Raw genomic sequence first — 275,657 nt, 5'->3', positions numbered from 1 at the left:
GGGCGGATTTTTTGAGCGGAGCCTCCGCGATCAGAGCAGCGGCGGCGGCGGGCGCCGGAGCGGTCGGGCGGCTGCTTCTGCCTCGCCGCCCGCAGGAGGAAGAAGAGGAGGAGGAGGAGGAAGAGGCGCCGCCACCGCCTCCCTTTTCCCCGGCCGCCCCGCAGCTTTATGGACGAGCGCCTGAGCTTGCTGCGCTCGCCGGCCGCCTCCGCCGCCGGCCGCCACCCGCGGGGCAGCGGCGGCAGCAGCCACCACAACCTGGGCTACAGCGAGCAGCCGCCGCCGGCCGCCCCGCAGCCCGGCGCCCGCGGGGAGGAAGACGAGGGCGAGGAGGCGGAGGAAGGCGGCATGACGGTGGCGGCGGCGGGGGGCGGCGGCGACCCCTCGCCGGAGGAGCCGCAGCATCCGCACCCGCTGCTCGGCGGCGAGCGTTACGACCGGGCGCCGGCGCCGGGCGCTGGCCCCACCGAGGAGGGTGGCGAGCACGAGTGCTGCGAGCGGGTGGTGATCAACATCTCGGGCTTGCGCTTCGAGACGCAGCTCAAGACGCTGGCGCAGTTCCCCGAGACGCTGCTGGGCGACCCGCGCAAGCGCATGCGCTACTTCGACCCGCTCCGCAACGAGTACTTCTTCGACCGCAACCGGCCCAGCTTCGACGCCATCCTCTACTACTACCAGTCGGGCGGGCGCATCCGGCGGCCCGTCAATGTGCCCATCGACATCTTCTCCGAGGAGATCCGCTTCTACCAGCTGGGGGAGGAGGCCATGGAGAAGTTTCGGGAGGACGAGGGCTTCATTCGGGAGGAGCAGAGGCCGCTCCCCGACAAGGAGTTTCAGCGCCAAGTGTGGCTCCTCTTCGAGTACCCGGAGAGCTCTGGGCCGGCCCGAGGCATCGCCATAGTCTCCGTCCTGGTCATCCTCATCTCTATCGTCATCTTCTGTCTGGAGACCCTGCCTGAATTTCGGGATGACCACGACTATGAGGGAACCGGAGGGACCTTTGGGACGGGCGGTGGCCCTTTCCCACCTGATGTCTTCACCAATTCCTCGTCCTCGAATGCTTCCATGGTGTCGTCCTTCACCGACCCTTTCTTTGTGGTGGAGACTTTGTGCATCATCTGGTTCTCTTTCGAGCTGCTCGTCCGCTTCTTTGCCTGCCCCAGCAAGGCCACCTTCTCCAAGAACATCATGAACATCATTGACATTGTGGCCATCATTCCCTACTTCATCACACTGGGCACCGAGCTGGCCGAGAGGCAAGGGAATGGCCAGCAAGCCATGTCCTTAGCCATCCTTAGAGTCATCCGCCTGGTCAGGGTCTTCCGCATCTTCAAGCTCTCGCGGCACTCCAAGGGGCTGCAGATCCTGGGGCAGACCCTCAAGGCCAGCATGCGGGAGCTGGGTTTACTCATCTTCTTCCTCTTCATCGGCGTCATCCTCTTCTCCAGTGCTGTCTACTTCGCAGAAGCTGATGACCCCAGTTCGGGTTTCAGTAGCATCCCAGACGCCTTCTGGTGGGCAGTGGTGACCATGACCACGGTGGGCTATGGGGACATGCACCCCATCACTATCGGGGGCAAGATTGTGGGCTCTCTCTGTGCCATCGCGGGGGTGCTAACCATCGCTCTCCCCGTGCCCGTCATCGTCTCCAATTTCAACTATTTCTACCATCGGGAGACCGAAGGTGAGGAGCAAGCCCAGTACATGCATGTCGGCAGCTGCCAGCACCTCTCGTCCACCGAGGAAATGAGGAAGGCTCGCAGCAACTCCACCCTCAGCAAGTCGGAGTACATGGTGATAGAAGAAGGGGGGATCAACCACAGTGCGTTCAAACAGGCTGCCTTTAAGACAGGCAACTGCACAGCCACAAACAATCCCAACTGTGTGAACATCAAAAAGATCTTTACGGACGTTTGAGAGCAGAGCAAACAAACAACCAAACAGAGAACCCGAGGCGGCGTTGCAAACCAATACTACCAATAATGCAAAGTGACTGTGTACTCGGTGTTGTGTGGAACATGCACCATCGTCGGTCTGTGTGTGCCCTCGGTTTTATACGTTTATTTTTTATTTTTTAGATGGTTCCTTTCTAACGGTCATAAAAAGGAGGATTTAAAATGCTCGGAGGAAAAGAGGACGGATAAAGGGTAAAGGCGAGGAAGATGAAGGCAAAACACACTCACCGTGGAAACAGGTGTTTGTTCTGCAACGTGTTGCAGGGCTGCTTTTGTTTTCTCGGTTTTGGGGACATCTTGCTTTGCTTCTGTTTTTCTCCCCCCCCCCACTTCCCTAAAGGCAGCGTGTAGCAGTTTTCCCTCCCATCCCATAAGCTCACTTGTTGGATTAGCAACCGCGAATTGGGTGGGGAGACGAGAAAAACATGCTGCGGAGCTCGCTGGAAGGGGGTTGGGAGGAAACGACCATTTAATTTTGCAAAGAGTCTCTGTTACCACGTTGTTAAATGATGCTTAATATTGAAACATGTGGTGTGCCATTACGGGCGCATCCCAGATTCCCTTGTCTCCCCGGCTAGATCATTTATGAAATTCCAATCTGGCCAGAGACCGAGTGTAATCAGTTCCGATTTAAACAGCAAAAAAAAAAAAAAAAGCAAAAAAAAAAAAAAGCAGCCCTCATTTTCTATTCTTAATTCCCGTCCCCCTGCAACCCTACGGAATTGTTGCATCCAACGGGGAATTGCCGGCCGCCCGGCGAGCGTGTGCATGGGCTGGGGGGAGGCGAAAGCACAGGATCGTGTGGATGCGGCGAGAGGCCGGTGCGCGGGGAGCGGTGCCGGCGCCGACCCGGGGCTGCCGGCGGCGGCGGCGGCGGCATTCGGCACCCGAACCGCCGGGAGGTTCCCGCCCGGCCGCGGCGCAGCGACGGGAGCGACGGCCGCTCCTCGCCGGGAGATTCGGGAGATTCGAGTGGCCGTCGGCGCCTTGCAGCGGAAGTGGCTAATTTGGACCGGAGTGATGCAGTTGCCATGGCGACCCCGGTTTCCTGGGAAACCCCCCAAGGTTGTCATGGCATCCCGTCTCCCATCCCCCTCGGCGGGTGCCCGGCCCGCAGCCGCCCTTCCAGACGCTTCCCGCTCCCGCGGGACGGCCGGTGCCCCCGCTTAGTGCGACGAGCACCAAAAAGCCCCCCGCGCCCCGGGAAGCGGCTCCCTTCCGAGCCGTGCCGAGGGCGGCCGCCGTGCCGTCGGCACCCGGCCGGGCCCGCGGCGCCCCAGCTCCCTCTCGCCCAAATCCGCCCGCTGCCGCCGAGCAATGCCGGCATCTCGAGCCGAGGCGGAAAGCCACCGGGCCGTAAAGAGCGGGATTGCAAAGTGCCCCCAAATCCTGCCGGGAAGGGGGGGGGAACGGTGCCCGCTTCGTCCTTCCCTACACGCCGGGGGCGGCGGGACATGTGCCGGGAGCAGGTGAGCTTTGCACGGGGCGCCGAGCGCCTCGTAAGGGCCCACTGCTTTTGGGGAGAAACCTCGTGTTTCGCGCAGTTGAGCACCCGGACCGCGCTGCCGGTGCGGGTTGGGTAAGGCGGAACGGGAGCCCCGGGGCTCCTGCGATCCGCTTGCTTTTCCCGTCGCGAAGCGGCTCGCTCTGGGCGGGCGCAAGGGGCAGCGAAGCCACGCGGCTCGTTGCAGCCCCGTTTCTCCGCTGAAAAGGTTTATTTGTCCTTCGCTAAGTGAAAACAGATTCCTTCGACGTAGCGAGCCGCCCGGGAATGCCGTTAAATGCCTCTTTCAGCAAAGAGCGGCCGGACTCTAACCTAGGTGAGTGATACAATTCCCGAGCGTGCAGAAAGGCAGGATTTGTCCCGGGGAGATCGTGGCCCTGCGGAAATCAGAGCGGAGCCGGGATTTTACCCAGACTTAAAAGCATCAGAACAATTTGCAACATGCAACGCTCTCGCTTAGCCTCGTCTTAGCCCCGGGATCTCGCTCAGTTAATAAAAAAAACCCGTATAATGAAGCAAAACGCTGGAGCAGCTCCTCAGCTAACGGGATCTGACAACTTTATTGGAGCTGCAGTAGTTTACACCGGCTGCAGATCCAACCAAATAATCTTTATTAGTTAGACGCTCTGGCGCTTTGCCATCGCGGGAGCTCGCAGGGAGCTCGCGTCTCCTGGGCAGCCTTTTCCAAGGTGGGAAAGGTGGGACCCGGATCCAGGAGGCCCTTTCCTAATAACCTTCCGGCAGCTCTCCATCAGCGCTGCTGGAGGCCGTGGCGTCTTTTCCCGCTGCAAGCTCTGGCTCTGTATCGTGACTAAAGGTTTTACGCGCGCGTCTTCCTCCGAGGACAATTTGGGTTTAGAAGCGGTGGAAACACTCTTCCCACTCAGGAGGATTCGCAGACGAGTTTTGCGTCGGATTTTTCCCGGCGGCAGCTGTGCGTGCAGCAACCTGGGATGGAAACCACATGTTAGCGTGTAGGTGGCATAGTAGGATTTTCAGCTCGCTGCGCCATCGGAAACGTGCCTGGGCGCTCCTCGGCTTTCCCGACTCCTCCCTGCCTCATTCGGAGCGCCGGCAGGGCCGGAATGACTTAAAACCGATTTTATTGACAACAAAAGGCAACACACGGGCGGGATGGCCAGGAAAAGCAGCGCAGTGAAGGCGGCGTCTCAAGCCCGCAAAACGCAAAGCGTTGCTGCTCCGGCTTTGGGACCCGCGCGCAGGTGGGAAAGCTGGCAGGGAAAGGGGGATGTCCTTCCTACGGACCCCCCCATGGCTGCCTGCCTCTTTTCCCTGCCCTGTCGGTGAGTCTAACGCAACATAAACGTTTCACGCTGTTGCGGACCGACAGCTTCCCTCCGACCTGCTGCTGAGCGCGTTTTGCCGGGCGCGATTGCTAAAAAATCGGTCTCTTTGCAGCCGGCTGCCTGTTCCCCGTCCGTGGCGAGGACGCAAAGCGCCTCCTGTTCCCTCTTAGGACCGTTCTAGCGGTTAAAGACGAGCCGCAGCCCTTGCAGCGCGTTCGGCTCGAATGCTCCTAACGTGCTTAGAGGGGGCAGCGGGAGAAGAGCGGGGTTATCCGTCGTGTCGTCCGGCCGGGCTGCCGGGAAGCCCGCGCCGGCCTCATCCCGTTAGAGGGAGGAAACTGCGTTACCGAAAGCTCCTGGCCGACCTTTCCGAACGGCGCGGGAACGGAGCGCCGGCGAGGCCGGGAGCCGGCAGCGCCCGCCGTCGCTTTCCCTGGCTGGAGTCTGCGCGTGCCACGCGGCGGCTCCCGCGGCGGCTGCCGTGCCCTCCGAAACCTCCCCTTCCTCCTCCTCCTCCTCCTCCTCCTCCTCCTCCTCCTCCTCCTCCTTGCGGCGCCTCTGCCCTTCGTCCCGTCCTCTGCGAGACCAAGCGACGCCGGCTGCCGGCACCGCTGCAACGCCGAGCCTGGCCCCTCGGCTTGCTGCCTTGCTGCCATCACCTTTCCGGCCCTTTTTTTGGGCTTTCAGACCTAAAATCTTCGGGAGACGCTTGGATTTGCCAGCGCAACACGTGCCGCTCGGGCAGCGGCAGCCAGGACGGCGTCTGGCCGCCACGGCGAGGGCTGGGGACCCCCGCTGCCTCCGGGAGCGTGGAATTCCCTCCCGGGCAGCCCTTGCTGCTCCATCGACGAAGGAAATCTTTCCCTTTTCCGCAGTTTTTTCCCCGAATCTGGCCCCGAGCCGGTGCTGCCGTCCGGCTTGGGCTAGCGCTCCTCGTGAGATCGGTTTAACTGTGTAGTCTGGAGCCCTCTTCCTGCCAAGCTTTTAAAATATGCCTGTCTCCGGGAGAGCACCGGGAGGCTCCGAGCCCAGCCCGCTCCAAGACGAGGCTGTTTTCCATTTTTCCCTTTTTTTTTTTTAACGGAGCATCTCCGGTGCGGAAAACCAGGCAAATAGGGTTTCACCGTGATGACGATACCTGGTGGTGGCATGCGGCAGCACGGAGACGGGAGCCGAGCTCGGCACAGGGATTTGGCCGGCCGATCCCGTGGGGCAGGGTTGTGCGGCCGGGAGCCGGGCTGCTGCTGCATTTCCCGGTTTTCCTTAGTTTTCTTTACTTCCATGTATACGGTGGAGGCTGCACTAACGCAGGGGACCCCGAAGTGCTGCGAAGCACCCAGGACCCCGGGGGTGCGTCGCCGGGTTGGGCGTCTTTTTTAACGCGGGAATCGGGGATTTGGTGACGAGGTCTGGATGCGTTTTTTCCAAGAGGGTAGTTACTTGGGAAGGGCCGCGGGGTGGGATCGTGGCCATCCCAGCTCCCGCGGGAAGACGCTTCAGCACCTGTGGTTGGGGCAGCTTGTCCCGGCCTGGGAATTGCTGCCCTGCCGGGACGGGGGGACGTTTCTTAGCTTTGTTTTGGGTTTTTTTCTGGGATACCCAGCTGGAAATGGGGGAGCTGAGGTAAAACGAGTTGTCCAGTTCTCAGGCCATCGTCCGGAGTCTCCCTTGACAGGGAAGCAACCCTGAAGCAAGGCGCCCGGGGCTGCCCGGGGCTCTCGTGCAGGCTGGAGGAGCCGGCGCGGTTCGCTGCGGCCGTCTGTCCCCCAGGGCCGTCCGTCTGTCCGCCACTCCGGGTCTGGAGCAACCACCCGCCGGCCCCGACCCGCGTGCGGGGCCATGGGAAACCTGTGCCAGCTGGAGGGAGGCTCCTTCTGCATTGCAGCTCGGAGCGCTCCTGGCTTTGCTGCGGTCAAGCCTGAGACATGATCGAGACCTTTGGCTTCCCGAGCAGGAAAATGAGGAACGAAAGGGATATTCATCCCACCGAGCGGCGACGCGCGGTCGCTGCCTCGTGCTCTGGAAGACGTCGGCACCGGAGCGCCTGTTACTCGTCAGCGGGCTAAAGCAACTCGCATTTTTTGCTCGTGACGACTTCCCTCCTGGCGGAAGCGGGATGCGCCCGGTGCCGGCTCATCACAGCTGCTGGGATCCTGAGGCAAAACTTGGAGCAAAAACGCCCTGAGAAAACCCTCTGGGAATTGCACCGTGCTGCGCTTGCTCCGTCCGGCTGCGCGCGGCTTCGCGACGCCCGCGGGAACCCCTCTGCATCCCGCTGCCGTGGAGGCCTCGCGGGGGACGGCGAAACTCTCCCGCCTGCCTGTCCCTTCCCGTTTGCTCCGTCTTATAAATCGGGATGTGCTCGAGCAAATTAAAACCTGGCTCGCGTCGCTCCGAGCTGAAGCTTCGCTGTCTCTCCGGTTCGAAGCAGCTAAAATCCTGCCGATTGCTGCTTTTCCCCTGTTCGTAACTGGAATAATCTTTTCCCGACCGCGTTGCGCACCAATGTTAAGACCTCTGGATTAGCAATGGAGACAGCGTGCGCAGCCGGGTTTTTGGGAGCGATTCATTTCCTCCGGACTCATAATTCAGGTGTTTTTCCGTGCAGCGTTAAGCTCTGGCACGTCTCTTGCTTTTCCACACTGCTCGCACTTAATTTTTAGCATCTTTGCACACGCGGGAAGCCCCGGGTTGGACGTGCGGCTCTGACGGCTTCTCCCTCGCTGTCCGGCAGCGTTAGTCCATTCCCTTTTCCTTTGACGCTGTCCAGCCCCAGCTGCTTCGCTCGCGTCCTCCGAAGCACCGTGGCGGACAGATACGGAAAATCCTTTCGGGTTGTGTCACGGTTCGCTCGGCGGCGGAAGCGGGGGAGGCTCCTCGCGCGAGGGCCCGGCCACAGGGAGCCCGAAGATCACCGCGGAGCGCAGAAAGGACAAGGATGGAGCTGGAGGATGAGGCGGGCAGTGATCCAGGAAAACTGGGCTGGGGATTTGCGGTTGGGCATCCGCAGAGCTTTGGGCAGGTTACGTCCCCCAGGCCTCAGTTTGCCCATCTGTAAAATGGCACCGACCGCACAAAATATCCGGCTGCGAACCAGGCAGCCCCCTGCGCTGGCCTCAGTTATACCTCCGTGCTTAATTCTGCGCTGGCCGTCTCGGCCGTCCCGGCGTATTTGGGATCGGGGACGGGCGGACAGACCCATCGTTTTGCAGGTTGCCTTGTTTCTCTCTTAAAAACCTGGCGTGGCGGGAGCTGTTTTCCAGGCCCCTGGAATTGCAGCTGCTCCGGGACTCCAGGGACGGTCAACGTGAACAGCCGGGCGCGCGGCTCCGCCAGCTCCGAGCTCACGCGCGCGACCTTTTGGGCCGCTTTCAAGACATCTCGCGGCAGCGGTGGCTGCTGGTTAATGTCCTATGCTGCTGTTGGAACAGCGGGAATTTCCTCCGGGAATACAGCTGGAGCCTTTCAGGAGCCGGAGCAGCAACATCTATCCAACGCTTCCGACTTTTTTTGCCCCAATACTTGGTGAATTTAGGGAGCTAACAGGTTTGAGGATTTGAGGTTTCTTCCCCTTTCCCAGGGCAGCTTCCAGAGCCTGGAACAGCCTCAGTGTCCCCGGAAGTGCTGGAGGGAGCTGGCTGGTTTGAACCGGTGTTTTTTTACCACTGGTTTGCAGAAAAGTGGGAGTGTGTTCCCGGCCGGGCAGGCGCGCAGGGATAGGGGACGTCATCCCGCCGCGGCTCGGCACCAGCCGCCAGCGAAGCCTCGGACCGACGTAAGCCAATTTGGCGGCAGCGCTCCGCTCGTTAGCCTGCGCTGTTAGCGTTTCCCGCTTCCCTCCGGCAAAGCCCGGCCGCGGGGATCGGGCAGCTGGACCGGCTGCGTCGAAACCGGCTGCTCTCAGCCCGCGTTAATTCTCTGCTGAATTTCTAGGATCAGCCCGTTGCTTAATACCGGGCAAATCGTAGCAGGTCTTAATGAAACCGGCTTGATTAAGAGAAAAACGTGATGAGGGGAAAAAACCCCTTCGGGCTAATTATTCGGAATTGGCTTTGGAACTCGCCATTAATGGCAGATAATAGTTAACGATCTGAGTGTCTTTAATGGGCCTTTTTCTATCTTTAGCTCTAAATAGAGCCGGAGACTGTGTTGCGCTTAGCCTGTTAAACGGTTTTAATTAGCGGATTTTCCCTTCCCGTTTGTGGGGTGCAGAGATTTGAGAGCCGAGGGGGCTCAGCCCGCGGGATATGCTCCGCTCGGCCCGGAAAAATAAGGAATGCGCTGCTCGCATCCCAAGCCGGGCTGCGCTCCAGCTGTCGTCTGCTCTGCCCAACAGGTGCCGGAAGAGGCCGCGAAACTCGGAGCCTCGGCGCTGCGTCGGCGAACGGGATCCCGCCGAGGATGCCGCGGGCGCCGGGGACCAAAGTGGCGGCGCGTTGCGGCCATTCCGCGGGCGATCCGCGTTTTCCGACGAGTGCGGTGCGCAGACGGGAACGTCCTCGGGGCCAGAGGAGGATCCACGAGTCGCGCACGGCATGGCAAGACCGAGCGAAGCCGGGAGAGCAGGAGGAAGGGGAGGTGGAAATCGTTGGGACGTTATTTCAGGCTTTTCCAGGGGCGGGAGGGGAGAAAAAAACTTAAAAAATTTCTTGGAAGGTGAAGCCAGCGGAAAGGAAACGTTGTGCAGAGCTGCTCATAAGCAGCCCAGATGTTTTGCTCTGGGTGGGAGGGAAGCGGGGGAAATTCGGCTGCTCGTGCTGGTCCCTTTCCAGTGACACAGGCTGCTTTTGGCCGGGGAAACGCATGCGTTTGTCCCGTTTTCCCGACTTCTCCGTGCGCGTCCTTCGTCAGTAGGTTCTGTACCAAAGGCTGGGATTGATTTTCGGTCCACGCGACACCCCGAGGGAAGCCGCGGCTCCGCCGGCGCCGAAGGAAGCAGTGTCGGGCAGCCAACGAGCCGTGCCTTGCTTTCCGAACCGCTCCGCGAAAAACCCCGGAAAACCGCGCTTCCCGGCGTGGAACGGCTATAAAACCCAACGCCGGCCCATCTCGCGTCCCTGCTCCGTTTCATGGGAGCCCCGGCTCCCGCCCCCCCCGTTACGCGGTGCTTCGTCGCCAGGGACTATTATAGGATTTTCTCCCTAATACTGCAATAAAAGGGAAACGCTTCACCCCTTGGCCGCTGCCCGCTTTATTTTGCATGCTGCCACGATCGCTCCGTGGGCTTTTCCCGCCGCGGATCTGGGAGCCACTTGCTGGGGAACGAGCTCTTCCACGCTGGCTCGTCCCTCGGTGCCACCACCACGTCCGGCCTCGGCTCCGGGAAGCTGGAACGGCTGCGGGAGGATGCAAAACGAAGGGGTTTTGCATTTCCCAGAGCGCGACGGATGTATCCATTAGCCGGGTGTCTTTGCTCCGTCGCTGTCCCGGCTTGGAGCACTGACCTGCGCCAGCGGCGGAGCAAGGCTGCGCTCGCCAAGGTTTCGGGATCCTCCGCGGGAACGACGCAGGCGGGACTCGCCGGGGGCTCGGCGTCTGCGCCCCAAAAACCAGTCCCCCCCCCACCGCTGCAGAAGCGAGTTGTTCATCCGGGGGCAACGTCCGAGAGCGGCCGCGACGTCCCGTCCCGAGCGCGCGGCCGGGAAGCTGAGCGAGGCCGCGCCGTATTCGCTTTGCAGCGGAGCTTCGCGGCGCGAAACCGAGGTTTTCCCGACCCTAATTTTGGGGTTAGGTTCACTCCGGACCTGTTTGTAGCCCGGCAGAAGAAGCTGTCAGCGTTTTGGGGCAGGCGAAGCCCCCGTGCGCACGCTTCTGCCCGAATTAGGGTCTATAAATCCCCTTTAGTGCTTTTCCGAAGGAACCGAACTCAAAGGTGCCGTTTCGAGCGCGAGGCTGGATTCGGCGAGGGAAGGCGAATTAAAAATGCATCCAGTCGATTTAATAAAAAAAAAAAAAGAGTGCGAGAGGGATTTAATTATGGGCGACGTCAAGGGAAGAGCAGGAAAACCGCCTGCGTTTATTCCCTTAATCATCCGAACGCCGGCTGCTGGTCGAGAGCCCGGGCGCTATAGGTGCCCTTTAGGGACCGAGCGCCTATAGGTTCCCCGGCAGCCGACGGCGCCCGCCACCCCGTGGAGCCCCCGATTTTAGGGCGCTGCCGAATCGGGCCCCTTCCGGCAGGCTCCAGCTGCGGAGACGTCCCCAGGGCTCGGAAGACGAGAGCGGAGGGGCGGCTCCCGGCGAGCCGGATCACGCAGCTCCGAGTCCGGTGTTTCCCTCTGCTGGCCTTCCTTCTCCGCGATTTTTTCCGCCCTCTCCAAGCCGACGTTGTCCGTGCACCTTTAAAGCGGTCTGAGAATCCGCCGTTGCTGGCTGGTGTCTTGGATAATACTTAATTTCTCCGAGCATTGCAAGGCAAGGCCGTGCTGGCTCTGTTTTAAGTGGATTCCTCCACTTTTTGAGGATGCTTTTGGAGCAGGGCGACCTAGCCGGCAATTAAAAAAATGTCGATATACCTGGACTCTTAAGCCGAGTGGTATTACCAAGCTCTCCGGGGGAGGGGAGAGGTAGCAATGCCGGGAAGGGGCAGGTTTGCTGGCTCGTCCCTTTTTTCCTGCCGTTACGGCGCTGGGAACGGGACTCGGCCGCTCGGCGTGCTCAGGTCTCGCAATGCCGGGTAAAGCAACACGTAAAAACCGCGTCTGCGTGGACCTAAGCTGGCATTTAGGGAGGAAAATCGCCTTCAGTGCCGAAGGTGAGATATTCCCACGGCTGAATTGAGCACCTGAGCTTTCAATAAGCTCTTCGTTTGTGGCCTGGGGTCCCAAAACGTTGCATGGGCAGGGGGGGACGTTGCTACCTGACCACCTTCGACGGCCGGTGCAGAAATAATTCATCTTTTTTTTGTTTCCCATCGGCCCCTTTGGAAATTCAGTGTTTCATACCGCGAAACTCAACAGTCCTCTCCGGGAGGAGGCTAAATCTTGTCTACCTGGGTGCCGCAGAAGCAGCTGAATGGTGAATTTATTTTTTTAACGGTTTTCCTTAGACCTTACAGACGGTATTTCATATGCCACGTGCAATAAAACAGCTAAAACAAGCCCGTGTCCTGTGTGTTGTAATGAGACGGGTTTAAAACGAAAGGCGGGCGGGGGGAAGATGCTGGCGTTGCAAAGCGTGCTGCGAGGAGGAGGTTTAAGACGCTACATCCCCCGGACAACCTCACTTCTCGTTTTTCCAAAGGAAATAACTTATTCCTTTAGAGGGGGCAAACTCATCCCCATTTCCAGCGTCCTGACGGACGTTTCGGAAACCTCGTCCTCTGCCGCCTGAGCCGCCTGCCGCGTCTTTGAGCTTCGCCCCGAAGCAAACGCGGCCAGACGGTGTCAGAGCTTCTGTGCTACCGGTTGCCTTAAAAACATGGAATAGGGAGAGAAGGGCAGGAAAACAAGCTCAGCTATTGCAAGCCGCATTTAATCTGCGGCAGCTGTAGCCAGTGTCGCTTCTGCAGTCGGGCGAGCTGCAAGCAATTAGAGACCGGCTGGGCGAGGGCCTCCAGGACCGGCTGGAAGTGATTTCCCAATTCTTTCTGCTTTTGCATCACCTGTCACTGAGATTCACCGATTTCATTTAAAAAGCAAGAGGGGCACATTCCTGTTTTAGGGAAGCCAGTGGGATGCTGTGAAGTGGGTTGACCCAAGGTGCAGCAAAAAAAGCAAAACAAAATCACAACACCCCATCCTGACCTGAGGTTTGAGGTGAGTGTGGGGAAGGGGAGGGCTGGTTTGGGATCTGGATTGCTTGAGAGAGACCCAGCCTGCAGGATAAATGATTAGAGATGGTGCCAGGGTGGTTTCAACTGCAAATGCAAGCACTGTTGATAGTGAAATTGGAGATGGGGGAAAGCAAGTTCCATCTGCCTGGTTTGGGTCTGGTTTTATTTCCAAGCCTGGCCTTGCTGGTGGGTTTTGGTGCTTGTGTGACCAGGCTGGGAGGGTTCCTCAAGCTGAGACTGGGCTTGTGCAAGGGGGTTTCCATGCTGCTGGCTGAGCCAGGAGCACAAATGCAGCTGCGGAGGCTCCTCTCTGCAGTGACTTGGTGTCCTGAAAGTCCCTTCTGGAGGGCTGAAACCCAGGGGGACCCAGTGGGAGGCTCAAGGTGCTGAGCTGGGGGCTTGGTAACCGGTGGGATGGGGAGCGGTGAGGCAGCCCTGCACCTGCCCGGGCTGCTGAAAGCAGGTCTTAAATGGGGGAATTTGGCAGTGATGGGGATGCTTGGCTTCTCGTGTTTTACAAATCCTCTTGCTTGACCTGTCGGCCTCTTGGACGGTGCGGGGACTCCCCGCATGTCTTCACTCTGCCCCTGTCTCTCTTGACTTGTGATTATTTTGACTTCTGCCTCTTCAGCGCTCTCGGGTTCCTCGAAGCGGCGTCTGACAGGCCTGGTTTGTGCGGTTTTGGCTTTCCTAGAACACGAGGTCCGCTGGGGAGCTGGCTCCTTGCAGGAGGGAGGCTTGCAAGTCTGCTGTCCCCAAGATGCAGGTGGCTCTGAGGGTTGGGGCAGCCCAGCGTGTGGGTTTTGGTTGACGTGGAGCTTGTGGTTAAATGGGGAGATGCTTCAGCAGCTGTGAAAAACAGGATGTCTAAAAGCTCGAGACGCAGCCTGGCTTTCCAGGCAATGTGAGTCCCTGTGGTCCGAACCAGCCGGGAGCAGGGACTGGGTCTGGCACTAGCCAAGCTGCTGGAGTTGGCAAAGGAGGGGGGGAAAAAAAGGATGAGATGCCTTGCACTGCACTTGCAACATGCCCATGCCTAGTCCCAGTATCACCCCTGGGTCCCCATGAAGGATTTGAGATGCCCATGGCAGGGTTTCCAGTGGAGAAGCTCGTACCACTACCCGGGGCAATAAAATGCATGGAGAGGATGGATGTGGTCAGTGCTGGCAGCCGACCCCCCTGAGTTTGATTTTTATTGACTCCTTTCCTTCTGGAAGGAGGAACAGTGCAAAGATCAGGGGATGTAGGTCAACCCGGGGGTGGTGGATGTCTCAGGCTGGATCTCCGCAGGTTATAAAAGGTGACAGGTAAAGGCTGCTGTAGCAGTAACACAGCAGAGAGTGTGCGGAGCTGCCTACAGAGCCAGCGCAGCGCTGCGCTGCCGGGGCTTGCAGCATTTAAATGCAGCAGAGCCCAGGCAAAACAGGTTTGGGATGACCGTGCGGCTACCAGCAGCCTCCGGCAAGGAGTCTCCATGTGACATGTGGAATAAGCCCTTCGCTCTCTGGCTTTAAGTCTGCTGCTTGGAAACTTCCCTGGGTGCCACTTACTACTTGTGCTAGGAGGAAATTGTGACTAATCGCTCCCTATTCACCATCTCGCCACCATTCAGGATTTTATCCTGCTCCTATTCTCTCTTTTTTCCATCTCTCCCACCTCTCTGGGTGCGGGAGCTGGGAGCCCCGCTTGCCCTCGGCACCCGCCTCCGCGCTTGGTCTTGTCGGCTGGGTCTTTTTCCAGGGCTCTCCCAGCTCCGTGGGTTGGTCTTGTACATGGTATTTTCCTCTCTCAGCAAACCATGCTAATGAGGCCTAAATTAGCAGCATGTTTTTCCAGATGCTGCTGGCTTCCCCCCTCTCAGCAGTGGGAGCCGACTGCTTTTTTCCCCCACACCTCGCTTCCTAGCTTTTAAACAGATGTTAAACTCCTTCTGGGTGCTCCTTTCTATCCCAATCTGCCTGGGGATACGGGTAATCTGCTTGCAGAGCAAACCTGGATTTTCAAGGCATCCATCTAGATCTCTTCTTTGGGGAATTTTTCTTTTGGGGAATCATCTGCAACTGGTGGCATCTCATTGAAGTAGGTTACCCTTCCCCAGAGCTCCTCAAAAGAGCTCCTGCAGAGCAGGGAGGTGTGGTTGCCTTCCAAAAGTCTTGTTGACTGCTCTTCCTTCTATCACATCTATCCCTGGGACTACTAAGGTTACTTTTTTTAATAGTCTCTATGAGTTTGCCCTTGTGGACAATCTTGATACCAAGAGTTTACCCAGGGTTTCTGCTGTCTTTGCTTTTCTGTGATCAAAGCATGAAAGGAGTCTTCATCTACTTGTCTTCCAGGCAGATGTTCACATGTGAGTCCCCTCTTGATTTATACATCTGCATAGATGAGATGTGACCCATCTATTGCAGGCGGGACGAAGATGCCAACAAACTAGCTTGGTTTGGGGGGAAAGAGCTTGCTGAGATCTTGATGAATGCTGCAGCAGCCCCTTGCAGTCGAGTCCTTCTCCCGAAGGAGAGCTGAGCAGGAGCTCCCGAGCTCTGTTTTGGAACTGGCTGGGACTGTGGCCCCTCTTTGAGGTCTTTCCCAAGGATCCTGACCAGAGATGCTGAGAGCTGTGGCAATTTCAGATGCTCCCAGGACCTTTCTGTGGAAAAGAAGCAGTTTTTTATCTCTGCAGAGAAATTCAGCAGCTCTGTGGCAGGATTTTGGGGGGGGAACTGCTGAGATGGGGGCCTGAAGCGCTGCCTGGAGGAGGATGGGTCGCCTCTCTGCTGGCCCCATGGGAAGCCCCGCACTGGCTGCAGGAGAAACCGTGGCTTTTGGAGGCCAGTCACGCAGGAAACCGTGAGCGGAGGGTGGGGAGGGGGAGAAGGGGAAGCCGGGGCTAAAAATAGCCATTTTTATCAAGCGGCAGATGAAAACCTTCTTTGAAGAAGCGAGGGGAGAGGGGGAGGGCTTCCATGGCAACGGGGAAGTCTGGCTCTTCCCAAAAGAGGGGGTGGGAGACAAAGAAATAGTAAATAAGACAGAGGAATGACAGGGAAGAGGATGCTGCGGGGGTATGGAGTAATGAGCGGCGCTGTGCGTGGGGCAGCGCAGCCCTGGGAGAAACCAGGGCTCCGACACTGCCCGCCTGCGTAGCCTTGGGCACGTCACCTTGCTGCCGCTGCAGCCTTCCTTGTGGCCACTGGAGCCTGCTGAAGGCCAGCTTGGGTACCGCAGGCTGCGTTCACTGTCCTCCAGCCCTGGTTTTCAGCTTTCATCCAGGCTAGGCCGGCTTTTGATGCTTACGGTCAATGTGGTGGCTGAAGCGGGCTGGTGTGGCCAGCAGCTTGGCACGGCTCGCTGCCTGGCACGGCCCGTGCTTTGGCATGGCCCGCAGTGTGGCGTGCCCGTGATCTGGCATGGTGTGGGGTTTGGCATGGCTTGCGACCCAGTGGGGCCCTGCAGTTTGGGTTGGCCACCTGGTGTGGTGGCACCCTTGGGTGGGCTCCGCTGGTGTCCCCAGTGCCTGTGACAGAGCTGCTGCAGCCAGGGCTGCTGCCTGCACCTGTCCTAGCACCTGGTTATGGGGGTTTCCCACCTCTGGAGCTGGGGGAAAGCACATTTAAGAGATATTCATAGATGTGTGGATTTTCTGTGCCACTGGGCATGAGCTTGCAGACCTCACTGCTCCAGCAGCCCTAGATGGGGCAGAAATGGGAGGAATTGGGATAAGAGTTAAATATGAAGCCCTTAAACAAAATGAAACAAAACAAAAAAAAAGGGGATATTACAGGGACACAGAGCCCCTTCTGCTCTGGGATGAGGGTTCCAAACTGAAGCATGCAGGATGCAGAGGATGGGGGGGCTATTTTGGTGCAGCACCCAAACGAAGGCTTTCCCCAGCCTCCCCGGGGGCCCCTGCAGATGGGCTTGAGCCTCATGGCCTGATGCAGCCAGGCACTTGGACCAGGACCAGCAGCCCCGGGGTGGGGGGGATTAAAAAGAGAGAGGAGATGGGAGGGGGGAGCAAAAGGTCCCTCTGGGTGCAGGGACGGGCTGGGATGCTCCAGCAGAGGGCAGTGGAAACTGCGCTGTCCGATGGGCGCGCACACACGTGGCGCCGCTCCGAGCGCAGGACCCGGAGCTCCGGCTCGGGCGACACGGGGATCGCGGCGCCCCTTGACCACCTGCCCCAAACGAGAGCCGCGATCAGCTCACGCCGTGGGAGCTACAGCGGCGTGTTCAAGATGGCCAGATTTCCAAAACGTGCCCTGCAAAGCTGGCTGCCTTCGGTGTCCCCACTGTGGCCAGCCGGACCCGTGCGCCCTGGAGAAACCTTGTTTATTTGCTGGGTTTGGAGCTCTGCAATGAGCCCTCGAAGGAGGGAGGGATGCAGCTGGGTCCCCTCTGCGGGGAGGCAATTGCCTGCAGCCGGCCAGAGGACGTGGGAGCTCAGCTGAGGCTGTAAATAAAGTCCCAGCCCTGGGGAGGGTTGGGGAGATCTCATATGGCAATGATATGCGGCAGCACGAGGCAGGTTTGCTTGCAGGAAGGATTTTCTTCCTGCAGCTGAGAGCACTCCAGCCTGGCTGGGAGGAGGCTATTGATTTCTCAGCTGTTTAATAATTTGGCCTGTTCCTTTCTTTTTGTGCATGTCGAAGTGTCTTTGAGAGCCTTTTAACCGGCGAGGCCGGAGCGGGCGCTCACCCATCCTGCAGGTACCCGCTGGCAGCCAGCGCTTGCCCCGTGCCAGCTGTGCCCCCGCAGAGCAGCGCTAAAAGGCACCATGTCCATTAGCTCTCCTGGAGCCAGCGGGCACGTGGCATGAAATATTCATGGTCTCGGCGAGTTCCCAAGCCCCCAAGACCTGATGTTCCTTATTGTGTTTTGGCTGGGCAAAATGACCTTTATTTTCGATGAACGATGCCTGGGCAATGTAAATGAAACTGCCTCCTCTCCAGGCAAGAAGTACAGCCTACTGGAGCATCTTTGGAGGCAAAGATGTCGTAACTCAACAGTCTTGACCAAAGAAAAATCCAGAGTTGAATCTGGATTCTAAATCTACAGTGATCACCCATTTAATTATGAAGGGCAACTTGGAGAAATACAGGGAGAACATGTTTAATGTTAACTTTGCAGATGGGCGATATTTGCTGTTTCCCTGTTGGCTGTGATGTGCCCTGGTGGAGGCTCCCTTGGCTCTGATGTGCTCTGGCTCAGAGAAGACCCCCCAAAATGATGAAGTTGGTGACTCAGGTCTATCTTATTGCTAGGATTCGGAAGAGGAGCAATATGGACTGCTCATGGCATTTTAGGGCAATTCCTGTGACTGGGGACCATGAGGTCCTCCCATGGACTGGGAGGTTCTCCCAGGTCCTGGAGAGCTTGGCCACCACTGTTTGCTCTGCTACTCCTTCCCCATATGACCTTGGGCCTGGATCTCCCTTCATCTCCGTGTCTCCCCATGGAGATGCTCTGACCTCCCTCACAGCAATATCTTGAGATTCTCTGGCAGCATCTGCTATGGAAGAGCAAAGTCTGGTCCTCGTGCCTGTGTCAGGTTGTTCCCGGGCTGCCTGCGTTTTTAGCTGCCGGGCTGTAACATTGGGGTTACCAACATCTCTGCGTGTCTCCTCATCCTGCACTTGCACACCAAGGCATGAGCACTCGTGGCGAAGGGATTTGGGGGAAATGCGGGCATGTGCATGCCTTTCTCTGATGTCTGCAGCTGCCCCAGTGTGGTGGGGACAAGGCAGATGCTTCCTTCCCGAGGCTGACTCACAGCCTGGGGAACTTGCTTATGGTTTTCACGGCTCCTAAAATTACCCGGGGCCCAGTCATGTCAACCCTGGGCGCTGCAAAGCTCCAGCGGAGATGAGAACCCAGCAGTCTGTCCTGCCTTGAGCCTCATCCACTAGGGACCATGTGAGCACAGCAGTGCTTATTCATGTGTCCAAACCCACCTCAGTGTAGCTTTTCCTGCTCCCTCCAAGCCCATCCATCCTTGCAGGAGGTGGCATGGGGTCCCCAGCAAGGATGCTGTAGGCATGTGCCATCATTGCAAGGGTGCATGGGACCCATGGCAGGGTAGGGTGGAGCATGTCCATCCTATCCAGAGATGTTCCTGCACCTCCCCACGAGAGGATAAGGGAGCAGCTTGGCTTATCGCTGCATCAGGAAACCTGGTGGCCAGTCCCAGGCGTCCTGTGCCCTGTGAGGGGGCTGTGGTTGGGCCAGGCTTGACCTTGGGGCTTGTGTTTGGCTGCCCTGAGTAAGGGGGTGAGGATGGACCTGAGGGGTTTGCTGATTTTTCTTTCTTACTATCAAGGGGCTTTGGGGGGAAATTTTGGCTTTTTGGTTGAACGGCATGGCCTGGCTGCGCCTCTGCCCAGCCTAGCAACACGCACTGCGGAAAAACGTGTGGCTTAAATCTTTATTTTAAAAAAAGAAGAGATGGTGTAAGTTTTCCTGGCGACTCTAAAGTCCATGGGAATAGTGGGAACAGCCTGGAAGAGATTTGACGCCACTCCATGGTTTTTTAGCTATACTATTGTAGCAAAGACCTCAGCCATTTAAATGCATGTAAAATAGACAAGTGGGTGCTGTGTATCGGCTCACTTAATTTTCTGAAACGCTGGGTTGAATCCTGAATTGTCAGTGCGGCGGAGGGAGGCGTGTGCAGACGCACCGACTACGATAATAGCTCCACAATTAGGATAGTAAATCAGGAGAGCATCACTCAATTCAGAAAAACTCTGCTGACTTGCTATAGATGGTGTTTTGGCCCTTTAAAAGGAGACGGTTTCCCTGTGCATATGGAAAAAAGCACTTTTTTTGCAAAAACTGTCGCGATGGAGCAGCAGGATTAACAAGTTATAAATTCAGCTTTGCTTGAGCTGTTCTCCGCCCGGCCTCAGTTCCTGCGTATTGCGTGAGTATTAGCCTTGGACAAATAATTTTCTGGTTTCAGCCTACCCTTCTCTGCTGCGGCCGATCTGCCTTCGGAAAAGGCTAAAAAGGCCCCCTGCAAATTCAACCGCTGAGCGCGGGAATGAAAATCTCCCCGGCGCTCGGCTGCGCCGGATCCCAGGCGCTTTGTGGCCCTGGCCAGCGCTCTCCTCGGGGCAGCGGGATGAAGGCAGGGTGATCCACGTGGATCATTTTCCCCTGGTGCTTTAGCGTGGGAGCTGACCCGTAGGTTGCCCAAGGGTTTTAGGAGGCTGCAAGGCCGTGGAGAGAAGCAAGGCTGCGTGTGCACAGTGGTCGCCCCTTTTTGGGGAAGGTGGGCAATGAGCAAACTGCTGATTTAAGGGGCTCTTCGGTCGTGTGTGTCCTTGCCTTGGCCATGCCGGTGCACGGTTTGCACGTGGCCTGGGAGCCCTGTGGCTGCACGCTGGCCTCCGCGCTTGCTCTGGGTTCCCAGCCCTCCCACCCCCCCCCCCTTTCCATCCCCCAAACTGCCATCCTCCCCCCTGCAAACCTCCCTGGGGCAGATCCAGGCTATTGCCAAGGCTGGTGTGGATGGGAGCCGCGCGCTAGAGCAGCATCACATCCCCGGGGATGTGATTACTTCCCAGTGGTTGAAATCTAGGTCTCTTGCTCGTGGTGGGGGGGAAGACTCGTATTAATCTTCCGAATATTCACGGAGAAGCCGGGCTGCGCTCGGCGGTTCACCCAGGGGAGCGGCTGTCGCCCCCTCGCCGGGGGCTGCCGTTGGGGGTTCGGGAGCGGGGCGCTGCTTGTGCATTCGCTGCATGTCCCACTGCAGAGCCCTGGGCAACTCGGTGCCTTTTTCTCCCCCCCCCCGCCCCTTCCTGCCTCGAACGGTGTTTTGCTTTGCTGTTTTGGCTGCAAAGGGGGAAAACGAGCGCGACCTTGCACCCGACACGGGCAGCCCCAAATCCTGCCCGGCCCCCGGGAATGTCTCACGCCTGCAGTGAGCTCGGGCCAAGCCGGGTCTGCGCATGCAAGGAAAAGCCGAGGGGGGGCTCCCGGCAAACGGTCCTCTCCGCATTCCTCCCCCCCCCGCTCCTGCCAAAACCCAAATTTGCATGAACTAGACCAAAAAAATACCTGGGGGGTGGGAGGGAGGCTGTTTGCCCCTAAGGAAAGGGAGTCGAGGAAGCATGCAAAGGGGGGGAGAGCAGCAGGGACGGGGCACCGGGAGGGGCGATGTCAACCCCACTGGTACCAAAACCGTCGCTGATGAGCGCTAGCTGCTTTGATTCGGATGGGGGGGAAAATCAAGCCCAGATCTCCAGCCAAATAAAAATCAACATGTTTTTTTTTAAAAAAAAAAAAAGTAAATCATTGTGGTGTTAAACAAACCTTGTTCCTTCAGGAAGGGAGAAAGGGGAGGAGAGAGTCTAGGGGCAGAAGAAAAACTGTATTTAAAAAATAAAAATCAAGGTTGGGTTTTTTTTTCAAGGGGGGGATGAGATGGGGGCTAGCAAATACCCGACACTTTTGCAGCAGAAAATACATGATATTTGTGGCTTTTTTAGCCTGCTACTTCTACGGGCCCAGGAAGGTTGCATCCACCAGAACTTCTGAGCGAGCCGCTGCAGGAGGGAAAATGCAGGAAAAGGAGAAAAACTGGGACAAGCGCTAACCTGCTCCGCTGTGGGCCTGGCAGAAAAGGGTTAAGCGAAGTGGTTGAATGCTGCAAGCCTTGTCAGGGTTGTACTATTTTTTCCTAGTGCATAAGGAGAAGGGAGAGGAGGGTTGAGCAGAAAGGGGAAATTGCTGGGAAAAGGAGGGTCGGGAGCAATATGTGCCTGGCTGCAGCTGAGGGGGAAAACCAACAGGCGTAAATGGCCTGGCGACGGCCGAGATCTTTGCCGAGAAGACGCGGACCGGGAGGTTATTTTCCACCTGCCTCCCCTCCCTGGTTCTGCAATCCTGGCGCAAAGTAGGCAAGTGGAGTTGGAGCCGAAGAAGGCAGGTTAGAGGATTTTTTTTTTTTCCTTTGGAAGGGGGGAGAAAATTAGGAAAAAAGCCAAAAAGGTCGGTTGGATGTCTCGGTGTCGAGCATCCCCGTGCTGCAAGCGGGCGGCCGGGCTGGTCTCCCCGGGTGCACGGTCGGAGCAACAAGGCCGATGCCCCGGCGCTGCCGGTGACCTGAGCATCGCTGTCCCCTGCCGCGCTCGAATGCCCCCGGGGGTGGGTTATTTGGGGGGGGGGGGGGGAGAGGGTGGCTTTTGGGGAGGTCGCGTAGGTATCGTGGCTGCGATGCTCCCGAGCCTCTCGGGGACCAGCCGGCCTCGGTCTCGCGGCGTCGGCCGGAGCATCCTTCCTCCGGGTACCCGGCTGCTGGCGGCTTTGCCGAGCATCCTCCGCCGGCGGGGGCTGCGGCGCTTCCCCCTGCGCTGCCTCCCTCCTCCCTGGCACCGGCTCCCCCCGGGCAGCCGCCGCGGCGAGACGGGGCTCAGCCGGGGGGGGGGATTTTTTTTCCTGCCTTTTTTTATTTATTTATTTTTTCCGCCGCTAGCACGCTCTCCCCCTCTTCCCGTGTTGCAGTGCAGGCTTAGCCGGGCATCAGGAAAACAGCTTGCGGGAGGAGGCGGGGAGGGGGGAAAGGGGGCTGCCCGGAGGACCTGGGGGCTTTGCGGATGCTGCCGGCAGCTTCCTACCTTCTCGCTGTTTTTTCCAGGCGATGCCACACCTCCCGAGGACACTGGGGACATCGGGTTTTGCTGAGCTTAGCACCTTCCCGCCGCCGCCGTACCGGAGGCAGCAGACAGACGGTCGTCTGCCCTGAAGTGCAGATCTGCAACAGCTCCCGGGAAGACTCGCTCGCTCCGTCCGTCCTTCTCCCTTCCCCTCTCTCTCTCGCTTTCTCCGGTCCAAACCACTACGAGACCCGACTTGCACCATCCGGGAAGCTGCCCCCTTTTTTTCCTGTCCTTTCTCCTTTTCTGCGATGACTCACCATTATTTTTAACTTTGAAGAGAGAGAGGAAATTAGGGGCATCTTGGAAGCCTGTGTTTCTCCCTAGGATTTTCCCCAGGGTCAGATACCTGGTGTCACTAAGCGCCACTAAGATTTGCCTGCTCCAGGTAATGTGATTTGTTTTCTGTGTGCCATGGTGGTTTGCCGAGAATGACAGGAGCCGGGACGTCGGCGGCCGAGCCGGGCGACGGCAGCGCTCCGCGGGGAGCCTAGGAGCCGGCGGCCCCCGATCCGGGCGGTTGCGGCCCCCCCCGGGTTGGCTCCGCGTAGGGAGGGCGGCATGTTGCCTTGCGGCTTGCTGGCCGGGGCAGGAGGAGCGGGAACGTGCCGGAGCCGTTAGCGCTTTCCGGGAGGCTAGCGCCGGATTGCCTGATATTGCACGGTTCGGTGTTAACCCTTAACTGCATGCCCGGCATCGAGCCGAGACGGTAGCTGCCTCTCCTGGGCACCCGCGTGGTCCCCGCACCCGTTTGGGGCTGGATGGTTTTTTTTTCTTTCCTTCCTTTCGCTTCCCTTCCCCCTTCTATATATTTTTTTTTTTCTTAATTTTTTTTTTTAGCCACAAAAGTTCTGTTTTGCCAATGCCCGTTTTTCGGCCTTGGTTTTGAACGGATGAAGGCTTCCTCAGGTGTCTTCTCTTCCACCCAGGGGTTTTAGATGGGAGTTTTTGACCTCTGTCCCAAGGAAGGCAGATTAAAATCCCCCGAGGAGGGTGATAGACATGCTAGCGAAGGGAGCTGCTCTCCTCCCCCCCGACTTTATTTCATCTCTCTCTTTCTCAGCAGGGGCAATTTTCTTTCCTTTTTTATTTTCTCTGTTTTATCATCCCTTCGCCTTTTCATGAGACACTTCCACACCTACGTACCTGTCCTTCTGCAGGATAGTAGCCTTGTCCTGAGTCCGATCCCACCGCCGGGCACTCGGAAGAGTTTAGCCTAAGGATTTCTTTTAAACCTAAATATGACAGTTGCTACCGGAGATCCTGCAGACGAAGCTGCAGCTCTTCCCGGTCACCCGCAGGACACGTATAACCCCGAGACCGACCATGAGTGCTGCGAGAGGGTGGTCATCAACATCTCGGGTCTGCGCTTTGAGACGCAGCTCAAGACGCTAGCCCAGTTTCCAGAGACCTTGCTAGGGGATCCTAAAAAGAGAATGAGATATTTTGACCCGCTCCGGAACGAATATTTCTTTGACCGGAACAGACCCAGCTTCGATGCTATTTTGTACTACTACCAGTCTGGTGGGAGGTTGAGGAGGCCTGTTAACGTGCCCTTAGACATCTTCTCGGAAGAGATTCGGTTTTACGAACTGGGGGAAGAAGCGATGGAGATGTTCCGGGAGGATGAAGGCTACATCAAAGAAGAGGAAAGACCGTTGCCTGAGAACGAGTTTCAGAGACAAGTGTGGTTGCTCTTCGAGTATCCCGAAAGCTCAGGCCCTGCCAGGATTATAGCTATTGTCTCCGTCATGGTGATTTTAATCTCCATCGTGAGCTTCTGCCTGGAAACGTTGCCCATTTTTCGGGATGAGAATGAAGACATGCACGGCGGCGGGCTGAGCCATCCGCCCTACTCCAACAGCAGCATGGGGTACCAGCAGTCCACCTCTTTCACAGACCCCTTCTTCATCGTAGAGACACTTTGCATCATTTGGTTCTCCTTCGAGTTCTTGGTGAGGTTCTTTGCCTGCCCCAGCAAGGCGGGTTTTTTTACCAACATCATGAACATTATCGACATTGTAGCCATCATTCCCTATTTCATCACCTTAGGGACGGAGTTGGCTGAGAAGCCGGAGGATGGCCAGCAAGGCCAGCAAGCCATGTCCCTGGCCATCCTCCGAGTCATCCGCCTGGTGCGGGTCTTCAGGATCTTCAAGCTCTCGCGGCACTCCAAGGGGCTGCAGATCCTGGGGCAGACTCTCAAGGCCAGCATGCGGGAGCTGGGCCTCTTGATATTTTTCCTCTTCATCGGCGTCATCCTCTTCTCCAGCGCCGTCTACTTTGCAGAGGCAGACGAGAGCGAGTCCCAGTTCCCCAGCATCCCCGACGCCTTCTGGTGGGCCGTGGTTTCCATGACGACCGTTGGCTACGGAGACATGGTCCCCACCACCATCGGTGGGAAAATAGTGGGATCCTTGTGTGCCATCGCTGGCGTATTAACGATTGCCTTACCGGTGCCCGTCATAGTGTCCAACTTCAACTACTTCTACCACCGGGAGACGGAGGGAGAGGAGCAGGCTCAATACTTGCAGGTGACCAGCTGCCCAAAGATCCCTTCTTCCCCTGACCTAAAGAAAAGCAGAAGTGCCTCTACCATTAGTAAGTCCGATTACATGGAGATTCAGGAAGGTGTGAACAACAGCAATGAGGATTTTAGGGAGGAGAACCTGAAGACAGCCAATTGCACCCTAGCTAACACAAACTATGTTAATATCACCAAAATGCTCACCGATGTCTAGCCGCTAAAACCTAGTCCCCTATTTAAAGCTGAAGTGGAACAACTGCAGATATCGAGTGCCGCTCTGCATTGTAGTCAACACAGTATTTTCTACGGTGTATATTTGGTTCTGCATGGGAAGCAATAGCCGTGTAAGTGACTTTTAACCTTTGATTTCCACGCTGAATAAGCTGTCATGCACCAACTGTTTTGTTTCCCTGCTCCCATCCCAGACCCGTGGGTTTCCAAAGGGACGGGGCGTTGAAGGCACTTCGGGGGTCCCGGTCGCGTCATCGCGCTCGCGGGGGAGCCGCCGGGGGGGGGGGGGGAAGCTCCGAGCAGCCCCCCGACGTCTCCCCGCGCCGCCCACCCGCCGAAGCGCCTCCCGAGGGGGCGGCGGGCAGCTTCCGAGCTTCGGGAGCGCTTGGGGAAAGGGCCGGCAGGGCTTAGCCGAGGGAAGGTGGCTCCGCGCGGCCGGCTGGCTTGCAGGCTTAGGTGGGACCCCGTCTCCCGGGCTCGTGTTTCGTAACGGAGAATGCTGCATGCTGCAATAGTTCCCTCCACTGCAGTGTGCCGGCGTGAGGCCCCGGGAGGGATAATTAGTATGGCAGAACGTTATTTATTAAGTCTTAAATTTTCGATGCTAGCCGTTGGGAGGGCCGAGTAAACAACTCAAGCGCTTGGATTTTCTTTCTTTATTTAGATGACACTTCCATCACCACTGTTTCCAGGATCACCAAAGACACCTCCACTGACACATTGAAAATGAGTTGGGAAAAAAAAAAAAAAAGCATCTTTTTTTATATCTCTATATAAAACTGGAGCAACTACGCTGTGGCCTATAATATATTTATACTGCAGTGAAATTTAACCAGTAATACAGTACAGCTGCATGGGTATTTGTTGCATGAATCTGAATATTTAATACACACACAAATATATATTTTCTTAGTAGACTATACAGTATTCATGTTTATAGTGTTTATAGATTCTCCAGCGGCTTGACGGAGATTCACGGGAGTCAAAAAAAAATCTCTGTTTAAAAAACCGGCTCGGGGAAGGCACGGGCCGACTGCGGTCGGCTAGGTAGCAAGGCAAAGCCTGCGCGTCCGAGCGTTCGGACCCGAGCGCCGCGAGTCGAAGGAAGGTGAGCTGAAAGTGAAACACCTGCGCTCATCACGGGGCGAGCAATTAGCCGTTAATCCGGGCGTCAGGAGCAGGAATTGCCGCTGCGCAATGCCGGGAGGCTGCGGAGGCCGGGTGGGACGGCGGGGAGAGGCGCCCCCGGCTTGTTTGTTCAGCAGCCTCCAGCCGTTTTCCCCTCCGATTCCTGCGCGTGTGTGTATGTAGATATTTAGAGAGCGACTATAGGCCGAATCCTCAGCAAACGCTGGCGCTTCGGGGGCGTCCCCCGTTCGGGGCCGCGGGATAGCCGGGCATGGAGCGTTTTGGGCTGGAAAACTCCAAGCGAGCCCGACCGGCGCCACGGGAGAGGGTCCGCATAGTCGTGGGGTCATCCCCCGCCGTTAACTTGCTCTGCCGCAGACCCTGTCCCGCGGCGCGGGAAAGCGGCTCCGGACCAGCGAGCGAGGTCCGGGGTTGTTCCCGCGCGCCGGAGCAAGGGCACGGCCGAGGCTGGGCTCCGTCTCGGCTTCAGCCCGCCCAGCTGTCAGGGTAGCCCTGGCTGTACTTTCCGGTGAATCCCATTTGCTTTCCCTATGCTGCTCTGGGTTTCCTTGTGTTTTCCCACGTTGGGGGACTATCCCTGGAAGAGGCTCCCCATCCTCTGCCCAGGCCAGAGGAGAGGGATGCAAACCTCCTCGGAGGCCCCCGGCCAGTAAAGCATCTCCGGTGAAGGATGCGGTTTAGCGACCTGTTGAAACCATCTGCTTTGGCTGAATTCGGGGCTGGCGAGCCCCGCGCCACGGCTGCGGAGCGAGGGTACGAGGAGGGCATCCCATCGCAGAGCAGGCGAGCGAGGTCGATCTTACCTTCCTGGCTCTTCAAGGGAAAAATAATAATAACAATAAAACAACGGTGCTAGCGTATTCTACAGCAATGGTTCAAAATGCTGCTTTGGGCCTGATTCATCTCTCGTGCTGACGTGGCTCCGCTCATCCGAGCGGAATCGCTCCCGATTCTTAGCGATTGATTGATTCAGGCCTGGCTATAATTATTACCGAGTGTCCGTGGTTAGTGCACGAGAGTCCTGGCTTCTGCAGGGTGCAGAGCACCATCGGCACCAACGCAGCCCACTGGGCCTGAAAGGTGCTCGGCACCGCGCAGCATGGGGCCTCCAAGGCGTCTCGAGTTACGTTTCGTTGTATTAGGAATCCTTCGCTCCCTCTCCGCTGATGCAGCTCTGAAACGGGTGTCCCCGAAGCCCAAATCACTTTTGACACCTTAAAAAAGTACTATAGGAAGGAGGAAAAAAAAAAAAGAAAAAAAAAAGCAATGCAATCGCAAGCAATAAATCTCTATTTTAAAGCTCATCCTGGAGAACGGAACAGGGCTGGCGCAAAGTGGCCGCTCAGGCACGGTTCCCGGGGAGGTCGGCCAGCCTCCATCGATCCATCCCGGAGCCGGGCCGCGCGGCGAGGTGAGCTCGCGAGGGGTCGCGGCCCGTGTTTCGGGGCTGCTTGCTGCCGGGGATTTCCCAGCCCGGCATTTCTGACGGCACGCTGCCAGCCCCTTTGTGCCGAAGGCCAAGGCCAGGCTGCAATGGGCTTTTCCGGGGGATGCTGGCACTTAGCGCGACTTTGCAAAGCGCCTCACTGGTTAACTCCCAGGGCTTTGGAAAATTCACCTCTCGGCATCTCCAGCCCTGGAGCATCTGGCCCCGGCTGTGCTGTACCCGGAGCCTGCGGCGAGGCGGTGGGGAGCATTTCCCAAAATGCCGAGAACGTCCTGGGAAGGGGAGGGCGGCTGTTTTTCGGGAAGGTGGAAGATTTCGTGTTGCATGGTTTTCCAGTAGGATAGAGGTTCCCATGGCCCCATTGGCGCATGGTGGCCCCAAGGACTTCCCAAGGTTGGGCAGGAGGCGAGCGCGGTTGCATGAATTGGCTTGGATGGACCCAAGCCCACGTGCTGAGCAGGCAGGCGCCAGCCGGGACCGGTGTTCCCTGCCAAAGAGTCAGGCCTGACGTGAGGGTCACGGGAGGCCACGGTCAGAAACGAGCTGTCGAGCTGCAAAAAGCAGGAGGGTCCAGATCTCTCCCTCGCGTGGAGAAATGATTCCCCTATAGCTTTTAATGGGATTTGTGCCTGCAGGTCGGAGCTCGAGTGCTATTTCTAGCTTTGCTTCTGACTCACTGATGTGATCTTGAACCAGTTTTCAGGAGGAGACTGTGATTTTTTTTTTTCCTTTTTTTTTTTTTTTCTTGAGGAATTTGGTTTGAGAGGCTTTGGGCCTGCTTCTGCAGCGATACTGAGCGTCCAAAACTCCCCTTGACTCCGCAAGGATGTGAAAACGAGATGCAAAGTGGCTCAGATTGAACGTAGTGGCTCAGACTGGCCAAAATAAGGGACAGATGGCAGGGGAGCGAGACACCATCTACGTTAGGCTCATAAGGCATAAGGCCACCTAACCTAGGTGTTGGGCTCCTCTTTCCTCCTCCCTTGGAGATACTCGCCTCTCTCCATGGATGGTATGGAAAAATAAAACTTTCTGGCCCTCCTAGATGCCATGGTTAGGTATGCAGAGGAGACAGTACCCATATTTTAAGAGCTTTATCCTTTGTGCCATGGCCATGGTTTTGGAGAGCCGCGATTACGGCATGGGTCCCTTTCTAACATGCAACCACATGGTCAAGCCTGCAGGCAACCCATCAGCCCGTTAATAGATTCCAAAATAGCTGCTAAGGGCACTCAGGTGAGGTTCGTATACTGACTGGACACCATCAGGGAATTAGGAAAAAAATTATCAGTACGTGGAGATGTGCTTTAGTGGGAAAGCTGATCTCTGCAGCGACGTTTTGTGTCGAAGTCCATCAAATTTGAACGCTGTGCTCTCCCAAGAAAAGGATCCCAAGATTGGTGTTATGAGCGTGTAGCATGTGGGTGTATAAATATGGGCATATTTGTGCATAAATACACAGAAGGAGAGAAAAAGACAGAGGAGGAGGAGGTATTTCGGGAAGGGCCTTGCTTTGTTATCAGATGATTCCTGGGTCAGCTGTTGAAATTGCTGCCAAAGGCTCCTCGCCTCTCCGGAGTTTGCAATATGTCTCGAGATGGGCCCAAGCACAGAGACAGATCCAGATTTTGCCGTGGAGGTGGGGGCCGAAACACGGTGCCCCAAGTTGGCGCGCGGCTCATGTCTGTCCCCAAACCAGCAGCTTTGCAACACCTGGATCTGGATCCCAATTCCCAGCTTGGGCCCGTTGCTCATGTTTCTGTGACTATGCAAGCAAAGCCAAAATGAAATCTAAGGGATTTGTTTGCGGTGCAACCGCTGTAGCACACAGGGTGGGGTGTTATTTATTTATATATTTATTTATTTTTTTGGTAATGGCAGAATTTCAATTCCCTCCAACCATCCTGGTTTGATGGTCCTGGCGAGGGGCAGGATGGCTGAAGGGACGGTGTCAGCGTTTGGAGCCAGCACAGCCACCTCGGGGTCTATGTTCCTGGGGGTCCCGGCAGTAAGTCTTTGGTTCCCAACCCGGAGCCGTTTGGTTTTGCACCCACAAAAGGTGGTGGGTCCTTCCTCCAGCGTTCAACCTCCTCCAGGTCCAGTGCACCCCTTGGTCCCCCCATCGGGGCCAGCTGCTGCTCACCTCCCCGCGGGGGGACGAGGGCTGTGCACAAGCTGACGCGATCCCCCAGCCCGACTGTCTGCAGAGACAGATAAATTCCTTAGCTGCGTTTCTCTTCCGGGCAACGGTTTGGCTTCGAGGAGCTGTAGAGCGTCGCGTGCCAACGGCCTTGTGCCAAGGTCTGCGCGTGCATACGCGGCCACGCAGGAGCCGCGTACTCTTTCCAGACTTGTATGGCTGGTTTGGGGTTGGGTTTTGGTGGGTTTTTTCTTTGGTTCGGTGGTGTTTTTAAATTTTTCCGTCGCGTACGAGACTGTAGTTATTCATTTGCACTTGCTCCCTCGTTGCTTGAGCCTGCGCTACTGTCCTCCAATGTCATGCACTAACCATCGCCGGGAGCGCAAGGGAAAACGGGGGCCTTGGCTCCAATCCGTCCGTGTTGCCTAATCTGAGCGCATCAATAGGAAGAGGAAATCCAAGAAGGACTCGTAATAACGATGCTGGAACTGAACCTTTTGTTTCCATGGTTACGGGAGAAATGGGACCAGTAACGGAGAGAGGCCTATACACTGTTAAAGGAGGACTCGTGGGAATTTCAAGTCATTTAACCATGCGTTTGCTAGGCACAAATTTAGACACCAGCTGTATCCGAATTGCACAGTGTGTATAGACATTACCGCTCTTATTGGCGACTCGTGGGTGTCCCCAGGGTCGTGGGGCTCGTGCGGGCTGGGGGACACCCAGGTCAATAAGGCTGAACGTTGTATATAGGTATACAGATCTGTGTACATACATATTCCAAATGAGCATTTGCTGTCTGGTTTATCATGAGTGTATATAATTTATTCTTCATAGAGTATCACAATTTTTGTAAATATCAGCACTAAATAAGAGAAAATAAATATGTATATTATTGAGGAGTTATTCTGCTATCAGTTCTGTGGCGGGTGGGGAAGAGAAAGACGAGCGGACGCGTTTGTGGCAGGCGGGTTGTTTTTTTCCTCTACATCTAAACTTTCTGCGAGAAAAGAACGGAAGAGCCTGAACGGTGGAAAAATTCGCGCGTGCTCCCATCCTCGGCTGCCCTGCGGAGGCTGCTGGAGGGGAAAACCTCCCCGGCTTGGATATCGGCCGCATCCGCTCGGCTCGGCAGGTAACACCATGCAGCTCCGCGGATAACCGGGAACCGGCGATGCCGGGCGGGTGAACCAGCCCCCGGAGCTTTGCAGGTCCCTGGCACCGAGGTGGTGTTTTTCAGAAGCTGGCGATCGCTCTCGAAAGACAGAAAACCAAACAGGCGGGGACGATGGCAGTAACAAGTCCTCCGGGGGGTGCAAACCGTGCTCGCGCGTCTCCGGGGACGTCTCCTAATAGGATATCGAGGCTGAGACCGGTTTTTCTCGTGGGCTGCGGGAAGCCCGGATGGATTACCCCGGGGAAGGCTTTGGCTCCCTTGCAAGGAGACGGTTTCCTTGCTCCGTCCGCAGAGAGCCAACGGGGCAGTGTTTTCTCCTGCTGCGTTGCCTTCTCCTCGCCCTACGAGCGTCTTGGGGGAGCGGAGGGGAGGGAAGGAAGCGGGGGCGGTCGGCGCTTGTGTTTCGGGGTTTTAGCCGATCTCCGGCAAAGGGAGACCAAGATGAGAGCTGAAGTGCAAATGCTTTATCTTAAATACGCCGGTGACAGGCTCTCCTGTGCCCCGAAGGGTTTGAGACTGGCTTGCGGAGCTTGTCGCTGGCTTAGCTGAGTCCTCAGGCTGGGTTCAAGCAGGCAATTAATCCCCAGGTTGCCATGGTGCCGCCTGACATCACACCACGAGTTTTCTGGTGCCAGTCCGTTGCCGATTGCCAAAAATTTGCTTTCCAACAATTTTACCTAATGCACGCAGATGAATAGCGCCGAGCTGAACTTCAGCCTGTTCGTTCTCTTCCTCGCGGACCCGTGACTCACCGAGATTTCCCAGCCGGAGCCGCCTTGGAGCCATCTGATGTTGGGGAGCTGCTGGAGGTGAGATGTCTACTGAGCGGTGGGCAGCAAACGTGGATCCCGCTGTGGTCACGGGGTGCGGAGCAAAACGTAAGGCTACGGTGCCAGTTTAATTGCACATCTGTACTGCATGCCTCGGCTCATCAGCTGGGTCTGAGGTTAGCTTTCTTCCTCCTATCTTGTCCCTCTGGGTTAGTCCCAGTCAAGCTGGAGAGGGCTTGCAGTGAGCTGGGAGTGAGAAGACTGGACCTGAGCATTAGGAAAACAGATTTGCTATTTTGCCCTTCCACACATTGAGAAAAATAAATCTTTTCTTGCAATGGCAACAACTCTGTCTCCCTTGAAAATGTCCTACCCTTGGCACAGCCTGTTTTGAAATAAAAAAAAAAACAACCCAACTCTGCTCCACTGAGATGCGACTTGTGTCACTGCAATAAGTGAATCGCATCTCACAGAGAGGCCCTGCTTGGCTCAGGGGCCGTCGCCAGCTCTAGACCCACAGAGGCTTCGGCAGCAAGGGAACGAACCCAGGATGACTCAGCCCCATGCTGTAGCTGTTCTGCAACGCTACCGCTTTGCAACAAGTCATAGCATGCAAAAAGCGAGCCGACGTCTTAACATCAGCGCCTGATGTGGGAGTTGGAGGCTGCCAAAATAGCCCCTGAGTGCTGGAAAGCCTCTTTCTGGGCAGAGTGGGTGAAGGCTCTCTGGAGATGATGCATCACGTTGGAGGAAGCTGTGACCCTGGCCAGGACTTCTGCTTTCAGCCCTACATCGATTCTGTCGGAAGATGCCTGGCAAAGGAGGAATAGCTTGGGGCTGTGCCATAGCAGAACAGCTCCGGGGCCTCTGGGGTGCTCAGCCCTCTAACGCTTGTCAGAAACACTTAACTGCCTGTGATCCAGCCTGTTCCTCCTACAATCCGTGCCACCAGGTTGGTTTTGAATGGAGGGGCACAGTGATGCCAAGCCTCAACCACGGCAAGCCAATGTCCGTCCCTATCACATCACTGCTTTAGCAGGCTGCTTTCCCAGCTCCGAAGAGTTTCAGCAGCGCTGTGCTTCCCCTCTGGCCAACAGCCCTGCAGAAGAGCAAGAATCCAAGAGTACAACTCAAAGGGCAACGTTGAGCATTTGTGTGAGTGGACTGGCACGTGTGCACCAGCAGCATCAGAGTGATGTGAAAGCCTTATCAGATGCCTCCAGAGCATGATTCATCTGACCTGTCTTACGTCATGTGCCAGAACAGCCCAGTTTCTCCGCTGACTAGAGGGGGAGTCAAGAGGGATGAGTTCAGGCTTTGGGTTCCAACTTGGAGATGTCTCAGGTTGGCAGGAATCTCAGTCCTGCAGGTTGAGACCCCCAGGAGGAGGAGGATCTTCACCCAGCCTGGAGCTGAGCAGTCGACCTCCATGTCATGGGACGTCATGAGTGCCAATATTGCCATGGCTTTCAAGAGAGAGTGGATAAATTCAGAGGAGGGAAATCCTTGGAGGATTCCTCTACAGTGCATAGAAACCACCCAGTTTGGGGTGCAGAGCATGCTCAGCTATTTCACATGAGCCATGAGTCCTGGCTGGCTTCACTCCTAAGTGCTCACCACCTCAGTGGCCCCCAAATCCCCTCATATCAGTAGCGGAGGATGCATTAGCTAGGGCTCAAAGTCAAGGTCCTTGGGCTCAGGTTGGACTTCTGCTAGCAGCCTGCTGAGCCAGTGGAAGTCATGTCCTGCTCTGTGCCTCAGTTTCCCCATCTGTAACACAGCTCGGTAAGCTGTGTCCAACGAAGCAGCAAATTGCAAAGCTTAGATCAATACTGGGACAGAGAAAATGCGTGAGTGGGCAGATGAACCCATGGATAGATGTTTTTAGCAAGAAGGAGGGAAGTATTTAAGAGCAGTCAATGCTAAATGTTTAAGCAAAGAAAAACAGTAGGATGCACAAAGGTGACAGAACTATTGCTAAGCACCGTACCTTGGGCTAAATCAGCAATAACCTTGCCATGGGCTTTGCTATAACACTGAACAGAAATGATGTCCAAACAGGGCCAGTTGGTTTTCCTCAGTCACGTTTCCAAGCCCAGGAGAGAGCCCAGCAGGCTCACACCAAACCCTTTTTCTTGTCTCTGTCCAGTTGGGCTCATAAATATCTAAATACAAAATGGTGCAAGGAGTCCTCTGCACAGGCTCTCGAAAGGAACATCAGAAGGAGGCCATGAGATGGATCCAGTAGTGCTTTCAAATTGCTGAACTGTTTGCACGCCGCACCGTCCAGGGCATGCTTGGGTGCTGCAGCCTCCTGCCACCGCCGCTGGTTGCGCGTTTCCAAGAGACAAAGCTATGGGTGGGATAAGGACGCCGGCAAAGGCAGCTCGGCAGAGCAAGCCACCGGCCTCCCTGCGGTCCGGCAGCCCTTTCGGCTCCGCGACCCGCGGTGGCTGCTCCAAGCCTATGATCTTGATTGCAGAGAACAGCTGATCCCCGCTGAGCGCAGGCTGGCTGGTTGCGCGTGTGGGAAATGACCTACTTTCCTGCACTTTCTTCGCTGAGTGTTGCCTCGCTGCCAGGCTGAAACCCCATGAAACCCTCCCGGATCCGCTCAGGCTCATAAATTACGGCATCCTCTAAGGCAACCTCGTCTGGGGGAGGCACGCCGAAGCTGGCTTTGCAAAAGCTCCTGTCCCCGCTGGGGTCCGAGCGGGGCTCAAACCCTTGAAATCCTGCCTGCTTATGTCAAGGAAGGAAACGAGCTGGGTGCCAAGAAAGCACTACCTCTGCTGCTGGTCCTGGAAAGCTCAGGATGCTAAAACCCCATTACAGCCCATTGCGTGGACCCCAGGGACCGGTGGGAATTTTTAGCTGCCCTGGCTGCCTATTAGCAAGCCGGCTTCCATTTGGCAAAGCGGGCAGCCGGATGCTGAGAGCACCTCCCAGATCCAGGCTGCGGAAGGGCCATTAAGTAAAACGCGGATAGCGCGAAGGCCGGTTGGCAAAGGATGCAAAGAGGAGAAGGGCAAACGAGCCCGCGCTTGGTGCTCTGCCCTGCTGCCGGCGATGCCCATCAGCAAGTGCTCCGCGACCCCCCGACGCGGCGAGGATCCAGCAGGAGCTGCCGCGCGGAAACAATCCGTTGCTGCCGTGCTGCCTTTAATTTGGAGTGGCCTGAACCCAGAGGCTCAGCACAAAATTTGCAAGTGTGGGAGTTTGAAGCGAGGCCCCCGCAGCCTATCTTTAGGTAACCTCTAGGCAAAGGTTCTGCACACGCACAGCTCTTGCCAAGATGCATATTCATCCTGCGGCTGGGAAAATCAGGACAGGTCCCTCTTTCTCCTTCCCACTTTCTCTTACTCCTTCTTCTCCCTCCTTTGCATTTCTGCTGCGTGTCAAAAAACCCTATCCCTACGAGCAGAGCTCTGGTCTGCACCCCGGTGGGATGGGCAGGGCAGGAGAAGGGGAGCTTCGGGGGAAGGCTGCAGCGTGGGGGCTGCTCTAGACATCAGGGCGATATCGGGGCACGTTAAAGAAACTCTAGCCCCCCATTTTACAGACGCAGGATTGCAACTGCTGAGGCCCTGAGTCCGCAAAGCATTTATGTGTGCTAGCGTCTGCCACCTCTCAGACATGAGAAGACGAAATCCAGGGGCCAACAGGATGCAAGCCGTATTTACCCACATTTTTAGAGTTGCACAAAAATTTAGAGCTACTCAAATATTTAGGCCCCTTGCTCCAAGGTTGCACCGATTTTGACACTTCAGATGCCTTTCTCAGCCTGGCTTGCTGAGGTCCTGCCATTGCCCAGCGCCGCTGGTGTTGGGATGTGACACTGCCCTGTGCTGGGAGAGATGCAGAAAGAGCCCTAGTGAAACGCTGGAGCAATTTATCCTTAAACGCAGGCGTGGGAGAAACTGGGTCCGGGGTGCGTGGGAGATTTACCCAAGGCTCGGCAGCAGGTTTGTCCCCATCCTGCTCTCTGCGTTTCACCATCGCTGGGGCGAGGCAGAGCGTGAGCTTGCTCACCGCCCCAGCCGGGAACAGAAGCCGGGGGCAGAGAGCCAAGCGTGACCTGTGCAATGCTTCACTGGGTCCAGATGAGCTTTTTGGAGACTATTGCTTTGCAGGATGATTTACTGAACGCACCGGGACCCGACGCGGTCGGGCATCACGGAGTCAGGGTTATCAGAGCAGCTCCAGGGCTGGCAACTCAGGGAGTTTGTTTCGCTGCCGCTTTTAGGCAGCCAAAATCGGTTCCCCAAAAGAGCAGCTCCGGGGCTGGGAAAACGGGAGGCTCCAAGGTCATTCTGCTCCCTATATCTGCACGGAGATCAGCCAAGCACGGTTAACTGATGGCTTTTCGCCAGCTGCTGCTGGAGTCAGCAGCATCCTCCCTGCCCGACCCGGCCCCGGCATCGCCTCCCCGCACTCTGCGCACTTGTGCCCACCGAGCAGGACACGTTTTACCCAGCACGAGGGGAAGGTCGGGGGTGGGCAAGGGAAGCAGAACAAATATATTGTGCCAGACACCTGCTCCCTTCCTTGCAAAAAAATGCCAACGGCGCACTGTGTGAAAGTGGAGCCTTTTCCGATTCGGCTCGGGGTTGTCTTCCCCTGTCCTTTCATCCTTGGCTAATTAAAGGCAAATCTCTGCAGAAAAAGCACAGTTCTTCAGATTTGAGCGTTAATAACTCGAAAGCGGCTGCGAGTGCTCAGAGGCAGCTGCAGAAATCCCGGGCAGAAAGAGCACTTTCATCTTGCGGCTCACCAGCTTTGGCTCCAGGGATAATAAACTCGGGAGTTTTAGAAGGAGGCGACAGCAGGTACAGCCCCATCCTCCGAGTTTACGAAGGGATCAGCTGAACGGACCGACTAAATTCCCAAGTCATCCCTGGGGACAACCTAGGAGATGGACCCGCAGGGAGGTCCCATGGACTGTCTGGCTCTCCAAGGACGCTGTGGGAAATGTCTTGGGCAAATGAAGGTGTTTGCAGATCCCTGGGCAGGTGTTTCTAGGTGCAATGGCTCTCACCCCCAAGTCGGTGTCCGCGTGCAGATGAATCGTGTCTGGAAAGTGCATCACCCTCTCCTGCGGCACAATCTTGCTGCCGGAATTAGGTGAGACCTCGGAGGTAGCTCTGTCTGCGTTCCTTCTCGCCGTTGGTCTCCCTCCAACAACTGCAGAGGGGGTCCAGATGGCTGCAACTTCTTCCGCTCGCAGCCTCGTCCGATGCATGCTCTTAAACATTCACATGGTGATAACTTCAGCTCTTTAAAAGGCAGAAAGAGAATTTAACCCCAAAGCATCTCAGTAAAATAAGAGGAACGCTTTGCACTTATATAATATCTCCTATCCCAGCAGCCCAAAGTGCTTCACTCACAAGCACTGTTAAATGCTTTGTGTTACTATAATGGCCTGAAAAACTTACAGAAGATAAACACCTGGGATAGCAGAGCATAGTTTCATGAAGACAGAGTAAAAAAACCGGTTGTGGCATCAAGGAAGGTTGGCAGGAGGTAGACATTGATAGTAACTATTATTATTCTGATGATGATGACATTACGTAGCTCTTACCCAGTGCTTTTCATTAGCAGCTCTAAAGTGCTTTGCAAAAGAAGAGCTTCAGATGCCCCGAACGTCTGCAGTGATTTCAGCAGAGAAGCGCAGGTGATGATCTTATGCAGAAGCTCTTACTGCAGTTTTATGGGTTTAAATGCAAGGGCCTCCTCTGCCCACTCCCGGCCACTGTAATGGTATTTTATTTATTATTCAGCTTCTGGAAGTCTCCCTGCACAGCACATCCCTGGCAGGACGCAGTCCCCGACAAACAGGCATGGGGATGGAGGTGGGGGACAGCCTTTCCGTGAATTAAACCTCTCTAACCCCTCTCATCCCGCCTGGGACAAATGCTGCGGAAAAGCCAACTGACGGAAAGAGCCCGGCCTTTTTTCCCGTTCACACATTTATGTGAGCGACAACCCACCCTCGGCAGCAGTCCTGGCCAGTGCCAGGTCCCTCGAGACGTGGCCGGGAGGGGACACCGCCGAGCCGGCGGTCCGGCCTGCCGGAGGGGTCTGGTCCAGGTGCTCCGGCCGCAGACACGGAGCAAGGTCATTGCAAAGAGCTCTGCAGCACAGTTCAACCTTCAAGCTTCCTCCCCGCTCTGGATGGAGGCCAGGCGGGTAATATTAGCCGCCCTCCGCCGTAACCCTGCGGATGTGCCTGGGACGGTCCCCGATGCTGCTCCGTCCTCTGAGCATCGGCAAAGCAGCCCGCGCGGGGAAGTAAAGCAGCATATTCGGGCACCAGCGAAAGCCCAGGCAAAAGGCAGCTGGTGCCTGTGCCCGATTTTCGGGGCCTCCCAGGCGCACTCTGAACCCCCGTGAATGCTCCTGGGTGCCGCTGACGTTCAGCCAGGATTGGCACAGGTGCTGCTTTGATGTCAGGCAGCGCACGGGCTCTGCCGCCTGCCTGCACGGGGCTTGCAGAGAGCGTGGCCCCGGCCCCGGCCCCGGCCCCGGCCCCGGCCTCGGCCTGGCAGGTTCCTGCTGCACGCAGTCGGCCGGGACTTCGGATGTTGGTGGCCACTGGGCTGCCCTTGCTTCCCGGCTCCTTTAGCACTGGAAAATCTCCCTGGCTTTAGTAGACCAGCAGGTACCTCTCCAGCATGCGCATGGCCCGGCTAGTCCACATTCACGGGACACGCGCATGGACACGCTCCTTGACGTATGGACGTGCAAACACACATATTAAATCCCGACGAGCACTGATTGCAGGTCCCTTCCCCTCCAGGCCCTGCAGACAAGACCCGTTCAGCTTTACTGATGACGCCGTAGTGAAAAACAGCCCGTGGGTTTAGGTCAAGAGCTTCCCAGGTAGGATCTCAGCCTGTTGACCATGGTGGCACTTGCCCCTGGAAGAAAGCAGCCCCTAACAGCTCCAGGAAGAGAAACAAAATCGTCTTTAAAAACAGAGCATCGATTGCTTTGCTGCTGCACAGGGCAGGCGGGGGGATGCTCTGCCGGAGGGTGAGGGCTTTGCTCAGCCGGCTTCTCCCTGGCTTTCCACGGGGGCTCAGTGGGCGGCTTGGCTCCGCCGCTTGCTCTGCAGTTTGTGGCTCCTGCGAGTTCGTTCTCTCCCTCCCCGCCGGCATCGGCAGAACAGCCGGCTCAGCACAACGCGCACCGCCGCAGCTCAAGGATTAGACACTCATTCGCCATAAATAGAAAATTGGGGGAATGTGTTTTAGCGTATTAAATATATTCCAAGAGGCTGCTGATGGCGCAGGAACACAACCGTCCTATTGATCAGCGTCCTCATCCCGCTGCTCACATCCACCCAGGCAGACATGACCCTCGCTGCTTCTTCTGCATGGACCAGAGGCCCTGACCCTGCAGCCACACTGGTCTCATCCGTGCAAGGAGGAACAGCGGATTTGTCACTGTGTCGGTGTTCAGGAGCAAACAGCACAGGAAAACCACTGCATTTGCCCGGGTAGCAGCTGGGTCTCCTGGCAGGGGTTGTCTCACGCACATGGAAGCATCTCCAGCGAGACTTCTCCCTTTGGTCTCAACCTCAGGAGCCCCGTCATGGCCAGCAGCGAGAAAGAGGAACTCCCCCACATGATTCATCAGGCTTAATTTAGACATTTGCCTCCAGGCCAGAAGAGGCATGCCTTAAAAGAACCCATTTCTCCGCATCCGTGGTGAAAGGAGGAAGGGAAACAAGCTCAGGCAGAGCGGAGATGCCTCCTGTTGGCGCAAGGTCTGCCACTCATCACGCCACCGATGCCTGCAAGGTCCTTAGTAAAACCTAGCTGCTGGGAGCTGCGTGTGACGTGGTGTCTCTGATCTGCGCACAGGCAGAGCAGGCACTGTGCGAGAATATGCGAGAATAGCATCTCCCGTGACCAGCTCCAGGTCTGGATCCATATTTCTGCAATGAAACCACAAGAGCATGGCCCCTTGCTCCAGCAGCTGGTGCCTTGCATGCCTATGGAGAAGAGAAAAGACCCCTTTGGATGCTCTCTTCTGGGACGCCTGCCTTTAGCTCACTCGGTGCTTGTGAAGCGCTTTCCTGGCTGCCCGCGCTGCCACCGGCTGTTGCGATGGCTCGGTGCCTGATCACGCGCTGTCGGATGGTTTCCCTCAGCAAGCTCTTGGTTCACACGGTCAGCCAGCGCAGTGCCACAGGTGCCGTCGTCTGCTGCAGGCCTGGGCTCTCAGCATGGGACAACCACGGTTTGGGGGGTGATCGAGGACTGCAGGCTCCTCACACGTATCTTCAGGTGATATCTCTTGCGCCAACAGTAGGCATCGCCGATCCATCTGAGCTTGTTTCCCTGGCCCCTTCCAGCAGGGAAATGGGGTCTTTTAAGGCCTTGGCTCTCCTGGCCTTGAGGCACATGTCTAAATTAAGCCCGATGAATCATGCATAGGAGTTCCTCTGTCGCGCTGCTGACTACAACAGGGCTCTTGAAAACAACGTGTCCTCCTGGAGATGCCTCCATACGTGAGACAAATCCCACCCCCAGGTGACCAGCCCGATGGGGATCCAGGTTCCCGTATGTGCCTTCTCTCCCCGTATTAGCCATAACCCTGCAGATATCTCTGTAATTAATCCAGTCTTCTGCCTGATGAGGCTCAGGCCTTTAAGTTGCCAGCTAATGGACCTTAAAATGCCTAAAGATCATGGACCCCATCCTGGTACTGCTTCTCTGGCTTCATTGAGGGTGAAATTTTGGCTGCAAGTGGGGTGATGGTGAAGAGTGCGGGTTCCCAAGCCCTGTAGGAGCAAGGGAGGCTGATCTGGGAGAGCCCAGGCTGTTTTGGGCAGTGAATATTTAGCATTTGGTCCACGCAGACTCCTAAATAGGAGGCACAAGATGTTATTTCTAGGGGTATCCTCTATTTCCTTGCTCTCTTAATAGTGGGCAAAGGTTCTTCCCATCGGCACAGCCTCACGGCTTTGCAATCCCGAGCAAAGCAGATGTGTCCTCTCCACCGGTTCTGTCCCCAAGAGGATTTCTCTGCTCAGCAGAGGAGTGACAGAGACTGCAAGGGGGCTGACAAGCCATCTGCAGGGAGATGGAACTGAACCGGGTGTCTCGGCAGTGACAAACGTCCTTCTCAGCATGACCTGGTGATGTTTCCACCTCAAAGCAAAGCCACTCATTTTCAGTGACTTCCTTCATAAAAGCATTGGGAGGGATGGAGAGATTTTTGGTGACCTGGGGAGAGACAAGAAGTCTCATTTGGTCCTTGTCCCTATCGATTGGGCCCTCCAGCTAAGACCTTCCTCTGAAAGCTATTGTCTTTGTTGTCCATTTTCCTCCCAAATCTTCCTGCAATGATTGTGGCCGGCTGCTGTCTTCAGCGGTTCAGATCATGCTCCCAACTGCTGTATTTATAAATAAATGATGACTGGATTGATTAGTCACTTCCCTCCGACTCCAGACCGCTCACCCCCAACCGTTTGTTGGCTTAAATGGAAACTTCTCCAAACTCCAGATGGTGCTAGAGTGAAATTCCCCTCGGGATGAGCCAGTAGCGTTTAAGCATCGGAAAAAAAAAAATCTCTCCTTCACCTTTTCTCCACCTCGTTTAGATGCAGGGTCTTCTTCTTCCTCATTCCCCTGCTCACACATGGGTTCACCCCTGAGCTGCAAACCCCGAGTGGCGCAGGGCTGTGATGAAGAGGAGGCATAGCTGAGGCTGATGCACACCCGCCGGGGTCCTCGCGGCTGGGACCCTACCTCTGTTCTGGTACCGAGGAGGGGAAATTAAGGCAGGATCATGCTCACAAGCCAGCGTGGCCACGTGCTACGCAGCGAGGTGGGTGCTCTGCCTCTCTTGGTGTCCTGGTGAAGCCCTTCAGACACTTTGGATGGGGGCACACAGGTATCTACCTATCAGACCAGGGTGTCCGTCTTTCTACCTGCTAATGCACATGTCCTGGTGTATCCGTTCACCCGTTAGCACATTGCTCTGATGGGCATCTGCCCACCAACGTGCTCCCTCACGAGCATCTTTCTGCTGTTCGGATGCCCCGGTGATGGGCTTTTTCACCTGATTTTGCCTCGACGCGCCACGCGAGCGGGCAAAATGGCCCTGCTCCGACGCAGCCTCCCCGTACGGCCTCGGGCAGGTCACTCTGGCACAGTCCCGTAGGCGCTGTAAAAACCCGGTTCCCCCCCGCCCCGCAACGGTTCGTCGTGCTGCCTTTATGCGCAAGCTGATTGCGTTATTGGTGGGAGGCAGCATTTTTCAGGGTCTCTCCCCCCGTTAACCCCTCGTTGGCTGCGGAGCTGCTGGATGCGCTTGCTGCGGGACGAAGGGAGGAAGGGGTGAAGCCAGCAGCCGCCACCTCTGTCCTCTGTGCCCCCCCCACCACCAGATCTGTACCCTCCTCAATGTACCCATAGCTGCAGCCTCCTATTAGAGGTAATCTATAAACCACTTAGCGCAGAGCGAACGGGCCAGCCTTCAAGAGGCCTTCTGCGGAAAATTGACCTGACAGGGGTTTTAATCTCGACGTTTTCTTCTCCCCCCCCCCCCCCCAATTCTTTCGCTCTTCTTTCTGAGCCGGGCCGCCCTCAGCAGCCTGCGTCTGGCAGCGCCGCTGGGGGACGGGACCCTGCACCCCGCGGGCTCCAGCCTCCTCTCGCCTCTACTGCAGCGGGTGTAAATCTCGGGGGGGTCCAAGTCCCCCTGCGCGGTGGGCTTTCCCCATCAGCCCTGGATTTTGGTGCTGGATAACCAGCCCAACAAGCGGCCACGGTCTGTAGGAAGCCTGGTGAGATCCACGTGCAGCAGAAGGCATCTGAGCTAACTTGTGGCCTGTGTGGCCATGCGAGCTCCTGGCTGGAAGGGGTTGAAGACCCCCCCCCCCCGTCAGGTCCTTCAAGCCTTACCAACAGATGAAATCTCCTTGGTGCATGCACAGTTCCCTTCACCTTCATTTCCAGAGCTGGGGAGAGCCATCAGGGAGCTGGGAAGCCACCCGCGGCTCACCCGCAAGCGGGTGCTGCTTTCGGCTGGCTGCTGCACGTTCCCCTGCAGCTTTGCGGGCTCAGAAATCTCCGGGAATGGGTGGAATTGGGCAACCTGGCAAAGCCTGGGATACTGAAAAGGTTACAGATCTTGCTGTGCAACCACAAAGGAGTGAGAGCCCCTCACCCTGGCGCTGCACCGGGGGCTGAACCCTTACGAGACAGCAGAGAATCCACCCACCAGTGCCCCGGCTGTAGAAAATCAGGCTTCTTCGCGAAGGACACGCCACCTCCCGTGGGAAATCAGGTGGCCTGCTGGGGTCAGTGCTGCGAGGAAGCAGGACGTATCCTTATCCCGGCTTATTCCCTTTTCCAGGAGCAGCAGATTTCGGTCTACAGCACTGTCAGACCAGCCAGGAGGCGTCTAGTGGCTCTGTACCACGAATCACCAATTCCTGAGCGTACAGGGACCGTTTTCCTCCCAGCCATATGTTCAGGAGCCAGCACGAAGCCTCTTTGCGCAGCAAATAACCGAGCAACCTCTGCCCAGCCAACCTGCACCTGCACCTACACCCCGAAACACCCCAAATCGGGCCGGGAGTCCTGCAGGATCCCCTGCGACGGCTTTGCTCTGGCGCAGAGCATTGGAGCCGTTCCTGATCGAGGAGTCGGGGAGCAGCCTGGGGAAATGTTCTTTTTCACTGAAAAATGATGACTCATGGACGGATTTCTTTCTTTTTTTGGTGAGAAATGCATTGTTTTGATTAATTTCTTGGCTTGGAAATGCATGTGGGAAAAGGGGTTGAAGTTTTTGAAAACATCCTATTGGGAATTTTCAAAATGAAACACCATTTCTTCTGTTAAAAAAAAACCCCAACCCTCTTTTGTTTCAAATGCTGAATTAGTTTGAAAGAGCTTTTTAAAAGGTTAAGACTGAGGGCAGTGCTCGGATTCACAGGAACACCCTTCTTCGGATTTTTGAGCTGCAGAATTCGTTGGCCTCCCAATCTCTTCATTTACGCTGATGGAGGGAGGAAAAACGACGGATTCCTTGAAAGCTTCTAGAAGACGGAAAAGCTGTTTGCATCCCCGCTCCGTTGAGCAGGTCTCCGGTGCAAACCAGGAACACGACGACGTATCCCACCGTGGCAGCCGTCTGCAATCGCATCCCGTGGCATCAAGCCGTGTCCGGCCATTTCATTCCCACCGGCATCCCTAGGGCCAATATACACAGATCCCCCAAAACGCGACGACGTCCCATTGCTCCGTTTGCATTGGGCAAAGCACCGGGAGTTGTTTCAGCAGAAGGATCACAGGGTCGCGCTCCGCACCCACGGGCAGAGGGAGCTTTGGGCCGTTTTTGCCCCGTTTGGATCGCCCCAAAGCCGCTGGGTCTCCTGCAGGGATTGAATTGCCGACCCAAGCGCCGGCACGAGCGGGAAGGTCTCTCTCTTTTTTGCCTCCTCGCTGGAGGATGCCGAAGGGATTTGTTGCCAGACCGGAGTCTCCCTGGGAGAAGGCACTGGCACACATATTCCATGTCTCCATCCCTTCTTGCACCCATCGGCTGGCGCAGAGGGAAGCGCAAGAGGGAAGGGCGCTCGGCACGTTTAAAAGCCCTCTTGCAAAGCTGCAATATCCCCAATCCTGGTGAAAACCACCTAAATCTCCAGGCGGAAAACACCCAGCGTTTCTCTTTTAGCACAAACAGCTGGGCGCGTTCCCAAAGGCCACTCCAGGCACAGCCTTTGGGGGGGACGCAGGCTCCTGCCTCCTCTCCTGCTTCCCCGGCTGCTATTCTGCCGCATCCGGATGGGGTTTATCCCCGGCCACCAGGATGCTCCCGAGCCCAGAGACAGGTCCTTGCCCAAAATAGCCCCATTGGCTTTGTGTTTTCCAGGTGGGAGCGGACCCCGGGGAGCTGCCGACTGGCGCAGAGGGAATTTGTGCAGGTGGCTGATCGATTTTGCAGCAATCGTAAATTCGGGTCAAATTCTGCAAAAATTGAGGGCAGAGGCCACAATGAGGGACTCCCCGGCCCAGGGCATGTGCGGTGATGTCCGTCCGTCCCGTCCCCGCAGCCTCCGCCATCCCAGCTATCCCATGGGAAGTGGCTCCCGAGTGTCGGAGCCACAGGAAAGGCAAAGCCGCTCGGAATAACGCTCCGGCCCCGCAGCAGTGCCCCGGTGCACCCAAAGGTCTCCCCGGCGCCTTCCCGCCGGCAGCAGGTCACCCCCCCGTTTGCACCCCCAAAACAGAGGTGCAGAAGGGGCTCGTCGATGCTGACGCCAGCAATCGAGATACGGATAAACCCTGCCGGCCTCCTGCCTCCTCCTCGGAGGCGTCGGACCGCGCTGCTGCCCCCAGCCCACCGCTTCGGTTCTCCCTCCACGTCCCCGCCGAGGTCCGGCCCTAGACATCTCGGTGCTATTTAAATATTTACAGCAGATGGTGGGGGGGAAAAAAAGATTGAGCCATGAATTATTCACCGCTTCGCTTTTATCTTGGCAGCGGCGGTTGTATTCAGCGTGGAGGAGTCCTCCCGCGGCCCTCGGCGGGGCCATGCGCCTTTTTCGGCGTTAGTGATGGGGATGGGGGGGATGCCGGAGCATCGCGGGAAAACAGGGACCAAGCGGCTGGAAATGGGAACGGAGGGACCGACCTGGCAGCCTTTGCACCGAGTGCAAGGTATAGATATAGGTGCACGGACCTAGTGGTCCCTGGCAGTGTCTCCCGAAAATCCCCCTTACCTGGGGGGCAATTTTGGTGCCAGATCCAAAGGGGAGCAGGTAAAGGAGAGCTGGAGCAGGATTTGGAGGGGACGAGTGGGAGAGAAGTGGGCGGCAAAAACCCCACCCGACGCTATGCCTCCTCTCCCCGGGACCGGGGATCATCTGCAAGCCTGGGGCAACCTGTTTGCACCCCAAAATCGGCACGTGTCTGCTAGGCAGAGGCGGGGGGCGGACGCCACGAGAGGAGGCTTCATTTGGGGGGGGGGATTTTTTTAAAGAGCTTCCTTGCAAACGCAGGGGGCTGCCTCCCTTTTCCAGCCGCCGAGGCCTCGGAAAGGGAAGGCTGCAAATCCTCCGCGGAGCAGCAAGAGGGGAGCAAGCTGCCGAAACGAGTCGGGGTTGCAGGAGCATACGCAGCGCGGCACCCTGCTCCCAAACGGCCTGGGGACGTCGTTTTGCAAGGAGCAGACGAGTTTTTGCACTATTTTCCCACCGCTCGAAGCGCGCCTGCTCTTCCGGAGCTGTGGTGCACCCTCCGGGTGGGATTTGCCGGCGGGGAGAGTTTTAATCTTCTTGCTTCAAGGCTTTTGCAATAAGCCGGGCGGGAGCTGGAGGCAGCCAGCCACGGAGCTGCATCCGAGCCACAGAGCTGCCGACTCCGGGCACGCTGGAGCGCACCTTCCTCCACAGCGACAATTACTATCAGGAGGAAAATAATAATTTCTCCTTAATCGCAGCTAAGAAAAGCAGCTCTGTCCTGCATGGAAGAAGCAGCACATCCGCGGAGCTGTTTCCAGCTCGGGAATTGCTGCTGGCTCTCAGTCTCCAAAAGCAATCTGGGAAAGCACAAGGACGAGGATGGGGTTTCCTCATCTGTCCCAGGTCTAGCTGTTTTTCCATGAGTTTATCCCTGCAAAAACACCTGCAGTTTGCAGGGTTGGGGGCTGCAGCCTTTTTCCTCCAGCCTGATCGGACCCGCAGGTTTGCAGCCAGCCCAGGGCAGCTGCTCAGACCTGCCAGCCGCAGCCTGCAAAAGCCATTCCCAATCCAGGCACCTGGGAATCAGGGCAATATCAGGGTGAGCAGCTCCACCTGCCTGAGGCTAGAAAAGGCCCTTGGCCGCTGCCAGCTCCTTTGTGCATCAGCCTTCCTGATGGATCTGGTGGGCGCCTGGGAGCTAGGAAGGGAGCTGGAGTCATTGCTCAGGGAAAGGATGAGGAAGGGTGGGCAGGGGTTGTTTTGCAAACCGGTATTTTGGGACAGCAAATAGGGGGATCTGCTCCCTCTCCCTGTACTTTGAGAATTGGTGCAATTTTTCTCTTTTCCCCACCTATGCAAGCTGGCAGGGCTGCACCCCTGCGTTCCCACCACCTCGCTGAACTCCTGTGCGTAGAAATGCTTTTAGTTTGGGAAACGAGAGGATGGCATGGAGTGAGTGCCCTTTGCTGGGATTGAAAGGGAGCTTACAAATAGCCCGGGGTGCAGAGCATCGGTGGGAGCCCTGTACATGAACGGGGCCCAGCAGGTTTTTGGCCCTGCTGAAGTCCTCAGTGCTTTTATCCACAAACAGGAAACTATGCCGGGAGGAGGGATAGACCGGACCGTCTTCTGCAGGCAGGTCTCACCTTTGGGGTCAGTTGACCTTGGCTTGGGAAATTTTTCGGATTGCATGTTGAGATGGAGACAGCGGCTTGCAAAGCTGCTCCTGTGCAGTTATACCTATACTGCTGCCTGGGGTAGCCCCGACCCCCGTTGGGTGCAGGCGAGAGCCCTTAAAATCCCCGTTAATATACTTGTGCCTGCAGGCAGTCTGTAGCTAAAAAACACGTGCAGCACTGTCCTCTCCTGGCTGGAGCCGATACACCGCTGATATACTGCTGCTGCCCAGGCGTCCTGGCTGCAACCGCGTGCAAAGCCATGAGTGTCCCCTTGGCCATGCTGGACCCCTTTCCCATGTAAAACTGCTGTGTGCACCCCTTCCCGCTGCAGAGTAAGGCCAGGAGCTCTCAGGGCAGAGGAAGGGACTTGGAGGCTTGATTTTATTTATTTTATTTATTTATTTGTTTTAACCCCCCTGGATTTGGGCTGTCTGGGCAGAGGGCCCTGGGGAGGTCAGGCGGTAGCTGCCAGGGACCTCAGGGTGCTACAGTGGGTTGCGCCCCATCCTGGATAGATGTATGTGAATGCTGTGGGCTGCTATAAAAACAAAATGTCCCAGCCTCGGCTGCTATATTTCCATTCCCCAGACAGGGGCACTGTTGGATTTAATTCTCGGAATTTGGGATTTTGAGCTTTTTAGGGTTACAGTCCCCTAAATGTTTCCCGAGAGGGGCACAAATTCCCCTGCAAGGCAAATTTAAGAAAACTCGTCAATACATTTAATTTTCTTGGTCGTTTTTCAGAGCCGCCCTTGGCCAGCAAGACCCCGGTAACCGCAGAGTGGATGGAGGCTGCTGTTCTGGAGACCCCAGCAAGCACTTGCCGAGGTTACGGGCTTTAGATGCTGCAGGGACTTGATGTGGGGAAATAAATAAGGCCTAAAGCAGGGGAAGATGAGCGAGGATCAGGACATAAAGACACGCTGCTTGTTTTCCCTGCTGGGAACTGGCAGGGACATGGGGCTTTTGGGGAAGCAGTTATCTTTGGAAAGTCAACGAAGGAGGGACGAAAAGGTGATGCAGAGAGAGCCAAGGGCCTTCCGATCCTGTATGAATCCTTCCCATAAAAATAAAAAATTTTGAAAATTCAAACTTTAATTAAAGAAGGCAAGATGGTGAGAGCAGTCCCCCAGTGGGGAGGGCGCGTACTTTTTTGGGGTATGTGACACCTCGCCTTGGTGCAGCAGATGGGCCCCTCTGTCACTCAGTGGAGGGGCATGGAGGGTGCCCTGGAGTTTTTTTGCAGGTTGACCCTCTTGGATGCCCCATGCCTCAGTTTCCCCGTCTATAACCCCTCCTTCAGTGCTGTTTTGAGGTCTGGTGATGACATAAAGCCATGCTTGGCCTTATGGCTAGCTGGAAAGCGGGAACGTGCTCTTGGGAGGCACGCTGTCTCCATCATGAGCAGGAAGAAGCAAGTATCTAGCAGGTTCCTGCCTTGCTGGGCTTTTCCTCATGCTCCTCCACCTCTGCTTCCCCAGGAGCTGCTGAGGCTGCAGGAATGATATTGGCCGGACCCGAGGCTCTGGACACCAGTGGGGAGTTCAGCTTTTGCTGCCGGGAGAGGAGCTGGACCACTTCTTGGGATGGCCGCATCCTGCACCAATGCCGTCTCCACCTGCTCCATCCGGCTGCTCTCTGCAGAGCATCGCTCTTGGCTGCTCTTTGTTAAGAGGCAGGTTACAGCCCTCCTCGGGCCGACAGTCCCGTGGCCGGCGGAGATGGGGCAGGAGGGCGATTTGGTCTGACTGGATTTGAGGAGGGAGGAATTGCTGGAGGACTAAACTCAGTCTTAGCACCTGTCCCCCAAGGGATTTGGTTGCCTTCCCACGCATCCCGGTTTGGGCACCGGGACGTTTAGTTGCCAAAACACCCTAGTTCTCAAGAGCACCAACGGAAGAGCATTGCTCCCGACACCACGCTCTCTCCTTTTCCATCTGTGTCTCCTTTCTCCCCGCTCATCTGAAAAGAAACCATCTCCCTTTCCTTTGCCTGCCAGAGGACCATCACCCCAGGACAAGGCATGGACTGGTCCAGCGACAGGCACGAGGTGAGTGCTTCTCATCCTCTTTGCTGGTTTTTGGGGGGTTTTCAGCTGTCCCTAATACAGAATAGACAAGCAACGGTCGTTGCGTGGGTTAAATATTGGCTGGAGGTGGATGCTTCTGCGTCCCCTTCACGGGCGTTAGGGCGAGACGCTGGAGAAGAAGCCGCAGCAGAGGTCTGCTCGGGTCAGAGGTGGTGGTTAAAGTTTCTTGTTACCGATACAGAACAGCTTGATTTCGGTGCCCAGGATCTGCTGTGACGTGGGTTGGGGTTATGCAAACCCAAAGCAAAGGTAATATCCCTGGAACAGGAGCCGCGCAATTAGCGGCGCAGTGTCAGCTTGGGCGCGGGAGGATCGGGGAGCGGAGCTTCACCGGGGTCAGCGCGGGGGCCGGGGCTGGCGGCGGCGGCTCTATCCGTAGGCGCCCCGGAGGACGGGGCGGAGGGGACGGGGCTCGGGTTGCCACGCAGGGCCCCGGCGGAGGGATAGCGTAGCGCGGCCCCGTGAAATCAGAGCGGGGAGGGAAAGCGATCGTGAAAGATTAGAGACGGGCGAGCGCGCGGGACGCGAGGCCTTGGGGGACGGGCGGGATGGAGGGGCCGTCGCCCTGCGGTTAAGAGCTGCCACCGGGATACGGCTCCTGACTCTGCCCGAAACTCCTTACCCCCTCTGGGTGAATCGGGGATGGTGATTTAATGCGGAGGACGAGCAGGAAACCCCGCGGAAGGGAGATGTGCCCAGCAAACCTGGCTCCCGAGCTCCCCCCGAAATACTGCGACCCACCATCCCGGCTCCGCTCGGGAGCGAACCGGCTCCTCCGCTTCCAAGCGGCAGCGAGGGGTTAATCTGTACAAGCATCTCCAAGCCCAGACTATTATTTCCTGCATTCCTGCTGCGCTGCGGGCGCCGAGCCCTGCGGCACCATCCGCATCCGACCAACGGGGAGGGGAATCGAGGCCGGCAAGCGAAGCGGTTGCCAAAACGCGATGCCACACTGACGACACGGATCTGCCTCCGTCCCCGGCTTTGCAGGGCTCGGGCTCCCGGTGCCGGCTGGGTCGTGCAGGGGATGTGGGGATCCAGAGAGCCACTTCTGCTCAGCCTCGGCTTCCCGCGCTCCTGGTCCGGGGTTTCGGGATGCCAGGGATGGTAACTCCTGGGTGCACGTGTTTGAAGATGCCCGGCTGTGCCGGGTGGTGTGTTGCTGGGGTGGGGATGGTCCCTTGGAGCGGTAAGGACTCGGCCCAGGAGCAGAGCTGGAAGTGAATGGGAGCTGCTCCTTTCACTCAGGATGATGCTAGGGCTCAACCGTGTGATGAAGTTATCAGGCCTCAGCAGAGGATGTGCTCGGATAGGATCCGAGAGGATCACACCTTCTCCCCCACCTCTCTGCGCAGGCTCGGATGCAAAATCCCCCCTCGGGCAGGCAAAGCAGGGGCCCTTTTTCTCCCTCCACAACCCCCCCAAGCCAGCCCCTCCTCTCCCTCCCTGCCAGGCACCCGCTGAAGCATGGACCAGCTGCCGGGGAGCTGCTGGCACGTGTCCGGCAGCGCTCGAGCGGTTCCAGCCCGGTGCCGGGCAGGTGGCAGGCGGGCCGGGCGCGGAGCACGAGCCGCCTCGGGAAGCTTTGGTTTCGCTGCCTGGCGCTCCGCTTTCGGCTTTTCCTGCTGGAGGAGACTGGCACGGGCTGTTGATGGCACCTCGGAGCGGGAGCAGCCCTGGCACCATGGGGGATGCAAGAGCACAGCCCGGGGAAGCCTCATGCGTTGGAGCAATGTCAACCCTCCTTGGAAAGGGCTTGGGGTGGCCAAGCTTAGCATTGCCTGGTGGTGCCCCGTCCTCCTGGTCTGGATGGATGTTGGCCACCAAGACCCTGGGGAGAAGCCAAATTCGGCTTTGACCCAAACCGAGAGGGTAGCGGTGAAGCTGGTGCTGGGCTCAGCAAGGCATGCAGCAGGGATTCACTAGGGAATAATCTCATTTATGTTTGTCCTGCTCTTGCCCCCTTGTTTGGGTCAGAGAGCAGCTCCAGGGCCGGATGAGCCCATCCTGCTCCCATCAGCATCCGACCCCATGGTTGGGACGGTGGCTCTCCCAGGCAGGAGCTGGAGCCGTATATCTGGAGTCATGTATCTGCAGCTGTGCTTTCCTGCCTTAGCCACGGTGTCATCCTTCCACAGCAGCTACAGCTTTAAAAGTTCCCAAATCTTGAAAAGCTGGAAGACAGAGGAGCAGAAAGACCAGAGCGGGACAGAAAGTGAGGAGAAAGGAGAGGGCGCAGCAAGGAGGGAGAAACACGATTCACCGGAGCGGGTGCATCATTTATTTATTTACCCATTAGCTATTGATGAGCCGGCCTTTTGTATCGAGCCTGCCGACGGCGTTGTGACAACTTCAGCCCTTTCTGCGGCGCGGCACCCTTGCCGCTTGTCCCTGTTCCAGTTGCCGTGCTAACACGGTTCTTGATATGTCCCTCGCGCCGGCGCCTTCGCGTCGCCACCATTGAGCTGCGCGGGTAATTAATGAAATTCCCCCGTTACTGCAGTGTAACCAAAACCTTTGGGAAATGCCCACGAGGCGGTGACTTTTCTTAGGGACGCTGGGCATGCGGGTGCTGCTGTGGATGGTGCTTGAAGGAGCTGGGAGCTGTTTGGGGCTTGCTTGTGTATTGGGTTAAAGCAAAATGGCCAAGCTGATGACTAGGGTAAGCCATGGACCGCTCCTTCCAGCTCTTGCTGTTGATGATTACAGAGGGACTGTGGGACTGAGCGTGACAACCCATGTTGGTCATCTGAACGTAACAAGGCGAGGGGGAGAAGACCTGTTTGTCCTGGTCATCACGCTTGGGGCTGTGTCTTCCTCCCACCTCCTCATCTGGATGAAGGGAGATGGGTTTACCCCATCCCACGCCTTCCCGGGGGAAGGAAGCGCTCGGAGCCAGATTCAGAAGGTAGAGACCTGGTCTCCATATCTTGGACTGGAAAGGATCCATCAAAGACCCTTCTGCGACTGCAGGCTGCGTCGGCTCTTCCCTTCTGTTGTCTGATGCCACCACCTGGCTCATGGTGAGGAGGCAGCGAGCGGGGCGAGCTGCAGCCCGTACCCAGGCAGGTAAGAGCTGCTTGACTCTTTGGTGCCTTTTTAGTCTTAAAATACCTGCCTACTTCTGGATGTTGCTGCTAGTTGCCCAGGTGGGACGCTCTTAACCACGTTAAGAGGTGAGGGCTTCTCCCTCACCTTCTGTGAAGCTCATGGAGCACCAATGGAGCCAGATCTGCTCCCAAGTGAAGAAATTACCATTTCAGCGGTTCAGCTCAGGAGCCAAGCTCTTGGGGGTAGACTTCTCCCGGGACTGGTTTTCAAGGAGTTTTGGGTTGTTTGCCACTGTTGTTGTCTACGTGCGTGACCACCGGTTTTGTTAAAGCAGCCCCGCTCACAGCGTTTCTTCCTCGTGTTGCCTTTAAAGCCAAGGACAGTGAGATAAGATAGGGTTTCATGGGGGTGTAGGATTTCCGAATCTGAGTCTTATCTGAGACAAACTCTTTCTTAATCCTTACCCATGTGTCAGAGACGAACGGACGCCGGCCACGTCCGTATCCATCCAAGACGGGATCTTCCATTGCTTGAGGAGGAGCTGTAATTTAGGCTGGCTGCACCACACTGCAGGTGAGTGGCTGCCTTTAGTCTCGTTTACTGTGCTTATAAAAGTCTGAATGGCCTTAATGATATAACAGAGATGTAGCTGAGCCTAACAAACATGGAAAGATCCTTCATTAAGCCGGTCCTTTTATCTTATTATCTGTGGGATGTGGAAGAATCAACTAGTTGAAAAGGTTCCCATTTATGTCCAGATGAAATAATACTTGGCTTGTGTTTTTATACTAAGCTGTGCTTAATATGATTTAAAAATAAAAAAAGATTTTTGGATGCTCCTGGGTTTGTTCCTGAACCCTAGCAGATATGTTCTGTTTTGAATGTTTACAGCCTGCCTTCCTTTCCCAAGACTTAAAACAGTTGTTCTGTGCATTGCAAGTTTTCCATTAGAAAAGCATCGGCCTCTGCAGTCTACTTTTTTTGAAGCACAAGACAGAAACAGCAAAGACGTTGCAACACATACAGGTAAATATTAGCCGCGTTTAGCCTGCTCAAGTTCAGCCTTAAGGAGCTGGGGTGAAATAATTCGTCAGTATTTCTGCCAGGCTGCAATCCATTGCTGCAAAGTGATCGCTTAAAACTCGAATCAGCAGCGGCAGCCTTTATTCCGTCGGTGTGAATTAAATGCAGAGGCGATGAGAGGTGGAAATAGATGACGCTGGATTCGGGTTGTAATAATTATGATAGTTAATGGGCCGTTGTCTTAGGTCTGCTTGATCTTGCTGGGAAATAAAGGGATGTTTTGGGTGATCCCGGGGGATCTGGGATGCCTGCCTGGGAAGCCCTGCTGAGCTTGGCACTTTTCAGCCTTTACACCAGCGATGCAGCAGGATTTGGGAAGGGTTAATGGCAATCCTGGGCCAAACCCATCCTGCTCCTAATTCCTGTGGACTTGGTACAATTTGCATGTAGCCGGTGGTTAAGAATAACGTGCAAAACTCCAAGTCCAGTTTTGGTTGTCTTTCCTGGATGTGCTCGTGGGGCAGCACAGGAGCACGGCCGGAGCTTTTCCCGCTCGCTGCGGCGCTGGCGCTAACGAACGTTCCTGGCATCGGAGCACGACCGAAAAAGCTCATTGAAGAGAGGTCGCGGCGGGTAAAGGCAGGGTGGAAGCAATCAGACGGCACTAAGGAGCCTTTCCTTGGCTAGCACCAGGGTCAGAGTCAAGCCGGTATCGGCGCAAAGTTACCCCATAAGCCCCTCTTGGCTCGTTCCGTGCGTGGCGTGTGATGAGTTGCACGGTCTCGGGGGGAAGGCGCGCGTGCCGAGCGCCAGGGCAGCTTCTGGCAGGCGCAAACCACCTGGCAGACGCTGAACTCGCCTTTCCTTTCCCGCTTAGCCCAGCCCGTTATGGTTATCATCATATTTCAGCCGAAAAAGCCCTGTGTCAGATAACCGCTCGCAGAGTCGCAGGGTGCCTCGGCATGCCAGCTGTCCGGGAAGTATTTCTTTTTGGCCCTCTCTGACAAACGGCAAGCGGATACGGATGGGTTTCCCTATCAGCCTTTTGTTTGCCTTGTTCTTGACACGCTCGACAAAAAGCAGAGCTTTTCCCCCCATTGCAGAGCATCCAAAAAATGCAGCGCTCGCTTGAAACACTGGACGGTTTTTAGCGGCTTGATTTGCAAAAAAGGCTGAGGTTTTTTTTTTAACGCAGATTTCTGTACAGGCAAAACCTCAAGTGAATAAAACCTATTTTCTATGGGGGGAATAAATAAAAAATAAATAAAAATAAAAATTGTAGTGATGATTCACAGACCCACTGATCCTGCAGGGCAGGGGAGCTCGCGTGCCTCCTCCGAGCTGTTCCCGCAGCCCAAAAGTGGCTGAGAACCGCAGCTTTTGTAACCGATCTCTGCTGCGAGCAGAGTTTTTCCAAGGCTGCACAGCGTGCAAACCTGCCCCCATTGCATGTGCTGGAATGAGGCTCGGGACAGGGGGAAAGTCCAGCCTGGAGCATCCCTAGGAGGTGGTGGGAGGATTTGTCATGCAGGCAAGGGCTGGGCAAGGCATTTGGAAATCAGCTGTGAAATGCCCCAGCTGGGCTTTACCCCCGGTCCTGCAGGGTGATGCCCTCGCTGGGTCTTTCCGTGTGCATTTTTGTGGCTGGGGAAGGGAGGGGATGATTTGTGCAGGCGCTGGAGAAATAAAAGAAAAGGGGAAATCTCTGCCGTTCATTACAATGAAGCAGGCAGGGGGCGGAAAAAGGCAGCTCCCGAGTCTCCGCTGAAGCCGCTCGAGGATGCTCGACAAGCCAAGGGCCCGCAGGGAGCCGAGGGGCTGCGGCCACATCCAGCCCCTGCTCTGCCCCTGCCCGGGATGGCTCTTGGCTCACCGAGGTTCAAGGAGGAACGGGCACCCCTATCCAGGCAGCGTGCAAATCGGACCGAAAGAACGCCCAGGGGTGCAGTTCCCGTTCCCGAAGCTCCAGCAGTTTGGAAACTGCCCCTCTGCGGGTAACGGGAACCGCAGGTGCCCGGGAAAGGTGGATTTTCCCATGCCCAGAAGCAAACTGGGGAGGGGGCTCCCACTTTTCCATCTTCCTCCTCCTTCTGAGCAGGTGCAAATTAGCAGGATGCATTTAATTTGCTGACACTGTTTGAGTTGGGTAGCAGCCTGGCTGAATTTGGAAGACCCCCCTCCATCATCTTCGGCCTCGGGGCACTCCTCCGTCGCCCTCGCTCGGGAAGCGGAGGCCGGGCAGGCAACCCGGATCGTCGGAGCCGAAGCCCGTTCCCGGGCGCGAGGAGGAGAATGAGGGCAAGGAGTCCCACTGGGCTCACGTGGGTACCGGCATCACCTTTCCGCCGAGCGGAGGAGAACCGCCGTCCTTCCCGCGCTGCCTCCGGCACGGCCATGCGCTGGGGCGAGCCGAGGGGGCCGGAGCGGCAGGAGGCCGGCGGCGAGCGGAGCTGACGGGCGGCCGGGTACCGCTCCATCGCCCTCCGCGCCGGGAGGATGGCGGCAGGGGGACCGGGCGCCCCGCGCGCCGGAGGGGGATGAGGACCACGCGCGAGCCGGGTTTGTTGCTCCCTCCTTCCTTGCGGCATCCTCAGCAGCGGGGCCAAGTCGGGTGCGGAGCGGAGGGGGGCTGTGGGGTCCCAGTTCTCCCTCTGCGTCATTTTTTTGGGGGGGGGGGTGATGATGATGCAGGGGATAAATTCAGTTTGTCCTTGGGAAAAGAGGGGGATGCGGAGCGGGCCGGCTCGTGCACCGGCTGTGCCGCAAGTAACACTGGTGGCAGAGGGTCCTGGCAGCATCGTGTCCCGGCTATAATTCACGGGTTCAGGCAGGACCGCAGGGTCGAGGGTTGGACGGGCGACCGTTAAAACCCGCTAAAGAGCCGTGCCGCTATATTTACGGCACATGGTGGCTCAGCACTCGATCGGGGGCACAGCGCCCCAGCCCCAAACTTCATCTCTTCGTGCTGCTGCTGTTGCAAAAATCGGGGTCGATGCAAATATCAGCGTGGCCTAATTACTGGCTTTTGCTTTCCGCAAATCGGTGACCTATCGCTTGCCGCGTGTGCCGGTTTTGGCTCCGGCCGCAATCTCCGGGGAGGTTTTTGCTGTTGAATAGGTGCCAGGGCAGAAGCAGCCGGTTTTGGGGGCAGACAAGGTCGTTTGTTGGCATTAGGAGCAGGCTGAGGACGCGGACCTAGCTCTAAGCGGGGGGGGGGACCCTGCCTGTTCGTGCCTGGTATCAAAGTGCTTTTGAAAAGATCAGGAAAGTTTCCCATTGATCCAGGCTCAAATTGCACCTTCATCGCCTTGCATCTGCTGCAAGCAGGCAGGGTGCAAAGGATCGCGGCGGCACAGCCGATCCCGCCGCTTTTCCCGGGATGCCCGGCGAGGGCGTTCGCCCCGGCTCGGCGCAGCTGCCCGTGCGCAATCTCAGGCTTCAGCTACAGCTTTTCTCCGGCTAATCGCCGCGCTCGCAAAGCGGCAGCGCCGTCCGCCCGCCAGCCACTCGCTAAAGCGCGTCGAGCCCTTTGCAACGCCGCTCGGGCTCGCGCTTTCCCCTTCCTTAATCCCGGAGGAGAGCAAACGAACCGCGGCGGCTTTACAAGTCCCGTCCAGAAAAGCACGCCTGCAGCAGGAGCGGCTGAGCACGCTTCAAGCTTAAATATGCGCTTAAATCTTCTCCCCGAGCAGCCCCAGCTCCAAGCGCAGGGAAGGTGATGGGGGTCTCGCTTCGGGGGCTGCGTTTGCTTCTCCGCAGAGCTCGTTTCGCACCATCCCAGCTGCTCCCCACGCTGCCTCGCGCCCTCCTTGAGCAGCCGCTCGCGCCCGGGCGCCCGGCAGCTCCCTTGCGTCGGCGGCCGCCGAGCGCTTTCCTCTTTATTAAATTACAGCCTGACCCGGTTAATCCGCAGCTGATTAATTTGGGCCCTGTGTCTGGGTCTCAGGCAGGTTTTCATCCCTCTCGCAGTATGTACCAGGCTTGCTGTTAATCTGATTTTTATGTATATACATATATATAAAAAAATATAAATATGGGGGGAAAAAATCGGAATAAAGGATGCAAACTGAGCAGGATTAAAGGGGCCTGGCCACTGGCACATGCCCGACTGGACACACTTCTCCTGCCGCTGCCCCGAGCCTCCCCGGGGAGCCGGAGGGTCTCTTTGCCCCTTGCCCTCGCCGCGTCCGGGCTGGATGCGCCATTGAGTGAGTTTGCGCCTGCAAACCTTGGCCTTAAAGCTTTAATTCGCCCAAGTCTTGAGCTTAGGAGCGGCGTTTGCTGGGTCTTTCCTCGGAGCAACCCCAAGGGCTTCGGCGCCGCTCCTCATTTCCCCCGTTGCATGAAACCGCAGGCTCGGTGCTCCTTGAATTCCTGCCCATCCGTGGCTCCGTCGGCCTCGGAGCGGCCAGCACGGGTCGGGGAGCCCCCGCCATCAACCCAGGCGGGTTGAAAGCTTCGGGCTGCGCCGGCCGCCGCAAACCGCTGCCGAGGTTTAAAAGCCGCTGGAGCAAAACCCAGCCCTGCCGCCCGCTGGGCACGGCGCTGAGCCGGGGCGGCTTCTCGCGGAGCTGGGAAATAAGGCAAATCCGCCCCAATATCTTAAGCAGCCCGAGAGGCGCCGTGAGCGCCGCTGCCGCCCGCAGGCGGGAGCCCGGGGCCTGCCCGGACCCGAGCTGGCCGCGATCCGGGAGCCGGGTGGCTGCAGCATCGCTGAGCTAATTAGTTTTGCTAAGAACGAGGGGAATTAGCAGGGGTTCGTCGCGGCGGTAAATTGGCCTGCGGGCTGAAGCTCGCGCCGGGCTGCCTCGGAGGAGAGCCCAGCCGGCGCGCGCTCGTCTGCTGAGGTCTACGGGGGCTTCGTTTTGTCTAGGAATCGGGGGGAAGAAGTCGCCTTATGCACCCTCGCTTGGAGAAGGAGGTAGGCGAGAGGCCTCCCCGGCTCTCCCCCCCTCGCTCCCGTGCTCAGCGTGCAGGGGCGATCGGTGTGACGAGCTGGTCAGTGCTCTGCGCTGTCTGCGCGCGTGCGAGAACAAGCTCGGTGGAGACACGGTGACACGGGACCTCGGGGACGGGGTGGCTTAATGCTCTCATTAGCGACGCGGAGGGGGCGAAAGAGCTCAGAGGACAGAAAAGGAAGCTGGAGCAGGAGGGGGAATTTAGGTGATGGATCCCTCAGGAGCAAAGGAGCGTCAGCGCGGAGCAATTCAGGCTGCGGCGTCCGGGCAGAAATGTGCCAGCGCCGCCTCCGCTTTCCCAAAGCGCGGAGGAGGAGGAGGATGGGGGGGTGCTCGGATGAAGGCCGGTGCTGCAGGACCCCCCCCTGCTTCCCACCCTGGGCACGTGCCCAGTTCCGAAAAGCAAAGAAAGCAAAAACAGGGGGAAAAAGTACCCAAAAAAAAGCAAGTAAGCAGAAGCCCAGCTATTTCAGCGACTAACGCGAAGCCGCCCGGTCCCGTTCGGCGGGGCAGCTCGGGCTTTATTTTTTTATTAATGGCAGATATAAGCCTCGCGGCGCCGGGGCACGAGCCAAAGGCTGGTGGGTGGCCGGGTCCCGGGCGTCATCCCCGCCGCACCGGCAGCCTTGGCCTCCGGCAGCCTGGCGAGGGGGCTAAGATGTCCCGCGTGGCAGAGCCACTGTGGTCCCCTCACCACCGGCATGGACGGGCTGCCCGGGAAGGAGCCTGGTGTTCCCGCAGCTGCAGGATTAATTAATTAAAAAAAAAATCCATAAAAAAAGCCTTATGATGCGCCGCAAATCTTTTAGGGCCGCCCGGGTGCTTTCCCCTGCTCAGGGCGACGCTGGGGTCGAGGTGCTGCCAAAAAGCCCCGCTCACCGGGCTGCCAATGATACGGTGAACCAAATAGCGGTGAGGCTTTTAAATGACATTGGCTGCTTGATCCCAAGGGAACCTTCCAAGGGCATGGCTGCATTTTTCCCTCCCGTCCTGCTCCCAGGCATCCCTATGGGGATTTAATAATTCTCTTCCCAGATGCCAAGTGCGCTGGCACCTCCTCGCCCTGTGCGGGTAAGTCCCCGTAGGTGACCCTATGGATGCGGGGCGGGAGGGGAGGATGCTACGGGAGACGTCACCCAAGGTCTCGCCCAAGCGGAGACGCGATGGGGAGGGAAAGCAACTCGGCACCTCCGGTTTTCCGGGGAGACCTGGGTGAGAGCTATCGTGCCCCCATCTCTGTCCCCGGCACCGCGAGGGATCGCTGACGTTCGCACCGGCGGGATGCAGGAGCAACTGGGCTGCAAGTGTTTCTGCCACCGTGCTGGGAACAGGGCAAAGGTGGCACCGATTTACTAATCTGCCAATGCAACGCGCTAGGAAAAACACGAGCGCTCGCTCGAAATGACCTTTCGCTCTTTCGCCTTCCCTCTCCCTCGCTTTTTTCCCCCCCCCCCCCCTCCCTGGCCAGGGATTTCAGATAAAGGGTATTAGTTAATCAGATTCTGCAAAGCAGATGTTTGGTGATTTAGGAGGAAAAAAAAAAACGAGCCGACTTTCTAGTTCAAACCCCCAAGCCCGGAGCAGGCGGTGCAGCAGCTCGGTTCGGCTTCGGGAGATCGCTCTGCGGCTTTGCGAAGCTCCCTTCGTTTTAGTCTACCCTTAAAGCGAGGCAGAAGGGCTAATCTGCAAGATTTTGGATACCTATCCGAAAAGGAAGACCTGGCCCCACGTGGTGAAGGGTGCAGAAAAATATTTTCAGGGAAACGTGGTCATTCCTGCGCACCCGGTGGCTCCAGAGCAAAGCCGAGCGCTTGCGTTTTCCCGCGCTGCCGCAAGCCTCTTGCAAGGAGCAAGCTGGAGCAAGCGCTGGTGAATCTTCTCGCACGCGGTGTCAGCGTGCGGCATTAAGAGCAAAGCACTCTTAATGCTTAAAATACCAAGATCATCTCACGGTGCTGACCGAGGAGGCGATTTCGCGGGCTGCTTAAGCCAGGCTCAGGCCGCGGCGGTGCCGAGAGGGGTCCTGGGCGCGCGCTGGCACCGGGTCTCTCCGCCAGGACCGAGGGAGTTGGACCTGCCCGGTGGTCCAGCTGAAAACGAGACGGTCCTTCCCATTCAAACTGATTTTTCATTTTTTTCTTTCCTGGTTTAAAAAAAAAATCAGCTTTGGGAGTCTGGATTAGGAAAAGAAAAGGAACACAAGAGAGGAAAGGTCAAGCCATCCGGGCCCTAATGACGGATGTCGGCCGGCCGAAGCGGGAGCCCGCAGCCGGGCGCTGAGTGCAGGCTGCCCAGGGAAGACAGCGGTCGCCAATAGCGTTTCGTCTCTCCGAGGGACACGGCACTTGCCGGGGAGATGAATCACCCCCTAAAATGCTCTGGTTCGGTTTTGACTGTTTGTTCGACATGAAAGGAATATGTGTTTTTTCTCTTTTTCTTTCTTCTTTAATGCTTGTTTTTCCCTAGAGAGATCAGAAGAGCTTTGTTGGGACCTGGCTGATAGCAGCACCCCTTCTCCCTCCACCCGGTTTCTGATACTACAAGGGGACAAAAATGTGTGTTTTCCACAGCTCTGGCTTGCTGTCACCGATTCATGGTTTTCCAACCCCAGCTTGCAAAGACCACGGAGCGCCGGGGTCGGAGCAAGCTGCCCCGGCAAGCTCTCACCTCTGGTACCAGCACCACTTGCTGCTTTCCCGCCACTGAAGTTAGAAGCTCCCTCTGTGTCGCCGGAGGGACAAACATCTCACCGTGCCCACAGCAGCTCTGGTTGGGCAGTCGGAACATCAAGCGCGAATTGAATACAGCCCCATGGAGCCCTGCAGCTCCTTGGGCACGTTTTTCACCCCAGGTCTTCTGGCCTCGCCTTGCCGAGCAGGGCGCTGGGGATGGAGAAGGTTGGCTCAGGGGACACGGGGCTCCTCATCATCGCAGCAGGCTCCTTGCAGAGCAAAACCCCGCTGTTGCTTTCTCCAGGCGTGATTTCCACCTGTTGCCCCAAACCTTCCTCCCAGCTCACTTCTCTTCTTCCGAAACAGTCACCTCCGTGGGAAAATTGGCACAAAAACAGAGCCAGAAGCAACTGCAGGGAGATGGAGTCTTAAGGATACCAAAGCAAAGGAAACATGAGCTTTAAGGGGGGGGGGGGTGCCTTGGTTCATGTCCCCAAATCCAGCATCTCATGATTTTGCTGTCTAAAGGGAAAGGTTGAGCACTCATCTGGGTACCAGCACCCCATGAAGATTTGCTTTCTTAGGCTGTAATGATATGAGAAGAAGAAGGATTCGTAGCAAGCCAGGATGTTAACATCTACTTCTGCAGCAGATTTGGGCAAAGTGCTGTTTCTAGCTTGTCCCTCCCCAACTTTGACAGCAGTATGTTGGCGTGGGCGAGTGAATGTGCTTCTGGCATGGCTGGGGAAATGGGGAAGAAAAATTTCAGAGCTCCAACTTTGGGAAAATAAGGAGGTTTAGGGCCTTGGGAGAGATTTCAAGAGCCTCTGGAAGTGGGCATGGCTTCCCTGGTGTCTCGCTGGGTCTCATCCAGTGCCGTGTGCTCCCCGAATTGGGAAAGGGGCAGATGGTGAACTGATGTCTCTTTGGCCCGAGCTGCGTCCCCGCAGCGGGGCCAACCCCATCCCATGAGTGGTCCAGCGGTGCTGCAAAGTGGTTAAGGCTGCCGCGGAGAGCAGCCCCTGCTTTTCCGCACAGACGTGGCCTAAATTGCATTGCTATTCTCGGCAATTCAGGGCATTTGTGTTTTTCAGTCCCTCTCTCTGAACTTTGCCGGCTAAGAAAGCCAACTTGCCCTTGGTGATTAGCGTTCACGTGCAGGAACGAGCACTTCTGTGTGTCCTTCTGTGTTTTTTCACGCCCAGAAAATATATTTGCAGGGAAAAGTGTGGGAGGGCAGAGGGGTTGGAGACCTCCCAATAAATCGGAGATCCGAGTTTGCCGGAAAGGTGCATTTTGCTGGGCAAATCGCCCCAGAACCGTTCCCCGTTAACCTCTAATTTCTCTTCGCACTTCTCCCAAAGCAGGACAGGTAATTTCCCAGCTCTGTAACTTGGCCTGGTCCCTGGGCTCTGCTCTGACTTTGCTGTCAGGTTGAGCAGCAGCATGTCGGGGCAATGGCCGCCCAGGGGTATTTTGGGTGCATGGTGCCTTTTACAGCGGTGATGACACCGGAGGGATTCACATTACCATCCATGAAATTCTCTCCAGGCTCTTGGAGTGACCTGAGAACATCAGATCTGCTATGAAGGAGAACTAGGAGAGCTCTGGAGGATGTTTAATAACTCTGAATCCCATTCCAAATGCTGGACCCCGCAGCCTGTGATTCAGTGTATGATCCTGGGAATCTCTGAAAATGGCCCCTTGTACTGGGGGAAGGGGCTGGGGAAAGGCCGGGTGGGACATCTGTGTTCATCCCCACCTTCTGCTACCACCTACCCTTTCATCCTGGGGTGCTGTACACAGTATTGGGAAGTTTACTGATAATAATGACGCCATATAAAGGGCCTGCAGGATCCTGAGTTGAAAGACAGGCTGGAAGTCTACTGCTTTTGCCAGGCAATGGAATTAGCTTTTTTGTTAAAAGTACTTTTTTTTCTGACCTCAGATCTATTTTGTTCTTTTCAGTTGAGAAAAGCGATCCGCATGCACAATTCATCTCTGTCTCCTTGTCTGTTCGCTTGCAGATCCTCATAGCGTGGGAAAGACTCGAGCCACTGGTATCTGATCCAGGGATTTATGCTGCTAATCTGATTAGTATATGATGGACGTGTCCAGTTGGAAGGAGATGGAGGTGGCACTAGTCAGTTTTGACAACGCTGATCAGATCGTGGAGGATCCCTGCTATTCAAATGACCTCAGCCCCGCCGGCCAGTCGCGGAAAGGCCATTCCAGCTGCGCCAACCTCCTCTCCAACTGGAGAATCCTCATCAACAGCGAGAACGCCAACAATGAGACCATTTTGTCCAGGTTCTCCTCCGAGTTCAGCGAGCACCTGGTGGGGGAGCGGGGGGGCATGGATGAGGGGGATCAGCGCGTCATCATCAACATCGCTGGGCTGAGGTTCGAGACGCGGCTCAAGACCCTCAACCAGTTCCCTGAGACCTTGCTTGGGGACCCAGAAAAGAGGATGCGTTACTTCGACTCCATGAGGAATGAATATTTCTTCGATAGGAACAGGCCTAGTTTTGATGGGATCCTGTACTATTACCAGTCCGGTGGGAAAATCCGGCGCCCAGCCAATGTCCCCATCGATGTCTTTGCTGATGAAATCACCTTCTATGAGCTGGGTGATGAAGCCATGGACCAGTTCAGGGAGGACGAAGGGTTCATCAAGGACCCTGAGACTCTCCTACCAACCAATGACTTTCATAGGCAATTCTGGCTGCTCTTTGAGTACCCTGAAAGCTCCAGTGCGGCCAGGGGTGTAGCTTTGGTCTCCGTCCTCGTCATTGTCATCTCCATCATCATCTTCTGCATGGAGACCTTGCCGGAGTTCAGGGAAGAAAGGGAGTTTAAGTCCCCCGAGGAGATTGCTAGGAATGTGACGGACACCTTGCTAGCCCACAGCACCTTCACAGACCCTTTCTTCGTCATAGAGACTGCCTGCATTATCTGGTTTTCCTTCGAGCTCTTCGTCCGGTTCATTGTGTGCCCCAGCAAGACTGAGTTCTTCAGGAACATCATGAACATCATCGACATTGTGTCCATCATCCCCTACTTCGTGACACTCACCACCGAGCTGATCCAGCAGAGTGAACTCAACGGGCAGCAGAATATGTCCTTAGCCATCCTGCGGATCATCCGGCTGGTCAGGGTCTTCCGCATTTTCAAGCTATCCCGGCACTCCAAGGGGCTGCAGATCCTGGGGCAGACTCTCAAGGCCAGCATGCGGGAGCTGGGCTTGCTCATCTTCTTCCTCTTCATCGGCGTCATCCTCTTCTCCAGCGCCATCTACTTTGCAGAAGTGGACGAGCCGCAGTCCCATTTCTCCAGCATCCCCGATGGGTTCTGGTGGGCTGTGGTCACGATGACGACCGTTGGCTACGGAGACATGTGCCCGACTACCTTGGGTGGGAAGATCGTGGGGACTCTGTGCGCTATTGCAGGGGTATTGACCATTGCGCTTCCCGTCCCCGTCATCGTCTCGAACTTCAACTATTTCTACCACAGGGAGACAGAGAACGAAGAGAAACAAATTCTGCCCGGCGAGGTGGAGCGAATACTCACGAGTGTGGTGACGGGAGCCGGCAGCATGGAGTCGCTGAATAAAACCAATGGGGCTTACCCTCGAGACAAGGCCAAAAAGTGATGGTCGTGGCCGTGACGGGACTGGGCGCTATCGGATGGGATTTGCCACCTGAGGTATAAAACATCTGCACGCTGTAATTTTTTTTAACCAAATGTGCTGCTTTTTTTTTTTTTGTAGACATTTTTCAATCTCTGATTTCCTGTGGCTGTTCAAATAAATACCATCTTTCTTATCTCTCTTCCCTGCCCATCAGTCTGTTTTTTATTATTTGATGCTCATCTGCTTGACATTTAGCTTCTCTGGTCATGACATCAGAGCGGAATTCCCCGTTGGAGCTTATATAGAGATTTCTCCCAGTTACAGCTGGGGAAACAAGGTCAAAAAGAAGTGAAATGATTTGCCCAGGGCCACTCACCTGCCTAGAGGTGAAGATGGGCCCAGCTCCCTGCTTTTTGAAAGCCATCAGTTATGATTTTCCTGGCAGATCTGCTCAATCCATCTTAAACATTTCCTCCCCACCTGCCACTCCAGATCCAGAGATCTGAGCAGTTCCCAGATCTGGGACTGATCTGGCTGAAAAATAAGCCGTCAAAAAAATATTCAGAAGTTATTTTTGCAGCTGGATGAGTTCCCAGTTGGCACAGCAGGGCGAGCAGTGCCGGATGAGGCTGAGCCGCTGGTTGGGGGGATTAGGAAGAGAGGGATGGAGACCTGCCAGGATGGCGCGGCCACCGAGACAGGTCCGGGGCACCGTGACCCAGTGCCCACTGGGGTTTCTGATGGAAGAGCTGGGCTCTGAGTGAGGGATGGTGATTTTTTTCCCCTAAAACAATGGATGTTTGACTCAGGGGTACAAATGCCCTTGGAGATGAGTCTCTGTGACCTTGCGCCTTTTATTGCCACTTCTGTTCCTGCAAATGGGGCGCAGAGTAATGTGCACCGACGTTTTGCAGCAGCTCAGCTCTCCCTTGCAAAAGGCGCTTCTGTTTTCTCCGAAACATGCAAATTTCCATGGACGTTTTTGATGGGAGAAAACAGAAACAGATCATCTTGCCGTTCTCTTTCTGTTCCTCTATTGCCAGCAGGTTTTCCTCCGACAAAAACATTTTGTTCCAGCTTCACTGTTTCAGTTGGCTTTTTTGATGTTTCTGCTTACATTAAAATCACAGTTTCTCATGCAGTGTCTACACATCCGCTTTTATATCCCACATCTGCTACATTTGATGTCTCATCTCCTAAAAGTTTGACATTTTCATTACGCAATGTGCCAGCATGTCTTATTCACAATGGTTTGCAATTTCATTCAGAAAGGAGCTGTGAAAGATGGCTTTTTTTTCTTTTTTTTTTTAATTCCTGGTCTGATGGAAAGTGTGAGTTCGAGCATGCTGGGATTTTCCCTGTGGCAGAAATCCTGTGTTCTTGCCAGCTCTGCTGCAAAGCTCCTGCCGGCTCTGCTCTGGGATTTTTGGTTTGGGTTTTTCTTTTTGTGGACAGTCTCCCTGCAACGAGGCCTTTTGCACCCCAGGCAGACGGATGGGGGACATCAGCGCAGCTCCCGCCGGAGAGCTTTGGACTCTGGGATGATCCTGCCTTTCATCTGCTCCCCTCCGGGTTCCCCCAGTCCCTACCACCGTCCTCTTTCTCACCCCGTCCCCAGCAACCCGCAGACCGTCATCCTGGACAGGAGGAGCAGCAGGAGCTATTTAACCTCCTTCCCACCTTGTTCCGGCGTGGGAGAGGCCTCAGCATCCCCGTCCCTCTGCGAGGACGGCTGCAGGAGGCAGGAGGCACAGCTGGGCACAGCTGGAGAGCGGCCGGGCTGAGACACCCCCAGCTCTGTGCCACTCACTCCTCATTACGTTCCTGCACGCCTACACGCTGCTATTTTTTTTCCTAGCAGATTCTTTATCCTTTTCTCCCTCTCCCTCTGGAAACTATTGAACTTTTTACGTTCTTTTATTTTTTTTAGAACTCCCCTCCCCAAGCTTCACTCCCCGTCTATCAAAGCTGAAGCACTTTTGGTGTTTATCCCTTGGGAACTGATCATGAGAAACCCTGGTGAATAGGTTTGGAAAATATTCAGCCTGCTTGGTATGGAAATTCTCTGAAATTTTTACTGCTCCTGCTCCCTTAGCAAAGCAGGGCCTGAAATAGGGGGTATCCGGAGGGATGGATGGATGGATGGATGAACAACCTGAATCTTATTAACTTGTAAACTTTATTCTCAAATAAAAGAATAGACGCTTCAAAGTGTGGCATGCAGAAAATCCTGTTTATTGGGGCCCAACTTTTCGTTCTCGGTGCTGTGCAGCTCCACGCACAGCAGGACCCAGTCCATGAGCGGGAATCGTGCGTGTGGGTTGTGATGTGAGAAACCACAAAGCTTCATGCTCCACATCCGCCTGCCGAGGGCTCTCGCTGGCCACGGCCCTGCTGCCACCCAGGTCTGTTGGCATCACCTCTGCAAGGTCTGGGACTTTTGGGGCCTGGGTCTGGCCTCAGAGCGTGGCCATCGCAGAGTATCGTGCTGGCCTCGGCATGTAACCCTGCTGAGAACGGGGTTGTGCCATGTAATAGGACCCGGCATATTTGCAGCACAGCTGGGGCGTGGGCTGCACATCTGGAGCGGGTTCGCTGGCGGCCGGCACTGGTTTCCACCTGCAAACCCATGTGGTGGTTGCTCCAATTTCAGCCATAAACGGGACCCGCTGCTGCCTGTAGCAGGAGATAAGCGTCTAAAGCCCATCCCCAGGGCAGCAGCCCCATATCCCTGATTTTTGCTATGGGGGATGAGACCAGAGGCATTAATCCTCTTCAAACACAATAGTGAACTTCTGATTCACCTTAAAGTGAACGCGAGGAAACCTGAAGGAATATCAGTGTCAACTCTCAACTAGTGCTTGATAAAAACCTACCAGAAACCACATTTCCAGCACAACCTGCAGCTTAATATCTATCTCCCCCAAAATAGACTCAAAGCTCAATGAAATCGATAAAAGGCTCTTATTAACTGCATGGTTCTTGAGTCAAGCCCTAAAGAGGAAAACACTCACGGCCTCTGGCAAGCAGGCATGCGGCTGAACTCCCCCTGGAAATTTTATATTGCCATGGAGAAGGTAAAGAAACCTCTCGGCTTTGTCTGAAAGGTGTCCTGGCTTTTTTTTTTTAAAAATCCACGGAGCAAGTTTAAACCCATGGCCAAGTGTGAAGTGCTTGTCTCCCTTGTCTTTCCAATTGGAATAGCCAAGAAAGCCCCTGAGCACCCGCTCACTGTTGCCTTGCGTGGCTCTAAGCCGGACACCGAGAGGGATGCTCTGATTTTAGGTGCTGCCCTTGCCTCTTGCCCACTTTTGGGTGCAGCTTTCTGCCTCAGCCAGCCTGAATCCCGCATCCCCCACGAGACAGGGCATGAGCTGCTCAGACTTTAACTAAGCACATTTAATGTTGAGAAATTGAACTTATTAACATTGCAATTTCTTGGAGAAATTAAGACATCTCAGTTGATTAAATTCTTGAATTGGTGAAGTGATTGGGGAGAAAAACAAGCAAGCTGCTCGGGAGGAGGTTGCAGCTGGACCAGGTACCTTCTCATGCTGCGCGTTGTAACAACTTGCCGCCTCTCCAGGCGACCTGGTGTCGCGTGTGACCATCTCTGGGGCTATTTCTGAGGCGCCTGCGCCTGTTCGTGTGCACGGCGCTGTACGTTACTGTGCACCCAGGCAGCAGTGCACTGGAGATGTCCTTTGAAGCCACATATTGTGCAATCTGGCTGCTGGATACATCCGCAGGGACAAACGAGCTCTGGGCATGCCGCATGCCTCAATTTCCCACCTGAGAAATGGAGAGGATGGTGCTGAGCCTGCCTGGATGAGACGGGCGGCTGCGGGGAGCCCACCCTGCCGGGGGCAGTGGATGTGTCGGACAATCTGGGAAAATCCGGCTGATCTTTGTGGGATCCCGCCGTGGGCAGCAGTACAGGCTCGTCACAGCAGCCACGAGATGGCACTCCAGGACAGACATATCCCTGGCCATAAACCATACCATGACATGCGTGTCCCCCCATATCCAATTAATGTTTCAAAGCTTTTAGCTGATTTATTTCTTTATTGCATGCCCGGGCTGTCTGAGCTCAGGGAGTCAGCGAGGATAAATCACAGCATTTCCCACATCCCACCTCCCGCACTTGCATCTCATCGGCTGCAAGAGGGAGCAGCTTTTGCAGAGAGAGAGAGATTCACTTCTGACCCCGAGCACCTGGACCTCCCCTGCTGCTCCCAAGAGCAAGACCTGGGATTTGATGGGCTAAGCTCAGCCTTGGCTAAATTTTCTCTCCAAGTCAGGGCTTGTCTAAGGCAGATCTACTGCGGCATTTAACACCCCAGTTCTCTGCTGGAAATCATCTCCCTGGTGCCTGGCTGGTGCCTGGTGCTCTGCATCCTCCTGAGCTGTTACCACCAGTGTAAGCAAGCGATCTGCAGGTCCCATAGGCAACATATAGCCTCATTTATCGACAAATAATGCAAATATCCCCGAGCACAGCAGAAATTAAGCAGCTGCAGGGAGCTCCAGCCTCCTGGAGAGCGCGAGCTGCTCTGGAGGAAAGAGGCATCCTTCATTTTTAATGTCATTTTATAGGGATGGAGGTAATTTCCATTAAAAAGTGGGAGCTGCTGCTTTAACGAAATGAAGCAAAACCAGAGAAGGAACCGTCCTGATCATTGCAAGGGAAAATTGTCATAAAATAAATATTTTTAGGATTTTTTTTTTCCCCAGTAGTAAAGACTGTAACTGAGGAAGCAAACTGACAGAGTTGGTGTTTCCAGGCTCTTACTGGCTGTCTCTGAGCACAGGCTAGTTTGGTGTTGGAAAAGGGACCCTGGCTCTTTTCCCTGTAAAGGATCACAGTTTAAGTATAAACAACCTGCTTTGAACTATAGAAATTGAAACAAGACAGGGATCAGCTGGGGATCTGCTTCTGCAGATGCCTTGCGATGGGACGGCAGGCGTTGGGTGAGCCCGCGGGAAATCTCCAACTTGCTGCCCTGAGTGAGGTCTAACAGAGCCCATGTGGGGGACAGTGGGGGCTCGATCCCACGGGGAGGACGCTGGGCAGGTTTTGGCATGCACAGAGCTGAAATGGGATTCTGGGGTGGGAGGTGTCTTGGCTAACCTAGCCCTGAGGTGACGGATGGGGAGCCGCTGGATGACCCACTGGTGGGACATTACCATGGGTCTACAGGGACCTCACTGGGTAGGTGAATTCATCCTCCTTCCCTCTTCCCCCCCAGGTGGAGATCTGGTTTTCTCCACACTTTTGGCCGGTTGACATAGCCCCAATATAAGACCCAACCTTGACTTTCTAGAGACACCTCCGTTTAACCACCGCTAGACAAGATTTCAACTCCCAAAGACCAAGGTCTCACTGTGTTGGCCAAAGGGAAATGAAGCAGCAAGTCTGTAACTCCTCCTTTCTAATTCTTGCCATTTTATCACAAATAAAGGTGCAGGCACCAACTCTGAATCATCAATGATCAATTTATTTATGTGCCAGTGAGGGTATCATCACCAGCAATGGGGTTGTGTACAGGAGAGAATCACTTGTTACTAAGGCCCTGCTACTCGATAAACACGGTCGTGATCTGGTTGAGCAATGAAGCCATGGCACCGCTGGCATCATGGTGGGGCTAAATAGCCTTGGCCAGTCCAACCTGGTTGTTGGCCCGGTCGAAGATGCTGTAGTACACCCTGATGAAGACGTCTCCCAAGATCCAGAGGTCTCCAGAGGTTTCCTGGAAGCCAGTGGTGCAGCTTCCATCGCCAGACTGCAATCGGGCAAGAAAAGGCAAATGTGGAAATTGTGGCGTAGCATCTTTCATCTTTCTCTTTCCCCCACAGCCACCAGAAGATGAGTGGAGCTGAGACAAACGCCGTGAGCTTAGCCCAGCCAGGAAATACCTTTGCGCCCCAGCACCGCCTGATCCCCCCCTTACCGTCTCCGTGTAAGCCGAGGCGGACACGGGGTACTGAACCCCGTTGATGACAAAGACGACATCGGGCATGAAACCAACGTCGTTGCAGTTCACGTTGTACTGCGGAGGGAAGAGGCTCTTAGGTACGAAACAACTGGTAAGAAGCAACCGGCTCCCTGGGAGTGCCGGGCGCTCTTACCTGCCCGTACGTGCCCTGGCTGGCCCCGATCGCACTCTGGATGTTACCAATGTCTGAGGATGGCACAGCTATGAGGGACGTGCCGGTGTCAACGATGGCTTGGCAGCCACCACTGCATGCAACCTCCTGGCCATTCACGATGACACTGGCAGCAGGGATAGAGGGAACAGACAAAACAGGAGGCCGTTAAATAACCGGTCGGATGCTAATGGTGCTTTCGCACTAGGCTGAGTCCCAAGGCATTCCGTTTCTGGCGGAAATTGCAGAAGTATGTAGGAGTTTCCTCCCTTCGGCCTTCTGCATCCCTCAGCCGCGGGGCATTAGACACCAGCAGAAAGCCCCTGATGTTGGTGGTCTTGGGTCAGGCTCATGGGGGGGGGGGGGTTAGAAATGAGCATAAATGGGCAGAGCTGTTGCGTTACCTGTCCATGGAGATCTGCCAGTAACCTTGGTAAGAGACGGGGATCCAGTTGATGGGGCCAGTGAAGTAGGATTCATCGACTCCACCGAAGATGACCACGCTCCCCGTTGTCTTGCTGGATGATGCACAAAAGACAAAACAGCCCCGGGTTTGTCATGCAGCCTCGGGGCGGTTAGCTCAAAACGGCGAGGCCTGCAGTCCCGGGGGGCAAAACGCTGCCTGTAACGGCACAGCCACATCTGCTCCCTTCCTCGTTACCGAGCATCGGTGAGTCATTTGTGTGACGGTACAAATGCCAGGTCCTTTGGGCCCGGGAAAAGGGCATCGTGGCGGAGGCACGCGGCTGGCTGAAAACCAGAGACGTTCCCCCAACAAGCCAAAAAGAGGGCAAAATTCCCCAATGATTCTGGTGGCCGGGGAATGACACACTGGCCAAGAGCATCCCTGCCCTTGCATATCGGGGTATTTTGGAGAAAGCAGCCAGAAGGCAGCGGTGACAGGGTAGAGGAGCCAGCAGCAGACATAATGATGCTAACGAAACCATCCCAACCTCGTGGGAATGGGTGCTGCCTACCTGGACAGATAGACGGAAAAGAGGTTCTGGTCCACCACGCCCTCCTTCACCATGTTATCGAAGACTGGCGTGATCCCGCTGGCAGCCAGACTCGGGTAGCCCAAGCCCAGGATCCCATCGAAGTTGACGTAGGTGAAAAAGTCGCCTGGCTCACTGGTGCTCAAGCCAAAGAGCTGGTTGGTGTCCACCAGGGAGGCCACCTGGGGAAAAGTCGAGGCTGCCATGAGCTGGTTACCAAGCCGGGAAGACCGTTGCGATACGGCAGTGGGAATCAGCGTGCTCCCGGGACAGGGGGGGAGCAGAGACGGCAGGTCCCACCCAGGGGTGCCACCATGAGAGTCCAGCCCCTGCGAGGTGCGAGGGCCGTGGGGGACTTACGGTGACGGTGTCGGAGCCCACGATGCCCTCCATGCTGCCGGTGCCGTACTGGATGGACAGGGTCTGGCTTGTGCTCTGGTAGGTGGACGACTGCGAGGGGTTAAACGTCTGGTGGTTCTCTGCAAGGCAAGTGGGGAAAGCCAGGAGTCAGGAGCGTTGAAGCATGGCTGAAATGCGCAGAAAGCGTGGGAGTAAGCAGGCGCCCTGCTGAATTGCTGTTTAGACCTGCCATTTATTAGCCTGCTTTCAGCAACGATTTAGCTGTGAGCGTTCGCAATATGTTTCCGCTCCTACTCCAGCATCTTAATACCAGGGATCCTCAGGAAATGCCATCACCCCCTTGGGTGCACAGGGAAACTGAGGCACTGAACACATTGCACGGGCTGCGGGATCTGGCTATTACACCGGCTGTGGGCCTCCCTTCCCCTGGTGGCATCACCGTGAGCTTCGGGCTTGATCGTGCCAGGCCTTTACATGCAATTTTAAGGGTGGTGGTGCCGGACCACCAGCATGGACGGTGCCGGGATCCCTGCCCGTGGCTACTTACTGCAAGCGGGGCTGCTGCAGTAGATCGAAGGGACCCAGAGGTTGGAGGAGCCGGTGTCGAACACCACGGTGAACTCCTGCGGCGGGGTGCCGATGGAGATGGTCCCATAATACTCCATCTGTGGGGCAGCAGGACCAATGTTTGCTTTTAAAGCATGAAACAGAAGCCCGGAGCTGCCCGACGGCCTTGCGGGGCAGGATCCCCCCCCCCATCCATCCTTCACAAAATCCAGCCACCAAGCTCAGCCCCGTGCCAGCTCCGCTACGGAGCAGCCTAATGGTTCATGCACTCGCTGAGGACACGGGGACTCGAGTCCTTCTTCTGCTCCCGTCAAGCTGAGCGACCCAACCCCCCAGGATCTGCGCCCCGACACGGGGACGGGGATCCCGCAAAGTGCCCTGGGGCGAAGCCGGCACTCACGTCCAAGGTGTTCAGCAGGGGCTCGGTGGCCACGTCGAGCACATCGGGAAAAGCGTGGGGGAATTTGGCGCCGATGTCATATCGGTGGTGCTGCAAGAAGCGCGCCAGCAGCCCTTTCTCCCTGAGGATGTCTCGCAGCTTCTTCCCTCTTTGCAAGGGAACCCTGGGATGCGCCAAGAAGAGGGGCGAAAAAAAGAGCGTTATCCAGGATTTCGCTGCCTCCAGCTCCTGCAAGCAGCATTCGACAGCTGCAGCTTTAGTGCAAAACCAGCCAATAACGGCTCCCCGAAACACCGACTCACGGGGATTTCTGCAAATCCCCAGAGCATCTCTGGAAATCGGAGCCGCAGGCACAGCCTCGGGGATGGCGGGATGCTGCTGGCGGGATGCGACGCGCAGCGGAGCCGCCGTCCCGTGGCTCTGCCTGCAAGAGCCGCCGCCTCCGGAGCGGCTTTCCCAGGCTTTGCTGCGCCCCGAAACCTTACCTCTGCCTCTCAAAGCTTTTAAAAGACTCCGGCTTCTAATTTTCCCCCTTCACATCGACACCGGCGGCACGGCAAGAGCGTCAGGGACTCACCTGGACCTGCACTCGGCGAGGACGAAGGCGGCGCAGAGCAGCACGAGGAGGCGCATCCTGACGGCCGGTGCTGGGACAGTCGACGTCCCGCAGCTTATATAGCCCATGCGCCGCCCGCTTTTCACGGCAAGGGCATCAGGACAGATACCCCCGGGGACACCCCCGGACCGAGGCACACGGCAAACAACCTCCAATGTCAATACGGTGCCCGGTGACGGGGGGGGATGTTACACGTGCGGCTGGGCCACCTGGGACCATGCATTTCCGTGCAGACCGGGCTTTTCCTTTCCAGAGCCGAGGAGATGAGGAGGGGACCTGAGAACATCGCTCCTTGTGTCCCCCCATCACCCAACACCCCCCCCCCAACCTTTTTCACAAACCCGGAGGGGTCTGGAGCTGCCCGTTTCTGCATTTCGGAATTGGCCATCGCTTTGCATCTCGGCAGCCGGGACCTGTTGCAAACTCCAGCGCGATCCCCAGCTTTGCGGGTCCCCGGAGTAAATTGGGGAGGGGGGGGGGTCTGTCCTGCCTGGCTGGGAGGGGGGGGAGATTACCAAGGGCCGGCCCCGTCCGGTGCCCAGGCGCCTGCGCAAGGCGGGGAGCAGGCAACGCGGGTGCCCACGTGAGGCCACGGGGAAACATTCCGGCTTTCCGCCGTTATCGCTGCAAAACCACCCGGTCAAGCCAGCTGCAAACAGCCCGCGGGAAAGGTGACCCCCACAGCATGCCGACCCCCCCCCCCCCCAAAAAAAAAACCCACCCAGCGCGCTGTTTGCCCAGCGATACGGGGAGCGTGAAAAGCGGGATGAAAGCCCTCCCGAGCGCTTCGGCGTTGGCGGCGCTGATAACCGCCGAGGGCATCGGCTCGGCGCGCGCTGGCTGCAACGGGGCGGCACCGGCGCCGCGGGGCGAAGTCGCGCGGCGGCTGCAGGTTGGAGCCCGGCAGCGGCCACCTGCCCCCCCGGTTTTTAAGGCAACGCAATGCGCATCCCTCGTGTCACCTCCCAGGTGACGTGGTTGCGCAGCCGAAAAGGAGCCCCAGGAGATGCCCGGGGGGCGTCCATGGGGGAAGCTCTGCCCTGCTACGAGCCCTTTCCGGCCCCAAAAAGCCCTTGCACGACCGCCCTGCTCTTTATTACGGCCCCTCTGCAAATATCCTCGCCGGGGACTTTGCATCTGCTTCCCAACCAGGTGCCACCGCGCGGGATGGGACGGGATGGGGACAACGCGGGGCACGGGGACCTCGCGCCGGCCCCGCAACTCCGGCATGTGTCACCCGCTATCGCGCTGGTGCCAGCCGCTGCCCGGCCCGAATCGATCCCGGCGCCCCGGTCGGTATCGCAGTGGGAGATTGGGCTGCTCTGATAACGCTTGTTTTTCCGAAGCGTGGAAAAGCTGACCGGCTCCCGTTCAGGCTTTATTGTTTGACTCCCCTATCGGATTTTCCAGTGTTTGGCCCGGAAAATGATGCCAGGCAAATCAGGGCGGACTGCCCGGAGCTCCCCTCCCCTGGGGAAGGACTTTTCCCACGCCGGGAACGCCGTCGGGACGAACTTTGGAAAAAACAACCCCCGTTTCGAGCCAGAAAATAATGCAAACTAAAGCTCGCAAAGCCCAGCCTTAACTCGGCCTCTAGCTAATCTGCTTTTAAAAAGCTGCAGTCCCTCTGCGAGATTAGCCTGATATAGCTTTCGACGGGAAAACCGGGCCGGCTCGGGCCTCCGGGAAGGAGGAAAAGGGGAGCGAAAGCAGAGCAGCCGATGCCGAACTCCCCCAAAAGGGGAATGGAGAAAAGGAGGATGCTGCTTGGTTGGTTTCTTTTGGTTTAGAGATTTTTTTTTTTGGAATCTTTTTCTGCTGGAAAACATCTGCGGGACGTGAACTAAATGAAAAACCCACCCCCTGCCCCTTCTCCGTTTTTCCAAGCCTGGAGGAAAGCCAGAAATAGTCCATAAAGCCAAGCGAGCCCTGCTTTAATCTTCCTTAAAGGAGGAAGGTGACTTTTAAAAACAAACCAAAAAACCCCCCATAAAGCTGTATTTTTTCCACTCTGCTATGAAAAAGCAGGGTTTTTTCCCTAATTATTTTTCCCTCTGCTTTGGTGTGGGGACTCCTTTCCGTTCAGCAGGGACTAACCGGCAGGTCGCTCCCGGCGGATCCCACCAAAGTGCTCATCCAGGCGCTCCATCCTATTTTGACCAGAAATCAGGTCGGGGTGGACCCTAATGCTGCTTCCTTGAATTTTTGAGGGGGAATCGTTTTAATTTTGAACCTCGGCTAGCAAGAAACGAGGCCTCGCAGCCTACAGACGAGTGCAAAAAGCTACCGGGAAACACGTGCAATTTTTGAAGTTTTTTTTTAAAGAAAAAACAAAAAAAAAGCCTTTCAAAGCAAAGAAATCAAACCACTTCGTTTCCGCCAATAAAAAAGCACCGCTTCTGCCGTGTGAAAAATGAATGAATAAATAAATGAGATCCGCCCGTGCGTGCAATGGTTTATTGTTTTCCACCCAATTTGCAATGTTTGGTTGGGGCTGGGGGGGGGGGGGGAGGAAGGAGCGTGGGGAAACTTCATTTATCTCCGTGCAGCCTCGGTGGAGGCCGTTTGAGGAGGCAGAGGTGAAGCGCGAATGCTACGGGGTGATTTTTTTCCCGCGACGCGTTTTTGGACGGGGGGGGGGGATCAAGCCGAGCTAAGGGACTCCCCATCGGTACTTTTCTCGCCTCGGCTAACGAAGAGCATTTAATTAAATTGCATATCCTCTTTTCCTCTTGAAGGCGACCGTAAATAGAGGCTGGCGGGGTCGGCCGGTGCCTGGAGCTCAGGCCGACGCTGCCACTGCAAAAAATGCTCCCTGGAGCCTCGAAGCCCCAATGCAACGTTAAGCGGCTCCGGGCGGCTCCATCTGCTAAATGCACCGTGCCGTGTTAGGGCCTGAACACAGCGGAGCCCCGATCATTAATCGCCTGCAGATAACTGCTGCATTTTTATTTTATTTTATTTTTTAAGTGCAGAACGGGCTTTGTGCATTCACCCCCAGGTTCGTGAGCTGCTTCCACGCGGGAATGTCCTGCCCAGGCAAGACCAGGCAGCAGGAGGACGGGACTTGTAACTCTATCGGCAGCAGCAGCCGCAACCCCGGGTTCTCCAGTAGGAATTGGACAGTAAGTCGAGGAGCTTGGAGGCTGGAGGGTGCATTTTTACAAAGGTTTGGGGGGCATTTTGCAAAGGTTTGCGTTACGTTGCGCAGAAGTTTGGCTGTCGATCGACCCCCCCCTCAAATGCTGAACTTTCCCACAAAGCAAAAATTTCTGCCCCGCTGACATTGCCCTGAGCCAATTACTGGCTGGTCGCAGGCGTTTTGTCCCGATTAACCTCCGCGTTTCCTATTGCAAAAGCGTAGAAATAATGCAAGCGGGAGCCCTCCGCTCCGAAACGACCTCCTAGCAAAACCGGCCAAGCGTCACCCCGTATTTTGCATGCTGCGGCAAGGCGCTCGGCGCGGGAACGGGCCTCCGTCCGCCCAAAAACGGGCTCAGGTTCCCGCCGCCGCCTCCGCCGGCCGGGTCGGGTCACGCGCGGACTTTCCGGAGCGAGGCGGCGCGGATCAGCCGGGCGCGGAGGTGGCCGCCCCGTGCGCCTAGACGTCGATGCTCTTGAAGTCGAGCGAGCAGCGGTAGCGGCCGTCGCCGAACCTCGAGCACGACAAGTTGGGCAAACAGGGGCAGGCGTGGTGCTGGCGCTTCCCGAAAAAGGGGACCTGCAGGAGGCAAACGGGAGAGGCGGCGGCGTCAGGGCTGCGGGACTGTCCGCCCGGCTGCAACGCCAGCAGCACTTGGAGCATTTTGCAAAGGCTGAAAATGAGGATTTTTTCGGCTCAGTGCCTGCTGCTGGAGCCCTAGGGGAGATGCGGAGACAGGAAAGGATCCAGCAGCGATATTTTTTTCCCCTGCGCTTGGACCGGGTTGAGATGCAACCCTGGGAAACACCCTCACCGCAGCACCATGAAACCTTCCCAGGAAAACATGGCGAAATGGTTTTTCTCCGCTTGGGAAGAAATTCCCGCCAGGAAATGTGGCGGCGGGTGTCTCACAGGCTGGAGCTGAGCTTAAATCAGGATTTGCTCCAGAGAGGTGGCAAAGGCTTTGCTGCTTGTCGCTCACCCCACCCATCCCTCTGCCCGGCTCTTTTCCCATCCTCTCCGGCCGCGGATAAATGCTGCCGGTTCGTGCTGCCGGGGCTCTTCTCCCTTTGGGCCCGAAAACTATCGAACGCGACTTAAGCCCAGAGAATTTATCTCTGGTTCGGTGCGGGGAGGGTTTAACAGCGACGGGTCTGAAATGATCCGCTGATCCCTACGGCTCCCTCGGCGCCGGAGCCCTGCTGCCGGCACGCGAGAGCGATGGCAGCACCGGCGGGAACGCGAGCGGTCGATTGGGAGCGACGAGGAGCGCTCTCTCCCGGAAAATAAATAGCCGGCGCAGCTCAGCGCCCAGGGTGCCGCGCTGCCTGCTGATGGATGGGTGCAGCACCCACGGCACCCACAGCACCCGCGGCACCTGGGGGGCGGACAGTGGCTTCGTGGAGCCAATTGCACCGCGCCAACAGCCGGCGGCTTCATCCGTCCCATCGCAGCCACCCGCCCGGGAGCATCCCGGCGGTTTTCCCACGCTCTTCTTGCACGCCGCCGTGCCCCACCGAGGGCGAAGCGGCACCCACTGGGTGCCCCCCCCGCCCCCCCCCCCCCCGGGCGGCGGTACCTTGTGGCTGAAGGGGTGGCACTGGTCGCCCGGCCGGCCCAGCGGCACGCACATCCGCAGGCCCCGGAGCCAGAGGCTGACGGCGCAGCAGGTCCCGGCGCCGCACTGCAGGTCCCGCTCGCAGGCCTGCGGAGAGGCGCAACAGCCGTCGCCCGCCAGCCCCCCCCCACTCCCACCCCCCGGAAAACGGGTGCCGCGCAGCAGCGGGGTGCACCCGAATCGGGAAGCGAGGGTTGCTTGCAGCCCCCCCTCCCCCGGCTGTGTTTTTCGGGGTGCGTTTGGGGCGCTGGGTTTGCAGCCCTCCCCTTCCCGGGGAAACTGAGGCACGGAAGGGCGATGCGGGGGGGGGGCTGGAAATGCTGCCGGATTGATTTCGCTGCTGCACCCAACTGGGGCTCGTCTCGCTCCCGACCCCTTTCCCCCCCCATTTCCCTGACCCCCGCTGCGGGGGGGGGGGTCCTCAGCCCCCGAGCCGGGGCGGCACCCTGCGGCTCCCCCCAACATTTCCCTCCCCTTGCACAAAGTGCGGTTCCCATCGAAGGGTCTCTGCCGGAGGGGAAAAGTCCTTTATTTTCCCTGCGTTTGCTCCGAGGAAAACGCCGAGCCCCAAAGGCACATTTAACCCTCTAGGATAAGCTTTTAACCTGCTTTTTTGCCTCCTGGTATTTCTCTCCTCACTAAGGATTTATCTTAACTGGGGAGGGACAAGGACAAAGTGGGGGCTCAGGCTCCTGCCCCCCCCCCGGCTCTCGGCCCCGCGAGGGGTTTTCCCTGCTGGGAAACATCCTGAATTGTCCCGTTTCCCTGAAAGCCAGGTTGGACATTGCACCGAGAAGAGAAACCCAGAGGAAAAAGCAGACTCCGGCGTGATATTCGGGAGCGATACGGACTTGCTGAAGGAAGAAAAGCAAAAGAGCAAGTAATAAACTCCTGCAAAAAAACAACCCAAAGCGACCAGCGAAAAGCTTAGCTAACTTTTCCGTCTCTTTTTCTTGGGAGCTGGCTGCAAATAAGAGGGATAAAAGAGGCCGGGAGTTAATTTTCCGTCTCTTTACGGACAAGTTTGACTTTCGGCAGCGCCGTGGCGGGGGGGGAGAATCACGGAGTGAGCTGAGAGCAGCGGCTTGCGCCCGAAGCAGGGAGCGCAGCTCGCTCGCGGCAAACGCCAGCTTTTCCAGGTGTCGCCCCCGGAATCTGGGAGCCAAACGGGAATCGCTAAGTCGGGGGCTGGCAAAATCCCCACATTCACTGCTAGAAATAAAAAATAAAAAGCAGCTTTAAGGTAAAACAGCAGGAAAGGGAAGCGTTTTGGGGGGAGAAAGAGAGGGCGGCACAAATCACTGCGCGGCACTGGGGCGCGCCGGGGCCGGTTCCCGCGGGCCGGCTGCCAGCGCTGCCCGGATTTTTGGGGGGGGGGGGTGACTTACCCCCGTGATGACGGCACCCCGCTGCAGGGGCAGCAGCAGCAGCAGGCAGAGGCCCTGCAGGACCCTCGTCATGGTGCCGGGGGGGGGCCGAGCCACTTCCCCGCGAGCCTGGGTCTGCGCCCTATATAACCCCCCTCCGAGTCCGCGGACGCGGTTTTTTTCCTCTTTTTTTTTTTTTTTTTTTTTTTCCTTTTTCTGATGAGCTCAGAAGAAGCAGATGAGACCCAAATCTCTAATGGCAGGAAAGAAATATTAATAAACTGCCAAAGTGTGGGGAAAAAAAAATAAATAAAGAGAAAGCAGTCATCCCACCCTCACCAATCACTCGGGTTTATTTTCCAGTTAAGCCAACACAGCTGGATTCTGCAAGCGTACCTATAGAGACATATATTTCTCCTTGACTGATGCACATAAGAATTAAGCTCCGGATTTTTGATTATTCAGCCAAAGCAAACTACATGAAAAAAAATTAGCCTGGTACTTGCCGGCTCACGCACGCACAGCATGGATGAAAGTGGGGTCGGTGATAAATGTCCTGCAGAAATAGAGGCTCGGCTGTATTTATTTGCGAGAACAGGAGAGCAGAGAGGGAATAAGATGTTTTTCAGTTGTGAGAATAGGTTTATATCTGAATACAATGTGTAGATAGGTCGATTTATGGTATGAAATCTATCCCCCGTACCTCTGATTGCATCTGAGTATCTCCGGGACACTTTACTGAGTGAAACAAGAGCAGGGATTGCTGGAGTTATTAGAAAGGCAGAATTATCAGCTTTTTTGGGGCCTGAAAAAAGGGGGTTTTGGTTCAAAATAACATTGAAATTTCCCCGGAGTTTGTGTAAATGCTTTAAAAGAAAAACCATCCCTCCGTCCGGACACTGTGTCGTTGCAGCCACAGTGATTTTTTGCGCTGAGTTTTGCTCCTCGCTCGCCCTCCTTCGGCAATATCGCGTCGAACCAAGCTGAATCCAACCCGGGGCCGGATTTTTGGTGGGAAATTTTTTTATCCCCATGCGGCAGGAAAACCTTGCACCGGCAGAGGCTCAGCCTGGGCCGAGGGTCCACGAAACCCGCAGCGCTGAACAACAGGGGTTGCAGTTGCAAACGGGGGCGGGCGAGCGAAACGGCGCGTTTTTTTGGCATGTTCTCCTGGAGAGCCTCTCCGCGAGAAGCTAAATTGCCTATATATTTAATTAGCTGGCACGCTAAAAATAGCCCGGCAATTTTCTCCGCTGGCAAAGAGCAATTTTTTGGAAGCGGCAGCTGTTCTTGCTGGTCCTACTGCTTCAGAAAGGTCTCATCCACCTGGGCTTGGGTTAATTACTGCCAACTCTCCCCAAATCCCCCCTTCTTCACCCAGAAACACTGAAGCCTCAGCGCAGGGAACGGCCTGAAACCAGCCGGTTTGGGGATGTTTCCTTCCAAAGGTTCCCAGGGAGCAGAGAAGACACAGACCCCAGGGGCTGCCGGGGACAGGCTACGTGTGTTTTGGCTTGGCATCGTTTCCCAAGGTGGAAGAAAATCCCCGGGAAAGGCTATCGGTGAGCCGGGGCTGCCTTGGGGGCTGAGCCCGGCTGCACGGCCGGATCCGTTTGCATGCAGAGCCCGGCAGCTCCCGCCGCGCGAGCCCGGGATAAAAACGGATATCGCTGCGCTTCACCTCCCCTATCAATAACATTTTAATTTTCCGAGCTGACAAGCCGAGATGCGTCGAGGGACGACGGCCAAAGCAGCTCCTGCTGCTGCTTTATTAGCATCGAGGAGCTTCGTGGGCTGTAAATCACCCTCCTCCTCCTCTCCGCCAGCAGCGGCTGGTTTTCAGGAGGGCTCATTTGCAAAAGTCGCGTCAGCCCCTCCGTCGTGCTGGCAGCACCAGTGCTCCCAGTTACCCCAGCGCTGCCCAGACGGGAGACACGGGGCGCTGGGTGCTTCGCTGGAGCTGGGGCGCCGCAGGATGCGCTGCGGCGAGATTTCTCCTGCTGCCTATGATTCGTGCCCCAAACCCCTCATTATTTGTGGGGGGGAAAAGGCCGTTCCGCTCCAATTCTCCCAGGCGTTTGTGGTGGTTCCCAGCCTGATCCGAGCAGCCGGTGCCTCCCCTCTGGGGCCTGCCCTGTCCCGAGCCCCTCTTTAAAGGGGGCTCCCAGGGGGTCCCCGAGCAGCGCAGATGCACAATGGGGCATCGCCAGCCTTTGCATGCCACAGCCCATCTCTCGCTATTTTATATATATATATACATATATATATAAAAATATATTTTATATATATATATATATTTTTTTTTTTTGCAAGGCATTAGGTTTTTTTATGCAAGGGCACCCGCGGCCCCATTTCGCAGGGCTCCCGCGCTGCAAACCGACCCCCCAAAATCCTGCGCTCGGTGCCTGGCCACCTGCGTGACGCCAGAGCCGCCAGCGCAGTGCACGGAGCCCTCGTTCGCGCAGCGAGGCCTTTCGGCCCCGCGGAGCCGCCGTCGGCGCCCGCGTGTCACGTGAGCGACGCCGCCGCCAGGAGCGGCGGGGCAGGGCGGAAGTGGCGGGGCGCGGGCCCGGCGCCATGGAGGGGAGCCTGGAGCAGCACCTGGAGGACACGTGCGCGGGGGGGGGACCGGGAAGGGGGCGGGGGCAGGGCCCGGGGAGGGGGCGGGGGGGGGACACCGGGGCTCCGCGGCCGCTCACCCACCGCCGTCTCCCCCCGCAGCATGAAGAGCCCGGCCGTCGTGGGGGTCCTGTGCACCGACTCGCAGGGCCTGAACCTGGGGTGTAAGTAGCGGAGCCGGAGCCCCGAGATGGGGGTGGGGGGGCGCCGGGCCCTGCTCCCCCCTAGAGCCACCCCCCCCCCGGTTTGGGGGCACCGGGCCCTGCTGGAGCCCCTCCGGTTTGGGGGCACCGGACCCTGCCCCCCCTAGAGCCCCCCGCCCCGATTTGGGGGCACCGGGCCCTGCTCCCCTGGAGCCCCCCTGGTTTGGCAGCATGAGTCCCCCCTATCAGAGTCCCCCTGGTTTGGGGGCACCAGGCCCTGCCCAGTCCTGCCCCCCCCCCCCCAGTTTGGGGGGCACCAGGTCCTGCCCCACTGGAGCCCCCAGGGGTTGGGGGCCCTGCCCCACTGGAGCCCTCCCCCTGCAGTTTGGGGGGGCCCCGGGCCTATCCAGCACCTACCTGCCCTGGGGTGCTCAGTGTCCCCCACGCTCAAAGAAGCCGGAGCTGCGGTTTGAGGAAGGCCCCGACGGGCCACGGTTTTGGGGGGGGGGGACGTGCAAGGCCGAGGGGAAGGGCAGAAGCAGCATCACGGGAAGCGTGGCTTTATCCGGAGTCTCCCCCGTCTCGTAGGCCGAGGAACGCTCTCCGACGAGCACGCCGGCGTCATCTCCGTCCTCGCCCAGCAGGCAGCCAAGCTCACCTCCGACCCCACCGATACGCCCGTCGTGTGCCTGGAGTCAGACAGCGGGTGAGCGGCCGGGCCCGGCGCGTCTGCCCCGCTGCTTTCCCCTCTGTTTGCCTTTCACCTCAGCCCTGGAGACGCTCCTCATCCCAAGCGGAGCTGGCAGCCTTGGAGGAAGCCCCATCTCAGGCTAGTTGCTGATGTAGGCATGTGAAAGCAGGAGATTAATGGGATCTCCAGCAGCAGGAGCTGGAGAAGCAGCCGGAAGCCTCTCAGGGGCTGGTGGCTACTCCAGCTCTATGCTCCTTCCACACTTGGGATCTACATGGATAACTAAGCCCATCCTGTAGCCTCAGCAGGTATTTTTGCCAGGGTGGTAGGCAAAGATTTCTTCCTTGGGGCGCGTGTGGGCAGATTAAGCAGTTGACATATTTAGCACAGAGCCGGGGGTTGTTGCAGCCACAAAATGATACCCCTGTCTGGTTTCCCACCCAAGGCAGAGCTTCATCAGCACTGCAGCTGGCTTAACTGCCTCAAGCAGTACTTTTTTTTCTTTGTCCTAGGAATATCATGATCCAGAAGCACGACAGCATCACTGTAGCAGTACACAAGCTGGCATCCTGACCTCTCGGGAACCGGTGCAGCACTCCCACCTCCAAACCAGCTCTTCCTCACTGGACAACCACTCTCCTCTGCTGCTCCAATGCAGAACGTGCTTGTAGTAACCAAATCTGGGCTGAAGGCTCTCCCTCTTTACTTAACGGCTCCTGTGCAGCTATCGGGTTCTTCAACTCGTATTCTAGCACTCGTGCTGCCGAGGATGAAATGTGGGTCACTCGCCAAGCTTGTGTAATGATCAGACAATACGAGGTGTGTGTGCGCGTGTGTGTGGCCTTATTTGGTGGAGAAACCAATAAATGACCTGCAAAAACATGCATTTGCTTCTCTTTGCTTCCGCTGCAAAAACTGTTGCCTGTTGCTCTGTCCGAGCAAAGGGGGCTATTTCCAGAGCCAGGTGAGGTAGCTCCTCCAACCCCTTCTTTCTCAGCATTTCTCTAGACAAATGAACCAGTGCATAAAGAGTTGAATTAAGGGAGGCTCCTCCAGTGCGAAAAGGCACAAAAACTTTCCTAGGAATTTTTCCTAGGAAATGTTTAGCCTCCTCTGGTTAAACTTCCTGCGTGAGAGTTACTCGCTTACTATGCCTCAGACTGAAGTTCAAACTTAAACTTGTTTGCCCTGGCTGCCCCTGCTCTGCGTGAACTGGATGTTGATTACACCTTCACAAATCCAGGCCTGTTTTCATCTTACAGATGCAAGCGTTTCAAATGCTGCCAGGAACCAATCCTGCGGAAAACCTTTGCCCCTTGCAGTCTTGGTTAACTCAAATTCTGCCTGTGTATTTAAGAGTGTGAAATGGAGGTGGCCCACAGCTGTCCTTAGGCTTAAAGCGGTAGGAGGGAAGCTTCAGGGTTGAGCACGAGCATGAACTCTGATGAATGGGGCTGGATCAGGGTAGAACTATATTTACACTGGGGTAAATAAACAGACACTTTGGTCCGTAACCAAAATAACCTGCATACCTCGCTCAGGGAGATATTATGGGATAAACAGCCCTACCTTAGCCCCCCAGCTTGCAGCCCGGTGTGAAGGGACATCCTTTACTCACACACTCAAGAATCCCCCTGAGAATTAGCTTGTCTGAATGTCATCCTCCAGCCGGACCCTGTCCGCACCCAGGAGCACGCAGGTGCTTACCCCGACGATGCAAAGCCCAAACCCCTGCAGGGAGCCTGCCCAAAGTATTAAGCAAAGAATATGCTGACTTCTGTTACCCAGCCTGCACTCAGGTCTTCTGCCCTCTCCCTGTACTCACGCAGCTGCTAAAAGATGAATATAAAACTCAGCCTTTCTATTTATTTCCCCCTGTAGCCCCACGCTTCTAGCACCACCTCAAGGCACAGGGCACAAAGCAATGAACTATTAAATCATTTTGCTTTTCTTCATATTCAAGTTGCAAGCCCTTCTGTTCAGCAGAGAGTGCAGGTGCATGTTTTAAAATACCAAAAGCCAGCAAAAGCTGCTGCCGCAGCTCTTTGAAGGGGAGAAGACCAGGGGCGCATGGTCGTTTTTCAGCACTCCAATTAACAGAGAAGGGCACATACGCAGTTCGGTGTCGCAGGGAACGAGCCCCGCGAACACGAAACGCTGCACACGACGTTCATTAGCAGGGGCCCCCGCATCCGCTCGCTGCCAGCACGCGGGGAAGGGGAGCGGCTCGAGCCAGGGCGCCGGAGCATTTCCTTGCCCGTGTCTGGCGTCTTGGCACGCAGATGAGACGCCAGATGCTGCCGCTGACTTCTCACCAACACCCCGGCCCCCTGCCTGCCTCTAACCTGCTCTCCAAGTTGAAAGACGAACGCATATATTACAAACCCTACTATAGGAAAATCCTGCATTCTGCGAGATGCCTCAGTATGTCTAATCCCATATTTCTGGCCTAGGCAGCTACATCCTATTGGGATCTTATAGCAAGACGGAGTATTGCCTTCTCTGCCCAGGGAGGGGAGGAGAGAGAGATCGGCATCGCGGCCCGACGGTTTTATCTGATTTCAGGCACGCCGATTTGGTTGACAGGTCAATCAAGAAATGGGGGAGGAAGCGTACGGCTGTGTTTGCAGCGGCGTTTGTGCATATTTACAATAGAGGCGCTGAGCCAGCCCAAGCCCTGCACAACTATCAGCCCTGCCAAAGCGCTGCGGAAGCGTGGCCGTCCCAGTCCGGTCTAGCTGAGCAGCTAGCTGGAAAATAAACCCTTTCTAAACTATCTCCTCTTAAGCAAGGGAAGGCCAGAGGCTTGGGCGGCGTGGGAAAGCCGGCGGGAAAGCTCCGCTCTCCTACAGAGCCAGCCGCAATCGGAGCTTGGCTTCGGTCCACCATTGCCACCTACTGCTCTGCTCAACGTGTAGCAGGCCGCCGAGCCCGATGCCGTGTCCTTGCGGACTTTCCCTCTGGAGCTTCCCATTTTGTCCGGGCAGGATGCAGGCTCAGCTAAAGCCTTGCTTTCCTGCCTCCCGGCCTGGGGAAGGGGAGGGACTCCCTCACCTCTGGGCACGCAAGCCAGAGCACTGCCTCCAAGGAGGAGGAAGAGCTTGTCCACAAAGTCCCGGCATTTCACAGGCTCGAGTTTTTGCTCCGGGATAGCTCTGCTTCGCGGCTCGCCGGGAAGAACGAGCCCTCTGTTCCTTCCCCACCGCAGCCGGACACAAATGCAGGAACGGACTTAGGGTTGCCAAGACAGAAATCTGATTTCTGGAGCAAATGAAGAGAGACTACTCCTCTTTCCAGTCTACTGGGTTTTGGACGATTTCACACCATGCATCAGCAAGCTGGTAAGGAAAAGTTTCAGGTTCACCAACCCGGCTGCTCTCGGGTTCAGCCGCTCGGGAAGGAGGATTCCTGTCACCGATAGACGTCCAGGACAGGAGAGAGGACAGAAAGGAGATAAGGAGATAAAGATGGGAAACAAGTCTAAGAGTTCAGAGATAGACACAGACAGACGGTGAAACAACCTCCCTCCATGTACAAACCAGCCTAACTATATGCTCTAGAGACGCAGCAAGACGCCTGTCCCCTATGAGCACTTAAGGCTTCTTAAGCAGCCAGAATAACTTGGAGGGAAACACAAAGGAAATGAAACTATTGCAGCCAATGATAACATGCTACTTAGCATCCATTTGGGAAAAGCTTGGTAGAAGCCTCACCCGTCCTCAAAAAATTTCTCAAGATTTGATGACCGAGTGCAGAATACTGTTTCTTGCCTCATTAACAGAAAAAGCCGAGGACCAGAAGGATACATGAAAGCATCGGCTTGCTTTGAGAGCAGTTCTGCAGGTTAATTGAAACAACCCGATCAATGAGGCAAGGTGCTAATGCGTCCCGAAATTCTCATTTACAGGGGAAAGGAAAGAGGCAGAGACAGCGAACCAGCCAAGAGCAATGGAGGAGAAAGAAAAAAACCAAGCGGAGGCAGCTCCCGACGAAGGGTGGGCATGGGGAGTGGTGTTTCACTTCTTTCTGGTAAGCAGAGAGCAAATTCATCCATGAAGCTTCTGAAGTTGGGGGCCTACAGAAAGCCCCGAGGACCTTCTCGCCCAGCAAAGTCCTCCCGCACATGCAGAGCGGATGATGGGACCTTGCTGATCCCATTCTGCTGAGGGCAAAATTAGGCTATTGCTAAGAGGAGGCGAGAGCTTTGCTATACCGAGTCTGGGCAGTGAAACGTTACAGGTAGACGTTGTCCCTGTTTCACTGTAGGCCGTGTAGACCGATTGCCGCCTTCGGTGAACACGCAGGGGTGTTTCCCCTTGCGACGCCGTTTGAAAACGCCTTGTCTCAGATGCTGTAAGTGAGGGCACAGAACCTGCAGTCCTGGGACAAAAGACAGCTTGCAACTATATGACTTTTTTTCCCCTTCCTAATATTTAACAACACCGAGGTTTCCAACTCAACAGGGGCCTATTTCACCTTTGGTGAGGGCGAGATTCCCTTCTCGAGCAGCTGAGCATCTGATCACCTTCTCCTTAGGGTGCTAATGTGCAAGAAGCGTTATGCTCAACTACGCTACTCCAGTAGGACCAGGGGTCTCAAAACCCTTTAAAGGCAGTAATTCTCCAACGCCTCCACACTTTGTGGTTTAATACCACATGCAATATGGAGCGTGGGTGATCTTTCCATCAATTATACAGATACAATGTCACGACCCGACAAAAAAAGCTGAGAACTGCGGTCAAGCAGTCTCAGCTTTCCATCCATACAAAGTAACTTGCTGCCAATTATTAACCAGCTAGCTACAGGGGAGGAGGGAGGCAGTTAAAAATAAATTTGAGGACACGAACTGTCCTTTGCCCTTGTGGCAGGGCTAGCCTGGGAAACCTGGCTTTGTAATATCCATACGTGCTCCGCTCTACACCTCATCCATCAGCTACTGGCAGCATTGCAAAGTACAGAGACCAGTTGAGATTTGCTTTTTACTATTAAAAAAAACATACAGAGCTAATGTTATCCAGTTCTTTTTCATTGCAAGAGCAGGCCTAGCTTGCGTCAGGACTGTACAGATGGATTTTGGAGGCTCTGTTAAGATTAAACTCCAAGCTTAGAGAGCAACTGGGCCATCACAAGCCTGCTCTACTGACTTTCTCCCAACACACGCTACATGAGTTCACTTGTCCCAGTTTGTTTGTTCCCTAGCACAAAGCATTGCACACATCTAAGGAACACATGAGAGACAAGCAAAAGCAGACTCCCGAGCGCTGTGACCTCTTACCTCACTCCGGTTTGAATTTAGGTGAACGTGCTCCTGATGGGAATGCTCAAAACCTTTGGAATTTTCTTTGTGGTCTTCCAAGAGAAGGTGGGAGGCTCCTCCGAGCAGATCAGCTGGATCGGCTCCATCATGTCCTCTCTGCGCTTCCTGGGAGGTGAGCAGGAATTCAGGATGCAGCACGTTGTTTCCATCCGAAGCCCGTTTGGCTCAGTCAGATGTCGATATAACAGGCGCTGAGGATGCGTCGTAGATCCGTTTACCGCCACAGCTGCTGCAACCAGAAGACACGCTGACACTGAAGCGTGTCTGTAGCTGTAGCGCGTTAGGAGAACGGAGATGCATAGGTCTCGGCATCTCTCCGTAGAGGATCTACTGCACAAGACCAGATCCGTTCAGAGCACCACCTTTCCTCTAGCACCACTATTAACGCGGCGGAGCAAACCAGCTGCTGAATAATTCAGCATGGCTGAATGATGTTGTGCATTAGGAAGTGGGCTATGAAAATCAAAGTCTGGGCTTCAATTCCTTCCCCTGCCCTATTGCCCTAATTTGCCGGTTATCGGGCAAGGTCTCTTTGCAGCTCTCATGTAAAAGAGCAGCATAGACCCGTTCCAGCAAAACATTCACAGCCTGGCAAATTGACTTCCTCCAGGGCAATAAACCTGGTAACTGCCAGTCCCAAGCTAGCAAAGCATCGTTTACCTTAAACGGTACTGAAGCAAGTCTACTTTTGTCACAAGAGCTCTCTCTCCTTTCTCCTCCAGCCCCCGTGGTTGCCATCGTCTGCGGGAAGCTGGGCGAACGGCTGACGTCCATCGTGGGGGCCAGCCTGGTCGCTGGCGGCTGTCTGATCAGCACGCAGGCCACCAGCGTCCCCTTCCTCTGCATCTCCATGGGACTCCTCTCGGGTGAGTTGGCTGCTGCTCGCAATACGGCAAATTTTCCTGAGCACCACGAGCGGAGGCAGCTCGTTCAACGGGAATCCATGCGGGTCCCGTACTGTTAGAGTATCCCAAGCCCGTTCTGCTAGATGTTGCATGAAACCCCCAATTCCTCCCCCAGGGATTTACACTCAGGATCACAAAATGCCTGTTTCAACATGCCAGAGTAAACTAACATTGCTTTTTTTTTCGGACCCAACATATGCAGTGAATCCTGGCCTTTCAACCCCCTTACTGAAGGTACAGGGCACAGAGAAGCCAGATCCTAAAAATCACATATGAAATCCCCACTGGTAGCAACTGCAGGAGTCCCCCTGCTTTCAGCCCATGTCCGAGTAGCTCCGATAGAAGGGGAACACGTTCTGCACGGCACGCTTTCGAAACCATAAACCTCACTATAGGAGAGGTAAAAAAAAAGGACAGGCACAGGTATTTCCTTGGGCAAATCCCCCACATCTGCCAAAATAAGACTGAGGTCATGAACTAGAGACCATCAACTGCTCCACAGCGGTCCCTTCCCGGGCATTGACGTTTTCTTTCCACCCTCGTCGCAGGCATGGGCTTCGCCTGCCTTTACCAGGCGGCTGCCGTGATGATGGCCAAACGCTGCAGGAAGCGACTGGCTTTCTCCAGCGCGATCGCCCGCTCGGGAATGGGGCTGACGTTTCTCATAGCGCCCTTCACTCAGCTGCTCATCGATTTTTACGGGTGGCAAGGTGAGCCGATCTCCTTTTTATCCCCCTCCCACCACTCCCCAAACTTCGCCAGCATTAAGAAAGGATTTTCATTCAAGAAAGGATTTATCAAGAGGACAGACAGGCCAGCTATTGCACAGACAGCAGACAAAGCTCTTTTTTTAAATTAAGATTAGCTGCATCGAGGAACAACTCTGCCTCTTTGCGACACCTTGGGGACACAACCTTTGTTAATGATTAAACACTTAACCAGTCATTAAGGTTAAGTCAGCGTCAAAACAAAAACCTCGGAAACCAAAACAGAAACTAAAAATCCCGACTTTCTCCCATTTACGACGCTTTGTTTGAGGCATCGTGAAAGCCTGTCACGCATAATGGACTCCTAATGAGCGAAAAACAGAACAGAAACTCTCACACCCTAGAAATAGCTCTATTTTTTGTGATATATATACATCTCACAAAGGGACTTCCAGCTAGAAAAGCAGAAATCAAGGCTCCTGCAAGACCCTCCTTGCTTGCAGAGCTTTCTCCGTGTTCGGTACAAACTACATCCTGTTCTAGGGAGGTCGTTTCCTACCGCTCCTCCCTTAGGATGCTCCAAAATTATCTTCTGTCTTCGCTCAGGTACTCTCCTGATATTCGGAGGCATCATGTTAAACCTAGTGCCTTCCAGCATGTTACTGCGGCCCGTAAGCTCCCAGCCGCCTCAGCCCTCGCCTGCTCAAAGCGAAGAGCCAAGGAAGGATTCGGAGACCCGCGTCGCACGCTTGGATGAAACCACCAGCGGGGAAACACAGCTCCAAAACACGCAGGACGTCCCCACCACCGAGGGACTCGCGACGGCCCGGAGCGCAGGTTCCTCGGTCCCAGCAAACACCGCGGCCGCCGGAGGGCTCGGGAAGGAAACGGCCGCCGATGCCCAGCGGGGCTACAAATATCTGCCGCAGGCTAGAGAAGAAAGCGCGCAGCCTTGCCTCGACTTCTCCCCGCTGAAGGATCCGGTCTTCTGCATTTTCACGTGGTCTTTTTTGTTCAGCCAGTTGGCCTACTTCGTTCCTACCTTCCACCTGGTCGCGAGAGCCCGGACGCTGGGCATAAGCAGCATGGACGCCTCTTACCTCATTTCAGTGGCTGGTAGGCAAGAGAGTCTTTTAAACGGGTTTATAATTGCAGCGGTACCACGAGAGGACAGAAGCATCATGCAATCTTTGCCAAGAAATAGTCCCAAACATGTCCTAGAATAAATCTTCAGAGAAGAGCTCGCTCACAGCCCTTACCCACCTTCCGTATATATAGCGTTGCCTTCTGTACATGCACAGCGTCTCTCTCACATGGTGGGTGGTTCTCTCAACCTCAACTAGCTGATAACCCACCCTTTCGGCAGTGCACGCACCAGCTCCAAATTATATAGGTGCTGTCTGTCCCCCTAGGTCTTCCCACAGACGTCCCCGGGTCACTCAAGCCCCCAAACCGCAAACCCCGAGTCGCTCGGCACCCAAAGACCCACGGTTTGACCCGAGGAACGTAAGCAGAGAGAGAAACGCGGCGCCAAGAGGCATAACTTGGATCTAGCCGTTTGAATTTTGCATTTTCCCCTCAAAGCGGCAGGGGAAAGGTATGCCCGGTTATAAGGTGGTATTGCACCAAAGCCGCACAACGTTAAGAAAGTGGCTCCAGCCTCAGTCATTGCAAAATATTTTATTGTGCAAAAATAAATTTTACTTCCACGCGGCCGTATAATAGTTAGAAATGAGGTATGCTGTCAAGGAATCTAGATCGAAGGCACAGCAATTCGTCTGCAGGCGACATTTTGATTAAGAGTAGGACAGTGGTCAGCAAGATATTAGCTGACAGTTAACACTCCTCTGATATTTAGTCTATAAAAACATATCCAAAAGTGTTAAAAAAAGTTTGCCTATCCTTTAAAAAAAAAATGGGCTTCTGTCCTTTTTTGCTTCTTCATACAAATTAAAATAGCTGTAAGCATATTTCTTCTCAATATTCTGATTTTTGTTTATCTTGAAAAAAAGAAAGAGCAACAAACTGATCTTTCCTATTTTTGCTGAAGGGCCTTTCAGGAGTTTATGCTGATTGTACAGCCCTTAATTGAATTTTTACAGACCACTTTCGTGCACCCACAGGCATTTGGCAACAGCAGGCACCAAGGCAAGGAGGAAAAAATAATAATAATATTAAAAAAAAATAAAAAGCATGAATTTTACAGCAGCCTAAAAATGCCTTCCTGTAACTTCTTAGCTTTTCGGTCCTTTGTGGTCACATCTTTAATGCGCACAGCAGGCAGAATCGGGATGTATTTCAGAACAACGTAGTGCATCACAGAGTGGCAACAAAAAAAAAGAAAAAAAAAGAAAAAAAGGAAAAAAAAATCTTCCGATGCCCCAGTGAACTCTGCTTTCCCACCAGGCATCACGGAGATGGTCAGCCAGCTGCTCTCCGGCTGGATTGCCGATCGGAACTGGACCAAGAAGTACCACTACCACGTGACTTACCTGGTGCTGTGCGGCATCACGAACCTGCTCTGTCCCCTGGCCACCACGTTCCCGTTGCTCATGGCCTACGCGGTGGCCTTCGCCATCTTCTGCGGTGGATTCCTGGCTCTGGTGCTCCCCGTGCTGGTGAGTAGGGAATGTCATTAAAAAGTTAATACCCCGCGTATCCAGCGATACTCCACGACACCCCAAACCCCTTTAATGAAGCTGCAGCACCCAGGGCCGTTGCAGACTTGCCCGAGAGGCCTCTGCCCTCCAGGCTTCCCCGTTCGAGCCACCGCAGAGCCCCAAAGCTCCCCCTCAACCCACCTACTGGTATTCCCAGGCCAGACAACAGAAATATTGGGAGTTTATTGCGGACTTCTAGCAACCTGACTCAGCTACTTGCCTTCCAAATCCTCCTTTCTACACGAGCTTCCTCCAGCTCGCAGATGGTGCTTGGTCACACAGGAACCAGAACGGACCCACTAACTCCGTTCATTTGCTGTCTCGAGCACTAGGGCTCAGGCAGAGGGTCGTGACTATCAGGCCAGATCGCAAAATCATCCGTCACACACATAAACCAGGTCAGGCAGACTGCACTGGCAGGATTCGGCTAGGAAGGCGTCTTCATTACAATTCAGCATTCAGAGTTTAAAATACCTTCCTCAAAGACTTCGAAGCCTTTACCAGTTTTAGGATGCCCAGATAGCTGGGAGACAGGAATCCTAGCAATTTCAGTACTGACCTTAAGGAGGCGAACAGATGCAAGGCTGAGCCAGATCCGTAGGGGCAAAGTCCTTTAAAACGCTGTATGGCTGCCGAAGAGGCAGCTCCCCAGAAAAATCTTCTGTGCTTCACATACATTATACCAATAATTATCAATTTGGTTTTACAAACAGGTAGACCTAGTTGGTGTGCAAAAACTCCACAGCTACTTGGGATTTTCTGCCTTCTTTGCTGGGATAGCAGCCATCGGTGGACCTCCTCTAACAGGTAACTCTTGCATTACATACAGTACATACCCACCACAAACATCATCTCCCCAGCCAGTGAGAAAACGTACTTCTGGTTCACTCTCCTACCCATATGCATCCAAGGAAGGCTTTTCAACCTAAGTGGAAAAAAACATATCGGAGAGAGTTATCTCTATACACAGGAAATACTATCGCTTATGAGCTTGGCAAGCTCAGCTAGCAGTGTGGCAATCGCATGGATACGAGCCAACAAGGAGGTAGAAACCCCTCATTTTAATCTTGACCACGGCGGAAGAGCAATGAACACGCTACCGTGGATTTTGCCAACAACAGGGCGTTATTAACGCCGAACTTGATACAGAGGGACTGGAAGGAAGGCGAACTAGGGGAGGGGAGAAAAGGAGAGGAAGGTAAAGCAAGGACGGTCCCAGCAGTACTCCCCACCAAGCAAGGGCACTGAAACCCAACAAGGAGAAGTCCCTGTAATCTCTTGTTTTGAAGAAGATTACTCCACTAAGCCACGAGAGGTCCTGGGTCTAAAGATAAGGAGTATGAAAAGCCTTTTTTTCCTCTGCCAGAAAACCAACTCAGTTTTAAGCATCTGGCACATTTCAAGTGCCTATAAGCAAGTCTCCAGACTCTGCTTACGAGCGAGGGACTTGCACCCTGCTCCATACACCCTCGCCCTTATCCTTTCACTGACCCTTCAGCCCTACCTCACACCTGGAAACGGCTTCAGCATCCTCAGCTTTTCCTGGGTTCGCACGTTAAAAGCAAACAGAAAAAGCTGCAAGGTCAAATACCAGCATGAACGACAGCCTGTCACTCACCTAAGTGAACATATCCCCAACAAAACCGGCAACCCGTTCTTCATGTATCGCTTCCTGACTCTACGCGGACCGGCTGTCCCCCGCCTGGACAGGCGCTTTGTCCAGAGCTGCCCAGTACTCCGCAAACACCAGCTCTGTGCTGTAAAGTTTTAGCAACGCTGCTATACTGCGGGCATGCGAAAAGCTGATGTCCCTAATCGATATTTCTCCGCTGGCAAAACTCTGGACAGGGATGCTATTTAGAGCAACAGAAGCATTTAATTGACAGCGTGCTTTACACCGTCACAGAGATATATAGCCTGTATCGGCTAAGATTTCTTCTGCTGATGCAAGATGCATGTCCACCAGAAAGCAATACAACTGTCTCAGTAAATTCTCCTGCAGAATAATGTACAGTATGAAAAGAGCTAAATAATTTAGCTATCTTTTATCCGTGCACTACACATGCTAATGTAGCTATTACTTTCATCTGTTTCCAATATGTTTTTCACTAATTAGAAAGACTTCTGTTTGCTGAAGATGCCAACCCATAACATTTCTAGATTTTGTAAAGCAAGCAGGCTTCCTGCTAAAAACCTTAGACAGAAGTCAGTCTTACAGATGGGCTAAATAACAACCAAATAAAGCCAAGAAGCAAACTCATTTTTCCGGCCTCCCTCGCTGATAACATGCTGATTTGCTCTCAGAGAAGAGAGGAGAAACAATTTAAGGTTCACGATCCAGGTCTGTGATGCAAAATAAATCCTGCAGTTTTCTCCTCAAATACAGCCGCATTAAGTGTGAAAACAGAATGTGACTAGAAGCTACCTATTAACTCTCCAAGTCTGCAAAAGCATCTGATCCTTGAAGAATACTAAATGGGATTTAACCACCGTGCAAGATCTTGAGGTTTCATGCCTCTGACTGCTGCTGGCCTCTCCAGGACTTACCTAAAACCTTGACTTTAGAAGTACAATTCCTAGAATTTTATAACACTCAAGTACTTTTATGCTAGGGAGCCCAGCACATAATGTCAGCCAGAAAGGTTAAAAGCGCTTATTTTGCATACTAGAACAAAGTCTAATCAAAATACAAGGAAAAGGTGACTTACCTGCAAATCTGCTTAACTAAAAGCCCTTAAGCCTGGACGCAGCCACCCTGATTGAAAGCCCAGAGGTGAAGCGTTTGGTGGCTTGCTCCTAACTGCTTGTCTACCAACACCGCCGGATGCTTCTGCCGTTCTGGAAAACAAACCCAAAATGGAACAAGACAGAACAAACATCATTTGAGCAAGTCACAGGCAAGCTAAGGAAACGGAGTATATTTTACTTCCAGAAGCAACACACACAGCAAAAGAAGACTCCACATAACCCAAGGTTACAAAAGAGCTTCCAGCAACCAGCATACACAAGTCCAGCCCTAACGAACCTGGGTGGTGAAGTGGGAGAGGAAGGAATCACTCAAAAGCTGTATTAAGACGAGTTTAAATGCCCTGGCCTAAATTCCACCTGTGTCTCCACACTAGATAGTCCCTACTCAGGACTTGTAGTGGGGAAAAAACCCAACCAAACAAAAAAAGCCCCCAAATTCAGAGGTGCCTTGCCCCTCCACTGATTACAGAGTGCCAGGGCAATTTCAACACCCTGACCGCAGGCCAAGCAAGCGCGGCGACTGCTTAGATCGGACCGCTCCTGCGCCAAGGATTTACCGGCATCGCTTACAAAACCACTGCTTTGCTGAAATTTGCTCACCATTAGCTTCGAATTAAGCTTTCGGCAGCAGGAAGATTTTTCCACGGTGCTTTTTTTTTTTTTTCCCTCCCCCGTTGGGGACAGGGGAGAGGGGACACCGACACCGTATGTGCTTTAAGAGGCTGCAGTGTCACACGATGGAAAGGCAATCGCCATCTACTGGTACGCTGCCAGCCAGGAAGCAATGCTGTTTTTTCAGCACTAAGTACAGCTTATAGAAAAAAAAAAATCCCACATTTAAAAATATCCCGAAGGAGATCTAAAAAAAAGAAGGGGGAAAAAAAAAAAGTGCTCCAGAAATGGAGGGCTCTGTCCTGGCCATCTACATGTTACGACTGACTTGGTTAGCATCACTCCTGCAGCCCAGGCTTTTGGGCAACACAATCCCACCTTTGAGAACGAATCACTTGGCAAAACATAAGGATCCCAAGCCAGAAACACCCACGTCGCCGACTCCATGGTCCCGGGAGCCCTGGCACGGGATCCCCCTTCCAGCAGGAAGCTCCGTCTTCGGGAGCAACGTGGCTTTTTGGCTCTGCCCCTCTGGCTGAAGGGCACGCGGAGCTCAACCGATATCCCTGAGAAAAGAGCACGCGGGACAAGGAACTGGAACTGGTCAGCAGCACTGCGGGGAAGCAAAGGGCAGAGCAAAGCAGCGAGGGAGCGCCCAGCCTTTCCCCTACGCGCATGCCCACCGACGGATTTTGCAGAATCCGCAGCAGGGGAAAATTTCGGGACGTCTCGTTTGTCACACGACCCGAATCCTTAGCGGCACACTACTTCCGAAGTGGGAAACCGCTTCGAGCCTCGGCCCTCGCAGAGGACGGCGGGAACAATGCTCCCGCGCGGCTAAAAACAGGATTTCTGGGGGCCGTACTGTTGTTTCCTTTCCTAACTGGGGCTGGTTTTAAGACTGCCAAACCGGGGCCGGATCTGCTGCTAGTGCAAATCGTGGCAACCCCATGGGCTTCGCTGGCTGAATTTCAATTTGCTTACGCTAGATTTGAAAGCGTATTATGGTTTTTATTACGTGCAGCAGCAGCTTTCATCACTTTGTATATCTCAGTTTCAAACTGAGCAAATATCCATATTTAAAATTGTCGAGATACTAGATTACACGCTGTAACTAAACAAAACACTTCGATATTAGGTCCTTTCAAAAGGTGACCTGCCCCCATGTAGACTCCTGAGTCTTTATGGAGCTCGGGTTCTCCTTTTAATTAAGTGTTTGCAAGGTTACTTTTAAGCAAGTTCGTTCCAAGCACCAGGTCTGGGATCTCTCATATTAGACAGGCTGCACTAAATCGGGTCTGCTCACAAGCAGGCAGGCCTGGAGGATCTGGAGATTGTAGTCCAGATGTTGCAAATACGAACACGTGCAAGTAAATCTCATTAGTCCCATGAGATCTCGCACTCACTGCAGCTACTCCTGACCCGCTCATTTAAACCAGGGAAAAGACAAGTCAAGGATTAAATGCAGTCAGGTGTGTCCACTACAAGGATCAGGAGACATCAGCTCCCCTTCTTTCTCTGCCCAAGGAAGAGCGCCCTATAAGTTTGCCTATTCTGCCAATGGCAATAGCCTTAACTTTCCATGCATCGGTTGGAAACGCTCCCCAGTGACAGATGCACGAAGAGTTAAGGGAACCTAAAGAAAACATCTGAGGAATTCTTTAATGAGAACACACATCTTTTCCTTCCCACCCACCTCCCAAACTGATTTTCTGCGAGAAAGTCCAACAGCTTTAGTAACAATCTTTTCTCCTCCAGGGTGGCTGTATGACTACACTCAGACATATGTCTGTTCTTTCCTCTTTGCTGGAGCCTGTGCTCTCATCTCACCTATTTCCTTCTTCTTTGAGCCTTCGGCCCAGAAATGGAAGCTAAAAAAAGACAACCTCAACAAAGTTACCACGCTTGGCTGAGGAGATCCTGCCGCAATGGAAATTTTAAAGGGTTACCTCTGACTTGCCTCCACGATCAGAAAGCGATCGCTAGCCCAGACCTTCTGCACCAGGAAATAAAAGCAGTGGCAAAAATTAAAATTTGTAGATGTCAGATTAAAAGTTAGTACATCTAGATGTTTCTGCTGCATGTGTGATTAAAGCGACCTGAGAAATACGTAGCATAAAGCTTTTTTCAGCTCGAATGAATAACGCCCATGATCTAGAAGGACACGGGCTTCACTTTGGCCAACTTTGCTCCTGTCCCTCGTCTTTCTGTAGCTCGGATTTAATCCCCCTGCGTTGGTTCTGCTCTACATTACAGCTCCCTGTCAGCAAGTCACAGCCATCCCACCGGCTGTCCTAGCCAGCAAGAGCGAGTAAGGCTGACGGACCTTTTGGGATGAGGTAGTCAAGGTCCTCAGAAGTGCTGAAACACAGCAAGAGATTTGAGCTCCTTATAGTCAGCTATGGCTTCATTATCCCCGGGGAGGGATGCAAAGAGAGTACAAAACGGGAGAATGTTTAAACTTCACTAAGGACACAAAAAACAGTAGTTCCACAAAAACCTGTTTTCGGCGAGGACTCTGCATGGGGACCGCTAGCTCTCCTGACCGCCCTGGGCATGGTGTTATCTGTCACAGCACAGACGACCTGGAACTAAAAGCAATTCTAATTAAAGCCAGTACTTCAATATGGCAAACAAATAATCATAAAAAGAAATAGGACTATTCGTATTACATTGAGCACATCAAATATAATTCCCTGCTCCAAAGACTCTACTATCTAATCCAAAGAAAGGGCAGCAAAGGCAACAGATAGAGAAGAGCACCTAGGATCATGAACAAGGCAGGCTGCTGAGCTCTGAAAAACTGGATCCCAAATACCTTGTAGGAGTGCCCCGTACCAGGCCATGCCGCCTCTAGCTCTAAAAGTCTTGCAAAACTACAGGTTAAAGGCTAGTACTTCATCAGACTCGTCCTCCCTTCTCCTCATCCCTTGGATAACTCCCTGGGAGTTGATGAGCACGTGAAGGCAGCTTTCAGAGCCCGGCAGCAAGTGCTACGCCTGTATTCAGCCAGCCTCCTTTTAATTTAATTTGGATGGGCAAGATGCAATACAGCTGCTTTGGTTTTCTGCCCAGGACAGAGGCTTCAACTTTTGCATTATCACCAGCTATTTGAATTTATTACAGAAATCTGGGATATTGTAAGTTTTTTCTTTCTTTTTTTGTTTTTTAAAACATGGCAACCATTTCAGCCACAGGCATGATTTTTCTTTTTTTTTAAACACAAAGGGAATTGTTTCCCCTATAGAAGCGTTCATTTAAACTGTCCAATGGGTTATTTCAAGCACGAAATTAAAATGGTATGTGTTCAATAAAAAGTTACAGAACATTACAACAGTATCGAGGAGCTAAGACATTGCTGCAGGCAAGAAAATTCGCTCCGAGGTAATGGGCCAAATTCAGCAGCCCTGCAACTAAATGCTTCCAACAGAACTGTGCATGCTTAAACGAGGAAAATATTTAGCTTTGAATTTGCAGTAGCTGGGGAATATAAACGCTACAAAGTGCCTAATTTTTCAGAGCTCTGCCTATTCACAGCTTCCTCCACCTCCTGCAGAAATCCACAGGCAACGAATGCTTCAGAAATAGTCCTTTTACTTCCTAACCATTGCATCAAATACCGTATTGTGTTTCAGTTGTATCATTGAATACTTGCATCCACAAGAACATCTCTAGTGGGTCATTTTCCAAGCAACTGGGGTTTAAGGATAAAAAGACTATTTATGAGGCGTTTAAGACACTGGGAGAAGAGCAGGTACTGGGTGATTTGTCTCAAGCCAGTCCCGCACTAAGCGTTCAGCTAAGATCTTCTGCAGCAGGGATGAAGCTTTCATTTGCAAATTCAAGTTTTTGCCTGCTGAAATATTTCAGTTCATCACACTCCTACTGAACAAATTAAAGACCACGCTTTTGCTGCTGTAATAGGAACTATTCAGGCTTTAATAGTTTAGGCTTGCCTTCAGGTTTTCCAAACTGGAAGCTTCAAAAAGCCCCAAATTCTGCATCTCTCCAACACACATTTGAGCTCAGCAGTGCTTTTAGCTGTCTAACGGTCCAGCGACCAAACCAAGCCCTGGATGGAGAAGGGCTAACGCACCACATCCTCGCAGCGCCCCGCCAATCTCCCACTGCATGATTTATAGCACCTGTCTTCAAGCTCTAATCTCTTCCTTCCTCTCCCCCTAAATAAGCCCCTGCTCATCCAACACTGCCCTAATTTCAACACAAGCACTGCTACATTTTCAGCTCGCTTGCCACCAGGAAGCAGCTCCCAAAGGGATGTGGCATGACAGACCTTCTACCCATCTGCTCCAACAAATGGGCTCCCTTCAAAACCTCGGGGGTTTTAAAGGAAGAGCGCGCTCCCCTGTTCTCCTCGCTTGTGCTCTTCATCCGAGTAACACCTGCCACTGCTTGCCTTCCTGTATTTAGAAAAACGCTTCTCCAAAGCGCTTGCACCCTCTGTCTCCCTCTGCAAAAGAGCAACCAGCTCAGGAGTTCCCGTTTCCCACGGCTTCCTACCCCGCAGACGGGCACTACCAGCTGCCTTTAGCATTTGCCTGAGAAACTGCTCTGCAGAGGCAAGGTACGCTGCTCAAGCCCCGACTGCACGGTATTTCTGATGCCTCCTCTTATCGGTCCAAAGAGCTCGAGGAAACCAATCCCCACCATCGCTTCCGGAAAACCCCACAAGCCCTCCCAGCTGCCCTGCGCGCAATCCTACCATCAAACTGCGGCGGAGGGAGGAAGAGGAGGAGAGACTTCAAGCCTTTTTCTCTTCACGACCCCGTGGGCTCAGGATAACCTCCAGCAGTCGGATGCGTTTCTCTCTTCTCCCACCTTTGGCTGGGAAAGCAAGCACAGAACGGATGCTTTAGTTTTCCTCGCCGCTTCGAAAGCTCAAGCCATTTATTTACTTGCAAAGCGCACACAACACGCGTGTTAGAGCGACAAACGATGATGAGAACATCTGCCTGGAGGAAGGCTCTTTCCACCCCATGGAAGTCATCTGGCAGAAAACTTCAGAAGACCCTTTCTGCACAGTAAACAGCACCACATGCCATTAGGATAACACTAAAGCAGGGTTTGCCGGGACACAAGCAAGTTTACAAGAAACCTCGCTGTAATCTCCCAGCCTGACGAGCAAATCCCCTCTGTGCCTGCTCCCATGCGGCAGAGAAAAGGAGCAGCAATGGCTTAATACGATCTTTGGCACAGAAATAGCTTCGCTTAACACCCGGTGCCCTCTCAGACCTCCCTCCCGTCCCCGAGAAAGACGAGGCTGGCGGCTGAGCGGCAGAGGCTGGGACTCCCTCGTGCTTCCCGACCTGCACGTACCGCTCAGGCATCATCTCGGTACTCACTTTGCATTGCTAACAAGCCACCAGAGATCCTTCTGGGGAAAAAAACCACCCCAATTTGTAATAAATAAATAAATAATAAAAAGCCCTCGTAAAACCAACACCAAACTTGGCTCTCTATCTGGATCACTCGGTGTAAGATCCCACCGCCCCGAGCGCATCGTTTGCACGTGCAAGGTCTTGTGGATAACCTGCTAAGGAAGCTGCACTGAGTTCTTATAACGATGAAAAAGAAGATTTGGAAGTTACCGAAAGGTCCTTGATTGGAAAAAAAAAACAAAAAAACCACACAAAACAAAACAAAAACCCAAACTTTCTAAAATTAACACCAGGAAGATGGTACCAAGACCAAATGATAAAGATCTCTCCAAAAGACACAGCTACCTGCCAGATAGCAAAGTTCACTGGCGATATATCCGAGCAATGAAAGGGTTTTTTTTTGTTTTGTTTTTTGCAAGAAGCCTAATGAAACAGCATCCAACGGTCACTGCATTCCCACAGAAAGCTAGCCTAACCCCCTGAGTGCTTCTGAAAAAAACCCTGCTTTATTTAGATGAAAAGTTTTCTTAGTAACAATAGAAAGGGAACTCGCAGCCTGATTCCTGCTTAAATTTAGCACAAGATGAGGAAGAGGAGAACAAAACATGAACTCGGTTTTGTCCAGTGACAAATTCTAGGAAATGATGCCGTAGTTAAGAATTAGCTAGCTACCGCTGGTGCTTTTTAGGCTACTGAGGAACGTATAATTAAAGTCCAGTCGGCCTGGCTGCAAGGCTGCTATCCTTCATTCTAGCACGGGAAAAAAAAAGTGTCCAAGTATAGTGATGAAAGACATCCTAGGAGCTATAGGTCTCTGGCCAAGGAGGAGAGAGAAGTGATACAAGACACAGCAGCCAAGTGCGAGTTCTCCTTCCCGCTCGAAACGGCCTCTACGTGAGATCGCTCACCCCGGCCCGCTCAAATCCTGCTCCGTCCCTGCGAAAGGTATTTCGAGGGGGCTGATTTATGATGTGGGCACCTGTCCGACCTTAATCCGGCTCCGGCCAATTTTGCGTTGGCCAGGATAACGAGCTGTTAAGACTTTTTTGGCTCTTTCTATAAAAGCTATGGAAGTCAGCGCAATCGGAGATCACGCTGAAGAGTCCACTTCATAAATCCTTCGCTCGCACCGGAATTATTTGATATAAAAGCACAGTCGTCATAGGCTTTTTAGGGCTCTGGCATCAGCTGTAGGCTTCCCTTCCTGCTTCTTCATCTGTGGAAACCTGCTCTGGGTCATTCAAAGTCAGGGTAGAGACTTTAAAACATGACTTTAGCCATTCCTCACTACACAAACAGCCCCTCTCCCTGCCACTCTACATATTTCACCTCCCTTCCCAAAGAAAACCCTACCAATGACCACATCTGGGACTGTCACATTCCTCCTCGCCGATGCTGGCTGCCGCTAAACTAAGGCTCTAAGCACAGAGAAAGCCAGTCCTGATGTTTATCACCTAATAAGCAACGATCCTTACCGCAGAATAAAAATCCACTCCAAGAGCTAGCCTGAAATAACTTCAGTCTTTTTTTTCCTCACGCGGACAAGAGCCGTGCGAATTGCCGGAGCTGAGCAAGAAGCAAACGGTGGGCTGAGAAAAGGACGTGCACCAGGAGGTTTTCAGTTTAATCCGGCCGCCTGGGATCTCGAGCTGTCCGTTTCTTGGCACCTTCATTTCATTATATACCAAAATGCACTAATACTGATCGCCTCTAGCGATATTGGGCAAAAAGCTCCTCCACCGCTTTGAAGCTTTGCAGGACACTCATTAGCTATCGGGGAAAAAAGGTCTACGTAATTCTGAGGATAGTTTAAAGAAGAATAACGACGCTTTAACGGCTACACGGGCACCCATCTATTTTTTTTTCTTTTTTTTTTGATGGAGATGCACAACACACCCCAAATAAGGTGCTTCATCTAACTATGCTTCTGAGGTTCCTGCTTTTACCCTCACTCAGAAGAACAAAGCACAAAGCGATTTAAAACAGCTCAGTAAGGATATGACAACACGGTCTTCCAGCAACAGGAAGCACGGCTGTTCTTCCTTCACCCGTCTGGCAGATACCGTGTGCGGTTTTGACTGTTTACTTGTCCTTACACACACTGATAACAACGCTCGGCTTGGGTTTTTTTTTTTTTCCCTCCCTTTTTTTTTTTGGTGTGTGTTTCTCTCCCTGCCTGGAACATGTCCTCAAGCCGAGTCTCTCCGATCATTTGGATACGGGCTACAGAAAGTTATTACACTGAAATTCAGCAAAGCCTGAATGAAGAAGATCTACTTCTAGACAGATGAAAGCCTCCACAGAACGTGAGGTTTTTTTTAAAAGCTTTCAAAGGTGGCGTAACTGCTTTCATGGACGTTGATAGGGATTTATCATCTAACCTAATGGGAATAACTAAGATGGAGACATTTGAAAATCCTCCCAGAAGTTTTAGCTTTAAGACACAGATTGACAGAGCCTGATCCTCACTTAAAAGGTCCTGAGTCTGCGGCGACCACCAAGATCAACAACTCTTGTTCAAGCCCACGGACAGTTTTCAAAAGAGATGTAATTCACGGGTCAAAGTCTCCACTTCCAAAGTGATTTAGAGACTTTGCCTCCTAAGTCATCACCGAACTTTTACAAACCTTCCCCAACAGGTACGACCCACATGGCGAGATAGGGCAAGGACCGCACTCCAGCTCGGAAGAGCCAAAGGGCATCTTTATGACACTCAAGTGACTAATGCAGCTCCAATAAATCCTCTCTAATCCCTCGAGCCTTTAGCCGAGCAGTGAAAGGGAGCTATGGACAAAACGGCCAAGGGGAGGGCAAGTCTCATGGATGCAGCATCTACAGCCAGGTTCTCCAGGGCCCAACGAGCACCGCTAACATCTCGGCCCGCTGCTAGGGAGTGTGGGCAACCAGCCCTCCCCAAGCAGCTGCCTCTTCTGCCCCGATTCTCTTTGAAATGAGGGAGGGCCGAGGCATTTGTTAAAAGCTATCTGACAGCCAGGAACGCGGCTCTTCCAATTTCTTTCGAAATACGTCTTAGCACAACAGAAAGGAAGTCGGGGTGGCAGATGAGAGAAATGCAGTCTTTTATTCATCCACCCAAGAGGAGGAGCACAGGAAGCAACGGCGTACCCTTCCCCGCTGTGCCCTCCTCGCGTGCCTCGGCTACGGCAGCTACTACGGTTCGAGTCCAGCTTCCACCGAAGCTCTGCTGAGGCCGACAGAGGCACCGGGTTCACTGAACTGAAACGCCCGGCTCTGCTCACAGACACTAGCCTGCTTATGTTGAAGTCAAAGACCAAGAGCAATCCCTAGGCCCAGTGGACTACAAGCAGCAGCACCATCCCCAGGGCAATTCTCCTCTACTCACAGCCAGATCTTAGCCATAACCTTCATGAAACTTTGAACAGCCTGTTCAATGACATGGGTTTTAATAACCAGAAATCCTTTTGTACCCTAAACGGGGTCCTGAGGTATACTAAATTCCTAACCTGATAGGCTTGAAGTGCAGCACTTTCATGTGAAAGAAGATACAGGCTCACGTACCTAAACGCTCACTCGTCACAGGGAAAACGGCCAATTCAAGATACCACGCAGGACTCTCTTTAGATTAATTAGTACACGCTGCTAAAAGTAGGCCTGACCTATCATTGTATCTGAGTACAGGAAATACTGAAGATAGCTAAAACCAAGTTAAAAATCTATAGACTGATCTTAAGATCAGATTGCAGACCCAGGTATGAAGGTCAAGGCAGGGAAATGAGTGGATGAGATATCCGTCACCCACAACTAACTTACGGCTCATCAGCTCATCTGTGGAAGCTGACCACATGCACACACAACCCATCCTAATCCCAGGACAAAACACCCTAGCTTAAAACCAAAAGCACAGGGAAAGGGAGCAGAGCTCGGCTGAGAGACGGCAACCCATTAACCCACGGCAACACAATCGTGTCAGCACCCACACCGCGCTTCTTCAGCCACGTTTAATTAATGCATCACTGGAGTAAGACACAAAGGTTTGTCAAAACACAAGAAACATATGCCACCACATACTTAACACTTTCTTCCGACTAAAGACACCTCAGCTTCATCAGAGCACATACAAATAGGACCAACGTCAACGGGCTCCTACACAGGGCCCACGCGTCAATTCATCAGCTCCGATAACCCATCGCACAGGGTACAGCTGACCAAGTCCCTCAAGGGCTTACTGAGTCTGAAGAGTTTTCCTCGCCCAGTTCTCAGGCAAACTATATTTAAACTCAGGCATAAGGCTAGCAGACAATAACAGAAGTGGACGCAATAGAAACTACAAAGAGATCTGCCAAAGATATTTTCCACTTCTTTCCCTAACCCTTTTGCAGATGACTTGCCTGATCGAGTCACACCAGGACACATGGTGAGAACATATCCTCAAAAAGCATTTGCCATTTTACAGTAAACTAGCAGCACTGTGCAAACATAATCTTGCTATTAGCTATGAGCAGAATCTGGGCCATCTGACATATTAAACAGTTATAATTCAGCTGTAGCTGGTAAAAAGCACAATTCGAGAAAATGTGTGAATTCAAATAACCGGTTTCCCATCTAATCCACTTGCATCGCTTTACACTGCAGTGCAGTTAATTAAACGGTTCTCTTTATAAATCCATTTTCCCCAGATTGCTTGCCTGAAGTCTCATTAACCAAATTAATATGATGCATATAGAGCACAGAGCACCGTTAATCCTTAAAAAGAGACTAGCTTTAACAAAAACATAGATGTAACTGGCAGGTAAAGTGTCCCTCTAACCAATCCAGAAGGCAGAGGAGCAGACAAAGTACATAAAAACAAAACAAAAAAACCTTGCCATTACAAAGCAGCCATAGCAGAACCATCCTACACCAACCACATCCCAAAATTACCTACGAGTCGCCCGAATACACAACGTATAGGAGACTGGAAACAATCTCCTGGTTAAATACACAGTGAATTCCGAGTCAGAGACAAGGATCTTGTCTGGAACAGCCACCACCAGCTCATTTCCCATAAGACAACAAGTTGAAGCATAACCAAAAGGTGGGAGAGGGCCCAACCCCTGAACCACGCACCCAAGTAGCTAACCAGCTTTTTGAAAACACCTCCTTTATTTGGGTTATACTAACAGATCACTCATCTCCTGTTGGCATGAAATGCCCTGTGAGTTAAAGAGGTTCAAACATGCCTCCCATTATTACTACAAGCCCCAAACCTTTTGTACAACATTTCAAGTGACACCACATCCAGAGGTCATATCTCAACAGCACATGAAACAGGACATTGCAAAGATACAAGCTTTAACTACAATAAACACCAGCTTCTGGAAGTACAGTCCATCTCAGGGGTTTCCCCTATCCATTTCCCTCCTCTCATTACCAGCAATATCTAAAAACATTCCCATTTGTAACAAACAGCGTAATTTATGCCAACATCCCATGAACATACACAAAGTAGCTTTGCTAATCATCAGCTTGGCTTCCATATCCACATATCCACAAATTTCAGGTAGCGTTTTGGGTTAAGTTGGTGTTAATTCAAACAGTTCATGAACTCAGAAAACCAGCTCTCTAGCTTGCCAAGCTGAACACCTGGAGTTTTACTTGAGCAGCATCTTTTACCAGGTAGGTAGAGAAACCTTGTGTTCCTTAACAGGAACGTCAGCAGCAAACACAGAGGCTACACCGAAGAGTTCGTTCCTTCACTCCCATCCCCAGAGTGGATGGAAGTGGCACTTTGACCCAAGTGAACACGTTAGTAAAGGTTAGTAGACACAAGAATCAAAAGAAAAAGGTGAACAACAAAACCATCTCCGTTTACATCGCAATTCAGTCCAACCTCTTCGACCCCCTTACCTGTTTTAGGGATTTACACGGCTGTTTGCCCCAGGAACAGACACCTTGCAGAGCACAACCATGGCATCCTTTTGTAGAAAAGCACCTGCTGCCTAGCAATCGGCCTGCATGGCTACAGGACAGTACTAGGTTCTTAATCCACAGAAGGTTAAAGTGTGTCAAGGCAATCAGGGCAAGCTTGCAATTTCAAGGTGTCTTCATCTGCACGGCAGACAGCGACTAGTTAATTCTAACAGACCGGCAAGCATAACACGAGAGGTTTCTGAAGCCAACGATGCAGCAGTGTTAGCTTCCTCTTGGTCTCTGCTGTTGTCAAATATGCCCCGAAGTCTCCTGCAGCAAACATGGAGTTGTACTCCTGTACTGGAACAGCCTTCAGGAGCCCCCATACAGGATAATGCAGGAACTACAGCACACAATATTTTCGGGATGCCTCCATTTTTTTCCTCTTACAATCTGTACTACACATTGAGGTGACTGCAAGCAAACATGCAGTCGTACCTGGGACGCGATCAGGGTGCATGCACATCCGAGGCGTGTGGAACATTTGCTTCAAAACCGGTCAAAATAAGGCACGGACACCAACGCAAAAGGTTTTAAATTACCAACTCTAGCTCTCAGGAACTCTTCATCCATTCAGAACTAAACCCATCACTGCATAACTGCTGCAAAGCCCCTGGAGATGGAGGAGCGCCTCGCGTATGTCAGGAAAGGCTTTATTAACATCATTTAAACATTTTTAAGGACTCATTTCTCTTTTTCTTTTGGCAATTTGGTGCAAAGGTTTACGTGCAAGATTCAACGCAATTTCAAACTTTTTTCTTCAAAATTAAAAAAAAAATAATCAAAACTAAAGCCAAACAAGTTGGGTGAACAAAATAAATCAGAAACTTAAAATTCAGGAACTCCAGCTCTTCAAACCAGCGAAGCCCCAGACTTGTACACCGTTCTGAGACGCAGGGTGCCTCCCTGCTTCTTGCATGCCAGCATCAGCACCGTTTCCTCGCAAAGATGAGGAGTAAAGCAGCAAGTGACCCCCTCCACTGCAACCAAAGGGGGTGCCACGGCAACACAACGAACTAGATTCTTCAGATTTGGTACAACAGGCTGGTCAACGCGAAAGCGCCGGTCTCCCTGCTTCTTGCTCGAGACCCGCAACTATCAGAGCAACCATGGAGCCGCAGCAGCGAGTACCCCTCCGCTGCAAACAAAGGGGTCAAACGTTTGTCGTCAATTCACTTCCAGGCAGAAAAACCATTTTCCTCAAAAGAAACAATTTATTTAGAATGAAACAAAATCAGCTCAACTGTGAGCGCATGTTTGAGTGACAGCTACTTTTAAGCTGTGTGAGCCATAAAAAGGGTATTCCTTTACTTTTTCCAGCAATCTTGTGTACACAGCACAAAGCAAAGAGGTCATTTTTTTTTCCACTTAAAACACGGGCATTGGCATCACAATAGCAGATACACAACTTTTTTTTTTTTTTTAAAGCTGCCATTTTAGTAAAATGCACAAATACTAAACAGATAAGCTTTCTTCCATCAAGAGGCCCATGTAAATTCCACACAAGCCACAGCTTCTCTTCCCAAAGGTCCATTAGAGCTTGGAATCCCATGCTGTTGTCTTCTGCAGTCCACCAGCTTTGCTTGCAGGAGGAAAGAAAATGTTATTTCAATACAAATGTATACAACAGATTTTCCCCTCCCTACATTATACAGATGAACATAAAAGAACTACAAGGCCTTTCTGAATATTCTACTTGGACTTCAAAAAGCACCAATACCACCCACGGGCACAAAACCTTGAAATGAAGTCACCTTCTATGTATAGATGCATAACAAGTAGTGCAGGGGCTGTTTTTGGACCAATGTTAAACTAGGCTTACAGTATTGATGATTATTCAACTTTCCTAACAGTTAATGGGACGCATCAAAATAATTCATCACGAGAAAAACCAACTGAATTATAAATAATTCAGTTGACTTTCCTCAAAGAACATTTCCTGAAGGCAACTTATCAACAGAAATACGAAGTGTAGTGTTACAAGTTTCTCTTTTGTTCTCATCTTGCTGCATTACTCTAACAGCAGACAACTCCAATATTATAGAAGAGGTCAAATCAGACACACCTAATAAAATTTAAAATTGTTACCATTCAAGTAATATTCCTCATTCATCATTTTCACACAAACAAAACCGCATGAAGTTGAATATTCAATTAACCATCCTCAGAACCATATGGTCTACTTTAAGCCCAATACAAAAATCATTTCATTATTAAGTTTATATTTCATTGGAATATCTGTCCTTCACTGTTACCCAGAGAAAGTCATTAAAAAAAAAAAAAGAGGGAGACAAGGGGGAAAGAACCCCAAAAACTCTAGTCACACGGCAATGATTTTTTCCACTCTTGTTTCTGCTCAACAGGCATACAGCAGACTCACTAGGAGTACTGCTCTCAACACTGGTTTTCTTAGCAAAGCCAGGAACTAAGATATTCCAAGCAACTTTCTCCTGGTCCTCAGATTATTCAAGCCTATCTTCACAGTTTTGATTCACTCATCTTCCCCATTAATACTTAAGTACTTTTGTCTCAAGTTACCATCAACCAGATGGTTCCCGAACCAACTCAAGACATCTACGCACTCTCCCCTCTGCCCTCCACAGGAGGCTGAGCAGGTTGTCTCCAAAGCAGTTTCAGTCCTTAAACATCCTTTTTTAAAAAAAAGGGAGAGAGGGTAGGACCGATCTGTCAGTCTGACACGTAACTCCGTTCTCCCTCTGCAATGCTCACAAGGATGCATCATCATTTGTAACTGAGGAGCCTGAAACTTCCGTAGTTTAAGGTAACCTCAGCGTTCACACCACAGTGTCAGTGAACAGCGGACCATACACTAGACCAGAGCAAACAAAGCCGCTGGCTAGCGGCCAAGGAAGTTGCATAAAGTTTCCAATTAAAAAACCTAAAATCTTAAACAAAAGTATGAGTCATTTGAGGTTCTTTCCCCCAGAGCATTAAAGCACAACCATGAAATGATTCAGGAAAAGGACATCCTTTTTCCACACTAATTCAGTAAGCGGTAACTAATGAAATATAGGAACATCAGCTGCACACATCTAAAGAAATCCGGAGCTCTTACGAGAGTGACATAATGCCGAATATAACTAGAGAGCTAACGTCTGCTACATCTGTTTTGCTCTATATAGAAGTGGTATTAAATAGGGACTTCTATTCGCATTCAACCCTGGCCAAGAAGACTTTTAGTGGACAGTTACTCCAATGGTGCACACTTCATAGCCTAAGAGAAAAGCACAGCCAACAAAGCTGTACTAGACCTGATGGCAGCATGTGACTAAGTGCCGGCAAAAAAAATGTTGCCAGTCAACTATGTTTTGACATTAAGTACCCTCAAAGGGTGTTAAAATCCTTGCTTACAAAACAGAGCAGCAACCACAAATAAACCAGATTTAAAGAAGCAGGTACTCCATTAAATAAAGAGCCAGAAAACCTGGAGTCAAATACAGCCTCGCCTGTTCCGCATTACCCTCCAGCGCAGCACAATTTTCACCCATAAAAGCCAGCGGCAAATATAACCACTGCTACTTTACAAGGAAACGATGGAAGTGCACCCACGATGCTCTTTCCAAAAGGGTTCCCATGCCTCCCCAGCTAGCCACCGAAAAGAGTCTGCTTTTAAATTTGGACAAGCTACGCTGACCCCAAGTTTTGTGGGTTTTAAAAAGCAGGTGTCTACTGCGTATCAGCATAACAAGCACTGTTCTTCGCAAGTTTAAGTGTCAGACACAAACAAGGTTAGTGCTTCTTTTATGGTCTCGGATAGATTTGAACCCCCAGTGGTTCCAGTTAAAGGGTGCTTTCCTTTAAACCTCTGCACTTGCAAGTGACTCTTGCAGCAAATGCAATGAGAAAACTCACTGTAAATGCAAGAAACACTTAAAGTGAGTTAGCAGCAGTGTTGATTACATGCTAACACACACCACAGACACCTGCTGGAATTAAAACACATTCTTTGCAGTAAATGGTAAATACTCCGTATCTTCTACGACATAGTTATTCGCGTTACTGGTGTCATTTCCAAAAATTCTCATTGTTAATAGGAAGATGAACAGCTGAATTCTGCCATCTAAATCTATTACATTCACATTGAAGGACAACAATCCAGAAATCCCAGATTTCGCCCTCAAACATTTAAGAGCATTAGATGAGGCTTGTACATTTCCATTCAGAAAGAAAAGTAGCTATAACGCTAAAACCTGTTTTGAGGATATTCTGCCACATTTAAGTTCACCACAACGGTTGGGATACATCTACTCATTTTTGTCAAAAAAAAAGAGTCTATTTGAACTGGAGCACTCCTCTGAAGAGTGACTATGGAGAGCAATATTGCAAAATTTCATATTTCTGTGACAGTAAATCTAAAGCAAGCATAGTCACACTTGAAAAGCGATTGCTCTGTCTATAAAATACATTCAAGACATCTCCTCCTTCACATACTATTAGCAACCCAGTCTGCATTTTGAACGTGAATTTTTTGTCACATAAGCTGAAACAGAAATCCACTTGTCCCTCAGCCCTGCAACAATTGCCCAGGAAGATACTGGAAGATCTACTGAGTAACACAGCATCGCTTTTACATTGCCCAAGTTTCTGAAAATGTGGCTAAGTGCAAGATTACATTCTGGCTTTAAGTGCAAGATTACAGTTTAGGGCCTGTAAAGCGTAAACAGATACAGTCAGATTTACACTTCAGTTTAGAAGCTAGCTGCAAACCCCTTTCAGGTGTAAAACAGAACAACAGGGATTTAGATCCCTTCTTCCCTCATAAATGCCTGGAGTAGCAAGGTGTCCAAGGTAACTGGAGAAAAGTGCCCAATGAGGGGGGAAAAAGCGCAGGAGAAAGTGAACTAAGTTCTTTGAAAAAGATAAACTGTTTCCTCATAGATTCCTAAAAACGAAAGATCAAATCGCAGCACTTTGGAGTACTTCTAACACTTCTCCAAGATACTAAAAACACTTTAGTCCAGATGACTATAAAAAACCTCATGTAATGCCCACTGTACTGTACCTGAAAAGTCCCTAGCAGACAGCAGTTTCTTGCTATTAACAAAGAGGTAAAATGATAATGAGAACTTTTATGTAATTAAATTATTACAGAATTAAAAGCCATCTCTGGAGAGAAGCATACTCGCTTAGAGTTTGCACTGTGGAACCAGACCCCACTGTACCTGCAACTCTTTGAAAAAGGCAGTAAAAACAAAAAACCACAATATAACTAAAGTTATTCTTAAAGCACCTCCTTGTTTCTTGCATACGAGAGTAAGCACAAGACATTCATGGTTTGTAACAAAGTCCTCAGCTATTTACCAAACATTGTCACTGCTACAAACCCAAAGTGCATATATGGGATACCATAGAACTCAGAGGAATAGGAGAAATACACCTGTTAAAAAGCATACTTTCAGTGCATGCATTTTGGTGGACTGGATGAACTTATCAAACACCCAATGAAGGAATTAATGTTCTGCAGCGTACCCAAGAGCAGGCGCTAGCCACCTGAACGAGATCAACCTCGAGCCATGCAACTCGGAGGGAAACCATTCAGGCTCCTGATGAAAGGGATCAGTCAGGCCAAAGGGCTGCCGGGCCCGAGGCCTTCCCAGAATTTCAACGACTCAAAAATGAGTTGACACCAGTCCACTGTTAAGTGTGTGGTTTTCCATTTAAACTACCGAGTGCTTTAAATCTGGTCTTTTAGGTTTGTAACTCTAGAGGACAAGCTATTGAACTTGCTTTAAAAAAAATAATATATGAAATGAAAAAAGGACACAAATCAAAATTAAAAAGGCGGGAGTTTGTTTTGTCCCTCCCTCCCTCCCCCCCAACCCCAGTTTTTGTTTTTTTCTTTTGTAAATCAAAGCAGGCGTAGCCTCCCTGCTATCCCCACTGAGAAGGGATTCTCATCATATCCTATTCACGCTAATGGCTAACCAACCTTTCTGGCGTCTACCTTTATAGAAAAATGTAGTAACAGAAAAACGGGCAGGGAAAGTTACCTACAAACAAAGATCTAATTTAAAATAATGACAGGGCTGGCTAAGGCTGTATCCCATAGCACCTGGCACACGCTGGAGGGGCTGTGTGGAGGAGTAGGCAGGGTTGGGTACAGAAAACACGAGGGCCTTAGGATGCCCCACGGACAATGATCATGACCAGATAGTCGTCCTCTGATTTGGCCAGCGCCTTGGCCGTGGAGTCCAGGAATTGCTGGGAGAAGTCGCAGGGCGGAAAGGCGTGCAGGACCCCGCTGTTCTCCTTGTCTTTGTTGCCCCCCACAGGGAGGCTGATCACCCCAGCAGCCTGCTTTTGCTTTAGATAGGACACCAGATTCCTGAGGGGCCTCTGGGTGGAGGTGGTGGCAGCCTCGCTAGCTCCAGACAAGGAGCGGTTGTCTGACGTGCCAGGCACGGCCAAAAGGATGGCATACCCATTGGGACCTGCCACCTTGATGCGACGAGTGACCTCATCCAGCTTGGGCTGGTCCAGCCGAAGACGTTGCGTGATCTTGAGCTGAGCTACTTTACCCCCAGTCGCTCCCTCCACGAGGAGGCTGCTGGCAACGCTGAGGTCCCCCTGAAGCAGGTGCATATTGGACGGGAAGTTGCTGTTCTTCAGCAGAAGCATCCCCTGCCAAGCCAAGCACAGCTTGGGGGCTCCCCCGGCCTGCGACGCTCCATCCTGCTGCTGTTTCTGAGGCGGAGGTTTGAGCCGCGACCCTCCGCCGCCGCCTCCTTCCGTAGCGCGCTCATCCTTTTTGGCTGGGCTTTTGCACTCCTGCGCAGCAGCTGCGGCGGAAGCGCGATGCTTCCGCTCTCTTTCAGCGGAATTCTTGCGGTCGCGTTTTTCATTCTGGCCTCGCTCTAGGCTTCCCCTGCGCGATTCCCGGATAGGCGAGGGCCGCTCCAACAGGAGCAAACGGGAGGAACGTTCTGGGTCACTACTATAGCGCTCCCTCCCTCCGACAAGCTCAGGGCTGCGGTCTGGGGGAGAGGTTGTGGCTAAACAGTGACGCTTTCGGGATGAAGAAGAGCGCTCACTGTCCGGAGAACGGTCCAAGTGCCGGCCTCCATCCTCCGCCAGTCTCCGTTTCCTAGGCTGATCCCTACTACTACTGCCCAACTCCCTCTCCCCTCGGTCCCGCTCCAAGGACCAACCATCCCGACGGCGTTCTAGGCTTTCCAGCGGGTCATAGGCAGCTGCCCGATTACTCCGATCCCGTACAGGGGGTGGCGGAGGCACCCACTCTGTCTCAGGATAAAGGTCTCTGTCGCGGTCTCTATAGAGCAACGGTGGTGTCCTGTCCCGGGCCCCCCGAAGAGGATCTGGTGGGGCCCCCCGGTGAGCCCCAAACGCAGCAGCCTCCGCCACTAGCTCATAATGAGCAGGAGGCGGCAAGGGCAGAGGCTGCAGGTAGGGCTGCTGGTACCGATGCTCAGTGTCGGCAAAGTCGACGCGGAGGCGGCGATCCGGCCCACCCAAGGGAAAGCCGCGCATATGGGTGCACGCCGCCTGCGCCGCGTCCAAGCTCTCATACTGGATATAGGCCCACGAATCACCTTTGCGGTAATCAATAGTGCGAATGGTGCCAAAACGGTCAAATTCCCTGGCCAGGGCAGCAAGGGGCACCCAGGGCCCGAGGCCGCCCACCCAGAGCCTGGTAGTTGGAGTGGCTTTACCATACCCAATCTTGATGGGGTTGCGTAGAAGCACCTTTCCTGACATGGCCAACTTGGCCCGGTGCGCCATGTCCAGATTTTCAAATTTAAGAAAACCATACGTGCTGGTCTGCCCGCGGCCCGGCCTTTTGATGTCCACCTCAGTGATGACCCCGAAACGGTCAAAGGCTCGGCGTAAATCTGACTCGCTCACGGTGATGTCCAGGTTGCCCAGAAACAACGTGCGGTTGGCTCTCTGGTCATCCTCGGGGCTGATCTCCTCCTCGCCAGCTGCTCCGGCACCCCCTCCTCCTCCGCGGAAGCCCCCGGCAGCCGCCACACCGGCCACGCGCTCCAGCCCATAGGCCGGCCGCACTCGCGCTTCGTAGAAACCTCCGTAGTCCCTCTCCCTCTCCAATTCCCTGGGCAGAGGGGGCGGAGGCGGCAAGCGGCCCAGGGCGAGCTGCTGCAGCCGGTAGTCTCGATAACCCAGGGCTCCTCCGCTACCGGCGGGGGACAAGGCCCGCTGCGTCGCCCCAGCCGGGGGGTGCCGCACAGCGGCGGCTGCCGCGGCCGCCACCCCCACGGCCGTCGTGCCGTAGGGGGACTCCTTGTCCAGCAGCGCCGGGGAACGGCTGCTGCGCCGCCGGCTGCTCCCTCCGCCGCCCCCGACGTAGACGGCCTCGATTTTGAGCGGGCGGTCGTAGAGCACGAGGCGGCCGCGGGCGTGCTTGGCGGCGCGGGCGTCCTCGGGCCGGCGGAAGTTGACGAAGGCCACGCGCTCATCGGCGGCGCCGGTGCCCGGTGGGAGGCGGCTGATTTTGACGCTCACGTCGCCGAAGCGCTTGAACTCGTGGAAGAGCCCGTCCTCCACCGCCTCGTCGCTCAGCACCGAGCCCAGCTCGCTGATCTTCAGCGTCTTGTACTCCCCGCCGGCGCCCGGCTCGGAGGAGGAGGAGGACGGGGCCGCCGCCGGCGCCCGGGACTCACCCCCGCCGCCGCGGCTGCTGCTGCTCCGCGACGGCTCCGCGGTTTTGCTGCTGCTGCTGTAGCCGTGCCGGCTGCCCCCGCCGCCGCCCGCCGCCGCTGCCCCGGCCTCGTACTCGCGGCTGCCGGCGCGGCCGGCCTTGTCCGGGTGCGGGCCGCGCCGGCTGCTCCCGCTGTTGCTCTCGGTGGAGGCCGCCGCCGCCGCCGCTTTCCCGCCGCTGCCGTTGGAGCCGCCGGAGCCGCTCGGCTTCTTGCCGCTCCGCTCGCCCCGCGCCGACGAGGAGGAGGACGCCGAGTCCTCGCCGCCGCCGCCCCGCGACCGCTTGGCTTTAGCCGGCGAGCGCTCTTTGCCCTTCATGGCGGCCGGCCCCGGGGCGCCCCCCGCCCGGCCCTGCTCCCCGCCGCCCGCCTCACTGACTGACTGACCCGCCGCGCTCACGCACCCGCCGCCATCTTGGAAGCCGCCGCGGCCACGAGCCCCGCCCCCCCGGCGCCCATTGGCCGGTTAACGCGGGCCCGCCGCCCTCGTTGGCCGGCGCGCGAGTCACCCCCACCCCCTGTCCCCCCCGCGCGCGCGGCGGGCGCTCGCGCTGCCAGGCCTCGCTGGCGGAAGGCCCGCCCATTCCCCCCTCTCTGCCCTTTCCGATTGGCCCAGCGGGCTGTCTTTCTCCGGGCCGGCCTCGCGCGCTGCGTGAGGAAGGCGCGGAAAGAGGCGCCCCGCTCGCACTCCTTCCCGCCCCGTTTGCTTAGTGGACGGTTGGAACGAGAGCGGCCTTCTGATTGGGCAGGCTGTCTTGTCAATCATAACTGTTCCACGGTAGGGGACCGCCCCTGCTCATTGGCCATTGGGCGAACTTACCTCCTCTTTCTGATTGGCTCGCCGGCCTGCCACTTGTAACGGTCCTGGCTGTGGCCCCGCCTCGCCGTTTCCCATTGGTCCGCTCGCTTAGACGCGGGTTCCCATCGTCCCTCTCAAATTCTCGCGAGCTGTATTAACCCCGCCCTCTTTCCTCATTGGCCATTGGTAACCTTTCCTCTGCTGCTCTGATAGGCTGAAGCCTATGTCTCTCCCGAATAAGCGCGGGCTGCTACCCAAGCTCCACCCTTCGTTTATGATTGGGCGAGAAAATCTCCCCAGGCATCTGATTGGTTGCAGCCGCGTGGCCTGCGGATAGGCTAAAAAGGCGGTCCGTCACGCTTGCCCTGACTCTGATTGGTTGCAGCGAGAGAGGGGGCGGTTCCCCGGGAGCGTTCGCCGTGGGGCTGCGGCGGCGGGCTCAGAGCGCGCCGGGCTGCGGCGCGTGGTGGGGGAGGGGGCCTGGTCTCCTCCGCTCTCCTCAGGCGGGGGGCGCGCGAACGGCTGGGGCGGGAGGGCGGAAAGTAGAGCACAAAAGGAAAGAAAAGCCCGGTGACTAGCCAGCATTCACCCTCTTAACTCTGGCTATGTTCAAACCGTTTGCAATTTTCTGTCACAGAAAACGTTGTGTATATTAAGTCCAGTCACGTCCAACCGAAGCGGCTCTAACGCCCCAACCAGGCTCCCGCTCGTTGGGTGCCGCGGCGTGGGCTCCTGCTCCCGCCCGAGCTTCCCCTTTGCGTCGGAAATAGACGCTCGGAAACATTCCCGGGGCAGAAATCCATAGCGGCGATGGGCCCTGCTGCCCCCCCCCCCCCAAAGGGAAGAGCTACCCCGGCCTCCTGCCGGCCCTGAAGTCACCCGCCCCCAACCCTTATTCCGCCTCCCCTCTGCAGCCCCGCGGCTTTTCCTCCCGGCGCCGGAAAGTTACCCATTCTTTTCTTTTGGCTGCCCTCAAAACGCTCAGTTTGAAAATTTGGAACCGTCTGAGAAAAACGCCGACCTGCCACTACGCGAGGAAGACCTCAGTTTAACCCAGCGCTGCTCGGCCCCCCGGGCCGCATTGGCTAACCACCTCGCGAGTAGTTTGAGTAAGGGGAACAGAAAGCACCGCGGCACCTCGCCTGCAATGCCCCTGCATCTCCATGTCACCACCCATGGGAAGGAGAGAGCTTCCCAGGAACATCTTAATCCAACAGAAGGGGAATTGAATCAGGTTTTTTAATAGCAGGCCATTAGACTGCTTTTCTCCCTGTCACATCATCGCCTTCTGACAGCGATGGTACACAGAGGTTCCTGAAACCGTGGGTGGGTTTTAAATGGTGGGTAAATAGCAGCTATCTAAATATAGGCTGAGGAATGAGAGAAATTGTGTTTGAAATGTATGTCGGGCTCCTGAAAATGAGATTTTCCCCCATAACGACACCGAGTTAAACTAACACGCGTATCAGAGACAGGCCCGCAGTGATATAGGAGCTCGGCTCATGTGGATATAATTATCTTAAAATATATGGAAGGCAGATACAATTATGTGGGTATGGATCATCCAGATGAAGTGATACGGAGGTATGCGAAAGAGGGCTAGAGTCACAGGCACAGAGGAGTATTGGGTGTCTTAGAAACACAGAATCATCCAAGAATCTGTCAAACCGGCTTATTGCAGCCACTGCTCGTGGCTGATTCAAGCTGCTTTCCTGGGGAGACACAACTGAACGAAGATGCTCTGGCATTTTTTTTCCCCCCCCTCAAAAAAAATGCTATTCCATCAAGGTGTTAGCATTTTACAGAAATGTCTCAGTTCCAGCGCCAGGGCTGTCAGAAAAGTTGCTGGAGCTCAGGGTGGGATCAATTTAGAAGGGAGACCTGGCCCGCAACATGCTTCGGGGAGCAGCAGATCCCAGTTAAAACAAAACAAAAAATCCCACTGCTTTGGTCTGCATCAGATGCACCCACACCCAGCGCAAATGCCCCTCGCAGCTGGCTCTCCCTCTGGGTTCCCCGCGGTTTCTGTCGGAGAATCACAGAGGCACCGAGGAGTCTCACTCCTTGGCCAGCCTTATTTGGGGGTGAGATGAAAATGTGGGGAAACCTACATTGCCTTATTTCAGCTTCATCTTTGAGGTTACATCTGGTGAAAACTGGAACAGTTCCACTGGCTTGAGAGGAAATGCATCACGTTAAACAGTTAATGATACAGACTTGTAACACCCCAGAACCTGCCAAGGTCCTAACCGCTTCCTTGTGGCGCCTCAGTTTGTATGTGAAACAGAAATTGAAATTCCTCGGCTGATGACTCGTAGTTTAAAAGACACCTTGGGTGAGCAATGGGACACATCACCAAAGGGACAGTGCCTTCTGTCTGTCATTTAATCTGATTTCAATCCTTCTTCTAACCTGCTCCTTCAAAGGGGGGAATCTGCTCCTCCTGGATTTTTCCACCACTGCGGCAGCCACAGTCAGATGTAGATCTCTGCAACAGGCAACGGGTCGCTGACGGTTCGGCAGGACTGAGGCTTTTCAGAGCGGGTTTTGGCACTGGAGAGAGGAAATGCAGCACCTGAAAAGAGCCCTGGAAAAGAGCACGTTTTGTCAGGCCATGAGAAATGATACAGCGTGAGCAGGAATCTCCCCCCAGGCCCAGACTAGATAAAGAGTACTGTCTGCGTTTATATATATGTATAAATAATTAAGGTGCCAGATGGCCCTTGAGCCCATGGCCTAGATATAAGCATCTAATTACATTTGGTGTCAATGGGAGTTGGGCATCCAAGTACCTCTGAGGACTTGGGCTGATCCTGGGTAATACTTGGATGTTGCAGAACCAAAGAAACTTGCCCTTTTCTGCAAAAGCCTTTTCTAGCTGTTTAACTGTATGTCTCCTTTTTCAAAGTCGGGATTGGGAAGGTCTTAGAGGAACAGGTCAACCTGACCTAGGAGGAGAGGTAAAGAGGGCTCCTTGGCTCCATCCCAAACCAGCACCGCCCTGAGCACCACTGATTGATTGACACTGGCAGAAGACTTAGCGCCTCGACTGGGGAGGTGTTTGTTTGGCTTCTGCAGTTTGGTATTCAAGCAGGCTAACTTTCTTCCTGGAGAAGCACTTGCATCCCAGCTGGCCATTAGAGACATCAAAATACATTAGCTTCACTTAGGCAAGGCCACAAGAGCACTCCAGGGACGCGAGCTGCCAGCCCCGAAGTGAGCTGTCTTGCACTCTGACCTGAACGCCGCGCAGGGGAGGCAAAAGCTTCCCTGGTTAGTCATTGCAATCCTCGCAACGATCTCCGCAACGGCCCAGACCTAGCATTCGCAAGCAGAAAAAGCTGGAGAACATCCACCCTGCGGGATCCTGGTGAGGTTTGGCAGTGATCCGCAAGGCAGCTCCCAGCACCTCGAGGAAAGCAGGGAGGGAGCTGGTTTCTTTCTGCAGCTGAGCAGGAGATGGCTGGGACGTGCTCGCAGTCTCATGGGGAGGCAATGTCAGAGGATTGCGTTGAATTCGAGTCCTTAGCCAGTCCCGTCTCCTGGATCAGCTCTTCTCCTATTACACCCACATGGTGACAGTCCCTCTGGATGTACAGTGTCAACCACAAGGAATTTCTCTGGTTTTACCTCTTGCTTCTCCTGCAGGGGTCAGGCAGGAACTGGTCTCACTGCCTGTTTGGTCTTCTGGGTACCAGGAGCTCATCCCTGCGCAGAGCAGGGATCAGCATTCTTGTGCCTCGCTCCGAGGTCGATCGGGAGTGACTCTGCTTGAGTTAACCAGTAGCTAAAGCCAGGCTCCTTTCCTCTCTGCCCAGGCTCAGTTCATCACCATCCCAAAGGCTCTGGGGACATCTTTTGTAGCAGTTCCCCAAGCAAGGCGATCCCTTCACCCCTTCCCTCCCGCATACCTTCTCCGTGAGCATCGTTGTCTGCATCCTGCTCTCCCAGCACCACCCTGCTCCCCGGCAGAGGATCACGGAAAGAGCGTCGGAGGTGGCTGCCTCCCTTCCCCTCCCTCCAGCCCAGGACTCCCCAGTCTCCTGCTCCCAGGACCTCATCGCAGCCCCGTGCCCAGGCAGGGAGAGGCAGGCAGCCCCCGGCCCCAGCCCTGTTGCCGGCAGAGGGCAGCGGCAGCCCGTGAATTGCCGGGGCCTGATCCGGCCCCTCCACCTGCAGCCGTGGCCGGGGCCTGCTCCAAAGATCTTGGGCCTTCTGCCCTGGCATAGCCCCTCCTGCCACCCTCCGAGCCCTTTTCTTCTCCATTTCGTCTCTTTTTCTCAGCTGAGCGAGGAGTGCTCGAGTTTAATAAGTAATGAAGGAATTTATGGAGCCATTAGCACAGTAATTGTTCACTTTCCACCTAATATTCAGAGATTAATGGAAAGGGAAGAATAACCCCCCAAAGTACAGAGAAGATTAAGGCAGCCTTGGGGATTGGGGATCCAAGATCACATTTCAGGGCCATGTCCTTCACTAAAGACCAGTGTCCAAAGGAAGGCTGGTGTTTGGGCATTAACCCATAACTAGAAAGACTCGAGCTCCCAGGCACTGTCCATACTCTCAGCCTCCTGCCCTTTCCAGTCCCCAGCTGCCCTCCCCAGGGATGCTCCAAGGATGGCTACATTCAGGGCACTAATGTCCATACGGGATGGAGGCATCTGGCTTTGGGTACTCATCTCTGCAGCACCAAGCCCTTGCAGCCCTCGGTGCGTTTCTTCTCGGCTCACTGCAGCGAGGCAGGGCCCTGCTGCTCCTGGGGCAGGGATGCAGCCCAAGGAAGCTCCGTGGTACCCAGAGAGGCTGGGTACATCCATGGGCTGCAGATTCGTTGGCTAATGTCACATCTCTGGTCCATCTGCCCCCTGCAAGCTAATTAGTTCCTCTGGTTTACGGTCACTACCTGTGCTTGAAGGTGCCTAACTTCACATCATCATCATCTGCTCAGACACCCTTTGACCAAAAATCATGCCAGGGCAGCAGTCTGGTCCGTCATCACTCTGTGCCTCTGTTCCTCCCTCTGGAGAAACAGGGAGAAAAATGAGACCATCCTACCTCAGGAGGAGCAGCATTGCTCAGAAGAACTAACCCCATCTGTGCTCGCGCCAGGATGAGACGAGGCTCACAGTGATCCAGGCAGGCCGGCGCCTTTAAACGGCTGGAGCCTCCGCTCGAGTCATTGCCATGTCACTGCACAGTGACACGCTGCCACAGCCATGACATGATGAGCGAGTGCTGCAGCATCCTTGCATGAGCTGCGTCTTGCTGGCAAACAGGTGGCAGCTCTGGACGAGGGGACCCCAAGCTGATCCGAACAACCGAGGCCTGGCTCCTAATCCCACGGATAAGCAGCTGGGGCTCTTGGGTGCCTGTCAGGTCCTTGAATGGAGGCCAGGAGATGGGGAGAGAGGGGGAAAATGGGAGGGGGGGGGGTCTGGAAGGGAGGGGGACCTCCCTGCTCTGAGCTATAACATCACAGCCAAGCGTGACATTTTTAAGATGAGTGGCGCTTGCTCTGGGAGGAAGAGGCAGCATTCAAGGATGCTGTGAAAAGCCAGCCGGCAGCGCTGATTCCCAGCTCTGAGCAGCTGAGACAGGGGCCCTTTCCCTGCTGTCCCAGTGGGGAGGAAAGCGAGGACACAGCCTGTGGCAAGAGACGTTTCTCAGCCATTTGGACTAGCAGCTGGGAAGGGACACGAGACACCCTTGAAAAGCTCAGCAGGAGCCTGCAGAGGGCCCAGTGTCCGCACAGGGGTATGGAGAAGATGGCCCTGTGTGTCAACCAACTCGCAGGGCACCTTGCGCCTCTCTTACACCACCGTAAGGATTGGCACCTTGTTCCCTGCGGTGCCAAGCGCTGTCAGAAAGATGCAAAATCCCCCATCTCCCTTTAGTCTCCAGGGTGTCCTGTCTCATGTCTCGCAGCTCTTCCTTGTGACGCAGGTCCAGCCGCTGTGGGAGTGAAGAACATCATGCTGGGCAGCACGTCCTGTCCTCCAGGATAGCCTGTCACATTGAGGCATCTTTTCTACAGCCCTAAAGGTGAAAACACCACATCTTCGCAACACGTTCCCTCCCTCCCAACACCTTTGCAAGCAGAAAGGGTGTCATGCTGAAATGCATCACCTTCTGCGGCAGGCGAGGAGCCCAGAAGATTTCAGAAACCCCTCCACTCTAGGGAGACTGCCATGCACGAGCAGCCCAACGCTGATTTCTCTTCCCTATCACCTATGCACAGATTCCCACCTCCTTTTTACCAGCTCCAGTGCCTCAGTTTCCCCTTGTGGTGGGTTTTCAGAGAGGGGGCTGTTCTGCGCAAGGCAGGTGGGGAAAAAAGGTTCACCAACTGAGACAGCCCCATCATCACCACAAAGCACCAAGTTTGCAAAACACGCCCCGGCACGTCCCGGCTTGGGTACTCCCAGCATGGTTTTGTCATGTCTTATGTTGCTGGAGGGAGGGGAAGATGGCAATTAAAATAAATCAGAGGAGCCGGGAGGCTGGCAGCTCCGTTTGTCATCTCGAGGAGAGCAGTTACGATCTGAACGGGGTGGGAACTAGGGCAGGAGACAATCAATAAACCCCACAGGTCTGTAAGGAGACACTCGCCAACCTTCAGTCAGGGCCCCAAAGTCACTGCCGGTATCTAAAAGCCCGGCTGACTTTGCTACCGCAGCCTGGGCACGTTTCTGCGCATCGCCGGACCTGAGGAAGGAGCCTGCAGGTTTAATTCCCTCGGGCTCTTGAGTTTCCAGCTGCCGGCTCTGGGCGAGGCTTTGCTGCCCAAGGAGACCCATCTCCACAGCGTAACGGGATCCTCCGTGACACGGAGGAGCAGTGAATAATTCATGGGCTCTGGCTGATCACGCAGCTTCTGGGACAGGCCTGGGAGCGGGATGACACGGGCTGCTTTCCGGAGGGGACCTTTAGCCTTCCTTGATCCCAAAATGCTCCCAAGAACAAGGGGATCTTCTTACTCCTAAAGCACCAGGAGCCGAAAAACACTTTGGGTTCTCAAAGCGAACAGACCGGGCCAGCTGGTGTAAGGGCTTAGTGCCGCTGGGAGCATCCGGGGGCTTTAAACCAGCCGAGCGCCGGCCCCGCAGAGGCTTCGTCTGCTTCCCCTCGCGGGAACGCGCCGGCCGCTGGGCTCTCCGCACGCAGGCGTTTCATTACCGTTTCCATCCCGCGCGTTGCCACCCTTCCGTTCCATCCATCGGCATTTTCAGCGTGTTCAGTGCGTTCCTCCCTTTCCGGTCCTGGAGATAAAGAACGGGACCGGTTCCCTTCTGGAAGGGCTGGTCTCGGCCCCGCCGCCTCCTTGGCCCACTCGCAGCCTCCATGGGACCCAGGGCCTACACCAGGCGGTTCTCGCTCAGGCAGAGGGACCAGCGCAGCTCACTCCGGAGGGAGGAAAGCGGACATGGACTGGGTGATAATGCCGTAAAGCTGCTGCACCAGGCTGGCAAGGGCTCTGGCAACCCATGGGGTCTCCAAGGGCCGTCGCATTGCCAGCCCTACACAAACAGCGGATGACCTGGATTTGGCCAGATGGTAGATTGAGGTAAAAGGACCGTGGTTTAGAGGCCCTACAAGACCGACATGGGACTTCACCCCGCATCAGAGTGGCTCATGGGCACGGGAGGATCGCGGAAAGCAACCCCAGGCCGTCCCGTCCTGAGCACGGCATGGGATCTCTTCCTCCTCCCTCCCAAAAACACTCCTTTCACCGTAACCCATGCATGATCCCATGGGTCTTTATCAAAAACCACTTTGTACATTTGGTGCCTGGAGCTCCCTCAGCCATAGACTATGAATTCTTGCTATATATATATTTTAAGGGAGTCATGGGGATATTTTTAAATGACCCCTGAAGCTATTTCTGCTTAATTTCCCTCACTTTTCCTCTGTCTCTCTCCCTGATCTTCTCCTCCACAGAGGATGAGAGAGCTCATTTTCATCTCTCCTGTCTGGGAGACGGGGTGGCTGGTTGGATGAAGACAAAAGCCAGTCCAAAAAAGAACAGACACATCTGAGCAAGAATAGCAGCCGGGGCTGGCCCAGCGCAGAGAGCAGCGTCAGGGACTATCCACTCTCGTGCTTCAGGGGCTGCTAATTGCCAGCCAGAGCGAGAGCAACCAGGGTGAAATTTTCCACTCCTCGGGCAGAGCAGATCTGAGGGGGCACCTGACGCAGGAACCGGGAGGGAGCAAACTTGCAGCGTGAGGAAAGCTCTGGGGCTTTTCTTCCCAAAGGCCAGCTCTTAGCCCCTCTCCGATCTTACGTTAAAGGCAACCCAAGCGTTCAGGACAGATCCTGCTCAAGGCAAGCATCTGCCTGTCGCTTCTGCGTCTGTCCGTCCTTTTCCTTACGTTGTGTGGCCCACGGCATCTCCTGGTTCTGATGGTTTGGGCTGGTTTTTAGTCCTCGCTCAGAAGCCAAGTCCAGTACGTCCCCGCTGCTGTTGCACATCCCTCCCTTCTGTGAGTCTTTTAGGAAGCAGAAGGTGGTTTATGGCTTCCCACCTTTCAGGAGGCCTCACAGCCTAGCGCTCAGCTTGCTTTAAGGAGCCAGCAGAGCTATTCATAGCCTTGCTAGTGACTTTCTTTACACCTTGGGCCAAGCCATTTTGCTTCTTTGCATCTTTTTTTCCCCTCTGACACCTGTGGATAATCACACATCCCTGGAGCTAATAAGGCTCTGAGGCCTCCTGGATGCAAGCCATGCACAGATCCTCAGATGGAAGATGTTATTTTCCAAGGCAGCCCTCAGGGGAAGGGCAGCGTGTGTATGCACATGTGGGTTTATCGCACCTAAACGCTACCAGGAGAGAAATACAAACGAGTGGAAAAAGCTAAGTCTTTGCTGGAAAGTCTGATGAGAACCTGGTTCATTGGTTTAACCCTTTCATCTCCTCCGCGGTCTCCTGCCCAGACCTCCAGCGAGTGCCCTTGCGAAGGCTCCCTCATTCATCTTGGGAAAACATCTCATTCATCTTCACTGCAGGTGTGATTTTCCCTTCAGGCTCTGCCCCTCGCCCTTACCATCAGTCCTTTTCACAGTCGATTAACTCCCCGCACTCAGCTCCATCCATTCCTCCCTCTCTCCCTCCCACCGGCTGCTGTCTTCCCTGCGGCAGACTCCCTCACCCCCATTGCTTTGATTTGGGCATTTCTTAGGTTGGTCTTGGGGATTTGGTCTAGGTCCTTTGGGTGGATTTAGTAGGAAGCAGCAGTATCAGCTGCCGATTTCCAGCAGAAGAGGGGGGAAAAACGCTCTTCGCTTCTCCTCGGTGTCCTCTCCTGTGGCTTTCCATCAGCCCTCGCCACCTTCCTTCCCAAATTTCCTCACCTGCAACCCACTGTTAGTTTTCTCTCCGCACTTCCCCTGCTGCTCAGCCGCCCTCTCAGCCTTTGCGAAGTGCTGACTCACCCGGCTCCCTCGGCTAGTCGGAAAACGCAGACGAGATCGCATCGTAAACCAGGAGACAGGGAGGGAATCGATCCCCGCCGAGGTCGTGCCTCCGGGGCCAGGGAGCTCTGCCCGAGGCGGGAGTCGAACCTGCACCTGCCCTGTGCCGGGTGAGCGGCCCCAGATGCAGTTTCTTCAGTTCAGTTCTTCTGCTGTTCATGGCAAACGGCATCGCAGGAGCAGCCCGTTCCTCCCCAGGCACGTACTGCGGGCTCGAGGGGTTGACCTTGTGGTGGGGCAGGAGAGGACCCACACTCGTGTCTCACACCACAGTCAAATGCAGGCTTGACTCACCATGAATATTTGCCTTCGTTGCTTTTTTGGAAAAAAAAAAAATCTCCCCAGGTATTGGCTGCAGCACGGGACAGAGGAGCTGAGGGCAGGGGAAACCACTGTTAAACCATTTCTCCGTGGTCCTTTATAAGTCCTATTGTACGTTCAGCCCCGAGATGCTCCACCAACTCCTGCATCCCCATTTCAGCACCGGATGGATGCGGGATCCTTCTCCGTTAGGAGCTCAGGAGTGCCTGCGTGCTACGGCCCTGGCAAACGCAGCAGGGCCAAGCGCAACTGGGCAAGAGACCCTGAAACACCTCCGAAGGGGCGAACCTGAGCCCAGGAAACCACTGAAACAAGGAAGGGAGACACTACAGCTTCGGAAAACATCACACCCAGTGAGCACAGCTGAGTGCCGTGGCCCACGCACCGGATCTAACCGGGCTGCCTCGCAGCCGCCGAGAGCTACATATAGCTATAAAGCGCCCGGCGCTCCTGCTGGCGCCTGGGGACGGCCCAGGTGTCGGGGCCCTTCTGCCGACTCCGCGCGCATGAACCAGCCAAGCTGGCTGCAGCTATCTGATACGGCTTCTGCAAACATGAATTGCTTGCAGATGCTCTTGGTGCCGGTCCAGACGCCCCGAGCTGCTGCAAGCCAGAGCTGGGTTCGCAAAGCAGAGTGGAGCAGAGCTACGCCGCCTGGTCCTGGCTCCGGCTGTGCTTAAAACAACATTAGAAAAATGGCCTGATCCCCCTCTTCCGGCCACGCTCTCCTCTGTCATTAAGGGGCTACTAAAGGATGCCAGCGGTGGAGGGTGGGTGCAGCCCTTCTCCGGCGCGGCGGAGTCTTCCCTTGGCAGGAGCTGCGGTTGCCAGCATTGGCTGCATTCAAGCAAAGACCCCCCGTGGCCACCACAATCCATCTCTGCAGGGACTCTCACGCGCCGCTCGCCTCCTCCAAGTCAAGTCTGACTAAGCAGGCAGCGTTTCACCGTCCAGAGTTGGGCGAGAGGGGCTGGCTGCCAAGCGGACATCGGCCAGTTCTGGCTGCTGCTCTCCGAGGGCCGCCTATGGCCATCCGGAGCCCACGAGATGCAGGAGGAGGTCCTGCAGGTGCCACCGCTCATCCCATGGGCTCTGAGGAGCACATCTGCCCCTGCAACAAGGCCAAATTGCTGGGCTAACTGGTTGCCACCAGCTTACAGCAGAACTTGCTGCAGCTGCAACCAGCTGCCCAGTGCTCCCCTGACCCAGCCCTGGGGAGCGACTCAGAGGCTGCAGAGCTCGTTACACCAGCGATGAGAGCCAGGCCTCAGCAAGGAGCTGGCAGCAAATGCCAAAAGTCCCCCCTGGCCGGCCCACATCCTCCCCAGGCCCAAACAGCTGCATGGCGAGGATGGCTATTTTTGGGGTGTTGTCATAGCATCGGGTGCTGTATGGGGGGCCAGCAGGGAAGGGGGGTGGCTGGTGAGGTGGCAGACTTGTGTGTTGCTAAGTGGTGACATTGCCATGGGAGACCATCCAGCGTGGCAAGAGCAGAGGGGACCGAGCATGGCCAAATCCACCGCTGGAGGCAGGCAGTCCACAGCCGAGGTCCTCGGCCAGGTCACCGCTGTGCCGCTGGCGGGAGACCGGACCACCTGCATGCCTGGCTCTTTGCAGCCTCTGCAGGATGGATGCATGCGCCCACCTCCATCCTCTTCGGAGAGAGGACCAGCCCGTCCAGAGCTAAAGCAGACAGGTTTGGGACTGGCTCCAAACTGCCCAAGAGAAGAGGGGTCTCCCACTGGGAGCTCATCCACCAGCCAGCTCCCCAGGGCCTGGAGATGGCTTCACCTCTGAAGGCATCCCCAAGAAGCAGAGAAGTCTTGGCGAGCTAGATAACACGGTGAAAAATGCATCCCTCAACCACCAGGCCAGCATGCCTTTCCCTCTTTGCAGGGTCCATTTGAGCCAGAAACCAAGCAGAAGCCCCAAGCTAAACTCGCTCCGGTCTCAGCTGCGGCCGAGGTAGCTGTTCCCCGCCGCGGCCCCAGAGCGGTCGTCCTGCTACGCTGAAGTCCCTTTGTTCCGCCGAGCTGAAGATTTACGACATGGGCTCTTATCTGATCGCTCGAGCAGGCGGCTGCCTCCCGGAACAGGACTCCCAAGGACATGAGCCAAGGAAGGTCGTGCTGCAAAGTGCTCCACTCGATTAGGCAGATTAGAGACCAATTTCTAGCCCTCCTCCAAGGCCGGAGGAGCCAGGCTGTGATCCCACAGAGGTGACCTCCCCTGCTTGCCTGGGGCTAATCTCCAGTGCATGGAAGGGGAAATGACACGTACCTCCATGGGACCAATGCTTTCCCCAAGCGAAAGCCTGGTTTGCAGCCCTGCTGCCTTCACCCTCCTTTCCTTCCTTCTCTGGCCAGTTTCCCCATGGAGAGGCAGGCAGCAGCTGAGATAATTTACCATTTAATGTGGGCAGATGGCTTAATTTAAACAAAATCAGAGAGGAGGGAAGCCAGTCTGTGAACGTCTTGATGAGTTCAGCCTGTTCTCCTTTCCCTCCTCCTCCCTGTGCAGCCCTTTTCTGGGAGCCCTGCTGCAGGTGAGGCTCCCCACACCACCTGGGGCACAGCAACACCCAGCAACTGAGTTGAATCCATGCCCAGAGGCTCCTTGGGTCCTTTCACCCCTTCCTCCTCCCCAGGCTTCAGTGTGCAGGAAGGGGTGGAAAAAAATCCAATGCCAGTATCTCCTGTGCCCTCTTCTGACTCAGTTTGGTCTATGGAGGTTCTTGAGATCTTCACCTTGGAGGCCTTGACCTTGAGGGAGGGTTGGGTTGACCAGCAGCAGGTATCAGCCTGGCTAGAGGTGTTGGCATGGCCACGCAGAGCGGTTGTGCCCTGAGGACTGCCCTGAAGCTGGCCTGCAACGGTGGGGAGAGAGGGACTGAGGTGGGCAGAGTTAAGGGTAAATCCTGGTGCAAGGGGAGGTGGGTACAGGGCAGCTCTTGAGAGGAAGGAAAGAGACCAAAGGGACTGAAAATCTTACGCTGTACTTGACTAAATCCCTTCCTTCTCCTGTCCTGCTCTTTGGGGATGTGCTCACTAAACCCTTCCTAAACTCCCGGCCGCTGCCCAAGGCAATGCCCGTTGATGAGGTTTCCAGGTCTTCCCCCATCTCAGGGCACCTCCTGGCTCTTGCCATCAGCCTGAAACCAAAGCCTGTTCAGTCCTCAGCCACCCAAGTCCCATTCTGCACCCATACAGCACCTTGCGCAGCAAAGCCCTGCCTAGGCTGGAGTCTCTAGGTGCCTCTTTGCTAAAAATGCCAGCGCCTGCTCGGCCGCGACGCCTCCACGGGCAGTGCCACCACGGCCGGAGGAAGAACTGAGCCCAAACCCGTGCCAGAGCCCGGCGGTGAACACAGAGGATGATTAGGCCAAGCTTATCGTCAGGCGTTAAGCGCTCTGCACTGCTATTTCCTACCCGGGAATTAGCACAGAGCGAGCCCGGCGCCTCGCTTCGCCACCCTCCGCCGTCCCCCCCCGCACACGCGACGCGGGCCTGGGACGGGACCCCCCCCTAACTCACAGAGCGACCACGGCGTGCTCTGATGTGTCAAGAGGCGGTGATTTCGGTATAATTACCCGCATCCCGCATGCGGGTAACAAATCCATCTCGGTTGTACGGGGAGTTTGCATAACAGGTTGCAGGGCCGTAGGTGATTGCTTTAAAAAGCTCCCCACCCGTGGAGCCGAGCTTTCTGCGCTCGTTCCCTGCTCGGTAATAAAGGCTAATAAGAAAGCTTAGTACCACGCAAAATTTTATGGCCTGCCTAATGCAGCAAGTCAGAGCTGCTGAACACAATGGTCTCTCGTAGCCACCGAAATAATAAGAAAAAAAAAAATATATATATATATATCTCAAAGCAGCCTTTTGGAAGTGGCTTCGTTCCCCATCCCGCTGCCCTCCTGCCAGCATCCGGGAGCCTGCCGGGGGGCACGAGGAGGTTTTTGCCGAGTGGGGCTGGCTTATCCCTTCCTCCTCCGCCAATTTTCTCCACCGTTAGTCTAATTACGCCCCCCCCAGCCCTGGCGATTACCCCTCGCTCCCAGCCCGATTACATGGCAGGCAGCGCTGGAGCCAGGGGGCTCCGGAAGGCGGCTCGGTGCCGTATCGGCGCACAGCAGCTGCTTCGAATTGTGGCTCCCGGCGGCGCTGAGCGGGGCTGATAGCCGGCAAGGACGCGGCACCTCTGCTCATCTGAATTTCGGTCAGGCCAAGCAGAGCCCATCCACCTGCCCCTGCCGCGGGGGAGACTTTCTTCCTTCTGGCTGGAAACCTGGAGCATAAAAGCAGGGAGGTGACGGAGGAACCGTGCGGGGAAGGGAGCCAGGTGCAAAGGTGATGGGGCTGCAAAAGCAGAGCCGCAGCTCAGCAAGGAAAAGGACGGCTCCTTCGCGGGGAAGATGTTCCTGCTTCCCAGCGCCGGCCATCTCTGCTTTCTTCCACCGCTGCCTCTGGGATCTGATCCTGCTCCGTGGGTGCAGTGTGAACAGGCCGTTTCCCTACAGCCCTTCCCAACCCCGCCGTCGTGCTAAATCCTCTCTACACCAGGGGAAAACAAAGTTGCCGGCGGGATCCTGGACAGACAGCGGGACAGGCGCACGGAGCCCTTGGCATGCCGCTGCTTCTCCTTTTCCTCCTGCCGGATGAGGTTGCAGGGGGAACGGGCCCGGAGCATTGCCACAAGAGGACGGAGACCTTCCCCCGGGAGCTGCCGGGAGGTACAGGCTGCTCCTCACCCGTTTGGGAACATGGAGATCCCCCCCTCGCACCTCTTTCAGGATCGCCCACCCGACTTAGGAACGACAGGCAGGGCAGGGAGGGGATTCACCGGAAAGCGGCAGCCCCGGCCCAGGCTCTCGCGTGCTTCCCCGTGCAGCCACGGCTTGGGAGTACCTGCTGCGGCAGCGCCGCTCCGAGCCCGGCTTCGCTCGCAGCCCCGTCCCCACGCTGCGGTATCGGCGTGTCTCGGCCCCGCGTTGCCCCAGGCGCTGGCAAAACGGGGCTCGAAGAGCAGCTCCTCACCCAGATGTGCCGTGCAGCTTTGAGAGCTGAGGCCCCACGCGCTCATCACCTCCCTACTGCTGCGTTAGCTTTTTGGATGCAGCTGTTGTGGAACGAAGGTGTTTTCTTACAGAGGGAGAAAAAAGCATCCCTGGGGCCGCAGGAGGCTGTCGCACTGCCCCACGGGTCGCTGGCTCCAGCGGGTAACACCTAGACAACTCCTAGATGTTACGGAAATGGAAAATGGGACAGGGTAAACTTGCAAACAAGGCGGTTCCTGGCACACGTGCTGCGTTACAGGAGGGAGAGATGCCTGCAGCCTGGAGCGAAGCTCACGTTTAAATTGCTTTTCCTTTTCACAGCGGCCCGGTCCCCGTTACAGCATCCGAGGGGTTGCATGGAAAGGAAGAAGCCGCACATCCGACGGGGGCTGCAGAACGGAGCTCTCCCGTGCCCGCCCGGAGCTGCCTGCTCACCCCCTGCCAACGCGGAGGCTGCGTAGTCGCAAGCGGTTTCAAAGAGGTGCTGGGAAGGAGGCACTTGAACATTTTTAATGATGCACGTTCCCCGTCGGCTCCGCTCGGAACGGGAAGCCTTTAAAGTCGGGCTCGCTTTGATTAGACAATAGACCCGGAGAGTGAAACGCTCCCCTTCCTCCTTCCCCATCATCCACCTTCCTTCATCCCTCTCCCACCCCAAAAGCGAGGCTAAGTTTAGAAGCACGAAACCGTGAATTGCACGGAAAGGGTGGTGGACACGGGCTGACAGCAGAGCAGCTGCCTGGCTGGCAGGCGTGTGAAGTCAGGAGACACCTTTGGCTAACGGATGGGTTTTAGCAGAGGGTGAGGGACACAGAGAGCCCCCCCCCCCCATCCATCCCCCACTTCACACCCCATCATTTTCTGGGAATCAGGAGCACTTGTGCTGCCGCGCAGAACCAGCCCGTTTCCCCCATCACGGCTGCACCGGCCACGACCAAGACCAGAGAGAAAAATCTGTGCATCCCTCTCAGCTTGCTTGTCCCTAACAGCTTCCCCTGGTGCTGGAGGGGTTGCGATAGTTCAGACCCAACCTCTTCAAGAGCCTTTTATCCCCACAAAATCCAGCTCTGCCAAGCGCATCAGTACATGCTGGCTTTCAACTTGCCACTCAGCCCCCAGGACACGTTTAAACTCGTTGAAGGAATTTGACATCTTTCTCCAAGAGGGACAAATGCTCGGGAAGCACGGAGAGCCCCCGGCTCCAGCTGACTCCGAATAGTTCCATTTAGAAGTTGCCTGTTGTATTTTTTTTAAGCTGTTAATGTCCCAGTAAAAGCGTCCTGTTAAGCACTGCTCTGTTTGAGCCGGTTGCTGAGCTGGCCCGCAGCTCTCGGAGGGAGGAAGGCAGATGTACTGCTGGAAGGAACTCTCTCCCATTATGGCAAGTTTTCCAAAACCCACTAGTTGTGTCCCTAAATAGTTTCCTCCCATGAACAGCGAGATGGTGTCAGCTGCTTTTTTTAAATGAGCATCAGAAAATAGCAGAGTGCTGCAAATGGCAGCTATAAATGCCAAGCAGAGGCTGGAGCGGCTGGGTCCCGCGGAGAAGCGCCGCGCCGAGAAGGGGAACGCGTCCAAGGGGACCTCGCCGGTGCTGATCCTGCGAGATCCCGCAGCAGCTTTGCGGAGCGGTTCAGACAAGGCTTCGAGACCTTCCCTTCCCTCGCGAGCCCGGCAAGCCGCAGGGAGGGAGAGGGTGCCTATTCCAGCTGGGAGCAACCAGAACATCCTTACTGAGAGCTGTTCTTGGAGCTTCTCCCCCCGACCTCACACGGTCCCATGCAGGAAAGCAGGCACGAAGCTACACTGCAGATTGGGCCAACGCTTCCCAGCAGGACTCAAAGGCAACAGGCTTACGTGTCCCCTCTTGCCCCAGCCCGTCCCTCCTGCCCATCGCCTTGGCGCTGGGAATTGAGTCGTGCGAGCCACCGCCTCCCCCTCCGCGCCGAAGGAGGGCCGCGTCGGCCCTTGAAGAATTCGGGCACGTTTCTGAAATATTAGTGTCAATAGATATCTGGAGTGCTGCAATTTGTTTTCTTGCTGCAGGCTGTTCTGCAAATATCGTTTTGTGCGCGCAGCAAGCCAAGATGAAGAATAGCTCACACCGGGAGGAAACAAAAGGCTAATGATGTGGAGAGCCCGGACGGGCAGCGGCGATAAGAGGCAATTCATTTGCCTGTGTTTCATGCAGGATCCTCAAGACGCGCGCACGAAAAAGGCCTTTTGTTGTCGCCGAGCGTAACCGAGCTTCGACGAGCATCTGGCAGGGTTAAACGCGCGTCCCCGACCCCAGAGACGCTGAGGCTCCCCGTGACCACATGCATCACTTGCAGGCAAAGGTGGGTCTGCTGGACCAGAAAGGTCCTCGACTCCCAAAAAACCTTTTAGATGCTCCAAATCAGGCAGCTTCATAAAGCAAAGGAAGGCAGAAGGCAGCTCTCCGATGTATTCCCAGCAAACCAGAAACCCGCTGTGATTTCTTGGACCACAAGTCCCACTGCCTTATGCAGCGCCAGCCCTAGACAAACCTGCGCTGAGCGTTGACCAAAACCAAGACAAACCAAGTTACAAGACCACACAAAAACACGGGGCCAGGCTGAAGGATGACTTTTTCCTCCCTTTTGTTACCCTGAACAAGGAAAACAGACTGTTTTCTGAATGTTGCCTGCATAAGAACAAGCCTGTCTAAATATGCCGTGAGCATTGATAAAAGCCCATCGTGTTGGCTGTTTCCAGTCCTGGAAAATAACCCGTTGGACAGGAGCTGTTTCAAGTGTGCTGAGTGCAGGCTAGGGATGCTAGAACAGCTATTAATGAAATGGAAGTGGTTTTTCAATTAAAAAAAACACCAATGACAACAATTTTTTAGATCAAAAGGAGCCTTTTCTCAGAAAGTATTCTGTTTGGGCAAAAATATTAATAAATCAGGCTGAAAAAAATGCTTCAATAAAAGTCATTTTGTTCAGTACAAGTTCTCAGCTTGGGTTTTGTTCCAAGGACACGGGGTTTTCAACATCCATTTCTCTTTTTTTTGAGAAAGGCGTGGGGTTACTGTAGAGGTTTTCATGCAGATTTTCCCCCCGCCCCCCAGGTGAGGGATGGAAAAGTGCAAAGTCTGCTTCGAAAACTGGGTGGCTTTGTTCAACCCTGGTTTGAGACTCAAGATAACTCCCACGCAAGGAGGCAGCGATGGGGCTGATCGCGCCGGGAGTGGGGCTTTATTTTGTGCATTTTATTAGAGTGCTTTAATGCTTGAATGATGCTTGAATGATTTCAGCCTCCTTCGGGACAGCTACATATGGGCCAGGGCTGAGTTGTCTGGGCTTGTGGTGGGTCACCACATGCAAAAGTCACATCAGAAAAGCAACCAGGAGGAAATCTGATCCTCAGCTCCTTGAGTCTTGGTGGATCCAGAAATGGGACTTGCTTGGAAAACCCAGGATCCAGGCAGGGCCCTGCTGCTGGATGCTGCACGAACAGAGACCAACTCTTGCGATTCAACAGGAGACCCTTCTCCACGTCCCCATCAAAATATCATCTCCAAGGGCGCCACAGAACGAGGCCACAGACCACCCAACTTGTGGTTATTAAAACAAGCAGACTATCATCTAATTCCAGAAGAACCAGCCACCCCTTGGTCTCTCTTGCCAGCTCTTCCCCAGTGCCGGAGCAGGGAATGCCAAGATCTCCGCATGCCAACCGGCTTCGCTTCGCTAAATAACAGTCTTCATCCTTGAGTCCTCTTGGAGCGTTTCTGGTCCCACACTGGACAGAAGACACCCTGCCCCGGCAAAGCCATTCTTGAGGTGGAAGAGGAAGAGGCACCAACGTGGGTAAGGGCATCTGCTAATTGAACTCATTTAGCTCAGCAAATGCCAGGAAGGGGAGAAGTTCCCGGTTCATCTCATGGGGAGCAAGGCCAAAGCAGACGGCTCCGCTCATCCCTCCCTCCCGTTCCTCCCCAGCAAGGCGTCCTGGGCACGTTCCCATCAAAGCCACCATGGCCATGACCACGACTGGTCCAACCCGCCACAATGCGGAAGGGCATCGGGATGGGGCGAGCGCCCCCTTTCTCCAGCCGCCCTCCGCTGGCGCCTGCCCAGCCCTAACGCCCGGAGCCGCACGGCCCCGGCGCCAACGGAGCCGGCGCTTCCAGCCGACGGCCACCACGGGCAGATGCCTCCTCGCACCGTCGTCGTCGCCCTACCTGCGCGCCCGCTTTTTCCCGAGGAAGCGGGTTGCCCTGGAGCCGGGTCTCCATGGAAACGCGGGTTTTTCAGACACTCAATGGAAAACGCTGGCACGGAGCGGCTTGCGCTGGAATACTGATTCACCCCCAGCGTCTGTAACACTGGCTGCATTTTAATCCCGCTCTGCTACCCAGCGAGCTAAAAATACCCCGTGCACAGTCGCCTCCTGAACTCGAGTAAACAGCTTAAAGCAACACGGCGCTGCAAGCACCGGGATTTCATGAATCAGCTGGAAAAGGAAAAAAAAAAAAAGGGAGGGGATGGAGAGGTGACAGCAGGGTCCCCATGCGTGTCCCGGGGTCTCTGCGCCCGCGACAGGGGCAAGACCGGTCCGGCGGGGACGGAGGAGCTGCACGATCCGCTCCGCCAGCCGCAGGGCTCCTCAGGTTTTTGTGTCACCTTTCCAAGCTGTCCTTCTCCCAAGCCAAGACAACCGGCTGTCTGTCCGTCCCCAGCTGGCGGGGAGGAGCGAGGCAGTAACTGGCACGTCGACCCGGCGCGCTGCCCGGTTTGGCCGGAGAGAGCTACCACGGGATGGGGGGAAGGAAGAAGCAACCTGTTTCGGAGGAATTTGGGAATGACCTGGGCGAGCGGTGGCCTGGCAAGGTGGTTCCCCCCCCTCCCTGTGCCGACCCGGCCGCAAAAAAATCACAGCTGGCCTCTCGCCGCGCTCCCCGCTGTGGCACCTCAGTGGCCTCGTCTCGGGCACCAGAAATGAGTCGGGAAAGCCAAGAACAGGGCCAGGAATATTTTTTGCGCTCCTATTGGGATCTCGGGGTGTGGGGGGGGCCGACAAATCGCTCCCTCCAGGTATGCCGAGGTTTCGCCTGCGCTGCCAGCTCCCTGCCTGCGCTCGGAGCCGCGCTTCAGCCGAGCGTTGCTGGGACCGTAATAGGCAAATAAGCTCCGGCTCTCCGCTCTCCAATTAGCCGGGACTGTCCTCGCTTGACTCCAAGAGCTTTTTTTTCCCCCCTCGCAGAATACACCAACGCCTCCTTTGCCGAAGGTTTTCTCCAGGCAGCGCATCCTTTCTCAAAGCGAGGGACACCCGGATGGGGAAACTGAGGCGCAAACCCGCTTGCTCAAACCCGAAGAAACCTGTGCGCAAGCCAGGAGCAAATCCCAGTTTCCCAGCTCCTCGAACCGGCCAAGCACACACACGCCACCCCCCACTGCCCTTCGGCTCCAACGCGATCACAGCACCCTGCAACACCCATCACGGGCACCCTGACGCCCCCCCAGCCAGCCTGGAGAGAGGTCCAGGGACCTCGGAGACCTCCCAGCCACTTCTGGGGACGGGAGAACTTGCCAAAGGGACGTCTCGGTTCCTCGCTGCCTGCTCCGGGGAGGGGAACATTCGGAGTCACTATTTGTGGGCTCCAAGCGTCACCGGAGGGGAACAGAAGTGCGGAGCTCTGACAGCCGGGGACGGCAGGGCTGTAAATCTCCAAGGGGTTGGGAGGGGGATTGCGGCGGCGCTTGTCCGTCTGTCCGTCCATCCGGGGCCTTGGCTCGCCGCCGCATGCTTACGGCAGTGCTTCGCCGGGAGCAGAGCCGCGCCAGGGGCTAACGCTCAGTGCTGCGGCTAGCGAAACCCCGCTCGAGAGAAAACCGGAGCCCAACCGGCAGCAAACCGGTGCCGGTTGCTTTGGAGCGGGGCGAAGCTCCGGTAGGAATAGGCACGGTGGGAGACGGAGCCGCGGGAAAGCTGGCGAGAGACCCGGCCGCAAAGGGTCCATCAGGCACCTGCGACGGTGCGGAGCTGGGGGAGGCATTTCCCATCCGTACGGGCACCGATGTCACCGTCGCTGCTGAGCAGGGCAGCTACTTTGGGGCAGGTTTAGGATCTCTCCAGCATCCCACGGCTCCGTCTCCTGCAGCCCCCAGCGCGAGTCCACCAGGCAGTGGCAAACTGCAGGTATTTTCAATTAAGAGCAGGAATTAAGGAAGGGAAGGAAGCGCCTCCTCTTCTCGCAGGTATCCTGTAGGAAGGAGTTACACCTGCAGAGCCCCCCCCCCGCTTCCTAAACACCCCAGGTGCTGCCAGAGGCCCTGGAGCTGCTCCCTGCTCCAAAGGACAGCTCCTGAAACATCGCGGTTCCCTCCGCCGGGTGGCTCGGCCCCACTCCCGGGAAGCGCATCTCCGGGGCTGCGACGAAGAGGGAGGGGAAAAAGCAGGGACACAAAATAGCGGCACTCGCTCCTTTGCATCCCTTGCCGTGCCGCGGGGGGGGTCATCAAAACCCGGGGAGCCCCTTCCCTCAAGGCCACCTCTCGCAGGACACTTTGGCCTGCAGGAGATGCCACCATCTCAAGAGCTGCCAGGGCGGATCGGGCACCCGGCTTCGCCCCCCCACCCCCACCCCAGTCCAGTGATTTGGGGCTGGCACCACCCCTGCCGATCCCCCCCGTTGGCAGCGGTGCCACGGGACGAAGGACCTTACCTGGCCGACCCCGCTCTCATCCCAGCCATCCACCCGCCACGGGGCCACCCCGTCCTGAACCCCAAGCGCTGGCCAGCCCCAGCTGCTCCTGCTCTCCTCGAGCTCCCACCGGACCGTTTTGCAGCCCGGCAGGTCCCGGAGAGTGACACCACGTTGCTCCGGGGACGCCGGTCCCGAAACGCTGCCTGCCCAGGGGCATCGGGCGGCCGGTTTCATCCGAACGAGCATCTCTGCTCTGCTTGCAGGCCCGACCAACCCAAGCGCTCGGCATTGATCCGAGCGCGCAACTACGGCAATTTTGGAGCATTTCCATGGCGTTTAATAGCATTAGGGATCCAGCAGCGCGTTCGATAGCAGCGTGGGGCCCGGGCTGCCGCTTGCAGCCCAGCTCGCTCGCAAAATGCCTTTCTGCAGCCGGAGTGGAAGACGCAGAGTTTCTCTCGCCGCCTCGGAGAAAGGTTCTCTCTCTCTAATTGACGTTTGGCCACCAGCCAGCAAAACGCTGATTGCTCACATTTTTTGAGTGCTTTCTCTTTGGTTTTGCGGTAGCTCAATCACACGAGCCGATTTCCCCGGGCTTTAACCTTCCAGCTGCAAATCAGCCCAGCGCTATCCTCTTGGCCCTGGCTGCACGGCTCGGTGAGAACATCTCAATAGGGCGTTCACTCTGAAACCTAAGGACGGCACCGCAATAGTGCCGATTATTTCATCTCCGAGACTCAGACTCCTTAAACCTTCAACAAATGAAGATCGCGTGGATGTTGAAGCAAACCCGCCGCGGGCTTTCCAGCGGGCTCTGAGCTGCGCGAGAAAGCAAGGAGCCGAAACAGCTCTCCCCGGCGCCGGGGCACCCGGGGTTTCGGCACAGGGGAAGGGGCTTGCGGGCACGCGGGGAGCTCGCGGAGAGACGAGGGCCGAGGCCGGGAGGCGTAGGCGTGAGCTGACGGCAGCTCGCGGACGTCTTTATTCGAACTCTAGTACTGGCTGACAGGTAGAGGCATGCGCACAGGACAGGTAGGGGGTCAGTATTGCCTTGATCACAGAGATACGGAGCAGCGTTAGGAGGACGCCGACCCTCGCCGGCCGGCCGGGCTCGCCCCGCCGCCGCCGCTATTGCTTCCCGTCCCCCCGGCCCAGAGGGATCCCGCCGCGGCTGAGCCTGGAAAACCCAGCGGGAAGAGTCCGCGGGCGCCGTTGGGCAACAGGGGCGGTCGGAGCGCGGAGGGAGCCGCGGGCGAGAACGTCCGTCGGCGGCCGCGGCGGGGGCGAGCAAGGGGTGTGCGGCGCGGGCGTCCCGAAGCGCGGGGAGGGCGGACGGGCTCGGGGTGAAGCTGGAGGGGGGCGGCGGGCGGGTGGCGGGCAGGACGCCTGCACCTCCCCGTGTTGGGGACACCCCGGCTGTCCGGCCCTGGGGCTGCGGGGCGGCCGGCAGCCTCGCCGGGGGCCGGCTGGGCTTTCGCCGCGAGAGCTTTGGGTCGCTGGGGCCAGGCCGGCAAAGCTCCTCGGGGAAAGTGTCCCTCTGGTTCGGGGAAGGCGTCCCTCGGCCCTGCGGAAGGTGTTCCCCGCTGGGGTGCTGCCCGTGTCCCGATGGGCTCAGGAGAAGGTGACCGCCAGGCTCAGGAGAAGGTGACCGCCAGGCTCCAGAGAAGGTGACCACCAGGCTCCGGAGAAGGTGACCGCCAGGCTCCGGAGAAGGTGACCGCCAGGCTCCGGAGAAGGTGACCACCGGGCTCAGGAGAAGGTGACCACCGGGCTCAGGAGATGGTGACCACCAAGCTCAGGAGAAGGTGACCGCCAGGCTCCGGAGAAGGTGACCACCAGGTTCAGGAGAAGGTGACCACCTCGCCCTGGGGGTAACTGGAGGAGAGGACGTCTTGGCAGCTCTCTGCGATTAAAGACACAGGTATTAAACACACCGTTAGACACCGCTTTCATCGGCTGTTTCTCGAGAAAGAGGGAGAAAAGTCAAGAAAGGAAGAGCGAGGCAGAGCGAGGAGGATGCAGCCGGGTGGAGAGAGGATTTCGATGGGAAAAGCGGCAATAACTCATTCGCTGGCCGAGGCAGGTGACGCCAGCGAGCGGCCACCGCTGCCCCAGGAGGCACCACCAGCCCCGCGTCCTCCCCGTTCGCCCCATCCATCCCGGCCCAAATTAATCCCGCTGCCCGAATCCCCCCGGCACAGAGCACAGGCGGGTTTTGCACCGCTATTGCCCCCTGCATCGCCCTCCTCCCGCGTGTCCGTGGGCTCCCGGCAGGCTCAGCAGGTCCCTGGAAGAGCTGGTAACGCCCGGGGGCATCCCGGCAGGAATGACTACAGACCGCCCTGGAAAAATTCATCAAGGGAGAAAACCAAAATTCCCCGAGGCCCCTCGGGTCGCCCCAGCTCACCAACGAAGCGCCGCGGCCAGGGCGGTAACGCGAGACCCCTGCAAACGTCCCCGCAGGCTGACGCGTCACCTCCGGCGTCTCCCGGCGCTCCGGGGCTCGACGCCACCGTGCTTTCCCGAGCGATCCCGGGGGGCTTGCGGCGGTTCCCGCGACGCAGCCGCGCCAGCTCGTGCCGCCGCCTGCGCGTGCCCTCGCCTGCCGCCCGCCGCCCGCCCGCGGCACCGTTATTTCCCGACACGTCGGGAGTGTTTGTACACTCCGTCCCCGGCTCTGACATATCCTCGCATGACACAATACGCTCGCTGAAGTTTTCCGCCGCTTCGCTTCAATTTTTAAAACCGTGTGGGATGCCGGCTACGCGGGACCGGTTAACCCTGCGTTATCCCCTCGCTGATCGACGAAGCACCTGCGTGTACGGGGATGAAACTCTGCTGCCGTCCGGAGGGAGAAAACGCCGAGAGCCTATCCTTAAAATAGGCAAACTGGTCAAAAATGCCTCAAAATGGACTAAGACCCCTCGATTTGGAAAACAACCCCCCGAGGGAAACAAGAACAGGAATCAAGGCGACTTCAAGGCTCAAAACCAAGAGCAGAGGGGAGAAGTCTTCATCGCTGCAGCGCTTTCCTCCCCAAAAAGCTGCTTCGCACCCAAAGTTTCCAAGCAAGCCCAAGCCAGATGTCCCAAAGCCAAGTCCAGTGCATTAATATCCCGCGGCGTTCTCTCTCGCTCGCTCTCCTTCGTTAGCATTGAATTAATTAGCGTGGATGGGAGCTCTGAGTCACAACGCCGCCTCTCCGGCTGTGCCAGGACACGGTTTCCCAGGCGTGGGGCCGCCGGTGGGAAGACACTCCGGGATGCCCCCGCTAAGGCACGGAGCCGCCGCATGGATTGCAAGACTGGGTGTTTTTGCGGGGTGAAGGGGTCCTAAAATCTCCGGCACTGAAGGAGAGGCGCTTCCTCCCATTGCTTTGCATCGTCCCAGGGCGGGAACGTGCTAAAATCTTGCTTTGTTTCCCGCGTGCGAGAAATAAGGGTCTTGCCGGGACGATAACGGCCCTGAGTCAAGGCAGGAGCCACCTTTTTAGGGGCGTTTCCCAACTGGAGACCAAACACAGCTCCAAAGCTTCGGTTTCCCCTAAAGAAAGGTCTCGTCCTCCCTCGAGCGTCGCTGCCGTTGGGCACCAAAGAGCTGCGTTGTCTCTCTCCACCGCAAGCAGGGCCGGGATGCTCCACCCCCGTAAGGCTCCTGTCCCCACCGTGCGCGCGGTGGCACTAAGCTCGCGAAGGCAACCAGAGCTCGGCAAAAACAGGGGAGTCTCGTCCCTCAATGCCACCTCTCGCAGGACACTTTGGCCTGCAGGAGATGCCACCATCCCACGAGCTCGAAAAAATACCACCGCTAGCGGCTGGAGCAACGCTGCAAGCAGCTAAAAAGCTCTCGGCCATCAGGTCTATCAATTGCCCAGGGACACGACTCGGCTTTTAGCTCCCATCTCCTCCTCGCCGCTCCAAGCCGTTCCGGGCGCTCGCTGCAGAGCTGCTGCCCCGATCCCCCAGGGAGCCGCCTCGGGAAGCAGCTTGCCGCCTCGGCGAAACGAGCCCGGCTAAAAATAAATAACGGCAGCGCCGACTCTTGGTTAATCGCTGCCCCCGGACGGAGCTGCCGCCACGAAGCAGCTCCCTCCCGTCTCGGCTTAGCGCCGCCGTCTCGGTCGCCCGCCGCCAGCGGCGAAAGCCTCCTTCCTCGGCCCTTTTTGGGTGCAAACCTACCGCCCCGAGGACGGCAATGCCCCCGCCACCCCCTCCCTGCGCAAGCCCGGACCTGGGGCCCTGCCAGCCCCGAAAATCCCCATTGCCGGCAGCGCAAATCCCCCCCCAAAACTCGCCGAGTTTGCGCAGTCCCGCTTTCCCCCTAACACGCGTTTTTGCAAACAGCCCTAAGCGCTGCGCGGGCGTTCGGGTAGGTCCCACGATAACTCCGCTCTGTTTTCTTGGTGGGCTTTCGGGGTGTTTTCCTCTCATGGACGGATCTGTTGGAAGACAAGCGGCTCGGGAGGTGCTGGATGAGAAATTTAGCCAAGAAAAACGCTCCCACGGGCCCCCGCCGCCGCTCTCCCAGCGCGAGCAGCGGCCGGCAGCGAACCTCAGCCCTCTGCCAACCATCCTGTCAGGCTGCTCCGAAGGCTCCGGCTCCCGGCACCCCGAGCGCGCCGCTTTGCCGGCCCCTTTTCCACCTCCCTTTTCCCTGCCGGGGAGCAACGGGAGGGATATCAAGGCTGCCCGTGCCCCGCGCGGTGCAGAGCACCCCAGGCAGCAAAACGCAGCATCCGCCTTTCCGCCAGGATCCGAGCGGAAAAGCACCATCCCCGCGAGCTTTTGAGCCCCGCAAAGCCGCCGCTTGCCTCTCCCGTCTTTTTCCAAGCTGTCGGCACTGCTCCAAACCCCACAGGGCTGCAAACGTTGCCTCGCTGGGGGCATTTCTCCGGCGGCGCTGCTGGGACGATCCCGGCTCCGTTTCTCCCGTCGGGGCAGGATCTCGGCCCCAGCCTCGGCGGAGGCCGCCCCGCGCACAGGGAGGAGAGCGACCCTTTTCCTAAGCAGCTCGTGGAATAATTTCTGAGCCCCGCTCGGACATTTCACGTGGGAAAAGCGCAAGAAGCCGTTACCGGAGCGGAGGAAACGAAGTAACAGGCTGGGAGCTCGGAGGCGCCTATTTTGAAGCTCAGCTGCAGCTCATTTTGCATCTGCCTCTGCTCGCTGAGTTCCTCGGCAGCGCGGGCGAGGGACGGTTGGGTTTTTTTCTTTTTTTTTTTTTCCTCTTTTTATTGCCATCAAATAAGCCCTAAGGATTTTTCCTGGCAGCGTCGGAGAAGCCAGAAACAGGCTGCTTCTGGGTAGAGCAATTACTCTCCCGACATCTTAACCTCCTGCCCGGCTGCTCGACGGACCTTCCTATTTTCTCGGCTCTTTCAGGCATCTCCCGAGAAACAGAGCGGTTGCTGCAAACAAGGACAATTAATACTTTGCACGCAAGGCTGGGACAGCGGCGGCGCCGGCGAGGGCCGGAGCGCGGGGAATCGCCCCTGGGGCCGGGCTCGCTCCGCTCCCGCCCCTCGCGCGGCTGCTTTGCCCAGGGGGGCTCGCGGTCTCGTGCGAGGATCCGGCAGCGTCGGGGCAGCCCGGAGCGAGGCGGATGGGGGAAAAGCGTCTCTAACCCCCTTGCAGCTCTCGAGCGTCGCGTCCGCCTGCAGCCGCCCGCATCGGGGAGCGGAGGGCTCCTCGGGTACCGAACGGCCTCGTGCAGGGATGCGGGGACGCGTGGACGGTCCACGCGGAAGATGCACGCAGTGTTTTACACGTATCTCTACAGTCAAGCTCAAACCTCGTGCAAAGCACCTTGCGCAGCCAAAACAGGGGTATTTCATGGGGAAAAGGGCCAAATTCCTCGAGCACCTGCCCCACCGCATGCTGATGGGGGCAGCCGCACCGGGAACATCTCAATGCGGCTCTTTCCACTGCCACCCCCTTGGTTCGGCTCAGCCGTGCTCCCTCCTTCCCGCGGGAAAGGGCCACACGTTGCTCCCGGCTCAGAGAGCTGCCAGCTCCCTCCTTCCCCCTGGCCACCACCAGCTTTCCGAACCCTCCGGAGGGAGGAAACATCACGTCCCCAGCGCCAGCCCGGGGAGGACAGGCCGGCACGCCAGGGAGCTGCTCAGCTCCTACCTGTGCTCCCGGACGAGCCGGGGCGCTCCCGTGGCGGGCCGGGAAGGCGGCAGCCAGCTGGGTGCGATGACAATTGCTGCACAGCAGTTTATTTTTTTTTAAATGCCATTTTAGGACTTGGGCAGAGGCAGCTGTACGCCTATTGATTTATTGGGTTCTTTAAGAATAAATCAAACAACCTTGCTTTCTCCCCGGTGCATTTTGCCTTAGTTGGAACGTGTGCTCCTCTCCAGATCCCTAAACATAGATAAGTGGCTGGGAGAATATTCGGGGGAAGTATCATATACGCCTGCTCTATTCTTATCCCATTCTCCAGGCATCCAATTTTGGCCACTGCTTGAGATAAGACCCTGGGCTGCATAATTCAGCGATCCGCTGCTCCGATCCGCTCCAGCTCCCCACAGATTCTTCCCCGGGGGTAAGCTCACCCCCGAAACCCCACTTGGGAAAAAATAAATCAATCACAGCTTTCCCCCCTTGCTGCGTCCCCCAAATTGCTTATTCAGAAGAAGGTGGGGGGGGGGAAGAGAGAAGATGCAGTGGGGTTTTTTTCCCAACAGTTTGGTGCCTCCCACTGAAATCCCTGTAGCTCCCGTTCGGGGCTCTGTTGTTGTAGCGGCAGGAGCTTTTGGCACATTAGTCATGCCTTCCACCGGCTTGCATAACGCCGCTGCTAAAAATTGCACAGCGCAGCACAGCTCCGCGGCGGGTCCGAGACGCGGCGCAGGAGATGCCCGGCGCTCCGCCGCGGCCCGCCGAGGGGTTTCCGTAGCGGGCAAGCGGCTCCGGCGGCCGGCGGAGCCCCTTGGGGTCTCCGGCTGGCCCAAGGTGGGGGCAAAAGGGGAGGACGGGGGGGCTCGGGCTGCTTTCACGCGCCTCGAACGCCAAAGCTTTCCTGCGAGAGGCAGGGTTTTAATGCCTGGCTCGTCCCCGGACGCAGCGAGCGACCTTGGATAAATCGTTTATGATTCGGAAACCACGGAAATCATCGAGGGCGACCTTCCGGCAGCGCCCGGCGTCGGGAAATCTCGGCTGCCACCTCGCACTTCGAGCACGGGAGCCTGCTCAGAAGCAGCATCGTGTCTCGCCCCGACCACGGCCGACCCGGAGCTGCGATCCTCGGATATTCGATCACGGGAAAGGAAAGGCAGCGATGGCTGCAGAGCACAGCGGGATGCAAAGGATGGAGCAGAGGGCCGGGCCGGCCGCGCCACGGTTCCCGGGATCCTCTCGCTGCAGAGACACCCAGCACTTCCCGGGTTTATGGCGCGACTCACAACCCCGTCGAGATACCAGAACCGCGCGGTGCACGAAGGCACTTTAATTACAGAAATTAGATCAACACAGCTATGCGAGGGGTGCGCGGCCCCGCGCTCGGAAAGCGGGAGAGGCTCTCCCTGCGGATACGGGAATGGCGGGAGACGTGATCTCCCTTAAATCGCCACCCAAGCAGCGACACCACGCGCGCCTGCAGCTCCAGCACTGTCGGCCGGGTCCGCTCGGCGCTCAGACTCCCCGGAACCCGCTCGCAGCACCAAACCAAGCTTTTTTCCCCTCTTTTCTTCTTCCTTCCTCTGACTCTTAATGATCTGCCAAGAAGCCTGGGGAAGAAGAGAGGAAGGAAAGAGGAAAAGCGAAAGGAAAGGCAAGGGTTTTCCAGGCTCTGCCTCGTGTAGGATTTGGGGGGGGGGGGGGGCCTCGCTTTCTTCCCAAATAACGGGAGATGTTTTGACTGGCTCCTCCTGGCAGCTTGTTAAACGCGGTGGGGAGGAAAAATAAAAGATACCAGCCAAGGCACTTAACGCTTCCTCCTTGCACAGCATCTCTTACACCGCGGCGACAATGAGTTTTACTGCGTTAACCCTTTTCTACACGAAGGGAAACTGAGGCACAGGAAGGGGTGCCCGAGCTAGAAACGAGCCAGAAATCAGGGCAAAAAACTAAGGTTTTGTTCTTGTTCAGAGCAAGGACATCCAAGACCATGCAAAAAAAACACACACTCCCCACACCTGACATCCACCGAGGTCTCGGGGCCAATTTTCAAGGTTGTGAGAGCCACGCTCAGCCCTGGGACTGTCCCCGAGGTCGGACGGAGAAGCAGATGCACATGGGGAAGGATCAAGTGCGACTTAGGCAGGGAAAAAGCACAAAAGAGGGGAACTGCTGCTGGACAAGGAATAGAGATTGATTCATCTGCCGCCTCCAGAAAGTTGAGGCTGTTTAAAAAAAGAAAAGACCTAAAATGTTGTGAACTCAACCCTTTCAGGCAAGGTGTTATTTCATCAGCCAACACGTCCTTCTTCACGTTTCCTCCACCCTTTGCCCGCTCCGCGGCGATGGAGCCGTCCCGGCTTGCGTCTCCTCTCCCAGCAAGCTGCTAGCCAAACGCCAAGGAGGGGCATGGAGATATGGCATCACGGGGCTGGGAAGGGGACAGGGAGCGACACGGCAGAGCAGGAAGCACGCAGCCGATATGACAAAGCAGGATCCGGACGGCGTTTAGAGGATGGAGGGGACGGGAGAAGAGCAGGGGCGCCTCAGTGGACGGGGAGAGCCGTAGCGCGACACGAGGGGGGCCAAGGCCACCGCGGATCCTGCCACGCCATCTATGCTGCTTAGGCTCCAGGATTTTCCATAGCCTTCGTGAAGAAAATGGACAGAGGTGAGGTTAGAGCGGAGCCGCCCTCCTTCCCGTGGGAACCCTGCAAGCAGAGAGGCCCCGGCAGGAGCATCGCCGAGAGCAGACATCAAACCCCCCACGCCTGCATTCAGCCCCCCAAAAATTCGGAAAACGCCTTGCCAGCCCTGCTCGAGGGCGACCAAGCAGTTCGAGATGTGGTCGGCCTCCAGCTGTTCCCTGCTCCGCCCTCGATTTGGGCCAGCCGAATCCAGGCCTTGGGAGCAGACGGAAAATAAATAAAATAAATCAGCGCACCCCACTCAGCTCAGGGTTTTCCCTGCGAGAGGAGCCGGCTGGAGGGGTCGCGCCTCCATCTCCTCCCCTCTCTCCCCGGCTGCCTCCCACGACCATCCCTTTGGAAAGGCCGGCGTCCACCGGGAGCACGGTTAGCAGGCAGCGCTCGGCTCGGCGGCAAACCCGGGTTCGGTTGCCGATCGAGGCCAGGAAGCGACACCACGTGGTTCCCGCCGCCGGCCGGCTCCTTTGGTGCTGGGAGACCGAATCATTCACATGTCGGTCCTAGGGGGGTTCGGGGTTTTTTGTTTTTGTTTTTTTTCCTACAGATGGCTTTGAATGAAGAATGAGTCTGGGGAGTTTGTGGGCTGAAGCAAACGGAGAAAGCAGCAGAACTCAAGCAAATATGCGATTTGTAATGAATTATTCCCTCGGCTCCGGTTTTTAAGCATGCTGTAGTAGTAAGCTGCTGCTGACACCTTTCTGTACAGAGAGGAGCAGGTAGGCACGCTTGTTTTCCATGAGAAATTAAACTAAAGAGCAAATACTCCTATTTCTTTAAGCGGGAAAACCCTTCAGACTCCCACAAAGAGTCAGACATTGCTTAAGCTTTAATTGAAAAGCACCAACCGGAGCAAGTGTTCTCACAGGTCAGAAAAATACATTGATATATATATCACTTTCCCTTCTGGAAAGGAATCAAGTATTTGCAATGAAAACTGGACTTTTTTGGTCCAACCTGCAAAACCAGCAGTCCCATTTAAAGATGCTTCCAGCATCCCATGGGACCTGCTCTCCAGACCCCTGCTCCGCTACCAAAACGAAGCGCGCTCCCGCCCGTGGCGAGCCGAAGCGCCTGGCGACATGCAACGCTCGCTGCACTTGTGCTCCGCAGCCCCGCGGGTGACGGATCGCTTGCAAGAGCGACGCGAACCCGGAGCGAGCGGAAAACTGCCATGCATTGGCCTTTCCCACAGCGTTGGGAAGGGCCAGCGTGCGAGCAAGGCGGGAGAGAAGGGCACCGGCTCCCTGACAGCAGAAAAACAAGGTGATGGATGGCCTGTTAGACGGTGCCAAGCTCCGAAACGATCCCGCGTCCCCTGGGAAGTCACCGGCTTCAGCTCTGATGCAAAGGCGCCGCGTCAGGGCTGCCAGCGCTGGCTCGGGGCAGCCCCCGCTCTGCTCGGTTTGGGGCTGCCGGCTCATGCCAAAATGATCATGGAGTTGAAGCGTCAGCAGAAAGCGGGAGGCCGAGCCAGCGCGCAGCGAAGCCACGTTTCACCCACGCGAGCGCAGGGCAGATGAGGAGGATGCCGAGACGCAAGCGCAGCCCTGAAAAGCTCCAGAGCTGCTTTAAATCCGATTTTATCAACTTTCTGTACTTATTTCATAAACATTTCCTAACCACAGCAGCCAATCGGGCAGGCACGGAGGGTTTTCCGCCTCTTTCCATAACTGAGATCCCTACAAGGGGAAGCATCTCCTCCAGCAAAGCTTCTCCCAGCTCTAAAGCAGAGAAAGGGAAGGAGAAGAGAGGGCTGGTTGCCTAAACCTGTTGCTGACTTCAGCAAAGCTTCTCCATTGCGCACAGCAGAAGCCAGAGCAGAATCGAGCCCCAAAGAGAAGAGCAATTTCCTTATTTGCTTTCTGGCATGAAGCCACCGGTCTAAATCCACGCAGCGAGCGGGCAAAGGAAGCTTAGCGCAGCCCCGAGCCGCAGGGGGAGGCCGGGGCGCCCGTGCAGGGGTTCCCCGTCGCAAGCCGGGGACGTTTCCCACGCTCGGCAGCGCGAGCGATGCCCCTGCTCCAAACCACCACCCTGATGACGGCATTGGGTTATTCACTCTGCAAACGCTGCACTTCTCCCCGGAGCGCAGAGGATCTTCAAGCGGCTCACGCGTGTCCCTGCCCGTTGCGCACCTCGAGCAACACACGCGGGAAGCGTTCGTGCCTAGTTGCAACCGGCCCCCAAAAAGCCTGAGGTTAATTACGGAGCCAACAGCCAAATGACACCCGTTTGGCCGAGAGTCATTAAGGGGCTTGCGGGAAGCCACCTCGTCGATGCAAGGCCCTGCTGACACGGCTGGATCCTTTTTTAACGGTGATCTTTGCCCTCTTGCAGAGATCGCTCAATAAAAACGGGGCAGGAGGGCGAATAGAAACAGGGACAAAAATCGCGCTGCCAGTTTTGATTAAGCCTTAAGCATCACTTCACAGGACAGCCCTTCATAGGGACGTTTGATAGCTCCAGCGCCCCTCTGAAACAGGGCTCCAAGGGCAAACAGCCACCTGCCCCAAGACCAACACTTAATTTTCCCCACCAGTTTATTCCCAGGCTCGCTGGCACGTCCGGGAACAAGCTTGGGAAGACGCACGGCTCTGCTCCCTCGGCCCGAGGCGACGGCGGCTTTCCGCGAGGCCGGTGGAAGAGCCACGTGCCAAGCTCGGTGCCCGGCTGCCACCAAGGACTAAAGTCCCAAAGCACCGGCGGGCTGTGCTATGCCGATTGCCACCAGTGCTGCTCGTTAGCAAGGCTGGTATCCCAGCAACTCACATAGGTGCTAACTGAGGTCACCAGGATTGGTTTAAAAATGGGTTTGTTGCCAAGGAGCCGGGTGGAGGCATCTTATAAACAGAGCGGTGGGGCAGCGTGGACCTCCAGGGGCTCTTCGCCCCAGACCCCGGCAGCCGGGCAATGCCGGGGAGCCACGTTAACCACGTGCAAATACTCGCGGCACACAAGCGCACGTGCCTGCTTGCATGGACACGCACGTTTTGAGTCAGCAGCAGATGGGGTAACGCAGGCAGGGAACTCGTGCGCTCGTTTATAACGGCAGCCCGGCACTCGCGTGCGGGTTACATGCTCGCACACATGCCCCCGTGCAACGTGGATGTGTCCCTGCTCCCCCGCTGCTCATGCAAGCGAGCAGAGCATGCCGTCGGTGTGCCAGCACAGGGTCCCCCGTGACCACACACACGCTGCTCAAGCCACGTGCCGCTCCTCTCCCGCACTAATAGCGAGCAACGGAGTAAAATGAGCCGCACAGTCTGCTGGGCTTTGGAAACCAAGCCAAAAACTGCTGATGGACATTGCTTTGCGCTGCCAGCCTGCCGTCGCAGGGAGGTGCTGGAATCCCTGACCTGCTGCAGAGATCCAAAACCAAGAGATAAATTCCCTTCCTTCCATTTAACCCGGTTCCCCATTGCTCCCCTTGAAAGGCTGCTCTGGTTACAGTCAGTCTCTTTTTTTTTCCTCCTGACCTTAACCAACCCAGCCTGGCGCTGGCAAGGTGACCCACCCTTGCTCCCCATCCCTGCAGCCCACAGACCCATCCAAGCAGAGGACGGATGCTCACATGCCATGACAGACCCATGTCAGTATGTGTTGGGCACCAGCTGGTGCCCATTTCAGGGAATTTCTGAGCAAGACCCCAGGCCTGGAGGGAGATGAAAGGTTGGAAGCAGTCCCCAACAGCAGATGAGCAATACTGTACCACTACAAGCAGCAACAGGGACAAGAAGCAAGTGACACAGGACAGGCTTCACACTGCAGTCCAGCACAGTCCTCTCCAGAACTGAGAGGACCATGAGAGCTCCCAAGCCCAGGTCCAAGGGGCTGCGGGCAAGGGTAGCTCTTCTCTTGGAGCTGCCCCAAAGAAACCAACCTCTGGAATCAGGCTCAAACCATGGCTGATGCCAAGATCTGCAGCATATTCCAGGCAGCCCCATCTCCTGATTTCCACAGCTTGTACAGACACCAGTACCTGTCCCAGGATCTGACAGATGGCCATCAGCAAATCGGGCTCAGAACCAAGCTCATCTCAATTTGCAGAGCTGCCAGCATCCCAGTACCAGAACAAACAGCCTCAGCAGGAGATAAATCAGGAGCTTGGGGAGAGGCGCCTCTGCGGCTCCCAATGGCTTTCGACCAGAGCGGAAGATGCTACTTCACCCCTCTGATCAGAGCCTCCTTAACCCCACAGCAAACCTTGACCATGCGGGAGCATTTCACCAGAGAAGACTTCAGCCTTGACCTCCCGGGGCAGCATCCCACCTGTCACCAACAGCCTGGGCACGACACGGAAACAGAGGCTTTCTCTTCCCAAAAGGTCTCACCCATCACTCAGGGCATCTGAACGCCAGATCCACCCTTCCCCAGACATAGGAGCCTTTCAGCAAGGTGAGGACAAGTGACCCATGTACACATCTATTTTTAACTGCATAAAACACTGACATTTGCAGGAAGGACACCGGAGCGAGCCACGAGAGATCATTGAAGTGCCCTTTCAAATATCTGTTGCTGTCACCATGAAAGGAAAGAAGAAAAGAATTGGCCTCCTGCAACCAAGCTATATCATTTGGGAGCAGGACTGGATCCTCCTTTGTTTCAGCTACTCTAGTTCCCTTGGCTTCAGTTGGCCAAGCTAAAATGCAGCTAAGAAGATGCCCGAGTTGAGGTCTTGTAGAGGAGAAGATCAGCACTGGCTTTTGGCCCTCTCCCCCATCCTTTCTGGCTCAGCCCCCCCCCCCCCCCCCCCCCCCCAGGTCTGGGGCAGGAGTAGAGCCAGCCATAGGCACAGGACCCACTCACCTCTTCTCGTTAGTCCGTGTTAAGAAAAGAGACCAAGTTCACAGAAAAAGTCATTTTTGGTTAAAAAAAAGAAAAAAAAAAGAGGGATTTCAAGCAAATGTTTGTATAATCCCCCTCTGCCTGAATAGAAGATGAGCTAGGCTTTTTTCTTTCTCTCTTCCCCCTTCCCCCCTGCCCCTTTTTTAAGGGGAAAAGGGACAAGGTTGGGCAGGAGCACCAGAGGAAACCCTTCATTTCCCAGGATGATGCAACCAGCTTGGTTCTACTAATGTAACAAATGCAACTGCCTCCAAATGTCTCCTGGGGCCATAAGAGACCCTGGCCCTGGTCAGCCTGGGACAAGCTGGACTGCCTCGCAAATGAAAGTGGGCTACTCCCTACGGTATAAAAACTTCCAGGAACATGGGATGAACCCAGCACCAGGGCTGGATGCTGCAGACCCAAAGCCAAGGTCCCCCTGTCCCAGCCCATCTAGTCTTTATCATCCCAAGTGATTAAAAAGCAACAGACTCAGAGGACCTGTGAAGCACCAACACCATAAGCTAGCAGACTCTGGCCTGCAGCTCAGAGACGCAACATGTCCTCTTTCCTCCTGTCTGGTCCCAAGTCGTGCACACTGATCCCAGCAAGCAACCAAGGATTAGATGGTACCACGGAGGCAGAGGCAGGTCAGCTCTTCAGCTATACTATCCCACACCACCCCGGACACACAGGTGAATAAGAAAGAGCTAGAGAACCAAGCCAGGTCCTAAGGCTTAACCTGGCAATCAGAGATGCAGATGGGTTTGGTAGCTCAGGGTAGGCCCTGGATTCACCCTCCCAGGGCCCAGGCTCCAGGGTGCTGGGGACAAACACCAGGCATGCTCACTGGTGGAGCAGAGAAGGGCTGAAGGACAGTGCAGAGGGACCAGGCTGAAGAGGCCAGTTGTTTTGTCTCAGGAAGAGGAGCTGGCTTGTTTTCCTGACTGGTCTCCCCCAACGCTTTCCATAGAAAACCTCAAAACTTCAGGCTTAGCAAAACTCACTTTCCAAACCCTGGAACAGACACCCTTCCTGGTAGCCCAATGCTTTCACCAAGGCAGTGCTTGGCACACCGCTGTTTCCCAGTAAAGGGCTCGAACCCATCAAAACTCATCACAAGAGAAAAGGAAAAACCCCCAGCCTTCTTTCCCCTAATGAAAACCTTTTGGCCAACTTCAGTCTCAACCTCACTGCCTCCCCAGTGGAGCTCTCCCCTTCCTACCAGCCTGAGATGGCTGGATGGGGACCAGGGAGAAGAGCTGGAGGGACGATAGGAGCCAGAGCACTGGTGAGCAGAGGGACAGGCTTGTCCCCAGAGGCAGCAGTCTGGCCAGCATGGGGTCGCAGCTCCCAAATGCTGGCAACCAGGGGAGAAGGTCTTGGGGGAGGAGGAAACAAAAAGGGCATAGCTAGCACAGAGAGGCATGGTGGATGGAGATGAAGCCAATGGAGAGGCAGGAAGACAGGTATGTTTGCAGGAGCTGGAGATGGGGGGAGCAGAAGACAGACAGGCAGATGGAGATGAACCATGGCCTCAGATGTAATAAATCCATACCTAGACATGCTGGTCAAATCCTTCGCTAGCATCACAAAGCGGAGGCTGAGCCTGAAGGGAGTCAAACCCCAGGGCCATTTGGCACCTTAAGGGCCAGCCCATGGCATTGACAGCCACCAGCTGTCCTTGCGTAGGTGCAAGGGGTTTGACCCCAGCAAAGCAACATGAGTACAGGCAGGGCTTAGAGCATCCACTCCCCCAGGGCATCAACCTCACTCCTCCATCCTCACCCTCTCCAGCCCACGGGCTGGCTCTGGCCAGCAAACACCTCTAGCCTCCCCCATACCTTTCTGGATGCCTCCATCTGCTGCGCAGGAGAAGTCACCCGTGGCCAGCAGGAAGCACGTGGAAGATTTCTTGTTCTTATCTCTCGTGCTGGAGCGCCGCATAGGCCGCTTCTCTTCATCGGACGGCGACAGCGGCTGTTCCTCATCTGACAGCACCACATTGGCTTCACCATTCTGCTTAGAGTCTGCAAGAAGAGAGCAGAGACCCATCAGCAGTCAGTCACCCACAGGACAAGCTGCTCCCAAGATTCAGGGGTGGCCAGAAGGGTTTGTTTAGACCACTCAAGGAAGCAGAGGACCAGACTGCAGATGGCCCAGAAAAACACCCAAGGATTCAGGCAGTGATCCCAGCCTGGACATGCTAACTTACAGTGTCTGGGGAAGCAGGACCATGCCAGATTTTAATCCTAAACAGCAATTCTTCCTGCTGAGAGTTATACACCCTGTGAGGAGCCAAGCAAGATTGGCAAGGGGAAGAAACACCCCTGGTCTTTGAGACCCATCCGCCCACCCAGTTGGTGAGAATTAGCTCTCCAAAATTCACACCAGCTGAGGAAATCTGGGCTGCTCACTGTGGTGGTGAAGTGCTAATTTATGTCATCTGACTCTGAGACTCATTAGCTGAGAGGATGTTATGCCAGGTGAGGATCTGGCTCCCTGGACTGTGCTCCTAGATCAATGCTGGGGTAAAGGGACCAGGCTGACCTGCTGCCTGCAGAGTGGGGGGAGCTCCTCTCACTGCTCACTGCTGCCCAGGGCTCCTGGGGCAGATGGGCTGCATGAGCACGTGGGAATGGGAGTTTTATAAGGTGGAAACACCCATCTGGAGCATTCAGACCTCCCCAAGTCAAACAGGGTGAATGAGCATCACTGTCAGACACACGTGGCCAGCTGTCCCACTGCTGCTGTTCAGGGTAGACCTCAGGGAACGCAGTGCTGGTGCTGGACACTGGGCTACGACAGCCCTGACGCCTTGTTTAATTGCTGCGAAGCCGACTTCTCTCCTAGATGTGCCCAAAGCACAGTCCCAAGATGTCAGCCCTCTCGTTGGCGAGCAGGCTGAGCCCATTCAGTCTCCGTGCCCTGCTGCCAACACTGCCAAGCACGTTGGTGCCAACAGGCTTGGCAGCTGATCGACAGGTACCAGCCCACCAGGACCAGGACATTCACCCAGCCAACTCATTTCACCCTGGTCACTGTTGGCCCTCTGCTACACCCTTTGCTGCTGGCCTTTGAAAGTCACTCAGAAAGCCAGATGGGTTTGAACCAGGGACCTGGAGGTGCCTTTGGCTGCAAACCCAGCTGAAGAAGGCAAGCAGCCTCCGGGCCAAGCAGCGATACCACAGCAGGGCTCCTGCCCTCCCCAGGAGCTCAGCCCAAGCAATGCTGCCCACCAAAGACTGCCCATGGCTGGATGCTGTGAAGTCAGTGACATGCCCTCTCCAGCCACAAACACCAACCGCAACCTGAAAAAAAAGACGAGCCAACCCAGATTTTTCAGCTCATTGCCATGAGGCCAGATAATGAATGTACAGAGGCTGATTTTGCTCCTTCCTGTGCACAGGATTTGGACCAGCGTTGGCCTTGCCATGCAGAGGTGCTCAGTTTACTAGAAGACAAATGTGGAGGTGGAGGTCAGACCCCAGGGAGCATCCATACATTTATCCATTTTGGTGAAGCCACCTCTCCATTATGATGGGAGGAAGCAAAAGAAAATCTAACCCCAAGGGCATTACCAGGCTAAAATGAGAATTGGACCAATGGTCTTACCTCTGTCAGGGTAAGGAAGATGTAGGTTAGGTAGGGATACCCTAAATTGCACCAGGGTGACTTCATCTATACCATTAAGAGAGCAGAATATGGGCCTTCCCCAGGGATTCTGCCCCCCTCAGAGGGGGGGGATCTTGATCTACCAGCATCCCAGTCTACCCATACAGCACAAAATAACCCGGCACCCGAGGGCCCCAGCTGTCTTTGCACCAAGATCTCACTGCCAGGAGAGCAAGGAGCTGCATTCTGCGGCAGGGCCAGTCCCCAGGGCCTCTGCAGCACCAGGCTGATGGGACAGAGGGGACAACAAACGCTCCCTTGGGGGCTCCCAGAAGTCTCCCCTTCCCTTGGCCCAGCCCCAGGGTTTTGAGGTCTCACCTGACCGTTTCCGTTCAGCTGCCCCCTCCTCTACTGCCAGGGGACAAGTGTCGCTCTGAGTGCTGTTGCGGGGAGAGTTTTCCTCGGATTTGCAGTAGGTAGGGGAGTCCAGCGGGGCCGGACGGGGTATATGCTTTTTCTTCTTCTTTGGCAGCTTCTGCTTGGCCATGGCCAGCGAATAATACATCCCAAAGTTATTGACAATGACAGGGACAGGCATAGCAATGGTGAGCACCCCGGCCAACGCGCAGAGAGCCCCCACCACCATGCCTGACCAGGTCTTAGGGTACATGTCGCCGTAGCCCAAGGTTGTCATCGTGACCACGGCCCACCAGAACCCGATGGGGATGTTCTTAAAGTGAGTGTGCTCACTCCCGCGCGGGTCAGACGTCTTGGCTCCAATCCGCTCAGCATAGTAGATCATGGTGGCAAAAATCAAGACCCCTAAGGCCAGGAAGATGATGAGGAGCAGGAATTCATTGGTGCTGGCCCGAAGTGTGTGGCCCAGCACCCGAAGGCCCACAAAGTGCCGTGTCAGCTTGAAGATCCGGAGGATCCGGACGAAACGGACCACTCGCAGGAAACCTAGCACGTCCCGGGCAGCTTTGGAGGATAGGCCGCTAAGACCTACCTCTAGGTAGAAGGGCAAGATGGCCACAAAGTCAATGATGTTGAGAAGGTTTTTGATGAAGAGAAGCTTATCTGGACAGCAGATGATGCGAACCAGGAACTCAAGGGTGAACCACAGGACGCAGACACCTTCAATGTAGGTGAGGATGGGCTCCGTCTCCACTTTGTGTGTCAGCAGGATCGTCGTGGTGTTGCCAACCACAAGGGTCTCCGTCACATTGACATCGATGTTGAAGGCTTCGTGCGTCTCCAGGCAGAAGGTTGTGATGGAGACCAGGATGAAAAACAGCGAGGCAAAAGCAACTACCTGCAAAGGAGAAATTACCTGGGCCATTAGCTGAACCTCCTGGGGGATACACAGAAAGATTGTGATTAATCTTTGGGGAGGATGGCAATTTTATGAACCGCCATGATGACAACTTCAGGGCAGCCTGAGACATACTTCTGATGTCACCTGCATTTGGTACATCTCTTCTAATCCCCTCCCAGGAATGGGAGAAATCCTCGTTTGACACAAATGAGCACAACAGGCTCACAACACCTGGTGAGCTGTGCTGCTCCCACCCAGTCAGTCCCTTCTTCCCCAAGCCCAAGGATCATGGACAGGGAAGGTTCCCTGGACCCATCCTGGGGGTTAACAACAAACTTCAGTGTCTTGGGATGTCAGTCCAGGACCTTCCTCCAAGTGCTGTGATAGGTACAGGGGAAGGTGTGCTGGGCTCTGGCCGTGGCTGGAGTTGTGATGGAGAGGACGTGTGATGGCGATGAAGGGAGACTTGTAACAGCCTCTGTTTGGGAATGACATAAAAAGGCAGCTTTAAGAGGACCTGATCAAAGAGCTTTCCCCTGCATTGACCCAAAAGGCTCCTACATCAGATGTCTGCGCCATTCAAAGTGTCGGCGTTTGGCCTCCTGGTTCACCTTGGATGCAAGAACAAGGAGGGACCGACAGTACGAGGTGGAAATCAAAGGCTGTGTGAAAAGAAACAGTCTGGTGTTGTTCCCCCCCAGTCAATCACATTCAGGCCTCCTTCCTGGCAGGATGAGCTCATGATGAGTCCGTTATCCAGAGCATCTGTTTCCAAGAGCACCCGAAAAAAGCCTCTGAGCAGAAAAGCCCTCCTTCTACTTTCCTTTAGGACCAAAGTGTGGACAGGCTGGGCTTCCTGGGAGCGGAGGGCGCTACAGCACCCGTTGCTGCTAAAGTACCCTGCCTGCTGCCACCGCAGGCATGGCAAAGCCCCCGCACAGAGCAGGATGCGACCTGCCCGCTCTCGGCATTTTCTGGCCAAGAGAGACCGGCTCATTTTGTTGTCAAACCCACTCGCCTGGCTTTGTTCAGCAGGCAGCCGCACCGCAAGCCTGCTCGAAATTACAGCCAGGGTCCTTGGCTGGAGTGAATCAGCAGCGGAGACAGCCTGAGTCACGCTAGAGAAAAACCTGGCCCTAGACACCAGCATTAACATGCTGGGGACAGTCAGGAGACCTGGGCCTCCCGAAAGCATCCGCACAGGGGTCCCCAAGGACAAACCGACTCCTGGCACAGCACAGATCCAGCATGGAAAGCATCAGCCCTCTAGAAGTTAGCTGTGAAGTTTAAGCCAGACTCTTCCTCTAATCAAAGGAGAAATCGCTGGAAGACGATTATCCCCCCTCATGTTACACATCTACCATGGATGGGCTGAGGTGCTTCATACCCCTCTAACCAGACAACCCTGGACCACGCGCCACGATGTGGCTCTCCTGGAGGTAGCTCACAGGCATGCTGCAGCCTGCCCTCGCTGACCAACCTTGCCCTCAGCAACATGGGCACAATTAGGAGAGCGAATCCAAATAAACCAAAGCGGGATCTTGAAGCAAGGCCATTGTAACTGGACAAGTATGTCTACACAGTGGTGGCATAGCCAAAATCCATTTTTCTGCTGAGTTCAGAGTAACATTCCTGAGTTTCCCCATACAAGTAATCTCAGGAAAACTTTTCAATTAAAAACTTTAGAATCAAAGCCAAGTAGGAAGAAAAAAATTACCAAGGAAGATTGTAAGACCCTGACACTGCTCTCCAGAAGGACCAAAACACTCAGGCAATGAAACAGCCCTGCTGTATGAACCACGTAGGTGAGATCCAATTTAGCCCCAGGAGCAGAACCAGCCTCTAAAAATAGGAGAGTCAAATTCACAGCTGGTGCGAACCAACCTCCTCCTCCGAAGTCGATAGCGCTGCTCCCGTTTTGTGTCAGCTGAAGAGCTGACCTGAGATCTCTCATCTCAGCTCTGGCCTCTGTCTAGCTCCCAGCTAAAGTTTGTTTTCCGAAGGTGTCTTCAAGTATACATATCTCTGTATATACTCACATGCAGCCTGATGTTTAAGGGGAACTGGCTTTGAGTGTTTGCTCTGCAGAAGACACCCAGACAGCAAAATATCACCCTGTAAGGTCAAAGTTTCAGGCTGGCATTTTATAGAGGCTTCTGGGAACGCCGTGCCTGGTTCCCGTTGCCCCTTGTGGGGCAGACACATTTGGTGATGGCACAGACACGAACACCAGCTCTGGAGGCTGTGACCTGCCCACTCTCCACTGTGCTGGTGGCTGGGACATATGCCCTCCTAAACTACCTCACCTCCTCCAAAAGCAGGACATTGGGAAGGTAGGGAGCAGCTAGAAATTGTGCTCATCCATCTTCTTCTGGAGCCAAAGAGCAGAGCACTGGGAGAGGTCTCCACCACTTCTTTTGGCACAGAAGAAGGCCTCAGCACCGGGAACCCAGTAGCCACTAGTACGGCACTGAAAGTCCCACCAAACAAGTCCTACAGAACCTGCCAATGAGCTGCACGGTCTCAACATGCGCACAACAGCTTGGGATGGCTGTTCCCCAAAATGTCATGACCCCCACATGTCACTAGCCTGGAAGTCCCAAAAGAAGCGAGGTCAGGACCCCAGAAATAAGGTTGAAAAGGGGGAAAACTGAGGAACCCCAGCTGAGCAGAGCTTGGAAGTAAACCTGAAATCCATCTGGTGCGCTCCAGTCATAGCCAGCACGGGGCCGAGATCTCCCTGAGCAGTTTCGCACAGAGAGCAGCAGATTGTCACACTCCAGCCAGGACCACAAACAGGCTGGGGACCAAATTTTCATGGTATCTCTGAGACCGGACTAGGAGCAATAATCCCGTGGACGTTGATACTACACGGGCACGACAAGGAAGAGAGGTTAAACTCTTGGGGGAAATTTCTAATCACACACTCACCCAGTCGGCAGCTCTGGGGATGCCGAAAAAGAGAAATACTGTAAGGAGGGTCCTTGCTCCTGTACCCAGCCACCCCGTGTAGCCTGATTTATTTTGGATTTCTTCCCGAGCATCTGACTCGCTACCAGGGGAGGCCTTCAGGTTAGCGCCATTATTTGTTACCTCTGCTGCCATCACATGAACCTCTGTCACCCCCCCCCCCCCCCCCCCAATTCTAAGCCTTTATTTATTACCCAGTGGGTGCCTTTGGCTTCCACCAGCCCGGCCAGGCTATGGATGGAGAAACCAGGTCCCGAGCAGATGCCAGCCCTGGGGACCACCGGAGGCAGACGGCACCACCCCTTTGCTTTCCCTTCGAAAGGACAAGGAGAATCAGAAACGGGGCATTATTAAAAATCCCACCTTGGGTCCCCTCAAATCCCTGGGGAACTCCTTGAAATCACTGCAATTTCAACCGCCTGCAGAGACAGTCACGGGTCCGTGAGCGTCCTAGCCCTGGACAGTGACGCAGAACCAGTGACCGTTCCCTGCAGCAACTGGGTGCTCTGGGCAGGTCGCTGTCACTGACAGGCTGATCTTGGGTCGATTGCATGACTTCTAGCAAAGGTTTCCCTGCCTGTGCCTTGGTTTCCCCTTCTGCCAAAGCATTTATCCTAAGCAATTGCAAAAATGCACCAATATCTTAGCCTGGAGAACATTACCCAGAAGAGCCTGTGAGCATTAGCATTGGAGGGACATCCAAAGAAGGCGAACGTCCCCGTGCTGGTGCTGAGTCGAGCCGCTATGTTAGGGAGGTAGGAAGGAAGCAGGGAGCTGCTGGTGCAGACTGGTCCCGCTCCAAGCCTGTCTCTCATTTCCCAGTCAGGGCTCACGTCCCAGCCATTTCTGTTGCCTTCGACACACTCCTGCCACTTCTGTTTAGCGAATGCCTTTCCAAGAGCAGCTCAGCGCGCAGGCAAAGCAGACCCAAATAATAACATGAAAAAAAATCCCAGCTGAATGATTCGGCTTGTTTTCTCGATTTGGAGCTTTGCAACATTCAGAGCATCGCTCGGAGGCAAAGAGCCCTCAGAGACAAGCAAGGGCTTGGGGCCCCTCTCCAAAACGAGTGAAGCGCTTGCTGCCCCGCCATCCTCTGCGTGTGCGTGTCGGGGGGGGGGGGGGGGGGCTCCTTACGTTAGCTGCACAGACACCTCCTTGACAAACCGACCCCCCCCTGCCCTGCGCGCTGCTGGTGGGTGTGAAATGCCTGCCGGATTTCTTACCATTGATGCTTTTTGCAGCTCTAAATGCGTCCAGGATTCATTTAGACCCCCCCAAAATACGTATGCGTGTGTGTGGCAGATTTAAAAACCGGGTATGACAGAGGGGATACGCATGGAGGGGACTGGGGGGGATGCGGAGCAGCGTGGGTGGGTGCTTGGGGGGGGGGTCGGCGGGCAGAGCTTTGGGGATGATCTAAGAGTATCCGGGAGAGGAGCCGGGCCGGGAGCGTAAAGATATGCCTGGCTACGTGGCATATGGGACGGCAGGTTTGAGGCTGTGGGTAGGGAAGGTCTGCAAGGGCTGCTGAAGTGCACGGGTGGGTCACGGGCGTTTGCTAGCGCGTGCACACGTTTGCACGCGTGTTCATGTACATGCCATATGTGAGTCCCCAAAGACGTGCGCAGATGAAGAGCGGGGGGGGGGGGGGGGTGTGCGTGCTAGTCGCGGCTGCGAGCCTGCGCTCGCACGTGCCGACGGAGACCGTATGTCGCGTGGGGGCTGCCACCGATGCGATGACCTTGCACACATGCTGCCGGGGACAGGGAAGGCCGGGCCTGGGCTGCAAACGCTGCCGCCCGCGCGAGCACGGGGAGAGACGAACGCGGGCGCGTGGACCGGGCGCGTTGACGCGGGTGGCTGTGCCAGGGGAGCACCCGGGTGCGAGAACCCGTGCCGGGTGGGGGGGACACGGGTGCAGGGGCAAGGGTGCTCGCACGGCGCACGGAGGGGTGCAAGCGCGGACGGAGGAGGCTGCATCTTTGGGTGCCGCTTCCCGTGTGGAAGAAGGAGTGCGAGTGCCTGAGGGACAAACTTCAGGATCTCGTTTGCTTCGGGACCTGATTTAAGGTTTTCCCCCAGGTGCAGGCGGGGGGCTGCGGTTTGCGCCCAGCTCGGCGGGGAGGGCACGGTATGTCGGCACGCGAAGGCGCGCGCGGGCACCCGCTCCAGCCCTGTCCTCCCTGCTGTAAGCCTCTGACATTAAACATTGTTTTCAGCGTGTAGATACACAGAACCTAGCAAGAGGAAACTAAATAATCCAGCCTGTCCTAGAGCGTCCTGAAACTCTGCCAGGGCTCAGCCCTGCCAAGGACTCTCCCTGACAATCCCTCATCTCCGCCGGCTCGGACGTGACAGACAGGGACGCGCAACGGGGCAGGGCCCGAGGGTGTGAAGGGGGCAGGTGGCTGGGCTGGGACGCGAGGGTTGTCCCAGCTCCCCCAGGCCACGTGGGGTGCTTGGGAGGGGAAGAGGAGATGAAGGATGAGATACTTCCCAGTAGGATGGGAGACGGCCAATGGGTCTCTGGCCAATGGGTCTCGTGGCAGGAGGGGGATGGATTCGGGGGGCCCCATGTAACCCAACGGGAGAGTCTACCATGGGGATGGGGAGATGAAGACACAACCCAAACACGTGTCCCATCCCACCTCCCACCGATGCACCTCGGGCGCTTACCCTTGCTGCCTTGGACGAATAGGGATCCTCAAAGAGCGCCCACATCTTGGGCTGCCAATTCCGACAGCATCCACCCCCTCCGGCAGACCCGGCAGCCCCCGGCGGCCTATCATCCATGCCCAGGCGTTGCAGGGCCATCTCCCTACCCCCTTCCTCTTCGGGCTCCTCTCCACCAGCCCCTCCGCCAGGCTCGGGACTCTCGAAGATGTCCAGGGCCTCTTCGGCATCACGGTGTTGGCGGTAGGTCATCCAGCAGCAGGGCTCCACGTCCGTCTCGTCGATGCCCCAGTAGGTCAGCTCCTCCTCGAAGAGGGGCCCGCAGATGTCTGCGGGGCAGTGCAGCTTGCCCGTGCGGTAGTAGTTGAGCACGTAGGAGAAGATCCCGGGGTGGCGGTCGAAGAAGAACTCGTTGCTCTTCCCGTCAAAGTCAAAGTTGCTCTGGGCATCGGGGTCAGCAAGCCAGGCCAGGCGGGTGCCCGGCAAAGTCCGTAGGGTGCTTTTGTAGGTCTCATGCCGGGTGCCCCCTACATTGATGGTGATCTTGTCCGAGTCTTCCCCTTTGCCCATCTCTTCCTTCAGGCATGTTTTGGAGGGTGGTTTGTTCCCAGACTTGCGTCCACGGTAGGAGGAGACACACACCGAGCTGATCATAGATTTTGGTGGATGGGAGATGCACGCTACACGCACCCTTCCTCCGGGCGAGGAGCTGGGAGTCGGCGGAGGCGGGAGAAGGGGGCAGAGACGGGACTGGGAAGGGGAAAGCGGGGGCTCAGGCTTGGCTCTCCCGGGCCTCAGCCAGCCCCGACGCCGGGCGAGGGCCAGCAGGCTGGAGCCGAGCTGGACACGGGTGGCAGCTCGGGGACGGGAAGGGAGGCTGCAACCTCCACCTCCTCCCAAACCACCTCTCCCCCCTCCCTCCTCCCCCCACCCCCCGAAATAAAACCGCCCTGAACGAGGAGCCAGCCCAGCCCCGCCGGGGAGCAACAAGTGGAGGCAGGAGGGGGCCGCGGGCAGCGCCGCGGGGGAGGGGGCACCGCTGCCGCCGCCGGCCCCGGGGCGCCCAGCTCAGCCCCGGGGGATGCGGGGGGGGGGGCGTTGGGGGGGGGGGGGATGCTGGCACCAAGCCGGGGGGGCGGCAGGCCCTGAGCCCCGCAAGGCTGAGCCCCCCCCCCCCACGACCCCCCGGTACCTGCAGCGCCGCCGGGCCGGGGTGGGGGGGGGGGGGGTGAGAGCTGCCGGGCGCCGCCGCCTGCCCCTCCCGCTCCGGCGGCGCTTCCTCCGCCCCCCCGGGCTGGGCTCGGGGATGGGGGGGGGGAAGGTGGCGGCGTTGCGACCCCCCCTCCGCCTCCCCCTCCCGGAGCCCCCCGGCGGGGCCTTGCCCTCCCGGTGCGGGGTGGAGGGGGGGCTGCGGCGCCGGGGGGGGGGTTGGGAAAGGGCCGCTCGGGCGGCGCCGGGGCCGGTCCGGGGCGGGGGGGGGGGGGGCCTGTTGCGCGCCCCGGCGGCTCCCAGCGGGCTCGGCTCGGCGGGGGAGGCTGCTCCGGGGCTCGGCGGGGGAAGCGCCGCCGCCCGGGGCTTTTATAGCGCTGGGAAGCGGGCGGCGGGGTTAAGGGAGCCGGCGCCGCCCCGCCGGGGGGGCCGGGGGGCTGGGGACCCCCCCCCCCTCCCCACCCCAGCGCGCCCGGCCCCACGGCCCCCCCCCCCCCGCTGCCGCCCCCCCTGCCCGCGCTGCCCTCCCCGCCGAAGGCGCTGCCTCCATCCATCCCCACATCCCTCCCTCCATCCCCCCCCCAAGCATCCATCCCTTCCACCCCCCCCCCCTCCACGGTGAACACACCTCTCCGCGCCCCCCCCCCGCCCCGGCGGCCCCCGGCGGCCCCCGCAGCCGCCGGCTCACCTCCCGCGGCGCCCCGCTGCCGGGTGAGGGTCGCCGGGCGCTGTGTCAGCGAGGAGCGAGCCCCGGACACCCGAGCTCTGCTTCGCGCCGGAGGGGAAATGCAGCCCAGAGCTGCCTGCGGATCTGGAGCCAGCTCTTGGCAGAGGCTCGAGCAGATCCCATCCCTCCCTGGCTCGCGATCCCTCTCGCACGGCGAGGTCAGGAGACACCGACCCCAGGCGCGGGGCCGCCGCCGGTGGGAAGCCGGCGAGCTCCGGGCCGAGCTGGCCCGTCTCCCCTCCGGCAGCCCCAGCGCCGACCCCCCCCCGGAACCCCCCCACCCCAGGCAGGCAGCTCTCTGCCCTGCTTCGGCGAGAAGCGGCTCCGACGTGGCAGATGCCCCTTCCCCAGAGGTGGGGCTGCGGCTGCCGGGGCTGGGCCCTTCGCCGGCGCAGAGCGCGGGGCACCCACGACCCCAACCCCGGGGGACCTTCCCCCCCCCAACCCCCCCCAAACCCCTGTCTCCTCGGGGGAGGGGGGGGGCGGTTACATCTCCTGGGATTGCTGATGCTCAGACCCGTCCCCCGGGACTGGGGAGGAGGCGAGGAGCCCGAGGCACCCAGAGGGACAAGCCTGTCACCAAGGCGAAGACCCGAGGGACACGGTCCTGCCAGGGCTGTTTACTGCTGCACCGGCCCTGGTGGGGGTGATGGAGGGAGGAGAGGAGATGCATGCAGGTACTTTGGGGTCGTAGGTAGGACCCGAGCCCCCGACAGACCTGCTTTTTGGGGTAGGGGGAGCTGAGCCAGAAGCCAGCAGTTATATAAGAAGGTCCCTGGCCCAGAGCAAGGGGATGGGATGTCTGGCCCCCGCCTGCCCCACTCCAGCAGCCCCCTCTGCACCTCCACCTGCTTTGCAGAGGGTCCACAGGGTCAGGCTCCAGGGTCCCAGTTCCCCTCCTCTCCAGATTTGTCCCCTGCCTGAAACACTCACCCCACTGCCAGGGGTTTTGGGGGTGGCTGGGGGAACCCCAACATCCAGAGGACATGAGGCATCAGAGCTTAAAATCCTGACACCGAGAAAGCCCTGCTCCAACTGTAGCTGCATCTCAGCAGCTTCCAGGGCCGGATCCTCGGTGGGTGTAAGCTGGCATAGCTCCACACCCCAGCCACCCGGATCTGCACCGGTGTGGGAGAGCAGAGCCCCAGGGAAAGCCGTGCTGGAAAAATCGAGCCTTGCATCGCCAGCCAGGCATCGCAGCTCAGATCCTCATCATCGGTAATGCGAGTTTGGCCAGGATGAAGGAATGCTGTGACCTGATGCTAATATTTTGTATGGAGACTTTCATCCTGGGAGATCTCAATGCACCAGAGTGCGGCCCCCTCTGAGGTGGGAGGGGGTGGCCAGCCAGACAAATGGGTTGCATCCAGGCAAGGAAGGGATCTTTTCACCAGCATCACCCGCCCAAAGCTGTCTGCTCTCTAAATATGCCTTCAGATTTTTAATGTCCATGCAAAAAAAAAAAAAAAAGAGAGAGAGAGAGAGAGAGAGAGAGAGAAAATAGAAAGAGCTTGATGAATAAGGGCCTTTATGGAGCGAGAGGGAGTCACTCTGCAGAGACCTCCCTCATCTCTGCTGCAAAGATGAAGAAGGCATCTCAGACAACATCCAGGTGAGGGATAAAGCAAAGAGCAGGGCCACGTGGACCTGGAAGACATCACGGAGGAGCAGCTCCAGCTGGGAAATCCACAGCTCTTGGCTGGGTCTCAAGGACACGGCCCCCTGGCTCTCAGCTTACACTGGTGCCTCTGCTCTTGTCCCCCAGCCGTGACCCGAGGCATCGGTCATATCCCCAGCCCGGCATGCCCAGACCCACACATGGGGCCATGGGAAGCCCAGAGGGAGCAGCAAAGCCCCAAGCATGACCTAAAGGAGAGGACAGGGAAGCACCAAGGTCATGCAGTGTCTCTGTCACTGAAATCGGCCTTTGGTGACATCTCCACCTGTGGAGGGACTTCAGGGGAAGGTGGCCTGCACCTCAGGAGCAGTTTAGGGCAAGATGATCTTGCTTTGGGGTGGAGACGGCCAAGCCAGCCTCGCCAGCTCCTTCCAGACCAGTTTCCCATTAATACGATCCTGTGAAGGACTATGTGGACCTCAGCAACCTACAGCTCTCTGCCCTCGATTTCTTTCATGCTTTCCATGGGACGGGTCAGTCTCCAGGTTGTGGGTGGTGGCACCCACGGCACTGCAGGACTGCAGTAACACGGGGGTGCTGGTGCTGCGGGTGTCGCACGGTACCTCCCCAGGATATGAACCCAGAGCAACCTTTCATCATGCTCTTTTCTTGGTGGGTCTTCCCGAAGGGGCTGTTGCAAGCCGTGGGCAAGGTTCATCTCTGCCTTACGCCTCTGCCGGGGCAAGTTCTTTGGCTAAAATTGCTTGTGCCAGCCCAGGATTTGGGCTACTCCACCTGGGAGAGCTGCGTGCAAGGAGTTTGCAGCCCCCTTCCTCCGGGCACTCTGTCTAGGAGGGGAAATAGTAGCTCATTTCCCGAGCAGGGCAAGCAAGACCCGCGCCCCAGATTTCTCCCCAGGATGCGGGTGGCAGAGTCGCGGTGCCGCTGTGACACAGTGCCATCTTGTGGGTCCTGCAACACAGGCTGCAGAAAGGCAGGAAAAACAGCCGCGTCGGAGCGTGTCTCGGCCAACGGGCGAATCTGGCTCCATCCGCGGCGTCGCTGTTGTAATTCCGCTCCGCAAAAGCATTTCGGTAGCGGGTGGAGGGCTGGGCTGAAGCGGGGACGGCAATGTTATCCCTGCCTCGTCCACCAGCCTCTTAAAGGACTGTGAGCATTTCACGAGCTGGTGCCATGCCTCAGTTTCCCCGTGTTTATAAGCAGGGATAAATGACTCTGCTTCACTTGTTAAGGCACCCTGAGAACTGCAGCGAGACGTTGCTATTAGCGGGAGCAGCCGCTCCGCCGCGTGTCCGTACCCAGAGGTAAGGAACAGTCAGTCCAGGGTTATTTTGAGACGGGAAGAACATTGCCTTCCCAGCCATCTCCCCTGGACGTAGCCTTCGAACTGGGTTACAAGCACCCACTTGTGTCCCAGCCACCCGTGGAGAGCTCGCCCTCAAGGGCACGTGAGGTTGGTGACGGGGACCCTCCTTTCCCCCCATACCCGGAGACAGCTCTTGCAAGAGCCACGAGGGACACGGGCTGCCCAGCGTGGGGGTCGGGCACCCAGAAAACACCCCCCTCCCCATCTGACAGCACCCACCTTCATCTCCTACCGGGCGCAGGCTCCAGGGCTGGGCTGGCTTGGGGAATTCTCAAAAACGTGGATATTGAGGGGGTTTTAGCTGTGAGTGCACCCCTCACTAACCAGCACCCACACTCGCGTCTTTGAGGAGTCCAGCTCCAAGAGCTGTGGAAATAGCTTTTTTTTAAAAAAAAATACGAATTTAGCCTGAATTTTACATTTAGGCCTGTTGCTTTTAGTTTTTTTTCCTAGTGCCACAACCAGCCTTCTCAGTTTGTTTCATTCCTCGGTTTTGCACGAATCTCCTGGCTCCGGGAGCTGGGTGTTTCCAGCCCTGCAGAGCCGCTCTCAGCCGCGGGGACTCCCCAGGACAGACGGAGCTGAAACCTGCCCTGGTGGCTCCTCCTGGCCTTGCAGGTTCCCGGGGCTTTTCCACAGCCAGAACAAGCCCAGATTGGGGCGACAGCTTCCGGAGGGATGGGGAGGAAGAGGGAGCGACTCACCTCGTACCCCACGGGCAGGTCACCTCGTCATCCGGGACGGCAGAGGAGCCGAGCGCTTCCCTTCCCCGCTGCTCTGCCCGCCGTGCCCGGCGTTATGGGAGCCGCCGCGTTCCCGCCCGAGCCTCCAGCCCCAGCTCCCTGCTAATGTCATTTCCTCCCCTTATCAGAGACCTTCAGCTAATGCGACCTCTCCTCACCGCATGTCCGGGCTGCTTTTATCGCTTCCCTTCATCGGAGCAGGGCTGCGGCACCCAGACCTCAAGCGGGAGCGGAGATGCTCGGGAAAAGCTGCCCTGCGCCTGCCGCAGAGAGGACACAGTGCTGCCGGGGGCTCCCGCTTGGTCCCATCCGCCTGGTTTTCCTCCCCCCTTCTCCATGCTCCCCATGCACGGATCAGCCCCGGGGATGCCCAAGGAGCTGCAAAAGGGGGGAGGAAAGGGAAGAAGCCACCCCTGGGGCTTCCTCGGGCGGCGCTGCCAGACCCGCTTCCCACCAGGCCTGGCGCTGAGCTGCTACCCGGCAGCTGATGTCCTTGGGGGAGGCCGTAAATGATCCGGGTCCCTCGGGAGAGCTGCTCTCCCTTCCGCAGTGTTTCGGGAGCCTCCCGCAGCAGCAGGATGGGGCAGGGAGATGCGGGAGCGCCGCTCACAAACTCCGAGCCTTTCGTGCCAGGAGCTGTACGAAGAGATGACAAGACCCCATTCCCCTCTCCGGAGACGGAGGGGTGGATGGGCCCTTCTAGAAAAAAAGGGAAAGGATGGAGGGATGAGAAAGGGGGTCAGAAGGAATTAGTGGAGGTAGAAAGATGATAGGGGTGACTGAATGGGACGGACAGACAGACGCACGGGCAGAGATATGGATGGCCATGGGTGCCGACAGCCCGAATCGCCCCTACGTCAGCCCTTGCGCTTCCCACCTCGGCAGCGAGCCCCGTTGCTCCGGGATGCTCCAGCTTTAGCTTTCTGCACCCTCCCCAGCCCCAGCGAGACCCCCAAGGCCACCCCAAGCAAGGAAACGGAGGCGGCTTGGTAAGAAGAGACTTTTAATCGGACTCTGTTACAGCCGTTACAGGGTTTCTCCCGAGGAGGAGTCCGGCCGGCACGGCACGCTTGGTAAATACACCGGCTACAAGGATACATGGGACGAGTTACTACGAGATCTGTGCTTTGTACCTGTACAGGAGGGTTTCGCCAGCGCCGGGCTCGCCGACGGGGGGGACGTGGATGCGTCCCGCTCGCTGCCGTCGCTCTGCCCTGCCTGGGGCGTCCCGGCCACCCCGCTCTGCTGCCCGCTCCCCGTTCCTGCCAGCGAGACCCAGGCTCGGGAAGGCTGGGGGACAGGGGGAGAGGCAGGGGCTGTGCTGGAGGGATGGAGGGACAGAGGGATGCCGGGAGGTGCCATAAATCGGCTCCAGCCCCGGATGGCACCTACCCCTCGGATAAGCTCCTCTCTGCCCTCGGCACCAGCCACTTTCGACCCCTCCTGATCTAGGCAGCTGCTCCCTGCCCCGAGCCGGGGATGCTGCCTCCCGCCAGGCAGCAGGATCCAGGCCGGGAAGCGGAGAGGAGAGGGCAGGAATATCAGCAGCGATTCCCACTTCCTTCTCCAAGGCCCAGGAGGAAAACTGAAAAGTGCCTGTGCTCATAACTAGCAGCTGTTCCCTGTGCCTGCGCGGGAAAGAAATAAAAATAAGAAATAAAATAAAATCGCCAGGGCTAAAAGCCGCCGTGGGTCAGCCCGGTCCGCGGCGCCACCGGGGAGAGGGCAGCCGCAGGGACGGCGGGAAGGTGCATCCGAAAAGAGCCTGCCCCAGCGAGCGGGAGAAACCCCCCAACGCAGGCTCCAAAAGTGACCGAGTACGGTGAAAAGTGAATCCTACCCAAACACAAACGCGCACACGTACACGCGCACACACATCCCCCAACACGCACACGCGGGGCGTCTACGAACGAACACGCGCACGCTCACACGGCGACGGCACGCTATCACCGAAAACTTACCCCCCCCCACCCCGGCCCCCTGCGTCTAACAGCGAGCGAATGCCACGAAGAAATACAGTACTTCCACGGATAGGAAGACCGGCGTCCCCCAGCCCTCCTCTCTGCTGGATGCCCCAGACGGCTGGACCCCCTGGAGCTGGAGCGGGGGGGGGGGGACGGCTGCCCACCACGCACAAGAAATGGAAAGGTAAAAACGTGGCTGATACGCGCAAGGAAAATTGATCTGTACAGCACTGAGAATGAAAGTGAAGTCACGGGCCACTTTGGAATACGTTTTGTCATTTAACAGCATTTACAGTGACATTTACAGAATAAATATACAATAGAAATAGAGAATCTCTAGGATATTATTCCATCTCCTCTCTTTGTATATATATTTTTATATATATATATAATATAGCTTTTTGTTACCTTCTTATTGACTTTGCCTCTTATTGACACTGCAAGAAGAGGGAAGGAAAGCAAATGCCTCCCTGGCTGGTTTGGGAATTGTAATGGGAGAGATGGAGCGCCAGATCCTTCCCCCCAGGGTTCAAGGGGAGTCACACCACCGGAGCGGGTTGCACGACTTGACTATTGGAGGTGTCCTGCTCCATTAACTCCATGGGAGCTATGGTGGGAATCCGGCCCCTGGGCTCAGGGGTGCTGGTCTGACTTATAGCCGCAGGGAGATCGGGAAGGTGATGTAGGTGCAACGATTTGGCTCGTCCTCTGTTTTACTGGCCAGGTGGAGGAAAGGCAGAGAGACAGAGGGAGAAGTAAGAGAGATTGGAGGGAACATCTTTGCCTAGCGACAGGGGAAATCGCATGGTCTTTGTGCTTCTCCCATTTTGAGATGATCCAGTGGGACAATTGTTATATCCCTCTGGAGGGGCAGGGGAAGGAGAGAAAAACTGAACTGGCAGCAGAGGGGATGGTGAAGGGGAGACCAGCTGGAGGAGAGAAAAGAGGGCATGCCTGGCCCTGGCCGCACAGGGCTGGTGCTCCTCTGAGCCATCAGCGAAGACTGAGCTGCCTCGGTTCAGTCCAAACCTCCGTTCCCCCCCTCCCCGGTAAAATGGCTAACGAAAGGCTCAGATTAACTATCTACGAAGAGCTCGCAGGCCCTTGGATGAGCCCCTGATAGAAAGGAGAAAGACTATAAATAAAGGATCACAACCCGCAAGAGAAACATCATTGTGAGGGACCTCCTGCCTCGGGGATGCTAAGAGAAAGTCAAGGATGCGGTGAGTGGACCAGGTACTTTCTGCCTTTGCCTCCCAGCCAAAAGGAGAATCAAGAGGGGAGAAAACCCATTGATAGAAAAGCAAAGGAGGAGAGAAGGGATCGTGGGCAAGCACCTGTGAACTTTGCCTTCAAACTGGCTTGAAATACCATCATGCGTGCTCTAAGCACAGCAGGACCGAGGTTAAGGAGCACCCTCATTTGAGACCTTAGCAATGTGCTTAGAAGGAGAGAGGGCTCAAGCAGGCAACTGCTCCTCTGTCCCCATGGGGAAAGAAGAAAAAGGACATGTAATACTGGTACCCTTGACAGAAACACTCGGCTAGGTGTAGGATTCGGGGAACCGACCCTCAGCCCCAGCAGGGGAGACCCTCTCTGACCTGGGAGAGCTCAACCCTTTCTAGGCAGCCTGTGGAGAGACAACATAATGTCTCAGCAGTCTGGTCTCCAGATAACATGGATGGGCACGACAGAGCCCAACTACTCAACATGGGCTTACCAGCCAGGATCAAGCACTAGCAAGGACATTAGGACCTGGCACTGACCTCAGAATAATCGGTGCTCAGAAGACATGTCCTGCCTCTGCTGCCCTCAAGAGCTGGATATGGCCAGCAGATGACTGGTGAGTCCCTAACAGAGGTGGAACAAGAGGCAATGCAGACCCTGACTTGAAGCTACGAGAAATGAAGATGCCTGTCCAGAGATAATCACTGCCCAGCTCACCTCAGCTGGCGGCTGCAAAGGAGGTAAGTCAGGGGATGGTTTCCTGAGAGCTAAACCAGGATTGTGGTAGGACTGTATGCCCCACAGCCTCTCTGCTTGTCCCTCCGGGACATCTAAGGAGAGCGGCAAGAGGAGACGATTCACCACGCCAGGGATTTGGATTCAACAGAGCATCCCACATGTTAGGACTAATTCCAGGAGATTGCTCCTGATCCTTGTCACGGTAACCCTGTTTAGATCCTGCACGCGCTCCCACATCCAAAAATCACACTCGTTTCAGAGGTCCCTCTGCCACTCAGCACGTTAACACTGCCTAACCAAGGAGTGTGCTAGCCACATCTTCACACAGAGGGGGTGATCCCCGTGTCTCAGAACAACTCACAGACACCGTCTCTGTGCTGGTGGTAACAAAACAGATACCAAGGATCTACCATCAGCAACCCCACACATTGCAAAAACTCAACCAACCCAGCACTGCTCTCTGCAGTGGCCAAATTTTGGGGTTATTTGGGTGTGTCCACAGCTATAAAAACTACAGGAAATACAACAACGATGGTGACAACAACAGCACCCTTTTGTGCTATGAACATCAATGGTTAATTGTGCTCGTTGGAATAAGGCCATGACTTCTCCCAGCTAAAGGAATACAGAGAGGGAAGAGCTCTGGGTTACAGGAGGAAGCATGGTTGGCTTTCCACCTTACTCTGGGTCCTTTTTCCAACCATCAGCTGCTCAGAAAGTGAGATTCTTTGCTTCAGCTTTAAGCTGCACGAGAACAACCCTCAGAAAGATATTGCAGCACCTCTTGTTCCTCCTCCCTTCCCCGCAGGCAAGCTATGAGGGGTCCTGCCTTTCAGCCGAAGGTTGTCGGAGGAGAGTCCTGCCCCTCCTGCAATCCCTTCTTCCCGATGTCATCTTGGAAATGGCTGCTTTTGATTACGATTCTAAGAGGGGGTTCTTCTTTGTCATTTTCTTTGTTAATTAATTTTCCTGTTGCCTGGACAGCTAGGATCCACTCCCCAGTGACCTTCTCTCCCGGTGGGGGTGGTCGGCAGCCAACCATCACAGTTCGGATTCAGGGGTGCTGGCCAGTAAATACCCACTCCCATATCGTCCGTTCGGGGCATTGCTCATTTCCATGGGGGAGTTGCTGCCGGGACCCAGGTAGGAACGGTGTGTGGGCATGGGAGACGGGGTCTCGCTGGGCACTTTGCTCAAGATGAAGCGGGTCTCATCATTGTCTTCCAAATTAGAGATGTCCTTCATCATCCGGCCTTTCTTGTAGGTGACAGAGAGGGCATTGGAGCCATCTGACACGAGGTGGAACTGACGGAGGATGAAGACCAGAGGCAGAGGTAGGGATGCCAGGATGATCAGAGAGATGAGAATAGCCATGGCCCAGGTTGGGTAAAAAAGGAACTTTTCTGCAGCCTGGAAGAGATGGATATTAGTGTCATTAGAGGGACATTAGCGGTGCCAGTTTCTCCTCCATCATCTACACTCCCACCCAGGTGCACAGCGGAGCTTCAGTCCCCCTCTTGCATTTCAGAGCCACTGAAAGGGACTACTACAGCAAAGGCCAAAGTGATGTACACCAGGTACAAGGTCTCCTAAGTGCTAGGCAGCTCCTACTGCCTCCTTCCAGACCTCATCTTCAGGGAGTCACATGAAGCTATCAGAAGGTGAGTTCAGAACAAGGAAAGGGACATGGCCCTGCACTCAGTGTGTAGTTAAGCTGTGGAACTCCTCACTGCAGAAAACTGTGTCTCCTAGGTAGGTCTCACTACTTTGCAGAAGTGCAGGTGGAGTGTTGGGATTTGGTGTCCCAACAGCACATTTGCTTCTGCAAATATTTCAGTCAGAAAAGGAGGAAGGGAGGGCTATGGAGTGCAGTGTAGTCTTTTATCGCCTACACTCAGCAAGCTCTGGCTGTCCCTGAACCTCCTACTTCATGCTAAGCGTGCATTTGATATGAAGAGGAAATGGGTGAATCAGATCTTTAGAGATGGTGGGGAGGAAACACAAAAGACTAATTTCTGTCCAATGGAGCAGCTGAGGGCTCTCCACCAGAACACCACCTCCACCCTGGAACCAAGCTGTAAGATTCTTCAGCCCAGTTCTTCACCAGATCCTTATTCCACTGGACAAGGACTGACCACGTGCAAAACAAATCCCTAGCTCAAACTCTGGCCCATGGTCAGAGCTGGCTTAAGACTTCTGGCAGTGCAGGCAAAACTGATCTTTGCCTGCAGAGAATGAGCAGCCACAGTCAGCATGTCTCCAGCATGAGGAGAAAAAAAGCAGAGTTGAGGGAGAGCAGGATGCTCTACATCTCTCAGCTACCTGCTACTCGGTCTGGGCCTGGGGTGAAGGTGGATCTTGGAAAGGAAGCTTTGCTCACCTCCTCTCTGATCCATGCGCTGTACCCCGGGGGGCTGACCCCCAGCTGGATGATGCTGGCGGTCATGAGCACAGCCATGCAGATGGGAGAGACGTACTTCCAGGCGTAGTAGTAGTACTGATATGGTCGGAAACCCAACATTTCTGTCAGCTCCTGCATGAACCTGCCAGGAGAAAGAGATGGAGCCATGCCGTTCCCCACCTTCAAATGAAAAGCCTCCTCCCAGCAGCCTCCGTTGTGAACTATGCCCTGAAGAAGAGCCCAGTCAGTCCAAGCAAGCATCTCAGTGTTCCTAGTGCGTGTAGGACTGGCTGGGAGCCTCCTCAGGAAAAGGCCACCTGAGCATCTTGCTCTGGCCAGCTTCTGGCCGACAAGAATGGGCACAAGGTCCCCCTTCCAGACTCACCCTGAAGCCCCAAGCAAAAGGGTAACAACAGGTAACACAGCATCATAACCAACACTGGATGCCCTCTAGAAGGATTTGCTCCTGGGGCTGGGTTACACCTAGGGCAGGGTAGAGGATCAAGGTGAACTGAGTTACTACTGCTTAGCCAGTTACTGCCTCTATAAGGTAACTGCATCCGGGGCATATGCTCCCTCAGAGCTGGCCTCCTGGGGAAAACGTATTATGGGAAGGAGCTGAAAGGACTGGTTTTAGTCAGGACAGCACAGTTATTCTTCTTGTTGGGCAAATGCCTTACTTCTTGGTGCCGTAAATCCAGGCCACAGCAATGTTCTCCAGGATCACCACAACAGTGAGCGGCAGTGTGGCCGAGTAATCATCGAACATGGTGACAAAGTAGTTCCCAGAGCGTTGCACAAAGATCAGGCCCACCAAGAAGGCGAAGATGCAACAGCCAACTGCGGAGAGCAAAGGGGCATGGTCAGCAGAGCGTCCCAAGGGGAACCAAGGGCTTCATCACACAGTCCATTAGCTGTTTGCTCATGCCTCCAGGGCCCAGTACACATCCATCATGTCCACACTCTTCTGAAGAGACTCCCCAGGGCTATGGGGACCCTCCAACCCCTCCCCAGGAGGATGCAGGAGAAAAGACCTCACCTGTGAACACTTCCTTCCGCACCTTGAAGGTGTCGATGATGGGTGTAGTGATGCCTGACATGGTCCCAATCATGCTCCCCAGCCCCAGGTTTATCAGCATCAGGAAGAACATGACGGACCAAAACGGCGAAGCCGGGAAATGAGTCATGGCTTCTGTGAAGGCAATGAAGGCCAAGCCAGTTCCTTGCACCGACTGTCCAGGGAGAGAGAGGACCAAAAGGAGGGGAGAACCGTGTCAGGGACAGAGCTTGTTATGCCACATCCTGTAACTTCATGCCTCGGGTTTCTCCCATCATGCTGAATCACTCATCAGGGGAACAAAAATACAGTCTGGTACCCCAGTCTGGACACAGAGGTGACCTCAGATTTCTGCTATACTTGCTACGGGCAGAACTTTTCCCCTGCCCTAGTAAGGGCCGCTGTGCACTGGGGAAGATCACGGGGGGCAGGAAACCCCCATCCCTGGAGAGTCTCTAAAAAGATTTTTTCCAGGTCCACATGCCAGGAGCAACATGAGTAGAGCAGATCCTACCAGGAAGAGGCAATGGGTGAGGTGACCTCCTTATCCTACTAGGAAAGCCTCCAGGTACCTTGTTGAGTTCATCCTCCAACAGGCAGGCATCCAAGCCCAGTTCTTTGAAGTGCCCTTCCTTCACTGTCATGATCACCCTGTACATCTCATTGTAGTCCTTGGCCGTGAGGTGGGAGAAGTTCACATGGGGTGGGATGAGGTCGTGGCTCAGCACGTTGGTGTTCAGATACCCCAAGATCTTCTCGGCGTTCCTAAGGGAGAGCAGAGCCTGGTCACTCAGAGAAGTCCCCTTCTTCCCAGGGTGGAGGACATGGTCTGACCACGAAAGCCCTTTGGACCAGGCAGGCTGAGGCTTCCTGGGTCACCCAGGCACCAGTCAGCATAAGCCTTTGCAGTTTCCCAAGGAGCAAGTAAAGGTTGCACTGGGCCACATGACAGAGGATGCAGCCAGACATCCACTGGGGAACGTGGCTGCTACTCCCCCCTTGGCCCTGCTCTGCTGCACACTGCTGTGGCATCTCCCGCTCTGGGACTCCACAATGCATGGTCAGGATTTTTATGGACACAGCGTAGTCTTTCTAAAGATAATTCTTGGTGCACAAATATGCCTTTGTCCAGCTGCTTCTGGGGTACAGAGCAGCTGCTCCTTAACCTCACAGACCAGGGGACCCCAAGATGAATGGAAACCGGGGAAAACCCAGATGATGTGACCAGACATTAAATTCACCCACAATTTGCAGACTAACAGCCCACCTTGGAGCTGGATTTTACATTGGAGGAGCTGAATGCCCAATTCCCACCTGGAGCCAGAAGAATTGTATCCTCAGCTACAATGGGACATCTTTGAAAAGCCAGGTCTTGATCATCAGGAACTTGGGTCTACCAAAACACAGTATCACCCAACCTTGGGACGCTTACTCCATCACCTCCAGCACACGAACAAAAGCCAGACAGACCCAGCACAACCAACAGGAGCAAAGACTTCCCCGCCCCAGCCAGAGAAAAAGAAATTCCACCTACTCCACCACGCATTTCTCATTCATGATGTTGGCCTTGAAGCCCAGCACAGCAAACACAACCAGCGTGGCCAGGACAGACGTGAAGAAGTTGATGAAGGAGACAAGCGTTGCATCAAAGTGGCAGTTGTTGTCTTGCTTGTTGTAACTGGAGAAGGCAATGACCCCCCCAAAACCGAGGCCCAAGGCAAAGAAAACCTGCGTAGCTGCCTCCCGCCACACCTGGGGGTCGAGCATTTTGTCCAGCTTGGAGGGGAGACAGAAGAGGAAGATTAGGCAGCTTGGGCCCCTGCAACTCATCCTGGCAGAGGTAGAGCTAAATTAAAAGGCCATTGTGCCTGCAACATGGGCTGGTTCCAGAGCAGCCATGAGGAGGCTTTGGTCTGCCTTGATCAGGGTCTTACATTGCCCAGCACTTCTGAGTGCCCAGAGGTCCCTTTTCCCTCTCTCACAGAGGGGAAACTGAGGCATTGAGAAAGGCAGGCAAAGATGAACTGGTCTGGCCATATCTCTTGGTGTTCCAACTCCATCCCTCTGCCCCAGAGCCTGGTCTGGGTGCCCGATCTCCCAGTGCGAAGACCTGCAGGCCCAGCTGTCCCAGGGAGCTGGCATCCCCATTTGCTCCCCAGGAGACAGCGCACTGCAGTCAGTCTCTGGTCTCCCCCAGCCATCGGCTGCCTCCAGAGCACCTGGAGCATTTGAAATCAAATGTCTTAGCTTGCGGATTTGTTTAACCCCCGCCATCCCCTGAATCACACCCCCCTTCTGTGAGCCAGAGCTGCAGGCTGGAGGCCTCCAAGTGCTGTTCATCAAGAAATCATAATTAATATCTTGTAACAGCTTCACCAGCTGAGCTGATTCATCTACATCTCTGCTTAATTAACTAATTAGCTGGTTAATTAATGGATACACAACACCAGTGGAGGTTTCTCAGCCAGTATCTTCCTATGGAGTCTTTAAATACATCCCTTAAGGCACCCCCTCTCCCCTGCCCCAGGGTCTGGGCACCCAAAGATATCAGGAGTGAAGTTAATGCTCAAAGCTACACCAGGGCTGGCAAGTTTGCAACGCTCTTGTCTGTCCTGGCTGTACCCTCTATTTAGGGGGGCCGATAGCACCTCCTGGCTGACTTCTCGGGACTGGTGGGGTGGTTTGGGGTTGATGCTCTGATTTTTAGGGGCAGAGAGCCCTTGCAGGTTGCCGTGTGCACGCAAGTGGCAGCGTGGTTGGGAGCAGATTTGTTTTGCATTAGAGCTCACGGCAGTCTGGGCACAGGGGTGCGAGGCAGCGTTATGGGGAAGAGGTGACTGCAGCTGCTGGGGCAACTGCACCTTCTCCCTGCAAAGCGAGCCGGTGGGACCAGCCAGGAGGGAAACCTCCTTGGAGCCTTCTAGGCTCGACAGCCCTTACCTTAGGCGTGAACATGTGCATGATCCCGTCCACCGCCCCTCGCAGCAGAAGACCCCGGACCAGGAAGCAAACCAGCACCACATAGGGGAAGAGCGAGCTGAAATACATGACCTAGGGCAGAAAGGACATGACATGGACTCAGTCTCATTTATCTCCTCCCGCGTTCAGCCACCTGCGTTCCTCTCCCTAAATCCAAGGGCCACACAACAGGGGTGAGAAGGGGGATGTGGCCCAAAGCCAGTATCCTTCATCATGCAGAGGGGCTGTGATGTGGGGGTGCTGCCCTTTGCTCAGCCCTTGGTATTCCTAAGCCCTGGCCTGGTCCTCTGCAGGCGAACTGCTACCACCTGGGGACAGGTAGCTCTGCACCCCATCTCCCCCCCTTCCCTAGCATCTGTCAAGGGCAGGTCTGGCTGGGTCCTGGTGCAGGGCACATTTCCAGTGAGCAGAGGTGAAAAGGTCTGGACCTGGCCAGGGGAGGCCTGTTGTCCCATCCCAGGGCCTCAGGGACGGCAGGCCATGGACTCGCCACCCTGCACTACCTGCTAACGGGCCAGATGCTCTGCAGAGCACATCCAGAGACAGGAGGCGGCCGAGTGTCCGGGGGGGCCGTACCCTTCTGCATCTGACCCCGCTGCTTACACAGCCTTGCTCAAACTGTTAACAGCCTCTGAAAGTTAACAGCATCTGTCTCCCAAGGCCTTTCGTTCCTCCCTGCCCTGCGTCTCGTGCTCGCAGCCCCAGCGCTCCCACCATGAAGGAGGGTGCAGGTCTCACCACTACGTCCTACGAGTGAAGCTGCTTTTGGGATCTGCCAGGAACTGAACCGCAGTCCAATTCAGGGCTCCTAAATCCCTTTTGGCAGATGACGTCTGTGCTGTTCAGAGGGTCCATACAGACAGCACACGTTGGGGGACCGGCGTGGGATTTGCCCGCAGGGACTGCAGCATGTTCCTCTCTCCTCCCTCCGGGGCCCATACCAACGTATAGGTTGTGCTGAGGAGGGATCCCCCAAACCAGGGGCCTGGCCAGGTTATTTGGCTCTTCTGATGTGGCTGCTCCCTGGGCCATTGCTGTGGGTGTCAGCTAGGCAGCCATCCCGTGGCCCCCTCGCAGCACGGCAGGAGAGCATGGGCCAGGCAGGCAGCTTCTGCCTTGACACCACAGGCAGTGTCCGGCAATGGGGACAGATCCCAGCCAGGCTCAGCTTGGCACCGATACTCACCTTCCCTGAGGACTGAATGCCTTTGATCATAGCCAAGCCAACGAGGCTCCAGGCCACCAGCAGGCACAGGGTCATCTTCCAGTTGAGGCCGCCACTCTCTGAAATGGAGTTGGAGATGTCCAGGGTCTCCCGGTACCAGAAATAGGTGGTGGCCGAGCTCTTCTCGCATTCGGTCTCCACAACTGCAACCAACCAGAGGCATGAGAGCATGAGGGGCTTGGGGGAAAGTCACCTGCAGACTCACACCAGCTAACGCCAAAGACCTGCTGGGGCCAGCCAGGGAAAGCAGGTGTCCCCGTGGATAGGACCGTGGTTCATTTTTAGCAGGAAGAAGAGGAGACAGGATTGAAAGTCGTTGTCAAGCAAAAATAAGATGTTAAATACGGGGAGAGACATTTGCATTCACCATAAAATCTCCCGGAGTGTCCCAAGGAGGTGCTCAGACACTGCTAAACACACTATTAACTCCACCGGAGTCTCGGTTGGGCACTAAGGAAGCAGCCAGGCGAGCCCTGGCGCAGTCCTGCCTGGCTCTCGCTGCCTCCCTCCACAGTCCTGGATTGGATCCTGGCATTCTGGAGACCCAAGCCCTGGACCCCAAAATGGACATCACGCCCCAACTGTGGGGAAAGACCCCGAGCTGCCAGCAGAGGCAGAGCTCGTTTGACCCAAGGGAAATATCTCCATCTAACCTAGACGCTTGGGCTGCCTTCATCCATCAGGGAGGCAGCAGTGCCCCAGAAATGCTCTGCTCCGAGGGATGGTGTCTAAAGTCTATCAGAAAAATCACATTTTTATAATACCTGGCTATCAAAGAGCCCCTGTAAGGCTATATCCAATAGTCTGGATAGAACCCACATCCCCTTGAAACACCCCAACCGCCAGTGTCCCCACAATAGCCACCGATGCCGGGGTGGCATCCCACCTCCCCCAGGAATTGCCCCCTCGCGGCTGCCACGGAGCCACTGCCCCCGGGCGAGCGGCAACCCCTCACCGGCCACTGTGCCATTTTTCACGATGGGGCACTCGCTCCAGGGAAGAGGGTACTGGAAGGACTTAAAGAAGTAGAAGATGCTCCAGCCGATGATGACGTTGTAATAGAGACCGACAAAAAAACACACCTGGGGAGAGGAAGGAGGAGACGATATTTAGTCGTGGGGCAGCAGCGCGGTCCCCAAAATACCTCCTGCCGGGCAGGGACCCTGGGGGTGCAGGGCTGCTGGGACCAGGGGAGGGGATCATTCGCCAAACCAGTCCCAGACCCACGGAGGCAGTTGGGCAAACGGGGCCGGAGGGGGGCTCGCGGGCGCACTCACGAGACAGCTGGCGTATCCGATGCCCCCCAGGCGGGGGCAGATGTAATTCCAGACGCCGATGCTGCCCCGGCGGATCCGCTGCCCCACCGCCAGCTCCAGGAAGAACAGGGGGAGGCCGATGATGATGAGCAGGACCAGGTACGGGACCAGGTAGGCACCTGCCAGGGGAGATAAGAGTCGTCACAGACCCCAGCCCTGCCTACACTCACAGCCAAGGACAGACAGACAGGGAGGACAGAGCCGGACGGGCTCTGGCTGGTTCATCAGCTCCTGTTCATTCATGCTGGGGGGGGATCAACGCACATCGATACCGCCAAATGCACAAGCGTGTGAAGATACACACGCACCAGCATCCGCACGCACACACCGCCGCACACGCAAGGAGACACGTCCCTAAGCAGGCATGTGTGCATGGACACGTGGTCCCCGCTGCTTCAGACGCAAGGACAGACACAAGCCCGTCCGGTGAGACCGGTACCTGCATGCACACATGTGTGTTGAAACACCTGGGCACCGCCGGGCCGCTGGCACGGAGACAGGGCCCCCGCGGACACCCTGCACCCCCCGGAGCGAGGATCCCCAGGAGGGCCGAAACGGGAATCTCGCTGCGGAGAAATCCCTCGAAATAGAAACATGCTTCATCTCTGCCTAATTGAGGAGGCCGGAGAGAAATTAGCAGTTCAAGAAGCACAACCAAATGCCCATAAAGGATGCGATGACTCACGCTGCAGCGCCCGGCTGATGAATTACTCCAAGCCGCTGCGAGGCGGGGGCTGAGAGACGGGATCTGGAGCATGTGACTTATTTCCAGCCACCCACGGGGCCACAGGCATTTCAAAGGGACACGCCGGAGCCTGTTTGCCATGGATTTACAGCCCGGTGACAGCAGCCACCCTCTGTCCCACAGCAGGACCTGTGGCTCCCTCCTTGCATCTCTGCTCCTGGCCCTCAGCCCCGCAGCTCAACCGGCATCTCTACCTCCAGACGGATGGACAAGTGGGAGCACGAGGTGGATGGACAGATCTGCAGGTGCAGGTTCTCCCCCTGACACCGGAGATTTTCCCCCGATGATCTTCGGTGGGACGGGCACCGGTGGCATCACACGTGGCAGGCGCGAGGCAGGCGGCGCTGCCAGCCAGCTTGGAGCACATCAAGTCCCGGCGATTTGGCTGCAGCCCATCTCGCTGCCGACACGCAACCGCTCTCTCCAGCGGATGCGGCGCTCGGGGACCAGGAAGGGAGAGAAAACAGCAACCGCCCACCCGTCCCGGGGCTGCTCGCGCAGACTGCTCAGCGCGCCCAAAAGGGCTCTGTCCATCACAGCCCAGCTCCCGCCTCTGTCCGTCTGCCACCTTCCCATGCCCAGTGGGAACCAACCTGCCCAGCAGCCCCACACTTAAGCCTGTGCTTATCTTTAAGCCCTTGCTCAGGCACATTGGTCTTGGCTGGATCCGTTTGTATGACGGAGGCACCTGGGAATGCCAGCCAGGGGCCAAGAGGATTCAATGTGGTAGGAGGAGAGGGCAAAACAGCAGTGTTTGCCCCAGGACACAGAGCAGACGATGCCACGTGGCCAGAAAGGAGAGAGGGGACTGGTGTGGGGTGCAGAAAAGCTCAGCAACTTGCTGGTCAAGCCAGTTCCCAGCTCTGTGCCTCAGTTTCCCCATCTGTCAAATGGGCGCAGCGGTGGAGGCAGCTTGTAAAGCCTCTGAGACCTGCTGCGGGAAGATGTTATATAACAGCAAGGAGTTCCTAAAACCAGCTGCTTGTCCGGGTACCTGCCTGGCTCAGCGCCCCTCCACCCCACCGCAGGATGCGGCCAATCCACCGGCTTAAACCCAGCACACCCGTCTCCCCCGCTGCAGCGGGTCTCACGGCTGCTGCAGCCCCAGTAGGTTCGATTCCCCGTCTCCGTATCGCACGCAGCCTTTTGCCTAAAACCAGTTGCTTAATGCTCGCCCAGCACAGACAGCAAATTCAGCCCCGCCTCGGCTAGCGGCTGGCACACGGGGTTTAATCCCGGCGGGGGAACGTGAGCCGCCCCTCCTGGTAACCAGCGCTCGAGACGGCTGAAACCCCTCAAGTGTGCAGGACCGCCGTCACCTTAGGTCCCTCTGTCCCACGCTCGCACGGGGGGGAGTCGGGGTGGCTGGGGAAGGCTGCCGGGGGGGGGACCCTCAGTGTGAGCTGAGAAAGTCTCATTCATTGCACAAATTAGTCACTTATTCCCTATTCTGCCAACAGGGAAACTGAGGCTCAGGCGGGTTGAGCGCTCACCTGAGGACCAGCACTCGGTGCTTCTAACCTCATGCTCTGCGCTGGCTCCTGACCTCGTTTAGCCAGGAGACCTGCTCAGACGTCGCAGGCTGGAGCTGGGCTGCGACGGGAGGGATCGCTAACAAAGTCGGCAGGACCGTATCGACCTACCCCAGCCCCGAATTTCGCCCAGGCTCTGCCTCCAACCTCCTTCAGCTCACATGCACTACCCCCACGCTGCATCCGATGCACACGCGCGGCAGCACGTGCGGCGCAGCCGACGCGCACGCGCTAGAGCAAGCGCCTGCGGGCAAGCGCTGCAACCCGCCGCGGGCGCACCGGCCAGCGCAGCGCGGCGCCCGTGCAAACCCGCCGTGCAACGGAGCGGTGCACCTTCCTCCGCGCTCCGGCCCCGCTCGGACCCAAACTAGGGCGCTCCCAGCTATGTGTGTCAGCTCGCAGGGGGAAATCGGCCGCGATGCAGGAGCTGGCCGCGGCGCGCTCCGTGCCCGCCGGGAAGGGGAGGCGCGGGGAGGGGTGCGAGCAGCCCCGGGGTGGGAAGTGCTGACTGCACAGGTCCGTTTGGGAGAATGACTCATCGCGAAGATGACACCAGAGACGTTTTAATTATTGAGAGCGCTGCAGGCATCTCAGCCCCGGGGCTGGGGGCTTGCTGAATTATGCGCTGCCAGGAACGAGGAGAGCAGGAGGCAGGGGAGAGGCTAAAAGCACGGCGGATCCCAGGAGCGGAAAGCCGGGCCCACCTCGGTTTTGTTAAATACCGCCCGGCAGCAGCTGCCTCCCAGCACTGCAAAAGGCAGCACTGCGCTGGAGAGGGCTGGAGCCAAGCCGCTGATGTGCAACCTGCCCGCTCATCAGTGTCATGAGGGGAGTCGGGGCTCAGCCCAGCTGTAGGAGACCTGGCCCTCTGGGAAGCTCCTGGAAGCCAACAGAGGTTGCATAGGGTAGAAACTGGCCTGGGTTGTAAGGGAGAAGATGAAAGGGTGGGTCGGGTGGCAGGAGGATTTGGGAGGGGGCAGGAAGCCTATACAATACGAGCAGCTTTGGGAACTAAAAAAAGAGGGACTCTTTCTTTTCTTTTTGTTTTTTCCCCTTAATTCCCAGGTTGCCCCAACAGGAATTGGGAACTGCAGCCAGACACCCTGGCTCCCGGGCCTGGATTCACCTTGCCCTCGGCGCGGGTTGTCGGAGACCCTTTACAAAAGGGGCAGCCCTGGAGGTGCCGGCGTCTCCGCACCGACGCGCACGCGGGGGTAAGCGGTGCCCGGGCCGAGGCTCTTGCAGCAGGTCCTGGCTGCCCATCTCCTCCTTCAGCCACCCCATGAAAACACCCCATCTCCTCATCCAGCTGCCCTGTTAAAATACCTCCTCAGATCTACGCAGGGACAGGAGAAAGCAGGGATGCGACAACCTGCTCTGCTGCCTGCTCGGAAAATCTGCCGGTGCTCAGATGCAAAAGCAACTCATAACCGGATAAACGGACACAGTTACCAACAGGGAGCTTCTAGCAGACAGACAGACACAACCTGGCAGAAGAGAGGGACCAACAGACCGGCTGTGTCATCTGGGCTGGTCTCTATATCGCTCTCTACGTTGGCTTACTCCGTCGGAGGATGCAGCCGGGAAGGTGACCTGATTTAGCAGGACCCCGCGCTTTGCCGGTGCTGCCGACAAAATAAGAGCCGACGGGCACCGTCCGGCTGCCGGAGCCCCCAAAACCCTCCTCGCTCCCTCCCACCCCCGGATCTGAATCACAGCTACGACGGGAGCCGTCCGTGGGCATCCGGGCAGGATTGGGCTGTATTCCCATCACCAGGGCCGAGCCCTTCCCTGCCCCGTCTCTCACCTCCTCCGTTCTTCTGGCACAGGTAGGGGAACCGCCAGACGTTGCCCAGCCCCACGGAGTAGCCGATCTGCGCGAGGATGTACTGCAGCTTGCTGTTCCACGCCGGCCGGTTCTCCGCCTCCAGCTCGTCCTCCGCGTCCTTCTGCTTGTCCCAGGTCTCGCCCGTCACGTTGAGGACGCTGCGCTTGTAGTCCACGGGCTCCTCGTGGGCCAGCAGGTCGGCCACCGACTCGGTGACATGCTCGCTGCTGTGCTCCCGCTGCGTCACCTTGCTGTTCTTCGGCATCGGGATCGCTCCGCTCGGCCCCGAGGGGCCGGGAGGGAAGGAAGGAAGGAAGAAGACGAGTGTCCCGAAGGGAACGGCACCGGCAGTAGCTACAGCTCAGGCCTCACCTCCTCTTCATCAGCAGCACCTGCACAGGGAAGGAGCCAAGGGAGGCTGAGTGATTTTTACCTCGCCCCAAAGTGCAGCAAGGTGTCCTGGTGCTGGCAGAGCCGGCAGGGCCAGAGAGAAAACGGTCTCCAACATCCCTGTGCCTTTGGGGACCTTCCTTGGCTCCGGGGAGATGCTACGGGCCAAGGAAATGAAGCCGCTGGTTCATCGGCCATCAAGCAGAGCCTCCCGCAACCCACGGGAGGGACCTTCCCCCGGCTCAGGGGAATCTGCCTCCCCGAGCCCACGCTCAGCCCTAGGACGGCTCGAAAGCCACGAGCGGGGCTCGGCGTTGCGCTCAGGTGACAGTGACAAATGCCAGCGCTCGCTCGCCTTCCCTGGACGTTATCAGGAAGGACTTAAAAGCCTGGGAGCCTGTAGCTAAATCTTCCCAGGCAGTTTTACAGCAGATAACATCTGCAAAACAGCCACGGGCGATGCAAAGCCATCAATCGTTCCGGCCCCTCCACCTTCATCACGGCTTGGCCTTGGCCGGGGAAAGCCGTTGCCGGTCCCGCGGTGGCCCTGGAGTTGCACCGCTTTGCCCCCGCTGCGGGGGCCGCCTGCCTTGTTTGCAAGACCTACGGCACCACGTTCATCCGAAACCCTTTTCCATGAAAACTGCCGTGAGAAAGGCCTTTCCGGCAGCATAGCAATCGCTCCGCGGTGCGATTACCGCCCCGCTGGGATCTCGGTCTGTTCGGCTAAGAGAAGCAGGGTGCATCCCTCCGTCTGCATCTGGGGGGGTGCAGATCCACGAGCCAACAGACCCCCCCCCCCCGGGCGCAGGGCCGGGCGTCCGCGGGGCTAGGACGGGCACAAGCAGATTAAATTCTGGACCGGCAGAAGGGACCGTGGGAGTTAAGCGTCGACTCGCTGTCCGCGCGGTGACAAGCGGGAGCGCCCGGGCGCGGGGGAGGCACGTTTGCGCGGTGGCAGAGGGCCGCGGGCCGGTTCGCGTCGGGGCGCGTTTGCAGACGTGCAGCTGCGTGTTTGCACCCGGGGCTGCGTGTGTGCACGCAGGGGCCCTGCTGATGTTGCAGCTGCCTGGCTCGAGGTCTCCTCCGGCCACGTTAGTGACCCCCCGAGGAGGCGTTTCGGAGGATGCCCATGACCCTGCAGCCCTCTACCTACTCATCCAGCCTGGAAAAGCTCTAAGGCACCAGGAAAATCCACTCTGCTGGGTCTGGGATCCCCAACCCAGTAACAAAAAGCACCATCCAGGGCCGTGGAGTTACAGCGGCTGAAGAGAAGATACAGGGAACCCACGGGAAGCCCCGCATCTTGGAAAAATGACTTTCCCAGAGGGTCACGCTTCCTTCTTTTCCCCCCTTTTGGGTGAGAACATCTCACATCTGGGACGGGATATTGGAGGCCCCTGGTCAGTGCCATCTGGCATCTCCCTGTCACTCCCGCACAGGATTTTTCTCTTCCCCATGGCAGATTTGTAGTGATCTCCACCCAACCTGGAGCCCGATCCAGAGAAGGGACCAGCACTACCCACTCGTACCGAGAAGGGCTGGTGCACACAGTATGATGGCCCATGGACCAAACCCATGTGCAAACTCTCCTGCCCCAAAACACAACCCAAGCACCCTCCATTCCCGCTTGCTAGGGGCACAGGAGAGGTTACCAGCACCTGCAGGAGTGGTGGTGCCATGCCCAAGGACCTGTCCCACCTCGAGCCCTTCCCCATGGCGAGCAGAAGGACTCTGCTACGGTTTTTCCAGAGCTGTCCCCAGCTCTATATCTTTCTTCGGGCAGATGTCCATCTTTTTGACCCGCTTTAGACCCCCAACAAAGCTCAAAACCCTGCAGCAAACATTCGCAGAGCAGCAGGTTCAGGCCAGGCAGCAGCAACCATCCCCAGGCAGCGCGTCGAGGCATCGGCACAGCGTGGGAGCGAAGCAAAGCGTTGGCAGCAGGAAATCTCACATTTCCTCGTCCTCACCTCGCTATTTTTTCACCCCTGAAGAAAGTTCCCCGTTTGCCAGGCCCGGTTCCTGTTCCTATTAGAAAAGCTATTTTAGGCTGTAGTCTGCATCCGTTGCCAGGCAACCGTGTCGGCTCCACGGACTTTGCTGGATCAGGCTCCTTCGGAGAAGCCGTCTGAATTATTCTTTCAAGCCCGATCCAGCAATGTTTAATTTCCTAACGGCGGCCCATTCACATAAACAGCTCACGGCTCGACAGCAGCAATTACCAGCAAGCGGCTGCCCGTGACCGGAGCATCCTCAGCGCCAAGCCAGCGGCCGGAGGGAGCAGGGCAGGGAGGCTGGCGAAGGGCCTGATCCAGCAGCCGGGAAATTGCTGGGGTTTCCATCTATTTTGGATCAGGCCCTGCGGAGGATGAGCACAGACCTTGAATTTGGGTGCTCCATCAAAACGTCTGTGGCTCAGCCAACACTGAAGCTCCTTCTGAGGGTGGCCCAGACCTCCAGGAGGACTCGGCCGCAGTGCCAGCATCTCTCCTCCCGTTAGGGATAGAGCCAAAGGGAATTAGGGTCTGCTGGCCGAGCCACCAGACCTGTGTCCCATGATGCAGGACACCGACCTGCTCGTGTAGGAGCCCTGCAGGGGACATTAGAGCCAGCGATATTCCCAAAGGATTTGGGGGAGCTCAAGAGAAGCTCAGCTGGGGCAAGGGCTCTGGCAGCCCTGGGGCAAGATGATGCTGGAGGAAGAGGCGAGGGTGAAAGAGCAGAGAGACAAGCCTTCCTCCCCGTGGGAGAGTCCTCCTCACGGGACACGGGTCCCAATTGAAGCAGAGCAGGGAAAAACCACGGAAGGGTCATCAGTGCATCAGTCCCAAGGCCTAACCCTCCCCTACACACACACCAATTGGAAAGTGCACTCCAAATCTATGAGAAAGGTATTGCCATCCATTTTTTTCGACTGAAAGGGAATTCAATCAAAAATTCCTCTGCCAAAAATAATGATGACTCTGAGAGAAAGACAAGTCGGATCAGCTGACAACTGGGAGCTTTTCTGGGCTGGATAGAGATAGCAAACCCTTGTCGCTGACAGATGGAGAATTCAGCTTGTTTACGTAGCCCCCCCATGACCTTAATTTTCTTAAATGTGCATTTTTCCTCTCTCTTTAGAAGAAAGATTAGGGCCTTTCGGAGCCCATGCCCTGTAATAACCTCACTTGAGCTCCTGGAACGGAGGTGTCTTGGTGCCACCACGTTTCCCAGGTAAAACCCGGCTGACACTGCTCTCTCGGGTGCTCGGGGAGGGGTCCTTCCCCGGCACGGCTACCGTCTCTCCCATGGGTCAGTGCCAGCATCCCTAGAGATGCCTCCAGAGAGCACTTCCCAACATCCCGCTGGGTGTTATAGGGGAAATATTGGCAAAACCATCACTGGATTGTCCCTAGGGATAATTTATCTCCTTCATCTCCCACCACTTAGTCTCCCTGGGCATCTCCTTAAGTAAGATTCCCACTTTAAGAGTCCCCAGTGGCTGCCTCAGTAATCGGTCCATTAAGGGACTTCAGACTCCGGGCAAAGCGACCGTGGTCCGCCAAGCCCTGCCCCTCTGCAGGACTTGCAGGCTGAGCCCAGGCTCCCATTTGCACCAAGTGACAAGTCCTCAGTGTCCCCCCTGGCCAGCCGACATGGGATGTGGCCTCCGAGCCGTGTACCCTGCCTTGGCCCATCCTTACTTTCTCAGGAAGGTGGCTGGGGAGCGATAAAACAGGCTGGAAATGTGTCAGCAAAGCTTTCAGCTAGGTCTGGGCCTGGTAGCGCAGATGCGGGTTGGGAGGAGACACGGATTTCCAGCAGCCCCCAGGAGCAGATTCAAACTCTGGGCCTGGAGGATGAGCACAGCAGGAGCTTTCTCCTCATCCAGGGACAGAGCAGGTCCCATGTCCAAATACTGCGTTTATTCCCCATGGTGGACCCAGACAGGGTAACTAAGGCGGGGCGGGGGGGGGAAAGAAGGTGGGATTTGGTGAATTCAGAATAAATCACAGGGCCTCTCTGCTGGTGCCTTCCCCAGCAGCCTTTCTGGGATGATCTCAAAGGATGGATACGCAGGGCCCAAAACCCTCAATGTTCCCAAAGGATCTTTCCTTTGCTCCCCACAAAGCCAGGATTCGGAGGCAGTAAACAACTGACAGGCTCCCACCTCGCACGGCTCGGGGGAAAACTGAGGCCCCAGAAAGGAGAGGACTTGCTGAAGGTCACAGAGCAAGGAAAGGGAAGAGCAAGGAGTCCAGGACCACGGAGGGCTTTCAAGAGGAGGAAGGCCACTGTGTGGCTTGGGCTGGGAGATCTGAGCATCAGCTCGCAGTTAGCTCCGTGGGAGAGCTCAGAGCCAGGGCAGGGCTGTTTGGTGCAGATGGGGAAACCCAAAACGTGGAGAGAAAGGGACGGATCCAAGGTCATCTGGGAAGCCAGTGGAACAGCCCAGAAAGGAGAGGTGGAAGGAAGGAGACAGGCGTCTCCCATCTTCCCCCTCTGCGCTGCAAAGCCAAGCAGCAAAGGGAAGGAGCCCTGGACGCACATCTCACCTTAGACACCAAATCACGAGAAAACCGGCTCCTGGCCCCATGCCGCTCCCCCACAGGCAGGGACCAGCTCCTTTCCGAGCGCAGGGCTGCGGGAGGGACTGCGTTTGCAGACTAGATCCTTTGCGAGGTATCGCATCGAGGAAATTCAGAGCCCTGCAGCAGCGTGTTCCTACAAGCGGCAAGAAACCAAGGGAGGGACCCTCCAAGAAGCATCCCAACTCCGCTTCAAAGCCCCCAGAAGAGACTTTTGACCCCCAGGGAAACATTTCAGCTCTGATCCCCCCCCAGCCCCGCTCCTCGGGCCTTCCTGCTGCCTCCTTCATGCAATCTTCCCTTGCACGAGGAGAGGCCAGCCCGAGATGCGTCCATTTTAAAAGCTATTCAGTGCCGGGGCTTGCTTACAACCCAAGAGACTCAGAGCTCCAGATCTGATCTTCCTCCTCCTTGCTCGTCCTCTCCAGCTCCACGGGGAAGGGTTTTGCCATCTGGGCTCATTAGGGTTGTTCCCTCTCTCTCTCCCCTTCCTTCAAATGATCCCTGCTAATTAGTGCCAGGCTCTCACCACCCTGCAGGAGCTGCCGTGGTGACTCAGTCAAACCAGCTGAGATGCTCACGCAGGCCGGCATCACGGGGTACCAGCACACTTGCTATCCGACACCGGCACGCGGAGAGACGCAAACTTGGGACAGGGCTGGCGTGAGCAGATGGGAGAGCGCAGGGGTGTCGGAGGACAAGGGACTCACAAGGAGCCTCGCTGGAAGCAAGGTTCAAAGCCCCACTGCGTGTCCGGGAGCACCTCAGTTGTGTGTGACAGGCATTTGCCTCCCAGAGGAGCTGAGCGCTCGGAGCCACATCCTTCCCGGGCGAACGTCTAGGCCCGCTTTAGCATCGTGACACAGGAGCAATTCACATTCAGTGATGAATCAGACCTGCCTCTGCTTCTGTCTTACACCTACCCGGTGCGGCTTTCAATAGCAAGATTGCACAGATGTTATAAATAATCCCCGGCTCCTTTAAAGGCAAGCAGAGGTGTGGCTGACACAGCCACCTCCTGCTCCACCCCGGAGGTGGGTGCACTTCCCCAGGGCCCCTAACTCTGGATTTGTGCTAACAATGCCAGGTTGTGATATTGGAATAGTGACTGTTTTCTTCAATGGATACCAGAGCTGCCTTCAGACGTGGGGAAAGGGCAATTTTGCAGACAGGTAGTGAGCCAGACAAAACAGCTGGATGATCCCATTGATTCATCCAGTTTGGTCTCCTTTCATGTCTCATTTAGTATCACGAAAACATACATCAGCTGCAACAACGTGACGCTGTATCAAAACCAACCATCATGTGAATATAAGGGAGCCCCGAAGGGATCACAAGACGACCTTTTTGCAGTTGGCTCTGAATGACCCCTCTTAACTCACCGGCACTGATTGACGGCTAGTGACTGCACCCAAAAGCAGGCCAGGTTTATCCTAGAAGACAGCAAACAGGCAGAGTCCAAATCCCACTGCAGACTCTGCCTTCTCCTACTGTAGTTCGTGAAGCTTCTTCATTTGTAAACAAACAAGTTCACACACAACCCAGGCTAGGATAAAAATCAGAGCATCTTCACCAAAGGCAACCATTTAGTCTGGATTTGCGTAGATCAGCATCTGATCTAGGGCAAATTCGATCCTCGTGACTCCCCTCTGACTTGGCTCTGGTGTAACTCCAGATTCTCCACTCTGTGCAAGCCTGAAGTGGCATTGGAGTCACTCCAGATTTAAACCAAAAGCTTTCACTCCTATCGATTTCAGTGGAGCTGTCTCCAGTTTATCCTGGAGGACAAAAGATCAGACCCAAATTTTATTTCCCTTCCAACCAGCTGAATTGCAGACAAATCACCATCCAGGTTCCCTGACCTATTCACAGCAACCTCTGGAGAGACATTTCACTCTGGGTCCTCCAGAGAACAGCTCAGTTGCTGTGGTGTTTTGGGTTTTTTCCTACTACAGCCAGAAATAGTTACATCAGCTCCTGATGAATTCAAACCTCAGGTGCCTCAGATGCAAAGCAAGATCCAAGAATCAGAACAATTTCACCCTTTAGGTCCTTTACAAAGAGTTGGGACCAGATTTCTCAGCTGGTCTAAGCCTCAATTTGCTGGAGCAATGCAGATCTGCACCTGGCTAAGATACCAACCTGAGAGCAGGTCTGGATGAAACACACACCTTTGGGCGCATCCAGCAATGCAATAAATGCACAGCAGAGAATAAAGCACCAAATTCTGTGAACGGCACGAAACCAGGAACCCGACCCTCATTTTTTTGCCTTGGCCACCCACATTTAGGAAGCGGCAGGAAAAAAAAAATTAAAATGCATAAACCCCCAACACCTCAGGGACCAAAAATTAAATATTCATTGCAGCCAAGTGCTTTCTTCTCTCCCAATGTTATTGTCAAGGTCAACCTGGAAGCTGCATTTCCACCATCCTTGGGCAGCGGCTCGGAGGGGATGAGCCCCCTGCCAACCCGAGCCACCCTCCGGGGTTACCCCCAGCCTCTCCGGGGTGGCCAGAGCCATTTGCTGGCTCTGAAGGCCCCCCCCCAGCCCTCGATGCCACCTACCTTAGGGCCACGCCTGATGCCTCTAGGCTTCAGGTGACCCCCCCCCAAAACCCCCCTCCCCAGCTTAGCCCTGCTCCTCCCTGAGCATCCCCCTTGGAAAAGGCCCCGGCAGCAGGGTTAGGGGAAAGACGGGGAGGGGGGAAACCAAGCAGGCAGGACCCGGCGTGGCAGGAGACCCCCGGGAGGGGAAGGAGGGGGCAGCCTTACCTCTGCGCTCCGGTGGCGGCTCCGGATCCCGCGGCTCCGGCGGGAGCGAGGAGGGGGGGGAAGAAACTGACCAGGCTCCGGGCGAGGGGGGAGAAGAAACTGAGCAAATTCCCGGCAGAAATTGACCAGGCTCCCGGGGAGAAATTGACCAGGTGCCGATGGGGAAGCTGAAGCAGGAGCCGGCCCCCACCTCCCGCCCCCGGGGCCCCCAGCCGCGCAGAAGCCGCTCCTGCTCCTCCGCACCCAGCGGCGGTGGCTGCGCGCCGGGCGGCCGCTTTCCGCGCCCACCGCTCCGCGGATGCGCGCTCGGCTCGGCCCGGCCCCGCTCCGCTCCTCTCCGCTCCCCCTCGCCGGCGCGGCGGGGAGGCAACTCAGCTCGCTTCCAAAAAAAAAAAAAAAAAAAAAAAAAAAGGAAAGAGAGAGGGAGAAAAAAGGGACACGCAGCCCCTGACGCAGGCTTGAGTCACCGGGGCTGCGCGTCAAAGCCGGGGTGCCGGGGGGTGGCTGTCGTCGTCCCCCCCCCAACCCAGGTGTATGTGGGGGGTGTGTTTGACACACCGCGGGGGGTTTTTTTGCATTAAAAAAATAGCGGTGGGTCCTGGCAGGGCAGTTTCACCCCTGCCCACCTGCCCTTGGCAGTGTGGGGAAAGGCAGGAGCTTCCTATAATGTCCCCCCACCACCAAAGTGCAGCCCCGAGATGTGCCCCCCTGGCCACTGCGGCGCTTCTGCCCTGGGGAAGGGGAGCGCTTTGAGCTGGGGGGACTGCGCACTGGTGGGAGTTGGGTTTTGGTCACCCCTTTCCTCCAACGATGACTTGGTACACTGGAGGTGTCACTTCATCTCAAATCATGTCATAGGGAAGGAGCTAGGTCAGGACCTGAATTCTGCTCCCCATGAATTGGGTGCAAATCCAGGCCATGTTGGGTGCCCAGCTCTGGACTCACAGGACACCACATCTCCAGACATGCTAGTTCCCTTCAGTGCCGGAGCTCAGCACAGGAGCAGCACAGGCTCAAGTAGGACTAAGCTAATGGTATAAGCCAAATTTGGAGGATGAGGTAGCAGCATTAATTAGCCCACCTTTAATGCCAATGGTGAAATTCTGCATGTAAAAGGGTCCCACTCAGGGGTTTGATTCCCCCCGGCAGGACATGGTGGGATATAGTGACACCAGGTATTTTATTAGGAGGAAGAGAGAAACAAACACACAACCCATGACACGAGCCCTCCCGAGCAAGCAAACTCCAAATCCAGCTTCTTAGACAGGATTAATTTATCACACAGCCATTTAGGCTGCTTTGATGCAGTTGCTGTGGTGTGTTTAACAGAAAGCCCAGGCACACCTGTCGAGATCAGCCCTCCCCTTTTACTCAGTGCTGCCTAGTGAGTCCTGCCCTCAAAAAGCATCTAATTGAGTTAATCAAGAAAGCCAGAAGGATGTTATGATTTACTGGTGAGGAGAAGGAGTTTTCAAAGGAGTTAATTGCTGGCTCAGTGCCTGGTGGAATTGGTTAGGGTCTTCGAGTCCTGAAGACTTGAACTGAGCCCACCCAAACCCAACAGTGCAGCCCCCAAACGTTTCTCCTCTGATCGGGGCGCTGCTGGTGCCTGGGGTGCCGGTAGCAGTGGCCAGCGCCTGGGCCACGTGCAGCCTGTGAGAAAGCAGGGCAGGAGGAAAAGCACAGCTGGAAGAGAAAAACCATGGGTGACTCAGACCTCCAGCCCCAAATCACGCTTCTTCCAGCTCCTGGATTTCAATGTTTATGCACATTTCTGGCCTTTGGATGCATTTCTCTTTCCAGCTCGTTAGGTGCAAAAGGATCAATTCTTGTAGGCACCTGGGAGTTGAGCCAGCGCTTACATGGAGACCTAGAGCCCAAGTGTGAAAGCAACAGTCACAATTTTCCTTTCTCTTCCCCCTAGGAGAAATGAGGCTGTATTCCTTTAGATCCGCTCCTTTACCCATCCCATCCCCAAGTCAGGCAGGAATAAAGCTGCTTAACATGGCTTTAAAGTGCTGCGAAGGGGAAGACGGTGCTTGCCTTGCTCGTGTTTCCTGCTGCCGCTGTTTTGCGGGAAAAGGTTCCCAGCGTCTGTTTGGTTTATCGCAGTGTTGCTCCAGATCTCACGAGAGCTGATATTCCTTAGTGGGGGCTGGGGTGGGGGGAAGGCAAATGCCATGGTGAAGTCAAAGGAGTCGCACTGACATGAGCCAGCCTGGAGGAGAAGACGCACCACGCACGTCTCCTCAGATGTTATATAAAGCGCTGCCTTGCAGGAAGGGAATGCCACATCCGTTCTCCGGCTTCTGTTTGCTTTCCAGGCAGGAACAAGACTTCTGACCTTCATTTCAGTCGAGCAGCACGATGGGACGCAGATCTGGGGTGCTCACCTGTCACCCCATGCAGCAGCAAGGCCTGGAGAGGGGCCAGCGCCTGCTGGATCTTTGCGGTTGGATCAAAGCCTGGCAGGCATCCTTCGCTTTGCAGGGCGGCAGGCAGGGACGGCTCTCATGGCCTCTCCAAAGCCTTGATCCTTTTATGTTTTAGAAATACCATCTTGTCACAACCCTTCATGATGTTCATCGCGCCTCCTGATTCACAGGAGAAGCAAGGAAATGGCTGCACAGTGGCCAGGAACCCAGTGTCCCGGCTGGGGAGGAAAGGCAAGACTTTGAGCCGTCGCAGGGGGAGGTTTTACACCTTGCCTGGAGCACAGCTCCCAGGCGAGCTCCCTCCTGCACAGCTACTGGCTTTTTTGGCTCTCTCTGCTTAGTAGGAAACCCCAAAGCCAAAGGGACCCAACCTCAGCAGGGTCCTTGGACAGGCACCACCAGCACAGTCCTGCCCGATGTGGCCAGGCAGAGCCCCCCTGGCACTGACCAGGCCGGCCAGGTCCTGCGGGAGCTGACCTCACTCTCCGGATGCGGATCAAGCGCCCTGGATGAGTGCTAACGAGCTGTGAGACAGCAACGCGCCCGGCCAACGTGTCTCCTGGTGTAACTCCGCCAGAGCCAAGGGCCCTCTGCCAGGATGGTCCTTCCTCCTCTCCCACGCTTCTGCCCAGGACACGGTGAGCGCTTGCGATCCGAGACAAAACCACGAGGAAGAGGGGCCAGGAGGCATTACAGTGCATCCAGGAACGATTCAATCCTGCGCAGGGTCGGCGTGAGCTGGGCTCGAGGTGGATGCTCCTGCACGGAGACCCGGCAAGGTGACGGCCATCTCCTGTGCAGAGCAGCGTCAGCAGCTTGGCCGACTTGCCGGGAAGGGGCCAGCGGTGGGAGAAGAGGCATTGCTGTCTGCAGGCATGAGAGCAACTTCCTAATTGCTAAAGGAAGAGATTTTTGATTGCATCCAGGCACTGCCTCTGTGGGTGGATGGATGCCGCCTTCGCTCGGGAGGGCTGGGGAAGGGGAGCTGTGGAGCCAGCTGGCTGCAAATGCCACCAGCTAAAGCTCTGCACGTACCCGGCGAGAAAGCAGAGGAGGATCGAGCGACCTTACTGAGAGGATCCAAACTTGCCATCCAGCTCTCTGGATCCTGCACATCTCCGCATGACGCAGGGGCGAGTCTGCTCGAGCCGGGGAAGGGGGAGTTCCAGGATCACGGCTGGCTTTACAGCACCTTGAGTCAAACACAGCACGTGTTTAAGTCCCTTACACGGCTTGGGAAGTTAAGCAGTTCCTGTAGCCTTGCCTCCTCTATGGATTTAAAGGTATCCCTTTGGTAGGCCACACAACCACCCTGGCTCCCGCTGATCTGGAGCACGTTGCAGGTTGGTAAACTGAGGCACAGAAAGGGTCCCCAGTTGTAGCAAAGCTAAAGCTGGCCAGGATCTAGGCTCTGCCATGAACACACACCCATGGCCAAACCAAGGAAAAATCTGACTTATAGCCATGAAAGCAGCACGCTAGCCAGGCCAAGGGAAGAAGCTGCTGTGCTGAAGATGATGCCAGTGATAGAAACAGAAGATGCCAGAGGGAAATGCAAGAAACTTAGGATACGGCTGCATTTTTCTCGCCTGTAGTGACAACAGGAGCCGCTCCAGAGACTCAGGCTCAGATGCAGAAAATCAGAGCGCCCTGTACTTTTCCGATGCCAGCCCAAGCAGCCACCACAGGGCCGTAGGAACAGTCTGGATTCATGCGGAGCGTGGGCATGAGTAATGTCTCTCCTGGAAGAACAATGCCCCGGAGATCCAGCAGCGGGTTGATACCACGGTCGGAGATAGACGCATTTCCATAAATGCTCAAGCAGCAGCCTATAAATAACTGCCTGAGTTTACCGCTGCTCTCATGTGACCCTGATCTCCTGCATTTTCGGCTGCCATCTGTCACCATGGCGATGGCATCACAGGGCCACCAGCCATTCATTCATAGCTGCCGGCAGCCACCCAGGGGAGGGGGACCGGCTGTGGGGGAGGCACCCGTGAGCCTTTTTAAAGGATGGAAGCTGCGGATTCGGGGCAGGAAAAATACCGAGGGGAGGTTTAACGGGGAGCATGTGACGATGCAACGGCCAGCCTTCCCCAAAAACGTGGCTGGAGAGGTCACGTTTCCCAGCGCGGCCTGCCGGGGTTGGAATAACTGCAGCCAGGCAGGAGGACCTGCGGGGATGCATGGACATAGCTACGGGAAGCGCGGGAGAGACCGATGAGCACGGGCAGACGTCTGCAGGGAGGAGCGAATCCCTCCCGATTTGGTCCCCCGTGGTTTGGAGCATCACCAGGCTCCTTGCCAGCACAGGGATACGTATTTACTTCCCCCTCTCCTGCCTACCCACCTCCAGCCCCTCATCGGCTGCTGGACAAGCTCCTAAGCCTCAGCTTGCCCCCAAAGCAGGGTGCAAACGAGGGGGGGGATTAACAGGGCAAGTGGCTGTGGCGCTGTCGGTACGTGCAGAGGACAATTTTCCACGTAAGCTGTCAAGCTGACCTATATTCAAGTGACAATAATCCAAGGGGATAATGCCCTCCGGTTTCTAAATGTGTTTTTGTCTCCAAAGCCACTTTCTGTCACGGTTTATTCCCGGCCCGGCGCTGCTTTGCGCTGCTAACGCGGAGGGAAAGGAGCCTGGGAAAGGAGAGACCGTCCTGACTCAGGGCAGAGGAATTTCCAGCTCTTACGTAGCATTTTCCAGTCAAAGATCCCAACCCGCTGCACCAAACGCGTGGACCCCGAGGAAGAACCGAGGGGCCAAGGGATTCACCCAAGGCTGTGAGGGAAGCAGTGTCACAGCTGGCATCCCAGCCCGGGACCTCCATCCCCAGCTGCATTTGCCGGAGAGGCCCAGATGCCTCTTACAATAGCTGCTATTTCTTGCCTAATGCAGAAACCAGAGACATTAACCCCGTTTTATAGGCAGCGCAGGCACGGTGCCACCTCCGAGAGCCCCCGCGAGCCTGACCCCGCGCCTCCCGGGTCCTCCAAGAGCAGCCCGGCAGCTCCGTGAGGCATCCCGTGCCCAAGAGGGGGGTCAACGCCACACAGCCTCAGCTGGAAACATCGAGAAACAGGGGCAAAATGACCTTTAAAAGCAGTAGATGCCATTTATTAGCCATCGCGGTAAAACCAACCCCGGCGCTTTAACCTGTTGGGCCGTTTTATCCCGGGGCTGCGGGCTGCCGGGGAGCGGGAGCCGTCTATTTTTGGGGCTGTAGCTCATGTCTAAAAAATAAAAGAGCAGGGGGGGGAGGCAATAACGAGCGCAAGGAGAAAACCGCAGTGCTTCGCTCGGCCCTGGGGGGACAACGCCGCCGCCGCCGCCGCCACCGCTGCCGCCGCGAAGAAAGGGGACGCTGCACAATGGAAGGAAAACTAATAAACACCAGCGCAGGAATGAGAACCACGTCCCGCCGCCTCCGGGCCTGGCTCCTCGGAGCGGGACAGCGTGCTTGAAAGCGCTGCTGCTCCTGCGCTCTGCTCTTAATTTTCTTCGCATGCCGCACCGCCATCGGATCAGACGCGCCGGGGCGAAGCCGCGAGCGCCGGGGCCGGCGGCACCGCGGCGGCGTGGGAACGCGCGCGGCGGAGAGCTGCTAGCCGGCGTTTTCCCAGCCCCAGGCGCCCGCCCGCTTGGCGGATTGAGCTCCGTTTCCACGCGTCCAGGTGGTTTGGGTTACCTGGACCGAGCTTTACCGGAGGGTTTTAAGTGATCTCAGGCCGGGTAGACAGAGCTTGTCGCAGGCTTTCGCTCAGCCTGAAGGAGCTACGTGTCCCCGAAGGGTTTGCAGCGGGACGGACCCGCAAGGGTGGCACAGGGGGAGGCTAAGCGGAGGTGACCGTCACCCAGCCGTTGCCACCCGTGGGCTGGGCAAGGGGGCAGCGGCAGGAGCCTCCCCTCGCGGCTGGATGCGGCTCTTCCCCCGGAGAGGTCTGAGCTCGGATGTGCAGGGGGTCTCGGCGGTGCCTGCGGGCTCCCGGGCGCTGCTCCGGGGAGCCGCGGCACCCTTGGGTGCTGGGGAGGGAACGCCGAGGTTTGATCCTTGGAAATGAAACCAAAACCCCTCGGGGGGGCCGCTCGGCTGCAGATCTGCTTGCAAGGCCGCTGCCGGCTGCATCTCTGATTCCTCCAGGGATAAACAGACATTTCGGTCTGTCTTTGGGCCCGTTCCTTCGAGAGGGGCATTTGTTCCCTTCCCGAACCGCAGCAGGGGACGCAGCCCAGAAGGGATGAGGTTTGCCAGGGCCGTGTTTGAGGCTGCACAAATCAGGGCACGGCTCGCTCCTCCGATGCTCATCCTAAGCGGGGCTGGCTTTGCAGGGCTAAAGGTTTCTCAGCCCGCGCCGCATCCCCCGGGGGGAACAGCGAGCCCTAGGAAAAGCCCCGGACCCAACACCGCTAAGTCAACCCTCCCCTGGAAAACAACCCTCAGCAATTCGGCACCGAGCATCCTTCTCCACCCAGCCGGTCCCGCTAACGAGAAGCGGCCAAACGCCATCCGGCCGGTCACCGCCGGCAGCTGCTTTCAAGGATGTCACCCGGGAACCGCCCCGGGGCTCTGCAGTCGCAGCCACGGCGAGCAGATGGGAGGCAGGCGGCCACCTGCGTCCCCCGGGGCCGAGAGGGCGGCAGAAGGGCTCTGCCACCGCTCGCCGGGAGCGGTAAAGGCGCGGGGAGGGCGAAGCTGCCGGCTTTGGCCGAGGGACGTTTCTCACCGGCTCCCCGAGCCTCCCGCAGGGCTCCGCACGCGCCGGCTCCCGTTTCACCAGCTCTCATGTGATTTTGCCCTGGGTATATTTTAAGCGCTGCCTTTGACGTCACGCCTTCCCCCCCCCCCTCCTCCTGCTCGCCAGGCCGCTGTTTTTGCATGTCGCCTGGGCCTCAAATCGCACCTTCAGCTCCCCGCCGCATCCCGGCGGGTGCCGCAGCGTCGCCCGACCCCGCTCTCCCCCCGGACCCTGCCTCCCCGGACCCGCAGCCCTCCCACCGTCCGCTTTCTCCGAGCAATGCACGGCACAGTCCTGCATTCACAGCGGACCGGAGCCAGGGCACGAGGCAGGTGGTCTGGGATAACCCGCTTTGGTAGAGCAAGGAAGAGGTGGCAAAACGCAGGCTAAGATGCCCGGATCAGCTGGGAATGGGGCTCAAGAAGGACGCGGGCAGGGATGGAGGGTGCATCGGGGGGAAGGGGGGGGGGTTGTTGCATTCGTTCCAGCAGCCGGGGAGCGTTTTGCAGCGCTGCAGCGCAATCACACGCTGAGCTCTCCTCCCTCGCGCGTCTCGTCCCAGAAACAGCCGCTCGCCGTCTCCGGAGACCTTCCCGACCCGAGCCGCAGTCCAGCTCCCGGCCGAGCTCTTGGGGCGGACCTGCAAATGGCAGGGAGCAGCAGCAGATGGCAAAGATCAGACCTGCATTTCCCCTTCTCTCGAGCCTTTTTACCTGCAGGGCCGTGTCGGTGCATCCCACCGGATCTCAGGGGTGACGCCGGCCGCACAAGCGCCTCCGTGTCCTTTCTCGGAGGTCCCCAAAGCTGGGCTGGGAGATACCTGAGTCAGCAAGTCCATGCACGGAGCCACATGCCCGGCACTGCCCAGTCATGGCTGTGGACAGCATGGCACAATCCCAACCTTCGGCATCGCACGTGCACCCCTGGTCCGAAGGAAGCCAAAAACATCCACCCCCAGGATGGCGTTTCCTCACCCTGATCCCTGTGCAACACCAGCGGTTGCCGAACCCCAACATCAGGGGTTGTTTCTTCGGATCCTCTAGCCGTAACCCAGCAAGGGCATTTCCACCAGCCCTTCGGCATCTCACCGGCCAGCAGGAGGTCTCTGCCCGCGGTTTGGACCCCCTCCGAGCTGCCGCAACGGAGTCAGGAGAGTCCGGCGGAGGGGGGAACCCCAGGAGGTCTTGGGGTTTGCGGAGGGCAGTGGGAGGATAAAAGCAGCCGATAAATCCCAGCCTAGCGGCTCAGCTGGAAACGATCAGCTGCGTGAAGACGAGGGGGTTTGGCCCAAGGGTCGTCCCCTCCCTCTTGCCCCCCTGGTCCTCCAAGGTGCCCCCCACACGTGGGGGTTTTGCTGCACTTCAAGGACAGAGCAGGCCCCAAGGTATGGGAAACCCTGCTGGGGAGAGGAGCCTGGCTCCCATCCTGCGGCGAGGTGGGATTTGCAAGGAGCTGGGAGAGGGGGCTTTTCCTCCCCAGGTCTCTTTATATGGTCTCCTAGGAGAAAGCAGGAGATGGCCCTGCCCAGGAGGGGCTACGCCGGCCATGCGGGGTGATGGGGGTGACAACGGGCAGGTGGGAGGTGGAGCAGGGCTGGCAGTGGTTGGGGGCTTGTTTCATACCTGCTCAGTCCTCTGCGATCCCGGCTTCATCCTCCTTCTCCCCAGCACCTGGAGGCCAGGGTTGACCCTGCTCTTGGCCTTGGTCCATGTCATCAGGGGAAGGTGTCAGTGCTTCATCCCTTCCTCTAGGCTCCAGCACCAACGAGTCCATCCTGGAGGAGACATCTCGGAGCTCAAGCAACACCCGGTGGGATCAGGGAAGGATTCGCTAGGGTGCCAGGGAGCGGGATTCCCCTCCCTGCTCGATGGTGCTTCAGCCGGGGGACTGACAAGGCGGCAGCCCCAGGAGGGGACCTCACCCACCGCGCCGCTCCGAGACCTCCCGGGCCGTGCTCCCATGGAAATGCCCTCCCAGCCCAGCTCATCCTTCCCACGGGAAAGCTTCCAGGCAGCAATTGTCTGCCTGGCGAAGAGGCTCCATCCGCTCCCCGCGCCCGGAGGCGGCCGCGTCCCCGCGGCTGTCGGCACATGGAGCGGCCGCCAAGACGGCGGCACAACTCATTGTCCGGGTCGGACCCGAGCGGTGCCGCCCGCGAGGCGGTTCGGACGCACAACAAAACCGGCAAAGGCAGAGCCGTCCCGGAGGGGGGCCGAGACGGAGAAATCTGCCCCAAAACGATGAATGCGCCTGAGCCGGGCCAAGCCCGTCGTCCCCACGGCGGGACACGGCCACCGCCTCCGCGAAAGGGACCGCGGAGGGACGCGGCCCCGCGGCGGGGAGGGGGGTGAACCACGGGGAGGACCCCGGGGGTGCAGAAGGAGCCTGGACAAAATAGGAACCATCTGAGCGGGAAGATCTGATGAACGTTTTAACCTCCCCTCTCTGTTCCTCCTTCATTACCTGGAATTTGCAGCCCCAAAAGCTGGAGCCAAGAGCATGAAACACGCGGAAGGGTGTTTCCACAGCTGGGAATGGGGAAGACTGGCAAGGCCCCGGGAGCAGGGAGCCCCCGGACACCTGGGTCCTGCTCCCAGCTCCGCAAGAGGACACCCAGTGGGTCCCAGTTCCCCTCCCTGCCTCGGTTTCCCCATTTCCGAAGATGACGGTCCTCATCTTCCGAGCACATGAACTCAGCGGACGAAGCTTTGGGTTTGCCAGGCGCTGGGAGCATCCAGCGCATGGTCATGGAGAGCCACAGCCTTCCAGGAGAGGAGGCAGAGGGAGGAAAATAAAAGCAGGGGAATGACGGAGACAACAGGAACGAGGAGGAGGAGGAAGCCAGAGCGGGGGAAGGTTTTGCCCAGATTCCAGGCCTCCCTGTCTCTCCTGGAGCGATGGGGATGGAAGGGCCCCGGCGTCCTGCACCCCTCACGGAAGGAGAAGAGACCCAGGGAAGCGCTCCCAAGGGCTCCACGTTGCTGACCCCTTGCCGGCTCCCGAGCGTGACTCGGAGAAGATGCAAACAGGAGCCCTGAACGGTTCCTTCTTCCCTCGACACGCGTCGCTTGGGGAAGATTCGAAGTTGCAGTTTGCAAGGATGTCTCCATGGGGCACGGATCCCCCGGGATGGGCGCCCCGAAGCCTCACATGAGCCCCCGGGGGGGGAGAGCGAAGCAACACAAGACGCAGGCTAAGCGAAAACAGATATAGGAGGAGAGACCGGGGAAAGGGAAGAGCGAGGAGGCGGCGGCGGTGGGCAGACAGGCTGCTCCGACCATCTGCTCTGGGTGCTTTGAATTCCTCCGGCTCCTTTCAGCTCGGCTTCGCTCCGAGAGCTCCCGCCGACGGCAGCCAGCACCCGGCACCGGCCTGGCCCCGGCTCCCTGCCACGTGCAGGCCCGCGGGGGACATGTCACGAAGGGGACGGGATGAGACCCGGTCTGGGTCGCAGCTCGGCTGAACGAGGAGCGACGGGAGAAGAGAAAGGAGCTGGTTTTGCAGGGCTGGGAGCTGCTCCGGCCCCCGCGGAGGAGCATCCTTGCGGAGGATGGGGCCAGCCAGGGCTCCTCCACCGAAACCACCCACTGGGCATGGAGCTGGCGGACGGGGGCCTCCGACCGCCTGAACCACTGCGCTGGCAAAGCCTGGCCTTGAGCCAGAGGACGCAGGCAAGGAAACGCTGCTCTAAGCGGCCTTGAATCCTTTACGGGGAGAGGCAGGTGCCCAGATCCCTCAGGGTCTTTAAGAGACACCCAGATTTCGGCACCTCCCTTGCTCTTCCCATCACCGTCCTCCTGCTCCATGCTCATCCCAGCACCCCTCACTGCTGCCCGGAGGTCCCTGTCCCCACACTATCGCTCTCGCAGCATTCCCAGATCCTCCCAACCAGCCCAGAACGGCTGGGAACACGCACAAAAATCACCAGCCATCGGGAGCAGCAGGAGATGCTGCGGAAATCTCGGCAGTTGTGCCAAGATGCTGCTGCGATTCCTCGGGAAAGAAGCAAAATATCCCAGCGCAGAGCCCGAAGGACAAATCCTGCAGGAAGAGCCAATGCACGCCGGGCACGGCCGTGCCGCATGAGCTTTCCTCCCTGGGGAGCCGAGATGGTGCGGTGCATCCAGGTGCAACCTCACCTAGGACAGGGGTCTGACCTGGGCACCGCGGGGACATCCTCGCTGCCATCCCCCTTCCTCCTCCATCCCCAGCATTGGGGCACCGTCTGCCCCAAATGCCCCGGGCCTGTCCCACACCAAGTTCTGGGAAAACCCTCTGCCTCTCCAGAGGGGCAAAGAGGAACTGCAGCGCCGAGTGGGGCTGATGGCAAAGCTTAGGGCTTTTCCCCACCACACTCCCAGCAAGGTGACAGCACCCCAAAAAGCTCCTCTGGGTGCTCAGCCTCAGCGGCCAGATGTCCTCTGCCCTCCTCGGTGCAGGATCTGCCTGCACTACGGTCCGTGGACCACCAACGTGAGCAGAGCCAGCACCGTGCTGCAGGCTAAGGCCACCACCCCCTGCCTGCAGCCCTCTCTGGGTGGCTTTCGGGGAAGTCCCCATCATCACCAGGGCTTTAGCCCACAACGGCTTTGTCTAGGCCCTGCCACGACACAAAGAATAACAAGCCGCTGCGGTCCCGGCAGCTCTTTTATCCGCAATTTGGGGGGCCAGCGCAGGAGGGGAACACCCAGCTGTTAATTATCCCTTAATCATGTATGCAAAAAGCCAGCAGCCCATTGGCCGCCCCACTCCGCTCACGTGCTGCAGCCTCCGCGCTCCCATTGGCTCATTGGCCCGGCAGTGATTTACGGGGCTGGGCATTAGCATCCCTCCGCGATGCTGCTTGGGCCGCAGGCTCCCATGGCTTTGCCTGGAAAAAGCCGGCCGAGGCGGATGCTGGGCAGCGTAGCCAGCCCCGGAGCAAAACCCGGGAGCGAAGGCGTGAGCTGGCTGCCTCCTTCATGCCCTGCAGTCCGCACGTCTCCGCGTGTGCCGGAGAAAACCTCCCAGAGCTGCAGATGAAAGGGAGACGCAAGGGCTGGGAGGGCTCACGGTGCCACCGCACTGGGATTTGGCCTGGGGAAGGAAAAGCCTGATGCCGGTCCCAGCGGGAATGCTGCGCTCTCCTTGTCACCCAACAGCTCGGTTCTCCCTCAAAACTGCTGCTTTTTAGGAAAAATGGGGAAAACGAGGTTTGCCATAGGGGCAGCCCGTCTTCCGATGGCGGAGAAGCACATAGGGACGGAGCCAGGCTGCATCGGGGCATGTGGATGGGACATGGCCACCGGGTGCTTGGACCTTGGGGACTTTCATCCCCAAGATTGCACCCGCCTTATCCCCAAACCACATCCAGAATACGCCTCGGTACCGGCCTGCGAGACCTCCACGCTGCAGCGACGGAGTGCAGGATGCTTCGGGCAGGACCGGCAGCATACGGGGAAGGACGGATAGCCAGATTAACCGAGGAACATGCAGGGGGGACGGGGACAAAAGCGCCCGTCCCCACACGTGGAGAGTTTCTGTGCAGCACGTTTCCAGCTGCGCAAACCCGCGGGAGCGCTGGAGCTGTTCTTCCCTCGCCCGAGTGTTTGCAAACAGGATTATCGCTGCCTGCAGATTAAATGCGCTGTGCCTGGAGTTTAATAATTTCCTTCCTCGGGAAAGCTTGATGTTTAAACGCGAGGCTTGGCAGGCAGCGTGCCGGCTACAGCCTCATGGGCGGCGGAGCATTGCGTGCTTGCCTGTGATAAGTTTGTCGTGCCTCTGCTACCGCTCGGTCTCCGAGGGTGGGTCTGGGGGCATCACAGCGGTGGGAGATGGAGGGAAGCGGAGGGGGACTTGGAGCCAAACCAGTGCCCTGTGTTGAGGGGGGCCTGGGGGTCCCGTCAGACCCTAAACCTGCTTCCTGGAGCCCATCCAGGCCAAGAGAAACCAGGGCCCAGCGCCTGGCTCTGCTCCCGCCTCGCTCCGCGCGGACACCTCTGCGCGCCCGGACTCACCCGCTGCCGGAGCCTTGCCAAAAACCTGCCCCGCGGGGACAGCGCAGGCGGAATTGGGAAGATGCATCAAAAGCGATCGCTCAGCGAGCGGCTTAGCGAAAGCAGCTCTGAGCACAAGCGAGAAAAAGCGAGAGCTGAATCAAGCCGGGTCCTTAATCTGGGAGCAAATCCCTCTCCGAGCCTGGGATTTACACCGGAGCAAGATGAGAACTAGTCCCACAGTGCTGGGAGACTGAGCCAGATCCTTTTCCCATCTTATTTCACCACCTAATTGCCTCTCTCAATTACACAATTAATGCAAGCAAAGGTAATTACAGAACCGAGGCGTATAATCACGCAGCGAGTGCCGTAATTGGGGGTGGCAAACTGAGGAGCGAGACGTGTTTGGGGAAGATAACGCTGGAAGGGAAATCGCTTCCGAAAAGGGCGGCAGGAGCAACGCAGCAGCGAGCAGCCTTGCGGGATCCCCTCCGCGCAGAGCCGGCAGCACGCGCACGCGGACACGTGCGCACGGACACGCGTCTGCGCTAGCAGCCCGCAGGGTCACGTTAACGACTCGGTGGAAGGATAAATTACGGGGCCAGGTGGCTGCCAGCGGTTTGGCATTGCGATGTGTTAATTACGGCAGCGCACGGAGCCTCTTCCCCGCGGAGCCCTTTCCTCCTGCGCTTTCTCACGCTTCCTCTTTCGACACCCCAATCTCCGTAATTACGAGCGCCGACTCATCGGCAATGCCCCGAAGATGCAGCAGAAGGGGTGCAGATGGGGGTGTCCGAAACGCACACCAACATGCAAAATACACGGGAGCGAGGGACAGCCCAACCCCAGCGCCGGGGAGACGCAGCGAGCCATCGCCGTGTCGCTCATGGGCACCTGCCCACGGCTTAGGACCCCTGGGCCAAACCCACCACCGCTTTTTCCACCCGTTGAAGCCAACCTGGGACTCTCAGCCCGCGACCGGTGCAGATCTTGGTGCTTTCGGACCTCCCCAAGGCTACGAGGATCCCCAGCTCAGGGTAGCACCTACAACGGCCTCAGCCTTGATAGAAAAGGCAGCATCAGGAGTGCAGAAATGTGGACATCAGCGGGTGCTGGCATTCCTGCCTGGGTCAGGGCTGCTTTGTGGTTGCCCTTAGGGAGGCATTAATGGCCCAGTGGAAGGATAAATTACAGGACCAGGCAGCTGCTAGCAGTTTGGGATTGCAGCGTGTTAATTATGTTGAAGGCACTAAATAATTTCCCTGCACTGATGAGGGAAGGGAGGGAGAAGGTGATGGAGAGATGCTCCAGGAGGCTGTGGCACGTCCGAGGAGCCCAGGGGAATCAGCTGCCTATAGCTAAGGGTGCACAGGCAGCTCGTTCCCAACAGCTCCTTTGGAAAAGACAGGTTTTAAAAGTCCTGATTCAGAGACCTTAGCCATGGGGGTGTTGTGGGCTTGGATCCAGCCCATCTCGGTGGCACTGGCCTTGTGATGCTTCCTCCTAAAGCCTCAGCTCCCAGAGCCAAGCGAGCAGCAAAAACATTTCAACTTGCACCAGGTGGCAGGAAGGAGGATACTGCTCCTCCTTCATCAGAAAACTCCTAAAGGTCCCCAAATTAGAGGAGAAATAAGCAGAATCCAGCAGTTTTAGATCTTAACCTCCTGAAGAGACCTCGTGATGGAAGAGACCTTGCTACCAGACCAGTGCCAAACCCTTCAGGACCCCCGAAATGGCCCCAGAGCCCATGCTCGTCCCCAGGAGCCCATCAGAGCCTCCCTGCCTGCATCTAGACCTCTATCCATCACTGGCCCAGCTGATTCCTGGCCACACCACAGGCAGCTGGGGGCTGAGCAGCCCTTTCTCAGCCCCATCCCACCTGCAAGATGTTTTTGCCTGCTGAAGGCACCTGAAGGAGCTGTGGAGCCCAAACATGCTCCACTTCCCCAGCTCTTAGGGCTTCTCTTGCATCCCCAGAAGGTCTCAGCTACCCTCCAGACAGTCAGGCCTGGAGTGGCATTTTCCCCTCCAGTTCCTCCAGGTTTACCCGGCCAAGCGCCCTCCGGAGCCCCTTGCACGGAGGAGGACAGTCCATCCTTGCAGCAAAGCAATCAATCACGGCAGAGGAACCGGGGAGGTGGTTCAGCTCCCAAACCAGCCATCCAGAGGTGGTGCCAAGGCAGCACCCCCTGCGAAGGCTCCCCCACCACCGAGAGGCTGAGGAGCGAGGGTGCAAAGCCAGCAAGCGCCTGCGCCAGCCCCTGCAGCTTCGCCCCGCTCCCGGGCTCCCGTTGACACTAGGTGGCAGTGACGGATCTCTGCAGGACCCTGCAAAGCTTGTGCGGGAGCCCAGAGCAAACCCCGCACCTTGGGAGACCCCGGGGACCCGCCGCGTCCCCTCCGCGCAGCCCCCCGGCTCCATCCTGCACGGCCAAGCAGGGCCGGGAGCGACGCCGGGAGCCATCAGCCCCCGCGCTGATGCGAGAGGGGTTTGGGACTGGCTCCCGCCAAGCAGAGGCTGCGAGGCATCCGCGTTGCCCTGGATACGGCCCTTTTTCTGGCTGCGACTTTATTTGGGTGGAAAGGGAGGATTTTGGCTTTGCTGCAGAGCCACTCTCGTCTCGGTGTGGTGCGGGCAAGGCGCTGGGCTCCACGTGCACGGCCCACGTTTCTGCCCGAGAACGTCCAGGTGGGAATGCGATGCAGGTCTGCTGTCTGTCTGGGGGGCAAAACTGGATCATTCGGTCCAGCCACAATCCAGCGGGAACCAGCTGGCCTGGATGAATTAAACCTCCCAGGCAGACTCGCATAGGACACGTCACCGCCGGCATTTCCCCCGCCGGCCTCCCAGGCCAGGAGTCTCTTAACAAAATCAGTTTAGTTCAATCGCTGCAGCGCCTGGCGCAGAGCTACAAACCAATCTAGAAACCATCTCCATTAACTCAGGGCAATTTCTGGGCGTGCATCAGCGCTGCTTTCCCACCGCTTCACGCAGGGCACCGGATCCAAATCGGACACCGGGCCAGGGTCAGCCTGCATTGCGGTGTCTCCTGGCTTTCCAGAGTAAGGCTCACACCTTCCCTCTGCCCTCCAGCACAGGCGACTGGGATGGGGCAGTCCTGGAGCTGAACCAGTTCCCACTTGGGAAGGGGATGGAGAAACCTGGAGATGGTTTCTCTCCAGCGTGGCCAGGCCACAGAAGTGCTGCTCCAGGCTGCAACGCTTGGCAAAGAGGTGTGGAGCATTACACGCAGGGAGGGAACCTGAGACCTCGAAGGTCTGGCTGTGCCCAACTTGCCTTCCAGCTTGGGCAGCCCCATCTGGTCCAGGAGCCCATTTTGGGGATGCTCCTGCCCTGTTCAGCCCAGCACCCTCCTAGATGCTCGAGGCTGGGACTGAATCCAGCTTTGACCAGCCCCTTCCCCATTTTGGCACACCAGGTCCCATCAGCTCTGTTTTGATGGCACCTGGGCCACCATCAGACCTGGCTAAACCACCAAAATCTGTTTGCAGACCAGGGCCAACGTTTGCACTCTGCCCAAGTTCTTCCTGGCATGGGGACAGAGAAAGCAGGCGGGAGCATGGGTCCATCACACAATGTCCCTGTTGGTCCTGCACCAGGGTCAGGGAGAGCTGGGGAGCAGATTAAGAAGGAAAATAGCAGCGGAGCTTTTCAGGCAAATTTGGGGGGAGACAAAAGGAGGCAACTAGGGCAGCTCTGCTCAGCAATGATGCCATTTGGAGGGGGATGAAGGGTGTCAGGGCCAAGAAGAAGGTCTGGCAGGGCCAGTTCAGTGTGGGGCATCACCTTCGAGCCCAGTTAAACCAGTATCCTATCAATAGCTTTCACCTGCCAGACCCCACAGCACCCACCACCTGCCCAGTATTGACTCAGATCACCCTGGGGAAGAGATTTGAGGGTTTTCTCCCTCCTTTCACTAGCAGCCAGGTCTCCTGTCAGGCAGGGCTGGTCCAGAACCCAAGTAGAGTGACTTGAGGTGGAAAAGAGATAGGAAAATCACTTGGATCAACTCTTACCAGAGAGCAGGTGGGATCGGCAAGTCCCTGGGACTTCGGTGACAAGGCAAAGGGACCACAGCAAAGCCTGAAAGGGATGAAATCACACAGTGAGAAATATCCAGTTTTCCTATGGGGTGTTTCAGGGGGCACGGTGGGTCTGACAACTTCTCATTGCTCAGAAACCAACGCTGGTGATGGAAATCAGGACGATGCACTCCAGCATCGGCACTGGAGAGCGGCACTAAGACCATATGCATCCTTTAAACATATTCGTTTTCTTGGCAGAGAGGATGAGGGAAACCAGCAAGATCTGCTCATTCTCAGCTGCGTTTCCACAGTCCCCGGAGACGTTCGTTCCCTGACATCAGGGCGTCGAATTTCCACGGCTGAGGATCAGCCTCTTATCACCGCAGCCCACAGGAAATTGGGCCTGATGGGAGGCCCTGGGAGCCAGCGCCACGTTTGGAGACTGATGCCTTCAGACCAAAGTCACCCGCTCTCCCGGCTGTTCCTGTGCCATTGGGGTACGCACGAGAGGAACGACTGGGAATCACCCTGGGGCTGCGCAACAGGGCCTGGAGCATGCACAAAACCATTGGGAATTGTTTTTCCGGGCACGGTGCAGCACTCACCTCTCGCACCCATGTGCGACCAGCACCGAGGCTGTATGCAAGCGTCCACCCTGCTCGGCTTCCCGTGCAGCTGGGATGGGAGCCATTTCCAGGTGGGAAAAACAAAGGGATGGGAAAGACAGGGCACCAGGCCCACTACCCCTTGGGCAAGTCCACCCCTATAGCTCAGCTCCAAGCAGGGTTTAGCCCTGAGCCTCCCCAAACCCAGTAAAAGCCAAGAGAGAAGGAGGGACAACAGCTTTTAACAGATGGAGCCAACCCTTCCTCACCTGCTCTCAATCCTCCCGCACAGGTGAGGACTGTGATTGACAGCACCTGGGGATGGGACCATGGTTTCACCTCCTCCTGGATCTTCCCAGCTCTCTCTCCCTCCAGATCTGTCCTTCAAGGAGAGCTTCTCCCACCTCAGACCCGTCCGCTCCATATTTATTCAAACGATAAACATGGGCTTTGCCTTCAGGTGCTCTCGCACGTTCCTGCACGGCTGGGAGAAGCCGGAGCTGTCAAGTGGGTGCTTTGCACCTGGATAAACCATCATCCCAAATCCAGCTGCTCTGCTCCACCCAGCGACAGAGGCTCCCCCAGACATAGGGAAGGGGGGTCTGTCTCGGCACGGCGGGTCCAACTGAGAGCCGCAGGAGGCAGAGAGCGTGGAGACCTCACGGGGCTGGAGGAAAGGGGTGACCGGAGGGGGTGGGGAGGGATGCAACGAGAGCAGCACCCAGGCTGCGCTGGGAGACACCGCTGGTGCTGGCAGCTCAGGAGCAGGCTCGGAAGAGGAAAACCCCCGTTGTGCCCAGCCCCCGGGGAAAAGAGGCAGGTTGGAAAAGAACAGCAGTTCCTCAGACCAGAGGCATTTTTCTTCCAAAAGGCAAACGCCCTTCCGGCAAATCCAACCGTGCTGCGGCAACGTTGGGTGCGGACGGGAGGGAAAGCTGTTGCAGCAACCTCACGGCTCCCTGCTGGGAATTAGCCTTCCCCTGCAACTTTATCCTCTGCCCAGGCAGCGTTTGGGCTCGGCTGCAAGGATCGGGGCCCCCCGTCGCGGCTCCCGGGGGCCTGTGGCCGGGATTTCTTGGGGCGGGCGCACAGAGAGGGGTATTCTGCCTCCCCCCGGCGCCCCGCGGCCTCAGCTAACAACCGTGACTCCACTGCGTGGCGGAGGAAGCGGGGTTAAAGCTAAGGAAAGCCTCGGCCAAGCTCCTGCCCTCAGTGAAGTTATTAAATTTGCTTCCCCTGATGAGCTAAAAGCCCGGAGGGAAGAGCACCGGGGGGCTGTTTCAGAGCGTGCTATGGCCGGGGAGCCAGGTGGGACCCATTAAACCCCATCCTGGGCACGGGGGAGAGCAGCCCCGCGGGTCAAAGGGGCCTCTGGGAGAAGGGTGGGGGCTCCATTTCCTCCACGTCCTCCCGAAAACGGGGCTGGAAGAAAACCCAGAGAGAAGGGAAGGACGGCTGGACTATTGGGGCAGGCAGACAGACAGAGGTGCTATTGGGAAGGAGGGAGGGGGAGCAAATAGGGACCGGCAGACACAGCCAAGCTGGCCTGGGAGCAGCCAGCTCGGATGCGGCTCACAGGGAAAAATCCCCATTGAAGGGCATGGAAGAAGCAGCACTAAAAAGATAGTAATGAATCAACCCTTTTTCCCCCAAAGACCCATTCTGCTGCTTTCATCGGGCTGGTGAAGTAGGAGCATCGTGCCCAGCTCCCATCATAAGTTTTCCCCCGACCAAAAACCCCTAAAATGTTGGATTCCCCCCTAAATTGCCCCGATTTGATGAATTTCCCAGTGGTGGCACATCCTGGGCAAGGGGAATCGCGGATCTCCAAACCTCGGCCCCCGCGATACCTCCTGGCTGGCTACCAGGAGGCGTTAGCCACTGTCACCTGGGGAAGGGCCACTTGCTCGGCTCGGAGCGGAAAGGCTGATCCAGGCTGTTTCTTCCTCCCCGACTGCTCCGGGCACAGAGGCTTAATGTGAAAATGCTGTGGGTTATTTTGGGAGCAGGAGGAAGACATCTTTTACTCCAATTTGGCAGGGGTCGCCTCCACTTATTGCTCCGAGCTTTCCCCCCCGCTGCTCCGAAGGCTTTGAACCGGCTCAGATGCCGTTAATGGGGTTAACCAGCAGCAGGGAGAACGTAGGTTTAATATCGGAGGAAGCATGGGGAGGCTGCTGTTGCTTAGGGGCTGATTTGGTGGCAAATCCAAGCTCTCCATCACCCAGGATGGTCCAGCTTTTCATGCCATGGGGTATTTGGGCAAAGCACCACCGCACGCTTGCCCTGGTCTCCTCCACCTCCTGGGCACCACACGGCCCGTGGGGCTCACGCATAGCAAGACATGGGCCACATCCACACCGCGGGGAGAGTAACACACTCCTCAACCTGATTTTGTGGGGTCCCGGCAGCGGTGAAGATGTGGGACCTCTGCCCTGTCCCACCAAGAACCCCAGGTGCATTCGCCAGGCCGTTTGCAGGGCTGCCCCATCTCCTGCTCTTGTGTTTATACCAATTAACTCACTCAAAGCTGTTAACGAGCTCCAACACCTCCAGCCATCACCTTCCTATAGCAGGGGCAGCCCAGGGGATGTAAGCAGAGAACAACACAAGTCACCGATACCCCAGCTGGCTGCAAACTGGACCGTCCCTTTTGGGGACAAGAAAAGGAACAAGGATGTAGATGTGCTTATATAAAATTGGCATGTGAAGTATCTGCTGACATCCCAGGCGTTAAATCATCATTTCCCAACAGTTGTTTCGAACAAGTCTCTCTCAGCCTGTGAGCAAACCTGCACCACCACCTCCTGTCCGGTGGCCTATCCATCGCTCCAGACACCCGACTAACCCTGGTCTCCTCTTATGCAAGCTGCACATGCTGGACCAGTCCCTCAGCAGGGGTAAAACTGCCCGATGCTCTTCAGCTGAGCATTTTCTGGGTGCCTGGGAATTTTGGGGGTGGGTAAAATTGCTTAAAAGACCAGTGGCACGGTTTTATTTCCTAGCGTGTGATCAAGGGACCTTTGAGATGTGGAACGGCTTGCAGCTCCTTGCCGGGAGATTTGCAGTTGAAAGGTCAAAGCTGTTTCTGGTTCTCCTTATCAGAGTTGGCCGAGCAAGAAGGAAACCTTTCACTGTGTGGGTCAGGTAGGGGAGGTCATGGCGGGGACAGAGCACCGGGGCACTGGGGATCCGGAGATGAGGCACCGATGGCAGAAGGTGGGAAGAAACCCAGGAGACAGGCAAGATGTCCTATCTCCAGACCTACAGCCAAGGCCATGGAGCGAAAGCCACTTCTTCTCACCATCCCGTCAAGGCAAGCATCCGCTGGGATGGTGGTAAGGAAAATTATAAAGGCGGTGGGTCAGGGTGGTCATGGGATACCACTGCCCGCAGTGGATTTGGGCACTACGATGCTGGGGCTGGCATTCCTGGTGACCGCTCTGCTCCCTGGACCTGCTCCACATCCCTCCCAGCATCCCTGCTTGCATTGCCCCATTGACACGACCTGGAGGTGAGGACACCGGAGCGGTTTGGGGCTGCTATGACTCTTCCAGGGCTTTGTGAAAACGTGGTGGTGGTGGTGGGCACAAAACCCCCAGAGAAACCAGAACCAGCCTTAGTTTTCCAAAGCCGAGGTCTCCTGAACCCAGACAGCCTCTGGTGTTGAGGGAAGAGCTTCTCCACAGCCAAGCGACATGATGTGTGCCAGGTCTGGCCGGCTTTGCCTTTCTGGCCCAAATAACTGGTGCTAGAAGCCACCTCCAATGCTTAAATGCTTCTGGACCGTCCTTGCCCAGCCCCGCTGCCTTGTCTCATTCATAGCCCTCATCCTCCTCTTTCCATCCATCCATCCGTCCATTTGTCATGGAGCCGAGTACGGCTGTGCCACCTCAATCCATGCTCAGAGCTGCTGGGCGCATTGATGTCCCCTCCGCCAGCTCCGGGCTGGCTGCTGCCCACCGGTCCCCGCACCAGCCGGACCTCGCGCACCTTAAACCGGCTGGCGGAGCACGGCCGGGGCAGGCAGGGAGGGGAAACGAATTGGTGGTGGGCAAGAAGACCCAACAGCCCATCTGGTTTTTGGGTGACAGCCAAGCCCCCCACCTCTGCCCCAGACCTTGCCTCCAGCCCCGTGCCTCAGTTTTCCCATCTGGAAAGGGGACGCAGCGCCCAATATCGTCTCCTCGTCCTGCTCCCTCTGTCGGTGCCGACTGTCAAACCGTGGTCAGAAACGCCAGGAGCGCTGGGGCGGAGGCTCTCACGGACGTACAGCTCTGTGCGCCCGGGCTCTGCCACCGCAGCGGGGGGCTCGGTCCGTCCCAGGTGGCTCTATCTGTCCATCCATCCGTCTGTCCAAGCAGATCTCACCCAGTGACAGCACTCGGTACGGCTCCTGCCCGGGAAAGAGCAGCCAAGCCCGGCTCCTCCCCGCACCGAAACCCAGAGCGCGCGAGTCCAGAGGGCAGCGCGGGGGCGACGGGGACGTTCCCGAGCCGGAGCCGCGGGAAAGGCAAGGAAAACCGAGCGGGAGCGACAGGGGCGAGAAAATACGATTCCCCGCGGGCCTCCCTCCAGAGCCTCCCGGGGACGGCTCCCCCTTCCTCCCCCGCGTCGCCCGCCACCAAAAAGAGCCGATTGCTTTCAGGTGTCGGCCAGTTAATAAAAGAAATCTTCCCCTTAAGGAAGGAGGAGGCTTGGGAAGGGGGGATTTTTTTTTTTCCTTTTTTCTTCTTTTTTCCCCCGAAAGCTAAACGCAAACCAGAAGGCAGCGCACCACGGCACGTTGGCTCTGCTTAGATTTCACTGTCCTTTCGCGACACAATTGAAGACAGTTGGCTCAATATATATATATATATATTTTTTTTTTTCCCTCTCTCTTTTTCCCCCCCAAAATTTCTCCCCTGATTTCGGGGGGCTGATGGGGATTTGCCTCCGGCCGGGTCCCAGGCCGGGGAGATTTGCTTGCATCGCTGTTTGTTGTGGACTCTCGGGAGAAAGCTCGTCCTTTCCCTGCAATAAATTTTCCGCTTACATTTTAAGGGAAGAAAATGTTTTCCGGTGCTTTTCTGGCTCTCTGTCGGGAATGATTACTCCCAGATTTATTGGGATTTTGCAAGGGAGGCGGCGATACCTGGGCTCTCCGAAACGCCACTCGCCAGGATAATGACGCAGGCGGCACTTGTCGACCTCGGCCCTGATTTATGGAGCGAGATTTCTTCTGTCCTGGTGCGTATGATTTACTGGGCTCTGGAAACGGCTCGTTAGGGCACGAGACGGATAAATCCATCCCGCCCCAGGAGAAGGCAAGGGCTTCATCCAGGCCGCCTCCGCGTCCTCCAGGGCTCCCAAAGCCCCAGGGGCTTTTCTCGGGTTTCTCACCCCCCCCCCCAAAACCGTGCCCCCTTCTCCCCTCCCTTTTGCTCTTTTACTGATTTGCACCAGTGCGGCTTCCCCAAATCCCCTCCCGTCGCCGTTCGCCGTCGGCGCCGCTCCCAGCCCTCCTCCCAGCCCCTTTTTAATTTTTTTTTTTAATTTTTTAGTTGTAATTTTTAAATTTTTTTAGCTTGGGAGCGCTGTGAAGGACCCGGCGCCCCAACTTGGCGCCCCAAAGCCCTTCCCAAAGCAGCCCGAAATTATCTCCTCCGTTTTCCACGCACAAAGCGCAAATCTTGCCTTATTACAGCTCAAACCAGCCCCGAACAACGCGGGTGCTTGGTACCGCCGGCTCGAGGCGCGTTACGGGAACGGCGCCGCGAGCCGCTCGGATCAGGGGCGGCAGAAGGGGAACGAGCCCTCCGGGTGGGAAGCGGGTGGGAACGGGCACCGCGCGGCTCGCAAATCCCGGCCAGGCTCCGCCGCCGTCGTAAAGCGGAGTTTATAGGGACCGAATTAAGCGGCGAAACGAGCGGGCGAGGCGGCCGAACGGGACGCCGGCGGGTGTAAATCCACCCCGCGTCCTCGCCTGCACGGACGGGGCCGGATCCGCAGCTCTTTGGAAACAGCCTAGCGGCACCAAGCCGGAGGGAATTGAGCCGATTTGCTCGGATAGCAGCTCGTCCAGAGGCCGTTGCATCTCAAAAGCACTTTGTAAACACTTGGGTTTGGGGGTTTTTTTGTTTCTTTTTTTAAATTTGGCAGCTGCAGAGAACTGCAAGTTTTGGCGTCGCTCTGAATCAAGCCAAAATAATGATTTTTTTTATTATTATTATTTTTATTATTTTTTTTTTCCCTCCCTGATCTATCTGCATGAAAAGCAAACGGAAACAAAAGCAGTTCAGCCGGGCTTTCCTGCCGTGTTCGATTCGGGCTGCAGCTAACGCAGTTTGTTTTCCCGGATTTCGCTTCCTCGCTTGTTATTGCTGTCGTTAATTTACGGCACGCTCGGACACGGAGCAGTGCCTGGGAGCGACAGCTCAAAGCCGTCGCCTCGAAAGTGCCGCCGGGACGAAACGTTAACTTACGGCTTTTAAAAACAGCAAGGCAAAACTCTCCCGAAACTGCGATTTGCCACAAATTTGCCTGAAAAAATCCCACCCGTTGCCATCGGTGAGGGAACGCACGCGTTGTTGCAACACGCACATCCCTCCTTGGCCCATCCGTAGGGTAACACGGCTACGCAGGGTTATACGCATAGATGGTACGATCGTAACGTTTCTGTACCAGCTTATGCATTTATGCAATTACGTGGGTAATAGGTGCATCAGCGTCGCTCCGCGCGCGACTGCAATCCGGCCACGCGGATTTAACGTGCGTGTGCTGGTAACGCGCCTCGGTACAGAAATACATGGTGTTTATGTGCATAACGCGCATTTGCACGCAATTGAGATGTCTGAGGATGTATCCGGGCGGCTGTAAATATATGTGGCACAAAGGCCGTCGACAGCGTTCCTGCGTTGCTGTTGTTGTTATTATACGCGGGAGCGGGTTTGTGTTTGGGCTTCCTCCGCGAGAGCCGAAAGCAGGATAATTACATGCTTTCTCAGCCTCGTTAAACCCCAAATCTGGATCCGGCTCGGCGGAACCGATGGATTTCCTGCTCCGTCGGTCTGAGGGGCTCCGGCTCCCGCTCCCAACCTAACGCAAAACAGCATTGCGCTCCACAAGGAAAAATCCCCCCGGTGAATTAATAAAGTCATTTTACTGCCGTCAGCGCGGGCGTTCCCGAGCCAGAGCTGGCCGCAGCTTGGGACGAAGCTCCGCAAGGAGCGTCCAGTTGGGGCATCCTGAAAGGGGAGGATTTTTGGGGAGATTTGTGGGGCAAAGAGGGATGTGCAGATAGGCAAGGGCTGAGGATTGAAGCCGCAGTCTCGCTGCTCTTTTAGCCCAAAAAAATGCAGCAAAGCAGCAGATTCCCTTCGCTGTCCTAGGGTTGCCCCGAGAGGGGGTTTTTTTGCAGCAGTTTTATGGGCACTTGGAAAACGGAAAATTCCCCCCCCTCCCTTTTAGAGGGGGGGGTTGCTGTTTGATCCCAGCAAAGCGAAGCTGGGGATCCGTAAAAAATAAATGCTGGAGAAGAGGCTAAACCCTTCTCCGTAAAACTGGACCAAAAGGCCAGGGAGGAGCTTGGTGGAAAGACAACAAGCCAAAAGCAGGTCTGTGCCCGTCCGCGCCCTGCCGCAGGCATGTGGGGAAGGCAACCGCCTGCTCCTCCGGGCTTTTCCCAGGGTGCCATCCCGCTGGGCTCGGATTATTTTTTCCACCTTATAGAGGAGAAAACTGCACCTCAGTGAGACTCAGGAACCCTCTCGAGCCTTAAACTAGAAGATCATGTTGGCACCCAGCAAGGGGTATAAACCAGCTGGGAATAAACCTCAGCTGGGCATTAGGTGGGCACCAGAGCCTAGATGAGCCCAGGGCTAATCGGCTGGGTGGTGGGAACACAACCAGCCAACGTGGCCAACCAAGTCCCACATCCTCCCTGGTCCCATGTCTCCTGCCCAAGGGCTGGTCTTCATCATGTCATCCCAGCTGCCCTCTTCCAGCCACGGTGTTTCTCCATGACAAGGAGATGACCTGGATACTGAGAGGAGCAACCGGGCTGGAGAACGGCCTCCAAGCTCGGGTCCTCCTGCTCGGGTGCCGATTGCCCGGCCCAGCCAGGAATGCTATGGGATGGAGGGTGCTTTGGTAACTAACGTTGTCCCATGCCACCAGGAGGACAGTGGTCCCCAGACCTGTGCCTTCGGCCTTGACAGTGAAACGAATGTGCCAGAGCCCTGCTGAACCGAGCTGCCTCCGGGCTTTCAAGAGGAAGTCGTAGCTTCTTCTCAGCAGGCTCCCAAGAACTTGACTGCTTCCCAAACTGCAGCTTGCACAGGGAAAAAAAATAAAAATAAAAATAAAATCCCTCGAGGAAAAGCCCATTGGCTGGACCGTGGCCCCTGCTTGCCCTCGGAGACTCGCTCACAGCGCGCCCACTGCGGAGCTGGAGGCGGAAAACAGAGAATCGCTGCCGGCTGGCACGAACCAAGGGGATCAGGGTGGCCGTCACTGCTCAGCCCGCGGGAGCTGAGGGGTCTCTTGGGCATCAGGGACCTCCTGGTTTGGGTCTGTGACGGGGCTGGTGGAGCCCAGCACCTTCAGAAGGAAGGACCAGAAATCCTGCGGAAGGCAGGGAAAGAAAACCTGTCCTCGGAGCAGCAGGATCCCAGTCCTGGTCCTGACTGCTTCATGCCTTGAGAGCATTTCCAAAGCTCTTGGTGTCTTTGCAGGTCTTGGTTATGCAGAGATCTTCCTCCAAGCCACAAAACCATGCAAAGCCTCCTGGACGCCTGCCGAGCTCTTTGGTGACATCTCGTGATCCCAGCTCTCCGAGATGCTCTCAGTGTTCGGGCATCCCAGTTGGACAAACCAACGGGATTTTAAGAGGGGAAAAAAAAAAACAACCAAAATTCCTCCTCCCCGTAAGTGAGAGAGAAACTGAAAACAGAAAACGTTTGCACGCAGGACGTCCCACTGGGGTCCTCCCGGCGCGCTCCGCAGACCTCTTGCCACGATCCGTTTGGCGGGACGTGCGATTAAACGAAACCGGGCCACCAAAAGCCGTTTCAACCCAGGAACGGAACAAGCCGTGCTTGGCCCTGCAGCCACGTCCGAGTCGGACGCGGGGACACTGGGAGAAGCTTCTCCTCAAAACTTCTGTCCCCGGCGAAGCCCCGCCGCTCCCCCTCCACACCGAAGGCGCGCATCCCTCTGCTATTAAAAGCCTTTAAATGCCAGCAGTAAAACTTGGAGAGGTACATGGAAAGCAATAAGCCTTTACAGGAGTTCTGCTACTCTTGGTAATGACTTGTTGCGTGCCAGAGGACTTATAGTCCCTATTTAGCAATAATTTACAACATGCAGCAAGCTGCGGACGGCCGAAAAGGGAAAAACCTCGGCAACGCCAGCTGCGGGGAAGGGAAAGCGTCGGGAAAGGGCTGCGCGCGGAGCAGGACTCATGGGGAGCCGTCGTGGGCGCTGGAAGGGTGGGCGAGGAGGGGGCACGGGGGGGACGCTGCCGGGCAGAGCCGCGGCCGTGGATGCAGTCCCCGGCGAAGGCTGCGGCAGGCTCGTGGGGACGCGCTGCTGCGACGAGCCCAGCGTTACAACGCAGCGACTGGGTTTTTTTTTTGCAAACGCGTCTCCCCTAACCGGTTGCTGGAACGTTCAGCCTGCGCCGCGCCGGGATTTACGGCGCGCCACGCTGCGAACCCTTGCGATAACGCTGGGTTTTGCGACGACCCGACAAAGCCGTGCTAATCCCGTAACTGCTGTCGAGACGCGCAGATTACGTTATACTTTTTTCACGAGCTCTTCAAAGCAAGATTCTTTATATTTCCTATTTGCATCATACCCAGGGTAATAAAACATCCCTGTACTACCCCAGGCCAGGCATAAGGTGACACCGCGCTGCAGGACGTTATTTAACGGTCGACGTTATACTGTCGTTCTGCTATTTAATATCATACGTCTATGATCCACCCGGTCTGTCCCCCCCCGACTTTACTGCTCCGATTCAGCTCAGTCCCTGCGCTTCCAGCCTGGACACCCCATGGATGCCACTAGGGACGGGCTGTCCCTGTCCCCCACCTCGTCCCCAGACGGCGGAGCAGAGGGGTATGGGAAGCGGGGAAGGAGTAATTAACAGGGAGACAGACCGCAATTAGCGGCGGAGAGATTAGCAGCGTCATTCCACCCGCACGTGCCAGCCTGCTCCGGCTTCTCCGGGTATCTCCCCCTGGCTTTGCACCAGCTGAGCAAGCGGGCAGAGGGAGGGCAGGGGGGTGCAGCAGGTCCGGGCTCTTCCGAAGAGAAGAAGAAAGGGGGGGGGAAGTCAGAGTCCGATCTGGGCTGTTGCTATCCCAACATCGCCAAAACATCGACGACTTTCAGTGTCTCAATAAATACCTGCAGGTTTGGGTTTTTTTTCCAGATCTGTTGCACCAAGCGATGCCCTAGGATCGGTGAAAGCCAGGGTCTATGTCACACGTTGGGGAAAACAGCAAATGGAGGCGTAAAGCAGCATCTCTGCCTAGATAGGGGCTCATTTCTCTCTGCCTCCTACCTATTCCCCGCTTTGACATTGATCTTTTCCCCTGTAACACCAAACCTTTGAATTTCCAAACCTGCCCCTGATTTTCCTGCATTTAACCACCCCCAAGAGCTGTTTAACAGCAGAGCAAAATGCCCAGGCCCTGGAGAGGCCGCGGGCAAAGCTGCCCCAACGCAGACGGAGCTGCCAAAAAAGCTGGGGGCGGTCAGGGTTGGTGGTCAGTGCTGATGCCTCGAAGGGGAGGTTCCGGAGATCCTGGCCCTGTGTGTGCCGGAGCGGGATCCGACCCCCTCGCAGTGCACGCCGGGGCAGGCAGGACCTTTGCAAAATACAGAGCTGGGAGCTCTGCAAAAAGAGCCTCGATAGCGGGAAGAGCAGGAAGCACGAGGCTGGGGAGCTGCGACCGCTGCCCACCCCTCGCCCGGGCTCGAGCTCGGAGGCAGCCGCGCAAGCCGGAGCGAGGCAGGGCCGAGAAGAGGCAGCCGGAGGCACGGAGGGTCCTGCCTGCGGAGCCCGGAGCAGGCAGAGACCCGTGTGGCCTGCATCCCCTTTCCCAGCATCGCGATCATCCTTGAAACGACCCAGCCAGGCCTCAGCGCAGCCACGGGGAGGGAAAAAGCCCCAAGCTCACGGGTCCCTGGGAAGGGGAAAAAAGCCAGAGGGTCTCTCCAAAGACCAAGGAAAGAGGGCGATTTCTCCCCCTGCCTGGGATTTCTAGCTGCTTGTAGCAGTTGGGGGCAAAGCTTTAAATCAAGGAAGGGCCCTGGGCATTTCCTGTAGCTCAGAGACACCGGGGAGAGGCGGGAGGGGAGGACCAGGACTCCCCACGCAGCCCCGGCCTTAAAGGTGGAGGAGACTTCTCCCGCTGTTCAACCCTGCCAAACCGTCCGGGAAAGGGACCCAGGCGTCCTGGTTTGGGGCTGGGGGGGAACTGGGATTAGAGGGTTAATAAAGTGGATGGGAGGACACACGTGACTGGCTGTGGAGCGGTGGAAGTGGGCTGGGGTGTGCGAGTGTGTGTGTGTGTGCGAGTGTGTGTCGGGGGGGGGGGTGCTTGGCGATCCCTCCCTTCACATCAGCACCATCCCCCTCCTCCCCGGCCCCGCACAAAATCCGCTCCCCGCCGGCCGCCCCGGCCCCTCCAAACCTGCGGCATGGAGGCGCAGGGCTGCCCGGCCTTTCCCCCCGCCTGCCAGGCCGGGTTCCTGCGAGCCCCCGGCACCTTCGGGACTGGCTTGCTGGGACCCCCCCGGCACCCGCCGCCGCTCAGCCCCCGCTTGGCCCGCTGCCCCCCGGACAAGGCAGAGCCCCGGTACCTGGGGGCCGCCAGCCCGGGCCCCCTCACCGTGGCCGTCAATGGGAAGCCTTTCTACCCCGCCGGGGCTGCAGGTACCGGGGCGAGCGGCGGGGTGGATTGGGGGGGGGGGGGGAGCCGGGGACTTGCCACCCCCTCCCCGGCCCCTTCTGCTTTCCTTTCCTCCTTTCTCGCCCCCCCTCTTTCCACCCCCTGCTTTGCAAAGGCGAAGCGGGGGCCAAGCCCGCACGGCGAGGGCCTGATCCTGCCTCCCGGTGCGGCGAGAGGTGGCAGAGCCCCCCCGGAGCCTGCGACAGACACAGGGAGTCCGGGACACCGCGCCGGGGCTGCCCCCGAGGGTCCCGGCTCCGCCGCCCGCCCCGGTGCCCCGCTGCGGCCGACCAGGAGCAGGGCGGCCCGTCCTGGCCGTGCCACAGCCCCAAAGCCTCCCTCTGCCCCCCAAACCGCCCTGTCGCCGACCACCTTCCCGACGCGCCCGCCGTCGCGACACGGCCCCGTCGGAGCGGGCGGCCCCGAGCTCCCCGCAAGCGCGGAGGCGCCGGTGCCCGCGGGGAGCCGGCGGCCCGGGGGGGGGGGGGGGGGGCGGCGGGGAGCACACGGCTCCGGGGCTGCCGGGCTCCTTTCCTCCCCCCTCCAAAAATGGTGGGCTCGGAAAGGAGGAAAAGAGGAAGAGAGAAAGGGAGAAAAAGAAGTGGGAGAGGGACTCGGGCCGGCGGCCGCCGCGCACCCTGCTGTCGCGACTGTCGGGACCGCGGCGGACTCGCCCGGCGGCACAAACCGTCCCGTCCCCGTCCCCCCCGGCTTTTGCCCCCCTCGCATTGCCGCAGGCCCCCGGCCCCGCGTCCCCCCGGCAAGAGGAGCGGGGCGATTCCCGACGGGGGCAGGGAGCCCGGTACCGGGAGGGGAACGGGGCGGAAAACGTCTCCGTGCCTCGGCGGAGGCGGCTGGAAAAACGCGTCCAGATGCCGCCTCCCGCTCCCGGGTCCCACCGGGCGCTTGGCGGCCCCGCAGCGGCCCGGGCAGCTCCGGGAATTGCCGGCCGCGGGGCGCTGCACGGCACCGGGGCTCCCGGCCGCCGCCCGCCGGGACTCTGCGCCCCTTTCCCGGCCGCGGAGCCGGGGCCTCCCGAGGCGCTTCCCGGCCCCCTTCAGCGCCGTTTCCCCTTCTCCATCGCTCGAGCAACATCCCACCGCAACCGGGCCCTCGCTCCCCGCACTCGCCCTCCCGGACGAGGCCGTCGGAGGCCCCGGCCGCCTTCTCGTCCCGGGCTCGGAGACCTCGGCTCGGCGCCCCGGTGCAGCTCGCCCGTCCCACGGGCCTTTAATTTTCCTTTAATTCCCCCCCCCCTTTTTTAATATTAGAAAAAGGCGACAGCCGCGGGGTAATGGGAACCAGGTGGGGCCGGCTCGGCCGAGCGGCGCAAAAGCAGGTAGCGACGGGACCGGGGCGCCCGGAGGCACCGGCCGCCTCCGCTCCGCCGCGCCCGCTCCATCCCGGCCGGGGCCCGATCCGCCGCCGCCCCGCCGAGGGCCCGGGGCCGCGACCGCGCTTACCTGCTGCCTGAGCCCCGCGGCCGCGGCGATGGGCGCCGGCGGGGGCGGATTTCGTTTGCGGCGGCTTCGTTTTCTCCGCCGGTTGTGGGGAGCGGGCGATCCCGCTCCGCGTCGCCGTCCCTTCGATAATGATCCCTTTGAGGTCCCCTCTCGTTTAACCCAATAACCGTACAGCTGTTCCCCAGCTGCTAACTTCACCAGCGCCGCAAAATCTTTTAGGGGGTGCCGGTTTGGGGAGGGGGGGATTATCTCTGTCTTCCCTTTTCCCATCTTCTTTGTCCCCTTGCAACTCTGTGTTTATTTAGCTACACGCCCGTATCCTGCTCCCTTCCTGCCTTTTCCTTCTTTCTGGCCATTTATTTATTTGTCTCCAACACCGAAACCCGCGGGTCGCTCGGAAATGCGGCGCGTAGCCTTTGAAACGGGGGAAAAAAACAAATCCAACGCGTTTACCGGACCAATTTGTGCATCGGGTTTTTTCTTTTTTTCTTCTTTTTCTCTTTGGTTTTGTTTATTTGCTTTTGGTCTTTGCTCCGGGATCGGCTCGGCTCAACTGTTTTTACCGTTAAAATCCCCCGGCCCGGCCGAGCCCTTCAGAAGGCAAAACAGGGAGGAAACAGCAAAGCGGCTGCAATCTCCCCATCGTTACCCACCGCCGGGGCACGGAGATAGGTCGGTACCGGCAACGAAGAGAGCAATCACCCCTCAAACCCTCCCGGAGATAACGGTTTCCCGTTAATTCAAAGCAGCTGCACCTCGGCTCTCGGCTGCACATAGTAACCCCAAATTGCCTTAATTAGGAAACAACTGAAAATGAAAGAGGAAAGTCTGGAAAAAGGCTGCTTTGGGGGCTGGTTGCTGCCATGGGGTGCAGAGCCCCGAGTGGGTGCGCAGGGTTGGGGGACCCGGTCCCCCTGGGCTGGGATGCGATGGTAACGGGCCGGGAAGGAGGAACCATCCCAAAGGAGGCGATTTCCTCCCTCGCCGGGAGAGAAAGCCTGGAGAAACGGCCTCAAAGCGCTGCAGGGTCCCCAGGGCCCGGCGATGGGCCTGATCCTGCCCCAGCCCCTCTGTGGAGAGGAAGGCCGGGGAGGGGGCTGGTGGTCTCCACCTGCTGCAAGGTGAAACCGGGGCAGAAAAGAGGATTTTTCAGCTCGTTTCCTTCCTGCATCAAGTCCCTGTCCCCCCCCCCCACCAGGCTGCTGGAGGACCCCAAGCTCTCCCACCCCGTGTGCTGAGTCCCTGCTTCATTTTCCTCCCCTCGCTGGGACAGGCCTGGCTGCTCTGCTTGGCTCTTCCAGGGAGCTAATGGCACCCAGACCTCGGTCCGAGCCCGCTTGGCTTTGCCGAGCTCCCTGTGTCCCCCGCGCTGCTCCCGCGCCTCCTCGCCCCCTCCCCGGGGTGCTGGTGACAACGGCAGGCCCAGCTGCTCCTAAATGCACGGCAGTGATTTATCTCCTTGAACCCATTTCATGAGATGCCCCGGAGAAGCAGCAGTGGGGCGGGGGGGGAATAACCCAAATTTATTCCTCCGGATTCCTTGTCGAAGGCCGTGCAGGAGGGTGGGGAAAGGAGGCTCTTCCCAGAGGGGCCGTGCAAACAGAGCGGAATCTCCTTCGGAGTGAAGGGATTTTTTTATTTATTTATTTTTTTCCCCCCTCCTTTCCAAATGGTTTCCTGAGAGTTGTAGCTGGAGGGAAACGCTGGCCCGGGGCGGGCAGAGGCAGCCGGGCGCCAGGCCCGCTGGAATGGGTCGAACCCTGGCGTGCCTGCGCCCCGGGGGGGCTGGATGCGGTCCAAGCCCGGGGCCGCTTGGGGTGACTGGTGGATCTAATGTCTCAGCCCCAGGCGCAGCCGAGCAGGGCGGAGGCGCCAGTCCGTGCTGGAAGGGAACCGGGAAGAAAGATGAGCGGAGCTGGGAAAAACTCCCTCTGGAAGATGCTGCCGCGCCGGTGCGGATGGGCGCTCGCCCTTCTCCGCCCTCCTGCCTCCCCGGCTCCGGCTCCAGCCACCCCGCGGGCTGCGAGGTGCCTTGGCGGGGAGCCCCGACCGTGGATCCCCGCGCGGGGCCGAGCACCCTCCGCTCCCGCCAGGCTTTCCACCCCGACACGGCTTGCAGAGACGCAGCCTTCGCCCCCCCTCCCTGCCCTCTGGGTGCCACGCACGTATTTTGGGGGGGGGGGGACGGTTTACGACCGCTGGCCGGGTCTGGGGACGCAGCAGGCTCTTTGCTTCGTTAACGCCGCCCCGCGCTGCGCATCTTGGCCCGCAGGGAGCGAGAAGGGATGCAAAGCCGGGTACCAGCCCGCGCCCGCAGCCTGCCGCGGCCCCTCGAAAGCCCCGGCGGAGCTCGGCTGCTCGCTGGCAGCGCCCCTGGGTGCCCCCGAGCTCGCCGAGCCCCTGGAGCCAGGCAAGAGCAAGGCCAAGAAGCGGAGGAACAGGACGACCTTCAGCACCTTCCAGCTGGAGGAGCTGGAAAAGGTCTTCCAGAGGACGCATTACCCAGACGTGTACGCGCGGGAGCAGCTGGCTCTTCGGACAGACCTGACCGAAGCCAGGGTGCAGGTAAGGGCCGGGATGTCCAGGTTGCCCGGACTGTGGAGCAGCCTCCGGCATCTCCTTAGCCGGTTGTGTTACCGGAGCAGCAGCAGGCTGGATTGGTGCTTTTGCCTCCATCCCGGGAGATCCCAGGCACTAGGGACACGACGCTGAGTTAGGAACGTGCTCGAGGGGGGATTTTCCTAAGCCTCTAAGCTCTCCAGAGGAAATCCCAGCCCCAACAATGGCTATTCTGGCCTGGGAATAGCAACGCCCTGGTATGGTGCAGCCCCGCGTCCAATGCAAGGGGTCCCTGGGGCGACGCATCCCGGGCCGGGGGCTTCCCGCTGCCGGGCGGGCTGAGCCCTCCCGCGCCGGCCCCAGCCCTGCTGGCACCGCGCTCGCGGCAGGCGAGCGGAGCTCTTTCCAGAGGCATTTCCATGTGGTTTGAGGCTCTCGGTTGGAAACGGCAGCGGAGCCGGCTCAGAGGGGGCGCCCGGCGGGGAGAAAAAGCGAAGGCGGGCGGATACCGGAGCGAGGGAAGGGGCTCGAAGCGCGTGGCCGGACAGCAAAGCCACGCGGCGCCGCCTGCAGCGAGCCACTGCGCCGAGGGCCATCGCCAAGCCAAAATTTGGGGCAGGTTTAGGTGAAATTGCCGACAAATTGGATCTGCCCATGGCGGGCACCCTCCTCTCCGGGACCCCGCCGGTCCCATCACCGCCCCACGGAGCCCCCCGGCAGCACGGAGGGGCCATGCAGGCGGGTCCGCATGCCCGAGCCTCGTTCCATGCCGAAGCCTTTGGCCGTTGAGGCCCGGAGCATGGCCCGGCCAGGTGGGACTGGTTATTTTCCAAGGAAGACGGGAGAGGTTTCTTGCTCCTTTGCTAATGCCAAAGGGAAAAGCGTGCACCCGAGGGGAGCTTTCTCCCTTTGCCACCACGGAGAAGGTGCAATCCTGATGGGGCAGCGGAGGGGCGCTGGGGGAACCGGCTGCCGGGGGTTGCATTAGGGGTCTTGTCATGCCGGGAAGAGCAGTTTGGGATTGGATTGGCAGCTGTCCACGGGATGGGCAGGGATTCCCGTGGCCCTCGGGAGCTCCAGCCCAGCTCTCCACCCTCCGCCTCTCACCACGGGCTCGTCCCTTCCCTCCAGGTCTGGTTCCAGAACCGACGGGCCAAGTGGCGGAAACGGGAGCGCTACGGCAAAATCCAGGAGGTGAGAAACCCAGCCTGGACAATTGCACCCCCGGGACCCCCCCGGTGCCAACCCCAGCCTGGCCCGTATCCTCGGCGGTTCCAGGACCCTGCAGTTGCATCTGCCCTGCCCCGGGGCAAAAACCCGCTTGGGTCCGTGGGGGGATTCCAGCAAGACCCCGGGTCTGGGAAAAGGCACATGGCCCGGGCTGGAAAAGGGAGCAAAGATGCAGCATCACGGTTCACTAGGTGCCGCTTTACATCCCACCCGGAAAGGCGCCCCTCGGAGCAGGGTTGGGATCCCCCCCCATGCAAGGAAACCCCTTCATAGCAGCACCGGGGAGCCCTTGCTCCCGGAGCCACCGTGTGCCGACGGGCTCCGCTCCGTGCAAGCTCCGCGGGTTTCATCCGAAGCGGAGGCAGGGCCGGGCTTTCCAAGGCCAGCAGCTCGCGTGCATCCAGACAACCATCGCTCCGCGCCGGTGCCGGCTAATCCCTCGCCGGTGCCGAGTTTCCACAGCTCCTTGGCTCCGCTGGCGGTATTTCGCCGTGGCTTGGGATCCGGCCAGCCGCGCTCCGCCAGGCGCTGGGGAACGTGCCTAAAATGGGGGGAAAAAAAGCAAAAATTGCATTGCCCGAACTTCCCCTCCCATCGCTCCGCGTTGCACGCAGCGGCTCAACGCGACACCTCATTTCTCGGAGGCAACGGCTTCAGGGAGAGGGGGGTTAATCCAGCTGCTGGATGCTCCCTTGCATGCAAAAAAAATATATATATTTATTTATAGCGTTTCAATCGGGATCATCCCCCCCAGGGTGTTAAAGCAAAGCAATGGCAGCCCTTGAGCTGCATCCTGCAGATGGGGATTTGCGGTGGCGGCGTGTGGACCCCCCCTCGCCTGCCTGCCCCAGCCTCCCTCCTTCACTCGGAGCTTTGTTTTTCCCCTTTTTTCCAGCTGCAGAATAACCTGTGGCCGAGCTCCGGCAGCCCGGCCGCTCCCTGCCTCGTACCTCCCGAGAGCATCCCGGCCCCTCGCGTGTCTCCGTACCCCCCCGCTCACGGCAACGGCGGCTTCGCGGGCCTCCCGCAGCCCCTCTACTCGCTGCCGCCGGCCCTGGGCCCCCCCCGCTTCGAAGGGGCTCCGGAAAACGCCGGCAAAGCGCCGCTGCTGCTGCGGCTGAAAGGCAAAGAGCCGGCGAGCGGCCTGCTCGGCTGGGCCACGTGATGCCCCGCGCCAAGGGGGCTCCCCCCCCCCCCCAAAAAAAAAGGAGGAAGCCCAGCTTCGGCGTTTCGCCCCACGCAGGGCGAAGGATGGGACCGGAGGGGACGAGCCACCGCCGGCGGCCGAAACCCCTCTGCAAAACTCCTCTGCCCTCGAAGCTTCGGCCCCGACCTTCCTCCTCGCCGGCTCTTGGGCTTCTCGGCGAGACGACGGTCGCGCCGAAGCCCGGGAGCGTCTCTCCCTCCCTGCTGCATCTCCCTGCGTAACCACAAGCTGTGGAGACAACCGGGAAAGCTCAAGGAACAAGCCATAAGCCAGTCCCAGGGAATCTGCTGGGATAAAGACGCTAAATCCAAAGCTGTTGCCTTGCAGGGTCGTTTTTAGCCACCCCCTGCCCGTTTCCCACTGTACGGATGAGGCGGGGAGATGCTTTAATCCAAGCTGGTGCATGGAAAGACCATTGCTCGCAGAGGTTCGGGATGTGGCGAAACGGGTCCGGCTTATCCAGGCACAGCCAAAACGGCCTCCGGCCCTGGGGACAGTCCCAAAGGGCCCGTGACGCCCATCCTGGTGCATCTCAGCCTCGTTCCCCAGGGATACTGCAAGTGCCCGCTGCCCTCTGGCACCCGCCGGGACTGTTTTGGGAAGGTTGGGTCACTTTGGCAGCTTTTCATCATCTTTTCCCCATTTTTTGGACCTGCAAGGAAGCCCATTAGCAGGGGGACAGCCCGTTTTAGGCTTCCTCGGGTGAAACATGGGCTGAACCAGAGCACCGGAGCCATGGATCTGCAAAATGTCCGTATTGTAGCAGAGGTCCCTCAGCTGCTCCGCTCCAGGGGGGGCAGAGAGCCCAGGCTTAACCCGCGAATCCCTCTGACCGCCTGGTCACGTCGGCACATCCGATACCGCTTTCCTGCTGGTACAGCCCTCGCCGGCACCTCCGAGTTGTCCAAATGTGCCCCCCGCTCCTGGTCTCCTGCACCCCGAGGAGGCAAAGGGGTTGCAGCCGCGTCCCGGCTCAGTCGGGTACCGCAGACCCCCTCGGAAAGGTTCCCGGCTGGAGAAACGCCGGCTGCATCCAAGTACCTCTGAAATGCAGGCGCCCGGCTCTCCCTTGCCCAGCAGGTCCCATCCATGCTGCATCCCAGGGGGCTGAGCCCACCCCAGCACCGGAGGCCCCTCGCACCGCCGTGGGTTGCCCCATCCTTGCCGTCCTCCGGTGGTAACCGCGACGGGTGCTGCCACCCCCGTGCCCCATCGCCGGCCTGGCTGCAGCCCCCCCCGCATCCGCAGGGATTTTGTTATTCACTTCTAAACCAATAAAACACATTTTTGATAAGTTATTTACAGCTGTGCCGGCTCACGATGCTTCGCTGATGTCTAATACGGGTTGCGCCTGCTGCCGCCATCCTGCAGCGAGGTCTCCCTCAGCCCCGCGGCGCGGCTGGGGGGCCTCCTTTTCCCTCGTCCTGGTCTTTCTCCTCCCAAAAGCCGAGGCGACTTTCCTGGGATTTCGTTAACCAGGCAAGAAACCCTTCGCCCCTCCCCAGGCGTTGCTGGCCAAGCCGGGAACTGCTGTTCCCTCGCTGCTGGGGAAACTGAGGCACGGCCCGGAGCACGGCGAGCATCTCTGGGTCAAAGCCAAGCTCTAGGGTCCATAGGTTTGATCCCTGGCTCCTCCGTGGGAGCGTGTTGGATGATGGAGGCTGCTGCAAACCCGTTGCCCGGCCTTCCTCCTCCTCCTCCTCGGCCAGTTGTGCTGCTCTCTGTGCTCTTCAGCCTCAATGCACACCCCTCCCGGGTCCCCCGGGGATGGGCATGGGGTCTGTCCCCCAATTGTCACCCCCTTCCGCATCACGCCTGTGCCCGAACCCACATCCGCCAAGTCCCCCCAAAGACGGACCCACCTGATCCAGCAGCTTCGGGATGAGAGGGGGATGCCGGTGCGGAGCTGCGCTGTGCTCGGAGGATGCGGATCGCCGCAGAACATCCCCATAGGGCAGCTGGTGCCCCAGGAGCACCCCAGGGAGGGTGCACCAAATTCGGATCCACCTCCACGCGGAGCCGGCTCGGAGCTGCCTCAAGCCGACCCAGAGGGAAACCAAGCCCATGAAGAAAAAGCCCATGGAGGAAAAAGCCCACTCGGAGCCCCAGCCAGGCATCCCCCATCTCCCCCTCTCCCGTCCAGCCCAAAAGCTGACCAACGCCGAGCTGCTCCCCGTCAGCCTCCAGGTCCTGGCTCTGCCCGGCACAGGATAATTTCCCCCTCCGGGAGGAGGAAGGCGTCCAAGCGTCTGCTCCGGTGGCATTAACCAGGCGACCACCTTCCCTGCAGCCGCCTCTCCTGTCATTTAGCCATCGCTCCCAATTACAGTGGAGCCAAGGCAGCCCCCGGGCTCGGGGCTGTCTCCTTCCCCACGGCCCAAACTCCGGAGACGCTGCTCCCCGGGGTTGCGGGAAGGGGCTGGCAGCAAGCCGAGACCACCCCATCTTTTTGCAGGGGGTGAAGAAAGTCCCCGTTGCACCACCAACACGATGAAACAACCACGGCAGTCCCCAAGGCGGTGCGGGAAGGGGGACAGGACCATCGGCAGATCCCATCCCAGGTCCCCGTCACCAGCTTTCGCTCAGGCTGGGGTTGGCAAGGATCCCCCCAAGCATCGGCCAGGCTCGGTCCCCGCAGTCCTGCCATCAGGGCTGGCTGCAAACAGCCCGGAGAAGCGGGAACGCCTGCTCGTACGGACCAGCTTCTGCCCGCACCCCTCCGGCTCCCCCATTCCCCCAAGCCAACGGCTTTTGGGGCAAGGCAAATATTAACGATAAAATATTAAGTAGCAGTTGAGACCCATCACGGGATTTACCCTTTGCTTCTTCCCTCGGAAAAGCAACGGGGACGCAGACAAAGTCCAGACACGCTCAGTTCGGAGATATCACGTGTATGTATATATATATATGTACAGCTCGTCCACCCCACCCAGCGGGGCGAGGGAAGACTGCAGTCCCCAGCCCTCCCCGGCCCTTCGGCAAGGGGGACAGTCCCAGCCCCTCGGCCCCACGGCCATCGCGCCCCCCCGGGCGCAGGCAAGACGAGGCCACCGCATCCCTGCGTGGAGGCAGACGAGGGTTTTCTGCCCCGGTGGCCCGTGGCTACCTGCTCCCCGTATCCCGCAGCAGCACCAAAAGGACCCTCACCCCTATTCGCCCCGCTCCCCGCGCCACCGGCCGCTCGCCCTCCTCGGCCCCGGCTGGTTAGAAAAGGCAGGAGGGCGATCGCAACGCTACAGCCCAAAGGATCGACCTGGGGCGCGTACAGCGGGTCTCTCCCACCTAACGCCCACGGCACCGTGGCCTCTTTGAACCTCCACCCTCGGCACGGGGTCGAATCCGGCCCAGCCTGGAAGGAAGCAGAGGGGCAGGACAGCACCGCCGTGAGGATCCATCCCAGCTCCAGCCTCCTCCCAACCCCGCCGCAGGGCAACCAGGCACCCCCGAGACCCCTCGCACCCTCAGGTTCGCCCCCCCTGCCCCTCGGCCGGCGGCTGGAGAGGGGCCGCGGCGTCCTCAGCGCCCAGCCCGGGCCAAGCTCAAACGACTCCCTTCCCGCCTCCCCCACCGTCCTCGCCGCAGTGCTGTCACTGCAGCAGCTCCTCCCAGGAGATGGGCCGGGAGAAGACCTCCCTCTCCAGCCACAGGTCATAGTTGACCTGGAAATCCTCGGGCAGCTCCACGCGCTGGCCCAGCACGCTCTGCAGGCAGTTGTCCACGGGGAGGAAGTCGGGGTTGCTGTGCGCCCGGTCGTAGCGGCGCGAGTTGAAGCGCTCGATGCTGGCGCGCAGGGCGCATTCCTCAGCCTGGAAGTCCCAGGGTCGAGCATCCAGGTCTGCTCAGAGGGAAAGGGGTGTCAAAGGGGAGATGTTTCGGGGGGACCCTTCAGCCAACTCACATCCCGCAGGCCAAAGCTTTCCGAGCCCTCACAACGAGCAATATGCAGGGGCACAGAGCAGGCAGCAGCCGACAGCTCAAACACTGGCCGTCCCCAATCCCTTCCCTCTTCCCTGCAATGCTGCCATCCCAAATCCATCCCCACAGCTCTAAGCAGCAAAGGGACAGTTTTGGGCTCAAACGTGTCACTGCAGGGAGCAGGAAGGACAGTGGGTAACAGGCCGCTTTCCAGCGGCTGCAAAGGACGTACCGTTGCCGTAAGCCCAGTCATCGTTGAGACGGTGCCGTACTTTCTGGTAGATGGCCGACATGGTCTTCATGTTGCTCTTCCTCCACTGCCGGCCCAGGTACTTGGTCTGCACCTTGAGCAGCTTCAGCACGTAGAGCTGCATCATGGCCTGCTTCACCTTCAGCGCCCGCTTCAGGATGGGTGCCGACTTGAACACGACCAGCATCTGTGGGGCAAAGCCACCCAGCAAGTGGGAAAAGAGAGCTGACGAGGCTGGGACAGATACTCAAACGCTTCCCATCGCACACACGCACCAACCTCCTCATACAGCACGTGTGCGTGTGTACACACACACACACCCACACACCCTACCTTTCCTACAGCACGCACACACACTCGCCCTGGTGCCTTCCTCCCTCACCTCCAAGCAGCCACCCCCACCGTTCTCCCCGCTCCCCAGCAAGGCCTGGCGCGACACGTGAGGGGCATCCAGGGTATCCACAGCCCCTTCGCCCAGTCCAGGCACCCTGCGACAGTCCAGTCCGGCTCTGCCAAGCCCCGGCAGGGTTCCCCAGCCCTCACCATGGTGCGAGAGTGTTTCCACTTGGTCAGCTTGTTCAGGATGCGCAGGAGGTTTATGCAGGAGAACAGGTTCCTCCAGCAAAACTGGTTGTTGTCTCCAGCTTCCTGCAGGGAAAGCAAAGGCTGAAGGAATAGCAAGAGATTGGAGTGGGGATGAGGGGAGGAAGAGGAGAGGCCGTTCTGCTCTGAGGACCCTTGCCCAAAGGAGCACTGATGGCTGTGTCAGCCAGGAGACACCTGCCAGCACCAGTACCCGGATGCTGAGCAGGGAGGTGCTGCACCCATTGAACACCCAGTGGTCCCAGGAGCTGTGGGTGGAAGCGCTGCGGGTGCCAGGGCAGGGTGCCGCAGCCCTGTCCCCTCCTACCCTTCCGATCCTCTCCAAGAAGCAACCCAACCTGCAGAGCGTGCCCAAGGCGCCAGGGCCTGGAGGAGAAGGGAGCGACTTACCAGGCTCTCCGCCGTCAGCTCCGGCAGCTCGTGCACCACACAGTACGGGTAGTCCAGGACGGAAATGCTGCGGAAAGGAGAGGGGACACGTTGCTCCACAGACCCTACCTGGGGTAGGGGTGATGCAGCCCCCCACCTCCTGCCTGCAGGAGGTCAGCTGCAACGGGCACTTCCCTGGTGTCTGCCTGTGCCGAAGCCACAGCCTGGGAGAGACCACGGAAGGTCTCCATGGAAGCGGGGGGCAATGCAAGCAGGGACCCACCACCCCACACCCTGCTGCACTCCCTGTGGCATCCCCAGAGGGGACGTGGGTGGGCAGCCCCCTTCCACTACCTGTTTTTGGCAGTGATGTAGGACATGATGTTCTGGTTGAAGAACTTCAGGATGAGCGGGATGCAGTTGGCGAAGACCAGATGCTGGGCCATGTACTCAAACTGGGAGGAAAGGCAGGGTGGGCAGGTGAACGGGGATCCATCCTGGGTGCTCCCCCTCCCCAAAGCCCCGTGGCAGGGTGGTCAGACCCTGGCCCGCCTCACCTGGTAAATGTGATTCAGCTTGAAGTGTTTGAGCAGGAGGAGCAACACAGCAGAAATGGCTTTGACGATGATCTCCTTGTGCCGATTGACATCCACCCCCAGCTTCATGCTCTGCAGCACTGTGGTCCTGGGGGACAGAGAGGGATCCTTAGGCTGGGACACTGTCCGCACCCTGCCAGCCCTGGAGAACATCCAACGCACCCTTCCCTTCCACATCCCTCCTGTCACTTAATCCCGAGTTAACGAACGAACAGTGGTCACTGGCTATGCTTCATCCCCAAAACACACAGTCAAACCCATCCATGCAGCTCTTGGACCCATCTCCCTGCCCTCAAGATGCAGCCACCTCTGGGGAGCAGCACGGACGTTGCTGAATGGTGCATAAGGACACCACAATCAGCAAAGGCAAATCCTGTATCTAATGGAAAACAGATCCACTGGGAAACAGAGACAAGGCAGAAGAGCTTCCCAGGCTGGACAAGGCCAAGCCTAGCTCCAGCCTGTAAGCTTTGCCTGCACCCTGCCAAGCTCCAACTCACTCTCTGTTCCATTTCCGTTACCACCTAGCACCTCCACAGTCACTCACGGCATCTCCTCTGGCAAGACATCTGCCAGGATGTTGATGGAGTCCGTCTTGGCTTTGGAAGTGGGGGCTGCAGCAAGGAGGATCTTCAACAGAGCAATCTGGGAAGAAAGGAGAGCTGGATCAGGGGATGGGGGAGACCAGCCACGGACCTTCCTACCCACCACAGGATGGAGTAACAAGGTTATATATATAGGGAGAGGAGAAGACCTGGAGGACATCACTGGAAAGGGACAGAGCAACAGAGGGAGACCCCAGGATCAGGCACCCCCAGATCAGCTCAAGGGAGATGGAGAAAAGCCCGGGGTCCCACAGGACTCCCCAGCTCACCATGTACTGCGGCAGGCTCGGCAGGAGGCCCTGGTACAGGATCTCAGCAGGAACTTGCTCCACTTCCTCTTCCCCCTGGTGCCACGAGAGATGAGATAACCTCACACCAAGAGCAGCCACCAGCAGTGCAGGTCCAGCTCAGGGCCGGGCTCTCTGATCCCGAGGTAAGCCACATAGTCCAGGATACTTCTCACTCCTACCTGATGCCTCCCAGCATAACCCCACTCTGCCCCTGGAGAAATTACTCCTCCTTCCCCAGCGAGCCACAGAGCAAACCTCCACCCTCCCGATGGCCAAAAGGCCTGGCAGGACCAAGCACCCCCAGCTCCCATCAACGGATCTTTGCCCCCTCCTCGTCCCCACACTCACCCCCGAGAGCGGGGAGCGCAGGTACTCGTCCTCCATGTGCACTTGCACCTCCGCGATCGACGTGTACTTGTGCTGCACGGAGACAGAGCAGGGGCTTCATGCTACAGAGCTCAGAGCCCCCCACTGATGCCACCCACCCCAACCTGCCCCGCGGTGCATCCAGGAGCTGCCCCAGCGTGACAAGGGGTCCTGCTCTGTCCCATCATCTTTGTAGGTCCCTCCAGAAACCTCTGTCATTCCTGTCCATCAGGCCCATCTAACACTGGTGACCTGACCCCGATAGACAGGGTGGCAGGGGAAGGTGGCAGCTGCTCGCCTCACCTCTGGGGCAACCCCAGATAAGAAAGGAAAGAAGGCCGGGGAAGAAGAGGGCTTAGACAGCCTGGGAGACCAGGCAAGAGAAGACGACTTGAGGCCTCTCACCTCCCAGGGCTGAGCTGGGCAGAGAGAAGCCAGGAAAATGAATCACTTGCCCTGACCCATGATCAGTGCAGTGGGTTGGGGAAGGGGCACGTGCACAAAGACAGAGATCAGAGGACTTCATCAATACACTCACCTGCTTCAGGGTTCGGATGCTCTCATGGATTGGCCTGGGCAACCCCACCACGGTGTTGGTGTCACTAGAGAGAAGGGGAAGAGCCAGGCTGGGTGCATTCAGGAGCAAACTCTGAGCCACCTCCACGGGCAGATCAGAAACTACCGTCAAGAGGAGCCAGCAAGTTCAGGGCTTCTCTGCTGGCAAGGGGAGGGCGATGACAGCTCGCCCACTAGCAGCCTCTGCCACAACCCCCCAAACAGGCAGTTCCCCAAATCTGGCTACGCAGGAACCTACCTGCCCAGAGTGTAGCCAATGAACTTGCTGCGGCTGGACTCCAGGAACATCTCAATGTCTTTCTCTCTGCAGGAAAGGGACACAAGAGGAAGACATTGCATCTTCTAATCAGCCTAAATTCCCCCTGTTGCTGGCTACACGAGACCCCCAAGTACAGGGCATCAGAAATAACTACTACAGTCAGGTGAAGGAGATGGTGCCAAGCCCACCCCACCAAGGAGAAAAGCCACCAAAGAGACCATGAGATTGACCACCCCAGCCCTGACATCTTCTCTGCGCACCTTGCTGAAGGGCACAATGATGGGCTATTCAACCTCTGCTGTCTTCCTCGGCCAGTCACTCCAGCTCTCCCCCCAGCCGGACCTAAGATGCCACCCCAGGGACTCACCGGACCTTGGGGGCCCAGGGCAGCCCCTTGGGGCAGGCGATGCGGTCACTGGGGGGATGCTGGGTGGGGGGAGGCATCACTTCATCACGTTCGAGGGGGAAGGTCTCTCCCTCCAGGCTGTTGTCGTCATCGTTTTCTTCCTCCTCCTCACGGGAGTCATCAGCTTTGTAAGGGTCCCGCTCATTGAAGGCATCAAGGTTATCCTGTTTAATCAAGGCCTGGAGAGAGAGAAGCAGGTATGTGGGAGCTACACGTCTCCATCCCACTGCTCACTACCAGGCAGGTAAATATCCTGGGTACAAGTTGCTCCAAGATTGGTGTCCCAGACCCAGCTGACCCTCAATTAACATCGCTGTCCCCAGCACCCTGCTCCAGCCTCACCTTGTGCTCCCGCCGGCCTCGCTTCTGCTGCTGCTCGATGAGGTCAGAGGCCGATGCCGGGGGGGACGCAGCTCTCATGTTGCGGATCACTTTAATACTGTCTTCCGGGAGTGGCGGGAGGCCCAGGATCTCCCGTTTCTCTGCCTTCATGCTCTGGAGCTCCTCGAAGCCTCCCAGGGTGCACTGCAAGGGAGACCATGGGTTCCTGAGCCTGGGAGACTCCTCGACACACAGTATCAAGGGCTTCTCCACCTGCCCTTCCCAAATCCACACTCCAAGAGTCCCAAATCCTTCTCCATGGTGTAGGACAAGACCTGTCTGCCCCCATGCTGCTCTTGTCATTGTGATAGACTGAAGGGACAGGAGGGTGCTTGGGTAACTGCAGCAGAGGTATCTGGACCTTTTCTTTTACACCAGCCCAAGCTCAGGACCTTGCTTTGGCTGCACCTTGGACTCCAGCTCTAGAGACCAATAACCAGCGCTCACCTACAGGGCCCAACTACCCAGATTTATGCCAGAAAGAGAGGACAGCGCAACTACAGCCAGCTTGGGGGCAGAACTTCCTTCCTCTGTTAAAGGTAAAACCACAAGACGCACGTTGGCACACCCCACGGCCTCCCTCTTACCAGCACAGTCTTCCAGAGCAAGAGCAGCACCTTCTTCATGGGAAAGTGTGGAGCGTGGCCGCTGCAGAATTTGGTCACCATCCCAAAAAGCATGACGGAGAAGGGCTCGTTGTTGTACAGTGGGGCTCCTGGGTTCACACAACAACGATAGCAAGGCTGTCCTCACGCCTGCCCCTCGCACCTTCCCTCCTGCACACCAGCACCACCAGCCCCTGCACTCTCCCACTGGTCTCAGCAGTCATTCTTCCCCGTCACCTCCTATCTCCAGCGTCTTCACTTCATCCCAGACAGCTCTTCTCTTCCTTTCTAAGGCCTCATACCCTCCATAATTTCTTACCCCTGTGCCAAGGGGAAATAACAGCCCCAACATTCAAGGCTTCTCCCCAGGGAGAGAGCACCATGGCAGCAAAAAAGGCTGGCCGGCTTCCTTTGCTCACCTCCTTCATCCTTTCCAGCAAGGTTCAGCCTAGACACAATACACCTAGCAGGAACCAACCCGATGCTACCAGCTCCTATTAACCGAGGCCCAGATCCAGCCATCATCTCACTCTTGCTCTTCACCTCCTGGTAACCTCCGTCCTGTTATTCCCCCCAGGCACTCTCGTCCTCACCCAGCTCTGCTCGGAAGGTCTGTCTCATGGTCTTCCACTCCACCTTGTCTCCCTCAGCCTCCTGCCGGACTGTCTCCACAATCAGGTACATGATGTTCAGCAGCACTCTGCAAAGAGCAAAAGGCCAAATTAATTACCACAGGGTACAAAGTCGCGATGGGTTACAGAGATGTTGCCAGCACCCACTGGTCTGGGGGAAGTCTGGATTTGCCAAGATCACGGCCTGCTTCAATTCACCCACCCCACACCAGGGGATCAGGGCTCAGACACTGGAGAAAGGCCTCTTCGGTGTGGGACAGCGCACGAGGTACCACAAACACGGATCAACAGAACGATCACAGTATCGCAGACTGAACTGCGAGTCAAAGCAAAAAAAAAAATATCCCCCCACCCTGCTGTACTTCACTGCTTTCATCTCCCCGCTCAGCCGCCTGCCCTTCACGCAGGCTGAGCACTGCCTCCTCATCCCAAGCTCCGTCTCCGTACCTCAAATCCGTGCTGTCGGCCAGGGAGATGGCAGGCTTTCTCACTGCGCTGCTGCAAGCCGCGCTGTTACTGCGGAGGGAAAACAGCCTCAGACAAGGGGGCTTTCGAGAGATTTTAACCCCGCCACGAGCAACCCGCACACCAGAGCCAACCCTTGGGACAGGTATTGCTGCAACAAATCCCAAATTAACAGGACAGTCAAGGGAGGAGAAGGAGGAGGAGGAATAGACTCATTTCTGTTTGCTGCCAGATAGCACAGCCAGAAAGAACTGCTGAATAATTTGTGTATAATTCTACATTACAGATCTATCCAAATAACAGGAGTCATTCCAGTACTGCAGGGATTAGATTAGAGATAGACAGACGAGGAATAAGACTGGGGACAAAGCGGCTGCCACAAACTAGACAAACCCACGCCAAGAGAAGAGCCCAGAGCCATTTCCGAAAGCACCTTTCCACAGTACTCACTCAATCTCCATGTTCAGCAGCTCCACCAAAGCATTGAACGTCCCCACTTCCAGCAACAGGAAGATGTTATACCTCATCCAGGCCTGCACTTCGGCCTCGGAGCCGCACTCCCCAAAAGTGCCTGTAACAATATCCTTGCTGGATCCGACCCCTGCAGGAATCCCAAGGCCCTCCCAGGCAGCAAACTTTGCACGGAGAATGAAAACCACATCCACAATTTTAAGACAAGAAATCAGATGCAGAGGACAGAACTGCCCCCTTGTGGGTAACAGAGCCCAGGTCTGGCAGAGCCAGGACTGCGCATCAAGACTGCCAAATTTTGGACCAAGCTCCTATAAAACGTTTGACTCCCAGGCCTGTAAAAAGCTCCTAATCTGAAAGGAAGCTACAATGAGAGGTTACCTTAGTTCCAATCATCCCAGGTGATATCAAGGATACAAGGGAAAAAAAAAAAACGGAGAAAATAACGAGCCAGAGCCCACCAGCCCAACACCGTGACGTACCTTGGGCAACGTAAAGGATGGCTCGGGCAACTCTCAGCCTCTTCTCCCGCGCAGTGACCTCCAGCCCATCGAGAAGCCGCATGGCGTGAGTGCGATGCTGGTTCTTGTCCAGCTCAGTCCATCTCTTGTCCCGCACTGAAAAGCCAAGGCAGCCTGGCTGAGGGCACGTACAGCCCCTCTCTCTTCACTGGACATAAACATCACATGAAAAACTCAAAGCATCCAGCTTGAGGGCAAGCGGGATTGCCCCACTGAACAAGGTGCTCACGAGAGGCTGCGAACAACACCCAGGTACACGTGAGGTGGGCAGAGGGACATCCCCTGCCTTCCACCGCACAACTACGTGAATCAAGCCCATCTGAATTGGCCTTGGCAGCACTCAGACATCAACCGCAACCAGCTGCTGATGGGAAAGGAGCTGGATGCTCTTGCTGCCGCCTGTATTTTCCAGCACAGCCACCCTGGCATTAATGAATCGTCTAGGACATTAATACAAGTGAATGCTGAACAAGCCAGACGCAGCAAGCTGCGTTCCAGGGCCCAGGCAACACCAGTCTCAAATACAAACCACGTGAAGACCATCAGCGCCTGGATCCTGCTGTCTGATGCAGCAGTAATGCAACTATTCCCGCACATCTCCTCCAGGGGATCCCCGCCCAGCACGGGGAGAGGTACAAGAGAAGGTCCTCACCGTGGATCCTAAAGTCTTCCTCAAAGCACTTGCGGTTGAGCAGGAACTCAGGCCCTTCCGTGTAGCTGTACAGCTCTGCCAAGGAAGCACAGAGAAACCAGTCAGGTTTCTCCCAACATGCTCTCAGGGAGCTGCTTGCAGACACCGGCCAGGTCACAGCAGGGAAACCACAGGGCAGAGCCGGGGCAGCCAACCTTGGCCACCCAGGCAGGGCTAGCTGCTATCACGCACCAAAACAGCTGTTTCTACCTTTTCTTTTTTTGATTTATGTGCTTTCATTGCTAAACAATTTCAAGGCAGTGTTTCACACCACAACAATGCAGCTGCAGCATCCGTCAAGCTTGGAATTAGCCTTTTCAAAGAAAAGATGCTGTTTCAAGAACCTGAAGAGAGGCCTCTTTCTCCAACAACCTGCAACCAAGCTGTCAGAGAAAGCTGCAACCCAGCCAAGTTAACTGCCATTGTAACCAAGATGAGGGAAATGCAAAATACACACCCAGCACGTGGCAAAAAATTAATTACATGACATCACATCCCTTTTAACATGACCGAGGGGTTTAAAAACATCAACAAAGCCATAGTGGCGTTGATGGAGTTCCTTTAATCACTACCAAGAAAGAAATCATGGCTGATTAATCGATCCATCAGGACGATTCCCTTACCAGAGAGCTCTGCTGCCCATTTATCGGTATCTGCATATTCAAACTCCAGGTCTGGGGACTCCGAATAGCCCTGAAAGCAAAATGAAAATTCAGTTAAAGCATTTTCAGGAAAGCAAGAATCCCTACAACATTCGCAATTCATCTCACTCTGCTGCAAGTCCAGGACTGTATTTTCAGTTTAAGAGATCAAAAATTTACCGGCGTCAGCTTAAACGTTACCAAGGCAACCCCTAAACCACCTCCTGCAGCTCGATTCGTGCCATCTCCCTAGCCTTGCTGTTGGTGGCAAACAGCCGCATTCAGCCGGGCTGCGTTTCTGCCACTGCAGCACCTGTAAAACACCCCAGGACCCCAAAGAAAAGGGCCGAAACGTAAACCAGGAGACGGGGCATGTTTAATCTTGGCAGGGGAGCAGGTTAGCTTGAACTGGGGTGCTCTCAGAGCTCGCCCGTTTTGTACAGACATGGGTCAGCATGAAAATCTGGGCTATCACCCCAGTACAGACCCGGCCAGCAATGGAGAAATGCCAAGAGAATACAAATAGCAAGTGAAACAATTCCAGGCAGCTTTGGCGAGGTTGGGAAAACATCGAGCCAGGAGCGAGAAGCAATCGCCTTAGAGGAATGAAACATCTCTTTCCTTTAAGCAAGTCATCAGCGTGGACGCACAGTAAAACCCGCGTGAACCGTGCGGCACCTGCTCCCGCGCGAGGGGCCTCCTGCGCCTCCGAGCCGCACCCAGACGCAGGCACTTTCGGGGGGCGACGTCCCCTGCCCCGGCGAGGGCGGGCGCAGGCAGGGAGGGACCGACCGACCGCAGGGAACGGGGTATTAGAGCAGCCTCTCCGCCACAGCGGGCCAAGTCCCAAAGAAGGCACCGGCATCCCGGACGGGGATGCTTCGTCTGGACCTGGCGCCGGGCAGTTGGAGTCTTCCCAGGAGAGGAACCAGGTCTGAGGGCTTTATAACAACATCAGAGCCTCAGCCCCAGGCTGGGAAGGGGGAAAAGCGAGAAGTCAGCTCTCTCCGGACGCGCAGCCTGGCGCTGGAGGGTCTCCACGGGCACCGGGGGGTCACCTCTCCCCAGAGCCACCCCCGGCCCGAACCCCGCGGCGGGACCCACCCGCACCCAGAGGAAGGGCCTCGTCCTCGTCACCCCTCCGCGCCCAAACGCTGCGCGGCTCGGGAGAAGCCACCGGCAGCGGCACCGAGCGCAGCCCCCTCAGCCGGGAGCCCGAACCGGCTCCGTGCGGGCCCCGGCTGCGGTTGAAGCCGGCATCGACCCGCCCCGTCCCCGCGGGGCCCGGGAGCGGGAGGCCGGTACCGAGCCGAAGCCCGGGCAGGCCGAGCGCCTGCCGAGCCACGACGCACCGGGCCGAGCCGGCCCTGCGCCGCCCCGGCGGGGACCGGGACCGGGCTCGGACCCGCTGCCCTCGGCCGCCGAGCCCCACGCGGGGCGGCCCGGGGGGCGCCGCCCGGGGCCTCCGCCCGCCCCCCGGGGCCGGGGCCGGGGCCTGGCCGCGGCGCTGACCTCGGAGTCCTTGCGCGGCGGCCGCCCCAGGTCGCGGGCCTTGCCCGGCGGCGCCGCCCCGCCGCGCGCCTTGTTGTTGCCCGGGAGCGGCCCCGCGCCCGGCCCCCCGCCGCCGCCGCCGCCCGGCTCCATGTCCGCCGCCCTCCGCCGCGCGCCGCGCCGAGCTCTCGCGAGGACTCACCCCCCCTTCTCGCGGGAGCGGTAGGGAGAGCCGGGGCAGGGCCGCCGCCATGTTGGGAGTGGCGCCGGGCTCCGGCAGCTCCGCCGGCTGCGCCATGGCTCCTCCCGCCGCTCCGCCAGGGCGCCGCGCGTCACCGCGGAGCCCCGCCCGCTCCCGCCCGCCATGTCCGGTGCCGCACCCGGCCCAGCCGGGAGCTCCGCCCCTCTCCCGGCGGCCATGTTAGGTGTGGCACTCAGCTGACAGCGGGGCTCCGCCCCAAGCGGCGGCCATGCTGGGAGTGGCACTTCCTCTCTCCCGCAGCCCTGGGAGGCGTGACCCGACGCTTTGAGGACGCCATGTTGGGAGTGGCAGGAAGGGGGGGGAGAGCCACGGGCCTGCCGTGGGATAGGGGAAAGTGCCTCCGTGGGGGGCTGGAGGGGACCAGACCCCAAAGCGAGGGGCGGGGGAGAGATCAGAGAGGGGGGAACCTCAGATCAAGGGACCTGGGGGGCTCAGACCCCAAATAGAGGGGCTCAAATTGCAATAGAGGGGCCCGGGGGGGGATCAAACCCCAAATCATGAGGCCTGGGGGGGGGGGGCTCAGGGGGACCCAGACCCCAAAGGCCCCGAGGCAGCTCCTGGGGGGGGGCTCAGAGGTGACCTGGCGCCCCAAAGCCGCCCCGTTGGCTCACTCTTCCAAAGAAACCGCCCACGGCACCAGAGGGGTTTGTTTTCCTAATAGTTTAATTAGACTTTAATGATTTATTGCTCATCTGCAAGGATTAATATTGCATTCATTAAAAATCATTCATATACAAAATAAACCTCTCCCTCCCGGCCCGCCGCCGATCCCGGCCGCCCCGCGCGCCATGGCTTATTGGGAGAGGGAGCCGTGGGCAAGGGGGGGGGGGGGGTCCTGGCCCCTGGGGCCACTCGCTCTGCCTCGCCACGAGGCTCCCAGCTCGCCGAGCCCCCCGCGACGGCAAGTGCTCCCTGAAACACCGCGGAGCGGGGAGAGAGCGGCCCAGCGACAGCCCAGGAGGAGACTGGGAGATGGGGCAGGGCGAGAGGGGGGGAAAAATCAAGGGAGAAGGACCGGGAGGGAGGACAGAGGGAGATCGAAGCCACGAGCAGCCTTCATCACGTCTTTCTCCGGTCCCGGAGAAGAGGAAAGGAGTTTTTCGCTCCCCCGGGGAACCAGCGTCGCCCAAGAGCAAGCAAAGCCCAGCGGAGGCTGCCAGCCGGCGGCACCAAGATGGCAGCCTTGGTCCCGGAGGCGACGGAGAAGCCCGGGCTCACAGTGCCACGGCATCTCGAATATCTCAGTACCGGGAGATGCCGGCAGGACACGTGGCGGGGGGGGACAAGGAAAACGCCGGGGCTGGGGTCCTCCGTCCCGCCGGGCTTCGCTGGGGGAAAGCAAAGAGGTGTGGAGGGAGGGGAGGAAAAGGAAAGAGAAACCTCCCGGGGTTGCAAGGACCTTCCCCCGGCCCGGGACAAGCCGAAAGAGATGGAAAAGAGAAACAGCCGTCACCAGCGAGACCTGCGGAAGGGACGAAAGAGGCGATACGAGCAGCGGAGAGGCGCCGCGGGGCAGCGGCGAGGCCGGCCGCGAAAGCCCGGCGCGGGGCCGGCGGAGCGCGAAGGGGAGCTAAGTGCTTTGCGCAGCTGTCCGCGGGGCAGCGGACCCGGCTGGGGCACGGGGAGTTACGCTATTACCCAGGCAGGTTACGGCACCGCCGCTTTCCCCGCACGTACGCGGCCAAGGGGACGGTGTAGGGAAAAGGCTCATCTCTGCATCCAGCTCGAAACAAAGTGAACCACCAAAAAACCCTCCAGAAACCCTTAAAAACCACCTCCGCGCTTCCAGGTGGGAGAGGGAGCGCCCGACCTCCACAGCTGGGTGCTGTTGCCTCACCATCCCCATTGCTTCCCTCCTTTAAAACATCTCTTTAAGAATCAAAAAGGAAAAGAGGGAAAAAAAGAAACCACAGAAATGTTTTTAACTCAATTAAGGTGCAGTTTGGCTAAAAAAAAAAACCTAGGAGAGAAGAGGATAATGCTGGGTAAGCGACCCCCGTCCGAATTCAGATTAGCACCCTGAAACAGTGAACTCCCCCTACCCAGCCGGACGACCCCAACCCGGGCCACCGGCCACCTCCGTGCGGGGCCCCTGCCTGAGCTGGGGACAGTCACCTATTCGCGAGGTGGCCAGCAGGCGCCACTGTGCTCCCAGGCAGCGCCAGGAGCATTGATCTAGCAGCTAAAACTGGGCTCTTTAAGGCAATTTAGAAGTTGCAGATAATCCACACAAAGAAAGAAACGTAAGGTAAGGTAGAACAGCATCTCCGTATCTGCAGGTATCCCAACTGAGACTAACGCAGGCTGGAAAGGTCAAAAAAAACAAACAAAAAACCAAAAATCATTGCAGGAATGAATTGCCCTTCACACACCAGGAAAGGGAAACCCTTTCTGGGAGCGAGGGCTGGGAGCCACTGGCAGCTTCAGCCACATCAAAGCAGGAAGCGAATCCCAGGTTGTCTGCCAAGGTCAGACAGAGATGTGATCACATGAAAGGGTGAAACTGAGGAAGAAAAAAAAAGTGGCCTTAAAATCACACTGATAAAAGAAACGTAAAAACAGGTTTCTTTGTTGGTTAAAAACAAAAAACAAAATAAAATGGTCTTTAAAAATAATCTCTCTAACGTTGCCTTGTGTGGTCTGGTCCTTCATGGATATGGTCCATCAGTATCTGGAAGAGAAGGGAGGGGACAGTGAGGCCACGGGTGCTCGGGGACAGAGCCGGCACGTCCCCGGCAGCCCAGCTGCGATCCGCAAAGGGGTCGCTCAGCCCCCGGGAACCGATGCCGCCCCGACGCGGGAGATGTGCCCACCAGCCTCCGCAGCTCCCTGCCCCACGGCGCTGCCGACCTGCCACTCACCTGTAGTAGTTGGGTTTGAAAGGCCCGTTTTTGTTGAGTCCCAGGTATTTTGCTTGATCGTCTGTCAGTTCGGTCAGGTGGGCGTCGAACGAAGGCAGGTGCAAGCTGGCGACGTATTCGTCTGGAAGGGGGAGAGGAGAGCGGGGATCAGGGGGACGCAAGTTCCCCCCCCTCCGGCACTTGGGGAGCCGATGCTTGGACTCACCACGTGGCAGGAGAAGGGTCAGGGCACCCTGTTGCAAACACACATGGGGACAGAGAGCTAAAACGGGGTCTAGCTAGGCAGTCCCTGCCATTTAGCGCCGTGGATTCACCGTCGCGTAACCCTAAAGCAGAGCTAAGCCCCCGCCACGGCGCTGAACAGGGCTGGATACATGCAACCCCTTTCGGTGCCTTTTGGTGTGTAAAGTATCTAACCAGGAAATTTGCAGGAGAAGGGCTACCTACCAAGACACAGCCCATGAAGGAAAACAGATTAAACAACCAGCAAGTGTTTTAAGGATGCCGGTTTCCCTGAACCCATCCTCTCTCTGGAGGTTTTGTCCAGCCCAGATTCAAATTTCTCCTTACATCCAAAATTGCTGGCCCCGCGGCAGCCCAGGGAGGACAAGTCAGAAACCCAGTTCTGGGTGCCGAGCAGATAGTTCCCTTCACTCACCCATCTTCTTCGGCAGCAAGTAGACATCCTGTTTGTAACGGCCCTCGGGAGCGTTGTAAAGCTCGATCAGAGCCAGAGCCTGCAGAGACCACAAGGGACAGCCCAGGGACAGTCAGGGATGCCACCAGCCAGGGGGGCACTAAACACCTGCAACCCCATGTGCTGGCACGACAGCTCACGGCAGCGGCAGTAAGGAGGAAAAGCAGGGCTAAGGGTTCGTGAGTCTGAGGGACAGGGCAAAAATTTCCAAAATCCCCTGAAGGAAACACTTCCACCTAAGGTACATCCTTCTCTGGGTCTCCATGATCCAACTGCTGCTGGGGGTGGACCAGAAGGATAGAAAATGAGATGTCACCCAGCCTGTTTGCAGCATCTGGGCTTATTGCTTGGGGGAAAAGCAGAACATGAGGATGGAGGAAAGGGGAGCAGCTCTAATTTTCCTACACCGTAAGGCTGCCATGTCATGTGGAAAGGAAGGGATCGTTTATTTTAAGCTAACAGCTTTGCTCTAAAAAACCACAGCCGCTCCTTCGGTAGAAGTAAAACTGCATCTCCCCCAAGCGCCAGGCCCAAAACACCACCCCATCCTCGTCGCTTTGAACAGACAAGCGCGGGGAAAAGCAAATTCCCCACCATTAGGGTCCTCCGCTACCATCACGGAGGCAGGTGAGGCCCAGCCGGCAGCCAGCTCCGTGTCTCCGACCTGGCGGTTTCCTCCGTCGCTCACAGCCCAAGAGCCGCGCTGGCCTCGGCCGCCCTCGGCACCGCGCCGTTTGCACAGTCAGCACTGACCGTGATTCGCAGAGCGGAGCCAGACTTCGTCATCATTTTCTTTGGAAGGGCAGAGCCCTGGCAAGCAGCGCAACACAACCCATGTCACACCCAGCCAAGAGGGCACTGACGCTCACGAGTGTTTTAACCATTAACCCACAGATCCCCCCAAATTGGCCCCAGTTTCTTGGGATGTAGAAATCAAGAGTCCAAAGACAAAACAAAGCCCTGCTCTAAAGACGTCTTCGAAGTCAGCTTCAAGACAGCTCTCCGGTTGCTTACAGCACAGCAGAAACACTCTGCCATGAAGCTTGGATCATTTAAAAGTTACCTTCCAGTTGAGAAGCAGTAACCAAAGAACCACATCCCAGATGAGAGGCTGCGGCAACAGTATCCCTTGCTCCAGCGCGATCCCGAGCACCCATCCAACGGCATGTTCCCAGCTTCTTCCAAACCGTCTCCCCACCCAAGACACGCGCAAGGCCCCAGAGCACCAGCCCACCCTTTGCGCCCCGGCCCTGCAGCGTACCGACCTGAGTAGTGGCCGTGATGGAGAGAACGAAGGTGGGAACCGTGGAGCAGCTCAGGTTGAGAAGACGGCCCTAGGAGAAAGCAGGAGGAGGGTGTGCCAAGAGCTCAACTTGTCCCAAAGGTGGCGACAAACCGAATCAAGTCTATTAGGGCAGAGAGCAACTAGAGCGCAGTGATTCAAGGGCCATGAATGTTACTAGAGTGTCCAAACCCTGCCTTGTTTTCCACCCTTAGATACAGGGCAGAGAGACTTTATGGTCTGTGGAAAGAGCTGGTCTCTCCTACTGCCAGGAGAGCTCAAGCAGAAAGAGAAGACACCCAGCCAGTTTGCTGTGTGGGAAGCCCTGTCAAAGCCAGATGCAGATGGTGTTTCGCTGATGCGGATGGCTCCTGGCTCTAAAGAACAAGCCAGATGGCACCTCCATGGCCGCATGTGGTACACAAGACTTCCCTTACCTCGAGAAGAGAGAAAATACAAGGAAAAAAAAAAAATCAAGAAACCCTTTCCTGAGCTCTGCGTCTCTTCCCACATATGAATTGCCCCAGCAGCTTTCCACATAGTTAAATCTCTGTTTCAAACCATGACATGCAATGACTTCTGGGGAAAGGCTAGCAAGGGACCCCACTTCCCCAAAACAACATCACGGCACAGTCCTCAACACACCTCAGCCAGCAGCACCACCCGCTTCCCGTCCGGCCAGATGACATGATCCACTTGCGAGCGGACCCGCTCCCAGGTCAGCTCCGGGGTCCGGAGACTGGTCTGCGAGAGAAAGAGGAAGAGGCCAAGTTATCATGGGAGGACGCAGGCGGCTGGAAGTAGTCAGTGATGAGTTCGAGAGCAGCAGGACAGACGCAGCCAGCCGAAGGCTGCAGGAAGACTCACCACATCGATTTCGGTGTTGGAGTGGCCCATGTTACACACGATGCAGCTGTTTTTCATCCGATCCAGGTGTTCTCTGGTCACAACGTTCTTGTTTCCTGCAGGTAGGGAGGGCACAAATGAACCCAAGGCAGCGGAGATACAAACCCTTTAATTTCTCCTTCCCTGCCCTTGGTGAGGAGAAGCCCAGCCTGGAGCAACATTGGGTGAAACTCAACCAGGATGAGCGCCCTCCTGGCTGCGACAACAGTGGGACACGTGACGATTGCTCATCTTTGGTCCCATGAATTCACCAGGCCCCAGGAGACCCCAAAATACCTTTGGGGACACACGGCTTTGAAGTCCCTCCTACCAGGTGCTGAGGAGGGCTATGGTCAAAGAGCAGAGTTGGGTAAAAGGAAAAGCTCTCCCCAGAGAGCCCCCATTGCTCATGTAAAATCAGCAGCGTGTGGCAGCAAACTGTCCTCCATCCCTGACTCCTCCAGAGCATCCTGCCTCCAGACACCCGCTCGGGAACAACTGCTCCCTCTTAGCCAGCACTTGTTTCAAGACTCGCCTGCAGCAATCATCCCACACCCCTCTGCTGTACCTGTGCAGGTGATGACGACGTCCACCTGACGGATAACTTCGCTCAGCTTCACCACCCGGAATCCATCCATGCTGGTGGGAAAGGGGGACAGGGACCATGGTGAGGAAGAGAACCTGTTCCGCATTTGCCCCAGGCCAGGAGGGATCTCAGCGCTGTATTGCTAAAGCAGCTCTGAATTGCTCACAACAGCAACCACACTATCCATCCACACCCCCGGGGACGCCAGATGCAAGGGGAAGGGCTGTGCAAAGGCTCAGGTGCCAAACCTGCTCTTACATATGTCGGAGGAGCCAAGGGATGCGTGGAGCATTCAACCAGCCCTGCATGGACCCTCGAGCAGTCTTCCCAAGCCAGCTGGCGGCAGATGCCAACCACCTCGTATCCCACTGCTCAACCTGCCCTGAAAGCTGCCCCAACCCTTCCTCATCAGAAGACATACGCTCTCTGAGGAGTCTCCTGACTTCGTTTCAGCCTCTGTCAGGGTTTAAAAGAGGCCAGACCAGAGTGCAAAGGAAGAGATGCTCATAAGCAGTAGGTAACACCTCTCACCAGGCTTGGAGAGCACAGATGGGGTCGATCTCCGTGACGTAGACTATCGCTCCCAGGGCTTTCAGAGCGGCACAGCATCCCTTGCCAACCTGCCAAGGCAACGCATCAGCGTGAAGCAGCCTGCAGGACACAACGAGTGCTACAGCAGCCCCCCCCTTTCCCAAAACAGCCTGAGAGATGCTAATCCCAGCCATCTGCCCAATGCCAGGGACCAGCCTGGAAACCCGGCTCTGGAGCCACTCAACCACATACCTGGCGATCAGCATTTCTGCAGCCAGCCCAGCTCCCCCTCCAAGGCTGCCCTCCCGTACAGTGGCCAGCTGGCAGGAGGTTTCCAAAAACCAACACGTTCACAGCTTGAATGGCCCCTGCCCTCGTGGGAGCCCTTCTGACCTCTCCTTCTCCTTCAAATCTCCGAGAGGAGGTTAAAGCCAATCTGGATGAGCGTGAACTTCCCCCACTCACCTTTAAACCAAAGGGCTCCTTTGGTATTCAGAGCTCTCCTGCACTGACTGGGGGATGGATCCTCCATCCCACGCTCCCCATATCAGCATGGGGAAGAACAGAGCCCACGTAAGAGCATCTCTGACTCTATCCCTCCCTCCACTATACAATTACACTGAAGTATCCCAGCAAAGCCCAGTTCTCCATGCCCCTGACCCGTACTAACACCTGGCTAGTCTGCATGTACACATGATCAGCCCGCTTTTTGGGGGCCAGCTCCATGCAAGGAAGCTGCAGAAGAAACATCTCCAGAGACACCCTCACTTATCACCCAGCTCCAAGCTCAGATCTACTGAAAATGGCCAGGCAGGGCAAACAGGGCATCCAACCCACATCCGAAAGGGCAAACCAGTGAGGGTGGAAGGGCTACTTTGGTTTGAAGAGATCCAGTAAAACTCAAGGCGAGTCCCTGAGACTACAACTCCCAGCACGCCTCACGGCTGGAGAGTCACATGCCACCCCGGAGCTGCTGGCCGAAAGCCAGCGCAGCCTCTTGGTTGAGCAGAGCTGGGCTCCACTGGTGTCTAAATAAATTAGTAAGCACGTTCCTGCCGGGAAGAGCATTTGCAGCTACTGCCAGGGCCATCACCACGCAGGAAGATAAACACCCACGCAGACAGCACACAGATGGAGGGAAGGTGTCAGCTCCCGGCTCCGTGCTCTTCCAGGACAGAATCATTTACAAGTTCGTGGTACGATTCCTCCCCAACCAGAGCGTTATCCCCTAGCAAGATCCAGCCTGCCCTGCCACCTCCTCTTTTACAGGCTCAGTGACAGCTGGCCTGGATGCTGAATTCAGTCCAGGGACACCAGATGGGAGCACCCATGGGTAGTTAGAATTCAGGCCAGCATTCCCAGCAACTGTTGTATTTGCAGCCCAGCGAATCTGCAGGCAGGCTGGGAAATCAGACGCTTGTTCTCCAGCCTCCCAGCAGGCTTTAGCAAGATTTCCCTGGTAATGGCTCACGAGGCAGGTTACAGGTCGGAGCTCCTAAAGCAAGGGCAAGTGGCCTTCACGCAGGGAAGGGGCAGGACGCCGAGCCCCAGGGGAAGGATGGCTCAGGGGGTGCTGACTCACAGCTCTGCCGGCTGGAGCTTATGAAACTCACCTCCCCATAACCACAAACCACCACTTGCTTCCCTCCAAACATCACATCTGTGGTCCTCTTCAGGCTGGGGGACAGAGAGAGACCTGTGTTGGGATTAGTCAGGCGCACACCGCTGCCGGCACGGGGCAGTGATCTGCAGCAAGAGGCCCCGACACCAGGTCCTGAAAGCACCCAGCAAGGGCGAAGCAGAAAAGAGCCCCAGCTTCCCTCTAGAGGAGCTGGAGCCAAATCCTCCAGTGTGAGAGTTAAAGTGGGAATGGGGAGAAGAGTTGGACTCACCCGTCCAGGATGGACTCCCGGCAGCAATACAGGTTGTCAAATTTCTGTTTGGTGACTGAGTCATTAACGTTCATGGCTGGGACACACAGCTTCCCGGCCTTGGAGAGCTGGTACAGCCTGGAAGAGGACAAAGGCAGGTCAGAGACATGTGCGGTTGACCAGAGAGGTGAGAGCAAAGGTGCGATCGGGGTAACCCACACATTCCCAGAGCTCTGCAGGCTCATGCCAAGTCCCCTGCAGCCTGAGTGAGATGCCCACGTCTCACTGCACACCATGCTCGGCAGGGACCCAGAGCAGTCACAACACAGGACATCTCAAGCTGGCCTCAAAGACCAAAAGACACCAATCTCAGTAGGCTTTCTAGATAACCAGTGAGGAAAAAGAGAGGGCAACAGATCCAGCTCATTCTTCAGAGAACCCTAACTCCATACGGTGCACAAACACACCCCTCAAAGCCAAAAGTTTGTTGAGTTACTCCTCCTTAGCACTGTTATTAGACACCAAGTCTCTCCAGGGGCAGCCAGACAGGGCACAGCCTCCCACGCAGAGGGAGATCCGGAGCACAGAGCAGCAACGCACTAAGAGCAATCTCCAGACAGTTTGTCTCTGTGGGACAGACTCAAGGCACAGCCTTCCCAAACCTTCTACCTGTGCACGCCAGTCACGCTTTCCTCCACAATTCCTCGGATCTTCTTGAATACGTTGGGATATTTCTTATAAACCCAATGGGTCAGGTCCCCGCCATCATCCAGGATCTAGGGAACAGGCAAGGAAGAGCATGGGGCAGTCAGGGCTTCCACTGTGGAAAGGCCTCGCTGGGGGGCGGAAAGGGGGAAGAGATGGAGAGCATCTCTGGCAGGAGACGCTCCCATGCCATCGGGCTGTGTCGCCTTGGATCACTGCGGGATGCTGTCTCCACAGCCCCCACAACCCCACGGGGGCTCAGCGCTGCCCCCGACCCAGCTTTGGCTGCCGTTCTCTGGGATCCCCTGCCTTTAGCAGCAGCTCAGTGGCCTTTGCAATGTCAGCAGGTGCCTGGGCAGCCCCAGAGGGCTCCTGGGAACAGCCCCAAGGAGCCAGGCAGTGCCAGCGAGGGAAGGGTGAGGAGCCCATCAGTGACTGCTCCATGGAGGAAGAGGAAGGGCTGGAAGAAGGCTCATTACCATGTTGGCCTGCCAGCCGTCTACATTAACACAGCGGTCGATGCACCACCAGAAGTCGTCCTCCGATTCCCCCTTCCAGGCAAACACGGCAACACCTAGAAGGAAAAGAGCATCATCTTTGGCATCTGCTGAGTTTGGAAGAGTCAGAGGAGCCCAGCAGAGTCCCGAGCAGAAGCTGACGCCCAGCCTTGCACAACTGCTCCTCCTGGTCCTTCTAACAGCACTACCAGCAAAAATACTCCCGCAAAAGGGCTGGAGAAGTGCACAGTGCTGTCTCTAGTTGGGCCAACTCAGGAAAGCCACAGACAGGAGGGCCAACAGGCCATCCAGCGATCAAACCTCAGCCCACAGCAGGATCAGACCTGCTTATCCCTCCCTGAAGGTCCAACCTGTTCTTGGAAACCTCCACTGCAGCAACTCTGGATCTTGGTATCCAGCCAGCTCCTTACAGCAGGAAACACACAAGAATTATTTCCTCTAGTATCTCATTTGCATTTACCATGTCAAAAGTTAAACCTACGACCAACACGGACTCTCCTTGTGTCGCAGCACACACACAAACCCTGCCCTGGGCTGAGCTGCTAAAGGTCATTTCAGACCTCACTGCTTACAGAGCAGCTGCAAACCATTCCCGAAGAGATCTGGACCCTCCGGAGAGGATTAAAAAGCAGCAGTGGCCAGCTGGGACAAGCCTACAGAACCAAGAAAGGCCAGGAAAGGGCATTGCTCCCCAAGGCACCCTCATACTCACCAGCTTCTGCCAAGGCAGCTGCCACTTCGTTTTGGGTGGAATAGATGTTACAGGCAGACCAGCGGCACTGCGCCCCCAGCGCGCACAGCGTCTCGATCAGCACCTGCAACACAGAGCGGTGAGCGGCAGCCCCCAGGGAGCGGCGACGGCCGTGGGGCAAACGGACAGCGAGGAACGGACCAGCAATCGGCTCTAGGAAACATCACCCTGGGAAAACGCAGGTGGCAGAACCTCTCCAAGGTGTTTTTGCAAAACCAGGGGTGCCTCTTCCTATTCCTCAAGGCTAGGAGAAAACTCAGGGACTTTCTTCCTCAGGGAAAAGCTGGTCTCTCCCACCCCAGACAAGCAGCCACTCACCGCAGTCTGTGCTGTAATGTGTGTACAGCCCACGATTTTAGCTCCAGCCAAAGGCTTCTCTCCTTGAGCTCGTTTCCTGAGTGAAATCAGAGCAGACATGTCTGTAAAAGGAACAGAGGGGTTTTAATGATGGCTTACTCCGTAGGGACCCCCCCCCTCTCTGCCAGACCTGCTCCCCTTTCCGGGGACTCACAGGACACATCCAGCCCCAAGGTTTTTGCCATAGCTGTTATACAGCTGGGGAGAGAGCTCCCCACCCCAGCCCTGCAGGTCTGTCCACAGTGGGATCAAAATGTCAGCGTCATTCATCACTTTGACAAAGCTGCTCAGGACAAAGTGTCCTTGCGACCACATAACCAGACAGGTCTGGGGCACGTTTTGCCCAAGGAAGACATCAGATGTGCCCCAGCTAAAGGAGGTCACCAGCCCTGCAGCAGAATTGCATCAGCGAGAAGCACGCACCTAAAGAAGATGAGTATGGTGCTGCCACAGATCAAAAGAGCTGCTCTAAACGCGCCTGCATTGTCTCCCCCTTCCACAGCTTTGGCAACATGTGTCTAAAAGGAGCCTGAAAGCAAAGTTACCCAACCAGCCCCACTGAAATTGTAACTCAGCTTCCCACAAGCCCCAAGGGAAGGGGTTGAGACTGTCAGTTCTAGTGTCTCTGAAGGCGTTGCAAGATCTTTGCCCACTGAGGTTTCCCATCCAAACCCACCAGAACATTAAGCCTTGCAAGAGCCTTGCTGTCGTTAGAAAATGGATGCAACACATCATTAATGTTTGTTGTCGCGTCTAGCTCTTCCCCACATAATCTGCTGATTAGGGGGGTGGAGACGAGGGAGTCGAGGCATCCAAGGCCGCAGCAGGAGTTTCGGGAAATGCCTTGGCTTGACTCCCAGCCTCCAGAGGGCACAACATCCAGCCCCACAAACCCCACGCTCCACCTTTACCTTGTTCAGCAATCTCGATCTCCCGGCGCCCAAACTCTGCCTGCTTGATGTTCTTCACGCAGAAGTTGCTGCTGCCCTTGGAGTTGGTTTGCTGCTTCTCGCGGGGCGAGACCTCATCATCAGAGCTGTCAGTGTAGGAGGCAGCTAAGCCAGGAGAGAAATGCATGTTACCCCAGGATCTCAGGAGTCTGGCAGTCAGGGTGCTTCCTACCGTCCAGGTAGGTTTATGCTCCATTTGACTTCCAAGTTTTCATGCGTGCACATGCTAACGTCTCAGACTACAGATCTCGTAAGGAAAGCCAACGTCCAGAATGAATTTTGCACTCATGTTACCTCTAAAACTACCAAGCTAACTGATACATTGAGGTTTAACCATGAGAGCAAACACGGTTGATTTAGCGGAACACAAACCTCTCTCAAAGGAAAGCAGGTAAATTAAAACCCAACCTAGATGAGTTTTGACGGAGCCACTTGTCAGAGCAGAGGCAATCAAGTACAATCCTCCTTCCCTCAAAACTGCTGAAGCTACAAGACTTCGTTATGCTGAGTGCAACCAATTTCACTGTCATGCGAGATCTGTTCCAGGCACAGAGGATACTGCACAGGGACAGCCCTGCACCCATCCAAATTTCTGCAAAACCCAGTGCTCAGCATCTGAGGAAAAGACGCTGCTGCCAGCCAAAGGCCAGGAACCCCCCAAAATTATCTGCACAGTGGCATGGAGCACCCCAACACCCAGCACAAGCAGCGTCTGCTCTGGCTGACACCGGCTTTGGGAGATGATTGTGCGGAGGCAAGGAGCCAGGCACCTACCAGAGCTGTAGCTGTCGGTGGAAGACTGTGAGATGGAGCGGGATAGAGACCGACGTCCCGTCTTGGTTGGAAACTTGGTGAATTCCTGCATGTCATCTGCAAACTGGATTTGCTGAAAAGCGCAAAGGAAGAGAAGCGTTAAATCAGCAGATGCTTCTTACGGCACGTTGTCTTTCCAGGATGTTCCGGCCCACGGCTCCCTTCAGTCCACCTTGACTGCTGTAGTCATAGAAATGAGTATTACCAAACATATCAGGGAACAGACCTGTGGCTACAGGAGCCCAAAATTGGATCCCTTCCTCTGCCTGATCATTTCTGTCATCAGAAGGTTAAAGCGGATTTGACACCTCGCACCTGAGGTAAAAAAAAGCACCCAAACGGCCTTGAAACATCTCCTTTAGCCCATCTCTGGCTCTTTGAGTTTCCTGCCAAAAAAGTCAGACTACTTATACAACACAAATACCGTGCAACCCTCCAGACAAGCCGCGCACGGGCAGAGGCACCTGTGCCGCTCAGAGCACAGTCCACACTCCAACAGACCCTGCGCCAACCGGTCCAGATTGATTTTTTTGCCCAAAAGCGCAACAGCAAGCAAGCCGGGGTGGTCCCAGCAGAAACTCGGATTTCCTCGTGTTTCTCCAAACACTTCCCCAGGAGCAGGGCATCCCGCAGGTTAAAAAACATGGCGCATCCTTCCAAAAACGACACTAAAAACAGAGGGAAAAACACTCAGCGAGAGAGAACATTTCAACAAAAAGCAGTTGACATTGCATTGACTTTCAGTCTCCTCTGCGTTACAGATGTTTCCATTGTAAGAGAAGCTCTAAAACAGCTGCCCCTCCTTCCTCACTCAGCCAGAGGCAACTCAAGGCTCCAGCACCTACCACCATCTCCTCAAATTCAAGTGCGTTGGGCCGAAAGGAGGGGAAAAAAGCCCCAAACTACTCCACTGTTGCAAACATCCCACATGACCGGCCAACAGAAAGCCCCGTTTCTGCTGCTGGAGTAGAAAGGCGACTGAGACAAAACAGAAATGAAAGCCAAATGTTAGGAAAAGAGCCAGCCATCCCCTCCCCGGCACGCCACCGCACAGGAGACCCCCACCCTGGCAGCTGACCACGGGCCCCAATACGGTCCCTTCCCTCTGATCGTGGCACTGCAGGATTTAATTTTGCCACCTAACCGGGATGAAACGTCGTTGCAGGGAGTGGGATTAACAAAGCATCCCCACAGACCCAGGAGACCTCGAGAAGAGTTCTGAAGACATCAAGATGATGGAAAGAGACAAGCCACAGTGGCCTCAAGGATGGGTTTTCCATGCCACAACAATCCCAAAAGCTCCCTGAAAGCTTCGATGTGGGAAACAGTCTTCAAGGGGAAAAGAATGAAACTATTTACTTGAGACGATCCACCCCAGAAAGGAGCGATCCGCATAGTCTTGAGATCAGGATGGCTACAGCAGTATTATGGCTATTTGGACCATAAAACAGAGCCACGACTCCTGGAGAAACCCAGCTGATGAGCTGAAAACAGCTTTGGTATTTTGCTTCCACCCGCAAGGATGGGAAATGGGGACATGAAGCCCTCGGGTCAGTCCAAGCTATCAGGAGGACGTGCATGATGATGCTGGGTGGTGGACATCAAGCATTTCCTCCAAGAGGCTGGACAGGAGAAGAAGTACCTGGCCCCACTCCCCTAGCAGCCAGAAAAGCCTAAAAGCCCCAATCTCCCAAGCTGCTCCCCAAACCAAGCAGCTCATCACCTCAATACCAGCTCAAAGGGACTGGTGAAACCCTTTCCGCTGGCACCAGCTCAAGTCCATCGTCAGACCCAGGCAAGAAGCCCATATTTTTTTGTGGGTGCTGCTGCAAAAAGGATTTTAGCCAGCTCCTCCATATCAGATACGTTACCGCCTGGTACCTGCTTCCCAGACCAGACTTCCCAGCAGACGCCACGTGATTCAGCGGCAAATTGCATGAACTTGTGTTCGTGGAAGGAAGGGGAATGTTAAATGGAGTTTGCAGGCTTGGTTTTGCAGCTGTTTTAGGCTGGTTCATGCAGGAGGGAAAACCTGAGGGCATCATAACCTACATCATGCTGGGAGAGCTGGTACCGAGAGATAAGAGGAGCAGAAGCACTTCTCGTGAGAGATACCAGGCAGGTAGCAGCAGCGCACACAGGGCACGGGTCCGGAGCTGGCAGGCAGGCCCACGACAGCAAGGTGCACCAGTTTCCTAACCAAGGAATGACTTTGCTGGACACTGTTCAAGGTCTGTTGCTTGGATCGATCTCCTCTGGACAGCCTGAGAAAGCCCTGTGTCACCTGGGAGGAAGGCTGGCATATTGTCCGTAGGCATTTCCAGAGGGAAAAACATCAGCAACTTCAGAGCAGCAATATTTCTGCCCCTTCACTCCAAACCTCTCCCTCTGGCAACTCATCAAACCAGAGGGTGTAAACATGTCCCATAAGGCAGTTCTTGGCTTTAAAACAGCTTAAAGTGTTAGCTGAGGAATTTTCTCCATCTCAGGGAAAGGTTTCCAGGGAAGAGGTGAACCTAGGAGGAAAAGCAGAACACCAGGGCTTTGCTGCTCAGGTCACAGGTGTTTTTCCATCCCTGCTTACAGGACAGCCGGGACATCGGAGCCATGGGTCAGGGCACTTCCCTACAGCGAAACGCACTGCTTGGATGGCTTCTTGGGGAAAAGCTTGTTCAGGACGTGATGAGGAGGAGAGGGTGGGGATGGACGGCTGCTGTGGTCCCCCCCCAGCTCCACATCGTCCCGACATCGCCTGGTTGACCGAGACCCACTTGCCACCAGACACCACCGTCCTCTTCGGACGCTAGTCCCTCCTGGCAGCACTGGCCGTGGGCACAGAGCCAGCTCCCAGGCACAATCCCACTTTGGGGAGAAACAAGCAGTTCTAAAAAGGGGAATTTGAATTTGGGGGCAAGGGGGAAATCACTGCCGAAGAAACCAAGTGCTGAATCAACCACAGTAATCCCCACCGTGGCTTTACCAGAGCTTATCTGAACTTGGCAGCTTAGCAAAATCTGCCCTGGCTAAAATTATCATCAAACGTTGCAAGCGGCTTCCTAATCGAATGAATCATTCGCGCGTCAAACCCCCTCCAAACGCGAATTAACGCGGCGTCCGGCAACGAGCGGAGAGGGGGGCGAGGGAGGAAGGTGCCTGCTGCAGCCAGGTGAAGGGGCCGTCGGCCACGTTACCTCTCCACGTGCCAGGTGCTCTCGCTGGCATTAAGGGCAGGGAAATCTCGTAATCCCACGGCACATCGCGGGAATTGGAAAGAACGGCATCGCCGCCGGGGGCTGCCGATCCGGGGCCGCCTGCTGCGGAGGGGTTGCAGCCAAAAGCGGGCTGGCCGGGGGCGAGAGGGGAACGGCCCATCCACCTTCGCGTGGTGGCAACGGTCTCTGCTTCTGGCTCCCGACGGTGCGATTGCTAATCAGATCCCAAGCTTTGTCCTGCTGGAAACAGCTTTTCCAGCCGGGTGGAGCACAACGGTTAATAGTAAGGAAAATATTTTTCATCCCAGCAATTCGTGATCAAGGAGGAAAAACAACACAGCACTGATTTTTCACCCAGGGCTCCCCAGAAAGAGAGCGCAGGGGCTCTTCTGGGCATCGCCACCACGTTACAGGCTCAGCAGCAGCGCCAGAGTCAGGATCCCAGCGGGCACCTCAGCCCGGTGCCGAACAGGCACTGCCTCCCTTGGCGCGGCAGGTTTTTTGGGAAGCGCCCTGCGGAAAGACACCAGGACCCGCCATCTGCCTGCCAAGGTTCAGCAGAGCAACGCTGAACGCAGCCTGCTCTCAATCACCCCTGTCAAGCCAGAAGTACATTTTCTCCCCTTGCGAAACCTGGCGTGACCGTACCCATTCCCACGCAGCTCCGGCGCTTCCCAACGACGGCTGCTTGCTTTCAAGTCAAACAAGGCGCGCAGGCGCCCGCTCTTGCGGGGCAGGAGGTGAAGGAGCTTCGATCTTTCTGATACAACATTGCGCCCGGAGAAAGGTGCAAAAAAGTGATGGGGACCCCCCCGAGCCCTTGCAAGGCGAAGCCTGGCCACCTCGTTTGGCTGCACCGCTCAGCTCGGTGCTTCCCAAAGCCACCACGTAGCTAAAAATCCACTGCAGCAACTGGCTCCTTCCTAATATTATAAGACACCTGCCCACGTGTAGACAGACTGACCCGGCAGTCCCGAACCCAGCCCCGCAAGCGCCCACAGCAAATACAGCCTCGTTTGTTTAATTATTACAAGATAGGAAGGGCAAACCGATTCCAGCTCTGGATTGGTAATGTCTCCCCAGAAAGGAACCGGCAACTCGTGACTGCAGGGTGTGCCACCTCCGATGTTTTATCCCACGTTTCCCCATGAGCCTCGCTGGAGAAGTGCTTTGGCCTTACTGAATAAGAGAAGTCCTCCCCCGCATCCTCTCCGAGCTAGAGGAGGCTTTGTAAGTCCAGTTGGATTTATTGCTGGCACAGGAGGAGCCAGACTTGTCCGTGCCACAGAAGACCACCCTACTTTTAATTTTCTGTTCTTTCCATCCCTAGAACAGCTCACACAAGATGAGAAGAAAGATGAGAAGGGAGCAGGGAACCATCTAAAAACACAGCAGCCTCCAAAGCGGCTTCCAGAGTTGCCATCGCCCCCGGGCAGCGAGGAGCTCTACGATACGGAGCAGTCGCCCAGGGAGAGACAATGAAATCAGAGCAGAGCACGTTCTTACGGCAACACCACAACCTGGAGAGCAAGAGTTTCTGTAACCCGCTTCTGCCCCCAGGAGAAAAACCCAAAAGACTGAGGGTCCTGGGACCTTTCCTGCAACTGCAAAAAGCCAGCAGCAGAGACCAGGGCTATTCAGGGCAGCCAATTCCCTTCATTTAATCTCCTCTCGCCCACAATAACTTTCGAAAGAGACTGGGGGTACTGGTTGCCCACTCTGCCCTCGTATGACTTGCCTTTGACGTCCGTCATTTCTAGGCTGACCGAGTTTACCAGCACGACAAAGAAGCGCTTTACATATTAAATCAGCATTCATCCTCTTTACCAGCCTCACGGGCACTGCAGAGCTGATTTTATCGTCAGCTTTTTACCCGGACTGATTCGTGCAGGCCTGGAGATGGGCAGCTTCAGACACCGAGGTCTACTGGCAGCAATTCATCATTTGCAGAAAGACCATTTCCCCAGCACAGCGTCCTCCTGGGAAGCCGTGACTGTTTTCTCACAAGGAGCCAGGTCCTGCCATGCTGGGACATTTAGGCATTTCTAAACGACAATTGCTTTAATTCATTTCTTTTCAGAAGCAACTCATCGCATTCAATCAATGCGGCCGCGAGGGAGGGCAAAGGCACCCCGGCGGCTGAGGTCTCTCCAGCCACGCAGCAGCCGAGGAAATAAATAAATAACCAGCATGAGGCTTTTCTTCTTTTCTAGGTCAAAAAGAGGAGCAGAGCGGCAGGTTTGCTTGTGCCACCCCTCCGGAGAGGGGATGGAGTTTTTCTCCCAGGCTCCGCTCCTGCAACCACCCAGGTCCCAGGGGGGACCTATGTGTCCTGACCAGGAGGAAACAGCCCTCCCCAAAGCGACCCACAAACCTCCCAGGGAGTTTGCTCGCGGGCTCCTTGGGTTCCCGATGTCTCTCCTCAGGTTCCCGATGTCTCTCCTCCCCGCTGACTCCGGAGCCAGGAGCGGGCTGGCAGCAGGCCCGAGCGGGCAGCGCTGCGGTGGCGGAGGAACGGCGAGTGCGAGCGCGGCGATGGGGCCGTGCCAGGGCACCGTGCCCCCTCCTTGGCGGGGCTCGGCGGTGGTTAGAGGACCCGCGAAGCAGGGCAGAGCATCAGCCAAGCCCCCGTTCCCACGGGCTCCCGAAGGAGAGCGTCTGGGCGAGGGCAGGGAACCCACTGCACGCCAGCCCTCTCCCCGCTCCATCCAAATCAGCAAAAGATCCCCCAGACGGAGCACGAGGCCGGGGCAGGCCCGGGCAGACGAGTTTTGGGTTAGCGACACCCAACACCTCCCTTAACGCAGGTGCACGCGCACAGCTTGGCGGCGAGGTTGGACCCAGGTGCTCAGCACCGTCTGACCCTCCGCACCTCCTGGCATGGCCCCGGGGAAAGCCAGCAGGGACAGGACCCGGGCTGGATCGCCGGGATCTAGCCCCGTCCGCTGCTGCTCCTCCTCCAGACGTGGCCTTCAAAACAGCAAGGCTTTCGCGCGTCGTTCCTCGGTGGCGTGCAGGTTCTCCAACCTCGGCTAGGCAGGACTCGGAAAGAAACCTCAAAGTGCTTCGCGCGAAGGGACACCACAGCTGGGAAGAGCCGCCTGGCAGATTCACCGTCCGAGGGCTGCGGAGCGGGCGAATTCAGCGCCGCTTCGATCTGTACCTTTAGCTCCTTGCTCCGAGATGGGTCCCAAGGCAGCTTTTTCCTCCTGGAGGGGCAGAGACCTCTCCCCACAGCCTCCAGTTCCCCGAGTGGGGATGGCAGCCAGCTGCCAGACCTCCGTTTGGAAACCTTTCTGCCATTCCCGACAAGGAAATAAAGAGCGCTGAGGTCCTGGCAAAGCAAAGCGGCCAAGCCCTAATACCAGCCTCCAATCCTTCACTGACAAAGAAGGGCTGGTTGGCTAAAGCACTGGAAAAAAACAAGTTTCCATGCGTACAAGATGAGAATTAAGGATTTCCCGACGCCCAGCAGAGAACGAGAAACATCAGGAAAGAAACGGGTCCGTTCCAAAGTTTAAAGGGCTGGAAAGGGCCGCAAGATTTTAGTCATTGTGGGAATCGCTGTAAAAGCTGGTTAAGGGAAAAATAAACAGAACGCCGCATTAAATAAAATAAATGTGATTTTAAGCGTTCAACTGTTAAAAAGTAACTGGGCGTAATTACTGCCTTATAAACACCTGGAGGTCAAAGGTGCACTCCCTCCACCAGCAGCCCAGGGAAAGCGCTCCGTCAGGAGAAAACGCATCTGGTCCTTGGACTCGGAGATTTCGAGGCAAAGGATCGCTCCGTGCTTTACGCAGAGGGCTATCTCTTTCGAAGCAGGAGCAGGCAAGAGTTCCACACCCGGGACCTTTAAAGGAAGCGATCACCCGGCCCTATTCGGGGGTTAACCCCGACAGCGCCGAGCGAGGCGGATCAACGGCACCAGCACGGCGCGGCGTGGGAACGCGGCTCCCCGGACCGGCAAACATTGCTTCCCGTGGCGCACAATGCAAAAAGCAATTTGCTCTGCTTGCTGGGTCAACTAATTAGCTCACACACATCCCCTGGCCAGACAGACTGGAGATATTATGGTACGTGGAGGACAGATAAGGGGCCTGGAAACAGGGAAAGCGCAGCCTGATGGTCTTTAATGGGCTGCTCGCTCATCAGAGCTGGCCATGATGGGTTTGGAGACATTACGGAGTTAGCATCTGTCAACTCATCTGCAGTAACTACCCAGGTATGTGCCTACAGCAAAGCAAGCATCGGGGGAATAAGAGAACCGATATCAATTGGAGTTACCTTGCTAGGAGCGTTTCATGGACAGGACTGTGTATGAAGTCATGCCCAAGGGCTCGTGGGGCAAACCAAGGACTAACAGCCTCAGATGGGCTGTCTGGCCACTTACGATTTTGAAGCCCATGGAAATTTGTGTGTCAGAGCTTATAGGGAATGTCCTTTAATTAAAGCTGCTTTGTAAATTAACTGGAAAACAAAGCTCTACCATCACAGCTGTACAAGAGCAAGGCAGTGCCTGGAAATGCCATCAAACTGGACGTTGTCTCCAAGGAAGGCTTGTTTAGCTGCCCCATATGGGCCCAAAGCGAGGGATAGCCACAGCCTATAGCTGACCATGAGCAAAGCCAAGACCTTTCCTTCACCATCCTAAAGCAGCACCTGTGTTTTGGGGGAACTGATCAGTCTGTTCACCCACATCACCCAGCACAGCGAGTGTCCTATCTGCCTCTTTTTCCTCCCCAGAACTGGCTTGCAAAATCAGGGAGCAACAGGATCCCTGCAGAGGATCCTTCCTTTCACCGCAGCAGTCAGGAGCACCCAACACCACCATGGGCCAGGCTCTGCTCTGCCTGCTTGGTGCTACAGGTCAGCATCTTCTCCAAGGAGGTACCACCTGCCGGGGCAGCTCTATTCCACAGACCCAGAAAACAGCTTCTCCCTTGCTGGCATGTGGAGTTTGAACCACCTCAACCCTTATCACATCTTTAAGAGAGCGACGATGACCAACAGAACTGAACTCTGATGTGGCACAAAACGTACCCAGCCCAGTACCAGGTTATCTGGCCCATTTTGAAGTCTTTCAAGAGACCAACGTGGCAAAAAACACCCAGGTTAGACCCCAGCTACAGTTTAAAGACCCTCCATCCCCACGCCTTGTCTCTAAGGGAAAATGCCTGGCAGGATCAGAGTCCAAACAGAAGCAGCCTATTTGCAATACGTTCCAGAGAGTCAGGAAATACAGCCGTGCAATCGGAAACGCAAGGAAAGCACTCCAGCCTTCAGAGGAAAAAAACTCTCCCATCTTCACCACATGACCTGCACAGGCAGGTCCCCCCTGAGCCCATTGCACCGGTATTTCCGCAAGTGCATCTAAAAGCACTTACGTCTAAAGCAGCCCGGCTCTCGGTTACCAACGTACTACTTTTTTCAGCTTTGGGAATGACTTTCCTTTTGGCACCAACCTCTGATTAGAGGGGCTGCAAGGCAGGAGAGAAACCCCAGACTTCAGCTTAGGCTGTTGCTGCCCAAGAGTCTATGAGAATCACCACCAGGACAGACAAACATCAGTAGCCCATCACCCTCTTGGATGCTGACTCCCCATGTCGGAGAACAGCCGGCTACATCCCCTTCCCACAAAACAGGGTTGATTCACACAATTAAGCCCCTTCCAAGAAAGGGAGGGAGGAGGGATCGGAAGTCAACTGCTACCTCCTTGCCAGGATGGCGAGTTCAGGGTATATTTGGAGAAGCAGTTGGTTTATGCAGGGAGATTGAGGCTACGCTGCCTGCAAACAGCTGACAGCTCCAAGGTCAATAGGGATCGGCCAGATGTTCTCGCTCCAAAACATGCCCAGGTTGGAATTAAGCCTCCCCCCACGGTGCCAGAAAAAGAATGTGCAATATTCGGGGCTCCCTGCGGGAAGGCAGAGGAGAAGAGACAGAAAACAGCAGACGCAGGTGGAACCTCACCCCAGGCCACTTGGAAGGAGAAAACAAAGCGGATTTCAGCAAGGCAAAGCCCCGAGGAACCTCCTTTCCAGGTTCCTACCTCCCTTCTCCCCACAAAGCCCGAAAGGAGCCATTCCTTACACACACACCTCATTTCTAAACTAGGATCCTGTAGCCCCCACCCAAATTACTGCTTCTGAATTAAGCGGTTCCTTTGCTGGCCAGGAATGGGACCTGCTTGCAGACTCCAGGTCTGCAGGAGGCAGCCAAAGAGAAGCTGTACCCACCTCCCCGACGGCTGCGGGATCCTCACCCGAATTACAATGCGGCCTGTTTGACTAGCTGGAACATCACGTCCCCGGCCACCTAAGTTCTTTGGCTGTCACCAACCTGAAGTAAACAGATTCTGCAGCAGCAATAAGCTCGTTACCAAGGCCACCGTATTGATCCCAAAGTGTAATTAAAATTCACAGTTCAAGCAGCCCAATGCGACAGGGCAAGCAGGGCGGCCTCCCAAAGGGCATGAATAGCCGCAGCTTCCGCATCCCTCTTTCCCAGAGGCAGGGAGCCCCCGGGGTCGGCGAGGGAGGAGAACAGCCACACACCAGCCTCAGCCTCAAGGGCTGCTCGAAAAACACCCCAAACGGCAGCTCTCTGCTTGGACCATCCACTGAGACACCTCAAAGCACCCATTCCTCAAGTCCTGCCCTGCTGAGGGTGAGCCGCGTTGGGGCAGCACGCCGTGATGACGTTCAGCCCAAGGGTAAAGGGGGACAGTGCAAAACAGGCTGAATCAAAAGGAGATGGTCAAGATAGAGAGATGACCCAAATCATGGGATGGAGCCGTTCAGATACTGTAGAGGGCTTTGACAGAGCGGCTCTGGAGTACCCCACTGCGATGGTAACAAGACGGTCCTCCTCACCATCTCTCCTCTGCAGGACTCTCTGACCCTCCTACACTGGATCCAGCCCTCCGCTGATCCAATCCATGGTCCCTTAACTCACTGATAAGGGGGCGGTCAGGCCAAGCGGTTATAAATTGCAGAAGCACAAGCACAAGGTCCTTTGCACCCGTTGTTCTGTGGCGCCAGCGGCAGGTTCGGGAACAGTCACCTCAAACGTCACGACGATCTGCTCAGTGAACGTGAGTCAGAGTCCCCAGATAAGCAGCGCTAATCAAAGAGCTCAAGAGGAAACGCAACGAGCCTTCTGCAAACGGGAATGTCGCCACAGGAAACTCCTGACGATAAAGACACAACCAAGCACAAGCGAGCCTCCTCCACCGAGTGCTGCTCGGAGCAGGCAAGTCCCATACTTCCCGTTGCTCAAACACCTGGGACAATCCACTTGCCAACCCCTCGGAGGAATCACACGAGCGGGATCCTCACCTGCAAAGCTCTACAGGCAGCCAACCGGTTATCTGAAAGGGTTAACTCCAACCTGGCCTTGAAGGGCTGTTTTCCAGAGCAAAAAACCAACCTCAAAGCACAACCTTTAGCAAGGAGCACAGAACAGACTCCAGCATTTGCACAGGCTGGAAAAGCAGCATGGTGAAAACTGTCAGGATCCCAAAGAAAGTATTGTTATAGGCTGGTCCCTGGCACAAGACAACCTCACATTTTGGGAAAGGCCTAAAGAAAACACCGCTCTTCTGTCACCAGCCCACTTCCCACGCTCCAGACCTGGCGGCTCACATGGGAAGGAGGTTCCCACCAAGAGATCTCAAGGCCCAGAGTGGAAGTGGAATGGGGCAAGTAGGAGAACCAGCACCGTTCAGATGGGCTGGCCCTGACTCCTGTACATTTGCAGCTGGCACCATCAAAACAAGACAAGAGCTGCTTCTGAAGACTACAGGGAATGAATATCCGACTCCTTTCCTACCTCCAAAGACCAGACATCAGAGTGAAAACTGAGCCTACCTCACGCAACTGGAGGAGGAGGAGAATAGAGATGCAAAAACCATTTGCCCTGGCACGTTATTTTGAAGACTGCTCATTTTCGGTCAGATCTCCAAAAGCTCTTTTCTTCCTGCTCTTCAGTTCAAGGAGAACTTAAATCAGCATCTTCCGGTCTTGCAGCAGGGCTGGGTCACAGGGACAGACCTCCCTTAGAGACAGCAGTGAGACCCTCCAAGAAGCCAGAGTGGTGAGAAGGAGCCAAGGTGAAGAGCAACTTAAAACAGAAATAATTAAGATTCTGTCATTTAACAAAGCACCACCAAAGGCCTGTCTGCTTCCAGCCCCCAGCAACTACAAAGTAAATCATCTTAGTTCAAAACACCCTTGTGGTTTGCACTTGCCACGGGTTAGGGATACAATCAGGTCAGGCTTGAGCTGATCATCTAACCGCAGCAACGCGTTCACTTATTACTGCCTTTCTGCACCCCAAGAAAGGCCAAGTCTATCCCAGGTGGGATCATCCTGTATGAAGAGCAGGATGATCCCTTAACACACTCCAGGCTGAGCAGCTCATTATCAGAAGGAAAAACTGCAGGGAGATGAGAAGAGAGTGAGGAATCAAAATAACATAGAGGATTTGGGTAAGGAGGTGACAGTCAAATGCACCACTAAGCAGCCAAGCAAGGAGATGGTGGGACAAGCACCCAAAGGCAGGGGGAGATTTGCAAGCAGTCTGCCCATTCGAGGGATGAAATTAAAGAAAGGGGAAAAAACGAGCGACTCCAGCAGCTCTGTCAGAATAAACAAGGACAACCTTGTCCTCTTGACAGGTCTAAGGAGAAGACAGATTCATTAGCACCCTGCCTGCAAGAGCAGAACCGCAGAGACCTGAGACGCCCTGGGACCAAGCGAAACGGGGCAGAAAGCCCAGCGCCGGGAAGGGGCTGCGCAAGGGGCAGGGAAGGAGCAGACTGCAGCAAAGTCAGACACCGCTCAGAGCAGCTCACGCAGGAAACCTCAAAAAGCAGCAGCAGGGACGACGCTTTGGGGAAGGGGGCAAAGCCTTTCCGGGGGATGGCGATCCTCCCGTCAGCTCCCCAGCTGTTCCCTGCCCTCTCTCCTTCCCGCGCTCCCGTCTCGTGCCGCCCCCGCATCCGCCGGCGCGCGGCTCCGGCTCCGCACCACTGCAAAGCGGCAGCCCGGCGCATTAGCATTCTCCTCCGCGCCGCCGGCACGCAGCCTCAGCGGGGCTCCTCTGACGCCGGCATCCGCAGGGTCGCAGCGCCCAAACCTGCAGAGCCCGGCGCCGCTCGGCCGCGGACCGCGCCGAAACGCGGGCGACGGGCTCGCCGGCAGCGCGGGGCACGCAGGGGTGCGGCGAAGCTCGCGCCTCCCCGAGGGCAGATCGGAGGCTGGAGCCCGTTTCGCGCTCCAGCTCGGCTGCATGAATAAGCAGATCTGCCCGCAGAGCGGGAGCGCGTCCGTCTGCCGGCACCCAGGTGCGAAGGAGCAGGCACCGGGGGACCACGGTCCAGACAGACATCACGCGCGCTCCCTCCGCTTTGACGCCGTCATCCGATCTCACGGGATGGTGGGCGCCGCACGGCAAGGGGCAAAGTGACAGACAGGGATGGGACTTGCAAAGCCCCTCTGCTCTGCCACCGGTCTCTAGGCACAGTGTCACGTCGCGCCCCGCTCTAGGGCTCACGCGGCTCAGCTCAACGGGGAGTTTAAAGGCTCCGCTGACCGGCTGACGTGACAGCAGTCGCTTTCCGAATCCAAGGGCACCTCCAGGACTCCAGGGAGACAGAAGAGCAGATGCCCAGATGCTCTGGGGATGGCATGCAGGGATCCAGAAGAGCACACCCTGCCCTTGAGCTCTCCTCCTTTCCCCGCTTAGACGAACCCATACTCGTTCCTACCTGGGCAAGACACAAGCCTCAGCGTTTCTAAAAATCCCCCAGCAACATCTAGGCGCATACTGGAGAAAGCAAAAGGCTCGATATCGCTCACCTCTGCCTCCAAACCACTCCCTGCCAAGGAACCGCCTCGCTCTGACCAAAGCTGGTGTTATTTTGCTGACAGCCCGATTTCCAGTAAAACTGCAGCGAAAAGGGAGCTTCGGCAGAGCCAGACAATCCCAACTCCTGGAGGAAAACCGACCACATTTCTGCAGAAAGGCCCACGGCTCTGTTCACCTCGACTGCTTTGGCCCCTACTTAAACCCGGAGCCGATCGCATTTAATCTCTTAATCTCTTACCTCCTGCTGCTTCACTTTTTCACCTTAACCAAGTCAGCGACAAGAGGGGAAATAAATACGTCAGAGATCCCCCGGGCTGGTTACGTAGCTTGCAGGATCGCTCCGGGTGGCCCCAGGGCAGCGTATCAAAGGCAAGGAGCACGGTGACTTCTTCAGAGGACGCACGGGGCCAACGTGCCCTCCGGCTACGTCCCAGACCTTCCTCCAGGGCCAAGCTGGGCTCTGGCCCTCGGGGAACCGCGGCGTCAGCTCGCCGGTGCCGAACAGGGGACGCTCGCGGGCTCCTCCGCTGCACGCTGGCACTTCCTGCGAGCGCCGGCGCAAGTTAAGGCTCTTCTTTGAAAAGCTATTGAGCAGGGCACACAAAGGAGCCCGAGCCTGCGCTAACCTCGGACACGCTCCCTCCGTCTCCGACGCCTGATGCAAACTGCATCGCCGAAGTTCAAGGAGTCAAAAAAAACCTAGCCGGGGTGCTGCTTCGACAGCACTCCACGATTCCCTCTACCTCCACACAGGTAAATTAACGCGTCTCAGCCATCTCCTTTCCAGGCCTCCGACCACGCCGAGAGCTTCAAAGACAAAAAAAAAAAAAAGCAAGCGCGCAAGTCACTCTGACTCGCGTTTAAACAAAAAAAGTGTTTTAATGGTTTCATTGTGATCCTGCTTTGAAGACCTACGAAAACGCCTTGAGCTGGGGGCACTCAACGGCATATCTCAGGAGGGCAACTCTCCCCTCCGCGTCCTTTCGTTCTCCTGCCAAGGCCTCCGCTCCGACTGAGCGCTATTCACAGTAACTAGCCAGGCAAGGAAAAGAGCGGCCCAAAGCGTTTTGTTCCTCGACCTCCGTTGCATCGCACGCTCCCCGAGATCTCGCTGCCTGCTGATGTTATCAGCCTCAAATGTCTTGCGTTGCTCCGGGCACCTTTAACAGCATCACCCAGGCGGGAAAGGCTGCAGCAGCCCCGGAGTCTGACGGTTGCTCTTTGGCTGCGAAACAAGCCTATAGGCACAGCAGCAAATTCAAGGGGGTAACGCGACATCCCGTATCCCCACGGATAGGAGCAAAGCCCCCTAGGATGCCGGATTGATTCCCCCTCCGCACACTTGCGTTCCCTCCTGCTACTTGTATTTTGGCCCTGTAGGATACTTAAGCATTAGTAGTTCCCTCTTCCCTCTCTGATGAGCCGGCCGGTAACGTTCACACGGCCGCAGCCTCGCGCCATTAACTGCACAGCTCTCCTGGAAGATGCTGAGGATAAATGGAAAAAAGAAAAAAATTCCCCGAGTTTGAACCGTGTCTAGAGGCAGCTCCCAGCTCCGCATTCCTCTGCTCCTTGCTCCAGGCTACGTCCACAGGCCGGATAAACGCACGCGAGGCGCAGGGAGAGCCACCAGGCTCCCCGGCAGCCGCGCACCAGCCCGAAAGACTGGACGAGGAGAGAGAACCCCAAATGCCGCCGATCGACAGCGGCCTTTCCGCTCCCCTAATCCCACGGCTCGCCGGAGCAAAAGACGCATCCCCCGGAGAAGGAACGGAGCGCCAACCGATCCAAAAGCCGGCGAGCCGCGGTAGCCGAGGTCCCGCACCCTGCCAAAGCGGCCGCCCGATGTCACGGGCAGAGCTTGGCTGCCCGCGCGCCCACCGAGGGTTACGGGAGCAGGGCCACCGCTGGCGGGCACGGAGAGATTTCGGGAGCTCCTTGGAGAAGGCCTTCAAGGATGAAAGGGTAAAGAGGTGACCTGGGAGAGCTCGGAGCTGGGGGGGCTGCTCCGGCAGCCTCTGCCCCAAGCCCGAACGCGCTCCCACCCAAGCCTCCAGCGAACCGCCCCGGCCCCAAACGCTCAGCGCCCTGGATTTCCTGCTGCTGCTCTTCAGGGTGACCTACAGGAGGTTCCCCAGGTCACCGCAGCCACCTCGCCCCCTTTAATGGGTCCCCCCCGGCCTGCACCCCTGCCGTGGGGTGCCCGGGACCCCTCTGCTCTGCTCCCTCCCCGATTCGGCCAGCCTGGCTCCACGGCGCTGAACCGGACCCACCGGAGCTGCTCCTTTCTCCCAAAACCGCCCCGGCCCCGGCACCTTCTGGATGAGGCCACCCTGCACGGGGCCGCGGCTCCCCCCACCGCTGGTGCCAGTCCCCCACCAGCACCTCCCCTTGCCCAAACTGGGCCAGAGCCGTACCCCGGGACAGGCCCCCCCAGGACTGAGTCTGCCCCCCCCAAACTGGCCCAGCAGCCCCTTTCTGCTACCAGCTGAGCCCCAAACGGGGCCGAACGCCGTTTCCCGGTACCGGCCCCCTCCGAAGCCGGTACCAGCTTCTCTCCCCTCTGCCGAACGGGGTCAGGCCCCCCCTTTTCAAACCGGGCCAGGTCCCCCTTTCCCAGGAGCCTCCTCCCAACTGGACTGGTCCCCCCCCACTTCCCAGTCCGGCTCCTCTAAGAACTGGGCCAGCCCCAGTGCCAGCCCCCCCTTGAACTGGGCCGGCCCTGGCCCTGCTGCCCCCCCAACCCGAACCGGGACAGGGCCCGGTCTCGATGTCCCATCCCGACCCGAACCGGGACAGACCCCGGTCCCCATGTCCCCCCCCCACAACCCGAACCGGGACAGAGCCCGGTCCCGATGTCCCCCCCCCACAACCCGAACCGGCACAGAGCCCGGTCCCGATGTCCCCCCCCCACAACCCGAACCGGGACAGAGCCCGGTCCCGATGTCCCCCCCCCAGCCCCGAGCCGGGACGACCCCGGTCCCGACGTCCCCCCTCCCCCAACCCGAACCGGGACAGAGCCCGGTCCCGATGTCCCCCCGCCCCAACCCGAACCGGGACAGAGCCCGGTCCCGATGTCCCCCCCCCTGCCCCGAACCGGGACAGACCCCGGTCCCGATGCCCCCCCGCCCCGAGCCGGGACAGAGCCCGGTCCCGATCCCCCCCCGCCCCGAGCCGGGCCGGCCCCGGTACCTTCTTGGGCGCCTTGGTGACGGTGGCCATGAAGGAGTACTTCTCGGCGTCCTCGATCTCCTTGGCCTGCTTCACCTCCTCGCCGCCGGCCGAGTCCGGTACCGACATCCTGCGGCGGCGCGGCGGGCCGGGGCCGCGAGCGGCACCGGGCGCGGGGGGGCGGGGCGGGGCACGGCGCTCGGCTCGGCTCGGCTCGGCTCGGCTCAACCCGGCCCGCTCCGGCCCCGCCGGCTCCGACCCTCTGCGGCGCGGACTGCGGCCGCCGCGCTCGGCGCCAGGGGCGGAGCTGCCCGCCGCCGCGACGTCAGCGCGCTCTGACGTCAACGCGCAGCCGCCTGGCAGTGAAGCCGCACGGCGGCGCCGGGCAGTGGCGCGGCGGCGCCCCCTGGCGGCGGCCGGCGGGAGTGGCGGGGGGCCAGGTTGCGGGGTGAGGCTGGAGTGGAGGGAAAAAGCAAACCGGGAAAAGAAATGGGAAACGAATCGGGAAGCGGGATTCAACGGCAAAGAATCGGCGGCAGGCACATGCAACCACAGTGGCATGCACATGCAAGCATGCACACAGTGGCATGCACAACCACGCACCCAGCAGCATGCAAACACACAACGCACACAGCACTATGCACGCACAGGGTGCACACACGCACCCGCAATGCACGCAGCAGCATGCACACACACCCAATGCACACAGCAGCATGCACACACAGGGTGCACGCACGCACCCCCAATGCACACAGCAGCATGCACACAGGGTGCACACACATGCACAGCAGCATGCACACACAGGGTGCACGCACGCACACCCAACGCACACAGCAGCATGTACACTCAGGGTGCACACACGCACACCCAACGCACACAGCAGCATGCACACACAGGGTGCACACACACACACACACACACACACACAACGCACACAGCAGCATGCACACTCAGGGTGCACACACACACGCACAGCAGCATGCACGCACACCCCCACACGGCGGCAGTGGCGGCATGACACACACCCGGCCACGCGCCCTTGCAGCCCAACGCGCGCCCTGTGTCCTGCCTGCACCGTCGCCCGCACCCACGCACCCTCCTCAGCCCGCCGGTGCAACGCACGCACACACGTCCGTGCTGCGTGCAGGAAGCCGGCCCCGAAACCGCCACCGAGATTGTCATCGGCGGAAACCGGCCGCTGCAGCTCTCCGAAACTCGCCCGGCCTCGTGGCCCGGCGATTACAGAAAACAACCCCAATTTGCTGCAAAACGCATCCCCGGTGCAGGAAAACTCTTCCGTTTGGATGCCCCCAGGCCCCCCCCCCAGGCATTTGCATGCCACTTCGGGCCGTTTCGCCCCGTCCTGTTGGTTTTGGGGTGAGGGTGACTCACTGCCGGCGCCGTGGTTGCAAACACAGCCGGAAAGTCCCTCTTGCAGCCCCAAAGCCAGTGCCCAGCTCCCCCCCCCCCGCCCCCCCCATCTTTCGTTACGCAGCAGCGTAACCCCAAGCCCCATTTTGGGGTGAGGAGCGCCGTTTCGAGGTGCTGAAGGTTTCCCGGCGCGGCAGCTCCTGCCAGCACCCTGGGGTGGGGTGGGGGGGGGGCACGATTTAGGCAGGCGACGCGCAGAGCTGCCCGCGAGCCGAACCCGCCTGGGGGTTCAAAATGCTCAAAATGCAAAGTGGAAAAAAAAAGGCATTTTGGTTAAAATGTCTTTTTTTGGGGGGGGGAGGGTTGCAGATAACATTTTTCAACCCAAATCGCTGCGTCTGCCCGCAAAAACGACACCAGTCCGGGCCGGCTGCAGGCAGCCAAGCCTCTCGTGGCCGAAAAAAAACACCCCCTCTGCCGGCATCCGCGGGCTCCCTGCAGACCAGGCGCGGGGGGCGAGCGGGGACGGGGGGGGCGGTTGCCACCGCTGGCCCCCGGCCCTTTTCCGGGACGCTTCTGCCCCGTCAGCAGTCTCCGCGGCTCTGCGGCGTTTGCGGCGGAGCCGGGGAAGCTTTCCCAGGACGGCCGGAGCTCTCGCTCGGAGCAGCTCAAATCCCTGCTGTGCGGCCCGGCAGCCTGTGGAGGGGGCCGAGGACGCGGCTCCCCCCTGTCACCCCCCCGCGCGAGCGAGGAGCCGCCGCTTGGCCGCGGGGAGCCGCTTTCCACGCGCCTCTGCGCCGCTCCGAGCGACCAGAGGTGTTGGGGGGGGAACGAGGGTATTTGGGGTTTAAATTCGGCAGGGCGGGTATTCGTGCTCCTCGCGTCCCAAGGATGCTCCTGCCTCTGTTCCTGCCTTCAGCAGCACCGTTCCTCTGAGCGCTACCAAAGTGTTAGGCTCTGCTCATGGCCCTGCCATCATTCAGCTCCAGAGTTAACACTCTCTCCCGATGGTGTGAAAAAAACCTGCGCTGCCAGCTTCCCCCCCAGGGCTGCCCGCAGACTCAGGCCGGCGCCGGTGGCCCTGACCGAGGGGGGGCAGCTGCTGCAGCCCCCCCCTCGGGAATGTAGCCATGCCACCAAAGGGGCTTTCCAGGGCCCGGCTCACCTGTCCCAGCTCGCTGCTGGCACCCAGGCGCTGACCGTAACCACCCCTGCCCCAAAACACCCGTGGCCCGGAGCCAGGGGCTATATATAGGTCCCACTTCCCTGGGAAGAGGAGCTGGGAAAGCCCCGGCAGGGGAGAGGAAGGGCTGGGCTGAGTCAGCGGCAGGCCGGAGCCGGCGGGCTGCTTTCCTCGAGGAATCCTGCTTGTCAGCAAACGCGGGGCGCCCCGGCCGCATCCTGCCCCCCCCCCAAACCAGCATCCAAACCCCGACACCCCGGAGCGCGAGGGCAGCAGCAAAACCCCCTCGCACCCACCCACGCAGGGGCAGCGGCAGGGGGACGACAGGCTCCCCTATTCCTAGAAGGAAGGAGGCACCGGAAAA

General features: G+C 56.8%; 13 protein-coding genes across 15 annotated transcripts; 6 read left to right on the top strand and 7 right to left on the bottom strand.

Annotated features, from left to right (window-relative positions):
• Positions 1-168: 168 nt before the first annotated feature.
• Positions 169-2,576, top strand: LOC106484391 (potassium voltage-gated channel subfamily A member 3). Its single transcript, XM_013942575.2, has one exon. It carries the CDS (start codon positions 169-171, stop codon positions 1,915-1,917), a length of 1,749 nt encoding a protein of 582 aa, XP_013798029.2. The 3' UTR covers positions 1,918-2,576.
• Positions 2,577-23,440: 20,864 nt separating this feature from the next.
• LOC106484397 (potassium voltage-gated channel subfamily A member 2) lies at positions 23,441-24,948 on the top strand. Its single transcript, XM_013942582.2, has one exon. The coding sequence runs from the start codon at positions 23,441-23,443 to the stop codon at positions 24,938-24,940; it is 1,500 nt and encodes a 499-aa protein (XP_013798036.1). The 3' UTR covers positions 24,941-24,948.
• Positions 24,949-62,859: 37,911 nt separating this feature from the next.
• On the top strand, positions 62,860-64,560 carry KCNA10 (potassium voltage-gated channel subfamily A member 10). Its single transcript, XM_013942579.2, has one exon. It carries the CDS (start codon positions 62,922-62,924, stop codon positions 64,470-64,472), a length of 1,551 nt encoding a protein of 516 aa, XP_013798033.1. The 5' UTR covers positions 62,860-62,921; the 3' UTR covers positions 64,473-64,560.
• A 5,536-nt stretch (positions 64,561-70,096) lies between these two features.
• Positions 70,097-73,553, bottom strand: LOC106484398 (embryonic pepsinogen-like). The gene is made up of 9 exons (XM_013942583.2): positions 73,498-73,553; positions 72,921-73,083; positions 72,501-72,618; positions 71,954-72,072; positions 71,576-71,775; positions 71,003-71,116; positions 70,581-70,725; positions 70,403-70,501; positions 70,097-70,234 (listed from the first exon to the last, which is right to left on the bottom strand). The coding sequence occupies exons 1-9, from the start codon at positions 73,551-73,553 to the stop codon at positions 70,097-70,099; spliced, it is 1,152 nt and encodes a 383-aa protein (XP_013798037.2).
• A 3,506-nt stretch (positions 73,554-77,059) lies between these two features.
• PROK1 (prokineticin 1) lies at positions 77,060-79,759 on the bottom strand. Its single transcript, XM_067310581.1, has 3 exons — positions 79,685-79,759; positions 78,258-78,383; positions 77,060-77,257 (listed from the first exon to the last, which is right to left on the bottom strand). Exons 1-3 carry the CDS (start codon positions 79,754-79,756, stop codon positions 77,138-77,140), a joined length of 318 nt encoding a protein of 105 aa, XP_067166682.1. The 5' UTR covers positions 79,757-79,759; the 3' UTR covers positions 77,060-77,137.
• Positions 79,760-82,205: 2,446 nt separating this feature from the next.
• On the top strand, positions 82,206-83,998 carry LAMTOR5 (late endosomal/lysosomal adaptor, MAPK and MTOR activator 5). Its single transcript, XM_067310582.1, has 4 exons — positions 82,206-82,275; positions 82,385-82,446; positions 83,014-83,131; positions 83,629-83,998. Exons 1-4 carry the CDS (start codon positions 82,241-82,243, stop codon positions 83,687-83,689), a joined length of 276 nt encoding a protein of 91 aa, XP_067166683.1. The 5' UTR covers positions 82,206-82,240; the 3' UTR covers positions 83,690-83,998.
• A 2,222-nt stretch (positions 83,999-86,220) lies between these two features.
• SLC16A4 (solute carrier family 16 member 4) lies at positions 86,221-98,095 on the top strand. The gene is made up of 9 exons (XM_013942577.2): positions 86,221-86,457; positions 87,024-87,145; positions 88,413-88,545; positions 89,156-89,299; positions 89,887-90,048; positions 90,652-91,161; positions 92,452-92,663; positions 93,419-93,512; positions 97,824-98,095. The coding sequence occupies exons 1-9, from the start codon at positions 86,442-86,444 to the stop codon at positions 97,976-97,978; spliced, it is 1,548 nt and encodes a 515-aa protein (XP_013798031.2). The 5' UTR covers positions 86,221-86,441; the 3' UTR covers positions 97,979-98,095.
• Positions 98,096-113,308: 15,213 nt separating this feature from the next.
• RBM15 (RNA binding motif protein 15) lies at positions 113,309-116,446 on the bottom strand. Its single transcript, XM_067310568.1, has one exon. It carries the CDS (start codon positions 116,408-116,410, stop codon positions 113,534-113,536), a length of 2,877 nt encoding a protein of 958 aa, XP_067166669.1. The 5' UTR covers positions 116,411-116,446; the 3' UTR covers positions 113,309-113,533.
• Positions 116,447-140,189: 23,743 nt separating this feature from the next.
• Positions 140,190-163,301, bottom strand: KCNC4 (potassium voltage-gated channel subfamily C member 4). The gene is made up of 4 exons (XM_067310576.1): positions 162,648-163,301; positions 156,059-156,995; positions 153,910-154,095; positions 140,190-140,314 (listed from the first exon to the last, which is right to left on the bottom strand). Exons 1-4 carry the CDS (start codon positions 163,296-163,298, stop codon positions 140,253-140,255), a joined length of 1,836 nt encoding a protein of 611 aa, XP_067166677.1. The 5' UTR covers positions 163,299-163,301; the 3' UTR covers positions 140,190-140,252.
• A 9,997-nt stretch (positions 163,302-173,298) lies between these two features.
• Positions 173,299-185,605, bottom strand: SLC6A17 (solute carrier family 6 member 17). The gene is made up of 11 exons (XM_067310575.1): positions 185,320-185,605; positions 181,197-181,354; positions 180,875-181,001; positions 179,881-180,062; positions 178,656-178,766; positions 177,250-177,491; positions 176,288-176,480; positions 175,698-175,890; positions 175,339-175,498; positions 174,638-174,800; positions 173,299-173,667 (listed from the first exon to the last, which is right to left on the bottom strand). Exons 1-11 carry the CDS (start codon positions 185,603-185,605, stop codon positions 173,299-173,301), a joined length of 2,184 nt encoding a protein of 727 aa, XP_067166676.1.
• Positions 185,606-214,127: 28,522 nt separating this feature from the next.
• ALX3 (ALX homeobox 3) lies at positions 214,128-229,239 on the top strand. Its single transcript, XM_067310430.1, has 5 exons — positions 214,128-214,218; positions 222,450-222,806; positions 226,558-226,850; positions 227,976-228,038; positions 228,970-229,239. The coding sequence occupies exons 1-5, from the start codon at positions 214,128-214,130 to the stop codon at positions 229,237-229,239; spliced, it is 1,074 nt and encodes a 357-aa protein (XP_067166531.1).
• Positions 229,240-232,156: 2,917 nt separating this feature from the next.
• STRIP1 (striatin interacting protein 1) lies at positions 232,157-243,717 on the bottom strand. Of its 2 annotated transcripts, none has more exons than XM_067310574.1 (21): positions 243,617-243,717; positions 241,906-241,975; positions 241,244-241,318; positions 240,553-240,687; positions 240,050-240,170; positions 239,582-239,650; positions 239,096-239,202; positions 238,485-238,612; positions 237,859-238,041; positions 237,478-237,695; positions 237,090-237,155; positions 236,814-236,877; positions 236,258-236,329; positions 235,889-235,963; positions 235,562-235,659; positions 234,976-235,102; positions 234,773-234,873; positions 234,440-234,506; positions 233,990-234,094; positions 233,429-233,633; positions 232,157-233,116 (listed from the first exon to the last, which is right to left on the bottom strand). In XM_067310574.1, exons 1-21 carry the CDS (start codon positions 243,710-243,712, stop codon positions 232,869-232,871), a joined length of 2,430 nt encoding a protein of 809 aa, XP_067166675.1. In that variant the 5' UTR covers positions 243,713-243,717; the 3' UTR covers positions 232,157-232,868. The 2 variants fall into 2 exon arrangements, with proteins under 2 accessions (XP_067166675.1, XP_067166674.1); XM_067310573.1 differs by lacking the exon at positions 243,617-243,717 and adding an exon at positions 243,436-243,567.
• Positions 243,718-246,224: 2,507 nt separating this feature from the next.
• On the bottom strand, positions 246,225-272,916 carry AHCYL1 (adenosylhomocysteinase like 1). Of its 2 annotated transcripts, XM_067310577.1 has the most exons (17): positions 272,761-272,916; positions 256,445-256,556; positions 255,632-255,775; positions 254,682-254,782; positions 254,325-254,427; positions 253,574-253,668; positions 253,059-253,165; positions 252,411-252,527; positions 252,132-252,195; positions 250,519-250,607; positions 249,970-250,040; positions 249,384-249,478; positions 249,162-249,260; positions 248,500-248,568; positions 247,196-247,274; positions 246,538-246,658; positions 246,225-246,347 (listed from the first exon to the last, which is right to left on the bottom strand). In XM_067310577.1, exons 1-17 carry the CDS (start codon positions 272,866-272,868, stop codon positions 246,341-246,343), a joined length of 1,581 nt encoding a protein of 526 aa, XP_067166678.1. In that variant the 5' UTR covers positions 272,869-272,916; the 3' UTR covers positions 246,225-246,340. The 2 variants fall into 2 exon arrangements, with proteins under 2 accessions (XP_067166678.1, XP_067166679.1); XM_067310578.1 differs by lacking the exon at positions 246,225-246,347 and having other exon boundaries at positions 246,534-246,658.
• Between the last annotated feature and the right edge of the window lie 2,741 nt (positions 272,917-275,657).

Source organism: Apteryx mantelli, chromosome 25 (genome assembly GCF_036417845.1).
Source record: "Apteryx mantelli isolate bAptMan1 chromosome 25, bAptMan1.hap1, whole genome shotgun sequence".
NCBI lineage: Eukaryota > Metazoa > Chordata > Aves > Apterygiformes > Apterygidae > Apteryx > Apteryx mantelli.
Note: the sequence above shows the minus strand (reverse complement) of the source record. Positions and strands in the feature narration are given on the sequence as shown.

Coding starts and splice junctions, on each gene's coding strand:
- RBM15 (XM_067310568.1), bottom strand. CDS start 116,410: ATGAAGGGCAAAGAGCGCTCGCCGGCTAAAGCCAAGCGGTCGCGGGGC.
- ALX3 (XM_067310430.1), top strand. CDS start 214,128: ATGTCCTATCTCCAGACCTACAGCCAAGGCCATGGAGCGAAAGCCACT. Junction 222,807..226,557: donor CTACCCCGCCGGGGCTGCAG/GTACCGGGGCGA, acceptor CTTGGCCCGCAG/GGAGCGAGAAGGGATGCAAA. Junction 228,039..228,969: donor GCTACGGCAAAATCCAGGAG/GTGAGAAACCCA, acceptor CCTTTTTTCCAG/CTGCAGAATAACCTGTGGCC.
- LOC106484391 (XM_013942575.2), top strand. CDS start 169: ATGGACGAGCGCCTGAGCTTGCTGCGCTCGCCGGCCGCCTCCGCCGCC.
- SLC6A17 (XM_067310575.1), bottom strand. CDS start 185,605: ATGCCGAAGAACAGCAAGGTGACGCAGCGGGAGCACAGCAGCGAGCAT. Junction 181,355..185,319: donor GTGCCAGAAGAACGGAGGAG/GTGAGAGACGGG, acceptor CTCCCCTGGCAG/GTGCCTACCTGGTCCCGTAC. Junction 174,801..175,338: donor TGGATTTACGGCACCAAGAA/GTAAGGCATTTG, acceptor TTCTCCTGGCAG/GTTCATGCAGGAGCTGACAG.
- PROK1 (XM_067310581.1), bottom strand. CDS start 79,756: ATGACGAGGGTCCTGCAGGGCCTCTGCCTGCTGCTGCTGCTGCCCCTG. Junction 78,384..79,684: donor GGGGTGCCGTCATCACGGGG/GTAAGTCACCCC, acceptor GCCTCTCCGCAG/GCCTGCGAGCGGGACCTGCA. Junction 77,258..78,257: donor GCCACCCCTTCAGCCACAAG/GTACCGCCGCCC, acceptor TGCCTCCTGCAG/GTCCCCTTTTTCGGGAAGCG.
- STRIP1 (XM_067310573.1), bottom strand. CDS start 243,567: ATGGAGCCGGGCGGCGGCGGCGGCGGGGGGCCGGGCGCGGGGCCGCTC. Junction 240,688..241,243: donor GGAAGACTTTAGGATCCACG/GTGAGGACCTTC, acceptor TTGGCTTTTCAG/TGCGGGACAAGAGATGGACT. Junction 238,613..239,095: donor GACCTTCCGAGCAGAGCTGG/GTGAGGACGAGA, acceptor GTGTGAACCCAG/GAGCCCCACTGTACAACAAC.
- LOC106484398 (XM_013942583.2), bottom strand. CDS start 73,553: ATGCGCCTCCTCGTGCTGCTCTGCGCCGCCTTCGTCCTCGCCGAGTGC. Junction 71,776..71,953: donor TGGGCTCCGACACCGTCACC/GTAAGTCCCCCA, acceptor ACTTTTCCCCAG/GTGGCCTCCCTGGTGGACAC. Junction 71,117..71,575: donor TTTTCCGTCTATCTGTCCAG/GTAGGCAGCACC, acceptor TGCATCATCCAG/CAAGACAACGGGGAGCGTGG.
- LAMTOR5 (XM_067310582.1), top strand. CDS start 82,241: ATGGAGGGGAGCCTGGAGCAGCACCTGGAGGACAC. Junction 82,276..82,384: donor GAGCAGCACCTGGAGGACAC/GTGCGCGGGGGG, acceptor CTCCCCCCGCAG/CATGAAGAGCCCGGCCGTCG. Junction 83,132..83,628: donor TGCCTGGAGTCAGACAGCGG/GTGAGCGGCCGG, acceptor TCTTTGTCCTAG/GAATATCATGATCCAGAAGC.
- KCNC4 (XM_067310576.1), bottom strand. CDS start 163,298: ATGATCAGCTCGGTGTGTGTCTCCTCCTACCGTGGACGCAAGTCTGGG. Junction 156,996..162,647: donor ATTCGTCCAAGGCAGCAAGG/GTAAGCGCCCGA, acceptor TCTCCTTTGCAG/GTAGTTGCTTTTGCCTCGCT. Junction 154,096..156,058: donor AGCTGAACGGAAACGGTCAG/GTGAGACCTCAA, acceptor CTCTTCTTGCAG/ACTCTAAGCAGAATGGTGAA.
- SLC16A4 (XM_013942577.2), top strand. Junction 89,300..89,886: donor CTCCATGGGACTCCTCTCGG/GTGAGTTGGCTG, acceptor CCCTCGTCGCAG/GCATGGGCTTCGCCTGCCTT. Junction 93,513..97,823: donor CGGTGGACCTCCTCTAACAG/GTAACTCTTGCA, acceptor TTTCTCCTCCAG/GGTGGCTGTATGACTACACT.
- LOC106484397 (XM_013942582.2), top strand. CDS start 23,441: ATGACAGTTGCTACCGGAGATCCTGCAGACGAAGCTGCAGCTCTTCCC.
- KCNA10 (XM_013942579.2), top strand. CDS start 62,922: ATGATGGACGTGTCCAGTTGGAAGGAGATGGAGGTGGCACTAGTCAGT.
- AHCYL1 (XM_067310577.1), bottom strand. CDS start 272,868: ATGTCGGTACCGGACTCGGCCGGCGGCGAGGAGGTGAAGCAGGCCAAG. Junction 252,196..252,410: donor CGGGAGTCCATCCTGGACGG/GTGAGTCCAACT, acceptor TCTGTCCCCCAG/CCTGAAGAGGACCACAGATG. Junction 250,041..250,518: donor ATCTGTGCTCTCCAAGCCTG/GTGAGAGGTGTT, acceptor CTTTCCCACCAG/CATGGATGGATTCCGGGTGG.